At 46.9% G+C, this 281,049-nt stretch overlaps 5 protein-coding genes, 1 long non-coding RNA gene and 5 pseudogenes across 42 annotated transcripts, besides 29 other annotated features; 6 read left to right on the forward strand and 5 right to left on the reverse strand.

Annotated features, from left to right (window-relative positions):
* On the reverse strand, nt 26,226-72,449 carry RBM28 (RNA binding motif protein 28). 2 transcript variants are annotated; one of them, NM_018077.3, is made up of 19 exons: nt 72,217-72,449; nt 68,174-68,332; nt 67,768-67,862; nt 67,267-67,342; nt 66,791-66,883; nt 65,672-65,743; nt 64,388-64,583; nt 64,084-64,220; nt 61,831-61,903; nt 59,360-59,469; nt 54,359-54,432; nt 53,100-53,235; nt 52,068-52,132; nt 49,807-49,965; nt 46,498-46,647; nt 46,200-46,274; nt 43,305-43,561; nt 41,716-41,815; nt 26,226-39,472 (listed from the first exon to the last, which is right to left on the reverse strand). In NM_018077.3, the coding sequence occupies exons 1-19, from the start codon at nt 72,332-72,334 to the stop codon at nt 39,338-39,340; spliced, it is 2,280 nt and encodes a 759-aa protein (NP_060547.2). In that variant the 5' UTR covers nt 72,335-72,449; the 3' UTR covers nt 26,226-39,337. The 2 variants fall into 2 exon arrangements, with proteins under 2 accessions (NP_060547.2, NP_001159607.1); NM_001166135.2 differs by lacking the exons at nt 66,791-66,883; nt 67,267-67,342; nt 67,768-67,862; nt 68,174-68,332.
* Nucleotides 27,757-28,051: an enhancer, noted in NCBI's record as "tiled region #322; K562 Activating non-DNase unmatched - State 7:EnhWF". NCBI's record gives its function as "activates a minimal TATA promoter and a strong SV40 promoter by Sharpr-MPRA in K562 cells {active_cell/tissue: K562}" and the evidence as "EXISTENCE:reporter gene assay evidence [ECO:0000049][PMID:27701403]".
* On the forward strand, nt 35,249-36,126 carry LOC100418961 (aurora kinase A pseudogene; annotated as a pseudogene).
* Nucleotides 48,067-48,568: an enhancer, noted in NCBI's record as "H3K4me1 hESC enhancer chr7:127959579-127960080 (GRCh37/hg19 assembly coordinates)". NCBI's record gives its function as "activates a minimal SCP1, AML or CMV promoter by ChIP-STARR-seq in primed H9 embryonic stem cells {active_cell/tissue: H9 hESC(primed)}" and the evidence as "EXISTENCE:reporter gene assay evidence [ECO:0000049][PMID:30033119]".
* Nucleotides 72,390-72,589: an enhancer, noted in NCBI's record as "active region_26596". NCBI's record gives its function as "activates an Ori minimal core promoter by ATAC-STARR-seq in GM12878 lymphoblastoid cells {active_cell/tissue: GM12878}" and the evidence as "EXISTENCE:reporter gene assay evidence [ECO:0000049][PMID:35858748]".
* On the forward strand, nt 72,623-72,680 carry RNU7-27P (RNA, U7 small nuclear 27 pseudogene; annotated as a pseudogene).
* Nucleotides 76,286-76,365: an enhancer, noted in NCBI's record as "active region_26597". NCBI's record gives its function as "activates an Ori minimal core promoter by ATAC-STARR-seq in GM12878 lymphoblastoid cells {active_cell/tissue: GM12878}" and the evidence as "EXISTENCE:reporter gene assay evidence [ECO:0000049][PMID:35858748]".
* On the reverse strand, nt 78,866-90,524 carry PRRT4 (proline rich transmembrane protein 4). 16 transcript variants are annotated; one of them, XM_047420374.1, is made up of 7 exons: nt 90,354-90,524; nt 88,541-88,604; nt 87,881-88,032; nt 87,690-87,794; nt 87,222-87,341; nt 80,990-81,219; nt 78,866-79,955 (listed from the first exon to the last, which is right to left on the reverse strand). In XM_047420374.1, exons 3-7 carry the CDS (start codon nt 87,987-87,989, stop codon nt 79,773-79,775), a joined length of 747 nt encoding a protein of 248 aa, XP_047276330.1. In that variant the 5' UTR covers nt 87,990-88,032; nt 88,541-88,604; nt 90,354-90,524; the 3' UTR covers nt 78,866-79,772. The 16 variants fall into 16 exon arrangements, with proteins under 16 accessions (XP_047276330.1, NP_001392421.1, NP_001392422.1 ...); NM_001405492.1 differs by adding an exon at nt 89,847-89,963 and having other exon boundaries at nt 87,881-88,604; NM_001405493.1 differs by adding an exon at nt 89,847-89,963 and having other exon boundaries at nt 87,881-89,397.
* Nucleotides 87,559-88,428: an enhancer, noted in NCBI's record as "H3K4me1 hESC enhancer chr7:127999072-127999941 (GRCh37/hg19 assembly coordinates)". NCBI's record gives its function as "activates a minimal SCP1, AML or CMV promoter by ChIP-STARR-seq in naive H9 embryonic stem cells {active_cell/tissue: H9 hESC(naive)}" and the evidence as "EXISTENCE:reporter gene assay evidence [ECO:0000049][PMID:30033119]".
* Nucleotides 88,429-89,297: an enhancer, noted in NCBI's record as "H3K4me1 hESC enhancer chr7:127999942-128000810 (GRCh37/hg19 assembly coordinates)". NCBI's record gives its function as "activates a minimal SCP1, AML or CMV promoter by ChIP-STARR-seq in primed H9 embryonic stem cells {active_cell/tissue: H9 hESC(primed)}" and the evidence as "EXISTENCE:reporter gene assay evidence [ECO:0000049][PMID:30033119]".
* Nucleotides 89,298-90,166: an enhancer, noted in NCBI's record as "H3K4me1 hESC enhancer chr7:128000811-128001679 (GRCh37/hg19 assembly coordinates)". NCBI's record gives its function as "activates a minimal SCP1, AML or CMV promoter by ChIP-STARR-seq in primed H9 embryonic stem cells {active_cell/tissue: H9 hESC(primed)}" and the evidence as "EXISTENCE:reporter gene assay evidence [ECO:0000049][PMID:30033119]".
* Nucleotides 90,525-115,222: 24,698 nt separating the features above from the next.
* On the forward strand, nt 115,223-120,888 carry LOC107986845 (uncharacterized). 2 transcript variants are annotated; one of them, NR_148338.1, is made up of 3 exons: nt 115,223-115,348; nt 115,668-116,051; nt 120,442-120,888. It is a non-coding gene; the product is annotated as an uncharacterized LOC107986845 (long non-coding RNA). The 2 variants fall into 2 exon arrangements; NR_148339.1 differs by lacking the exon at nt 115,668-116,051.
* Nucleotides 119,912-120,413: an enhancer, noted in NCBI's record as "H3K4me1 hESC enhancer chr7:128031425-128031926 (GRCh37/hg19 assembly coordinates)". NCBI's record gives its function as "activates a minimal SCP1, AML or CMV promoter by ChIP-STARR-seq in naive H9 embryonic stem cells {active_cell/tissue: H9 hESC(naive)}" and the evidence as "EXISTENCE:reporter gene assay evidence [ECO:0000049][PMID:30033119]".
* IMPDH1 (inosine monophosphate dehydrogenase 1) lies at nt 120,818-138,523 on the reverse strand. 15 transcript variants are annotated; one of them, XM_024446755.1, is made up of 17 exons: nt 138,297-138,523; nt 137,830-137,907; nt 134,308-134,406; nt 132,247-132,295; nt 129,556-129,657; nt 129,358-129,432; nt 128,874-129,080; nt 128,636-128,723; nt 126,955-127,154; nt 125,473-125,563; nt 125,141-125,236; nt 123,672-123,815; nt 123,430-123,574; nt 122,997-123,140; nt 122,819-122,902; nt 122,263-122,279; nt 120,818-121,569 (listed from the first exon to the last, which is right to left on the reverse strand). In XM_024446755.1, exons 1-17 carry the CDS (start codon nt 138,440-138,442, stop codon nt 121,469-121,471), a joined length of 1,866 nt encoding a protein of 621 aa, XP_024302523.1. In that variant the 5' UTR covers nt 138,443-138,523; the 3' UTR covers nt 120,818-121,468. The 15 variants fall into 15 exon arrangements, with proteins under 15 accessions (XP_024302523.1, NP_000874.2, XP_024302526.1 ...); NM_000883.4 differs by lacking the exon at nt 122,263-122,279 and adding an exon at nt 137,982-138,025 and having other exon boundaries at nt 137,830-137,893; XM_024446758.1 differs by having other exon boundaries at nt 137,830-138,025.
* Nucleotides 132,274-132,890: an enhancer, noted in NCBI's record as "H3K4me1 hESC enhancer chr7:128043787-128044403 (GRCh37/hg19 assembly coordinates)". NCBI's record gives its function as "activates a minimal SCP1, AML or CMV promoter by ChIP-STARR-seq in naive and primed H9 embryonic stem cells {active_cell/tissue: H9 hESC(naive and primed)}" and the evidence as "EXISTENCE:reporter gene assay evidence [ECO:0000049][PMID:30033119]".
* Nucleotides 132,891-133,506: an enhancer, noted in NCBI's record as "H3K4me1 hESC enhancer chr7:128044404-128045019 (GRCh37/hg19 assembly coordinates)". NCBI's record gives its function as "activates a minimal SCP1, AML or CMV promoter by ChIP-STARR-seq in naive H9 embryonic stem cells {active_cell/tissue: H9 hESC(naive)}" and the evidence as "EXISTENCE:reporter gene assay evidence [ECO:0000049][PMID:30033119]".
* Nucleotides 134,124-134,738: an enhancer, noted in NCBI's record as "H3K27ac-H3K4me1 hESC enhancer chr7:128045637-128046251 (GRCh37/hg19 assembly coordinates)". NCBI's record gives its function as "activates a minimal SCP1, AML or CMV promoter by ChIP-STARR-seq in primed H9 embryonic stem cells {active_cell/tissue: H9 hESC(primed)}" and the evidence as "EXISTENCE:reporter gene assay evidence [ECO:0000049][PMID:30033119]".
* Nucleotides 134,124-134,771: a biological region, named in NCBI's record as "H3K27ac-H3K4me1 hESC enhancer GRCh37_chr7:128045637-128046251".
* Nucleotides 134,142-134,351: a silencer, noted in NCBI's record as "silent region_18602". NCBI's record gives its function as "represses an Ori minimal core promoter by ATAC-STARR-seq in GM12878 lymphoblastoid cells {active_cell/tissue: GM12878}" and the evidence as "EXISTENCE:reporter gene assay evidence [ECO:0000049][PMID:35858748]".
* Nucleotides 134,522-134,571: a silencer, noted in NCBI's record as "silent region_18603". NCBI's record gives its function as "represses an Ori minimal core promoter by ATAC-STARR-seq in GM12878 lymphoblastoid cells {active_cell/tissue: GM12878}" and the evidence as "EXISTENCE:reporter gene assay evidence [ECO:0000049][PMID:35858748]".
* Nucleotides 134,602-134,771: a silencer, noted in NCBI's record as "silent region_18604". NCBI's record gives its function as "represses an Ori minimal core promoter by ATAC-STARR-seq in GM12878 lymphoblastoid cells {active_cell/tissue: GM12878}" and the evidence as "EXISTENCE:reporter gene assay evidence [ECO:0000049][PMID:35858748]".
* Nucleotides 134,792-134,841: a silencer, noted in NCBI's record as "silent region_18605". NCBI's record gives its function as "represses an Ori minimal core promoter by ATAC-STARR-seq in GM12878 lymphoblastoid cells {active_cell/tissue: GM12878}" and the evidence as "EXISTENCE:reporter gene assay evidence [ECO:0000049][PMID:35858748]".
* Nucleotides 138,050-138,669: a silencer, noted in NCBI's record as "silent region_18606". NCBI's record gives its function as "represses an Ori minimal core promoter by ATAC-STARR-seq in GM12878 lymphoblastoid cells {active_cell/tissue: GM12878}" and the evidence as "EXISTENCE:reporter gene assay evidence [ECO:0000049][PMID:35858748]".
* Nucleotides 138,940-139,179: an enhancer, noted in NCBI's record as "active region_26598". NCBI's record gives its function as "activates an Ori minimal core promoter by ATAC-STARR-seq in GM12878 lymphoblastoid cells {active_cell/tissue: GM12878}" and the evidence as "EXISTENCE:reporter gene assay evidence [ECO:0000049][PMID:35858748]".
* Nucleotides 154,433-154,592: a silencer, noted in NCBI's record as "silent region_18607". NCBI's record gives its function as "represses an Ori minimal core promoter by ATAC-STARR-seq in GM12878 lymphoblastoid cells {active_cell/tissue: GM12878}" and the evidence as "EXISTENCE:reporter gene assay evidence [ECO:0000049][PMID:35858748]".
* RPL37P16 (ribosomal protein L37 pseudogene 16) lies at nt 161,911-162,290 on the reverse strand (annotated as a pseudogene).
* On the reverse strand, nt 171,991-172,051 carry RNU7-54P (RNA, U7 small nuclear 54 pseudogene; annotated as a pseudogene).
* Nucleotides 182,447-183,153: an enhancer, noted in NCBI's record as "H3K27ac-H3K4me1 hESC enhancer chr7:128093960-128094666 (GRCh37/hg19 assembly coordinates)". NCBI's record gives its function as "activates a minimal SCP1, AML or CMV promoter by ChIP-STARR-seq in naive H9 embryonic stem cells {active_cell/tissue: H9 hESC(naive)}" and the evidence as "EXISTENCE:reporter gene assay evidence [ECO:0000049][PMID:30033119]".
* Nucleotides 184,062-184,231: an enhancer, noted in NCBI's record as "active region_26599". NCBI's record gives its function as "activates an Ori minimal core promoter by ATAC-STARR-seq in GM12878 lymphoblastoid cells {active_cell/tissue: GM12878}" and the evidence as "EXISTENCE:reporter gene assay evidence [ECO:0000049][PMID:35858748]".
* Nucleotides 184,332-184,471: a silencer, noted in NCBI's record as "silent region_18608". NCBI's record gives its function as "represses an Ori minimal core promoter by ATAC-STARR-seq in GM12878 lymphoblastoid cells {active_cell/tissue: GM12878}" and the evidence as "EXISTENCE:reporter gene assay evidence [ECO:0000049][PMID:35858748]".
* Nucleotides 184,419-186,959, forward strand: HILPDA (hypoxia inducible lipid droplet associated). 2 transcript variants are annotated; one of them, NM_013332.4, is made up of 2 exons: nt 184,419-184,564; nt 185,742-186,959. In NM_013332.4, exon 2 carries the CDS (start codon nt 185,810-185,812, stop codon nt 185,999-186,001), a length of 192 nt encoding a protein of 63 aa, NP_037464.1. In that variant the 5' UTR covers nt 184,419-184,564; nt 185,742-185,809; the 3' UTR covers nt 186,002-186,959. The 2 variants fall into 2 exon arrangements, with proteins under 2 accessions (NP_037464.1, NP_001092256.1); NM_001098786.2 differs by having other exon boundaries at nt 184,419-184,450.
* EFCAB3P1 (EFCAB3 pseudogene 1) lies at nt 184,419-198,946 on the forward strand (annotated as a pseudogene). Of its 4 annotated transcripts, NR_190220.1 has the most exons (5): nt 184,419-184,564; nt 185,742-186,221; nt 191,721-192,029; nt 195,104-195,226; nt 197,386-198,946. The product of NR_190220.1 is annotated as an EFCAB3 pseudogene 1, transcript variant 3 (transcript). The 4 variants fall into 4 exon arrangements; NR_190219.1 differs by lacking the exon at nt 185,742-186,221; NR_190221.1 differs by lacking the exon at nt 185,742-186,221 and having other exon boundaries at nt 191,771-192,029.
* Nucleotides 187,916-188,210: an enhancer, noted in NCBI's record as "tiled region #9446; K562 Activating DNase unmatched - State 25:Art". NCBI's record gives its function as "activates a minimal TATA promoter and a strong SV40 promoter by Sharpr-MPRA in K562 cells {active_cell/tissue: K562}" and the evidence as "EXISTENCE:reporter gene assay evidence [ECO:0000049][PMID:27701403]".
* Nucleotides 205,126-205,175: an enhancer, noted in NCBI's record as "active region_26600". NCBI's record gives its function as "activates an Ori minimal core promoter by ATAC-STARR-seq in GM12878 lymphoblastoid cells {active_cell/tissue: GM12878}" and the evidence as "EXISTENCE:reporter gene assay evidence [ECO:0000049][PMID:35858748]".
* On the forward strand, nt 205,289-235,143 carry METTL2B (methyltransferase 2B, tRNA N3-cytidine). The gene is made up of 9 exons (NM_018396.3): nt 205,289-205,416; nt 205,623-205,714; nt 207,699-208,054; nt 209,188-209,237; nt 216,642-216,702; nt 222,345-222,484; nt 226,577-226,683; nt 229,444-229,509; nt 230,303-235,143. Exons 1-9 carry the CDS (start codon nt 205,307-205,309, stop codon nt 230,455-230,457), a joined length of 1,137 nt encoding a protein of 378 aa, NP_060866.2. The 5' UTR covers nt 205,289-205,306; the 3' UTR covers nt 230,458-235,143.
* Nucleotides 205,396-205,565: an enhancer, noted in NCBI's record as "active region_26601". NCBI's record gives its function as "activates an Ori minimal core promoter by ATAC-STARR-seq in GM12878 lymphoblastoid cells {active_cell/tissue: GM12878}" and the evidence as "EXISTENCE:reporter gene assay evidence [ECO:0000049][PMID:35858748]".
* Nucleotides 224,562-224,762: a silencer, noted in NCBI's record as "peak6715 fragment used in MPRA reporter construct". NCBI's record gives its function as "represses an SCP1 promoter by STARR-seq MPRAs in K562 erythroleukemia cells {active_cell/tissue: K562}" and the evidence as "EXISTENCE:reporter gene assay evidence [ECO:0000049][PMID:32103011]".
* Nucleotides 235,317-235,406: an enhancer, noted in NCBI's record as "active region_26602". NCBI's record gives its function as "activates an Ori minimal core promoter by ATAC-STARR-seq in GM12878 lymphoblastoid cells {active_cell/tissue: GM12878}" and the evidence as "EXISTENCE:reporter gene assay evidence [ECO:0000049][PMID:35858748]".
* Nucleotides 259,866-260,415: a silencer, noted in NCBI's record as "silent region_18609". NCBI's record gives its function as "represses an Ori minimal core promoter by ATAC-STARR-seq in GM12878 lymphoblastoid cells {active_cell/tissue: GM12878}" and the evidence as "EXISTENCE:reporter gene assay evidence [ECO:0000049][PMID:35858748]".
* Nucleotides 260,526-260,645: a silencer, noted in NCBI's record as "silent region_18610". NCBI's record gives its function as "represses an Ori minimal core promoter by ATAC-STARR-seq in GM12878 lymphoblastoid cells {active_cell/tissue: GM12878}" and the evidence as "EXISTENCE:reporter gene assay evidence [ECO:0000049][PMID:35858748]".

Here is a 281,049-nt window from a genome sequence, read left to right on the forward strand (position 1 = left end):
ACAATCCTTTGCCTCTGAGCCAACATAACACGTTTGGAACACACGTTCTATTTGCGGTGCCAGCCGAGCTCTGAGGCCACAGCTGGGTCCAGCGGGAGACAGGAGAGCACAGGGTTAACAGCTGGGCCGGGAGGCCGGGAGGGCGACGCCTGGGTTCTAGTGCCAGCGCCCTGTGACCGTGGGCAAATTACTCAATCCCTCCCTGCGCGGGGCATGGTACCGTGCTGGCCCCGCGGGGCTGGTGGTGGGAGGGGAATGAAACGATGCGCGCCAGGTCCGCGCGCGGGCCCGGCGGAGTCCTCTCTCCCCACGCAGGAGGACTGCCTGGGCGGGCGTGGGAGGGCTGGGAACCCCGGTACCATCCCGGCTGTCCGCCCAGTGTCTCCCAGAAAAGGGGAGTCGGAATCTCTCTCACAAGGAGTCGAGTCGGAGGAGACTCGAGTCCTCTGGAAACCGCTGAGCTGCTCGGGTGCCTTTTCTTTTTGTCCTGGAAGGAATCTATCAGTACAGGAAATGTCTTCACGATCCCCGTCCCCGACTCTTCACAGAGCCCACCCTGTGCCCCTTTCTGACCCGGTCCGGGAGGGCTGGGGCCTCTCCCCAGGTGCCATCTCCGGCCTGGGGAGCCACAAACTGCCGCGGTCGGTGTCCGCAGGCGCAGAGCTGCGCCCTGACTCGCCCGGCTGGGTCTGGATGATCCCACCCGCTCAGCAAATTTCCCTTTTTTATTGTTGGTTTTGTCTGTTGGCTTTTACCCCCTTTCCTTTTCCTGCTTCCCCTGAGTCAGCAATGCTGAGCCCAGCGAAGCACAGGGGGCCAAAGGGAGAGACACACGGAGCGCCCCGGGGTCCCCCAGCCTCGGCGGCCCCCGAACCCCCCAGCCAGCCTAGAGCTGCCCTTCTGGGCCTCTTTTCTGCCAAGACCACTGAATGCCCATCCCCGAGGGCCCAGTCGAAGGGGATTGGAGAGGGTCAGGGTGGGAGGCGGGGCGATGGACAGCGGCGCCAGTGGTCCCGTGAGCGCTCCTGCTGCCCGCAGGTCCGGTACCCTCAGTTAACTGTACCTGGATGACTTCGGCCCCTTTAACAAGCACTTTCCATTTAACTCATTTCATCATCTCAATTCTGTGAGTGGGTCCTGTTATTATCCCACACTGTTATTGTCAGCCACCAAGTCAAGCAATAACAATAACATAACAATGAAAGCCCAGCAAACCAGTAATTTTTCATCTGAGCATTAAGATTTGAAGAGAATATTTGGAAGGTTCCTGCCCACAAAAATATCACCCTACACTCAGGTCTAAATATCTACCAGTGGTGATTTCTTCATTTGAATTAATTGCTGTTCTTTGCCAGGCTTGGGAAGACAAGTCTAGCTGTCTGGACTTTACATGCGTGTGCATGGGAGTGTGTGCTATGCAATAATACTTACACTAAAAATGCATCTGTTGTTTATCAGGGGCATATTTACACTAAAAAACGATCCGTGGATAATCTGAAATTCAGATTTAACTGGGTGTCCTGTCTTTTTATTTGCTAAATATGGCAATGTTAGCCCTGTTGGCCCTGCACTAGGTCTCATCCAACTTGGATCTAGATTGACCTAAGCAATGAAGTTGGATTCCTAGGACCTCACCTCCCTAGAAATTCCCTCTCCAGAACAACTACAGAGCACCTAGCTGTGGAGGAGCCCCAGGGGGCCCTCGTTTCTACCCCATTCTGCAGTGAAAAGAACTTGAGTCTAGAGACCTGTATTCTGCCCTGAGCTGAATACGCTCCCAGGGATCTCAGAAAATGCCAGATACGTGGAGCCTCCATTTCCTCATCTGTAACATAGGGATAATCACACCCAGCTCACGCTATTATAGTGAGAGTTAGACTAGAGAAGGCAAATGCCCGAAGAGTGAATTAGGGACAAAACTGCAGATCTTCAACATTTCTGCTCCCTCACCTGCACTGACTGATTCAGGCTCCAGTAGGGCAGCATTTACACCTTAGTAGAAACACCCCCCAGTGAGCATTTGATAGAGTCTTGAATGACAATGGTCAAGATCCAAATGGGCCACAGACTGAGCCTTCTGGAAATAAAGCCCCCAGCTTTGCTTTCTGATCCGCTGCTGACTCAGAGAGCAGATGCCTCTCCCTCTACGGGAGGTATTGGCGTTGACTGCATCCTGCAAACCTCCCGAGTCTTCTGCCTTGTGGGACTCAGGAAGTCCTCAGCCCAGACTCTAGGATCCCGTACTCTCCTCCTTGGGCCCCAGCATGTGTCTCTCTTGGAGCACACTTCCTCCTGGGACACCACCACGAGGCCCCAGCAGTGCCAGCATGGGTGGGAAAGACAGAAACTCTGCACTGTAAGGCCAGGCACGGTGGCTCACACCTGTTATCCCAGCACTTTGGGAGGCCGAGGTGGATGGATCACTTGAGGTCAGGAGTTCGAGACCAGCCTGGCCAACATGATGAAACCCCATCTCTACAAAAATACAAAAATTAGCCAGGTGTGGTGGCATGCACCTGTAATCCCAGCCACATGGGAGGCTGAGGCATGAAAATCGCTTGAACCCAGGAGGCGGAGGTTACAGTGAGCCGAGATCATACCACTGTACTCCAGCCTGGGTGATATAGTGAGACTGTGTCTCAAAAAAAAAAAAAAGAAAGAAAGAAACTCTGCAACTCTGCACTATAGTGAACCTCCCTGGTACTGCAGAAGCACAGGTGGAGTCAGGGTGCTCTTACTGAAAACCCCAAAGCTACAGCCTGTCTCCACTGACTCTTTCCTGAGACACATATTGGACACTTCCTTCTCCTCCAGCACTGGGGATGGGAATACAAGAACAAAAGCAGCCTGGGCGACCTTCAGGAGCTCAGAAGGCCTTTCAAGGGCTTCAGTCTCTTAAGCTTTGCCTCTCCTAAACAAAAACTCCACAGGGCTATGGGCTGGCAGCTTCCCACTCTCCACTGCCCCCCACTATTCCAGATTCTCTGAGATACAGGGTCTTGTCCAAAGCCCTTCCCTACATTCCCCTATGATCCCATCCTGATGTCAGAGAGGAAAAAGACAGGGAAAGGATGAGAGGCTACACAGTGAGGCTTCGAGGTGCCTGTGCTGGATTCCCAGTGGACTCTGCCCAAGCTCCAGCAGATCTTGGTTTACTTTTTTATGCAGCACATTAGTTGGCCTTTCATGTGCCAGGCCTGGGTGAGGCCCTAGGGTACAGGAGTGAACAGAACGTAGGGAGTTTACAGTCCAGTAGGAGAGCAGCTTAGATCAATAGCAACCGTAGAATGTGATGAGGGCTATTCTGGGAGAAGTGAGCCTGCTATGGCATAAAGCAGGGGTCCCAGCCAAGCCTGAGGGTCAGGGATCTGGGTCAGAAAAGTGCCCCCCAAAGAAGGGATAATCAGACCTGAGGGCTGAGCAGGAGTTCTCCAGGTAGAGGGATGGAGGGGGCTTGCTGGGGATAGACGAACAGTGTTTTTAAAGTTCCCAGGCAAGAGAGAGGCCCTGGAACCTTGAAAACAGTATGTTCAGTGGAAGAAGCCAGAAACAAAGGGCCACATGCTATGTGATTCCATCTGTAGACAGTGTTCAGGATGAGTAAATCCATAGAGACAGAAAGCGGGTTGGTATTTGCCAGGGTTGGGAGAGGGAATGGGCAATAACTGCTAATAGGCAGAAGTTCTTTTTGGGGTGATAAAAATGCTGTGGAATGAGACAGCAGTGACTGTTGCACAATCTTGTGAATATATCAAGACCCATTGAATTTTGTACTTTAAAATGGTGAATTGTATGGTATATGAATTATATCTCAATTTTTTAAAAAGAGAGGCCCTGAGTTCCACTGAGCAACTGAATGAAGCGCAGCTCCCTTGGCATGAAAGGGGGAGTTGGGCCAGGCCAGATCACACAAGGTCCACTTCAAATGGACTTTGTGCTGAGGGCTGGGGGAACCAGTAGAAGGCTCTAAGCTAAGAGGTGACATGGTCAGATTTGCACTTTAGGAAGGTCACTGTGGCTGAAGTGTGGAGAATGCACTGGGTGGGGGATAGATAGACCAGTTAGGAGGCTGCTGCCCCAGTCCAGATGAGGGATCCTGGTGACCAGAACCAGTGGTAGCAGGGAAGGAGAAAAGAAGGCTTCAAGGGAGAGGCAGGAGCAGAATGGACAGCTTTGGTGATTGCTGGGTGCAGGGGTAGGGTGAGAAGAGTGGCTGAGGCAAATGGGACTGGGGACCACTGATTGTGGGAGGAGTGGGGAAGAGGGGCTGAGCTCCATGGGCTTGGGCCAGGTAGAGTTTGAGGCACCTGCAAGAGCCCCAAGGGGACTTGAGGAGGAGGTGTTCTGCTCCGGGGGTGGCACTGAGGAGACAGCCTAGATAGGCAGGGAGATCTGGGGGCGAGGCACCAGCAGGCAGGATCACCCTGCCCTGGGAGAGTGTGGGGGAGAGAGGGCCGAGGGCCAGGAAGAGCCCTGGGGAATCCCAAAATGTGAGGAACAAGGAGAGAGGAAGCAGAAACCAGGAACCAATCAGAAGAGAGGGCTACATGGGGGCCCAGAGAGGCAATGTCTTGAGAATATGGCAGTGCCAGCTATGCAGAGCGTCAATGGAGATCACACAGGTGGGATTCGGGGACAGTTCAGTTGCTTGGAGAACCTGAGGAGGACAGCTTCAGCACTGTGGTTGGACTAAAAGGAGACCAAAGTATATTGAGGAGGGAGAGTGGGGGAGGAAGTGGAAACTGGTTCTTGGAACAAGTTACTGAATGGGAGATGTGATGAGGGAGTGGGAAGGAGAGCTTGAGGGGGAGGCAGGGCAGACCTGGAGCATGGGCCTGGGAAGCACATCTGTTTGAATTCTGAGAGCCTGGGCCTGGCCATCATGGTGGCTTATGCCTGTAATCCTAGCACTTTGGGAGGCCAAGGAGGGAGGATCACTTGAGGCCAGGAGTTTGAGACCAGCCTGGGCATACTGAGACCCTGTCTCTATCAAAAATTTAAAAAAGAAAAAAATTAGCCAGGTATGGTGGCAAACACCTGTGGTCCTAGCTACTCAAAAGGCTGAGGCAGGAGGATCGCTTGAGCTGGGGAAGTTGAGGCTTCAGTGAACTATGATCACCCCACTGCACTCCAGCCTGGGTGACAGAGCAAGATCCTGTCTCAAAATAATAAAAAAAATAAAAAGAAAATAAAAAGAATTCTGAGAGCCTGGAGAGCAGGAGGGATAAACATTGGGCTGAGGTGTCTAAGGAAGTGGGGGGGCAGGGGTTCAGAATTCAGAGCACCAGGTGCTCTGGCCTCAGAAGGGAGGAGGGTTGGGGTCTTTTCTTCCAGCAGGAGGGTGAAGGCAAGCACAGACCTGAGGTGGTGGGCGTGCAGGTTTGTAGACTTGGAGATGAGGAAAGGGAATTGTCATGTGGGTACTATTTTGCCACAGAAGCAGGACACAAAGTCAAATGCTGAGGTTGTGGGGAAAACTGGAGGGGCTGACCAAACTTATGTCAGAACCTGCTGAGAGAGCCGTGAACTGGTTGTTAAACATAGCTATTTTTAAAAATTAAATTATAATAGATCCACGCAAATAGGCCCAACTGATTTTGACAAAGGTACAAAGGCAATTCAAGAGAAGAAGGAGAGCTCTTTCTTTCTTTTTCTTTCTTTCTTTCTTTCTTTCCTTCCTTCTTTCCTTCCCTCCTTCTTTCTTTCTTTCTTTCTTTTTTTTTTTTTTTTTTTTTTTTCAGACGGAGTCTCTCTCTGATGCCCAGGCTAGAGTGCAGTGGCGAGATCTCAGCTCACTGCAACCTCCGCCTCCTGGGTTCAAGTGATTCTCCTGCCTCAGCCTCCCAAGTAGCTGGGATTATAGGTGTGCACCACCACACCCGGCTAAATTTTGTATTTTTAGTAGAGATGGGGGTTTCACCATGTTGGCCAGGCTGGTCTCAAACTCCTGACCTCAGGCGATCCACCCACCTCGGCCTCCCAAAGTACTGGGATTACAGGCATGAGCCACTGCGCCTGGCCCTGGGAGAGCTTTTTCAACAAATGTTGGAGCAACTGGACCTCATAAAAATTAAAAAACTTTTGCTCTGTGAAAAATCTAGTTGAGAAGATGAGAAAACAAGCTACAGACTGGGAGAAAATATATGCAAACTACATATCTGACAAAGGACAGTATCTAGACTATATAAAGAACTCTCCAAACGCAAGAGTGAAAAAACAATATAATTTTAAAAATAAGCAAAAGACATGAACAGACTTTTCACTGAAGAGGATATGCAGATAGCAAATAGCATGCACATGAAAAGATGTTTAACATCGTTAGACATTAGGGAAATGCACAGCGAGCTATCACTGCACACCTACCAGAATGACTAAAATAAAAAATAATGATAAAACCAAATGCTCTCAAGGATGTGGAAAACTGAGGCCAGGCGTGGTGGCTCACTTCTGTAATTCCAGCACCTTGGGAGGCCAAGGTGGGTGGATCACTTGAGATCAGGTGTTCGAGACCAGCCTGGCCCAGCGTGGCAAAACCCCGTCTCTACCAAAAATGGCCAGGTGTGGTGGCTCACTCCTGTAATCCCAGCACTTTGGGAGGCCGAGGCAGGCAGATCACCTGAGGTCAGGAGTTTCAGACTAGCCTGGCCAACACGTGAAACCCTGTCTCTACTGAAAATACAAAAATTAGCCAAGCGTGGTGGCAGGCGCCTGTAATCCCAGCTACTTGGGAGGCTGAGGTGGGAGAATCACTTGAACTGGGGAGGCGGAGGTTGCAGTGAGCTGAGATCACGCCACTGCACTCCAACCTGGACAATAAGAGTGAGACGCTGTCTCAAAAAAAAAAAAAAAAGGTTATGGAAAACTGGATCACTTATCATGTATTGCTGCTGAGGATGCAAAATGGAACAGCCATTCTGGAAAACAGTATGGCTGTTTCTTACAAAGTTAAACATGTGCGAACCATATGACCCAGCAACTGTACACCTAGACATTTATCTGAGAGAATGAAAACATAATGTTCACACAAAAGCTTGCATATGAATATTCACAGCAGTTTTATTTGTAATAGCCAAAAACTGGAAACAACCCCAATGTCTTTCAATGGGTGAATGGTTAAATAAACTGTGGTACATCCATACCATGGAATATTAATCAACAAGAAAAAGAAATGAACTACTGATACATGCACCAGCTTGGATGAATCTCCAGGGCATGTTGCTGAGTGAAAAAAAGCCAGTTCCTCAAACATTACATACTGTTTGATTTCACTTATATAACATTCTTGACATGACACAATTATAGAGGTGGAGGACAGATAAGTGGTTGCCAGGTGTTAGGAATGGAAGGAGGTAAGAAGGCAGGTGCAGCTTTGAAAGGGTGACAGGAGGGATCCCTGTGGTGATGGCAATGTTCGGCATCTTGACTGTATCAACATCAATGTCCTAGTTGCAACATTGTATTAGAGTTGCATAAAATGTTACCATTGGGAGAAACTGGGTAGAGGTACAAAGGATCTATTATTTCTTACAACTCTATATAAATCTATAATTATCTCAGAATTAAAAGTTTAACTAAAACTACATTCAAAAGAGGTTTCATACTGTATGTTTCCATTGATATAGCATTCTTGAAATGACAAAATTATAGAGATGAACAGATTAGTTTCCCAGGGTTTAGACGGTAGGTGGAGGGAAGTGGCTATAGCTATAAAAATGTAGTGGGGGCTCCTTGTGATGGAGCTATTCTGTATCTTGACTGTGGTGGTCCCCATGAATCCTCACATGTAATAAGGCTGCATAGAATTAAATACACAGAGACGTACACAAATGAATACATGTCACACTGTCACACTGATGATGAAATCTGAGTAAGGCCAATGGATTGTATCAGCATCAATTTCCGGGTTGTCATATGGCACCACAAGATGTTATCACTGGACGAAAGGTGTAAGAGATATCTCTGCGTCATTTCTTACAATGGCATGTACACATACAATTATCACAAAAATCAGATAAAATTACAATAAATAAATTATATTTTTAAATGTTTAAAATATATTAAACATATATATTAAAATAAATTTAAAATATTGAAAGACGTCTGGGTTGTTTCCAGTTTTTGGCTATTACAAATAAAGCTGCTATGAACATTCATATGCAGGCTTTGAATGAACATTAAGTTTTCATTCTCTGGAATAAATGTCTGAGAGTGCAATTGCTGGGTCATTTGGTAAGCAAACTAAAAACTCATCACTTCCTAATTATTTTATTACATTTCCCTCCTATCTGTGTCCTTGGGATTATTTATATCTATTGTATCTATCTAGTGGCTGACTGATGTCATGTTGGTATTTTTTTGTTGTTGTCATTGGTTCTGTTTTTGTGATGGATTACACTTATTGACCTGCATATGTTGAACCAGCCTTGCCTCCCAGGGATAAAGCCAACTTCATCGTGGTGTATAAGCTTTTTGATGTGCTGCTGGATTCAGTTTGCCAGTGTTTTATTGAGGATTTTCACATTGATGTTCTTCAGGGATATTGGCCTCAAGTTTTCTTTTTTTTGCTGTGTCTCTGCCAGGTTTTAGTATCAGGATGATGCTGGCCTCATAAAATGAGTTAGGGAGGTGTCCCTCCTTTTCAATTGTTTGGAATAGTTTCAGAAGTATTGGGGGAACCCGCCCCCAATATTTCAACGTAGGTTCTTTCTATTTTCCCTAAGTGTTGGCTGGTCTGAGAAATAAAGAGTACAAAGAGAGGAATTTTACAGCTGGGCTGCTGGGGGTGACATCACATAGCGGTAGGACCGTGATGCCAACCTGAGCTGCAAAACCAGCAAGTTTTTATCAGGGATTTCAAAAGGGGAGGGGGTGTACAAACAGGGAGTAGGTCACATGCTTTAAGGGGTAAAAAGCAGAGCAAAGATCACATGCTTCTGAGGAAACACAGCAAGGACAAAATCAGAACTCCCGATAAGGGTCTACGTTCAGCAGTGCACATATAGTCTTGATAAACATCTTAACAGAAAACAGGGTTCAAGAGCAGAGAACCAGTCTGAACTCAAATTTACCAGGGTTGGGGTTTCCCAATCCTAGTAAGCCTGATGGTACTGCAGGAGACCAGGGCCTTATCTCAACCACTTAAGACAGACACTCCCAGAGCCTTATTTCAGGCTTTATCTCAACCACTTAAGACAGACACTCCCAGAGTGGCCATTTATAGACCTCCCCCAAGGGATGCAATTATTTTCCTAAGGTCTTAATATTAATATTTCTTGCTAGGAAAAGAATTTAGCGATATCTCTCCTACTTGCACACCCATTTATAGGCTCTCTGCAAGAAGAAAAATATGGCTCTTTTTGCCTGACCCTACAGGCAGTCAGACCTTATGGTTGTCTTCCCTTGTTCCCTAAAATCACTGTTATTCTGTTCTTTTTCAAGGTGCACTGATTTCATATTGTTCAAACACACATGTTTTACAATCAATTTGTACAGTAAACACAATCATCACAGTGATCCTGAGGTGATGTACATCCTCAATTTACGAAGATAACAGGATTAAGAGATTAAAATAAAGACAGGAGTAAGAAATTATGAAAGTATTATTTGGAAACTGATAAATGTCCATGAAATCTTCACAATTTATGTCCTCTGCCAAGGCTCCAGCCAGTCCCTCCATTCGGGGTCCCTGAATTCCTGCAACACAGAAGGAATGGTACCAGTTCCTTTTTGTACCTCTGGTAGAATTTGGCTGTGAATCGTCTGGTCCTGGGCTTTTTTTGGTTGATAGGCTATTAATTACTTTTTTTTTTTAAAGATAGGGTCTCACTCTGTTGCCCAGTCTCGGGTATAGTGGCACAGTCTCAGCTCACTGAAACCTCCACCTCCCAGTTCCAGTGATCCTCCCATCTCAGCCTCCCGAGTAGCTGGGATTACAGGCATGTGCCACCACACCCAGCTAATTTTTGTATTTTTAGTAGAGACAGAGTTTTACCATGTTGGTCAGGATAATCTTGAACTCCTGGCCTCAAGTGATCCACCCACCTTGGCCTCCCAAAGTGCTGGGACTACAGGTGTGAGCCACTGAGTCTGGCCTCATATTCAGATTCTTGTGAGAATACTTATACCACAAGAATGGGCAAACACTACAAATCAGGGCTTTCCCCACCTCCTCTAGAGCCTGTTGTTAAGCATCTGCCAGCACACCACTGGGTTGGCCTGCTTGTCAGAGTCTGAGGATGTGGAGTGTGGTCTTTGAGGAGGATGGGAGCAAGAGCTGAACTAGGAGCAGCAGGGTTGCCGGATGCTGCTGCAGGCCCAGCTGAGGGAGGAGACCACAGTTGGACAGGGCCAGGCCTGCTGGCATTAGCAAACGCCATTGGCTGCATTTGTTGAGGACTGGAGTTTTGCCAGGTGCCTGTAAGGGAAGAACAATGGGGAGAGGGAGTTTAGAATGGAAAGAGTTAGTGTTTGGTGCTGGAGCATGGATTTGAGATGGAAAGGGAGAGATGTGGAGAAACAGAGATTGTGGGATGGGCATGGAGGTGTCCATGGGCTGAAAGTCCCAAAGAGCCAGAGGAACAGTGTGTCACAGGTGACTGAGCTAATCTGCTAGAGTGGAGGCTGCAGTCAGGTGCATGGCTGAATGTGCTGTTTCCTGGCAGGTGGGTGGCCCCTCCAGGTGCACAGCATGGCCGCTGGCATGGGCTGAGGCAGATGGAGGAAAGGGCCCTGAGGATGAGGAGTGAAGGAGGTGAGCGGTCAGGAGCTGGATGGGATGTGTCCAGGGAGGCTGATGAATCCTGGGGTTGTGGCAGGACTTGGAGCAGAGAAGGACAAATAGAGAGGGAGAGGGAAGAATAGAGAAGGGAGAGAGGGAGGGAAGAGGAGGGGAGGGAGAGAAGAACCCAAGGGAAGAGAAAGAAAAACATTCATTTTGGGCAGAGGCAGGAAAGGGAAACTAATGTGTCAGGTTTGAGGCTGTTTGGGGGCATCATTTTGTGATAGTAAATGTCTCTATTTTAATCAATAAGGCTAAAGGACTTGATTGAGAATCTAAACCACCCCAGGGACCAGGCTAAATGTCTCCATTTGCAATTCTTAAATTGTCATAAGAGTCTGAAATGATCAGACTCTTCAGAGGTGTCCCAGATCACAGGACAAAGGGTACCCAAGAAAATGAAGAGTGGCTGGGACAGTTCACAGGGCCCAACCCGGATGGCCGCCACACACAGCTCCTGGCCTGAGACTAATCTGAGAGAGGAGGCTTCAGAGGAAAAGGTTTGAGACCAGAAGGCAGGGGGTGGGACCAGATCTCAACTAGAAAAGTCTGATCCCTCCAAGGACCCAAATGGGGACCCAAGAAATTCTCTCAGTCAGCCCAGAGAGTGAAAGAATGATGAAGGTTCTTTCAAGTTGCAGAAATCATGTTTTTCTTACTCAAATGTGGATTTGCTATACCCAGCCCAGTGTCTCATATAGAGCAGGTGCTCAATAAGTATTTGTATAATTAAGCAAAATTGATTTTAAAGAAATAAGAAGAGGGTGTGTGCATGTTTCAACCTATCGGTTGGAGACCTGATATGTTCCCCTTCCAGACAGATTTTAAATTTAAGGGGCATCTGTTCTCAGGATCTCCTGGAGCTGTGTCATGGAAAAAAAAAAAAAAAGAAAGAAAAGTTTAAAATGGAGAAGAAAGAAGGTATCAGTACAGTTAACTCTCTAATAGAGGACTCCCAGCTCTCAGTTGATGGTTTTCTTCTTCTTCTTCTTTTTGTTTTTTAGTTTTGTTTTTTGTTTGAGGGGTGGGGCTTGAGACAGAGAGCCATGACTTTTGAGCAGTCATGATCACAGCTCACTGCAGCCTCCACCTCCCAGGCTCACACAAGCATCCCACCTCAGCCTCCTGAGTAGCTGGGCCTACAGGCATGCACCACCACACTGGCTAATTTTTAAAATTTTTTGTAGAGATGGGGTCTTACTATGTTGCCCAGGGTGGTCTCAAACTCCTGGCTCAAGCGATCCTCCTGACTTGGCCTCCCAAAGTGCTGGGATTACAGGTGTAAGCCACTGCACCTGGCCCAGTGGATAGCATTCTATTCTCTTCGTGGAGAATAGGTGGGAAGAGCCTTCCTTTGCTTCTTAAATGACCCCGACCCTGCTGTGCAGCAAGCGCAGCTGGCCACACATGTAGCCCTCACTCAGCTACTGCAACAGCTCTGAGTGCTGGGCACCGTGCTGAGCACTTTCCAAGTAGCTGGACTTGCTTCAGCCTTACACAGCACTCAGAGAGGAGGTTATTACCATTTCGTGTATAAATCAGCACCTTCAGGTCAGAGAGGATGCAGGGTGACACCACTGGCCAGGGTGGGCCTGAGCCACCAGCCTTCTTTCAGTCCTCAGAGCCTGGGCCCACCACCCATCATTGCCTGCCACAAATGATGGACCGTAGTCACAGCAGTCGCCCTCTTCTCCTCACCTGCTTGGAGCTGGTGCCCACCGATCCCTTTGGGCAAGCACCTGCCCTCTCTGGTCACAAAGCCAAATCACTCTCTTGTCCTGTAGGTAAAGGCACGGCATGAAAAACCCCAAAAATTCCACTTTGAAAAGAACTTCATTTTGCAGCAAAGGGAGGGGTGGAGGGAGGAGAGAAGTATAGAAAATGATTCAGAAACAGCTGAACTTTGAAAAACAGAAGAAAAATCTCTCGGGCGCTGCAGAGAAGTGCAGTTTTAAATGAAGACTTGCCAAGGGACTGAAAAATTGCTTATGAGCAGAGGACATCGGCTCAGGGAGCAGCTGAACTGACAGGAAAGACAGAACTGCTGGGACGACAGTTTGTCCAGCAGCAGCAAAGGAAACTTGAGCACACTCTTAGTCACTGGATTTCAGGAGGCCACTGAATTCTACAACCACTAAATAGCATGACTGCGAAATACGATCGATTCCAAATATGATAGCCACTGAGTCCTATGGGGCTAATACCTGAAACTAAATACTAGAGTAACTAAATATTACAGATATGAAATACTATGTGTCCTAAATACTACAGCCACTTAATTCTACAGCCACGAATACTGTAGCAACTGAACCTACATCTCAGATGTAAAATACTGGTTGTTATGACTCCAGTACAGTGGGCTGAAGGAAAATCAGTAACTTTGTTAAAAGAATAACAGCCTTGGCCGGGCGTGGTGGCTCATGCCTCTAAGGGAGCCTGGGAGGCTGAGGCGGGCGGATCACCTGAGGTCGGGAGTTTGAGACCAGTTTGGCCAACATGGTGAAACCCTGTCTCTACTAAAAATACAAAAATTAGCCCAGCGTGGTGGTGCATGCCTGTAATCCCAGCTATTCAGGAGGCTGAGGCAAGAGGATCACCTGAACCTGGGAAGCGGAGGTTGCAGAGAGCCGAGAACACGCCACTGCACTCCAGCCTGGGTGACAGAGCCAGACTCCATCTCAAAAAAAACACAAAACAGCTTTGGTCCCTGAATTCACCTGTCGGCCCCGCTGTCAGCTGGGGCTGGAGGGAGGAGGAAAGGAGAAATGTATGATGAATTCAATTCAATTCCATGAAGGCCAGAAGCCTCCCTCTCCTTCCTAGGGCCTCCACTGCGTGAGAGCCTCCATCTGGGCCTGGCAGCCATCTCACAGTCCCCCAGTCCCCGCCCAGTCTAGCTTGGGAAGGGGTGTAAAACTCCTTTCCAATGTGGCTGTTTCTTTGACACACAAATCTGATGGCAATGAACTCCCAGAAAGGGCCCCCCAGTCCAGCAAGTGTGGTAGATGCTGGGGGAGGAAAGGAGAAAGGTTTCCAGAAAGCGTGATTGCTGAGCTGAGAATCAGCTGGAAGGAGGAGAGAGAAGGTGGCATTCTGGAGAGAAGCACAAAAAGGAGAAATCGCATATGAGTGGCAAAACCCAGCAGAGCTCTCTGTTGCTGAAGCCTGAAGTTTTAAGTTAGAAGAGCAGGGAAATTTGGTCAAGCAAGCGTGGACCCAATGGGCAGAGTTCTTAGTGCATCAGGCTAAAGTTGAGCCTTTATTCCACAGTTGATGGGCAGCCACCATGAGGCTTTAGGTCAGGGAGAGGGCAACATGCCTGTTAGGGAGGTGACTCTGGCCAAGGCTGGAGTTTGAGATGGCTGGTGTGGAAACCATGGCACCTGTCCAGGGCAAGAAGATTGAGAATCTGGGCAAATGTGCTGGCAACAGGCAGGTCGAGGTGGGGCGGTCTCAGGAATTATTTAGGAGTAACATTTTACACCCTCCCCAAGAATCGGCAGAGCTTGGCCAGTGACATGGCATAGAGGTGAGAGCGGAGAAGTCTCCTACAACCGAAGTGTCTAGTGTGGATGATTGTGGATCATGGTGCCACAAACTGGGACAGATGATGTAGGAAAAAGAGTGAGCCAGAAAGTGTTTCATTTCCCTGTATTCCTGCATTAAAAACCTCCCTAAAATGTGGCCTTAAATAACAATTCATTATTTCTCATGATTGTGTGGGCCAAGAAATGGTCAGGGCTCAGCAGGGCAGTTTTGCTCCACACAACTTTACCTGGGGCCATTCTCTTGACTGTGCCCAGCCAATGGCTGGTCTGGAAGGTCCATGTGTCCCTCACATGCTCAGCACCTTGGTGCTCCTCCACATGGCCCCTCTCTCTCCAAGTGGCTAGCTTGGGCTTCCTCACAGCATGGTGGTCTTAGGATAGCTGAACTTCTTCAATGGGGTGGCCTCCCAGAGGGTGTATTCTAAGAATCAAAGGCAGATGCTCTATATCTTCCAAGTCCCAATCTCAGAAATGACACAAAGTCACTCTGCCACGTTCTATTGGGTACAAGAAGTCACTGATCCAGTCCATATTTAAGAAAAGGAGAAACAGCCTCCAACTCTGAATGGAAGGAGTAGCAAAGAACGTGTGGCCATTTTAACCCACCACAGTGGGTGCAGTGAATGCTGTGAGGTGCCACCCAGGTGCCCCTTCAGAATGGAGGCATTTGGTTCCCTGAGGGCGTATTGGCTGCTCATACCTGGGTCCCTCTCCAGGAACTGTCCTCCCCTAAAGGCACATCCCCTCTCCAAGGAGAGTCGCCATCCAGTGACTGGTGGGTGCGGGCATACCAGAGCCCAGCTCCCAGAGTCTCTCTGGAGCAATTCTGAAGGATCATCTCAGCTCTAGAGCTGTGGGACCAGCTGATGGCTCCGTGTGTCGAAGTTCAAGTTCTCCCTCTGCCTGGTCTGCTTTCCTCACTCCCTTCGGATGCTTCTCCCGAGTCCTCCCCAGTCATCTCCTGCACTTAAATGCACCTCACAGCATTTGCCAAGAACCTGCCCAAGGTTGAGGAACCTGACCTCCACCAAGAGGCTGAGCTCTGACTGGGAGTGTAGTGGTTGGACAGCCTCTGCAACAGTCAGAGCCTCCACAGTGGGCAGGGTTTGGGAGGCTGGAGGCTGGAGTCTGAGGGAGACATCTGGGCCTGTGATGGAGTCAGCAGAGTAAGGGGATCGGGAGGCTGAGGTGAAAACCACGTGAACATTTACTCAAACAATCTGCTAATGGTTTTTTTTTTGTTTGGTTGGTTTTTTTGTTTGTTTGTTTTTTGAGACAGAGTCTCACTTTGTTGCCCAGGCTGGAGTGCAGTGGTGTCATCTCGGCTCACTGCAGCCTCCGCCTCCTGGGTTCAAGCAATTCTCCTGCCTCAGCCTTCCAAGTAGCTGGGGTTACAGGTTCCCACTGCCACACCCAGCTTATTTTTGTATTTTTAGTAGAGACAGGGTTTCACCATGTTGGCCAGGCTGGTCTCAAACTCCTGACCTCAAGTGATCCTCCCACTTTGGCCTCCCAAAGTGCTGGGAATACAGATGTGAGCCATGCACCCAGCCGAAATCCGCTAATGTTAATCATCCGATTGTTTCCAATTTTCATTATTATAAACGTTAATACATGGCCTGATACCTAAATTCTTTCATTCACAGTTCTGATCATTTTTTTTTCTCATATTTTTAGAGACTATGTCTCACTAGGTCTTGCTAGGCTGGTCTTGAGCTCCTAGACTCAAGCAATCCTCCTGCCTAAGCCTCCTGAGTAGCTGGAATTACAGGCGTGCACCACTGCACCTGGCTCTGATCCCTTTTTTTAGTGAAAGATTTTGAGTGAAATGATTCATCGCTTGAGTGAAATAATGAATTAAAGAATATGAGCATTCTTGAGGCTACCAGGATTTTCCAAGGCCCCTTTGCACACCGCATTTACACGGCATTCTCCTTCAGCCAAATTCCCTAAATTCACAAGAGGCCTGATTTAGGGAAGGTCACTGATTCAGCTGGAGAGTTAATTATTCATTTGAATTGGTTTATGCAAAAAGCTCCAGAGAGCCCACAAGAATAAATTGAAAAGCTATTAGAACAGGCAAATTTAATAAAGTGGCTGGATGCAAAATTCAATAGCTTCCTCATCAACTAGCAATAACCAATTAGAAGATATAATGGGGGTGGGTGGATGGGGAAGCAGAGATAGCAACAATAACAAAAACACCTCAAATCTACTGCACCAGTGTTAGAAATGGAAACTATCTCTTATAACTTTGTAGACTTTTTTAGAAACCCATGAAATAATTAATTCAATGGGAAATCATGCCATGTTCCCAAATGGAAAGGCTGCATGTGCTGCAGAGTTGACCTGTAGGTTGAACACAATCCAATTAAAAGTCCAAGGAGATTTGCTGCTTTGTTGTTGTTAAGCATGCCACAGTTCTTCTAAAGTTTACTCAGAAGAAATACATAGGCAAGAATAGCTGAGAAAAAAAATGTGAAGATGAATAAGGAGGAATTTTGCCTTATCAGATATTAAATATACAATAAAGCTAAAATAATGAAAATAGTGTAGCCATGATGCAAGAATTAGCAGACACATCAGTGGGGTCATATCTACAAGCAGGAGTTCGCGTACAAGAGGCTTGTGTCTAATGAAGATGGAATTGCACTGCTGTGAGGTGAGGTGGCATTATTTGGTAAGTGGTACAGAGAAAATTGGTTAACGATTTGGGGGGACATACTCTCACATCTCACATTCAAATAAGTACATTCTGTGTGGATGAGTTAAACGCTGTTATGGGTTGAACTATGTCCATAAAAAAAGATATGTTGAAGTCCTAACCCCCAGCACCTCAGAATGTGACCTTATTTGGAGACGGTTTCATTCCAGATGCAATTAATTATGCTAAATTGCAGTCATAGGAGAGTAGGGTAGGCCCCTAATCCAATATGACTTACATGCTTATAAGAAGATGGCATGTGGAGACAGAGGCAGGGACTGGAGCTCCATGCTGCTACCAGCCAAGGAAGTCTGGGGCTACCAGAAGCTGGAAGTGGCAAGGAAGCATCTTTCCTCTATGGGTTTCAGAGGGAGCGGCCCTGCTGACACTTTATCTCAGACTTCCAGCCTCCGGAGCTGTGAGACCATACATTTCTGTTGTTCTAAGCCACCCAATTTGTGGCACTTTGCTACAGCAGCCCTAGGACACTAATACAAATGTCTAATTATAGAACCATGTTAAAAATTCAGAGGAAATATAGGTAAAAAAATGTATATACTGTACTTGCAAAAGCAGTAAGAAACTTTGGGAATGATAGCAAGAGGAGTCTAAAAATTTTAAAAAATAAAACATTTTTTAAAAGCAGTAAGAACTTTATAAGCATAAAAGCAATGGAAAAAATCGAAAAGGAAAATCAAACTTTATATAAAAAATAGGTCTACCAAAATTAAAAGGTAAACAGCAAACTTGGAAATTGAACTGCTACAAAATGACAATATGGCCACTATTCTTAATGAGTAAGGAGAACCTTAAAACCCCACTGGAAAATTGGGTGAAGAAGACCAGGCATGGTGGCTTATGCCTGTAATCCCAGCACTCTGGGAGGCCAAGGTGGGTGGATCACCTGAGGTCGGGAGTTTGAGACCAGCCTGACCAACATGGAGAAACCCCGTCTCTACTAAAAATACAAAATTAGCCAGGCATGGTGGCACATGCCTGTAATACCAGCTACTCGGGAGGCTGAGGCAAGAGAATCGCTTGAACCTAGGAGGCAGAGATTGCAGTGAGCCGAGATCACACCATTGTACTCCAGCCTGGACAACAAAAGCAAAACTCTGTCTCAAAAAAACAAAAGAAAGAAAATTGGGTGAAGAAAATGGACAATTCACACAGAATACACATGACTATAAACATACAAAAGATCCAACCTTGCTAGTAATCAAATCCATATAAATAGAAGACACTTTTTGCCTTTCAAATTAACTTAATCATGAGAGGGTACAGTAAAACTTGTATCCTTGTATGTCCCTCCATAATACCATACATGGTATAAATTTCTACAATTTTTAGAATATAATCTGGTGCTATGTATAAAGAGGCTTTTTAAAATTCATACCCTTTGACTCAGTAATTCTCCTTCTAAAAATCTATCTTAAGGAATTAATTAGAAAGGCCAATGTTTATCTACAAAGATGTTCATTGCTGGACAGTGGCTCATGCCTGTAATCCCAGCACTTTGGGAGGCTAAGGCAGGAGGATCACTTGAGCCCAGGAGTTTGAGACCAGTCTGGGCAACAAAGGGAGACCCCCATCTCTACAAAAAATAAAAAAATTAGCTGGGCATGGTAGCACACACTTGTGGTCCTAGCTTCTCGAGAGGCTGAGGTTGGAGAATCGCTTGAGCCCTGGAGTTCAAGGCTGGCAATGAACTATGATTACACCACTGCACTACAGCCTGGGTGACAGAGCAAGACTCTATCTCAAAAAACAACAAAAAGATGTTCATCACTGCATTATTTATAGTAATGAAAAATTAGAAACTGCCTCAATGTCTAAAGGGAATCATGGCACATCCATGTGATGTTAAATTATGCAACCATTAAAGGTGATGATTTCATTATATTTAATGACATGGAAAATACAATTAAATGACATGGAACATTACACATATTTAACATTACATGGAACATCCATATAATGTTAAATTATGCAACCATTAAAGGTGGTGATTTCATTGTATTTAATGATAAGGAAAATACAATTAAAATGTAAAATTCAAGAGCTCAGGATTACATGCATAGTATTATTAGCCAAATTTTATAAAACACATATCTACAGGGGAAAAAAAGTGTTAAAATCAGCCAAAATACTTATTGTTTCCTCTGGATACCATGATTTATAGATGGTTTTAATTGTTTTCATTCCAGTAAAATACATGTAACAAAATTTACCACTTTAACAATTTTTTAGTGTATAATTCAGTAGCATTAAGTACTTTCACAATATTAGGTAACCTATCACTACTATAATTTTCCAGAATTTTTTCTTTCATCTTCCAGGACTTTTTCATCTTCCCACACTGAAGCTCTGTACCCATTAAACAATACCTCCCTCCCCATTGCCCCTTACTCTCAGCCTCTGGTAACGTCTGTGGCACTTTCTGTCGCTCACAAATCTGCCTAGTCTAGGTACTTCATACAAGTGGAATCATATTATATTTTCCCTTTGTCTGGGTTATTTCACTTAGCACAGTGTTTTTAAGGTTCACCCATGTTGCAGCACGTATCAGAATTTCATTCTTTTCTATGGCTGAATAATGTTCCATTGTACATAACTTAAATATCCCATTTTGTTCATCCATTCATCTGTTGATGGACATTTGGGCTGTTTCCCCTTTTTAACTACTGTGAATAATGCTATGAACAGTGATGTACACATTTATGTTCACATCCCTGCTTCCAGTTCTTCTGAGTATATACTGAAGAGTGAAATTCCTGGATCACATGATATTTCTATTTTTAATTTTTGGAGGAATAGTTGGTTTTAAATTTTTTAAATTTTCTTGTGTGTTGTGGAAAGTCAGGGACCCCGAACGGAGGGACCGGCTGGAGCCACAGCAAAGGAACATGAATTGTGAAAATTTCATGGACATTTATCAGTTCCCAAATAATACTTTTATAATTTCTTATGCCTGTCTTTACTTTAATCTCTTAATCCTGTTATCTTCATAAGCTGAGGATGTATGTCACCTCAGGACCACTGTGATATTTGTGTTAACTGTACAAAATGATTGTAAAACATGTGTGTTTGAACAATATGAAATCAGTGCACCTTGAAAAAGAACAGAATAACTGATTTTTAGGGAACAAGGGAAGACAACTATAAGGTCTGACTGCCTGTGGGGTCAGGCAAAAAGAGCCATATTTTTCTTCTTGCAGAGAGCCTATAAACGGATGTGCAAGTAGGAGAGATATCGCTAAATTCTTTTCCTAGCAAGGAATATTAATATTAATACCCTGGGAAAGGAATGCATTCCTGGGGGGAGGTCTATAAACAGCTGCTCTGGGAGTTTCTCTCTTATGTGGTTGAGATAAGGATTGAGGTATTCCCTGGTCTCCTGCAGTACCCTCAGGCTTATTAGGGTGGGGAAAAACTCCGCCCTGGTAAATCTGTGGTCAGACCAGTTCTCTGGTCTCAACCCTGTTTTCTGCTGTTTAAGATGTTTATCAAGACAATACGGGGGGGGGGAGGAGCCAAGATGGCCAAATAGGAACAGCTCCGGTCTACAGCTCCCAGCGTGAGTGACGCAGAACACAGGTGATTTCTGCATTTCCATCTGAGGTACCAGGTTCATCTCACTACGGAGTGCCAGACAGTGGGCCCAGGTCAGTGGGTGCAGCGCACCGTGCGTGAGCCGAAGCAGGGCGAGGCATTGCCTCACTCGGGAAGCACAAGGGGTCAGGGAGTTCCCTTTCCTAGTCAAAGAAAGGGGTGACAGACGGCACCTGGAAAATTGGGTCACTCCCACCCGAATACTGCGCTTTTCCAACGGGCTTAAAAAACCTCGCACCAGGAGATTATATCCTGCACCTGGCTTGGAGGGTCCTAGGCCCACGGAGTCTCGCTGATTGCTAGCACAGCAGTCTGAGATCAAACTGCAAGGCAGCAGCGAGGCTGGGGGAGGGGCGCCCGCCATTGCCCAGGCTTGCTTAGGTAAACAAAGCAGCCGGGAAGCTCCAACTGGGTGGAGCCTACCACAGCTCAAGGAGGCCTGACTGCCTCTGTAGGCTCCACCTCTGGGGGCAGGGCACAGACAAACAAAAAGACAGCAGTAACCTCTGCAGACTTAAATGTCCCTGTCTGACAGCTTTGAAGAGAGCAGTGGTTCTTCCAGCACTCAGCTGGAGATCTGAGAACGGGCAGACTGCCTCCTCAAGTGGGTCCCTGACCCCTGAGCAGCCTAACTGGGAGGCACCCCCCAGTAGGGGCAGACTGACACCCCACATGGCCGGGTACTCCTCTGAGACAAAACTTGCAGAGGAACGATTAGACAGCAGCATTTGCGGTTCACGAAAAACCACTGTTCTGCAGACACCGCTGCTGATACCCAGGCAAACAGAGTCTGGAGTGGATCTCTAGCAAACTCCAACAGACCTGCAGCTGAGGGTCCTGTCTGTTAGAAGGAAAACTAACAAACAGAAAGGACATGCACACCAAAAACCCATCTGCACATCACCATCATCAAAGACTAAAAGTAGATAAAACCACAAAGATGGGGAAAAAACAGAACAGAAGAACCGGAAACTCTAAAAAGCAGAGCACCTCTCCTCCTCCAAAGGATCACAGTTCCTCACCAGCAATGGAACAAAGCTGGATGGAGAATGACTTTGACGAGTTGAGAGAAGAAGGCTTCAGACGATCAAACTACGAGCTACAGGAGGAAATTCAAGCCAAAGGCAAAGAAGTCACAAACTTTGAAAAAAATTTAGACGAATGTATAACTAGAATAACCAATACAGAGAAGTGCTTAAAGGAGCTGATGGAGCTGAAAGCCAAGGCTCGAGAACTACGTGAAGAATGCAGAAGCCTCAGGAGCCGATGCGATCAACTGGAAGAAAGGGTATCAGCGATGGAAGATGAAATGAATGAAATGAAGCGAGAAGGGAAGTTTAGAGAAAAAAGAATAGAAAGAAACGAACAAAGCCTCCAAGAAATATGGGACTATGTGAAAAGACCAAATCTACGTCTAATTGGTGTACCTGAAAGTGACAGGGAGAATGGAACCAAGTTAGAAAACACTAAAAGATATTATCCAGGAGAACTTCCCCAATCTAGCAAGGCAGGCCAACATTCAGATTCAGGAAATACAGAGAATGCCGCGAAGATACTTCTCAAGAAAAGCAACTCCAAGACACATAATTGTCAGATTCACCAAAGTTGAAATGAAGGAAAAGATGTTAAGGGCAGCCAGAGAGAAAGGTCGGGTTACCCACAAAGGGAAGCCCATCAGACTAACAGCTGATCTCTCGGCAGAAACTCTACAAGCCAGAAGAGAGTGGGGGCCAATATTCAACATTCTTAAAGAAAAGAATTTTCAACCCAGAATTTCATATCCAGCCAAGCTAAGCTTCGTAAGTGAAGGAGAAATAAAATACCTTACAGACAAGAAATGCTGAGAGATTTTGTCACCACCAGGCCTGCCCTAAAAGAGCTCCTGAAGGAAGTGCTAAACATGGAAAGGAACAACTGGTACCAGCCGCTGCAAAATCATGCCAAAATGTAAAGACCATCGAGACTAGGAAGAAACTGCATCAACTAACGAGCAAAATAACCAGCTAACATCATAATGACAGGATCAAATTCACACATAACAATATTAACTTTAAATGTAAATGGACTAAATGCTCCAATTAAAAGACACAGACTGGCAAGTTGGATAAAGAGTCAAGACCCATCAGTGTGTTGTATTCAGGAAACCCATCTCACATGCAGAGACACACATAGGCTCAAAATAAAAGGATGGAGGAAGATCTACCAAGCAAATGGAAAACAAAAAAAGGCAGGGGTTGCAATCCTAGTCTCTGATAAAACAGACTTTAAACCAACAAAGATCAAAAGAGACAAAGAAGGCCATTACATAATGGTAAAGGGATCAATTCAACAAGAAGAGCTAACTATCCTAAATATATATGCACCCAATACAGGAGCACCCAGATTCATAAAGCTAGTCCTGAGTGACCTACAAAGAGACGTAGACTCCCACACATTAATAATGGGAGACTTTAACACCCCACTGTCAACATTAGACAGATTAACGAGACAGAAAGTCAACAAGGATACCCAGGAATTGAACTCAGCTCTGCACCAAGCGGACCTAATAGACATCTACAGAACTCTCCACCCCAGATCAACAGAATATACATTTTTTTCAGCACCACACCACACCTATTCCAAAATTGACCACATAGTTGGAAGTAAAGCTCTCCTCAGCAAATGTAAAAGAACAGAAATTATAACAAACTATCTCTCAGACCACAGTGCAATCAAACTAGAACTCAGGATTAAGAAACTCACTCAAAACCGCTCAACTACATGGAAATTGAACAACCTGCTCCTGAATGACTACTGGGTACATAACGAAATGAAGGCAGAAATAAAGATGTTCTTTGAAACCAACGAGAACAAAGATACAACATACCAGAATCTCTGGGACACATTCAAAGCAGTGTGTAAAGGGAAATTTATAGCACTAAATGCCCACAAGAGAAAGCAGGAAAGATCCAAAATTGACACCCTAACATCACAATTAAAAGAACTAGAAAAGCAAGAGCAAACACATTCAAAAGCTAGCAGAAGGCAAGAAATAACTAAAATCAGAGCAGAACTGAAGGAAATAGAGACACAAAAAACCCTTCAAAAAATCAATGAATCCAGGAGCTGGTTTTTTGAAAGGATCAACAAAATTGATAGACCACTAGCAAGACTAATAAAGAAAAAAAGAGAGAAGAATCAAATAGACGCAATAAAAAATGATAAAGGGGATATCACCACCGATCCCACAGAAATACAAACTACCATCAGAGAATACTACAAACACCTCTATGCAAATAAACTAGAAAATCTAGAAGAAATGGATAAATTCCTCAACACATACACTCTTCCAAGACTAAACCAGGAAGAAGTTGAATCTCTGAATAGACCAATAACAGGAGCTGAAATTGTGGCAATAATCAATAGCTTACCAACCAAAAAGAGTCCAGGACCAGATGGATTCACAGCCGAATTCTACCAGAGGTACAAGGAGGAACTGGTACCATTCCTTCTGAAACTATTCCAATCAATAGAAAAAGAGGGAATCCTCCCTAACTCATTTTATGAGGCCAGCATCATCCTGATACCAAAGCCTGGCAGAGACACAAACAAAAAAGAGAATTTTAGACCAATAGTCTTGATGAACACTGATGCAAAAATCCTCAATAAAATACTGGCAAACCAAATCCAGCAGCACATCAAAAAGCTTATCCACCATGATCAAGTGGACTTCATCCCTGGGATGCAAGGCTGGTTCAATATAAGCAAATCAATAAATGTAATCCAGCATATAAACAGAACCACAGACAAAAACCACATGATTATCTCAATAGATGCAGAAAAGGCCTTTGACAAAATTCAACAACCCTTCATGCTAAAAACTCTCAATAAATTAGGTATTGATGGGACGTATCTCAAAATAATAAGAGCTATTTATGACAAACCCACAGCCAATATCCTACTGAACGGGCAAAAACTGGAAGCATTCCCTTTGAAAACTGGCACAAGACAGGGATGCCCTCTCTCACCACTCCTATTCAGCATAGTGTTGGAAGTTCTGGCCAGGGCAATTAGGCAAGAGAAGGAAATAAAGGGTATTCAATTAGGAAAAGAGGAAGTCAAATTGTCCCTGTTTGCAGACGACATGATTGTATATCTAGAAAACCCCATTGTCTCAGCCGAAAATCTCCTTAAGCTGATAAGCAACTTCAGCAAAGTCTCAGGATACAAAATCAATGTACAAAAATCACAAGCATTCTTATACATCAATAACAGACAAACAGAGAGCCAAATCATGAGTGAACTCCCATTCACAATTGCTTCAAAGAGAATAAAATACCTAGGAATCCACCTTACAAGGGACGTGAAGGACCTCTTCAAGGAGAACTACAAACCACTGCTCAATGAAATAAAAGAGGATACAAACAAATGGAAGAACATTCCATGCTCATGGGTAGGAAGAATCAATATTGTGAAAATGGCCATCCTGCCCAAGGTAATTTATAGATTCAATGTCATCCCCATCAAGCTACCAATGACTTTCTTCACAGAATTGGAAAAAACTACTTTAAAGTTCATATGGAACCAAAAAAGAGCCCGCATTGCCAAGTCAATCCTAAGCCAAAAGAACAAAGCTGGAGGCATCACACTACCTGACTTCAAACTATACTACAAGGCTACAGTAACCAAGACAGCATGGTACTGGTACCAAAACAGAGATACAGATCAATGGAACAGAACAGAGCCCTCAGAAATAACGCCGCATATCTACAACTATCTGATCTTTGACAAACCTGAGAAAAACAAGCAATGGGGAAAGGATTCCCTATTTAATAAATGGTGCTGGGAAAACTGGCTAGCCATATGTAGAAAGCTGAAACTGGATCCCTTCCTTACACCTTATACAAAAATCAATTCAAGATGGATTAAACACTTAAACGTTAGACCTAAAACCATAAAAACCCTAGAAGAAAACCTAGGCATTACCATTCAGGACATAGGCACGGGCAAGGACTTCATGTCTAAAACACCAAAAGCAATGGCAACAAAAGACAAAATTGACAAATGGGATCTAATTAAACTAAAAAGCTTCTGCACAGCAAAAGAAACTACCATCAGAGTGAACAGGCAACCCACAAAATGGGAGAAAATTTTCGCAACCTACTCATCTGACAAAGGGCTAATATCCAGAATCCACAATGAACTCAAACAAATTTACAAGAAAAAACAAACAACCCCATCAAAAAGTGGGCGAAGGACATGAACAGACACTTCTCAAAAGAAGACATTTAGGCAGCCAAAAAACACATGAAAAAATGCTCACCATCACTGGCCATCAGAGAAATGCAAATCAAAACCACAATGAGATACCATCTCACACCAGTTAGAATGGCAATCATTAAAAAGTCAGGAAACAACAGGTGCTGGAGAGGATGTGGAGAAATAGGAACACTTTTACACTGTTGGTGGGACTGTAAACTAGTTCAACCATTGTGGAAGTCAGTGTGGCGATTCCTCAGGGATCTAGAACTAGAAATACCATTTGACCCAGCCATCCCATTACTGGGTATATACCCAAAGGACTATAAATCATGCTGCTATAAAGACACACACACACGTATGTTTATTGCGGCACTATTCACAATAGCAAAGACTTGGAACCAACCCAAATGTCCAACAATGATAGACTGGATTAAGAAAATGTGGCACATATACACATATGCAGCCATAAAAAATGATGAGTTCATGTCCTTTGTAGGGACACGGATGAAATTGAAAATCATCATTCTCAGTAAACTATCGCAAGAACAAAAAACCAAACACCGCATATTCTCACTCATAGGTGGGAATTGAACAATGAGAACACATGGACACAGGAAGGGGAACATCACACTCTGGGGACTATTGAGGGGTGGGGGGAGGGGGGAGGGATAGCATTGGGAGATATACCTAATGCTAGATGACGAGTTAGTGGGTGCAGCGACCAGCATGTCACATGTATACATATGTAACTAACCTGCACAGTGTGCACATGTACCCTAAAACTTAAATAATAAAAAAAAAAGACAATACGCGCACAGTTGAACATAGACCCTTATCAGTAGTTCTGTTTTGCCTTTTGTCTTGTTTCCTCAGAAGCATGTGATCTTTGTTCTGCTTTTGCCCTTTGAAGCATGTGATCTTTGTACCTACTCCCTGTTTTACACCCCCTCCCCTTTTGAAACCCTTAATAAAAAACTTGCTGGTTTGAGGCTCAGGTGGGCATCACAGTCCTACTGATATGCGACGTCACCCCCGGCAGCCCAGCTGTTAAAATTCCTCTCTTTGTACTATTTCTCTTTATTTCTCAGTCGGCCGACACTTATGGAAAATAGAAAGAACCTATGTTGAAATATTGGGGGTGGGTTCCCCCAATACTTCTGTATTTTTCAGATTCTCTTTACTGAGCATATATTATTTTTACAATCAGAAAAAAATGAACGGATTTATTTTCAAATGCCCCCCATTGCTCTTCTTTAAATATACAGAATATATTCTTTACATATAAAACACTGCTCCTTCAGAGCCAAGCAAAGGATCACTCATTTTCCCCTTAACTGAGAACAAGGGCTGCACATGAACAAAACGCCTGCTTTAAAATGTACCCATGGCTGGATGCTGTGGCTCACACTTATAATCCCAGCACTTTGAGAGGCTAAGGTGGGTGGATCACTTGAGCTCAGGAGTTTGAGACCAGCCTGGGCAACATAGCGAAACTCTGTCTCTATAACAAATACACCAAAAATTAGCTAGGCATGGTGGTGTGTGCCTGTAGTCTCAGCTATTTGCAAGGCTGACGTGGGAGGATCACTAGAGCCCAGGAGGTCGAGGCTGCAGTGACCTGTGATTACACCACTGCACTCCAGCCTGGGAGACAGAGTGAGACCCTCTCTCTCAAAAAAAAAAAAAAATGTACCCATATTTGTTTTCATCAGGTATGGTAAGATGACAGACACAGAGAAAACTATCTCTGCAAGAAGAGTTTGTTATGCAGTTCCCAGGAGGAGAGGTGTGTCACGCCTTGCAGGGCCACACAGGAAGAACTTGGGTCAGCCAAGAAGCAGAGGGGGTGAGGGAAAAGCACGATCCAGCGCCTTTAATGTAGTTTCCAGCAGAAAGGCAAGGCAAGGCAGGGAAGCAGGCTTAGGATTGGCTAATCTGTATAACTTTGGCAGGCCCTGGCTATAGGGATTGTCCCTAGTTGTCCCATGCCTGGCCCTGGAGTGATTTAGGGCAGGGGGAATATTGGCTTGCTGTGTCAGAGTTTGATAAAGGAGGTGACTGGGGGTGTGGGCTCTGGATTGACTGGTTTGCATACGAAAGGCACGCTCGACCAAGTTGTTTACTCTCTCCCCAAAGTAGCTAGCCCTGGGAGGGGCAGTCTCTCCAGGATAATGCATTATAAAAACAACAACAGCACCTGATTAGTATAATGACATATGTTTCTCTTCACAGCAGTTTGTAATAGCAAAGGTTGGAAACCGTTGAATGGGATTTCCATCACATAAAGAACTGGTTATGTAAATTATGTTACACTGATACAATCCAATGAGCCTCCCTTCAGAGAGAGGCACCCTCATGGCCTAATTACTTCTTTAAGGACCCCATCTCAATACTATCACATTGGCAATAACCTGAATTTTGGAAGGGACACATTCAAACCATAGCAGAGATGTAATCAAATTAAGATGAAATCATTGGGCTGGGCCTAAGCCAATATGACTGGTGTCTTTATAAGAAGAGGGAAATTTGGACATAGACCTATAGACACAGGGAGAAGATGGCCATGTGACAACGAGGCAGAGACTGCAGTGATGCATCTATATGCCAGGCAACGCCAAGAAATTCCTCATGAAGGAACCAACCTTGCCAACACTTTGATTTTAGACTTCTAGCCTCCAGAACCGTAAGGTGATAAATTTCTGTTGTTTAAGCCACCCAGCCTGTGGTACTCTCTTACAGTAGCCCTCCTGACTAATATAGGCCCTTTCTCAACTTTCCCTAGAAGCCCAGGTTTCCTTGCTACAACCCTGGCAGAGGCTTTGGCACATTTCACCCCTCCTCTCTTTGTGATTGGTTTTCACAAAGAAGCTCAAAGTGGAGGAATGATCTCTGGACATGAAGCCTGAGGACCATGCAAGCTCCTTCCTGCCAGAGGCTCTGTTCTGGGTTCTACCTGACCTGGACTCTGAGGGCTCTGAGCAGGGAAGGGTTAGAACCCAGCGTGGATCAAACATTTGAGATGAATCAGCACTGATAGCTGGAATGTGAGCTCCCAAGTGGCTTGAGCTCACTCTGCTCAGGACCCTCTGCAGCTCCTGGGGGAACACTGGCACAGACGGGTGCACAGTTAATATTCAGTTAACACCGGCTGGCTGAATGAAGGGCGAGCTATCTTGAGCCTGACTTTTCTGATCCTTCAATGAGCATGCTAACATCATCCAACCCCTGACCTTGTGGTGAGGATCAAAGACGTTAATGCCCACTAAACGCTTTCTACGATGCCTGGAAACAACTGTTATCAATACTGTGCTATGTTTTAGTAAAGAGGGCTGTTCCCTGAGAGCAAAATTGGCAAGTGGGTCTCACCTCCCATGCTGACTCCAATTGTTGGGTGCGGTTGCATGGATTGATGTCAAAAGCCTCCCAAGGCCCAGTCTGGGCCAGATGCAGGGACTGTCATGATCCCTTAGCAGTGTTTGCTCTGGAAAAGGAGGAACAGGGACCTGGGTGCCATCTCTTCACAGCGCTCCACCCCTAGGGCCTGCTTAAATGGCACAGCCAGCTCCTCAGAGAGACAGGACACACTCTCCTTCTGCCTGCAGTTGTGAGGAAAGAAGGGGCACTGAGGAGGATGGGTCACCCCGGGAGCAGAGCCTGGCTCATATCCTGGTATCCCTGCAGAGGCTGGAGGTGGGGCCAGCACCACCTGAGGACATGTAGCCTTCCCAGGATTCTGGCGTGTGTTCCCATCCCTAGCAGGAAAGAAGTGGAAATTAGCCAATCACCCTGGAAGTGGGCAACCAGTCTTTCTCCCCTTTCCTGTGAATTCACTCAGGACACTGGGGACAAAAGACATCACAGACCCTATCTCCCGTGCTCTTTTACAGTGGCTATTTCATTTAGTACTAGGGGGCTTTTTGCCTGTATTTTATAAATGAGCAAAGAGGACTGGAGGGTCTGAGTGATTTGTCCAGGGTCATCCTCTGTCCTTTGGCTTTTACCTGTGTCACCACAGCCTCCTGGGGAGATGGCTGTGAAAGTGGGCAAAGGGTGAGTCTCAGCTTCACAGGGCTGCAGCATCAGCAGCCTCTCTTGCCTGTCCGTCAGCACTGACAGGGGCAACACCTGGCCTGGCACAAGGCTCTCCGCTTCTTGCCCTCAGGACTTGGAGTCTCTTGGAAGGAGCCTCAGCCCTTCTCTTGGTTCCTGCTTTTGTCTCTAGCCTTCCTAGAGTAGCTCAGATCAGTTCACACCCCTCTACCCACGACTACCCAGGAAAGGACATGATCCCTCATTAAGACCCAGCTATTGCCTAAGGGTCACTGAGGGCCTCAAACCCCAGAGGCTCTGTGGCAGGCACCTGGGAGCCCACTTGGCGGGCCTTGCCCTGGCCCAGACATCACAGACCACTCTCACTGCACTGGCTATTAAGTGCCTGCTCTCTACTAGGGATTCCTAGGGGGTGGCCAAGAGAAGGAAAGACACCCCCACAGGAAGGATGGGCCCAGAAACTGACTTTCCATGGCTCCGACGAGGGGTCCTGAGGCACTCTATCGAAGTGCAAGTCCCTGAATCTGTGTCCCAAGCTCTGAAAATGCAAGAGGTGCTTGGAGCAAACAGGGAGTGTCCTGTCACTGAAGGTCTGCAAGCAGAGGGGTAAGGGACTGTTTGCCTCCTACAGATTTCCCTTCTTTCTCTTCTTCTGGGCCTCTGGGCCAGAGACAGGCATTTTACTTGATGCGATCATCCTCAGCACATGCCTGACACATAGTAGGTGCTCAGTAATTGTTAGCTGTTGTTATTAACCATTATGTGAGTTTAGAGTGCCCGTCCTATTGCAGAGAGGGAGAGAGCAGAGACAAATGGTGATTCTAAGAACCTGTCCCCTTCCCTGGGACTCACTCCAGTGGCTGGTCGCCAGTTGCACCCACACGCGGCTGGCTGCGGGCAGGAGAGCTGGGCTCATTCGTTCTGGCAGCTGTCCCTGCAGATGAGGATCGAGGGTATGTGACTGCCTGAGCAGCTACTTCAATCCTAATGTCCCTTTAATAGCTCTCGTCAAATTGCCACAGCTCTCCCCAGAGATTTTCATGGCTATGGAAAATAAATAGCCATTATCTGACCTCCAGGGGAATGAAGATGTCTGCAGAATTCGGGGAAAAGCAGTTATAAAACTGAGTAGAGCCAGCGCACCCTTTCCCTATTAGCAACCTCTAAGGGAGTCCTAGCTACTGCCTAGGAAATCACAAAATAAATGTATTCACTCCTCAGACTCTCTTTTTTCACCTATTAGTATGTATATGAGTACATTTGGCTTGTGGTAGATCAGGAGAGAGAAAGAAAGAAAAAACAACTACAAAAATATGTAATGATTAGTTAGTCCAGGGGTAGCAGGAAAAGAAGCTGGTCAAGTAAAGGGTTTAATCCTTTTTTATTTTTATTATTTTTTTAGACAGGGTATCACGCTGTTGCCCAGGTTGGAGTACAGTGGTACAACCATAGCTCACTGCAGCCTCAAACTCCTGGGCTCAAGCAATCCTCCTGCCCCAGCCTCCCGAGCAGCTGGGACTACAGTGCACACCACCACACAAGGCTAATTTTCAAATTTTGGGCAGTTTTACTATGTTGCCCAGGCTGGTCCTGAACTCCTGGCCTCAAGGGATCCTCCCATCTCAGCCTCCCATAGTGCTGGGGTTACAGGTATGAGCCACCAAGCCCAGCTGGAAGTTTTTAAAACGTTTCAACATTCAAAGAATGTGAGAATGAAAATGCCCTTCCTTTTCTTACCACCTAATTTGGAAAAGAGAAACTATTTTTTTAATCCCAAAAACATTTGGTATAGCTGGCAAAAAGTGTTCTGTTCTTATATATGAGACAGTTCCTGAAATAGGCCCTAGAGACAGCACTCACGGCCAAGTGGGACCTTGCTCTGGTACTAGCTCAGGTGGCCAAGGGGTTTCAGGAGAGGGTCTGGACTTCCCCACATCCTGCTTTCATCAGCTCTAAGACTAGGTGGTGACATCTGCTTCTCAATAACCTTCACCAGGCTTGCTGTGAAGGTCACCTGAGATAAGAGACGTGAAAGGATGCTGAAGATGCAAAAGCCTAAGCCAGGCAGCCCTGCTTGGCCTGGCCTCCTGGAAAGGGGCAATGCCCCAGCCCAGCACACAACCAGGGCCTCATGATGACAATTCTGCAAAACTGGTCCTTGGCTCGTCCTCCCTTGCCAGGATGAGACTGTGCAAAGCCCCACCCACAGGCAGCTGCTCCAGGTGTCGTTTAAGGGCTCCAAATTCCTTCCAACTAAAAGTATCTTTCCATCCCTGTTGGTATAGTGGTTAGGGGAAAAAAAATTAAAAGAAAATGAACAATGTATTTTCCACGTCAAGATGCCTGAACTTCCCATAACAGCTGTCACTTTAAGAAGCCATAAGAGAAAGGGCCAGGTCTCCATAGGTCATTATTCTTCCCAGGCGGGGTCAACTTCCTCTATTAACACCCATGCACGTATCAGAAGCTACCCATGAAAGGCCAAGGGCCTACAGCAAAGCTCCCATGACTGGAAAGTATTTAAGCATAAGGAACAGAATAGTTTCGAGGGAAGGATAAGAAAGAGAGTCGGGAAGGCTGGGCAGAACACTACTTGGACAACTAAAAAAGCAAGTGGGGACATCTCAAAGAGTGGGCTGGCCACTCCCAGAACCTGTGTAAGCAGGAAACAAAAAGCATTTATTGCTGGTAAATGCTTAACAACTGGCTCTCTGGGATAAAAATGTATATATGTACAGAAATTTATTATAAATTTCATTGATAAAAATGATGTGCAGCACATAATTTATAAATAAAATATACAATGCCATTTATTGTAATTCTAGAAAAGTTTTTTACAGAATGCTTTTGTTGATTTTTGCTGACTCTTCTATCCAACCTGTTTGCAATTCAACCATGATATGACACAACCAGACTACAAATAAATGTTTGTTACTATCTGATTCAACAAAGCAGTCACTCATTTCATGGAATGGATATGGGCTGTTACTCAGTGAAAAGACACATGAGATGGTTCAGTGCTAACTCACCCTTCTGACAGAAAATGCCAGAAAGTTTCCACCCCATTGACAGGCTTGGAGTCTTGAGTACCATCTGGGTGGGTGGAGCTGGCACTGGCACGAAACCTCTCCACTGCTATCCTGACAGAGATGGGGCATGTACTTCCCAGGGCCACTTGCCAACCCAGGGAGGTTTTCCATCTTGCTGGTTTGGTGAGGGAGGCTGCTTTCAGATTTCAAGTGGACACTGCTGGCCTGGATAGGGCTGAGGGGCTCTGCCTCCAAGAGGTGTTCTTCGCTTTGTGGCATTACCTCTCTGAAGTACTTTAGAGTACTTTACAGGCCTGCTTTACTCCTCAGAATCCTGCTGCAGAGCTGAGGGCTGGATAATTTCATGTTCTCTGGCAACTGATGGCCACTGTGGTACCAGAGGAGGGATGTATGTCTGGGCACTTTCAAAAGTATGTTATTAGAAAGTTGCGCATCACGGCCGGGCACGGTGGTTCATGCCTGTAATCCCAGCACTTTGGGAGGCCGAGGTGGGTGGATCACCTGAGGTCAGGAGTTCGAGACCAGCCTGGCCAACACTGGTGAAACCCCGTCTCTACCAAAAATACAAAAATTAGTGGGGCGTGGTGGCGCACGCCTGTAATCCCAGCTACTCCGGAGGCTGAGGAAGAACTGCTTGAACCTGGGGGGTGGAGGTTGCAGTGAGCTGAGATCATGCCACTGCACTCCAGCCCTGGGCAACAAGAATGAAACTCTGTCTCAAAAAAAAAAAAAAAAAAAGAAAGTTCTGCATCAATCCTGTTGTCTCACTGTAAATAGCATAAGAACAATGTTCTGGCCCCTCCCTCCACTTGAGTTGCCAGGTTCTACGACAGGGTCTTCCCCACCATGGACCAGAATACAAGATAGCATTTTTTCTGCAGTAGTATCCAAAGCAAAAATTTCATCAGAAGGATGGCATTGGAGTCTCTTTCAGTTGAAAAGTGCATGCAGACAATTGAGTGTCAGATCCAGGGGAGAGGAAAAGGCGGCAGAGAACTAGGGAGACAGGTCGAGAGTAAGGAGATGAAGGGACATTTGAGACTCTGAATTTTTTCTTTTTTTGTAGAGGTGGGATCTTGCTATGTTGCCCAGGCTAGTCCTGAACTCCTGGGCTCAAGTGATTCTCCCACTTTGACCTCTCAAAGTGCTGGGAATATAGGCATGAGCCACCATGCCAAGCCGAGGGAAGCTGTTTCTTACAGCTGGGTTTCTTGCACATCCAGACTTCACATCCCGCCTTGTGCATACAGACTGGGAGTCCCTTGGGTAGCGGGGGACAGGAATGGGATTGGCTTTGGCCATGAGGCAGATTAAGCAACACCTAAGGGGAGTTGCTAGTGGACCAAGGCCCAGACCACAATGCAGGGGAGAGGGAGAAAAGGGGTGGAAGAGTGACAGGAACTGATATTTTTTTAGCAGTTACTATGAGAGGAATAAAACTGGACAGGAAAGAAAGAGAAAATACATAAAACAAGGACAGGTTGTTCGGCATCTCTTCAGGAGATGACTGTCTGGTACATCCTTTACCACCATTATCCTCAATCACCAATCACTAAGCATTGCCATGTACCAGGCCCAGGGGCTGGGACTATGGGAGCTAGTTCTTATAGTGGCTCATGATCTACTTGGGAAGGCAAGACCTAAAGAAATGACAAGTAAGCCACAATGGCATATGCTTTGTCGAATGAGAGGGTACCAATCAGCGAGTGTGCCGGGGACTTAGAGGAAGGGGTCACAATGCCCTGGGATGGCTGAGGTCCCCACGGAGATGTTGGGCCTTGAGCCAGAACTTGAGTGCTGGATAACACTTGAGTGGAAAGGAGGGGCACAGAGACTGTCCAGATTGGAATGGACAAGGCATAGCAGAAAGTACGGTGGTACACTCAAGGCACTGTGAACAGCAGTTTATTATTATTTTTTCCTTCATGCTGTCTTTTGGGGTCCTTAGGAAATGACTCTGTTGTCCTTCACAAGCCCAGCTAGGCCCTGGAACAAATGGCCTTTAGAGAGTTCAACAGTATGAAACTCCTACTACGAGTAAATCAATGTTAGGTGTTGTGGGGTATGTGGAAAAGTGAAAAAATAATAGTCCCTGCCTTAAAGGACAAGAAATGATTTTCCCTTTATCAAATGTCCAGGGAAGGAAACTGTGGGATGACACTGTGGCAGTGAAGTCTCACATCTGATAAAAGGCAGTGGGCTCTGGGCAGCATGGACAAGTTTAAGAAACACTGGATTTGCCATCTATCAAGATGCTCCATTTAGGGGTGGTCCAAAAGGTCTTTCAGTAACTCAGCAGTTCTCTTCTCAGAATTAGTTCCCAGTCTGTGCCTTCCAATCTTCCCAGTATATTCCTTTACCAGCACAAAAACTCATGTACAGCCAATGACCAGTTCAGAATAGATGCCAAAGTAATCAGACTATACCAGTAGCTCACCCCATGTCTGGTCACCAAGTAAGCCATCACAGACTCTGCAAATAATCCTGGAAAGGAAGAGGTACCAGGACAAGAAGGAAAGAACTAAAACAAGGATGTGAATAACTTCTAAACTGGTCAGCCTTGGACAAAAGGAAATCTGGAAATCTCGACTTGGCCTGAGAGAAACCTCATCCTGGCCCTTAAAGTGCCAATTAAGGCTGAGTTGAAAAGGAGCTGGGCATCATCAAACTGCAAACAAACTTAGCTTAGGCACCCACAGTGTGATGATGTGTTTATTTCCATGAAGGAGCAGTCTATGGAGAAGTGCAGGAACTTTCAAAGTTGCATGGGCAGAGCTGCTTCTTATATGACAGAATTGGCAGCTGCCTGTCACTTCACAGTGGGTCACATGAATATGAAGCAGAGAACTGGCTGTGTGCGTCAGCAGGGGAGCTTAAGACTGCAGATTCTGGGGAATCAGCACTCACTGTGACACATGTGATCCTCTGTCTCCTCAGACAACTGAAGGATGATGAGAAGGGGATCTCTGGAGCCTTGACCTTCTGGGCCCCGAATTTCTAGCTAGAAAACCTCTTTTCAAGACAAAAACATACCAAAGTACATTTTGAAGTATTTCGAAGAATGAATCACATGCCCTAACTTTATAATAGAGGAAGGCACAGATCTCATTTTTGTGACAGGTGAAACATAATCCTTGCCACAGGTTAACTCCAGAAGAAGGAACTGTACAGCTGAACAGAGCAGATTCTTAGAAACTACAAACTAACCAACAAACAAACAAATAAGGCAAAGAACAGCTGCACATCATCTTAAGATTCCTTATTTAAAGGTTGTATCTCTAAGCCAGGCTATTATATAATCAAGCAGGAAAATACTACTAAAACTTGATAGTTTTGACTGGTGGCCTTGTCTTGGATGTTAAGAAAAAATTTGCTGTTGTTTTTCAAAATAATAGAGATGGGGGTCTCACTATGTTGGCCAGGTCGGTCTCAAACTCCTGACCTCAAGCAATCCTCCCACCTCCCGAAGTGCTGCAATCATAGGTATGAGACTCTGTGCCCCACCTGTTGTTTTTTAACCAAGCAATCTGCAACTCAACTTTCATGTTAATTCAGAAAACTCCATTTCCTGACACATCAGGCCCTGAAGTGAAGGAGAAGTGAGCACAACTCTCACTGCACTAAAATTCCCAAGGCAAGGAGTCAATGGAGCTGACCAAATAGCCCATGGTAAGGTGTTCCAAAGGAAGACACCATATATAGAATTTGACTATTAAGAAAGGGAAGATTCAACCTCATATAAAGAACTCTTTAAAGAACTGTACAACAGCTCTCCAAGCAAGTGAATGAGGTTTTAACATACTGTTAAGTTGTTAAAAGAAATATTTGGATCTAAGAGAATCTGACAATGTTATCTGAATGAACACCAATTTTGATCTATCCTAAGTGTTAAGATATATTTTTGAATGTTAAAGATATTCGTGTACTAGGGAAAAAAGAGTGGTGAGCAGACGGAGAGATGGCCAAGGAAAAACAGATCACCTGACTGGCAGGTTATAGCTATTGTGACACTCTTAATAAAGTCCCTTACTTCCTCCACACTGTACAGACCAGGCTGAGAAAGACATGTTGCCAGGCTACCGTAAGAACATTTGACAGCCCAAGTCATGTCTCGAGGTGAACTTGGAGATAAATCACCTGTCCTTTCGATCTCTCCAAAAGGTCTAAATATTTCCATGGCCTCTCCTTCATCCATTTCTAAACCAAAGGCATTTCAGAGCATTCATGGGTTCCCCAAGATATTGCGATGAAATAACCATGTCTCAACCAGGCTCATGCCTGTAATCCCAGCACTTCAGGAGGCTGAGGTGGGCAGATCACAAGGTCAGGAGTTTGAGATCAGCCTGGCCAACATGGTGAAAACCCGTCTCTACTAAAAATACAAAAATTAGCCGGGCGTGGTGGCAGCACCTGTAATCCCCGCTACTCGGGAGGCTGAGGCAGGAGAATCGCTTGAACCCAGGAGGCGGAGGTTGCAGTGAGCCAAGATCATGCCATTGCACTCCAGCCTGGGCAACAGAGCAAGACTGTCTCAAAAAAAAAAAAAAAAAAGAAATAACCATATCTCTAGCTCAGCAATGGTTCTGTCAAAGCATTATTTGTAACACTCAACTAGACTAAGCAATCAAGAATTTTGGGCCACGTTCTCAACTTTTTCTCTTGCCTACTGAATACTGTTTCTTCCTTTCCTACCTTATTTTTTTCATTCAACAAATATTTATTCAATACTTACTACGTGCCTGGGTCAGTACTAGGTGCTGTGTCTACAGGAGTGAACAAGAGGGATAAAGTCCCTCTCACAAAGCATACATTCTAACTGGAGAGACAAACAATTTCAGATAGAGATTAGTGCTAGAAAGAGACAAATGATTTCAGATAGAGATTAGTGCTAGAAAGAAACAGGGAAGCAGGCCAGGCGTGGTGGCTCACGCCTGTAATACCAGGACTTTGGGAGGTCGAGGTGGGCGGATCACCTGAGGTCAGGAGTTCAAGACCAGCCTAGTCAACATGGTGAAACCCCATCTCTACTAAAAATACAAAATTTAGCCAAGAATGGTGGCGTGCACCTGTAGTCCCAGCTACTTGGGAGGGTGAGGCGGGAAAGTCGCTTGAACCCGGGAGGTGGAGGTTGCAATGAGCTGAGACAGCGCCATTGCACTCCAGCCTGGGCGACAGAGTGAGACTCCATCTCAAAAAAAAAAAAAAAAGAAGAAGAAACAGGGAAGCAGATTTCAGTAAGGGGGCAAGATAGAGGGGAGGGGAAGAAAAGCCCTACTTTAGATAGTCTGGGAAGAGCTCCAGGAGGAGGCGACAACTAGTGGAGATCTGAGTGACAAGTAAAAGATGCAAGGGAAAAACTCTCCAGGCAAAGGGAACGGATACAAAGGCTCTGAGGTGGTCAAGAGTCAAGAGATGGAAGGAAGGCCTGTGTAGCCAAAAGTGAATGAAGAAGAGAGTGGATAAAGACAAGCAGAGGTGATAGGGCTGAAGAGCCCAGGGAATCAAATGTTATAGGAAGACAAGATTTCAATCAAAGTGAGATGTCAAACCCCTGGAGTTTTTCAGTAGGTGTGAAGCCATCTTAAGGGGCAGACTTAATGAGGATCAAGTGTCCTCATTAAGGAGGACTTAGAGAGCTAGTGGATACGATGAAAAGGGAGGTGCTCTATGAGAGAAATGCAGGTCATCGCTAACCAGGCTAGTGTCTTTAGGCCACTGCAGGCCAATTCAACTGGAAATCCCCTCATCTGACAAACACATAAGTGCTGCTCTCTGTCAGGCCCCACCTCCCCCCATTCTTTTCCAAGTGTCTCCGCCTGCAGCGATTAGGTTAGAAAGCATTTCTCTCTGCTCTCGCTTAGACAGTTCCTGCAGTGTGTAAGACTACAGAGCTGAATTAGGAATGTCAAAGAATGTTCATACATAATAAAGGAGTCACACATATTAGAAATGACGTTGTTACTAAAAAGCCACACAATATCTCATTTAGAGAATATGCTTAACAAAATATACATCTTAAAAATTCAGCACTCCAGAATGCTTTTTCAGGTGTTTCCATTTGAGAAATAAAGAATAAAAATTGGTAATAATTATAGACACAACTTCATACAATAATCTGGATAATATGCAAGAAGCATCATGTTGACTTTCAGATATTTCTCTTTGTGGCTAACGAACCACACATCAAAGGATGGACCAAAGTTCAGATGTACACAGTCCAGGGCACCTCCGAGCACAGTGGCAGTGCCCTTGGGGATTTTCTTTCCCTCAGTGAGAGACACGGGGGATGGGGAGGAGCCCAGGAGTGTCACCAGAAAGTACACAACCCAGCTTCTTACCCAGCCTGCTGCCATCATCAACTATCAAACCATTTGCTCCTCTTTGCAAGAGGTGCTCCTTTAGAAGGTCCCAATAATTTCTGCTTATATTGTTCGACCAGCTGGTTGAAGCGGGTTTCCGTCTTATTTCCCTTAGCTTTTTTCCTAGATACCTACAAATGAAAGGATTAGAAACATAATATAATCAATTTCAAAGACTATATATCACCTTACCCTCAGGCCACCCAAGAGAGAAAGTAAGTGGGACAGAGATCATATCTACCAGAAAGGGGTAGGTTTCTAGAGAGAGACTCTTAGAGAGAAAGGCTCAAACAGAATCATCCACTGGTAAGAAATTAGACCAAGAGTGAGTGCACAGGGAGCAGGGCCTGACTAACCTCCCTGTCTGCTGGGGACTCAGGGGCCTCTCTTACTCTAGCTCCCAAAGGCTCACTTTAGCCTCAAAGCAGATGAGTCAGCACAGAGTCCGGCCATTCTTGCTTGCCTGTTCCCTCCCCAAGAACACTGCTCATGGGATTTCAGAGATCTCTATACTATAGTACGGTATACGTCAGAAACTTCCCAGACACAGATTTCTTGAGTAGGATGGGAAGCTAATGCTGCTTTTACCCTTAAAGGAAAGAGACTAGGGAAGGGGAGAAGCAAGCTTGACTTCAAGTGTTCAAGAATGTAGGACCACCGTTTTCTACTAAAAGGAACTAAGGCTCCTTGGGAAAATGGCTAATGTCAGGACTGGGGAAGAGGTACCTGAGCTGAGCCTGGGACATCCTGCACTAGAAAGCAAGGATACTACCAGACAAATACGCCACATCAGAAAGACTCAGAAGCCAACCTGCAGGGGCTTCTGCCAGCCTTACACAGAGTAAGAATAATGACAGTATTTGAAACACATCAAGCATATGAAAACTCAGGATTTCATAATACTAAAAAATGAGCCAGTATGGCAACAGCTCATTACTCTGAAAACTAACAGAGAGAGAGAAAAAAAAAATCAAGCATTTATCCTGTCTTTCCTACATAAATGATATTTTGTGGTAAGCAAATAATTGACAAAGGAAGATTTTTCTTTCTAGGGTTCTAATTAAAAATGCAAAAGGATAGAAGTTTAAATAATCAGCATTCTGTAACCCATAATGAAATAATGGATCTGGTAACACTCATCAATAACTGCTAAGGCCATTACATGAAAGGCTAATTGGGAACTTCATCAATGGAGGGATAAGGCAGATAATCCTCAAATCTACTGATCAATCCCAGAATCACTAAAAATGGGCAACCAGGTAGTATGTGCCTCAGGCGATATAAGGAAACACACACACCACCTATGAAATACTCTCTTCAAGAAAACTGAACTTGAGGCCAAGCACGGTGGCTCACACCTGTAATCCCAGCACTTTGGGAGGCCGAGGCAGGCGAATCACCTGAGGTCAAGAGTTCAAGGCCAGCCTGGTCAACATGGTGAAACCCCGTCTCTACTAAAATACAAAATTAGCTGGGCATGGTGGCGCATGCCTGTAATTCCAGCTACTCGGGAGGCTACTCCTGGAGGCGGAGGTTGCAGTGAGCCGAGATTGCGCCATTGCACTCCAGCCTAGGCAACAAGAGCAAAACTCCACCTCAAAAAAATTTTTAAAAAAAGAAAACTGAACTTGATCAAGCTACCAGACCGAACTAACTACCAGATGACAGGCAATATGGGGGTGTCACAGAGACAAGTTAAATGACACCACAAAGAAGCAAATGGCTAAATTAAAAATGTAACACAAATGACCTGGTTTCTCCAATAAATGAATAGCATGGAAAAAAGGGTGGTAAGGGAGAATGGATATTAGAGAAGAAAAAAATGATTTAAGAAATTAAAAACCCAAGTATAATGTGGGACTTTGGATCCCGACTCATACTAACCAAGTATAAAAAAATTTTTTTCAGGCAATTTGGCAAATTTTAATATGGATTTAATATATCATTTGTGTAGTAGATGATAAAGGGCTTATTAGTTTCATTAGATATTATAATGGCATAAGGTGTGTGTGTTTAAGGCCTGATCAGTTAGAGATGCACTCTGAGGTTTTTCTGAGCAATATGTTTCATTTTCATATGAGACGCATTTACATGTGAAATGGGCTTTGCTTTAATATACTCTAGTGGGGAAAGCATGTTATGGGGAATATGTAAAACAAGGAGACTGCTGAAACACAGGAACAGATACGTGGAGGTTCATTTTACTTTTTTCTCTCCACTTTTAAGATTGTATAGCTCAACATTCTCTAAAAAGCTACCGTCCTACACAGAAGTCTTTCTTTTTTTCTTTTTTGCTCAACTAACCAAGGTACAAACATGGCTACGACCTGGCAGAACCATGCCATACCAAAGCTGTATGTCCTGCAGAACTCACCTGCTCGGACGATAATTGCTGCTTCTCCTGCTTCCACTGGTTTATCTGTGGCTTTGGCTTTTTGGGATGGACGGGCTTCACTTTGCCTTTGTCCCGCAACCTGAAATAACATGGCTGAGTGTCACCTTGAGTCCTTCTTCTAATTTGACACCCCTAGGTTCTCTTTGTACACTGGCCCTTCCCAAGCCCATGATAAGTGAAGTCATTCTAAAAAGGGATACTGCAACAGACCCTCTGAAAGCTCAACATTTGTATACTTAGGACTGCTTGATGCCAGGAGTTTGAGACCAGCCTATGCAACATAGCAATCCCCCGTCTCTACTACAACGAAATTAAAAAGTCCCAGCTACTCAGGAGGCTGAGGAAGGTGGATTGAGTCCAGGAGTTGAGGTTACAGTGCGCTATGATCATGCCACTGCACTCTAGCCTGGGCAACAGAGCAAGACCCTGTGACATGGTTTGGATCTGTGTCCTTGCTCAAATCTCACGTTGAATTGTAATCCCCAGTGTTGAAGGCTGGGCCTGGTGGGAGGTGACTGGATCATGGGGATGACTCCTTCATGAATGGTTTAGCGCCATCCCCTCAGTGCTGTTCTCGTGACGGTGAATGAGTTACCACAAGATCTGGTTGTTTAAAACACTCCCCCCTGCTCCTGGCCATGTGATGTGCCAGCTCCCACTTCACCTTCCACTATGATTAAGTTTCCTGAGGCCTCCCTAGAAGATGAGCAGCTGCTGTCATGCTTCCTGTACAGCCTGTGGAACCATGAGCCAATTAAGCCTCTTTTCTTTTCTTTTTTTTTTTTGAGACGGAGTCTCGCTCTTTCGCCCAGGCCAGAGTGCAGTGGCGTGATCTCGGCTCACTGCAAGCTCCGCCTCCCGGGTTCACGCCATTCTCCTGCCTCAGCCTCCCCAGTAGCTGGGACTACAGGCGCCCGCCACCGCACCCAGCTAATTTTTTGTATTTTTAGTAGAGACGGGGTTTCAGCATGTTAACCAGGATGGTCTCGATCTCCTGACCTCGTGATCCACCCGCCTCGGCCTCCCAAAGTGCTGGGATTACAGGCGTGAGCCACCGCGCCCAGCCAAGCCTCTTTTCTTTATAAATTACCCAGTCTCAGGTATTTCTTTATAGCAGTGGAAGAACTGAATAATACACTGTCTCTAAAAATAAAATAAATAAATAAATAAAACCCCATGGATATCTCAAAAACCTTCATTTATTTAACAAATATTTTGTAAAGATTTACTTTTGTAGAGCACTAATCTGCTGTCCCAAACAGAAACTACAACTGAACCTCAAGTATGTGGTCTCAGCTGGCAGAGATGGCCATCTGGACAAGAGGAAGCTCTTCAAAAGAGGAGAAAAGGGGCACAAAAGCCTGCCCTAGGAGGCCCCTCTGCCATTGATCTAAGAGTGACATCTCTGATGGTGTTGAAGACTCGCGTGTTAACCCCATGTGTGGGAATACATAGCACCAAACATCCTTTTCAACCAAACAAATGCCACAAAGAGAAAATAACTCAGCAAAAACAAACCCGCTTAGAACCCACCCACTGTTCTGTGCTTCTGCCCTCCTGCATCTCACCTGATTTTGGGGCCTCGGTGTGAGGGGAGCGCCAGGACCTTTCTTCTCTTCTTTCCATCAGGCAGCTCCACCTGCTCCACTTCAGCCTTGGTCTGGAACCCGGTCCATGAGGTAGAGCCCGCCTTTCTCTTCTGCTCTGGGGGCACCTTGCTTTGTTCCTCTGTGTGGTGTTGAGCTGCCTTCTGTTGCTGGTCTTTTGCAGGCTCTGGTTGCCCCTTCTGAGGCTCACCAGTTGCAGGCTTGGATCTCATTTTTTGCTGCATAAAACAAGAAAATGCCATCTGGTTTCTGGATGAGCTTTGTTTGCTGCAAATACTCAGCAGAAGATGAGCTTTATGTGAGCTAGATGAAAGAAGAGGAATTCTTCCCCCACACAATTGGAGACTAGAGGAAAGTGAATACATGTAGATCACAAGCCCTGCCACAGTAACAGATGGTTACTGGGTGGGGGGCACAAAATAACCATTCCCCTTCCCATAACACAGAAATAAGGGAGAGTGCATGCCCAAAATTCAAAAGTCAGTAGGTGGGACAATTATCAAAGGTGTAACCTATGTAGAAGGAGAATACAAGAAGAAAGCAAGCAACAGAAAAGATAATGAAGTAATAAGGGCTGAGAATTTTTCAAAACTAATGACAGTCACTAAACCACAGATCTAGGAACTCAGAGAAGACCAAATAAGATAAATACTAAACAATTTACAACCAGTCATATCATAGACAAACTGCAGAAAATCAAAGATAAAATCTTGAAAGAAGCCAGACAGGGGAAAAATTTTACCTATAGAGGAACAAGGATGAGATTACATCAAATCTCTCTCTCTTTTGTTTTTAATAGGCACCCTCCCAAACCAGAGTAGATTGAGAGAGATTTCCAAGACTTCTCTTCAGAAACCATGTAAGCAAGAAGGGAGTGAAGTGAGATATTTAATATTTAAATTTTTAAAAGAAAAAAAAATCACCAACCTACAATCCTGTATCCGATAAACTTATCCTTCAAAAGTGAAGGAAAAGACTTACTCAGACAAAAGAAAATGGAGAGAATTTGTTGCCAGTAGACCTGTCTGCAAGAAATGCGAAATAATCTCTTCAGAGAGAAGAAAAATGACATAGGTCAGAAACTGATCGTTTTCAAGAAAGGAAGAACATCAGGAATGGAATAAATGAAGTAAAGACGACAAGAAAAAGATGCTGTGGGAAGGAAGGCATCAAGGAAGTTATAGAAGTATTTGCACTGAAGTGGAAGAAACAGAAGATTCAAGTGAAATTAATGTAATGATAAGTGTGTGTTGTTCTTCCCTTTCACCTTAGAAATCTAGATAGGTACAACGATACAATGAACATTTATTATATGCCTAGTGTGTGCCAGTCTGTTTCCAGGATACAAAAAAATAGTGTCTACCCTTCAGGACTCACAGCCAGGTGGAGATAAGAGATGCATTCACAAATAAACCAAAGTAAAAAAAACTACACAGCTTAAGGAAGTTCATGAAAATCAAGTAAAGAGGGCCTTATATCTTTTGAGAGAGGTGGAGGCATGCAACTTGAAAGAGATCATTTGATCTGCATATGCAAAGTGAGTAGAGGCATTTTTACACAGAAAGAACAGTATGAATATAAATCCAGGCAACAAATAAAGTAATTTGGATGTTAAAAAACAAACTAGGCTGGGCTCAGTGACTCACGCCTGTAATCCCAGCACTTTGGGAGGCTGAGGCAGGTGGATCACTTGAAGTCAGGAGTTCGAGACCAGCCTGGCCAACATGGTGAAACCCTGTCTCTACTAAAAAAATACAAAAATTAGCCGGGTATGGTGGTGTGCACCTGTAGTCCCAGCTACTCAGGAGGCTGAGGCAAGAGAATCACTTGAACCCAGAAGGTGGAGGTTGCAGTGAACTGAGATTGTGCCACTGCACTCCAAACTGAGCGACACAGCAAGACTCCATCTCAAACAGAAAAACAAACAAAACTGGTAGCTTCAGAATCACCTCTGAAACAATGGCTAACAGTAATAAACAATTCTATTATCTGGGGAACAAAGTTGCCTTGAACAATAACCAGATCCCAGATTTTCCAACCTAGGGCCACTGCATTAACCACCAGAATGGCTCGTCTGTTGGTAATCCTCTTGGTATATACCACAAAGACTACAAATGTTTGCTGTATATGCAAGGGAACTTTGCTGTGCAATATCAATGAGAGCTCTAAGAATGACAGAGTCAAGAATAATCTGGCCCTGTATGTCCTGGGGGAAGATGGGTAAGAGAATGAGTACTGACTGCGTGCTGACCATGCAGTATGCTAGACGATGGACATGTATTATCTCATTTAGTCCTCAGCAATCATGTGAGGCAGATGTTGTCCACCCCATTTTACAAACTGAAGTTCAGAGCGGTAATAACTGCCAAGGAACATGCAGCAAAAAGGGCAGAGCCAGAGTATGAGCATGAGTACACGTATTCCTAAAGTCCCTGCTCCACCTTCTATACCACACCAGATTAAAAACAGTACTAAAACTATCAGGCTTCACACTTCTGGAGCCAACTAATAAAAGAAAATATGGAAGAGATAACTGAAATCTACAGGTAATGGGAAACCTTAACCTCAACCATTAATTTTGGCACGTACTATCACCAAACACTGTAAAAAACGGCTGACTGGAAATAACATTGGTCTGCTTCCTCTCTCCTTCCTTTCCCTTCTGCTGTAGAGCTATCAGACATGGGCCAGCAGATAAGAAGATGGCCTGGAGAGGCTTAGGGAACTGGGAGTAAAGGGAACTAGGAGCAAAAAAACCTAACTGAGGGGAGAACTACTCTAAGAGAGCAGAAGCACAAATTGAACAAAATAGAAGAGTTTATGTCCTTAAAAATATGGACCATTTAATTTCTGTACCAAGCTGCGCTGGATCCTTAATTCCTTCATTTTAAGTTTTCTTCGATCTTCTAAAGAGAACTCCACTATTGGTCTCTGTCAGAGGGAGACAGAATGCCATTCATTAGACTTCTTAATCTGTGCATGCAATGAGCTGAGTTTTTCCCCTTCACACATCCTCCCCCAACCCACCTTTTTTTTGTCCACTTGCCACTGTTTCCCACCCCTCAAATGTCAGAGGACACTAGGCATAAAGGAGAAGGCTGGTTTCCTGCAAGTGGTCCTAAGGGAACAAGTCTCCCCAGAGGACAAGGCCTACCTTCAGAGGCCCAAAGATTTCTGGATTGTTGTTGATGAGGCGGAGGGCTTTCAGGGCATGCTCGTGCTCTTGGAACTCCGCAAAGGCGTAGCCCAGGGACTGACCCTTCATGTTCCCATGAACTCCTTTGAGGTCTCGCATCACTCTACACTATGAGTAGAGCAAGAAAAAAATCAGTAATTACAGAATGAGAAGACTTGCCTGACATGAACTGCTTTAATAGAGTCAATAAGAAATCAGGCTATTGGGTGGGCATGGTGGTTCATGCCTGTAATCCTAGCACCTTGGGAGGCCGAGACAGGAGGATTGCTTGAGGCCAGGAGTTTGAGACCAGCCTAGGCAACATGGCAAAACCTTGTCTCTACAAAAAATACAAAAAATTAGCCAGTGTGGTGGCACCTCAGCTACTCAAGAGGCTGAAGCAGGAGGATCACCTGAGCCCGGGGAGGTTGAAGTTACAGTGAGCCATGATGGCACCACTGCACTCCAGCCTGGGCAACAGAGTGAGACCCTGTCTCAAAAAAAAAAAAAAAAAATCAGGTTATTGAAACATAATCTTCATTTATACCACCATCACAAAAATCACACTGGAATAACACTTATGTGTGTCCATCTTATTAGAATTTACCTACTAAGACCATCAAACAGATTAAAATTGTATTTTCTTGCTTTCTACTAGCTTATAGACATCAACAGAGACCTAAAAAAAAGCACATAAACAAAACTTCCTAAAGAAAATTTATAAAGCGGTATGGATGTTAAAAAACAAACACAATACAAACACAACTGTTTGCGATACATACAAATTGAGAGGTACATGGTATTTTAAGCGTGTAACAAGTTGCTGCCGAGGATGGAGTACTGTCCACAGATCTTACAACTGAAAAAAGCCCTCAGGAAGGAAATTATTGAAGAAGGAAAGGAGGAAGGCCTGATGGCTTTAGATAAGAAAGACATTTCAAGCATAGGAAAAAGTCTCTCCAACATACAGGGTCAGAAATATAGGAAGAAGTTTCAGCTCTCTTTGCTTGCAGCTCAGATCCTCTCTAGTGTGGTTTTCCCTTAAATCCTTAAGCCAGATGTAGTAAACATCTGGGGCACCAAAGTATGGTAGGATTTTTCGAGAAAACTGATCATTTACATGCCATTACTACCAAAGCTGTCGTTCTCATGTAATGGAAACAGCTAAGTATTGGGGATGCATGGATGCCGCATTTAGTTTATGTCCAGTGTCCACTCTGTGCCTAGAACTGTCATACACTGTAAGGGAATCAAGAGAAGCATATAATGAAGATCCTGTTCTCAAGATGCTTACCATCTTACTGAGACACTATACATACAAATAGGAAAGAATTAAGAGGAAAATTCAACATAATGCAAAATATTCTAGAATAAACATAAATTTCTCTAAATTATGACAGGTGTTAAATATGTAGGCACTAAGTATTCGGATGATAGGAGAAATTACACAACTGTCCCTCCCCTATAACCAGTAACACTGAGCAGTTTTACTAACTGTGGTGTCAGATATGTGCTGATATATTCACATTCTCTCAAGTAATCTCCCAAATACCAATCCATACATTTTGAAGAGGTTTTCAGGGATTAGGAAAACAGTTTATGGTAGCGAAACAGAGTAAAGCAGGCCCAAAATATTGGCAATGGTACTTTTAAAATAAATATTGACTAAGAGATGACTATGTACCAGGTACTACACCAAGGATTGGGGATAATGAGATAACGCTTGCCTCAAAAACTCAGTCTAGTGGGGAGAAGTGACTGACAGACAGTTTGAGGCCAGGGTAATAGTAACCAGTATGACAGAGATATGCAAGGCCAGGCCCAGTGGTTCACTGTTATAATTCCAGCACTGTGGGAGGCCGAAGCAGGGGAATCATCTGAGCTCAGGAATTTGCGACCAGCCTGGGCAACATGACAAAACCCTGTCTCTACCAAAAACAAGAAATTAGTCAAGCATGGGCTGGGCGAGGTGGCTCACGCCTGTAATCCCAGCACTTTGGGAGGCCGAGGCAGGCGGATCACTTGAGGTCAAGAGATCGAGACCATCTTGGCAACATGGTGAAACCCCGTCTCCACTAAAAATACAAAAATCAGCTGGGCGTGGTGGTGCATGCCTGTAGTCCCAGCTACTCGGGAAGCTGAGGCAAGAGAATCGCTTGAACCCGGGAGGCGGAGGTTGCGTTGAGCCGAGATCATGCCACTGCACTCCAGCTTAACGACAGAGTGAGACTCCGTCTCAAAAAAAAAAAAAAAAAAAAGAAAGAAAGAAAGAAATTAGCCAGGCATGGTGGTGTGTAACTATAGGCCCAACTACTTGGGAGGCTGAGGTGGGAGGATTGCTTGAGCTTGGGGGGGGGGGGGGTGGCGGTTTGCAGTGACCCGAGATGGTGCCACTGCACTCCAGCCAAAGACAGAGCAAGACCACATCTAAAAAAAAAAAAAGAAAGGAAGAAAAGAAAAAAAAGAAAAGAGAAATACGCAAAGGGGAATGTGGAGGCAGAAAAGTTCTGTACTCACACAGAGTCTAACCAAGTTGGTGTGAACCCAGTGTTTTTCTAATTCAACTGCTGAACATCTACATGGCTTCCTGTGTTGACCACAAGGCATAGGGGACTCTGAACACAGGGTAAGAATCTAACTAGGAGTAAAATACTCTTCCAAAAAGCAAAGCAGATTATTTTCTCTGCAAGAAAATTCACATGATAGCACAAAGTATAATGCTAAGCACACAACAGGCATTTAATAAATGCTTGCTAAATTAATTCATGCAGACAGAGATTTCCTTGCATTCTGCTGTAATTCAGTCAGATGTAAAAGACAATTCTTAGAAGAAAAAGAACAAAACCAAGAAACTGCTAAACTCAGCTATGCATGCTGACAACATGTCCAGAAGAAAGTCTGTTGATGGCCCGGCACAGTGGCTCACGCCTGTAATCCTAGCACTTTGGGAGGCCGAGGTGGGCAGATCACTTGAGGTCAGGAGTTCGAGACCAGCCTGGCTAACATGGTGCAATCCCTTCTCTACTAAAAATACAAAAATTAGCCAGGCGTGGTGGCGCACGCCTATAGTCCCAGCTATTCAGGGGGCTGAGGCAGGAGAACTGCTTGAGCCCAGGAGGAGGAGGTTGCAGTGAGTCAAGATTGCACCGCTGCACTACAGCCTGGGCAACAGAGTGAGACTTCGTCTCAAAACAAACAAACAAAATCTGGCACCACAGCCTGAGGGAAATGCTTGATCTGACCCAAGATCAGAATGAAAGCTCCAAAATGGTCAGGGCCACGTCTCACCTCCTTGATGCGCACCCCTTTCTCTCCACTAGTAGCACTCAGCAGCAGCTTTCTGAGCTGTTTGTCATCTACAGCCTTTGGGAGATTGTGCAGGCAGAGCCTGGTTCGGGAGACAAAGATATTCTGGTCCTTGAGTTTCTGATGCTTCAGCAGCTCAAACTGAAAGAACAACCAATGGTTAACAGTACAACCCACTCTTTTTAAGAGGTAGGCTCATAATTCTCCAAAAGGAAAGAATTATGATCCTCATCCCATAACCACACATATAGAAAACGGATGGAAACTGCCCACACCGCAGCTTTACAATGCCTAGTATAGGGAAAGAAAAGTCCAAGGGAACAAGATGGTGGGTGGGTAATAGTAAAATCATAGGCTCTGGAGACCCATCCCTAACTGGAGAAATTACATAAAATTTTAAAGCCACAATTTTTCATCTATAAAACGAAACAGTAGATCAAGGTCTCTGAGCACTGAGGTGAGGCCAAAATGAGATAATATAAGGCTGGGCAGGGTGGCTCATGCCTGTAATCCGAGCACTTTGGGAGGCCAGGGCAGGCAGATCACCCGAGGTCAGGAGTTCAAGATCAGCCTGGCCAACATGGTGAAACCCTGTCTCTACTAAAAATACAAAAATTAGCCAGGCATAGTAGTGCATGCCTGTAATCCCAGCTACTCGGGAGGCTGAAGCAGGAGAATCGCTTGAACCTGGGAGCCGGAGGTTGTGGTGAGCCAGGATCGTGCCATTGCACTCCAGCCTGGGCAGCAAGAGTGAAATTCGGTCAAAAAAAAAAAAAAATTCCCTAGCTCAAAATGTAGCTCAGAACAAACAACAAATAATACTGTGATTAATATCTATGCCCAGTCCTCATCTACCCACCAGCTCAACTGATTATCTAATCCTTCCAAAAGGAAATGGAAGTTATTCAAAGAATACTTGACAGAATGCTGTGTTGTCTCAACTCTGCCACCCTGAGGCAAAGGAGTATCAATGACCACAGAACCATATTTTGCTCTTAGAGCAATACCCTCAACTATGCTGCCACAAAACCCCAGTTCCTGCGTGATCTGTGTCTAAAATGAAATGAAAGATGACATTCTTCTCCCAATTAGTTTTTTTTAAACCAAGTTGGTAGAAAAAAGTTTTCAATTAAAAGTTTTTCTTTTGTCAAGTCTTCTCAGTCCTGCTGCTTCTTGTTTGGTAAAAGTACCAACAGATCACAAAATAAACAAATCCCTTGGAAAACGACTATTAAAGGAACATCTGAAAAGGCTATCATGTTTAAGTTCAACAGACTATTTTTCTGTCAGGAAAAGCTGTGCCTGCTGTGAATTTATAATGCATACCTATCATTGAATGAGCTTTTTGCTAACAAAATTAGTTTTAAATTAAATATGTCATTATTGCACTGTGATCAGACAAGGGTATATAGTGCCCTTATAAAATTGAGGCTTTAAAATTTTCTGTAATTTCTCCAGTTAAGGATGGGTCTCCAGAGCCTATGATTTCTAGGTGTTCACTACCACAAAAGTTGAAAACACTAGTGCAGAATCTGTGCCCACTGAAAAAAAGACGCACTGCCTCCTGCTGTCATTACACTCTCACCCCTGTTCCTCATCTGCATGTTAAGGTTCCATAGCTAATTCTGTTCACAGTTATGCATCTTTACCCTTCTAGGCTGGCTTGGCTTTTTGAAAGTAAGTTATATGGGAAAAAGTAAAAATTACTGGGAACATTACCAAGCAGCAAAGGAATATGAGTTATCGGTTAACATCGGAAACATCCATAAAATGGAGTTTTTCTAAAATGATTTTATAATCTGGAGATTATAACTCCTCCCAACTGACAGCTACCCCTTTCAAGAGCCATATCTTCTCCCTTCTCTAATAACTCCAGCTCATTCTGATCTTCCTCTTTTACATTATTCTGTGTTTATACTGACACCTAATTACATGTAGCAATAGCCTCTGACTGTCTACTGCATGATGTAGCAGCATGTGTTCAGCAAACATTTACTGCCAAGCACTAGGGAAACAAATAATAAGACACAGTTCTTTTATACCAGCATACAAAACAGATAGAATACTATGTATGATGTTGGGTTACTTGCTATTTCACCTATGTGCTTTTCTCCCTAACAGGGCAATAAGTATGGTCTGTGACCATACTGGGCTCTTTGATGAGCACATCTAGCATTCGATAACTATTTTTGATTGATTTATAGGCCACGCAGAACGTGAAGGTCAATGCCTAATCTACTCACCCGTTCTCTTTTGGCCATATCAGCAGCACTCACACCCTCTGCAGCCTTCGTCCCAGCACGAATCACTGCAGAAAGAGGGAAAAAGGCCAAGACATCAACAAGGGAATTTTCACTGAGCAACAAGAGGAATGTGATTTGAATGATGCAAACTCTTTGTACAGGGCCCAGAGGACTATCTTGGCCAGGACACGGTGGCATTTGGTTAGGTCCAGAAATAGGCTACAGGGCTAAGTTCTGGGCTCAGAGCTGCTCTCAAGGACTAAAACTCTAAACATTTTGTGATTTTATTCCTCTTCTCCTTCTCTCCCCTCAAAGAATCTTCACGTACATGCCCAAAGTCAGAAAGAAAGGCCTAGAAGAAGTATGGAACATAAGTACATTTTGGGCATTTAGAATGCACAATGTTCCACCTATAATCTGCCCTTGGAACTTAACTTTGCTGTTCCTTATATACTTGAGGTCCATTACTAAACAGTGAGATAAGCCAGCCGAAAACAGTTATGTTGCCATAGAAGGCTGGTGTCGAAGGCTAAAGGACATTACTAGTACAGGCTGTGAAGCTATGGAGGAGGTGAGCTGATAAATGCTGTGTGACCTAGAAGAATTTTTTTAAAAATTTAAAGCTAATTTTTTTGTCTTTCTGACACTAAAGGAAAGTATTGGGTGCACATTTTAAATCCATGAATAATCCAAAAGAGTAATTTTAGTCATAATGAAAACCTCTTATTAGAAATGATGACAAGAAGCAAAGGTATTTTGAGTTCTTCCTCCCCCTTTGCCTTGCCAATCCTCTATTGAAAAAGACTAAAGGCAACCAGGCAGAAAAGATAATGGGACAGTTAATCCACAAAAACGAGTGAAGGTTTACTAATAGAGAGCCACATTTATTAAAGTGGAATGATCATATAACACTGTTAAAGAGAACATTTGGGTTTTTAATTTGAAACATGCTTCCAGGCATACTATTGCTTGATCAATGATTATGGCACAGGGCCAGGTACTTAGAAGTGTGGGTTACATCTCCCTACTCACAGCCTTCTCGGGCCAGATAGAGATTCCGGGTGCCAGTCGGCTTCTTCACCTTCGTCGTCTGAAGCTTTGCAGCCTCATCACGGGTCACCGCCAAGTCAACCTTGAGCTGCCGGCCATCCAGTTTAAGCCCACCAGCCTGTAACAGATCACAACCCTTTCTTAAAACACATAATGGCCGGGCACAGTGGCTCACACCTGTAAACCGAGCACTTTGGGAGGCTGAGGCAGGTGGATCACCTGAGGTCAGGAGTTCAAGGCCAGCCTGGCCAACATGGTGAAACCTCGTCTCTACTAAAAATACAAAAATTAGCCGGGCATGGTGGTGTGCGCCTGTAATCCTACTCAGGAGGCTGAGGCAGGAGAATGGCATGAACCTGGGAGACGGAGCTTGCAGTGAGCGGACATCGCGCAACTACACTCCAGCCTGGGAGACAGAGCGAGACTCCACCTCAAAAAAAATAAAATAAAATAAAAAAATAACAAAACAAAACAACACATAATGAGTAGAAACTAGAAACTAAGCACCTGACAAGAACACCACAGAAAGGGATACAGCAAACATCAATTACGCTATGGAAGCCAAGCCCTACGACGTTTCAGCTCAGCTAGCTACAAATGGATCACTGGGCCTCACAATATTTAGTATAGCTGTGCAAAAGGCCACATGTGTATTTCAGGCAGTCAGCAGTAAAGAATTTATTTTCTGGGAGTTGATTAGTCCCAAAGTAGACCCAAACTGAGGAAAATTATCTGTAACCAGGCAAATGTCTAGTATTGTAAAGTAAGCTAGTGAAATAGTAGAGTACTTACTCAAGAGGACTTAAGAAATAACAGCAATATTAGATAACATTATACTCGACTATAGAACAAATGGAGTAATTCTCCATCACCCACACACATTCTCTCTCAAACATCTACTCTACTTCACAGACGACCTTAATACCTCATCCTAGTCTTTCATGTTATCAGTCTAGGATAGAGGCTGACACAGACAGCAAGCAACAAATATCAGATACGTTATTATCCCCTTTTCCTCACCTATGAAGTAGAGATCATAATTCTGCCTACCTCAAAGGGCTGATGTAATGATTAAGATAATGCATGTAAAGTTCAGTGCCTAACACAAAGTGCTAAATAAGTGTTAGTTTTATTATTACTGACAAGAAAAATAATAATAAAGCTTTGTATAAATACCAGATGTTGCCCCTAAGAGCCAAACTGCCTCCTGTGTTATAAGGTAAAGGAAATATCTTCCTTACCTCATTCTCTGGAGAAGCAGCTAGAAGGCATTTCTGAGCTGCTTCTTGAGTCATGAACTGGGCAAATGCACAACCTGCACAAGGAGACACAATTCAGTGAGATCCCAAACTCCCACAGATAAACCAAAGACAACATTGCAAATGGCAACAGCCTGACACAGAGTGGAAGGGATAGGTGGCATCCATTTATTAAGTACAGCCATGTAGCCGGGTGCAGTGGCTCACACCTGTAATCCCGGCACTTTGGGAGGCCGATGCGGGCAGATCATGAGGTCAAGAGATCAAGACCATCCTGGCCAACACAGTGAAACCCCGTCGCTACTAAAAATACAAAAAATTAGCCAGGCGTGGTGGCGGGCACCTGTAGTCCCAGTTACTTGGGAGGCTGAGGCAGGAGAATGGCGTAAACCTGGGAGGCGGAGTTGCAGCGAGCCAAGATAGTGCCACTGCACTCCAGCCTGGGCAACAGAGCAAGACTCCGTCTCAAAAAAAAAAAAAAAAAAAAGTACAGCCATGTACTTGCATAAGGACGTTTTGGTCAGTGACAGACTGCATATACAACAGTGGTCCCAGAAGATTACAATGGATCTGCCCTATACAGTTGTACCATTTTTTATCTTTTATACTGCATTTTACTATACCTTTTCTATGTTTAGAAATACTTAGATACACATATACTTACCATTATGTTACAACTGCCTACAACATTCAGTATAACAACATGCTGTGCTGTACAGGTTTGTAGCCTAGGAGCACATATGACCTATGTGTGTAGTAGGCCATACCACCTAGGTTTGTATAAGTACACTATGACATTCACACAATGACAAAATCACCAAATAATGAACTTTGCAGAATGTATCCCCATCATTAAGTGACGCATATTGCACTATGACACAGGCACTATGTTAGGTACCAAATAATCAAGACAAAGATACCACTGCTCTTAATGAAATTTTATTATTACTTCCTTCATCTGTTCTAATTCTTCTTAGAACTTTAGTCTCATGATCTCTCTTAATAAGAAATATCCATGTGAAGGCTGGGTGTGGTGGCTTACACTTGTAATCCCAGCTCTTTAGGAGACCAAGGCAGGAAGATCGCTTAAGCCCAAGAGTTAGAGCCTAAGCAACATGACAAAACCCTGTCTCTACGAAAGAAAAAAAAAAATTGGCTGGGTGTGGTGGTGCATGCCTATAGTCCCAGCTACCGAGAAAGCTGAGGTGGGAGGATGACCTGACCTCGGGAGGTCAAGGCTGCAGTAAGCCATGATCACTGCACTACAGCCAGGGTGACAGAGCGAGACCTTGTCTCAAAAAAAAGAAAGAAAAGAAAAGAAAAGAAATATCCACATGAAATGGTAGAGAAATTCCAGCCTAACACTTAATTCAGCATCACTTATGAAGTACCTATTAGAGGACTAAAAAATAAAGCAGGAACCACTTAACCCTGAACTTAATTACAGATCTCACTGTCACACAGTCACTTGGGAGGCATCAGATATGGGCAGATCTGCTTCTCAGAGTAAAAGTCTCTGTCCTCTACTATATGAATATAGCAGGGAACCAGAAAGCCAGGAGCTCAATTCTTGGCTCATACTCTAGAATCTCCATAAGGCATGCCTTTCCTTGATTAGATGCAGGACCAATTAACCCATCTCTATTTCTGCTATTGACAAAAAAACAATTTTTTTTTTTTTTGAGACGGAGTTTCGCTCTTGTTGCCCAGGCTGGAGTCTAATGGCTCAATCTTGGCTCACTGCAACCTCCGCCTCCTGGGTTCAAGTGACTCTTCTGCCTCAGCCTCCCAAGTAGCTGAGATTACAGGCAGGTGCCTCCATGCCCAGCTAATTTTGTATTTTTAGTAGAGACAGGGTTTCTCCATGTTGGTCAAGCTGGTCTCGAACTCCCAACCTCAGGTGATCCGCCTGCCTTGGCCTCCCAAAGTGCTGGGATTACAGGTGTGAGCCACTGCACCCGGTCAATAAAAAACAACTTTTATAAGCAAAGAAAGTAAGTTTACCTTTCAGTAGATTCCAAAAAAGAAATACAAGTTTCATAATTTTGTTTAGTATTCCTTTAAATTTTAAATATTCTCTCAGATGCTGCCATATTTCCTAGAGCTAGTGGGGGCATTGATCTTCTGCCTCCTATAAAAATGAATGGCACAGACTAACTGAAAGGACACATGCGCCAGGCCAACACAAAGGTCACCATCTAGAAGCTTCTGTGTCCCCTCCTGCCTCCTATCTTCCACTCACATCTTTATTATAGCACTACTCAGGTGACATCTTCCCAAACAGAATGAATACCTCAGGAAAAATGACCACAATTCTTATCTGTTTCTATATCCCTAGCACCTACTATAGTGTACAGCATTAACAGATACTCAATAGAAAGAAACAAATAAGGAAATATGGGGAAAATGTTTCTAATAGGCAGATTCAAATGAATCTAATTAGATTGAATATGAAGAAAATGGGTGCTTCTCTCTGAATGGGTAAGAATTTTATCATTGGAGTTTCCAGAGTCAGTACTGGGTTCAGTCTTAACATTTCCCTAAAAGACTGCAGTTAATACTTAGCTCTTCCAGGTAGTGAAATGGCATGCTGAGAGGGATAAACTACAGGAGCAGCACGAGGCTGCATGAGTAGGCAAAAAAGGTATCAGAAAAATTTAATGAGCTAGGGAAGGACAATACATTTTTTTTAAATGATTAAAACTATGCTTATTAAGATCATGAACTCTGTTAACATTAATAGACCGCAAGGGATATCTAGTCAGTCAATTGTAGGCTTCATTCTAAAAGTATTAACCCAATATACTACTGCACTAAAAAAGAGACAAAAGATACTACCACCAAAGTAAAGCAATATCATACCACTAACTTGGAACATTCTATGCAATTCAAATTGTCTAAAAACATTTTAGAAATGGAAAAGATCCAAGTAGTATAACTAAACATGAGAGCTGCAGGTACCTTAAGTGATTACTCAAACCCACTCATTTTACAGATGAAAACCTGAAGCCAACGGTAGTTAAATGATTTGCCAAAAATCACCCAGTCTATCTGTAGCATAGCTGGGATTAGATCTCTAACTCTGTTCCACAGTGCTGCCTTATTCACATCTTTTTTTTTTTTTTTTTAAAGAGATGGAGGCGGTCTTGTTCTGTCTCACAGTCTCGAGTGCAGTGGCAATCATAGCTCACTGAAGCCTCTAACTCCTGGGCTCCCCGCAGCCTCCTGAGTAGCTGGGATTTCAGGCACACACCAGGTCTTAAACTTTTTTTTTTCTTTTTGAGACGGAGTCTTGCTCTTGTTGCCCAGGCTAGAGTGCAGTGGCACGATCTCGGCTCACCACAACCTCCCCCTCCCAGGTTCAAGCAATTCTCCTGCCTCAGCCTCCCGAGTAGCTGGGATTACAGGCATGCGCCACCACGCCCGGCTAATTTTGTATTTTTAGTAGAGATGGGGTTTCTCCATATTGGTCAGGCTGCTCTTGAACTCCCGACCTCAGGTGATCCGCCTGCCTCAGCCTCCCAAAGTGCTGGGATTACAGGCGTGAGCCACCGCTCCCGGCCAGGTCTTACTTTTTTTTAGCTGAGTAAAAATCAAAAGTGATTAGGTTCTATCAATGTGAAAGATAAAAAGGCTTAGAATGGAGGTAGGTTCTTAAGCTGTGGATAGGCTCAAGAGAGCCCACACAGCCTCCGAAGCAGCATTTTTCTAAGGAGAGGATTCACAGCTTTTGCTAGATCTCAAACGAATCATGAATCACAATAAATTAAGAACTTAACGCCGGGCGCGCCTGTAATCCCAGCACTTTGGGAGGCCAAGGCGGGTGTATCACAAGGTCAGGAGTTGGAGACCATCCTGGCTAACACGGTGAAGCCCCAACTCTACTAAAAATACAAACACAAAATTAGCCGGGTGCAGTGGTGGGCACCTGTAGTCCCAGCTACTCAGGAGGCTGAGGCAGGAGAATGGCGTGAACCCAGGAGGCGGAGCTTGCAGTGAGCCGAGATGGCGCCACTGCACTCCAGCCTGGGCAACAGAGTGAGACTCCGTCTCAAAAAAAAAAAAAAAAAAAAAAAAAAAGAACTTAGTGCTTTAGGAGAATGACTGCAATAGGTGAAATCAAAGATTATGAATGGGTTGGAAAGATGTTTACCTAACAACAGTATACTAGAACGAAGAATGGTCAATGCTTAAAACTCAAAAGAAATAGCTTTTGGAAAAAAAAAGAAATCTAAGGCAGCACTCCTGCAACATAGAGTTTTCCTTCTAACGGCTGACACTGCAACAGAGTTTTTCTGTCAGCTTCTACCTCTAACAAAAGCAACAGGAAAAAAAAAGATCCTGGTAATTTCAAGCAATGTGGAATGATTAGTACCTATGAGATACTATCACATTTGAAATGCAAAGAGCAAAAATGGAATTCATTACCCTAAAGTAAATAAGCAAGGGATTAAAAAGCTTAGACAAAATTATGGCTAGCAGCACCATTAAAGATGCTGAGTGTGACACCATTAAAGACCAGGATGTCCCTGGTCCTTTTTTTTTTTTTTTTTTTTTTTCGTGGAAACAAGAGTCTTGCTCTGTGGCTCAGGCTGGAGTGCAGTGGCATGATCTCGGCTCATTGCAACCTCCACCTCCCGGGTTCAAGCAATTTTCCTGTCTCAGCCTCCCAGGTAGCTGGGACTACAGGTGCACGCTGCTAATTTTTTGTATTTTAGTAGAGACGGGGTTTCACCGTGTTGCCCAGGCTGGTCTCAAACTCCTGAGCTCAGGCAATCTGCCTGCCTCAGCCTCCCAAAGTGCTGGGATTACAGGCGTGAGCCAGCGTGCCCGGCGTCCCTGGTACTTTTATAGAACCCAGAAACCTGGGCTGGATGGACTGTGAACCCCTCAAAATGGCACACATTATGCTCTCGTAACCTAGTCAGTGCCCACGGCAGTGGTCTCAACCCTTTTAGGGCCTGGCCAGCTGACAACACATACCTTTAGAATGCTCTGTGTCTGGATGCAAGACAATGCGGACATATTTGAGTTCTCCAAACTGTTGGAGAAGCTCCCCAAGTTCTTCTTCTTCTGAGTCAAAGGACAGATTTCTATGGAAGATAACCAGATGATCACAAGAAAAGTCAATTACATAAGTGAGATCCTATGTTCCAGGACAATGTAAGTGAGTTAGATATCAACTCTCCCTTGTTCAGAAATAGCACTAATACATAGGGATGGCCCCCAGTGACCCTTGGCCCCAACTGACTTTCCTTTGTCAATGAGGTTCTCTTTCTCAGGAATCTGAAAACGTAAACAGACACATACAAAGACCAGAAACTGCAGGTAAAGATTCATTTCTAAACAGCGGTGCCCCCCACTAGGGAAACTTCTGGGGTGCTGGAAATTTCTACATCTTGATCTGGGTGGTGGCTACATGGATGTATACATATAAAATTTTAACTGAGCTATATGCTTAGATTAATGTACTTTACAGAATCTATGTTATACCTTAAAAAAAAAAAAAAAAGTGGTGTCCCCAGAGAAAAGACCCACAGCCTCCATCACCTAGGGCCCCAGAACTGCCCAGATTTTCACCCTCTTCCTGAGGCTTGCTCTTTGACAACTTTGATTCTGAAACCCTCTTTTTCCACTTAAATTGACCAAAATTCATTTCTCTTACTACAAACTAGAAGACTCACAGCAGACTAGTGAGAAAAGTCAAATTATCTCTCTTAATTAGCCATTTTTTCCTCTGTGTTGCTATTAAATCCAGGTTTCAATTAAAATCTTACTAAAGTCAGAAAAATCCCTCAAAATAGTAACACAAAAGCAAATACAGTAAAATTTACTAAGTTCAAAAAAAGACAACTACTTACTTCTCTCGATGGGATTAAAAAAATGTTGGAAGGAAATTTTGTTGTCCTAAAATTTCAACACAGTATAAAGATTCCTCATTTCCCCAACTATGTAAATCCTTCCAGGGGTAAGCAAAACAGTCCCTAATAAGTATCTGTAATTTTACTTCTCTTATATGCACTGAATAGCCCCATGAATGATTCTATTTCATGGATAACCCAGATAAAAAAGGTTTTCTGCAATAAAACATATCCTAGCTACATTATTTCTTTTAATTTGCCTTATCTAAGATAGACATAGTTTTCTCTCTTCCACCCCTTTATTTCCCTAAGTTCTTTATTAAAAGGTGTATAAGGAATGGTATCCTTAGTACTGAGGTCACAGGCTTCTTCTTCACTGTGACATTTCTTCCTTCCTGTTAGACAGATCCTCCGCAAATACAAAATCATTTATATGGCAGTTCCAAATAATACAATTTTTAAAACACATGGAAAGACATGCAGTTAGGTGAGAAAATGGGCTTCAGTATAGCATGTATAAATTCATCTCTGTGAATCTTTATGATGTGGGCATGTAGTGTAGATGTTCTCTGAGTAGTGATTAAGGTTAATTTTTTTGACTTTTTGCTCATGTATTTCATCAATTTCCTAGAATGAACACAAATTGTATAAGAAAACAAATTTTTTTTTTTTTTTAAGACAGAGTCTTGCTCTGTCGCCCAGGCTGGAGTGCAGTGGCACAATCCCAGCTCACTGCAACCTCCACCTCTGCGTTTTAAGTGATTCTCGTGCCTCAGGCCTCCCGAGTAGCTGGGATTACAGGCACACACCACCATGCATGGCCAATTTTTGTATTTTTAGTAAAAATGGGGTTTCACCATGTTGGCCAGGCTGGTCTCGAATTGCCCTCAAGTGATCCATCTGCCTCAGCCTCCCACGGTGCTGAGATTACAGGCCTGAGCCACCGCACCCAAGAAAATAATTCTAAAAGATTGTACAAGAAGATAAAATATATAACTCTAAAATCGGATGCAAATGACCCTAGTACACTGGTACTTAAGGACTAGAAGGCAGGCCTGAGGTATACTGAAGACATCCTGACCTCATAAAAGCAGCAATCTATTGCAGTCAGTAGAGCTAAAACACAACAGCAACACGAAATAAAGCCTATTGCCACCCCCACTCCCACCTAGTTTTCCTGGAAACAGATGAGATGCCTTACTTTATTCTGGACACTGCATCAGAAGATAAGTTAGGCATAAAGACAGAAATCATTTGAGACAAGCAGTGTCAATCCTCTCCAGCACTCCCCCTAAAACAAAGGCCGGAAGCAAGATGTTTCTAACAGTTGAACTGATTTCTTCCAAATGATGCCAACCCAATTACAAAGCATGAAATCTAAATGAAAACGTGATGTCAGGACCCATGCTATCTGTCTTCTGTGTTATAGTTCTGATTGTCCTACATTTCTCATTGTTTAGTATGTTCCTGGGACCAGATGTGCTTGATCTAATTTCTGGGCTAGGTAACAGAACTAGTGCCAAAAAGAGAAGAAGAAGGAAGAGAGATCTATGAAGACCACGCAAAAGCAATTCTGGAGGCAGAAAGACATACCTGATAAAAACAGTTTTCCCTTCATTCACATCAGAGGGTAATTTCCTCTTCTTTTTGTTTGAGACTTGCACAGCTAAGGTAAAAAGAAAAACAACAAACTGAAAGAGATTAGTGTAAGCCACATGACAAAGAGCTAACTTCTTAAGTACATAAAGATAAGCCTGGCGCAGTGGCTCATGCCACTTTGAAAAGCCCAGGCGGGCTGATCACCTGAGGTCAGGAGTTCGAGACCAGCCTGGCCAACATGGCAAAACCCTGTCTCTACTAAAAATACAAAAATTAGCCAGGCGTGGTAGCAGGCACCTATAGTCCCAGCTACTCAGGAGGCTGAGGCAGGAGAATCCCTTGAACCTGGGAGGTGGAGGTTGCAGTGAGCCAAGATTGAGCCATTGCACTCCAGCCACGGTGACAAGAGCGAAACAAAGTCTCAAAAAAAATAAATAAATAAAAATAAAAATAGACAAAGGACATGCTAAGTATATGAAAAGATGTTCAAACTCACTCTTAATTAAAGAAAACATAGCACAAGAAATGAGATACTATTTTTCACCAACAGATTGCAAAATCAAAAAGACTGATGGAATCCAATGTGGTAAGGTTATGGGAAAAAGACATTTCCATATACTACTATGACAGTGTAAACTTTCTGGAAATACTGTATAGGACATAGGAAACTTTGAGGAAAAAACATACACATACAATCACACACAAATTATAAAATACACTACATTTTGAATGTGTATATGTGTGTGTATATGTGTGCATTTTGCTTATAAATGTATTAAAATATCTATAGATACACAAGAAACAAATAACCTTGGTTGTCTCTGGGGAAGTTCCCTAAGAAGCTGAGGATCTGGGTATAAGGGAGACTCACTGTTTGTTTTCAAGAACAGACATATAAGCTTATACATACAAAGAAAATATCTGGAAGGATGCACAAGAAACAACAGTGATTACTTCAGGGAATTGTTAGGATTGGTGAGAAACTTCTACTTTGTGTATTACACTCTTCTGTGTTGTGTTTTAACTTTTTATCATTATCATTTATCTGTCCTATAAGTTTTTTAGGTGAAAGAATGGCATGAGACAGCTGACTGTGGGTTGTAGAATACAGGATCTCAGAGTCCCTTCAGTGTAGAAGCTTCTTTGATTCTAAGGTGTATACCATTCTCTCCTCACAGAAAAAGCTTATTTCCTCAGATTTCTTATATGGTCAAACCAACATGTCAGACTTACTGAAATGGAATCAGAATAAAAACAGCTGAAATAAAAATCTCCACCCAGACAAATCAAAGAACCAGTTATTAGCCATTTCTCATTCTGTAATGACCTGCCTTCCTCAATAAACAAGTTGAATTTATTCTCAATAAAGGTAGCAATAAGGATTGGCTAAAGTTTTACAACATGTTCAAAGAGGTCCTTGTTATGGAACGCACTGTGTTCCCCCAAAATTCATACATTGAAGCCCTAACCCCAAATATAATTGTATTTGGAGACAGAGACTTTAGGGAGGTAACTGAGGCTAGCTAAATGAGGTCTTAAGGTTGGGCCCTAATCTGATAGGATTGCTGTGCTTATAAGAAAAGAGAGACCAGAGTTCACTGTTACTTGTTCTCTCTCTCCCCTCGTCAAGCCACAAAGAAAAGGCCATGCAAGCACATAGCGAGAAGGCAGCAGTCTGCAAGCTAGGAAGAGAGCTGCACCCAAAATGAATCAGCTGGCACCTGGGACTTCTAGCCTCTAGAGCTGTGAGAAAATAAGTTTCTGCTGTTTAAGCCACCCAGTTTATGGTATTTTGTTATGTCAGTCCAAACTGACTAAACAGTTCTTTATCCCCATCTCAACTCCAAGGAGTTGTTTAAAATCTAGCTTGATGTTGAGATGGTTATATCATCTGTTTCATCTATATTATCTGTATAAGATGCTGTTTACCTGGTTATTCTATCAAGTTGGACAATCCAGAGAGAGGTAGAACCTCAGCATTAAGCTAGGTTTTCAATTCCCTAAGAATCTTAACCCTCAAACACCACTCCAAAACTCACTTAAAAAACAAAACAAACAAAAAGGAAACAACAAAAAAACCTTTGGAAGAAAGGAGTATAAAGGTTTCCTTTTCAGCATTTAAACATAAATTTGATAGAACACCTTAGAGTCCTATTTAAAAAGAGATCTAAGCAGAACTGATGCTCATTTCCGTAACTTCAGTAACTTTTTTAAAGTCTAAAGACATTTATGAAAATCCAAACAAACCTTTATCCTCTTGCTCCTCAGTGCTGGTATCACTCTGAGCCAGTTCCTCTCCATCATCAATACTATCGCTTTCCTCTAGGTCACTGTCCTCCTCAGAATGATCACTGCTTTTTGCAGGGGCTGGTCTCTTGACTGCTCTGCAATGGCACAGATCAGAACTAAGGAGGTGGGCTGACAGAGGGCCTATTCAATTTCATTACACATGTCAATTCTGCAATGATGCAGGCAGAAAAAGGAGAATTTTTCCTCTCGGAGACAATCTTGAATCTTCCTCTGCTGTCTCAGAACAGGATGAGCTGCTTACCTCTTCTGAATTTGCACAGGCTTGGTCACCTTTGATTCTATATTCTCTTCCTCTTCATCTTCATCATCAAAAACCCCATCTTCTTCATCATCATCATCGTCATCATCATCGTTTTCTTCCTCTTCCATATCCTCTTCCTCTCTGCCCTTCTTTTTAACTGATTCCTGATGTTTAGATTCATGGCTCTTTTCCTCACCTATGGAGGGAGGTAAAGAAAGGAGGAATTCATTTAATATCCAAAACAATGTTATTTTAACAAAAGTAACCAATACTCCAAGTTCTTGGTTTCATCGGTTTTACAGAATTTCGTATATTTTTCTTACTGCATATAACAGGAGAAAGTATAAAGAAAAGAAAAAGCAAAAACAGAAATAAACAAAACTCTCAACACCCAGATTCCTTTAGAGTTTGTCCCATTCATCAGTCTGAAGGTTCATCTGGCCCAGACTGAAAGAAGTGGCAACTGAGCCTCTCCAAGCAGTCTACCATTCGTACATCATAGCCAGCAAAATGCTCACTAGGGGGCAAAGCCAAGCCATGAACTTTAATCTCAGTGCGTTCTATTCTCTGAGACCCTGGTGGCTTACCAGCCAATTGTTTTCTAAATAAACCTCAAGTTTTAAGTTTCTCTATTCTTAATGTTCCATCACTCCTATTATGCACAGCCTGGAAACAACAGCAAGTAAAGGGGACAGTGAACTCAGGCTCACTCACAGCCACTCCCAGGAAGGGGCTTAGACTCAAAAGAGCCTAGGTTTTGGGACCAGAGCACCAAATGGTACAATATGAATTGACAAACAGACCTGGACTCACTTCTGAGCCAGCAGGAATTCAGAGTTTTCCCTGAAAGCCCAGTCTCATTCTTTTGGTTAATCTTCCACAATAGTCTTACTCTGATAAGCAGGTTCTCTTACACTTTTTTTTTGAGACGAAGTCTCGTTTTGTTGCCCAGGCTGGAGTGCAGTGGGGTGATCTCGGCTCACTGCAACCTCTGCCTCCCAGGTTCAAGAACCTGCCTCAGCCTCCCAAGCAGGTGGGATGACAGGCGCCCACCACCAAGCCCAGCTAATTTTTGTATTTTTAGTAGAGATGGGGTTTTGCATGTTGGCCAGGCTGGTCTCAAACTCCTGACTGCAAGCAATCCACCCAAAGTGCTGGAATTACAGGCAAGAGCCACTGCACCCAGCCTTTTTCTTACACTTTTATCATGAACACAGGAGTTGTTTCAATACTCTCACCCAGGTTATACAACGCCCCTACTCACCCAACACTACCACATCTTACCTATAGCAGAAACAGACTGTGTATCTTTATATTTATCCTTTGCCACGGCCCAATCCACAGCCACTGTCCGGCCTGTCAAGCAGAAAAGTGGCATCAGAAAGGCTCTCCTTTTAAAAACCCTACCTCTGTAAATGACCCCTAGTCATCACAGACAATAATGGAACCAGTGGAGACAAAGAAACTGCCAATTCAGGGAATGCTGGTCTTAAAATAAAGCTCCTAGTCACTGCCTACTCCTTTTAACCCTTAACCTTTTTATCAATGAACAGAAATTTTGCCTTTCTACATAGCCACCACACCTGGGATAAGATGGAGTAAAAAAATAAAGAATTAGAACTATGTTTCCAGTTAGACTATCAGGAATCAAAACAGGCATTCTGGAATCATCTGCACCCTACCTGGAAGCTAGGACATCTCTACGGCAATAACTTCTTTTTTTTTTTTTTGAGACACAGTCTCGCTCTGTCGCCCAGGCTGGAGTGCAGTGGTGCCATCTCAGTTCACTGCAACCTCCGCCTCCAGGTTCAAGCGATTCTCCTGCCTCAGCCTCTTGAGTAGCTGGGATTACAAGCATGCACCACCACACCTGGCTAATTTTTGTATTTTCAGTAGAGACGGGGTTTCGCCATGTTGACCAGGCTGGTCTTGAACTCCTGACCTCAGGTGATCCACCTGCCTCCTCGGCCTCCCAAAGTGCTAGGATTACAGGTGTGAGCCACCGCACCTGGCCGGCAATAACTTCTTTAGGCACAGTACTTGATAAGTCAATATATAAATCACAGTCAGTTTAATAAATAGCCCACAGATGCTGAACAGTGATATAACCAAGGAGGAATCTAGATACCAACCTGCATCTATCAGCAATTATCTCAGGGACATTTTTCACTAGGGATTTAAAAGGACACTCTCACCAGATAAAAGAAAGAATACTGGCAAGGGTTCTTTCAAGTTTAACCCCAAGATCAAGTTCTAGAGTATTTCACCTAAATAGCTACCGTATTAGCAATGAGACTCTTAATAATGCAAACATCTTTTGAAAATGCAGAAAGTGGGTTACTACACTAATTCACCAAAACACCAGAAATATCTGGGTCAATGATATGGGTATAGAAAGCTTACCTTTTATCTCTTTCATGTTCATGCCTTTGAGAGCTTTACCTGCTTCTAGGAGGTTTTTGAACTGAACAAAACCAAAACCGCGCATCTTCCCATCTGTGTGCAAATGCACAAAGAAAGAAGTGAGAGGCAGCAGGAGGTAGCCAGAATACTAAGAAGTAAATTACTGCAATTCAGGCCCACAAGATGGCCCAAATTCTGCCAGCAGGTCAGGCCCTTCCCCAAAGCAATTGCTTACATCTTCTTACTGAGTATACTCTGACTTGGACTTGGGGAGAGCAAAACACTTTCTCAAACTAACTCGCCTTCTAAAACTAATTCTGATCCAACAGAAAATATCATCAGGGGAATAAAACCATTATTTGGGTTTTCATTAGATGTGAAGCACTGTGCCAAATACTTCATATATATCATATATGTTTGTTCAAGGGTAATATGTTAACTAACGTAATCCACACCAAGTGAAGGTTTATTAGTACCTGGTTTCCTAGGGATATTTACTTCCAGGACAGCTCCAAATTGAGCAAATACTGTCTTCAAGTCATCTTCTGAACACTGAAGCCAAAAGTGAAGAAAGAAAAAGAGAAACACAATCACAGCAAATTAACATAAAACATCAACTACTAAATTCATTAATTATGAAAAACATGAATGTTTACTTTTTTTTATTTTTGATACTAGGACATCAAATGTTTCTAAATAGAAGACATTTTACTTTGTACCTAAGAGGCAAAAACACAGACGTCTGAGAACTTTTTCTACCTTTTCTTTCTCAGTAGTAGTTTCCCCAAAAAGGAAAGCAGCTTCACACTTAGTGCCCTTATTACACAGGCCCACTTTCTGAATTCAACAGGGGTAAGGTTGATTCCCAGAAGGAATTAAGCCCAATTATACCATCTTGGTGAGGAGTTCTACTAATGATCACATCTTGGCTCTAAAAGCCTTCAAAACATGCAATGTTCATTTTCTCTCTCACTTACCTTAAAGCTCAGGTTCCGAATAATTAATCTGGCTTTCTTATCTGCCACTTTGGCTTTTTTAGCCTTCGGCTCCTTCTTTGGGCACTCTGAGTTTTCTAAAAAATAAGAGGTAATGGAATAAGTACTCGAAAATCACCCACTTCTACGCCAGAACATCACAGAAAAAAAAGCTACTGGCGACAGATGGCATTTACCACAGGGTTAAGTGTGGCAATAATACCAAGGAATACCAGATTTTTCCAAAGAACTAAAATGAGTATCACAATACACTGGATGATTTTGGAGATCAAAAAGAAATGCAAAAAGCTTTAAGTTCTAGAAGCTACCTCCATGCCTCCCTCTTTCATTTTCATAGTGCTCCTCCTCACCCTGGGAGAAAAACTTCCTTCAATTACTAGAAACTCACCATTTTTCCCCTTTTCCTTTGTCTTGTTCCTCAGTTTTTTCTTGGCAACAGTCACGTTGATCTTGCAACCTTCAAAGGTGGTAATCTCCTTGAGGGCCCTCTGAACATCTTCCAGCATTGAAAAAGTGACATAGCCAAAGCCTCGACATGCCTTACTCCCTGGAATAATGGAGTGGGGAGGGAGTGGAGGGGCAGTGTGAAAAGGAGAGAGAATCATAAGCCAAGAGCACTAAATGAGTAAATCCTCAAAGCCTAAGCTAGAGGATATACTGCCAACCCATCTTGCTATCAGTTTGCCAAAAGTCTCAGGAGGGCGAGAAACAAGGGTGGTATCAGTGGTTCCCTCCCCACTTTGCTTAGAAACTGTTAGCCTTCCTCCTCTTTTAATTTAGTGTCTTTGCTGTTAGCTCCCCTTCTTCCCCCTTTCTTGATAATCCCAAGAAAACAGAGAATCCATGACATATGAGGCCCTCAAAGAACTCAACATCAAAAAGAACAAAACATCACCAAAGAAGGCAGGAAAGGTAAGTATATGCTATGGTTTGAATGTGTCCCCCAAATTTCATGTGTTGGAAACTTAATCCCCAATGTAGCAGTATTGAAAGGTGGAGTCTTTAAGAGGTGACTGGATCAGAGGACTCTGTCTTCAGGAATGGATTAATCAATTTATGGATTAATGGGTTAATAGATTAATGGGCTATCATGAGAGTGGAGCTGGGGGCTTTATAAGAAGAGGAAGAGAGACCTGAGCAAGCACATTAGCATGCTCAGCCCCCTCGCCATGACACCCTGCACTGTCTGGGCATTTTGCAGAGTCCCCACCAACAAGAAGGCTCTCACCAGATACAGCCACTAAACTTTGGACTTCTCAGCCTCCAGAACTTAAGAAATAAATTTTTCTTTACAAAGTACCTAGTTTCAGGTATTCTCTTATAAGCAACAGAAAATGAATTAAGACAGTATGGTAGCTTCAAAAATCAGAACACAATAATGCAGTTACTCCTCAAAATAGATCAGCAATAAATGCCTGAGGCCCAGACAAAAGAACCTCAAACAATAAATACTGCTCAGAGAGACTGCAGATGTTATGACCACTATTACCAACGCCTTAGCTGTCGATATCAAATTAAACCTTTCCAAAGCAGCTGTGCATTCTTGTCTCATTTTATCTTTAGAACACCTCAAAATAGGTAAAGCAAATATTATCACCCCTTCTTTCCAAGTAAGTAATTTGAGATGGAAGACAGTAAGTGAATTGGTTAATGTCACACAGGGTGTTAGTAGCTGAATTAACTCCTCCTCACCAGCCCCCATGTTCTTCCATAGGACTCCACAAAGAATAATATTAGGACCAAGGAGATGAAAACTACAAATATCAACTGTAACCCACCTTTGCCCTTTTTGGTTTAACATTTTGTATAGTAAAATTTTAAATAATTTATTGCATCAAAAAGGAAAAGGACAGATCAAGAAGTCTGCCTTTACCTGAAAAGGACACATAGTTCATATGCTCTGCTTCTCTTTCCACTGCATTTGAATCTCCTTCAGGGTATAAGCCCTTTGACACAGGACACTGATCTACATAAACTGGTTAAAGCAACATAACATCAATTTTTCTCTTCTCTTGAACTCCTTATCATAAAAGCTGCCCACTCACCTTTCAGAAAATGAGCACAAGAAAATTCATAGCCCTTCATGATCAGTACAACCAAAAGTAAAGCAGCTGAAATGTAAAAGAGTTTGACACCCAAATGAAAGGACATACAGTAAATACCACACATTTTACATGTCTGCATAAAGCATGCTCACATACATTTAGAGTCCCTGACAACCCTGTGAAATTATTCCCATCTTAAAGAGGTGAAGTGACATGCACTGCTATTGAGGAAGACTTCATTCCACATACCCTCCCTCCCGTTTCACTGAGTGCAGCACTCTTTCCAGTACATATCAGCTGTCTGGATAGGAAAGTGCATAGTTTTTTAAAAGGAAGTAAGAGATTTTTAAGGATTTAGACCAAGTACACAAGGTGTAAGGTAAGATTGCATGTAGCCTATATTCTGAGGACTCAAAGGAGAACTCCCATTCAATGGCCTATTCTTCCCTGGAATACAACCACCTGGGTACGGAATGCTACTTACACTGGAACCCAGTACATACATATATTCTTTATTTAAAACTTAAAAGTTTTACAAATACTTATCCTTTACCATATATGGACGTACTCCTATACTATTTAATTTTTTAAGAACTCTAGGCCAGGCGTGGTGGCACATGCCTGTAATCCCAGTGCTTTGGGAGGCCAAGGCAGGAGGATCATTTGAAACCAGCCTGGACAACGTAGTGAGACCCTGTCTCTACAAAAAATATTCAAAAATTGGCCAGGCATGGTGAAGCACGTCTGTAGTCATAGCTACTTGGGAGGCTGAAGTAGGAGGATTGCTTGAGCCCAGGAGTTTAAGGTTACATTGAGCTGTGATCGCACCACTGCACTCCAACTGTCAACAGGGTTGACAGAGCAAGACCCTGTTTCTAAAACACAACAAAACAAACTCTAGTCATGACCCACTCAAGACCCACTAATAGGTAATAATCTGCAGTTTAATAAACATTACTGTACAGGACTTTCGGTCCCTATTTTAAGTACATAAGCTTTTGTCCTATTCTCCAACAGTCTATTGGCAACACACCAGCCAGAGAGAGAATCTTTCAAAACGAATGCCAGATCACACTTACTGCTCTCTGCTTAAAATCAGTGGCTTCCTATCTCTGAGTAAAAGCCAAAGTCCTTGCAATGGTCTATAACATCCTACATGAGGCGGGCGGATCACCTGAGGTCTCGAGTTCCAGACAACCCTGGCCAACATAGCGAAACCCCGTCTCTACTAAAAATACAAAAATTAGCCAGGTGTAGTGACACTCGCCTGTAATCCCAGCTACTTGGGAGGCTGAGGCAGGAGAATGGGTTGAACCAGGAGGCAGAGGTTGCAGTGAGCGGAGATCGTGGCACTGCACTCCCGCCTGGGCGACAGAGCAAGACGCAGTCTTTAAAAAAAAAAAAAAATCTTACATGATCTGCTACTCTAGATCTCATCTCCTAATTCTCTTCCCTTTACTCACTTCAATCCAGTCACCCTGTCCTCCTTACTACTCCTCCAATATACCAAAAACACCTCTGTTTCAGTACCTTTGAGCTTGCTGTTTTCTCTTCCTGAATTGTTCTTCCTCCGGAGAGGCATGTGTTCACTCTCTCACCTCAGTCCGTCCTTCTCTGGCCACCCTATCTATATTGCCACTCTTCACCCCCTCTCCCCACTATACACATGCACATAGACTTCCTAACCCCTTTCCCTGGCTTATTTTTCTCCTTAGCATTTGACATCATTTTCACGGTTGGCTTGTTTATTGGCTCGTTTATTGGCTCTCTTCCCCACCTTGAAGACATAAAATCAAAGATTTTTTTGGTTTGGTGTTGTGCACTGCTGCATCCCCAGGACCTACAACACTTCCTGGCACACAGTAGGTATTAAGTATTTGCTGAATAAATGAATGAACAAGTGGATAGCATCCTGGCTAAGATGTCCAGGTCTGAGGATCAAATCGGGGGTCCACTACTTAACAGCCGTACAAACTTAAAGTTACTAAATTCCCCTAAATCCCGGATTCCTGTCTGTAAAATGACATTAAGACTCTCCATCCGGTAAGATTGCTGAGAAAATTAAATGAGATAACCTGTATCAAACTGATCACTGTACCTGCCAATCAGGTGACTCTCAATAAGTCTTACTGATGCTCTAGTTAACTATTTTCATTTTTAGCGCGCATAATCAACAGAAAGCGCTATAGAAACGTAAGGGAATGCTTTGCCCTTCATAAACTGACTCCTATGAACGCATCTAAAGCAGAATCAGTTTGGAAAAGAAACTCAGTTCCCTGTCCCTTCTCTTCGGGGAGGGTAAAGAATGATACGGCTCCCTGAAGTTTGGGAAGGTGCCCTCGATCGCAGGAAACCCCAGCCCTATCCTCGACCGCCCCGCCCCTACCTTTTTCAGTCACCACGAAGCACTGCTTCACCGGCCCCACCTGACTGAACAGTTCCTCCAGCTGCTCACTGCGGGCCGAGGGCGGGAGGCGGCCCACAAATAAGGTCAGGCCGGCCATGAGACCGGGAAACCCAAAGCGCGTGAGGACGCGAGCAAACTAGGCCGGCGCACGCGAGCCGAAACGCTGGCTTTGGTAGGACAACCAAGCTCACACGCCGAGAGATTCCGGAAGTGCTCGTTGCCCAAAAGAGACCGGAGGAAAACATGGTCGGGAGGGGGATAAAAGGTTCCGGAATGAAAAAATAATGGCGCCCCGGGGCGTAGCTTCTGGAGCGGGGCTCCGCCCCCTGCCCTAGCATCGCCCTCGCCACTTTTGTGTAAACTTGGCATCAATAATTTCTACCCTAGTGTTACAGCTTTTTTAGAATTTGCCTAGCAGGCTTTCTGGTTTTTGCCGGAAGGCCTCCAAAAAGTAATTTTTTTTCTTAATATACAAAATAAAAATAAATAATTTCTACCCTGTTTAAAAATCTCACCTCCAGATCCTCCCCAAAGTTAGCAGGACAGGCAGAAGAAGTCGTTTTTGCCCCGGGCGTAACTCAGGATCTGATATACTGTGGGTGTTTGATATTTTCTGAAGTGCCTCCACAAATTCCCAGATTACGTGCATAAAACACAACCGGAACACTAACACGTAGACATAGATATATCATATACATCATTCGGACGATTCTCATTTTCGGAGAACACCAGCTGTCTGTCACCTCAGCCTCACAAACAAATTGTAGCTACTAAAATACACATAGACACAGATAGTACACAATTATTATTTCAATAAATATATACTGAGCTCTAACTATGAGCCAAGCATTAGGGATAAAACTGGTGAGCAAAGAAATGACAGGGTCCCTGCCCTCATAGAGATTACAGTCTAATGGTGGAAACAGATTTTTTTTTTTGACAGGGCCTCACTTTATCAACCAGGCCGGAGTGCACTGGCACGATCTCGGCTTACTGCAGCCTCGACCTCCCAGGTTCAAGCAGTCCTCCTGCCTCAGCCTCCTGAGTAGCTGGAACTACAGGTGCACCACCACACCCGGCTAATTTTTGTATTTTTTGCAGAGACAGGGTTTCACCATGTTGCCCAGGCTGGTCTCAAACTCCTGAGCTCAATTAGCCCCCCTTAGCCTCCTAAAGTGCTAGGATTATAGGTGTGAACCACCACACCTGGCTGGGAAGACTATTAGTCCAAAAATTCTTACAAATAAATCACAGCACACACACTGCAGGACCACATCAAACACACTCAAAGCAAACATAACATCCAACTTATACACAGAGACCTAGAACCCATGTCCTCCTAGAAACAGAAGATCTTTGTCTCAAGTCAGCTCATCAGACAGACCCAAAGCTGAGAGCTCTTAATTGGCTAGGAAATCTGGGTGCTCCTGGTTCTGGAACACAGAGAGTGTTTGCCATGCCACTGGGCTCAGGACCTGAATAGGTGCAAGAGAGCTACACCTTGCAGAACAACTAGCTCAAAAAAAAGTACCCAAGGCCATTTTTTAAATAATTTTTTTTTTAGCAGACTCTTGCTCTGTCACCCAACTTGGGGTGCAGTGGCACCATCATGGCTCACTGCAGCCTTGATCTCCTGGGCTCAAGCAATACTGCCACCTCAGCCTCCTGAGAAGCTAGGACCACAAGTGTGTACCACCATGCCTGGCCAATTTATTTATTTTTTTGTACAGACAGTTCTCCCTGTGTTGCCCAGGCTAGTCTTGAACTCCTGGGATAAACCAATCCTCCCACTACGGCCTCCCAAAGTGTTGGGATTATAGGCGTGAGCCACTGAGCCCAGCCAAATCATTACTTTTAAATGATAGTAACATGGCAGATAGAAAACTCAAAAACTTTACAGTTTTAGTACCTTTTATAAGGCACTATGGTGAAAATTAAGTTTCATGATCTCCTCAAGCCCCATTCACTTTCAATACATTTTGGATGGCTAGACGACTGGTTGATAGTGATGGGAGTGGAGATTAGGGGGACGCTAAACATCACATTTATGGAGCTCTAGTTCGAAGTAAGTAATCTATGCTTAAAATAAAACTTCACGATTATTTTTTAAAAATACAACTCACGGCCAGGAGCGGCCGTGATCCCAGCACTTTGGGAGGCCGAGGTGGGTGGATCACCAGATCAAGGGTTCGAGACCAGCCTGGCCAACATGGTGAAACCCCGTCTCTACTAAAAATACAAAAAGTAGCCGGGCATGGTGGCACATGCCTGTAATCCCAGCTACTCGGGAGGCTGAGGCAGGAGAATCGCTTGAACTCAGGAGGCAGAGGTTGCAGTGAGCCGAGATTGCACCACTGCACTCCAGCCTGGGCAACAAAGGAAGACTCCATCTCAAAAAAATATATAACTCACTTTGGGAGATCAAGATGGGTAGATCACTGGAACTCAGGAGTTCGAGACTTCTGAAAATAAAATACAAGTTTATTTTTCTTTTTTTCTGAGCAGAGTCTCGCTCTGTCACCCAGGCTGGAATGCAGTGGTGCGATCTCGGTTCACTGCAACCTACACCTCCTAGGTTCAAGCAATTCTCCTGCCTCAGCCTCCTGAGTAGATGAGATTACAGGCACCCACCACCATGCCTGGCTAATTTTTGTATTTTCAGTAAAGACAGAGTTTCACCAACTTGGCCAGGCTGGTCTTGAACTCCTGACCTCAAGTGATCAGCCGTCATCGGCCTCCCAAAGTGCTGGGATAACAGGCATGAGCCACCATACCCAGCCTAAACTTTATTTTTCAACATTAGCTCCATCAAGTTCAAAACACATTTGTAAGCAATGATACCAGCCACTTAGTCCATCTCTAAAGAACTTAAGGTCTTTGGAATTTAAGCATGTCAATGCAGTCTCTCTCTCTCTCTCTCTCTCTCTCTCTCTCTCTCTCTCTCTCTCTCTCTCTCTATATATATATATATATATATATATATATATATATATATATATATATATAATTGAAGAAAAATGTGAGCCCCTTAAAGATTTTTTAAGATTAGGAAACAAAACTAAGTCAGAAGGAGCCAAAATAGGACCTTAAGGTGGATGCCTAATGGTTTCCCATTAACACTCTTGAAAAATTGCCCTTGTTTGAGAGAGGAGTGAGCAAGAGCACTGTGATGGAGAAGGGCCCTCTCTGTTGAAGGTTTCCCCTAGGTATTTTTCTGCTAAAGGTTTGGCTAACTTTCTCAGAACCCTCTCACAATAAGCAGATGTTATCATTCTTTGGCCCTCCAGAAAGTCAGACAGAAAAAAAAAAAAATGCCTTGTAGGCCCGGTGTGGTGGCTCATGCCTGTAATCCCAGCACTTTGGGAGGCCAAGGCGGGCGGATCACCTGAGGTTGGGAGTTTGAGACCAGCCTCAGAAACATGATGAAACTCCATCTCTACCGAAAGTACAAAATATTAGCTGGGCTGTGGTGGCATGCACCTGTGGTCTCAGCTACTCTGAGGCTGAGGTGGGAGGATCGCTTGACCTGGGGAGGCGGAGGTTGCAGTGAGCTATCGTGCCACTGCACTGCACTCTGGGTGACAGAGTGAGACCCCATCTCAAAACAATAACAATAAAAATTTAAAAATAAATTTAAAAATATTACTCAGGAAAGGAAGCTTTGAAATACAAAACAGATTTTTAAGGTTGCTATGTTAATCCTATCCAGGATAAAGAGAAACAAACAGATAAAGGCAATGGGATGGATCATGTAACAAAGTTGGTTTGGGACTCCACATCCTCCTCTTCCTTCTCCTTCCCTCCTGCCCACTCCTATCACCTTAGGAATTAAAATTCCACCCCCAAAGATTAAATTGTGAGCTTCAGAACCCCAGCTAAGGGGAAGCCTTCCTAGTCCTGGCTGCAGTCTGTACAAGGAAAACAATCCTGAGAAGATTGTTCCAATATTCCTTTGTGAGACCCTCCACAAATGCTAAGTTTTAAATAGCTCTGATCCAAATCTTCCTTAATTTAGGACAAATCTAACTGTGTCTCTATGCCCATCAGGGGGCAGCAGCCACCCACAGTGCAGGGTTCTGTGCCCTTCTGGGAGGACAACAGTGCAGCTGACCCTTTCTACCCTCCCCACGGTTCAGACCTGGTTCCCCGATCTGTCTCTCAGCCCAATCCCCTCCAATCCATTTATATCAGGGCAGGCAATGGTTCTTTCCTCAGGAATATTTGCTCATCCATCTACCCAAGACACATGCAGCAATCTTTATTAAATAGCAGGTGCTGTGCTACCCTGCATCACACCAGCAATGTGGCTTCCAGGGGAAATAAACTGCTGGCCTCCTCCTCATCCATCACTGTGCAGGAGCCAGGAAAGGAAGTAAGAGAGGCCTGGGCTGTTCTCAGCCAGCCTCTTCCAGATCCCATCCCTCTAGCTCCACTCCCCCTGGCAAGCTAAACCTTCTTATAATACAGAATAGTTCTTGGCCTTAACACTTGTCACAACTATAATTAATTACTTGTGCTATTGTGATTATTTATGTCATTAGTTGTTTAACATCTGCCTTCCCCCAACAGGCTTTCAATTTCGTAAATTCATGGCTGGTGTCTACCTCGTTCACCTGTCTATTCCCAGCACCTAGTACGTCATAGGCATTCAGTAAATATTCTTTAAGAGATTGAATGAATGAATAAATGAATGAATGTGAGTTTGTCTTTCAGTCCCCACAATACCAAGACTTGGAACTGAAGGGTGTAGGCATTAGGATCTACCTGGATTCTTCCTGGGAAACCCACTCTGGGTAAGGGATGAGGCATGAGACAAAAGGAAAGGATCCTCTAAACAAAATCTTGGCCTCTTTATGAAGTAAAAGGGCTGAGGTTATCCTTGCTGAGGAAAATCAAAGAAGTGTTGGAGCTGGTGAACACCGAGCTGTATTCCCTCAACTCCCTCCTGCCTCCCCCCAACTCCATTTAGAGCTGCCATACAGAAAAGGAGTGTATGTGCAGAAGTGTGTGTGTGTGTGTGTGTGTGTGTGTGAGAGAGAGAGAGAGAGAGAGACCAATAGACAGGCCAACAGAGAGACTGGCTAGGGTATTCAGGGCTTGGACTGCTCTTTCGGGAAGTGTGTGCATGAACCCAAGGACCCTTGTTGGGGAGAGTGAGTGAGAGAGACAGGAGCTGGCAAGGACCAGTGTGAGGAAGAGATGGCATCGAGGAGCTGAGTGTGAGCAGAGGCAGATGAGAGGCAGATAGAAGAGTGAGTGGGAAAGAAAGGGAGCAGTTTCTCAGAGCAGCAACAATCCTTGCATGACACAAAGCAACTCTGATGCTGGGCCCACTGCAGCCACTATGACACCAGTGAGAAATGCCTGTAATTAGGAGGTTGGCAGTTCTCTGGGCCTCAGCCCAGAGTGAGGATGCAGCAAGAATTTCTGAGCCAGGTGATGGAGGAGACGCAATCAAAACCATTCTAGTCCCATCCCTCCACCGCACCGGCACCACCTCCCTCCCATTTCTCTTCCCCACTATGATTCTCTCTCTCCTCCAAACACAACTGATTCTCCTCCTCCATCTGAGGTCCCAGGCCCTGGACGCTCCTCTCAGCCAAGACAGATGTTCATCTGCAAGGAGAGTAGTGCTTGAATTCTTCCACTCCTGCATTGGACCTGGTCTGGCCAAGGGCTCTACCCTCTCCTGGCTTCCCTGCCTGCTTCCCTCTTGGCTCCCAAGCCTCCCTTCCAGTCCCCAGGAGCTGATGGGCAAAGTTGGAAGAAAAAAATCACGAGGTTCCTGTGCTTCCACTTTGAGCCTAGTGTGTATGCTCCTGCAGGTCTCCCTGTGATATGCAGGACAGCTGCCAAAACACTGTCAGATTTTTGTTTTCAAACCTAATCCACAACCCTGTTTTTGTGCTACTCGGAACCACCGCATTTTAGCCAAATGACAAACACACACCACAGAGCGCAGAGCCAAATGCTCCAGGCAAGGGAGGGATTACAGAGTGCCTGGTGGTTGGATGTGTTTGTGGGTCTCTCACTGTGAACTTTGCTACAGGAGCTGGCTGGGCTGGACAGGCTTTCTCCAGGGAGGATCTGCACCTATTAGAGATGAGAGTTCTTCAGGAGAAGGGGGAGGGGGTTGAAGAGCCCCTGTTGGTGGGTGAAAAGGTAGAAAGGTAGTTTCCTCTTTGTGGATCCCAAACTGTGGGAACATGGCAGGGAGGCTGCTGAGGATCCCAGCTCAAGGTGACCAGGACCTTTTACATGCGTCTCAATATTTCCATGAAGGACTTGACTCCTAACTAGTCCCCAGCCAATTGTCTACCAGGACCTGAAGCCAACTCCTAAGAATGCAGGCATTTCCACCAATGACAGTAGAGTTTCTGCCTCACCTCCCAGGGCGATGTCCCATCTCTGTGAAAAGCCACTTCCCAACGATTCAGAAGAGTCTTCAAGGGGCTGCTCCCAGTAACCCCACTCATCCCAGAAACAGGACAAGACTCGTTGGTCTTGTATGAAGGTCCCTGGGGTCTGGAATGGACCCACCCCACCCAAGAGCTGCTTCTCTTCCACTAGTGATGGAATCACTGGTGCTGTTGCTCAATTGAGTTTTCCCAAAAAAGTCAGACCTTGCTCCTCTGAAAATATTTTATTGATAAATTAAGAGCATTCCCCTCCCACCCAACTGCTATAAAGTCTCCTAGATGGGTCATGGACCCCTGTGGGTGTCACATGGAGGAAAGGGAGTCCCATTCACACAGGGGTGGGATTCCTAGGCATGGCAGAGGTGGGTAGGGGGGCCTGAGGCAGGTCCCAGGGTCCTCTGAGGACAGCCCCTCTCACTCAGCACCAGAGTGGGGAGTGGTGGTCAGGAGTGGAGCACCTTGGAGCTTTATTGCTGGTGAATGCCAAGGAAAATGGGACCCCTGCCAACCTAGATTTGCAGCTGAGGGCATCAGCACCCAGGGCTCCAGAGAAGGTGGCACTGATTCCCAATCGATAGAGCCTGGCTGCTGACCCACCCACCCAGGGACCCCTGGATGGGGAAGGAATCTGGAGAGGTATCTGAGCCAGGGAGGATTGGGGAAGGATTACAGTGTGCAGGTCTCGGGCAGGGCAGGCGCCAGAAAGGGGCATATCGCAGGGTAGCAAGGTGGCCACCTCTTCACAGGTCTATGGTGTCGCTGCCCACGCTCAGCTCGTCGATCTGTCGGCAGGCGTCCAGGAACTGCTCCTGCAGCAAGGCCTCCTCGGCCTGCAGCTCAGAAGCAGGCTCTGGGGAGTCGCGAGAGGGTGGGGACAGGGCCTGGTAGGATCCTGAGGCCGGGAGGCTGGGGCTGCTTCCTGAGGGCCGCGGGGGACTGAGGACGCAGACCAGAGGGCAGCGCGGGGGCCTGTCGGGGCTGGAACACAGCAGCATGGACGAGCTGTCCCGCGAGAGTCCGCAGAACGAGCCAGATGAGACGCTGCTGCCTGCGGGCCAAGCCCCAGGGGAGGGGAGCTCCGGGGGCGCAGCGGGGCCAGAGGCCTCCCCTGATCTCTCACTGGCCCTGCCCCCGGTCCCCAGCGAGGCGGTGCGGTAGAGTCCGAGCCCAGGCAGAGCGTCCTCGAAGGCAGGGCCCTGGAAGAGGCCAGGCGCAAGCAGGGCCTCGCTGCAGAGGGCCTCCTCGATGCTGCGTCGCAGGTTGATTGGGGAGGGCGGGCGGAAGTCCACGGTGTAATCGCTGCAGGGAGAGGAAGCCGGGGACGGGGCCGGGTTGGCCGCCGCGCCTTCGAAGCCCCGGCAACCTCCGCCCTGGAGTAGGAGGTCTGGGCCTGGCCCTGCCAGCGCGCACAGCTGCAGCAGCTCCGCGTCCCCGCGAGCGATGGCGCTCCCCAGGGGCTCCTTGTCTGGGGGCCCAGTGACCCAGCCTCCCGGCAGCAGCGGAGCCGCGTGGCCCGGGGACAAGCGGAAGAGCTTGGCCCAGCAGCGCGGCGGCACGCGAGGACTGCAGAGCGCCGGGTAGAGGCCCAGCAGCGCCAACGGGAGCGCGACGCCCACCTCGCCCAGGCGCAGGCCTAGCTGGAAGGCCCACCAGGGCCAGGGCCCTTCCAGGCCGGATTGGCCGCCGTAGCCCAGGGCGTGCAGCACCTCATAGCCCTGCAGGGCTCCGCTCAGCAGCCCGAAGGTGCCCGCCACCGGGGCCGTGCGCGCCGCGCGCCGCCAGGACTCCCGAGGGGCGAAGGGGCTGCGCCCCTGCGGCAGGGGTGTGGCGCCCTTGAAGCCCGACCCTCCCAGGGGCGCCCCGGCCCGCCGCCGCCGCCCGCCCCAGCAGGAGAGCGCCAGCAGCAGCCCGGAAAGGAAAGCGGCGAGAAAGGCGTGCAGCCCGCGCGAGGCGAGCCGCAGGGGCCGCAGCGGGCGATGCGCGGCGCTCCCGAGGGCGGCGGCGGCCGCCAGCCCCAGCCCCAGGAGCAGCAGCGCAGCCAGGCCGGTGGGGCACCGCGGCGGGCGCGGCCGGGCCAGCAGCAGGCAGGCCAGCCCCAGGCCGGCAGCCAAGCAGGGCAGCGGAAGGTCCTGCAGCAGCAGCCAGGCGAGCGCGGGCAGTCGATCCCTGTGCCCATAGGCGTCGTAGAAGAGCGGGAAGGCCCGCGTGGTCCCGGCCGACAGCAGCAGCAGGTCCAGCAGCGCCAGGCAGGGGGCGCCGGGCGGGCACCGCCAGGGCAAGAGGGCCAGAGCCAGCAGCGCCAGCAAGGCAACCAGGCCGAAGAGCGCGCCTACCCCGTACACGTGGGCCTCCCAGGCCAGCCCCCAGCGAGCCCTGGCCTCTGCCCAGTCGGCCTCCAGGGTCAGGAAAAAGAGGGGCCTCGGCGCCTCGGGAGGCTGCCCCTCGCGTTCAGGCAATTCTCCCACGCTGCAGGACCCTGGCCCACACTCTGGCTGCCCCGAAGGGTTCCCGAGGCTGGCGGGAGGAGAGAGGTCATCTGGGCCAGAGATGGGGACTGTGGGGTCTGTGGGCAAAGAACGTTTGGCTTGAGGCAATGATGCAGCCCTCCCCTTACCCACCCCACAAGCAGTAGCCTGAATGCCAGTCAGAGTCCCCTACCGTATCCAGGACACACTTGTCTTACATATGAGACTCACCCCACCTCTTGGCCTCTCACCTTTCCCTCCCCCGCGCCCCTATTCAATGTCTTCGCTGGAGTTTGAGCTGTCATCCTTCCCCTCTTCCTTCTCCTACTTCTCGCGCTCTGCCTCGGCCCCCCAGCTCCCTGCTTGGCTTGTTTGTGATTCTATTAAAGAGTTTTTCTTTGAAGTCACAGAACTTTACAACTGGAAGGAGCCTTAGACACCCCCTCCAGTTCAATCCCCCCACCAGAAAGGAAGCTTTATGAGAACGGGGATTTTTGTTTCTTTGCTCACATCTGAATCTCCATACTTAAATTAGTTTCTGTCACACAGTTGGAATTTAGCAGATATTCATTGACTAAATGAATCCCTGTACTGCCGGATGCAGATACTGAAGCTCTTCTGAGAGGCAAAGTGACCTGCCCAAGGTCACAAATGGGCAGAGCTGCACCTAGAACCCAGGTCTGAACATCAGTCTGAGCCCCTTTCTGTGATTCCAAAGCCTCGTTCTAACATTAGTGTGCTTATCTCTTGTTCTGCACCCCTGACTCCCAACCCCCAACTTAGTGCTAGGAGGAGCTTCCCTGCCCTTTTTCAACTACTCCCCCACCTTATCTCCATCTCAAGGAAAAGCCCACACATGTGCATACACACATACACGCACACACACACACACACGTACATCAGGGGAGAGGTAAGACAATGCTGTCTCAGCACTCTGAGGAAAACATCATTTCTCCTTATTCATTGGCCTTCCTGCCTGCTACACCCCAACCCTTAGCCTATCCATGGCAGTGACCCCTATCCTGCCTCATCCACAAAGCCATTGGTCTAACTGTCTTAATATAGATGGCTCCATGCTTCTCCCCACACTGTACGGAAGGTGACATTGAGATGGACTCCCCCAGGTCTCAAAAGGTGCCCTTAGGAACTCCCAGGGAGAAACTCTTGGGGACATCATAGTGGGATAAAATGCCATCTAAGTAAGTGAGCCCCTCAGTTGCTCTGGGGTTTGCTATCTTGGGTCCCTAGCCCCATCCTGTGCTCCAATACCTTCCCATATCCCTTGGAAAAAGGGAAGTCACCTAAGAGAGGGTGAGGAGTAAGATCCTTAATTCTACTCTTCTGGAGCAAGAGAAGAGTTGGGTAGAGTTAGACTCAAGGATTCTCCCCAGGGCCAGGCAGCAAGGGAAGATGCTGGAAGCTGAACCTCTATCTGCCCTCACCTACAGATTCAGCAGGACCGCAGCCACAGGCAAGGGTAGAAGAAGAAAGGGTGGCGAAGGATGTGGACAGCCTGGCAGGGATGGATAGGTGGACCAAAGACAGATATGGAATGTGAGAGGAGGGTGCCTGATAATCACCCAACTGCCTGGCCCTGCCCTGGCCATGCCCTAGCTGGACAACACAGGAAGACCCCAGGAGCACCCCCAGCCACAGGCAGGGTCAGCTCATGCAGGGGACACTCAAAACATAACAGTTCTAGGCCTGGCGCGGTGGCTCATGGCTGTAATCCCAGCACTTTGGGAGGCCGTGGCGAGCAGATCACCTGAGGTCAGGAGTTTGAGACCAGCCTGGCCAACACAGCAAAACCCCATCTCTACTAAAAATACAAAAATTAGCCAGGCGTGGTGGCACATGCCTGTAATCCCAGCTACTCTGGAGGCTGAGGCAGGAGAATCGCTTGAACCGGGGAGGCGGAGGTTGCAGTAAGCAGAGATCGCGCCTCTGCACTCCAGCCTGGGTGACAGAGCGAGACTCTGGCTCAAAAAAAACACACACACACACACACACACACACACACACAACAGTTCTTAAAAATAATAAATGCGTAAAAGATAAACAAAAAACATAAGAGTTCTGAGAACAAGGAAAAGGAAGGAGTGAGGGGGCTGGCAGGTGGCTCTGAGAGAAGGAAAGGGAAGATGGAATTGGACAACTGGGGAGGGCAGAAAGGAAGCAGCCAAAACATTAAATATACACAGCTCACTGCCAACTGCAAGTGGCAGCATGCGCCCTGGTTCCCATTCCATCACATCCTCAAATCTGAAATGAGTAAGAGTACCTACTGCATAGGACTGTTGTGAGAAAAATGAGACAACGTGTGTAAAACTCTGGAAAACCTGGTGCATAATGATCCTTCAGTCAAGATTGTGTCGTTATCATGATCATCAGCTAATGTTCATCACTGATCCATCATCTGTTTGTGTATGTGTCAGTGTGACTACCTCTGGTCTCAAACAGTTTCTTGATTCAATTAACTAAAGGCTGCGGTCTGTTTTCAAAGCCTTTCACAGTCCTAAACTTGCGTAGAAAGACAACGATTAGTCAAAGAGTGAACATCAACACATTGTCTCACTTTATGAACTCTGTTTAACTAATAACTTTGGGTTTTTTGTTTGTTTGTTTGTTTGCTTTTGAGACAGAGTCTCACTTCATTGCCCAGGCTGGAGTACAGTGGCATGATCTCAGCTCACTGCAACCTCCACCTCCCAGGTTCAAGTGATTCTCCTGCCTCAGCCTCCCAAGTAGCTGGGATTACAGGTGCGTGCCACCATGCCCGACTAATTTTTATATTTTTAGTAGAGATGGAATTTCACCATATTGGCCAGGCTGGTCTCGAACTCCTGACCTTGTGATCCACCTGCCTCGGCCTCCCAAACTGCTGGGATTACAGGCGTGAGCCACCGCGCCCGGCCAAATAATACTTTTCTGATGGCCTACCCACCCCTTAACACTAATAAAGACACCAGCCATCAATTAAACGAGAAACTACTTAGCTGGGAATGGAGAGCTTGCTGATCAGGTGGCATAGGTCTGGCAATGGCAGGATCAAATGCACACACCACCTCACCCCTCATTCTTTGGTCCCTTCAGATGCCCTTGCCCAACCCACTTCCTCTGCAAAGTGATTGGGTTTGCTCCATCTCTCTTTGGCCTCTGTGGCCTCTGCAGAGGGGCAGGAAGACATGACCTAGGAGCCCACGGTCTGCCCCAGCCTGTCACCCCCTTACCACACCCTCTTTATTCACTGTACAGGTAAGTGCAGCTGTCAGAGGTTAGCTCCAATTCACCCTCTTCCATCTTTACTTCTCACCCATGGGCCACAGGAAACCTTATCTCTCATCTCTATACCTAAGCTCCATGGCAACTACAGCAAATTTCAACATTCATAAGAATCCAGGCTGGGCTGGTGGCTCACGCCTGTAATCCCAGCACTTTGGGAGGCCGAGGTGGGCAGATCACAAGGTCAGGAGTTCCAGACCAGCCTGGCCAACATGGTGAAACCCGACTCTTACTAAAAATACAAAAATTAGCTGGGCATGGTGGCAGACACCTGTAGTCCCAGATACTCAGGAGGCTGAGGCAGGAGAATCGCTTGAACCCGGAGGATGCAGTGAGCTGAGATCACACCACTGCACTCCAGCCTGGGTGACAGAGCAAGACTCTATCTCAAAAAAATAAATAAATAAAAAATAAAATAAAATAAATCCAGAAAAGGAATAAAAACCAGATAATAGGCAAAGTACAGGGGTGGCTCAAGTGTCATAAAAGGAGTTCTGAATTAGAAACACTGATCCCATGCTCTGCATGCCCCACACTGGTCCAGGTGTGAATGGGGACAGGTGGAAAAAAAACCTGGCTTCTGCCTTTGTAGGGTCCTCTTGACCTCATCACCCATCTCCCCATTGGAGGCTTCTCCAGAAAGAGCCTTCAGTTTTCCCCAGAAGAGTCCAGAAGATAGTCATCTCTGTTCCTCCCTTCCCAGGATCTCTCTCCTGAGCAAGCCTCCTTTACTGGGAGGTCCCTTTCTGGCCCTGTGGGCCCTCTTGACCTCAGTGGCCAGGAGGAGAGGAGATATCAATGTGAATAACTGGTGAGGCAGGCGCTGGCTGGGGAGGGGTTGTGGGAGGGAACAGTTTGATTCATGGAAAAGTCAGGCCTGATTATCCACCAGCTGCCCAGATCAAAGGGCTAGGAATCATGTCTCCACTCTGGATGCTGGAAGCTACAGCCCATTCAGTGGCCTGGCCCCATCCCTCTCCCCACCCCCACCTCCAGGTTCATGGAGGGTGGTTACACTTTGTAGGGGTGACACTCAAAATGTCTAGCAACTGAGTTGGCACAGGTGCCAGCCAATCAGAACTGACACCAGCCAGAGTGGTCAGGGAGTGGAGGGGAACCCTCTGTGGACTAAGCGAGGTGGGCACTGATTCACTGGTATGAAAGCTGCACACTGATTAACTTGATAACTGTTCTGGTATGTATGGACTGAATACAGGCTCTGTCTGAGGTGAAGGGGACCTAAGGCAAGGAGGGCCTAGGAGTCAAAGGTTAGTTGCACTTAGGTTAGAAAGATTCTAGAGGCAACACAGAGAGACTCCCTTTGTATGGTAACTGCTTGATACAAATACACACACACACACACACACACACACACTCTCTCTCTCTCTCTCTCTCTCTCTCTCTCTGCTGGCAAGAGCAAGGCCCATTGGCGTTCTCTCCAGGAGGCCTATAGCTCTCCTGGGTTTATTTAGAGGTGCAGTATCAGGGGCTGGGTTCCTGCAGCTACCAGGGAGGAGGGGGAATGAGGTGGGGCCGCCAGCCTGCCCGGCTGCACTGCCTCTGATACTGTCCAGACTCATTAAACCTGCCTGGCCAGCGCTGTCACCAAGGCCGACAGACTGCCAGCCAGCATCCTTCCCCTGAGGCACAGAAACTGCCCCCTACCCCCAATCACATCCTGCCCCTGCTGCACGCTGGGCTGGACAGAGGCATAGCAGGCCCCTCACCCACCATCCAAGGGAGTGCAGTGACTGTGGCTGGAGTGAGCCAGAGAACCAGGTCATGGGTTAAGTCTGGAGCTGGAAGAAGCTGGGGAGACCAGTGGTTTCCACTGCTGAGCCTAGTGAGGGGTGACTGAGAAGTTTCACAGCCACAGTAAACCTTTTGCAGAGCAAAGCTGGGCCTGAAAGCCCCTCAGTCCCTCTCCATGACTCCCTGCCTCATCCACCAGAACCTCTCCTCCAGCTCCTGTGCCCTCTGCTGTGTGGTTTGTGTTGTCCCACCACTGCCTGGGGCCAAGGCTGAGGTTTCTGAGAGGTAGGGTCTGGAAGTGGATTTGGGATGCAGTGGGGGACAGAAGCAAGGTTAATAGCTACTATTTAATGAGCCTCTACTTTGTGCCCAGCATCATGCTAAGAGCTTTGCAATAACTAGCAAGTACTATTATTAAACCCTGGGTCTATGAGAAAATTTAGGTTCAGAGAGGTTAAATAACGTGCCTAAAGTCACTAGCTAGTGAGTAAATAAATTGTGATTCAAAGCCAGGTCTCAAGATTCCCGAGCCTGTGGTCTTTCCTCGTACCACCAGCTTGTCCGTGTGCATGTTCTGAAAGGCTTTCTTGAACGAAGGTGGCATCTGCCTGCTCAAGGTCTCCTCCTCAGTGTCTTCCCAATGAGAAACCCAGCTCTTCCCATATCTGACAGCATGTCATGTCAGATCAGATGGCAAAGGAAAGAGCCCCAAGGTTGGTGGGGAGTCAGGTCAGGCAGACTGGAGTGGAGGGTGGGGTTAGTGCCAGGGCTGTGGAAATCATGAAGAAGTTCCTGTGTCTGTTTGTCCCTGATACATCTGTCTACATCCTGCTCTGCCTCTCATTGCAAAACACTCAGGGGACCATTACTTAACTCTGTGTGGGACTTTCTCCAGCAATACTTTCTCTCAGACCATTCATATATATCTCCACGGTGATGATGAAGAGAATGATGATTATGATTATGATGACAATGAAATAAAAGGGTCCCAGAACACTGATGAGTGACTAGCATGTAGTAAGTGCTCAATAAATAATTGTCAAGTTCAAATGAATTGGATACTTACCTAATGATGTTGTTGCAATCGAGGCAAAACTTAGGGAAGCAGCTGGGTCCAGAGGACTTGGGCTGGAGAGCTTCCTCTCCAGGGAGTATGGGGGCAGGGACAGAGTGGTACCAAGGAACCCTGCAAAGGGAGCACATGGGGCTCAAGTGCCACCCCACCAACCAGCCTTGCCTCTGGGAGTTTGGAGAAAATTATGTCCTTCCCCAGAGTTTGTCCTAAGGAAGTCACTGTCCCAGGAATTGTAGCCACATGCTAAGCTCATGTACACCATGAGCTAAGCTACAAAGAGCAAACCAGATTCAGTATGGCAAAGAGAATACTCCTTCCGTGGAAGTAGTAGCCCATATCCTAGGGCCTGGAAGAAGCAATGCAAGAAAGTAAAAAAAGAAAGGTACTTGTTAGGCTCCTAGCACAGCGCTTGGCACGTAGAGTGTTCCACAATAGTTTATTGCAATGAAATAAACTCACCCAGAGAACCCGAAACTCCAGAGGCAGAGCTTGTGGATGTAGTTTCACCTGGGGGGCTCAGGCCGGAGAAGTTCCGGAGTGGGGACAGAGTAGTGCCAAAGAATCCTGCAAAAGAAGCCCAGGCTGAAGCTGCCTCCTACCTGCCAGGGGTGCCCAGCAGGGGCTTTCCTTGGGATGGGGTGGTTACTCACCAAAGGGTCCCAGGCGCCCAGCAATCTCTGCCAGGCTGGCCCGCAGGCTGGGCAGCAGGGGCAGCGTTCGATGCCCAAGCGTGGGGGCTGCACCTGCTCTCAGTGCCATGTCAAACTTCAGCTCCAGCTCGCTCTGGTGGGGCCTGGGAGCACTGGATGGAAGTGCTGTCACCATCAGAGCAGTGTCCCAGGTCACAGTGCTCCTCCTGGGCTGATAGGGGGCAGTGGGCCCATCGCTGGGCCCAGAGCGCCGGGATGTGGACTCCGGAAGCAGGGAGGAGGCCCGGGGCTTTGAGCCACCTTCGGTGGAGCCCCACTCAGTGAGAGAGTTCCCTGAGGAGCCCACCAGCAATTCCCAAAGGGGGTCAGTCCTCAGCCCACTGGCCACCTCTTCCCCTGGCTCCTGGCCTGGCCCAAGAGAGAGTGGCTGGGTCTCTGTGACTGGGCTCCCCCAGACAGCAGCAGGTCCCCGAAGATGGAATTTGAAGTTAAGTCCCAGGTTGAGAGACAGCATAGAGGCCTCACTTTGAGGTACGGGGGTCAAAGTGGTGGCAGGGGCACCTGGGATGGAGGGGGTGGGCTGGGGGCCCACAGTAGCAGCAAACAGGACGCAGCAGAACAGTCCCAGCCCTAGACAGCCATGCCTGGCCATGGCCCCACCTGGCTTCGGGTGGCCTTGGTGGGCAGGGACTCAGTTGTTCAGCAGCTTTTGAGGAGGAAGGTCCTGGAGAGAGGAGAGGCCCTGTGAGCCCTGGCTGTGGCCCCCCTCTTCCCTTTCCCAGGATCGGATGTCCCAGAGAGAGGCTTCTGATCTCAGAGAAGCAGGTAGTGTGGGCAGGATGCAAAGTGTCCTGTCCATGGCTCTGGCTCTTCTTGCCGGGCCCTTCCTGTACCTTCAGGCCCCAGCACAAATCCCTGCCTGGGGGTTCCTCCTTCCCCCTCTGCTCATGCAGAAGCTGGGGTCTGACTGCAACCAGGGGCCCTCATCCTTAACTAGTAGCAAAAGGGATGGACTTGGGCTTCCAGACATGGATTCCTCTCTTCCTTCCCTCTGCTGAGCCTCAAGTCTTTACGCAGGCTTACCGTTTGCCAAGCACCCTTCTGGGCATATAACTGTGAACAAGCAAGCCCTTCCGATGTCTTGACCTATTCCAACCCCCACCTCCCGCCCCAGCCAGAAGTGCTGGCGCCCTCACTCTCAGACCCCAGGGGGCACAGGGCCTCGGGAGGGGTAAAGCCAGAGCTGAGTGATCTGGCCCAGTCAGAAGGCCGCCCAGGCTCTGGCCAGAGAAGCAAGGTTCCCAATCTGGCAGAAGCACCCTCCCTCCCGCCCCTCCCGTTTCCTGGGGCTGGGCCTGTTCCCTTCCCTAGGACCCTTGAAGTATTCGGGGGAGGGGCAGCTTGGCGATCTCCGGCTTCCTGGAGGAGAACGCCAGGCAGGCAAGCTGGGCGAACTGCAGGCAGCTGCGGCGGACTCCTACCCCCTCCCCAGAACTCTCTCCTCTGTGCGCACACATCTGGTGGGGGAAGGGAGGGTGAGCCAGGGACACACATGCACCCGGCACCCTTACATCACACACATAGCCACATCTAGCGCCCGTGACACACTCACCCGTCACATACCCCCCTGCCCCTGCACGCGCGCGCGCACACACACACACACACTCCGTCCTGCCGAGCCACTCTCCTCCCTGCATGGGTTCAAACCCAAGCTCTGTGAGCCCCCGGCCTCCCCTGTCTCTCTCTCTCTCTCTCTCTCTCTCTCACACACACACACACACACACACACACACACACACACGGCATGTACTGTACAGAGATGCACACCCCCTACACACATTCACACACACAGACATGCCACACACCGCCATCCCCCCACACTCGTACACGCCCACCACCCCTCGCAGGCACACATGCACACACGCGCGCGCACACGCACACACACCCCCAGCCCGGACCGGCCGACCTGCTCCCCGGGGTCTCTCCCGCAGGCAGGTCTCCTCGCCGAGCCTCCGAAAAGGGGCGGTCGTGGCGGCCCTGGCGCCCAGCTGGGCAACGCTTCGTGGTATCTCACCGCTTCTCTCTGTTGTGCCCAGCGCCCCGACTGAAGATCCGGACCTCCAGCCCCCGGCGGCCCCTCGCCTAGTCCAGAGACCGCAGCCTCGCCGCCCCGCTGCCCCTGAGCCGCCCCCGGCCCAGCCCCGGCCCGCAGCGCTCTCACCAGGCGGGCGGCCAGGCCCCGCGCTCCGCACTCCGCACTCCGCGCTCCCTCCCAGCGGCGCCGCCTCCTGGCTCCGAGCCTCGCTCCCCGGCGAAGCCGCCCGCGCCGGGGCTCCGCGGCAGCCGGCTCTGACGGCCCTCCCGTCCGCCCGCCCTCGCTCCCGCGCCCTCTCTCCTCCTCCTCCTCCTCCTCCTCCCACCCAGCCCGCCACCCGCGGTCCCCCCACACCCGGGCGGGCAGGCAGGCGCTCACAGCAGCGCGGAGCCGCGGCCACCTCGGTGCCGGGCGCCTCCACGCGCGCTCATTCACCCAGCGCTGTCAATCAGCCGCGGCGGGCGCCTCGCTGTGAGCCTGGCGAGAGCAATCACACACTCCCAGGGCGGCCCAGCACACACATCCACACGCGCGCCAGGAAACACACTCGCAGGTCAGAGGGCGCGCGCACACACGCGCACACATGGCAGCCTGCCCCAGGATGGCACCCCGGGCAATAAGAGTCCCACCGTTTGCTAAGTAGAAGTACAATGGACAATTCTACTTCCTTTATCTCATGAGTCCTCACCGCAACCCTGTGTATGTCGCCACTTTGCAGACAATTAAATGAAGACACAGAAAATTACCGAATTTGCCCAAGATTGCACAGCTTGGTAGAAACTCGAACCGTCTCCCTGCCGGCCCTCTCCACCACCTGGTGGTTTTCAACAGTTGCACTGCTACACAGCAGTGCCTCCAACACTTCACCGGTGAACTGCCAAATGCCAATCCCTGTGTGACATGTCTTTTCGCTAAAACTGATCTCTCAAAAATACTGTTTCAGAAATGTCTGCCAGAAAGAATGGTGAGCTAAGCTGCTTGTGAGAAGTGGATTACAACTGGTTTCTAGTAAGAGGTGTGAGGAGAACAGTAAAATCAAAGGCTGGGTTCAGTGGTTCACGCCTGTAATTCTAACACTTTGGGAGGCTGAGGCAGGCTGATCGCTTGAGCCCCGGGGTTCAAGAACAGCCTGGGCAACATAGCAAAAGATAAAATAAAAACAAACAAACAGCAAGCAAGCAAGCAAGCAAGCAAGAAAAAAAGAAGAAAGAAAGAAATTATCTGGGCGTGATGGGGTATGGTGGCAGACACCTGTAGTCCCAGCTATTTGGGAGGCTGAGACTGGAGGATTGCTTGAGCCTGGGAGGTGGAGGTTGCCGTGAGCTGTGATCATACCGCTACACTCCAGCCTGGGCAACAGAGCAAGACCCTGTCTCAAAAGGAAAAACAAAGAAAAAAGAGCGTGCCCCTTCACAGAAAGTAAGAGAGCTCAGGCAAAAGCTGACACAGGTTGAAGATGACCAAGAAAACCGAGCAGTCACTATGTATACTTCATGGAACCTGTTAAGTTGTAGTAGTGACTAACTGAAGTACTACTGACTCATTCATGTGGTTTTGAGTCTCTAAATCCCTTCATGTTTTCTTCAAACAATGATAGTAATTTAAAAGTATCAGAACATGAAACACTTCTGTCTCCCTGCACCATTTAAAACTTTCCCTCAAAATCTAAACATCCAACTGTGTGCCAAGAATGATGGTGGATGCTTTATAAGAGTCTCCTTACTTATTCGTCACCACGAGCCACAGAGACAGAAAAATTATTGTCACCATGTTATAGCCTTTTATATGACCCTGAATTCCCTTTCCATCTATATCCCTTCTCTTCTTCTCTTGAAGGTTGTGGCAGTTGCAGGGTGTGGGGCGGCGGGGGGCGGGTGCTGGTGTTGCTTAAAGAGTTACCTAGGGCAGATTCTGTCTCAGTAATTGAGAGCTAGCTTAGCACTTTGTGGATATGGTCCATGCCTATTTGATAAGTGAATAATGATGAATGGTTCTGGGGTCCATATGGGCAATGGGTTGCTTTTCAGAAAGGCATCTTCCTTATCACAGAGCCCCGCCAATTCATGTAAAATCAAATCAGGCCACCAACTGAACTACTCTCAGGGCCATCAACGATAAAGTCTGGGATTTATTCCAGGTCCCTTAACAAAGCATTGCAAAGGACATCTCCAGATGCACCCCCAGGGGTTATCATAACCTGCCCCCACCCCCAAGTCCATTAGGGGCTGCCCGGAGGCTGCAAACTGGGATTCAGCCTCTAATTTTCTCTCATATGCTTAATAAAAGTTATCCTACTGGAGACATTTTCTTTGAATCCTCCTCATAGAAAAGCCCATTTCCTGCTAATCATGTTCACTTAAAGACTTCTAAGTGGAAAGACAGAAATAAACATATCCCAGTACATTAAGATAGCAATCCTCCATGACCCAGTGGGCTTATTCCCAGGAATAATTTTTAAAATATATTGAAAAAGGAAGTAAGGGTTCTGGGTTAAGATGGTAATTGAATGTATATTCAATTACCTCCCAAAACCCCACTAAAACTCCAGTAAAGAGATTTTCAAATCAAGAGATAAACCTACAAGGATGCAAAGACCAGGAAAGGAGACAATAGCAATAGTATTTTTGAGACAGGATGGCAGGCAGTCATGGGGTTACTGACTTACCAGCCCCGAGGAAAAAAACATCCCAAACTGGCAGTGGGGAAAACCAAGAGCCAACTTGATTTACATTGCAAGGCTCTCAGAAGGCACAGAAACTGGCATTCCAAGGTATCTCCAGAACTACGGGAAAGGTTGCTAAAGTAGGGACTGAGCTGAAATACAGTTAGGTCCCTAGACCTCTTCCCTAACTCCAAACCACTGGGCAACAGTCTTTCTCATATCGCAAGAGTCTGGAGGATTTTCCTCTGAGGAAGGTAAGATTGAAGGTATCTGGACTGGGGAAACTTCCGGCACAGTTGTGAACAGATAAGCCAGACTGAAAATGCTGAAAATGAGGGGATTAAGTGACCAAGTCATATTGAATGCTGAATACAGAAACCCTGAGCCTTCTCCCAGAACTGGTTCCCAAAGTCGTAGGAGCAGGACATTTGCTTCCAGGCTGGAGACTAGAAGATTCTATACTGGGGCATTTTACCAGCCTAAGAGGAAAGATCTAAAGATTCTGACATGGGGGTTCTCCAAAAACAACCTAGTTAGATCACCCTACTGTAGCAAACCCAACATGTGAGCTTGGAGTTTCCCACCAACCTCCTACCCCCATCCCTCAACCTTAATCATGACCAAAGATTACCAGACATGCAGGACATTTTCTAACACAGAAGTGAGAGACAAAACAATCAGAAAAAGTAACTTAGAGAAACAAGTTATACAAAGAGAAGAGGGCACCAATAAGATCATTGTTAATATCCTCAGAGATGTGAGAAGATACTGTATCTATGAAACAAGGATAAGATGCTATAGAAAGGAACGTTCAGAGAACAGTAACAGTCTTGGAAAATAAAATAATGACAGCATAAGCCAGGCACAGTGGCCCCATGCCTGTAATCCCAGCTACTCAGGAGGCTGAGACAGCAAGACGTCTTAAGCCCAGGAGTTCAAGACCAGCCTGGACAACATAGCAAGACCATCTCAAAAAAAAAAAAAAAAAAAAAAAAAAAAAAAGATCATGACAGCAGAAATAAAAACCCTCAATAGAAAGATTAGAAGATAAAGTTGATTAAATCTCCCGAGGAAGTAAAGTAAACATACTAAAAGATAGAAAATATAGGAGAGAAAAGATAAGAGCATTAAAAGATAATTCCAGGAATTCAGCATCAACATAAATGTTCTAAAAAGAAAAAAAGGGCTAGGTGCAGTGGCTCATGTCTGTAATCCCAGAATTTTGGGGGACCGAGGCGGGAGGATCACTTGAGCCTGGGAGTTCAAAACCAGCCTGGGCAACATAGTGAGACCTGGTCTTTCTAAGAAATTTTTAAAAATTTGCCGGGCCTCGTGGCACATGCCTGTAATCCCAGCTACTTGGAAGACTGAGGTGAGGATTAATTGAGTCTGGGAGGTGAAGGTTGTAGTGACCCATGATCACACCACTCCACTCTAGCCTAGGGGACAAAGGGAGACCCTGCCAAAAAAAGAAAGAAAGAGGGAAGGAAGGAAGGAAGGAAGGAAGGAAGGAAGGAAGGAAGGAAGGAAGGAAAAAAAGAAACAAAGAAACAAAGGAAAGAAAGAAAGAGTCCTGCATCAAGTTGATCATTGACACTTCGAATGCATTTGTGGCTCTGGGTTCCTCCCAGGGCTATTAAAAAAATGAAAAATGATGAAAGAAAACAAACTGAAAAAAATAAAGAACCAGAGGAAAATGGAAGAGAGAAAATAATCAATTATCGAATATGAAGAAATTTTCTAGAACAGAAGGACACAAGTTGCTAGACCATAAAATGGTCCACCAAGTCCCCAACACTGTAGATTAAAATAAACCCACACCAAGACAAATTAAAGAGAAGAGTCTAGAAATTTCCAGATAGAAAGACAAAAACATAACATACAAAGACTCAATTATCATAAATGTTTTGAATTTCTCAACAGCAACACTGGAAGTAAAAAGCAATACCTTCAAAATTTTGAAGAAAATGCTTTCAACTGAGAATTTATACCCATTCAAACTATTAATCAAGTAAGAAGTTAGAATACAGGTATTTACATTCTCAGATGTATGAAATTTCAAAAGGTTTGCCTCCCATGCACAGTACCTGAAAAAGCTACCGGAGAAAGTGCTCCACCAAAACCAGAGAGTCAAACAGGAAAGTAGAAAGCACAGGGTGCAAGAAATAGAGACCCGCCACAGGGTAGAAACAAAGGGAGGCCCTGGGAAGACACTGGAGGGGGATCCCAAGATAGCAGCTGTGCACCACATGCAAAGGGATCCCAGTTCAGATTGGAACAGTGTTACTAACTCAGGAGACAGGCACACTGGCAGCTATCACCACCAAGACCACTGCTGTCAGTGTACCATTTTTGGAACCTGACTCAGATCAGAATGTCTGGTGAGTCTGGCCCTGATACTGAATTGTACTAGCCTTAACTTGACCAAGTGCTATAGAGCTCATGTTCTTGCCACACCCTGCTGCCTGATCAGGAAGTTTGCACTTGACCTGCCCATGAAAGAAGGAGATGGAAGTGAGCTCCCAGGCAGAAAGCACAGAGCAGCCAGCTGCCCCTGACCGTATTCCACCCAGATGTCCAAGGTCTGGCTGATGCTACAGCCCGGCCACATGCCCTCATTGCAAGGAGTCCTGTGCTTCCCAGGACTGTAGATTAAAATAATCCTGGGAGTCTTCATCTAGTATAAAATTGTCCTTTCCTTTCATATTAGGATTATGTTTGCTTCCCAATATTGTTTAGGAATATACACATATATGGTAAAGACCATAGACAAAAGGAAGGGAAGGATTAACCTAAAAGTCAAGAGAGTCATTGCCTGGGGTAAAGAAGACAAGGAGGGAGTGGTTTTGACTCAGGAGGGGAACCCAAGGGGCTTCTAAGATACCAGTGATGTTTTATTTCTTAATCTATGAGACAGATACATGGATGTTCATTTCCCTCCCTCCCTCCCTTCTTTCCTTCCTTCTTTCCTTCCTTCCTTCTTTCCTTCCTTCCTTCTTTCCTTCCTTCCTTCTTTCCTTCCTTTCTTCTTTCTTTCTTTCTTTCTCTCTTTCTTTCTTCCTTTCTCTCTTTCTTTCTTCTTTTCCCTTCTCTCTTCCTTCCTTCCTCTCTTTCTTTCTTTTATTGAGACAGAGTCTGCTCTGTCACCTAGGCTGGAAGGCAGTGGCACAATCACAGCTCACTGAAGCACCAACCTCCTGGGCTCATGCTGACCCTCCCACCTCAGCCTTGCAAAGTTCTGGAATCACAGTCATGAGCCACCAAGTCCAGCCCATTTTCTTATCTTTTTTAAGCATACCCGTGACACCCAGATATATAAAGCAAATATCGTTAGCGCTAAAGAGACCCCAATACAATAATAGCTAGAGACTTCAACACCCCAGTTTCAGCATTGGACAGATCATCCACACAGAAAATCAACAAAGAAATAGCAGACTTGTTCTGTACTACAGACCAAATGGACCTAATAGATATTTACAGAACATTTCATCCAATGGCTGCAGAAAACACATTCTTCTCAGCACATGGATCATTCTCAAGGACAGACTGTATGTTAGTCCACAAAACAAGACTTTAAAATTTAAAAAAAAAAAAAAACTGAAATTATATCAAGTACCTTCTCTGACCACAATGGAATAAAACTAGAAATCAATAAGAGGTACTTTAGAAACTATGCAAACACATGGAAATTAAACAAAATGCTCCTGAATAACCAGTGGGTGAATCAAGGAATCAAGAAGGAAATTGAAAGATTTTGAAACAAATGATAGTGGAAACACAGCATACCAAAACCTATGGGATACGGCAAAAGCAGTACTAAGAGGAAAGTTTATAGCTATAAGCACCTACATCAAAAAAGTAGTAAAACTTCAAATAAACAACTTAATGCATCTTAAGGAACTAGGACAGCCAGAGCAAACCAAATTCAAACTTTTTTTTCTTCTTTCATTTTTTTCTTATTTTTTTTTTTTTTTACAAGCCAAGGCGACAAACCCAAACTTGGTAGAAGAAAAATAATAATACAAATCAGAGCAGAGGCCAGGCGCAGTGGCTTGCGCCTGTAATCCCAGCTCTTTGGGAGGCCGAGGTGGGTGGATCACTTGAGGTTAGGAGTTCAAGACCAGCCTGGCCAACATGGTGAAACCCCGTCTCTACTAAAAATATAAAAATTAGCCAGGGATGGTGGCATGAGCCTGTAGTCCCAGCTACTTGGGAGGCTAAGGCAGGAGAATAGCTTGAACCCGGGAGGACCAGGTTTCAGTGAGCCAAGATCGTGCCACTGCACTGCAGCCTGGGTGACAGAGTGAGACTCTGACTAAAAAATAAATTAATTAATTAATTAATGAAATTGAAACAAGGAAAACAATATAAAAGATCCATGAAATGAAAAGTTTTTAAATTATTTTTATTTTATTTTTTTTGAGATGGAGTCTTGCTCTGTTGCCCAGGCTGGAGTACAGTGGCTCGATCTCAACTCACTGCAACCTCTGCCTCCTGGGTTCAAGTGATTCTCCTGCCTCAGCCTCTCAAGTGGCTGGAATTACAGGCATGCACTACCATGCCCAGCTAATTTTTTGTATTTTCAGTAGAGACAGGGTTTCGCCATGCTGGCCAGGCTGGTCTTGAATTCCTGACCTCAGGTGATCCACTGCCTTGGCCTCCCAAAGTGCTGGGATCACAGGCATGAGCCACCGCGTCCAGCTGAAAAGTTGTTTTTTAAAGACAAACAAAATTGGCAAACCTTTAGCCAGACTACCTAAGAAGAAAGAGAGAAGACCCAAATAAATAAAATCAGAGATGAAAAAGGAGACATCACAAGTGATATCACAGAAATGCAAAGGATCAGCCGGGTGTGGTGCCTCACACCTGTAATCACAGCACTTTGGGAGGCCAAGGCAGGCAGATCACTTGAGGTCAGGAGTTCGAGACCAGCCTGGCAAATGTGGTGAAACCCCGTCTCTATTAAAAATACAAAAATTAGCCGGGCATGATGGCGTGTGCCTGCAGTCCCAGCTACTAGGGAAGCTGAGGCAGGAGACTCTCTTAAACTTGGGAGGCGGAGATTGCAGTGAGCCGAAATGGCGCCACTGCATTCCAGCCTGAGTAACAGAGTGAGCTTTCGTTCTCCCAAAAAAAAAAAAAAAAGACTTAAATCTAAGACCTGAAACTAGGAAACTACTAAAAGATAACACTGAGGAAATTCCAGGACATTGAATTGGACAAAGATTTATTGAGTAATACCTGACAAGCACAGACATCAACAGAAAAAATGGACAAATGGGATCACATTAAGTTAAAAAGCTTCTGCACAGCAACAAAACCAAGTGAAGAGGCAACCCAAAGAATAAGAGAAAATATCTGCAAGCTATTCATCTGAAAAGGGATTAATAATCAGAATGTATAAAGAGGTCAAACAACTCTATAGGGAAATATCAAATAATCTAATTTAAAAATTAGGCCTGGTGCAGTGGCTCATGCCTGTAATCCCAGCACTTTGGGAGGCCGAGGCCGGAGCGGGGGCGGGGATCACCTGAGATCAGGAGTTCGAGACCAGCCTGACTAATATGATGAAACCCTGTCTCTACTAAAAATACAAAAATTAGCTGGGCGTGGTGGTGTGCACCTGTAGTCCCAGCTACTCGGGAGGCTAAGACAGGAGAATTGCTTGAACCCAGGAGGTGGAGGCTGCAGTGAGCCAAGATCATGTTACTGCACTCTAGCCTGAGTGACAGAGCAAGACTCTGTCTCAAAAAAAAATAAATTAAATTTAAAAAAATTAAAATGAGCAAAATATCTGAACAGACATTTCTCAAAAGAAGACATACAAATGGTAAACAGGTATATGAAAATCTGTCTGACATCATTGATCACCAGAGACATGCAAAGCAAAACTACAATGAGATCTCATCTCACCACAGTTAAAACGGCTTTTATCCAAAAAAACAGGCAATAACAAATGCTGGAGAGGATATGGAGAAAAGGGAACTCTTGTACACTGTTGGTAGAAATGGAATGTAAATTAGTACAACCACTATGGAGAACAGTTTTGAGGTTCCTCCAAAAACTAAAACTAGAACTGCCATATGATCCAGCAATCCCACTGCTGGGTATATACCCAAAAGAAAACTAATCAGTATATAGTTGGGTGCAGTGGCTCACGCCTGTAATCCCAGCACTTTAGGAGGCTGAGGCAGGTGGATCACAAGGTCAGGAGTTTGAGACCAGCCTGGCCAACATGGTGAAACCCCATCTTTACTAAAAATACAAAACTTAGCCAGGTGTGGTGGTGCAGGCCTGTAATCCCAGCTACTCAGGAGGCTGAGGCAGGAGAATAGCTGGAACCTGGGAGGCAGAGGTTGCAGTGAGCCAAGATCGAGCCACTGTACTCCAGCCTGGGCGACAGAATGAGACTCTGTCTCAAAAAAAGAAAGAAAAAAAGAAAACTAATCAGTATATTAAAGAGATAGCTGCACTCCCATGTTTATGGTGCCACTGTTCACATAAGAGAAAATTAGGAAGCAGCCTAAGTGTCCATCAACAGATGAATGGATAAAGAAATTGTGCGGCCTATCAGGGAAGTTGGGGGAGGGAGAGCACCAGGTGGAACAGCCAATGGGTGCTGGGCTTAATACCTGGCTGATGGGTTTATTAGTGAAGCAAACCACCATGGCACACATTTACCTATGTAACAAATGTGCACATTCTGCACATATACCCCGGAACTTAAACGTTGATAAAAAAATTTTTAAGAAAAAATTTAAAAAGAAAAGAAACTGTGGTACATATACACAATGGAGTACTATTCAGCCACATGAAAGAATGAGATCCTGTCATTTGCAACAACATAGATGGAACTGGAGGTCATTATGTTAAGTGAAATAAGCCAGGCACAGAAAGACAAACTTCCCATGGTCTCACTTATTTGTGGGAGCTAAAAATGAAAATAATTGAACTCATGGAAATACAGAGTAGAAGGATACCAGAGGCTGGAAATGGTAGTGGCAGTGGGAAGAAGTGGGGATGGTTAAGGGTACAAAAATATAATTAGATAGAATGAATAAGATCTAGTATTGATAACACAACAGGGTGACTACAGTCAACAATAAGTTATTGTACATTTTTAAAAAACTAAAAAGGGTCGGGTGCAGCGGCTCACGCCTGTAATCCCAGCATTTTGGGAGGCTGAGGTGGGTGGATCACTTGAGGTCAGGAGTTCAAGACCAGCCTGGCCAACAGGGTGAAACCTCTTCTCTACTAAAAATACAAAAGTGAGACAGGCATGGTGACGTGTGCCTGTATTCCCAGCTACTCGGGAGGCTGAGGCAGGAGAATCACTTGAATTCGAGAGGCAGAGGTTATAGTGAGCTGAGATTGCGCCACTGTACTCCAGCCTGGGTGACAGAGCAAGACTCTGTCTCAAAAAAAAAAAAAGAGAGAGAGAGAAAGAAATGGAGATTCTATCAATATTGATGTTTAACTTTGTTTTACAATTTGTAGCCAATGCAATAAGACCAGAAGAACAAGGAGGAGGATAAAGAAAATAGGAGGAGGGGGAGAAGATTAAGGAGGAGAAAAAGAAGGAGGAGGAGAAAAAATAAGCACAAAATATTGGAAAAGAATAAAGGAAAAGTTAAAATATTATTATTGGCTAAACAAGCCTCCTAAGTAGCTGGGACTACAGGCACATGCCACCACACCTGGCTAATTGCATTATGGCAAAACCATGTCTCTACAAAAAATATAAAAATTAGCTGGGCAGTGGCCAGGTGAGGTGGCTCATGCCTGTAATCCTAGTACTTTGGGAGACTGAGGCAGGCGGATTACCTGAGATCAGGAGTTTGAGACCAGCCTGGCCAATATGGTGAAACCCCTTCTCTACTAAAAATGCAAAAATTAGCCAGATGTGGTGGCACGTGTCTGTAATCCCAGCTACCCAGGAGGCTGAGGCAGGAGAATCGCTGGAACCGGGAGGCGGAAGCTGCAGTGAGCTGAGATCGTGCCACTACGCTCCAGCTTGGGCAACAGAGTGAGACTTCCTCTCAAAAAATAAATAAATAAATAAATTAGCTGGGTATGCCTGTAGTCCTAGCTACCAGATAGACTGAGGCAGGAGGATCACCTCAGCCTAGGGAGTAGAGGTTGCACTAAGCCGAGATCGAACCACTGCACTACAGCCTGGGCAACAGAACGAGACTCTGTTTCAAAAAAAAAAAAAAAATTATTTCGTGAAACAGTTAGAAAACTATTAGAAAAAAATGTGATTAGATTAAAGCTAAATATCCCATATAACAAATATTCCATATAAATATTCCATATAAACAAAGTGCATTAAAGACAAATAAGTTTATGTTTATCAAAAAATGAAAAGAACTTTTTTTTTTTTTTTTTTTTTTTTTTGAGACGGAGTCTCGCTCTGTCGCCCAGGCTGGAGTGCAGTGGCGGGATCTCGGCTCACTGCAAGCTCCGCCTCCCGGGTTCACGCCATTCTCCTGCCTCAGCCTCCCAAGTAGCTGGGACTACAGGCGCCCGCCACTACGCCCGGCTAATTTTTTGTATTTTTAGTAGAGACGGGGTTTCACCGTTTTTTTAGCCGGGATGGTCTCGATCTCCTGACCTCGTGATCCGCCCGCCTCGGCCTCCCAAAGTGCTGGGATTACAGGCGTGAGCCACCGCGCCCGGCCGAAAAGAACTTTTGTGAAGAAAACCATACAACTTTATTGAGAGAGATAAAAGAGGCTTCAATAAATGGAGAAACAACTCTTATTTATGGATAGAGGCCCTCAAAATTTTATAAAGTTATTCTCTCCAACTTGATTTCTATTTTTAGTACTATTTCAATTAAAATATCAATATATGCCAGGAGCGGTGGCTCACACCTGTAATCGCAGCACTTTGGGAGGCCGAGGTAGGCGGATCACTTGAGGTCAGGAGTTGGAAACCAGCTTGGCCAACATCGTGAAACCCCATCTCCACTAAAAATACAAAATTTAGCCAGGCGTGGTGGCCTGTAATCTCTGTAATCCCAGCTACTCGGGAGGCTGAGGTAGGAGAATCACTTGAACCTGGGGGCAGAGGTTGTAGTGAGCCGAGATCGCACCACTGCACTCTGCACTCCAGCCTAGGTGACAGAGTGAGACTCCGTCTCAAATAAAATAAAATAAGATAAAATAAATTATCAACATATTTTTAAAGTTTGAAATAATTATTTTAAAGCTCCTTGGTGAGAATAATGGGGGAAAATAAACCCTTTTGAAAAAGAAGAGTAGCAAGTGGGATGTATGGCAGAAACTTGCTCCTTTGGACGGTTTGTATATATTCATTTCGTTAAACTATACTTACAAAGCTACAATGATTCTGTGATAAATGAACAAACAAACAAACAAAAACTGTGATGCTGGCATAAGAATCCAGGAAGGTCAAAGCAATGGGAAGCAGCACTAATCAAGTTCCCACCCCATTTCCCTGCTCTTCCCAGCAGAGTTGTCTGCATGTATTGTCTCCACATTCTCACCCCGTACTCCAGTCTGGCATCCATCTTACTGCTTTACCGAATAGCTCTTGCCAAGTCATTCTGACTTTTAGGCTGCTGTGTCCAGTGGAGCTGGGTCTTCTTCCTTGACATTGTTGAAACAGTAGATCTCACTGATCACTGTATTTGTCAAGGTTCTCTAGAGAAACAGAACCAAAAGGATATATGTAGGTATGTAGGAAGAGATTTATTATGACAGATTGGCTTATGCAATTAGGGAAGCTGAGAAGTCCCACAATCTGCTGTCTGTAGGCTGAAGGCCCAGGAAAGCTGGTGGTATAGTTCTAGTCCAAACCTGAAGGCTGAGAACTGGGGGAACCAATGGTGTAAGTCCTGGTTCAAGCCTGGAGAAACAGGAGCACCAACATCCAAGGGTATGAGGAGATGGATGCCCAGCTCAAGCAGAGAGAAAATTCATCTTTCCTCTGACTTTTTGTTCTCTTCAACCTCTCAAACCATTGGATGATGGCTATTCCCATTGGTGAGGGTAAACTCTACTCAGTCTTCTGATTCAACTGCTAATCTCTTCCTGAAATACCCTCACAGACACACCCAGAAATAATATTTTACCAGCTATCTGGGCACCCTTGAGCCCAGTCAAGTTGATACATAAAATTAACCATCACAATCATTTACTCTTTCTTCTTGAAGACTCACTGTCTTGCCTTCAGAGACACTGCATTTTCTTGGCTCTCCTCCTTTGCTGCTCTGCCTCCTCCATCTATAGTTTTCCCTAGGTAATCTCATCTATCTAGGAAATGCCAACTCCGACCTCTAAACCACAGACTAATCTTATCTAACCACCTACCTGACATCTCTACCTGGCTATCTAAGAGATACTTCAAACTTGTCATGTTCAAAATAGAACTATTTTTTCTCAACCATTTCTTACCAAAACAACAACAGCAATAGTCAATCTCTCTACCAAAAGACATTTTCCTTTCAGCCTGTAATCCCAGCACTTTGGGAGGTGGAGGTGGGTGGATTGCTTGAGCCCAGGAGTTTGAGACTAGCCTGGCCAATATGGTGAAACCCCACCTCTACAAAAAATACAAAAATTAGCTGGGCATGGTGGCACATGCCTGTGGTCCCAGCTACTCAGGAGGCTGAGGCAGGAGGATTGCTTGAGCCTAGGAAGTCAAGGCTGCTGTGGGCTATGATGGCACGACTGCACTTCAGCCTGGAGATAGAGCCAGATACTGTCTCAAACAAACAAACAAACAAAAAAGCTTAAGGATATTCTTACAGCATTATTTATAACAACAAAACACTGGACACTACCACATGGTCTAACAATAGGGAAATAGCAGCCAGGTGCGGTGGCTCACGCCTGTAATCCCAGCACTTTGGGAGGCCGAGGCGGGTGGATCACCTGAGGTCAGGAGTTTGAGATCAGCCTAGCCAACATGGCGAAACTCTGTCTATACTAAAAATACAAAAAAAATTAGCTGGGCATTGTGGCGCACACCTGTAGTCCCAGCTACTCGGGAAGCGGAGGCAGGAGAATCACTTGAACCCGGGAGGCAGAGGTTGCAGTGAGCCAAGATTGCACCATTGCACTCCAGCCTGGGCAACAGAGCCAGACTCCGTCTCAATTAAAAAAAAAAATAGGGAAATGGCTAAATAAATTATGGAACAACCGTAATGCAACTATTAAAAATAAAGTGTTAGGCTGGGCATGGTGGCTCACGCCTGTAATCCCAGCACTTTGGGAGCCCAAGGCAGGCAGATCATGAGGTCAGGAGATTGAGACCATCCTGGCTAACATGGTGAAACCCCGTCTCTACTAAAAAATACAAAAAAAATTAGCTGGGCGTGGTGGCGGGCGCCTGTAGTCCCAGCTGCTCAGGAGGCTGAGGCAGGAGAATGGCGTGAACCTGGGAGGCGGAGGTTGCAGTGAGCCAAGATTGAGCCACTGCACTCCAGCCTGGGTGACAGAGCAAGATTCCGTCTCAAAAAAAAAAAATAATAATAATATAAATAAAGTGTTAAAGATTGTAATAAAATGAAAAATAATTATGTTACAACGTTAATTTTTCAAGCCAGGTGGAACTAAAATACTAAGCCTGCAAAAGAGAAAAAAAGCAAGACATAAAAGCATATATACAATAGCATCACAATTATTACATTTATTTTTCTGTGTATTCCTAATTGTCTGGCCTGAACATAGATTTTTTTTTTTGACATGGAATACTATTTTATTTGTATTTATGCTTTTAATTTACATGAATGGCATTGGGTAATTGGCCTCATTCTGTTTCCTTTTTTACTCAATACTTTAAAAAATTGTTAAATAGGCCGGGTGCAGTGGCTCTTGCCTGTAAGCCCAACACTTTGGGAGGTGGAGGTGGATGGATCACCTGAGGTCAGGAGTTCAAAACCAGCCTGGCCAACATGATGAAACCCCGCCTCTACTAAAAATACAAAATTGGCCAGGACAGGTGGTGGGCACCTATAATCCCAGCTACTCAGGAGGCTGAGGCAGGAGAATCGCTTGAACCCAGGTGGCGGAGGTTGCAGTGAGTCAAGATCACACCACTGCACTCCAGCCTGGGTGACAGAGCAAGACTCCATCTCAATTTTTTTAATAGACTTTACTTTTTTACAGCTGTTTTAGGTTCACAACAAAACTGAGTGGAAAGTACAGAGATTTCCCATAAGCTCTCTGCCCACACAGAAGCACAGCTTCCCCCATTATAAACATCCCTCACCAGAATGGTACATTTGTTACAATAAATGAACTACATTGACACATTGTTATCACCCAAAATCCATAGTTTATATAAGGGATCTCTCCAGGACTGTATAGTCTGTGGGTCTGGACAAATGTATAATGACACGTATCCACCATTGTAGTACCATACAGCACAGTTTCACTGCCCTAAACATTCTCCATGTTCCACCTACTCATCCCTTCCTCCCCTCTAACCCTTGGCAACCAATGATCCTTTTACTGCCTCCATAGTTTTGCCCTTTCCAGAATGTCATATAGTTGGAATCACATAGCATGTTTTCAGATTGGCTTAGTCATATCCACTTACATTTCCTCCATGTTGTATTTTCATGGCTTGATAGCTCCCCCCCCTTTTTTTTTTTTTTTTGGAGACAGGGTCTCACTCTGTCACCCAGGCTGAAGCTGGAGTGCAGTGGTGTGATATTGGCTCACTGCAACCTCTGCCTCCCAGGCTCAAGTGATCCAGTGATCCTCCTACCTCAGCCTCCGAGTAGTTGGGACTACCAGTGCATGCTACCACGCTGGCTAATTTCTGTATCTTTTTTTATAGAGACAAGGTTTCACCATGTTGCCCAAGCTGGTCTTAAACTCCTGAGCTCAAGCAATCCGCTTGCCTCGGCCTCCCAAAGTGGTAGGATTACAGGCATGCGCCACTATGCCCACCCTACCTCTTTTTAGCACTGAATAATATTCCATCACCTGGATGTACCACAGTTTATTTATCCGTTCAGCTACTGCAGGACATCTTGGTTGCTTCCCAAGTTTTCAATTATGGATACAGCTGCTGTAAACATCCTTGTGCAAGTTTTTCTGTGGACAGTTTTCAATTCATTGGGGTATGCCAAGGAACACAATTGCTGCATCATATGGTAACAGTATGTTTAGTTTCATAAGGAGCTGCCAAACTCTCTTCCAAAGTGGCTGTACCATGTTGCATTCCCACCAGCAATGAATAAGTGTTCCTGTTGCTCTACATCCTTGCCAGCATTTTGTGTTTCGGATTTTTGCCGTTCTAGTGGGTATGTAGTAGTTTCTCACTGTTGTTTTAATTTGCCATTTCTTAATAACATACAATGTTGAGAATCTTTCATATGCTTATTGTCTGTCTGTATATCTTCTTTGCTGGGCTATCCTTCCAGCTCTTTTGCCCATTTTTAAATCACATTGTTCTTTTTCTTATTATTGAGTGTTAAGGGTTCTTGGCCAGGAACAGTGGCTCATGCCTGTAATCCCAGCACCTTGGGAGGCCAAGGCAGGCAGATCACTTGAGGTCAGGAGTTCGAGATCAGCATGGCCAACATCGTGAAACCCCATATCTACTAAATATACAAAAATTAGCCAGGCATGGTGGCACACACCTGTAATCCCAGCTACTCAGGAGGATGAGGCAGGAGAATCGCTTGAACCTGGGAGGCAGAGGTTGCAGTGAGCCAAAATTGCACCGCTGCACTCCAGCCTGGGCAACAAAGTGAGACTCTGTCTCAAAAAAAAAAAAGAAAGAAAGAAAAGGCCGGGCGCGGTGGCTCATGCCTGTAATCCCAGCACTTTGGGAGGCCGAGGCAGGCGGATCACGAGGTCAGGAGATCGAGACCATCCTGGCTAACACGGTGAAACCCCGTCTCTACTGAAAATATAAAAAATTAGCCGGGCGTGGTGGCGGGCACCTGTAGTCCCAGCTACTCGGGAGGCTGAGGCAGGAGAATGGCGTGAACCCGGGAGGCGGAGCTTGCAGTGAGCAGAGATCGCGCCACTGCACTCCAGCCTGGGCGAAAGAGCGAGACTCTGTCTCAAATAAACAAAAAAAAAAAAAAAGAAAGAAAGAAAAGAAAAGAAAGAAGGAAGGAAGGAAAGAAAGAAAGAGAAAGAAAGAAAGAAGAAAGAAAAAGAAAAACAAAGAAAAATATTTTCAATAACAGTCCTTTATCAGCTACGTCCTTTGCAAATATTTTCTCCCAGTCATGGCTTATCCATAGACCACTTTTTTTTTTTTTTTTTTAAAGAGACAGGGTCTCCCTCAATTGCCCAGGCTGGAGTATAGTTGCATGATCATAGCTCACTGTAACCTAGAACTCCTGGGCTCAAGGGATTCTCCTGCCTCAGCCTCATAAGTACCTACGACTACAAGTGTGTGCCACCACGCCTGGCTAATTTTTTTTTAAGTTAGCCCTATGTTGTCCAGGCTGGTTTTTAAACTCCTGGCCTCAAGCAATCCTCCCACCTTGGTCTCCCAAAGTACTGGGATTACAGGCATGATCCACTGCACCCAGCCCATAGATTACATTGTAATCACAATTTAAAGAGTGATATTTAGAATCAATACCAAACAAATCACCCAGGTGTATATCTCAACACCCTGAACAGCTCTGTCATCTAAGAGCCCTGTCATCTTTCTGGGTCCCAGACTCTGATCTCCCTCACCCCCTCCCAGTGGCCCTGGCTAACATCTTTCCAACAGCCACTTCCTCGTCTGGCCTCTCTGAGCTCAGCAGTTTGCACTCTCTCCCTCTTTCAACCACACTCTGAGGCTTTCTGTCCTTCTCTAGGGGCAGAGAGTGAGGCTACATTTTAGGGATACTCCTGCAGCTGAATCCCTTCTGGGAGGGGACAGTGGACCAGTAACAGCACGGGACTCAGGCACCAACCACCTGAGAGTAGAGTTTGTTTTGAGTCTGGGAGTCAGAGCGAAGGGAAGGCAGAGGGGAAGGACCACGGCAGGGATGTCAAGAAAAGACAGGCCTGGAATGAGGACACGACAGGTCTGGAATGAGGGCACCTCAGCCCAGCTCTCTGGGGCTGCCCCCTCCCAGGCAGGCCAGAACACCTTTCCCAGCACCCACAGGGCCAGGTCCCGCTCTCTCCCAAGAGAAATGAAGAAAACTGGAGGTGAACAAGAAGCAGAGTGGTGAGGGGGGCGGCTTGAGGAATAGAGCCTGGAACCCAGGAGCCCTCCTGGCTCTGGTCCCTGGCCTTCTCCCCTCCTGCCCTGTATTCTAGGACTGGAGAATGGGAACAGGCCAGCAGAGGGGCCCTCCAGTGGGTACCTGATTTTTTTTTTTTTTTTTTTTTTTGAGACAGGGTCTCCCTCTGTAGCCCAGGCTAGAGTGGTGCAGTGGTAAGATCTCTGATTACTGCAACCTCTGCCTCCCGAGTTCAAGTGGTTCTCGTGCCTCAGCCTCGCAAGTAGCTGGGACAGCAGGCATGTGCCACCACACCCAGCTAATTTTTGTGTTTTTAGTAGAGACGGGGTTTCACCATGTTGGCCCAGCCGGTCTCAAACTCCTGACCTCAAGTGATCCGCCTATCTCAGCCTCCCCAAGTGCTGGGATTATAGGCATGAGCCACCGTGCCCAGCCCTGGGTGCCTGTTTTTCATCCCTTTGTGTCTGTAGCTCTTGGGGATCAGGAGTAGGTAGGGCAAGGGTCAGGGAAGTCTGCTGCACACATTACTTTGTAATGACAAAAAACAAGTCTTTTCATCTTTGGATAAGGATGACTGCTCCCAAGGCCTGCTTTGCTGGTCTCTATCTCCTTCTTTCTTCAGCCCTTAGGCTTAACTCAATCTTACTGTTTCCCAATGTAACAGATTTCTCATTTGCAAAATTGGGATAATAATTGTCTCTCCCTCCTAGAGTTACTGCCACCATTAAATGAATCAATATACACAGAGTGCTTTAAACAGTGCCCGGCACATAGAAATGCTGTCTGAGTGTTTGCTACTATTCTTACTACAGGACTAGGATTCCAAGGAGTGAAAGATGAAGCCGCTGGGTGCAGCGGAGGGGGTGGAGAAATCTGGGTCAGTGAACAGGAGAGACTGGTAGTGGGGGACACCAGGACAGGGCCGGGGGCAAGGAAGAGATGCAAGCGGCCAGGAGAGGAGTCTTACCAGTGGCTGGGCCACAAGGTGTACTCTCACCAGCAGGTAAAGAGGTGAGGGGGCTGGCAGCTGGGAGGAGCTATGCACCATCTGCAAGACTGATCTATTTTGTAGGGCAAAGTAGGCCCCAGGGCCGACTGTCCTTGTTCTCCTGTCACTGTGAAAAGGCACACAACTTGCCCACTTAGAGCAGAGTCCCCCACTCCTGCCCCTCCCACCCTGCCAAAGACCCCTGGACCACCCAAGCACAGGGTAAGGGGGATGGGGTGGTAGGTCAATGTCAGCACTGGGGGCTTGGATCCAAGCCCCTTCTCCTGCACCAACACCAAAGTAGGAACAAACCTCAGTGAGGCTTTGGCTTTTGACAGCCTGAAGGCTTTCCACAGGTGCCAGGCGAACTCAGCTGTTTCTTGCATCAGAAGAGTGGAGACCTCCTGCCTGTGACCCCCTCCCCTCCCAGGTCATGATCCCTCAGGTCCTCAGAGAACAGAGGAGCAGCTGAGGGGCCTGTGGCAGGGGGAGGACCACAACAAAGCCACCAGGTCAGCACCCACATAAGGCCTAGTCAGGGTGTCGATGCATAAAGGAAGACACCTTATGCTCCCTCTGGAGCCCCAGTACAGGCCCCCAGCTCACCTCTGCAGGCCTCTCCACTCCCTGCAGCCAAGAGCTGGGAAGGAACCTCATGGCAATCTCTGGCTCCTCCTCTCAGCCCTCCTCCCTGTCTCCTCTGAGATCTGAGGCCTTCGTGATGTAAGTGGCAGGACTGCTAAATGGCAATGTTGGTGCTGGGGCCACTTAACTCCCTGACCTGTGAGAGAGCCTGTCTGGGCAGGGAGGCTGGGGGCAGGGGCTGGTGGGGGACATGCTCTGTGCCTGGGGCTGCTGGGGGAGAAGAGAGGAGCCCTTCCGAAGCCCTCCATTCCTTTTCTCTCTCCCCTGGCCCCCCGGCCCTCTCCTGGGTATTGGGTGGGCTGCTGGATATCTGGAGTGCAGGCTATGCGTGCAAACAGCTTGTGGTCTGCATGTTTCTGCGCTCCCCACCCCACCACAAGCCGAGCCCTGATCATGTGGCCTGTAGGGGGCGCTAGTGGAACCCTTTCTGAGACCTGCCTAGGAATGAGGGCTTGGGTGAAGGGGACACACCCGAAATACTAGTGCCTCCAGCTATTGGGGCAGATTGCTCAAAACACACTTCCTGTTTTACAAGGTGTAATAAGTCATTCATCGAACTCCACCCCAAATTCTGAAATCCTAATAAAGTGTCTGGATCAGCCTTCCCTGGCAATGGAGAGAGCTGTGTTCCAGTTCTGCATTGGCACAGCTGCGAAGGCCGCTCTACCCTCCTTCTTCCAGGCGGGGTCACTGCTGGTTGATAGGCGAGTGAAGTCATGTCTTTGAGGGCCAAGGGCAGGAAAAGCTGGGAGGGCGGAGACCACAGAGACGCAGGGCTGGCAGAAGCATGGAAGGTGACGAGGAAGCCCAGCGGAGGAGTGCTCACTTCATCCCGGCGCCCTGAGCAAGGCCATTCCCGGCCCCCGAGGGACCAGACCCTGCCAGGGAAAGGAGAGTGGGCAGCAACTCCCCCCACCCCCCGCCAGGCCCTCACAGCCAGTGCCAGGGGGTGAAGCTGGTGGGGGGAAAGTGGAGAATGACATATTGTGGGAGCTCCAAAGACACAAATCATTGAACGAATGCAGAGGAGAAAGGGACAGAAGTAGGCCCAGGTCCTCTAGGTCCTCGTATTCAAAGTGTGGCCATGGACCAGCAGCACCGGATGCTTGTTAGAAAAGCAGACTCTTGGCTGGGTGCGGTGGCTCATGCCTGTAATCCCAGCACTATGGGAGGCCATGGTGGGTGGATCACTTGAGGTCAAGAGTTCAAGACTAGCCTGGCCAACATGGTGAAACCCCCGTCTCTACCAAAAATACAAATTAGTCAGGCGTGGTGGCAAGTGCCTATAATTCCAGCTACTTGGGAGGCTGAGGCAGGAGAATCACTTGCACCTGGGAGGTGAAGTTAGTGAGCTGAGATCGCGCCACTGCACTCCAGCCTGGGTGACAGAGCAAGACTCCAACTCAAAAAAAAAAAAGAAAAAGAAAGAAAGAAAGAGAGAGAAAAAGAAAGAAAGAAAGAAAGAGAAAAGAAAGAAAAAAGAAAGAAAGAGAAAGAAAGAAAGAAAGAAAGAAAGAAAGAAAGAAAGAAAGAAAGAAAAAAAGAAAGAAAAGCAGACTCTTGCCCCCTACCCCTGCAATCTGCATTTCAGCAAGGGGCCGCCTGCCTCACAGACAGATGTGAGCAATCTAGAGGAGACAGCAGGGTTGCACTGCCATCCCCACCCATGTCCCTGCACATATTCAGCTGCCTTGGTGACCTGCCTTGGCTTAAGGTGGCCCAGAAAGTTCCCCTGCCTTCTGGCCAGACAGATCTGAGTGGGTCCTTCTGGAATGCACAACAGGTGCGGAGTGGGGGCAGCATGGAGCAGCCTCTCATCTCACTCCCTCTCCACCGTCCCCCGCCTCATCCCCTGGTGCTGAGTGAGCCCTGGTGACAGGCAGGCTCAGAGAAGGGAGCCCAGGAAAGGGAGGATCAGGGGCAGCCCAGAACGGGGTTATCTTGATCCTTGGAGGTGGAGCTTCCGCTGAAAATCTGGTGGAAGTTCTGCTCCCTCTGCCAGAAAAATGGACAGACACACAATGTTGCAAATATGGCAGGGGAATCATAGATCCTCCAGAGCCCACTTGTCCCACAGCCCACAAAATCCTCTGTTTCCTTCTACTCTGATGGTGCCTGAGTGCCTCCTCCTCCACTCCCCATGCCAGGGCTCCTCTGCCTCAGGGAGCTTGTAGGCCAGACCAAGATGCAAACCCAAGGGAAGCAAGCCAAAGCAGAGGGTCCATGGGGGAGCTCCAGGAGGGAGGGGTTTATTTCCAATCTGGGAGGCAACCTAGAGATTGCAACAAGGCCACAGGCTTTGGAGTCACCTAGGCTTGTCATCTGTACTGTGGGGATCCATGCTGCCCACAAGGATAGCATGAGATCATGGTAACGTGTTCAGAACTACTTCCTCTAGTTAGGGAAGAGGTCGCCATCCTAGCTAGGTGTGACCCCCACAAAGATGTCCATAATGCAGGACCTGTGAATGTGTTACCTTACATGCCAAAAGGAACTCTGCAGGTGTGATTAAGTTGAAGGTTTTGAGATGAGGAGATTATCAGAGTTTATCAGGTGGTCCCAATATAACCACAAGGGTCTTTATAAGGGAGACAAGAGTGTCAGAGTCAGTGCAGGTGTGAAAATGGAAGCAGGGTAGAAAGACAGGGAAATTTAAAGATGTTATGTAGCTGGTTCTGAAGATGGAGGAAGGGACAGCCGCTAGAAGTCAGCAAAGGCAAGGAAATGGGTTCTCCCCTAGAGCCTCCAGGAGGAATGCAGCCCGGAGGACCCACTGTAGACTTCTGGCCTCCAGAACAGTAAGATTGTACATTTCTGTTGCTTTCAGCTGCTAAATGTATAGTGATTTGTTACAGCAGCCAAAGGAAACTAATACACTGGGCCTTGTCAGGTAGAAGCCAGAGCCTGCTGTGGGGCAGCTGTGGGGCAGGAGGGAGGTCAGAGGGGAATTTTGCAGAAGGGCAGGGCAAGGGCTGAGCCTGCAATGAGAGGGAGGAGGGGCCAGGCCCTGAGTGCTCAGCCTATGACCTCAGCCTTGGCCAGCTGAAGCTGCCCTGGCACCCGGATGCCTGTCAGCCTGGGCTTATATGCCTGACTGGACCAGAAAGAGATCCCTGTGTAGCCAGTCCTGAGGCAAGGGTGGGGGTGTGACAAAGAAGTTTGATGCCAGAGAGGGAGTCCAATCAGCCCCAGGGCTGCAGAGCACACAAGGGGAGGGAGGAGGTTGGTGGGGCTGGCACGGGGCCCTGTCGCCCAGGGCCCCCTGCCAGCTCAGTCCTTCTCTACCTCTCTCCTACTGACAGGAAGAACCTCCACCCCACTCTTCTCTTTCCTTTCTCCATCCCCAGGCTATTCTGCCCTACCCCGGGAGAGTGGGAGGGGCAGGGACTTTGGGGCTAGAGATTGAGGCTGTGGGCTGGGCGGTGGCTCATGCCTGTAGTCTCAGCATTTTGGAAGGCTGAGGCAGGAGGATCACTTGAGGCCAGGAGTTCGAGACCAGCCTGGGCAACATGGTGAAACCCCATCTCTACACAAAATACAAAGAAAAAATTAGTAGATGTAGTAGCATGCACCTGTAGTCCCAGTTAATCAAGAGGCTGAGGTGACAGGATCATTTGAGCCTGGGAGGTCAAAGCTGCAGTGAGCCATAATCATGCTACCACATTCCAGCCTGGGTGACAGAGTGAGACCCTCTCTCAAAAAAATAAAAATAAAAATAGAAAGAATGAGGCTGGGTCACAACCTCAGCTCAGTGGCTGAGAAGCTGGGTGACCTTAGGCAAATTACTATGGCCCTCTGAGCCTGTTTTCTCCCCTGGAAATGAGGATGATTTTAGTCCCCACTTCCCAGGGCTGTATTAAATGGCACCACGCATGTTAACACAGTGTCCAGCGTAGAGCCAACCCTCCAAGTGCCATCTTTGTGTTATGATCCTGTATACGCTGCATTACCCACAAATACAAAAGAAGGTTGGTCTCCCCTGCCAGCTGGCTGGTTCCTCAAGGGAGCACGTGTCCTCTTGATATCTTTATATCCTCAGCCTTGCTATATACTTCCTGTTGTGGACCGGGTGATGAATATGTTTTATGTATTCATTCAGCATTTAACAGGTATTTATGGGTGACAGTGTTTTAGGGGATAAAAACATATAAGGGAAAACAAACACTCCGCACATATTTATTTATGTTTTAGAGTCAGGGTCCGGCTCTATTGCCCAGGCTGCAGAGGCACAATCAGAGCTCACTGCAGTCTTGAATTCCTGAGCTCAAGGGATTCTCCTGCCTCAGCCTGCTGAGTGGCTGGCATCACCACACCTGCCTATTTTTTTTTTGTAGAGACAGAGTCTCACTGTGTTGCCCAGGCTGGTCTCGAACTCCTGGGCTCAAGCCATCCTCCTGCTTTGGCTTCTTAAAGTGCTGGGATTATAGGCAGGAGCCACACGCCGCACAGGCCAGGCTCTATGCATACAAAGAGAGGGTATGTTTGTGTTGTGTTATGGAAAAAAATGAAGCAGGAGGGGCAGGGATGGGGTCAGAGAGTGAGGGTGTGTCGGGGTGGCAAGGGGGTTCAGGGAAGGTCTAACACGATGCCCTTGAGCAGAGACCCAAAGAAAGTGAGGGAGTGAGCCACAGGGCCTGGGGTGAAGAGGAGGGCACTGGCATTGGAGGACAGCAAGGAGGCCAGCATGACCAGGACAGTATGGGTAGGGGACAAGCAAGAGAAAGCCTGAGACAGTGGAGGCCTGATCATGAAGGACCTGTAGGCCCCAGCAAAGACTGACTTCTACTTTGACCCCAGGGAAACCAGTGGAGTGTTTTAAGCAGAGGAACAACCTGCTCTCACTCACATTTTAGAAGAATCACCTTGGCTGCTGTGTATTGAGAAAATTCTGGAAGGAGGCAACAGTGGGGGCTAGGAAAATTGGAGCCCTTTGCAGTAACCCAGGTGGAAGATGGTGATGGTTGGAGCAGCATTGTTGCAGAAGAGACTGGAGGAAGTGGTCAGACTGAAGGCAGTGCTAACGGGATTTGCTGATGGATTAAATATGAAGTGTGTGCCAAGCATGATGGCTCATGCCTGTAATCCCAGCACTTTGGGAGGCCAAGGTGGGAGGATCACTTGAGGTCAGGAGTTCAAGACTAGCCTGGGCAACAAAGTGAGACTCTGTCTCTACAAAAATAAAAAATTAGCTAGAAGTGGCAGCGCATGTCTGTAGTCCCAGCTACTCTGGAGGCTGAGGTAGGAGGATTGCTTAAGCCTGTGAGGTCAAGGCTGCAGTGAGCTATGATTGCGCCACTACCCTCCAGCCTGGGAGACAGAGCAAGACCCTGTCTCTTAAATAAGTAAATAAATAAATAGTGAGAGAAAGTGGAGTCAAGAATGACTCCAAGGGTTTTTGTTTTGTTTTGTTTATCTGAGCAACCAGAGGAATGAATTTGCTAGTTTTTAAGATAGGGTAAATTTAAGGAGGACCAGGTCTGGGAGGGTGGCAGGGAGTGTGATGTTAATTATATGTGTCAACTTGACTGGGCCACAGAGTGCCCAGGTATTTGTTTAAATATATTTCTGAGTGTGTCTGGGAGGGTGTTTCTGGATGAGATTTACATTTGAATCAGCTGATTGAATAAAGCAGACACCCCTCCCCAATGTGGGTGGCCCTCATCCAATCCATTGAAGGCTTGAATAGAACAAAAAAGGCTGAGTAAGAGAAAATCTGCTCTTTCTGCCTGTCTTCAAGCCGGGACATCAGTCTTCTCCTGCCTTTGGACTCTGGACTTACACCATCAGCTCTACTGGTTCTCAGGCCTTTGGACTCGAACTGGAACTACACCATTGGCTCTCCTGGGTCTCCAGCTTGGCAACTGCAGGTCTTGGGACTTGTCAGCCTCCACAATGATGTGAGCCAATTCTTTATAACAGTCTGTCTCTCTCTCTGTCTCTCCACAAACACATGCATTTTTTTTTTAGAAAAATATTGTATGATTTGTTCTGTTTCTCTGGAGAACCCAGACTACTACAGGGAGTCCGAAATTCAGCATTGGTTATGGTCAGTGTGAGATGTGGAGTAGGCAGGGAGAGGAGAGCTCAAGGGAGTAGAGAGTAGGTAATTGAACTGGATTTGAATCCTCCAAATCTGTCCCTTGACCTACTTGAAGTCGGTTTTCTCCTCTGCACAGTCCCTGGAATGGAATCCTTTCCTGCATCTCCTCTCCCCAGGTAGTCCTGGATTCCAGCTTTGTGTCCTCCTTGGCAAGCTCCCCTGTCCTGAAACTGCAGAGGGGCCACATGACCTCCACAGTCTGAACTGCTATTCCCTGTCCCTCTGTGGTCCTTTGCCAGGAGAAGCCCCCACCACGAGGTCAGGGGAGACCCTGAGCAGAGGAGTCTCCCCCCACCAGGCCAAGCAAGGAAAGAGCTCAGCTGGAAGGGGCTGGATTCATTCTCGCCTCTCTCCAGCCACTCCTGCAGCTCCTGGCTTCCTCGCAAGCCTCTCCATCAGCGCCCTCACAGGGCTTGGACACTTCACAGCTGCTGGGAGAAAGAATGGAATGGACCCAAGGACATCCAGGCAGGCCCAGGCCCTACCTGCTGGCGACTCGGGCAAGTCACTTTCTCTCTCCGAGTCTCGTTGTCCCATTCATCATAAAGGAACAGGCATTACTGCTATAGGGTTGCTGAGGATAAGATGCACCTTGTACAGCATAGTAATGAACGGCGGCAGAAAACAGGTCTTTTAGGCTCCTCTCCCCACCTAGCCAGCCTCTTTCCTTTCTCGGAGATGAGATTAGTTTACCCGCAAGCCCCGCCTGTCCTTTGGAAGCCAAATTTTACTACGGATGCAGGCAACCAGGGAATGGTTGCCAAGGGCCGGACTTTGAAAGGAAGGGCTGCTTGTTGCCTAGGAAACTGCCCCACTCCGGGTTCCCTGGGGTCCCAACGGTCGATGGGTCTTGGCGCCATCTGCCGGACACAGTACCACACTGCTTCTGAAGCTCCTAGACCCGGAGTCCCACAGCCTGTAGCAGGGAACACTCCTCTTCCCCTGCCCATTCTCCCCCACGACATCTCCACATAAAAGCTCTTTGCTCCTTTTGCCGCCAGGCTTTCCCAGAGATTAGAGGCATGGGAAGGAGTTGAAGTACTGTGGAGGGTGGGAGCGATGTCTTTCTCTACACAGAAAGAAAGAGGACAGGGAAGCAGGACTCCTGGTAGCCTGAGGTCCAAGAAAGTCTCTCCCTTAATTGCTTTCCTGAGGCTTGCCATCCACTTGGAAACTTTGTTTCCCACTATCTGCCTTTCCACAGGGAGGGAGGCATGGAAATGAAGAGGTTAAAGTTGAGGTAGGAGAGTGACATGTCGGTCACCCCAAGGTCCTGGTGCAACATCCCCTCCTGGGGAACCACTCAACTCCCACTGCTCCTAGACCGGAGTCCCCTTTTCTTCTCTGGGAGAACCTTCCTACCCACCTGACAGTTGCCAGGTGAACCCCTTGGAGCCTCAGATCGTCCTGCCCACTGGCAGAAGAGGGAGAAGCAGAAAGGTGCCTACTATGAGACTAGGATTCCTGAGTTCAATACCCACCCAAGGCAGACCCTGGGCTTGGCCACCCTGAGATCAGCCTGCCCTGAAAGGTGAAGGGGGAAGTGAAATATCTGAGGTTGGGATGCCTGGGGGTGGGGGTGTGCCTCTTTCCCTTTTAGGATCACAAGTAGAGAAACTGAGGCACAGAGTGAGCAAAAGGCTGCTCTTTACCTGTTCCAGGCTAATACCACATCTTGCTATCCAGATGTCCCCTCTCCAATTCTAGCTGGGCTGGGGTGGGGATGGGGGGCAAAGTTGACTTGGAAGCTGACACCCTGGCCCTCAGCCCAGAAGCTGATGTTGTCAATGGGCTTAAGAGCAGGTGGAGCAGGAGGCTGGGGACCAGGTCTCCTGGGTCCCTAAACCCACCTGTTTTCCCTCCTGAGCTGAGCCAGAAGGGTAAGCAAGGAGGAGGCTGGTGATGATGATGCCTGCACCCTGCAAGTGAGAAGCCATGCCCTGAGGACAATAGATGTGAGAGGTGGGGCTGGGTGCTCTGGCCTAGAAGAGGCTGCATGTGGCTGGAGGCTCCAACCTGGCCGCTGCCCTCTGTCCAGGTTCCCTGCCTCCAAACTCTCCTCAGCAGGAAGCAGGAGGGCTTCAGGGGTAAGGTGAGGTGGGCAGGGTTGGCCCCCCAACCTCCTGATTAGCTGAGTCTGAGTGTCAGGCTATAGTGGGGTCAAAGAGGCTGAGGTTGGAATGTGACCCTTACAAGCCAGAAGGGATCCTGAAAGAATAAAAAGCTCCAAGGAAGGGGAGAGGGAGGAGCTACCTCCCCCAACCCACCACGTCCCAATGGCTGGGTCCTTCCTCTCCAGCCCTGACTCCAGATGTGAGGAGAGAGGTGGAAGGAGAGACTGAGGGGAGCTGAGTGCCTCACAGCTGGGGCACTGCCCCTGCCTCCCCTCCACACTGACTGCCACTTCCTGACTGGCACTGGAGCCACAGAAGCTGAAAGGAGCCTCAGAGGGCTAGTCCAGTCCCCCTGAATGATTGGGTCATGCCATCTGAGGGCCCTGTTCGCAGTCCTTGGAGCCTGGGAGACAGTGAGGCCAGAGGTGAGGGCCACCCACTCCTCCTCCTCTTGGTCCCCCAGGGGGCACCAGAGATGGCCCCACTGCTACCCCCTGTGAGAGTAACTTGACTCTCCTGCTCCACATGCCTGCACTGAAGCCCAGGCCTCCCAGTCCCCTGGCTCTACCTGCTGCTCCTGTTCCTGCCCTGGCTGGGGGCGAAGCCAGCTGCCTAGGCTAAGTCCCTGCAGCTCCACCTGGCCTGCAGCTTTGACGCGCTGGCTGGGAGAGTGCACTGAGCCATTTCTTTTGCAGTGGCCTGGTGCAGGCTGCCTGAATGCTAATGTTGCTGCAAGGACCCTGGGGCACTGGCTGGTTGCACGCTGGCAGTGCACCCTCTCCCTGGGTGGCTACACCTTTGCGCAGATGCCGCTGCCCATGAGCTGGAACCTGGGTCACCACAGCAGCGTGGTTCAGCGCCTGTGGGGCCACATCTTCCACAATCTGGTGGTGAGCAGCCTGGATCACATGGTGCTGGGTGTGTGCCAGGGAGGGGTGAGGGGGTACCTGTGCTGCACAGACCTGGCTGGACCTCAGGGGGGCAGGTAGTACTGCTGACCAAGGCATCTCTGATCTGCATTTCTCCCAAATGTGGCTCTGGGCTGCCTCTGAATATCCACCTGCTGTGGCCTTCCTACCCAGAGTGTCTCTCCCTTTGTCCCACTTAAGCCTCCTGCACTGTGGCTGAATTTGCATCTCACAGTAAGTGTGTTTCCTGAGTCCAGACTTACATGCGTTTATTACCCAGGCAAGGGGAGGGCCCATAGGACACAGTAAGACTCATTTACTCATGCCTGTAATCCCAGCACTTTGGGAGGCCGAGGCGGGCGGATCACCTGAGGTCCGGAGTTCAAGACCAGCCTAGCCAACATGGTGAAACCCTATCTCCACTAAAAATACAAAAATTAGCTGGGCGTGGTCGTGGGCACCTGTAGTCTCAGCTACTCCGGAGGCTGAGGCAGGAGAATCGCTTGAACCCGGGAGGTGAAGGTTGCAATGAACCTAGATTGTGCCACTGCCCTCCAGCCTGGGTGACAGAGGGAGATTCTATCTCAAAAAAAAAAAAAAAAAGACTCATTTACTGAGCACCTGTAACCTTCCTCGTTCGTTCTCACATAATCCTTGCAATGAAGCCTGGAGGTGGGTGCTATGTCATCTGCTTTTCTTAGGACGCGTACTGTGGCAAGTCTCAGACCATATAACTAGATGCATGGAATTCCTCTAAAACAGTAATTCTCTAACTTTAGAACGTATCAGAATTGAGCGGCTGAGTAGCAACCCAGAGGCTCAGACCCCATCCTACTATGGCAAGCCTAGGACTTGTTATTAGCTCTCCAGGTGATTCTGACATGCACCAAACTTGCAGAGCCACTGTGCTAAAACCTCCTCTAGAAGGGCCATACTAATGCTACCATACCTTAAGGTGGAGATCACTGACTTACAAGGTAATTCATCCATTGGTCAGCTCTATTAACCAACTAGGTTTAGTTCAAAACGGAACTTCTCCCTTTGAACCACTCACGCTCTTGATTCAGAGTGACTTGGCATTTATCTGAAAACCCTTAGATCTTTCCCATCTCAACAGCTGGTCAAGGTGCTTCCTGCATGACTTTTGTAAACCAATGCACAAGACAAACCATGAAACAAGACAAACCATGAAACCATGTTTTGATCCATCCCCTCTCATCTTCAACCATCCCCTGGGACCTGGGCATTGTCCTCCCTCCCCGCTGGGTCACCTCTGACTCAGGTGCTCATCAAGGCCAGATTCCAGGGCACAAGGCCTCCCAGGACTGTCAATGACCCATTCACTTTGCAAGAACTCCTGGAGCAGATGTTGAACCAGCTCTGAGCCCACCTGATAGTCCTGCTGTCCAGCTCTTTCCTTTTTGTCCCTAGAAGCACAAAGCTAAAAAATGATGCAGTGAAAGGCTGGCCCCTGAGCAAGTAGCTCTTTGGCAGAAGGGGCCTGGGAGAAGGCAGGTATTAGCATGGCATGGCAGCAGGGAGCTGAGGGGCCCCTCCCTTAGCCATAGGAGTGTATCCAGATCTTCTCCTTGGTCTGCTCATTCCCGCCACCTGAGCATCCCCTGGCCATCTTCCGTGCCTCTGCCCACTTGAGTGGTATCTGTACCTTTGATGGACAGCTTTGTGCCCACTGCCCAACAACAGAGGCACAGGAAGGCAATGTGAATGTTCCAAAACCCCTCAACTCTAGGGGTATTCAGCAGCCCACGTGACAGTACTGTCTCCACCAGCCGGGGTTGAGGCTGGGAGGCAGGTCCTGAGCCACATACAAACAGTGGGAGCTGACCCACTCTGCTTTGTACCTACAGGTGTGTTTCGGCAGATGAGACCACAGGCGCTGGCCATGCTGTACTTCCACCTGTGCCCTGGCTGCACCATGTGGCATGATGAGGCTGCGGAGGGCGTTTTCCGGCAGCTGGGTGTGAGGCCCCGATGCTGGAATTCTACAGCCATGATGACCCCTCAACAATGCTGCCTGGCTGCAGGAGTTGCTGAGTGGCTTGCAGTAGGTGAAGCCTGGGAGACCTCCTGACATGGGGCCCACCTGCACCAGCACACCCCCACCCCACCCCCAGTACCTCAACACCCTCAAACCTTCCTGGGGAGGCAGGGCCTGGTGCCATACCCCCCAGCCCAACTCTGATGGGGCTCCAGCCACCCAATGGACAGGGCATACAGACAGGATAGTGGAGGCGTTGAGACCTGCTTGATTTATTCCAAGTATTTAATACACAATGACGCAACTGTGATCCCAAGTGTGCAAAGTTAAAGCCTTCGACTGCAGCTGAGGAGAAGGGAGGAATGGTTCACCTGGGGACGGTGGTGAGTCAGGAATGACAGGCAGGCGGCCATGACCAGGGCAGTCTCCTACCCATGGCCAGGGACAGGGGAGCGGCCTGAGGAGCAGGACCCAAGGGTAGCCCAGGGCCGGGGAAGGGGGCAGAGACCTCCCCTTGGCCTAGGTCAGGAGCTCAGAAGTGCCACATGGCTGAGGGGCAGCGGCCCGGGAAGGGCCAGAGGCAGGGCCAGGAGAGCACCATTTCCTGGGAGGCTAGGGGCAGGGAGGTGCCCTACAGGAGAAGCCAGGAGGGGCCGCCTGCCCCTGGGGTGGGGGCCAGGCTGGAGCAGGCTGCAGCAAGAAAGACCTGAGGCAGGCGCAGGGCCTGAGAGCCTGGCTGGCTGGGCTCGGAGGGGGGCTCCCAGGGCAGCCTGGCCCCGGGAGCAGTCCTGACTCTGCAGGGGATGCCGAGTGAGGGGCAGCAGTCCCCTCAGGACCTCCCCTCCTCTCTGCCTGGAAAGGAGCTGGAGAACCCGTAGTGCAAATCTGTGGACCACTCAGTTATGGAGGGAGGCTGTGCCCAAAAGTGGACACTGGGGTGCATCCCCTCCACCACCTCGGCCTCCACCGCTGTCCTCAGTACAGCCGCTTTTCGTAACTGTGGGGACAAGGCAAGAGGGGGAACAAGAGTGGGTGTGTGGACCCTGCTCCTTCCCAAAACCCTTTCCCCAGGGCCCCCAGATGTAGGAGAGAACAGAGAGCTGAGAAGCCCTGAGATCTCAGCCGTACGGCGCAGGAGGAGGGCCTGGAGCAGGCCCTAGGCCTCTGTCCTCCCCCAGGCCAGCATTCCCTGAAGAACCATGCTGGGTGCAGAGATGGCCATGCTCCTTTGGGCCATCGCCACATCTGAGTGGATGTCCTCAGTGCCCAGGGTGGAGGGACAGCTCAGGCAGGCATGGCCCATCCTCATGGAGCAAACTCCAACCTGGAGCCGAACCTCTGCTGCCCATGTCCGCACCCAGCCCCAGCCCTGCAGGCACAGTGGCCTAGGCTGCTTGTGGTCACTGGGTCCAGTCTAAAATGGGGCAGCCTTAGGCCTGAGGTCACGGGCATCTCTCTGCAGCCAGAAAGGGATATGTGTTTCAGCTGGATGAGGGGACACTGCTGGTTTCCTCCATCATGGTGTTGGAGTTAGGGGGCCGGGGGGGCCCAAACCCAGGGTCCACATCTCATGGTTACACCCCAGCACCCTCCTACCCCCACCCAATACCCACCCCCACCTCCAGCCCAGGTCCCACCCAGACTGCCCCTGCTCTACTCTACGCTTGGCCCGGGCAGCGCGGTTACTTACACGGCAGAAAGGTATAGCTACGGAAGGGTGGGGCGGAAAGAGACACAGGTTAGACGCCCGCTGATACCTGGGGACAGGGCTCCTGACCAGGGTGGGGCACATGCCTGCAACTACTGCTGCCAACGAGCACTGCCCCCGCCCACGGTTGCCCCAGCGCTGGCCCTGGCGTCCATCTCTCTGCCCTTGTACCCGCCAGAGGGGTCACACCCGCATCTTCTGCCTGGCTGCCTGGTGCCACCACAGCCCCTGCCACCAGCCACCAAGCTTCCTGAGCAAGCAAGGGCTGGGAGTCCAGGTGCAGTGACTGGCCACACCTCCTGTGCCCTGCTCGGGAGAGGCCCGAGGGGAGGGGAGGGCCTGCTTGCATGGGGACTAAAGGACAAGGAACAGGGGGCTGGGCCCCCGAAGAGAGGGTGAGGGGCCATCCTGCAGCAGCATCTGTCCCTGCTGCAGGTGGTCCATGGGGTCCCTGGAACCTCAGCTTGACCTCAGAACCCTGGCCCCACCTGCCCAACCCACTGCCTCCAAGTGACAGCAAGGAGGCCACCACACTTACGAGTGCAGGCCATGGACACCACCCTCAATCTGGGCCGACATGGTCCGCTTCTCAAACTTGAGCTCTCCTGAGTACATCATGGACCTAGGAGGAAGGTAGGTGGAGCAGATCAGGGCCACCAAGGGTGGAGAAGAGCGAGAGAAAGGAAGCAGGAGCCACCCCCAGTCTCAGCACTCACCGAAGGACAGACAGGCTGCGGGCCCCGATATCCTGGCAGCCGTGTTGGATGCCTGCTATGAGGTAGGGCACGAACTTCTGAATGGATCCTTTGTCCTGGATGGAGCCCGAGACACCCTGCGCGATCTTCACTTTATCCCCCTCGCTGCGTGGAGGGTGGAAGACTGAGCCCAGCAGCTTGAAGCTCAGAGGACCCCACCCCACCTCTTAAGGGCAAAAACGGGATACCGCCCAGGAAGGTCCCCCAGGCCACCCCTCACTGGGCTGAGTCAGATGGCCCAGGGACAGATCCTGGGTCTGCTACTTAAGCCCTGTGCCTCAGTTTCCAGAACCACCATATGGGGACTGGCTGCCATCTGGGGAAGTCGGTGGCATGAGCGGGCCCTGAAGGGTTGTGGGCTGATCTGCCCAGGTGGGGCCCAGGGTCAGGGAACCTGAAGTATCGTTTCTGGCTGCTGCTGCTCTTCTCCATGGCATCCAGTGAGCCCATGCCCCGGTACTTCTTGAGCCGCACCCCGTCTGAGAAGAAGTACTCGCCAGGGGCCTCCGTAGTGGCGGCCAGCAGGGAGCCCATCATCACTACAGTGGGCAAGGGATTAGTGCCTCCAGCCCACTAGTGCCACCCCCCCAGCTTCCAGCCCTCGCCTGCCCAATCCCCAGCACATTCTCCCCTCACCTGTGGAGGCTCCAAGGGCCAGGGCCTTGACCACGTGTCCCACGGTCTGGATGCCGCCATCGGCTATGATGGGCACACCAAAGCGCCGGGCATACTCAGCCACCTTGTACACAGCAGTGCCCTGGGGCCGACCACAGGCCATCACTGGGGGAGGGTGGGGTGCACAAGGCAGAGAAGAGTCAACAGCAACTCCGGGGCCTGGAGCGGGGCCAGCCCAGCTCTTCCTCCTGTGCACTACCTCTACTCAGGAAAAGGGACAGGGCTGGATGGTGTGTCTGAGGCATAACATAGGTGCTGGCAAATACCACCAGGATGAGTGTCACTCTAGGGATCTGGGCCACCCCACCCCTAAGAGCATGACAGGGGATTCTGACGGGGGAACCAGAAGCGGCCTTCAGAGCCCAATGCCCCCAGACAGGTGGCCCCAGCCTCACCTGCTCTCAAGGCACAAGTTCCCCTTCAAGGCTTTTGTTTGCAAAAACCGTTACCAGGGTTAGGTACTATGGTCCCCTTTGGGATACTGGTTTGCATTTCTTCAAGTCTAAGTGTCCAAGGTCCTTCAGTGTTAGGTTTTAGGTGGGGACTACAAGGAACCACACCTGTCTAGGGACGGATGCAAAGCTGGATAAACCAGAGATGGCGCCTCTCATTTGTTTTGTCCCTACTCTACCTCAAAGCTTTGAACAGTGCCTGAGACAAGTAGGTGCCTAATGAATATTTGTTAAGTGGGTGAGAGAGGGCCCTCATTTCACCATGGTGGCCACCTAAGGCGAAGGGCACAAACCTAAATAGCAGAGGCTCTGAGGACCAAAAGGGGGAGCTGTTTGGGGTAGGAAAGGCCAAATGCATCACTCAGTGTTTTGGAGAAATTGCCCTCACAGGAGGGGCCGGGTACATCTCCTCAGGCCAAGTGAGGACCCAAGTCTTCCAGGCAGCCACCCCACAAGTCAGATACCAGCCTCCAGGGAGCACCTCCTCAATAACCACATGGGGGACACATGCCAGGCTCCCCCCTTCCCACTTCATGTTCAGGAACCCACCCTGCAAAAGGGCTTTGTAATTGGGTGGAACTCCCCACGCCCAACCACATGGTGAAGCAGGTGTATAACATATCTTTATATATTCAGGGACATGTCGTCTCTGTGTCTTAAATATCTGCCTTGTCACAAATCAAATCCAAACCCTGAGGTTCCAACAAGCCCCATGGACAGTCACACCAGCCCCAGGCCCCAAGCCCCAGGCAGAGCCCCCTTGACCGCACTCTGAGAAGCAGGCTGCAGCTCTTGCACCCTGCTTACACCTGCCTTCCCCTAAGTCAGTGGGCCCGATGGGGTGGGGCCCATGCCTGGGTCACCCCGGAGCCTACCATGGCAGAACAGGGCCTGGCAGAGAGAGTACTTGATATACATCTGGGGAACAAAGGCGAGGCCCCGGGGCCAGCGGGCACTCGCTCACCTCCTGACACCCACCTTCCTGGGTGATGCAGATGGAGCCGCAGCCCATGCCCACGCGCAGCCCGTCCACACCAGCATCAATCAGGTTCTTGGCCTGGGCTGCTGTCACCACTGGGGGTGGGGATGGGGCAGAGGAACAATGTGAGGATGGGATGCCCCTGCCTGCCCAACAGCCTCTTGGGACCCCAGTCTAGCACCCCCCAACCCCCCTACAGTGACCAAAGCCCATCATGCTCCCTGCCACCCATGCCAGGAGCCATACCATCACCTAGGGATGCTGAAGGACAGAAAAGGGTTACTCATTGGAGGGGCAGGAGCAGGCGGGTGGGAGGCGACCCCGCACTCACCGTTCCCCCCAATCACCTGGAGGTGGGGGTACTTCTGTTTGATGTAATGCACCATGGCGATCTGATACACCGAATTCCCTTGGGACGAGTCCTGTGAGAAAGGACGGAAGAGCTTGGGCTTAGACAGCTGAGGATTCTCAAGGCAGGAGGGAGAGCCTGAGTGGATGAACCCCTCAAATCCTATGAAAACTGTTATGAGAATGCTCTTTCCTTCTGGTTGTTTTTTTTTTTTTTTTTCTGGAAATTCACTTGACAACTTTCAGTCAATTCTCAAAGGGGACTGCTTCCCTGAAAGGTTAACCACAACTAATGCAGTCTTAGAGTACATAAGGCCTTTCCTATCCATTGTACAGACTGATCCTTAAAGCAAGGAGACACTGCCTGGAGCCATATCCTGTTCCCACCAACTCACTAACCAAATGAAATGACTTAACTTCTTTAAGCCTGTTTCTTCATCTGAAAATGGAATGGCGACTGTTCCTCAATGGACTGATATACATTAAGGTCTTGACGCAGTGCCTGGCAAACAGGCGGTTCTCAGTAAACGTGAGCTAAATTATCAGGGTCAACTTATGAGCCAAGAAGGCCCTCAGAGGCCTTTGTTTGCAGTCTGTTGTGAGCTGTTGAGAGGGTGCCAGTGACCTTCCTAATTTCTCTTCCTCCTAGTTATAGAATACAGATGAATCTAGATGTATGGTCCAGATCACTCACAAGGGATCAATAAGCCTTTATCTTTATTCTACCTCCCTTTATCGGGGGGTGGGGGAGAGTCTTGATTTGCAATTGTTGCTTGCAACAATTTGTCAATTTTTTTTTTAAGGATTCAGTGGGTACATGTGCTTGTTGCTTAAATGGAATACTGCATACTGGTGAGAATTGGGCTTCAAGTGTACCTAATACCCACATATCGAAAACTGTGTCTGATAGCCAATTTTTCATCCTTCGTTCCCCTCCCACCCTCTCCCATTTTGGAGTCCCCAGCGTCTATTATTTCCATCTTTATGAACATGTGTACTCTCTGTTTAGCTCCTACTTATAAGTGAGGGCATGCAGTATTTGGTTTTCTGCTTTGGAGTTAGTTCACTAAGGATAATGGCTTCTAGCTCTGTCCATGTTGCTGCAAAGGACAGGATTTCATTCTTTCTTATGGCTGTGCCACTGGAGAATTTTAACTTGTTTGTTTTCTTTCTTTGTATCTCAGATGACACAAACCATTGTTTGTTTTTTGAGAAAGGGTCTCGTTCTGTCCCCAGGGCTGGAGTGCAGTGGCACGATCCTAGCTCACTGTGACCTTGAACCTCTGAGCTCAGGCAATCCTGCTGCCACCCTCCTAATTCTGACACCAGGGAGCACTCAGAAAGAGAGAGGAAGAGTAGCAAGGGAGGGGCACAGGCTTAATCAGAGGTGAACCTGGGTCCTCATAAACCTCCACTCTGCTGAACCACTCATCCATCTCCCCCACCACTCAGGCGGGGGCCTTACCAAGACTATGACGTCGACGCCCGCCTGGGTGAGCAGGTCCAGACGGTATTTGTCATCCTCACGGGTGCCCACAGCTGCCCCACAGAGCAGCTGCTTCTGGGAATCCTTGGAGGCCAGAGGGTAGTCTCGGTTCTTCTTCAGGTCGGTGCGGGCGATGATGGCCACCAGCTCATCGCAATCATTGACGATAGGCAGCTTCCCTGACAAGGAATGCAGGGGTGAAATGAAGCAGGCTTGGTGGGGAGAAGTTTGGGAGATGTTTAGGAGGGTGAAGATGAAAGTGGACCACTCCAGAGATTCCACTGAAGTACCCCAGTCAGCCACTAGGTGACAGCACCGCCCCCAGGAAGTGTTCCTAGGGACCTAGCCCTCTTCCCAAGGAACAGGGAGCAAAGAAATCTTTCAGCCCAGCAGGTTCCTGGGGGTCTGTGGATGGGCATCCCCGTGGCCTGGGATGGGCAGCCCGAGCACTGGCAGCCTTTCACCTGCTGGGCCACAGTGGCCGAAATCTCCTAGCCAGGAGTGATGCTGTCCTGCAGGGAGAAGCATGTGCCCTGTCCAATACAGACACCAAAGAACCCTCCAGTATGGACCAGGGAAGCATTTCCCAGTATAGCCAACAGGGACCTGGTGAATATTTAATTTTTCCTTTTTTTTTCTAACAAGCGAAAGTTGGCCGGGTGTGGTGGCTCACAGCTTCCTCACTTTGGGAGGCCGAGGCAGGTGGATCACTTGAGGCCAGGAGTTCAAGAACAGCCCGGCCAATATGGTGAAACCCCATCTCTACTAAAAATACAAAAAAATTACCTGGGTGTGTTGGTGTGTGCCTGTTGTCCCAACTACTCGGGAGGCTGAGGTAGGAGACTTGCTTGAACCCAGGAGGCAGAGATTGCAGTGAGCCAAGATCACACCACTGCACTCCAGCCTGGATGAGAGAGCAAGACTCTGTCTCAAAAATAAATAAATAGAAGCCAAAGTTGTGGCAGGGCATGGTGGTTCACGCCTGTAATTCCAGCACTTTGGGAGGCCCAGGAGGGCAGATCACTTGAGGCCAGGAGTTCAAGACCAGCCTGGCCAACATGGTGAAACCCCATCTCTACTAAAAATACAAAAAAAAAAAAAAAATTAGCTGGTATAGTAGCACATGCCTGTAATCCTGGCTACTCAGAAGGCTGAGGCATGAGAATTGCTTGAACCCAGGAGGCGAGGGTTGCAGTGAGCTGACATTGCGCCACTGTACTCCAGCCTGGGTGAGAAAGTGAGACTCTGTCTCAAAAAAAAAAAAGCTAAAGTTGTTTCTAGCTGGAAAATATTATAAAAACAGCTCTAGTGTCAAATAAATTTAACTGCAGGACTTCTGAGAGCCTTTAATAAGTGAATGTGCAATTCTTTATGCAAGATAGGGGATAGAGAAAGGAGTTATTGCTCAGGATTTTTTTCTGATGAGCATCGCATAGGACTAGTTTTGGGAAACATACTATGAAGATGCTGCACTAGGGGCAAGCTTCCCTAAGCTAAGAGAAGGATGGCAGGAGTTGTGCTCTGGCCTGCCTGAGGTTATTCGAACCTTCCCCAGGGCTCAGTCTGGTTGCTGGGATAACCTGTAAGGCTGTGAAGGAACAACGGGACTGTGGACAGGGAGTCAGGCTGGGGGTTGAGTTTTCAACTAGCTCCCTGGTACCTTTCTTGCTACGCTGCAGGATCTCATTTGCCTCTTTCAACGTCACACCTGCTGGAGCCACCACCAGTTCAATCCTTGGCGTCATCACCTGTGGGGCCAGGAACATTTGCCTGCAGGTTGGCAGGTGAGAGAGAAGGAGCCAGGCCTCCCTCTGGTCCCTGGTCACAGGCACCAGTCTGAGGCCCCAGCGTGAGGGTCCTCTCTACACCCAGCCCTGCTTCCCCTGCCCTGCAGGTACCTCACTGAGGAGGGTGGTGTGGTCCTTCTCAGCAAGAAAGTCGATGTCTCGGGAGGTGACGATGCCCACCAGCTTGCTGCCCATGGTGCCCGTCTCAGTGATGGGGATGCCAGAGAAGCCATGCCGCATCTTGGCCTCCAGCACATCGCCCACAGTGTGCGAGGGGCTCAGCACCACAGGGTCCGTGATGAAGCCCTGTTCAAACTTCTGCGGGCAGAGATGGGGGAGGAAAAGGCTGGAAGAAAGCCAGGGATGATGTCCAGGCTGGCCACAGGGAACAGAGGATGCAGCTGTGCTGCAGAGAAGCCAGGACCCTCAGTGGGATGAGGAGCCAGTGGGAAAATGAGGGCTCGGCCCCAAGGCTCCACTGAGAGGAAGGACACGCAGGGAGTGTAGCAGTGCAGGGCTGGCAGGGGAGGCTGGGAGGGCCTCTGAGGTGGGGACTGCCAGGTGGCATCTTGCTGGGGACAGGCCTGGTACTTGCCTTGACCTTCCGCACCTCGTTGGCCTGGAACTCTGGGGTGCAGTTGTGGTGAATGAAACCAATACCTCCCATCAGCTGATGTAGAAGGGAAGTGTGGTCAGAGCCGGGGCCCATTCCTCCTCAGCCCTGCCCCTCAGCACAGCCCACCATGGTCAGTTCCTGTGTGCCCTGGAGTCCCCATGCAGGTGTGTAACTCACAGCCATGGCAATGGCCATGTCAGCCTCTGTCACAGTGTCCATGGGGGAGGAGATCAGTGGCGTCTTCAGCGTGATCTTCCGGGTCAGGGCTGAGGTCAGGTCCTGAGGATGGAGGCACAGCCCACGTAAAGAGTTTATCACCCACTGGACACTCACTCACTGAGCTCCTACATGCACCGGCACCAGGACAGGCCCTGGGGACATGGCAGTGAACAAGGTGGATGAGTTCCCAGCTCATCTAATGGAGCTTATGTTCTACTTGGAAAGAAAAATGACAGACACAGGACATATGCTCAAGATGACTTCAGTCAGGATGAAGGCTGCAGAGAAAAACAAAAAGGCCAAGCGACCACTGGCAACAAGGTGACTGGGGAAAGCCTCTTTCCTGGGAGGTGACCAGTGGGAGCCGATTAAGTAGAAGTCAGAGGGGCTGTCACTCTCGGCTGAGGGACTGAGTGCAAACCCGCCTCAGGGTCCAGTTCTTTCGGAGGCACACTTAAGAAAGAAAAAGAAGGCCAGGGGAGTGGAGGGAAGGGAGAGGCAGGAGGAAGGCAGGGGCAGCATGCATGGCCGTGAAGACCACGGACAGAAGCTCAGATTTGATTCGGAGAGAAGCCACTGGAGGGTCTTGACAGAGAAATGATCTGATTTATGTTTCAAAAAGGTCACTCAGGCTCCAAGGTGGAGAATGGATTCTGGGTGACAAGGGCTGAGGTGGGGGTAGGCATGGAAAAGAGTCTTTTAGGCATCCAGGAAAGCAAGCAACGAATGGTCTGGAGCTCAGGAGAGTGGTCAGGATTGCAAGTATCCATTTAAAAGCCACCTGCCCATGGAGGAAAGGCCAGAGCACATACCCCTCTGAGGGTCAGGCCAACAGTAGTGGATCCCAGTCCCCAAGACATTTGTGCAGACTTTGCTATGTAATTTTTTTAGATTCAAAGTCCCTGAAACCCATCACTAACCCTAGTTCAGACCTCTGGCCCCATGATCTAGAAAACACCATCTTCTCTTTTGTCATGCCACAGAAGGGCCACAGCCTTCCTGACAGAAGCCACAGGACAAGGAGATCCTTGCCGGCCAGGCAGGGTTTTTTTTTTTTTCTCTCTCTGATGGAGCCTCATTCTGTCACCCAGGCTAGAGTACAGTAGTGCAATCCCGACTCACTGCAACCTCCGCCTCCCAGATTCAAGTGATTCTCCTGCCTCAGCCTCCCGAGTAGCTGGGATTACAGATGCCCGCCACAATGCCCAGCTAATTTTTGCATTTTTAGTAGAGATGGGGTTTCACCATGTTGGCCAGGCTGGTCTCAAACTCCTGACCTCAGGTGATCCTCCTGCCTCAGCCTCCCAAAATGCTGGGATTACAGGCATGAGCCACCACGCCCAGCTGGTAGGGGTCTTTTCAATCCCTCCCTTCCTAGCAGCCAGCCCAGGGTCTGACACAAAGCCACACTGGCCAGTAAACTTTGTTAAACTGAACAGCTGCACCAAGCAGGCTTCCTGGTTGTTGTCATAAGGGAAACAACCAGAATCATTCGAATTTCCCCCTGAAAATCTGTCTGGGTCAGCTCTGGCTAAACACCAGCTGGATGTGAACTTCCCTCACATGTAAGTGATCCAGGCACACTCAGGCCCTCTGGCCTTTCATGAGAATCAGACCAGAATAAATAGCAATAATAATAGCAACAGAAAAGAAATGTTTTTTTTTTAATGTATATGAATTCATCATTGAATCATGGCACTTTTTCTTGAAATGACTTACACCATCATCACTACCCATCTGGGCTTCTCTGAGTTTATCATATGTTAATTGTTCATTGATTCGGCTCACTGATGAGCCCCTCTGGGAAAGCAAGGCACTGCGTTTCCTTGTATTTATCCAAAATGTAACTCTTTTAAACCCTCTTGCCAGTTCTTGTACATTGTGGATCAGTGAACAAGTCTGTCTACCGGTTTCAAATCTCCATAATTTCACTGGCTTCTATCATGTCCTTGTTCAGCATTCCAGACAAAATCCAATCCTTATGGTCTCTACAATAAGGCAGCCACTCCCAAGCCCACCGTTCCCACTCCCAAGCCCACCCCTTCCCAGGCCTCTTCTGAACCTGCCCACAGGCTCTGTCACTGACAGAGAGCCACCCAGCCCTGGGCCAGGCCTCACTCAGGACACTCCTGTGTTCCCATAGCTGCCTCTGCCCCATCAGGTATAACCCTTTGATCTCTGCCTGTTTCTCTGGCAACAATAAAGGCTATATCCACCCATACCAGCTGGGTGGAATCACCCCTGTAATCACAGCGTCTTCGGAGGCTGAGGCGGACGGATCACTTGAGCTCAGGAGTTTGAGACCAGCCTGGCCAACATGGTGAAACCCCGTCTCCACTAAAAACACAAAAATTATCGGGGGGTTTTGGCATGTGCCTGTAATCCCAGTTACTCAGGAGGCTGAGGCAGGAGAATCACTTGAATCTGGGAGGTGGAGGCTGCAGTGAGCTGAGATCACACCACTGCACTCCAGCCTGTGTGACAGAGCAAGACTCTGTCTCCAAAAAAAAAAAAAAAAAGGACTATATCCTATCCACCCATTCCCAAGAAAAGTCTCTCCATCTCTCCATGCCCTGCCCCTGAGCAAGAAGTCAGCCTCTTCCACCACATACACAGCCCCCTCCCCTTGTCAAAGGAAGAGGTACTCACCACCTCATCAGCTATGAAGTCTATGAATCCTGGGAGAATCAGGAAGTCGCTGTGAAGACAGAGAAGTGAGTGTTATTAGTGGGGAGGGGTGCCCCAAAGGGGCAGAGCCTGCCATGCCAGAGGAGGCAGCAGGGGGGTACAGAAAAGCCTAGAGGAGCAGAGGCTACAGCCCCCCATCCCTACTGCCCCATCAGGGCAGTTCCCACCTCGTGCACCTCACTAGAGTCTGGCAAACTCCAGCCCCCAGAGCTAGAGCCAAAGACAGCGAAAGGTCTACTGGGGTACCATCAAGGTAATAGGCCCAAAATATCCATTGCCTTTAAGTCTCAGAGTTTGTCAAGCGACACAGAAGTTCCCATATCGCCACACACAGCAGACACAGTGCCTGCCTTTGAAAACTTCTCAATCTTGATGGGGAGAGAAAATAAGTAAACATTGGGAACAAACCTGAGAACAATTTTGTGGCGCTCAACACAGTATGAACATGACCCAGCACAGGACAGTCCGCATGCCCCGGTGCCTGGGCTGCTGAGTCACACAGGGCTCGGAACAGCATGGAGGGACCCCAGGGGGCTGAGTGCAGGGCATGTTCTGACAGAGCAGAACAGAAATGGCCAGGACGGGAAAGGGGAGGAAAGAGGCCTTAGAGGTGGGACCAGGACACTGGGTCCCCAGCCAAAGCATGGCAGCTACCAACACTAGGGTGGGCCACGGTCACAGCAAACTCCGCAAGGGAAGTGCAGGCCTGCATGGGTACATCTAGGTGCAGGGTCACAGCTCAGGGGCCCCAACCTGCTAAAATCACAGCAGGCCTTGAGAGACACACCCAAAAGCAAATATCCCACACTTCAGGAACACTATGAACTGAGCTAAGCAAAGCAGCAGGCATCCCTAGCGCAGGAAGGAAAAGCCACAGGGTGGAGGGGGGTGGGTCATTAATCTGCCCTAAGGCCTAGAGAAACTCCTAGGCGTTCCCCTAGGGTGTTCTCCTAGAAGACTTCAATGACAACTGTATCAAAGGTGGGCTTTCAATCTCATCACCAAAGACCACCAAAAAAACAAAGAATTTCGGCTGCTCCCAGCCTTTGGCAGCCCTTCTTCTGTATAGCAAAGAGGCCACAGAAGAAATGCTGGAGTCTGGGCCTCATAGCATTTTCTAGGTGTTCTATACACCCGTCGCCTACGGGCAGGCAGGAGGAGACACTCCTCAGGAGTGACTGGGTATCCTGGTGTTTAGGGAAACTGCTGGCCAAGCAGGAGTGCTTACAAGCCAGGGCAGGGCTGGCAGGAGACAAGGCAGGGATGCTTTTGACTGGCCAGCATCCCCACTCTGCCCCTTCTGATGCTCCTTCCTGGCAGGGGCACAGTCCTGCAGCCAGGAGGCAGAGCTAGTGCCAGGCCTGCAGCACGCAGGGCAACTGGCCTAGGGACCACGGAAAAGGCAAATGAAGCCAGAGGCAGACGGGTGGGTCTGTGTCCTCCTCCAAAACCCCATGTAGGGTGGGCTTAGGGGTAGCAGTCACAGAATAATTCGCGCCTTGGGAGGGGCACCAATACCAACCTGTGGGCAGGGAGGGACACAACTGGAAAAAGCGCTGGACTAGACAGTTGGAAAAGAAGCCACCCCAACCACCTGGCTGGGCCTCTCCTGGGGCCATGCGGAAGCGGCTGCTTAAGCTTGGCTCCGGGGACCCTCTGCCCTCGTGGTGAGGCTGGGAGGGGGCGTCCTGGACCAGCGGCTGGGAAAAGTCTCCCCATAATGCCCACATCTCCAGTTCCCACACGCCCGAGGGCCCCTCCATGCCGCTGAGAGGAGGAAGGGGACAGGCCGAACCCGGATCTGGCCAGAAACGGGTCAGGGCTCTGAGGGCCGCGGTGTCGCCGTGCCACGTCCGTCTGCTCCGGCGCGGGCCTCCTTCCTTCCCGTGCCCAGCCCCCAGCGCCCACAGCAGGCACTCGCACCGGGCAGGGAACGCCGGGGGAGCCGCGCACGTGCAGGGCCGGCCCGGGGGTCGCGGCGCGTGGATGCGCGCACCTAGGGGTACGAGACCCGGCGCTTACTTGTAGGTGAGGCCGTCGGCGCTGGCGAAGAGCTGCTGCGCGGTGAGCCCATCCTCGGGCACGTAGCCGGTGCCGCCGCTGATCAGGTAGTCCGCCATGCTGCCGCGAGACCCCGCGACCCGACATAAACACCCGCGCGGCCGCCCGCCGCTGCCGCCGCTGCTGCTGCTGCTACTGCTGACGCCGCGCCGCGGCCACGCTGCTGCCGCGGGCCGGGCGGGCCGGGGGCGGGGGCGGGGGCTGCGGCAGCGGCAGGGCGGGCCAGGGCGCCGCCCTGTCCTCCCGCCCCTCCCGCCCTTCTCGCCCCTCCCGCGGAAACCGCCGCCTCCGCCCGCGCCGCACAAAGGGCTCAGCCGCGCCGCGCGCACGCCCCCAGCTGCCTGCAGCGGCGCTGCGACCCCGCAAGCCCGGACCGGGTAGGAGGTGTGGGGCTGCGGGGGAGAGTACCGGGTCAGGCCGGGACACGCCCCCTCCGCCGCTCTACATCCAGCCACCCAGGACCCCCCAGCAGAGGCCCCACCCCCCCACACCCCCACACCCCCCACCCCCCCCACCCCCGAGTTCTCCCCCAGCCGGGGCCACCCACCTTGCCCTTCTCCCCAGGGCACCTCTAACACGGTTCTGCCGTTCCCCAATCCCCAATACTCTTCCGCGGACCCTGATCAAGGCCCGGAGCCCTGAGAAACCGGTCTGGGCTCTCAGCTACCCAGCACTAAGGACTTTGAGGTTGGATCGCTATGCCCCATCCCGACATCCTAGGGAGCCGGCATTCTTCATAATGACACTCCTTGACCTTTGGGTGGCCTTGGGGCCCTCTGCAGTTTACAAAGCATTTTTCATAAATGAGCACATTAACTCCACAATCTATTAATTGACAAGTATTGGGTACCCATTCCCTTGACAGAGGCAAAATCTATAGTTCGGAAAGGAAGGGAGGGGTACTGCTTCTGATTCATGGCCCAGTGCTTCGGCTCACCGCCCTATCTCCGGCTGAGAAAATGGTGTTGGTACCAGGGCTTTTAATCTCAGAGAGCGGTTTGTTATTTGGGAGGGTCCTGCGGTGGGAAGATGGGGGAGGATCATAAGCCTGGCTTAGACAAGTGTGCATACAAATAAGAACAGGGGCTAGGGAACTTCTGAAAAATCCCCAAAGCAGAAGTTGGTGGCCCTGGGTGCCCAGCAAGATCCAGATTTCTACATGGGGGCAGTGACTGGGTACAGATAGGTTCACATGGGGAAAGGTGGGGTGGTAGGAAGTAGATCCCCTTCCCTCTTATGGGACCAGAACTGCCAGTGCTCTTCCCAGACCAAGAGTGGGTCCCCCCACCCAGACTCCACAGCCTCCTCCCTGTGTCCTCCTGTGGCTCCCACAGCTCACTTGGGGAGAAGAGAATAAGGTGGTGTGGGACACAGTCCCCTCCCTGGCTTGGTGGCTGGCTGTGGCCCTGGGAGGCTGGGTTTATTTACTTCTCAGCAGTGTGATGGCAGCTAGGCCCAGGGGAGGCTTGGCCTCCAAGCCACGAGGTTCCCTGGGATGCCCAGCCTCCCCCATTGATGCCCCCGGGACCCTGCCAGGAAAACACAGACTGTTCCATCTGTGTGCAGAGGGGAGGCTGGGGCCGGATTGCCAGCGATGTGTGGGAAGCACCTCTGAACCTTCAGCATTCTTGGGCTCATGCAGGGAGCCCGGGCCACATGGGGGACCAGGGGAGCGTCCTGAGGAGCACCAGCACTAGGACCTTTCACTGGCCACGTGGAGCAGAGCAGTGAGACCAGCCACAGAAAGTGCCTGACCATTCAGAGCTGCTCTGGGGTACCTTTCTGGCCACAGAAGAACAGAGCTATCATGCCAACTGCAGGCACAGAGCAGAGATTGGCACACAGCAGAGACCAGCCCAGTGGTCTCTCTGGGTTACTGGGTCACTAAAGGACCTGCTCTGGGTCACTGTCCCCTACAGTATGAGTTAGGAATGGCTAGAGTACTATTCAGGATTCAACCAGAGCCAGGGCCCAGGAGAGCAGCTGGATTTTACCATCTCAGGTGACCTGACTGTGACATCTGCCCCAGCCTTCTTAGGCTGCCTGGCTGAGGCATGGGGAGGGTCACCTTCCCAGTGATTACAGACTTCATGGCCCCACTCCCCTCTCCTGCTCCCCTACACACCTCCCACTTTAACCTGTGTTGGGCTCCTCATCACTCTAAGCTGCTGGGCTCAGCCCTGGGTTAGGCTGTGCTTTTCCAGAGACTCCGCTAATCCACCCTCAACCCCCACTCTCATACACCCTCTTCCTGATCTTCCCCAGCTGCTTCCTCCATGGGGAGGAGACACCGAGGCAACCAGTCGGCCTCCGAAGCCGAGGAAGGGCTGTTGTTCCCTGAGACCCCCACCTAGCAGCTGTGGGGATAGGAAGGCAGGTCCAAGCCCCTTCCTCAGGGTAGCAGGGCAACAGTGCCCAGCTGGGTACTGAGGTCCAGGCAGGGAACCCCGAGGGCTCTATCAGGCCTGGGGCTATTTGAAGGAACAAGATTTCAAAACACTCTTGAGGGGAAGATGGGGGAAGGGCAGAAAAGGTAGTAACATTAGCACTGTTGAGCTGGGTCGGGGGCATAGCCTGTCCAAGTTCAAGCCAGAGAGCAATAACACTGGATTCAAACCCAGGACTGCTCACAGAATCCTGTCCTCTTCCCACAGCTCCAGGTTGGCGAAGGCAGGTGGAGGTCTGGCCAGCAGGTTTTGAATCTCACTACACCACCTGGCTGGGGCTCAGGTTTACACAGGCTCCCTGAGCCCAAGTGGGGGGTGCGGGTCGGTTGGGGGTGGGGGTAGGGATGGCCCCTTGATGCAGAAGTGCAATCTGGAGAAAGGATGCACTCACATGGCTCCGGCCTGAGCTCTGAAACATTATGTTTGCAACCCCTACTCTAACCAAGCACTGCCTCTGTCAAGCCCCAACCGGCTCATTCAGCCCCTGTGGCCCCTCCCTATCGCCCTGCGGCCTGAACCCCAGGAGCTGGATTTCTAGGACAGGAGAAAGGCTGGGAGTTGCCTAAGCCTGAGTCAATTCTAGAGAGGCAGCCTGCCAGGACAGGGGGGCCTAACTCAGCAGCCCCACTGCCGAGGAGCCCCTTAAGCCGTTAAAAGTTCTTACATAAGCGGCCAACCCCTGGGCAGAGCTGCCGGGCTAATTCCCCCAGACCACCCCCATCTAACCCAGCTGCCAGGTCACCTCCCCAAGCTGCTGAACACCAGCAGATGGGCAGAGAAAGAAGTCCAAATCCTCTGGACCGGAAGGACAGTGGGATTGCATTTCAAGCTGCGATACAATCCAGAGATTAGCTGCTGTCTCCTTTTCAGCCAGTCCCCCTGGGGCCCAGCTCACTACCCTACTCTTCCTCCAGTGTCCCTCATTCCCCTACAGACCCCAGCATGGGGGCCTGCGTCTTCGGAGAGACCTTGAGGTGAGCTGCACTGGCAGCCTCTCAGATCTCAGTGCATGGTGAGGAGGGGAGAGTGTCCTCACCTAGCCCTGCGAAGGCGATCCATCTGGACACCAACACCTGCCAGTAAGACCACTGAAGATAGTTCTAGGAGGAAACAGCTAAGGAGGGGTAAGCCAAGTCAGTCGGACAGGACTCCAGCAAGCACTGTTTGAACCCCAGGAGTTGGAGCCACCTGAACGGGGTGTCGTCGGGTGTGTAGCGAGGTCCAATCTAGGGCTAAGATTTTAGGGAAGGTTTTTACGACCTGTTCCCTCTCCTCCGCTCCCCCGTGCAACGAAGCACCTAACCCTTCGCACAGTGCCCGTCTGCATCCCCCAACCAAAGCCGGGAGCGTGGCGTTTCGGGAAGTTAGAGGCTGAGGCGGTAATAGGGGAAGGGTTTGTGGGGCCTGCCCCTCCCCCGCAGCGTCGCCGGGTTCCCGGAGCCGCCGCGCCCTCCTCGGCCGCCCGCCCCGGATGCGCCCCGCGCGCTCTGCCCTGGGCGTCACCTCTCGGGCTCGTAGCCGGCCTGCAGCAGTCGGGCGCTGTACCGCTGCGCCGCCGTCTCGTGTCCCGGGTGTTGCCGGGCTCCGGGCTCCGGAACAGCGGCGGCTCCGCCTCCCTGCAGCGGTGGTGGAGTGAGTGGCCCCTCCATGCGGAGGCCGCAGCTCAGGGCGGGCGGGAGCCTGGAGGCTCCCGGGGCCCCGGCTGGGCAGTGAGCGCAGCCCGGTCGAGTCCCGAGGAGGGGCGGGGCCGCCGGGGCGGGGCCTCGTGCCGGGGGCGGGGCAGGGGAATCCGGGAGTCGACTGGGCTCCGCCCTGGGCTCCCCGCTCTCCCCGGCGCTGCTACGCAGATGCCTAGACTCGGTTCGTCTCTCCCATCCCAGATTCAGCGAGGGTACATCGGGGGATGAGGGGGAGAGGTGTCCCTACACGGGTGGGACTGGAAAGAACCCCGTCCCCTTCCCTGCCGTCCGGACCTTCCAGTGTCTCCTGGCCCCTTCCGAGGAAAACCAGAAGAGGAAAGGAGCTGGACTCCAGAGGCAGGGCTTCTCCTTGCGTCTCAGGTCCGCTCCTCTCTTGCACGCCGACGATGCCAGGTCCCCTGGAGCGCCTCATACCCGCAGACCGCAGACCTCCCGCGCTGGGGCGAGAGAGTCGTGCTCAGCCGACTCCACGTTAGAGAGCGGGGAGAGGGATCTCCACAGCCTGTAATCTGCCAGGGAACGAACAGAACAGACAAGGCTGCGGGCTCCTTAAGGAACAGGACCTAGTCTTGCCTCGTTGTGGAGGTACTTTACCTTGTTATGTTACCCCGTAACAAGGGAGTGGGGCAGAGCAGTGTACTCAAACTTGTTTGTCCACTTACTAGAAGGCGCACTTTTTCCTACTGTTATCATTGTGAACGGTGATTGAACACCTAGCAAAAATGGCAAAGAAATGTAAGAGTCCTTGCCCTCAGGCAATTTATTTCAGGAGACAAAGTAGATGAAAATAAACAGCTGATAATTCTCATGCCATATACAGATGGTCCTCGACTTACAATGGTTGACTTAAGATTTTTCAACCTTACAGATGGATTTACCCTGAGGTAGCCCCATCTTTAAGTCGAGAAGAATCTGGAAATTTTATTTTATTTTATTTTATGTTATGTTATTTATTTTTTATTTTATTTGAGACGGAGTCTCGCTCTGTCGCCCAGGCTGGAGTGCAGTGGCGCGATCTCGGCTCACTGCAAGCTCCGCCTCCCGGGTTCACGCCATTCTCCTGGCGCAGCCTCCAGAGTAGCTGGGACTACAGGCGCCCGCCACCACGCCCAGCTAATTTTTTGTATTTTTAGTACAGACGGGGTTTCACCGTGTTAGCCAGGATGGTCTCGATCTTCTGACCTTGTGATCCGCCCGCCTCGGCCTCCCAAAATGCTGGGATTACAGGCGTGAGCCACCGCGCCCGGCGCATCTGGACTTTTGTCTGACAAGTCTGAGGGAACAAATGGTAAACACTGCGTGATTGAGGAGTGCTAAGATGTATTAGGGGTCAGACTTTCAGCAACGATTTCACAAAGGAAGCTGAATTTATGCAACAGTAAGATCTTGGACTTTATCCTTCATCGTGCCTCTTCCTATGCACATACACACCCACTCCCCAGAATCAGGATTCTTTTTTTATTTAAGTTTTTTAAAATTTAGGTTGGGCGCAGTGGCTTATGCCTGTAATCTCAACACTTCGGGAGGCTGAGGCGGTCAGATCACCTGAGGTCAGGAGTTCCAGACCAGCCTGGCCAACATGGCGAAACTCCATGTCTACTAAAAAATACAAAATTAGGCTGGGCACGGTGGCTCACACCTGTAATCCCAGCACTTTGGGAGGCTGAGGCTGACGGATCACGAGGTCAAGAGACTGAGACCATCCTGGCCAACATGGTGAAACCTTGTCTCTACTAAAAACACAAAAATTAGCTGGGCATGGTGGTGTGCGCCTGTAGTCCCAGCGACTTGGGAGGCTGAGGCAGGAGAATCGCTTGAACCCGGGGGGCGGAGATTGCAGTGAGCCGAGATCGCACACTGCACTCCAGCCTGGTGACAGAGTGAGACTCTGTCTCCAAAAAAAAAAAAAAATTGCCAGCTATGTTGGTGCACGCCTGTAGTCCCAGCTACTCAGGAGGCTGAGGCATGAGAATAGCTTGAACCCGGGAGGCCGAGGTTTGCACTGAAGCGAGATCGGGCCACTGCACTCTAGCCTGGATGACAGAGTGAGACTGTCTCAACAACAACAAAAAAGCTAAAATTAATTCATTGATTATATTCAGTGTCCTCTGGTACTTTGTATTCTGTCCCTTTTTTGGTGAGGGGCCCAATAGATTGTGGACTCACCATTTAAAAAATACTACCCTAAAGCCAAAGGTTTCTGTTTGGAAATAAGCAGATAAGGTACCCATATGTGTTTATAAAGACTCTGAAGGAGAAACTAGTCAAAACCAATCAATTACTCAACAGATGAAACTTAGAACTAGCTATAGCCTAAAATTTAAAGGACTGTCTGTAAACATGTTAAACTGCGGAGAAAACCCAAATCCAAATAAAGTTACCAGGACAGTAAGAATGACATGAAAGATAACTGTAACATAATTAAATGCATTATAACACAGTGAACAATGTTGTCACATGAAGGCAATGTACTGAAAAAAAAAGGGCCACAGAGCAAGACTGTCTCAAACAAATAAACAAAATTCATGGAAAAATGGAATTAAAAGATAAGAAGAAAAAATAAACTGTATTTTTCTTTTTTTTTTTTTTGAGATGGAGTCTTGCTCTGTCACCCAGGCTGGAGTGCAGTGGCGCGATCTCTGCTCACTGCAAGCTCCACCTCCCAGGTTCACGCCATTCTCCTACCTCAACTTCCCAAGTAGCTGGGACTACAGGCACCCGCCACCACGCCCGGCTAATTTTTTTTTGTATTTTTAGTAGAGACGGGGTTTCACCGCGTTAGCCAGGACGGTCTGGATCTTCTGACCTCGGGATCCGCCCGCCTTGGCCTCCCAAAGTGCTAGGATTACAGGTGTGAGCCACTGCGCCTGGCCTGTATTTTTCAACATAAGTTCCATCAAATTCAAGACACATTTGTAAGCCATGATACCAGCCATTTAGTCCATCTCTAAAGAACTTAAAGTCTTTGGAATTTAAGCATGTCAATGCAGTCTTTTTTTTTTTTTTTTTTTTTTGAGACAGAGTCTCACTCTGTCACCCAGGCTGGAGTGCAATGGTGCGATTTTGGCTCACTGCAACCCCTGCCTCCCGGGTTCAAGAGATTTTCGTGCCTCAGCCTTCTGAGTAGCTGGGATTACAGGTGTGAGCCACCATGCCCAGCTAGTTTTGTACTTTCAGTAGAGACAGGGTTTTGCCATGTTGGCCAGGCTAGTCGAGAACTCCTGACCTCAGGCAATCCACCCGCCTCAGCCTCCCAAAGTGCTAGGATTAAAGGCGTGAGCCACTGCACCCAGCCACGATTTTTGTTGAGATTAGGAAACAAAACCAAGTCAGAAGGAGCCAAATTAGGACTGTAAGGTGGATGCCTAATGATTTCCCATTAACACTCTTGAAAAATTGCCCTTGTTTGATGAGAGGAGTGAGCAAGAGCACTGTGATGGAGAAGAGCCCTCTCTGTTGAAGCTTTCCCCGGGGCATTTTTCTGCTAAAGGTTTGCCTAACTTTCTCAAAACACTCTCAAAATAAGCAGATGTTATCATTCTTTGGCCCTTCAGAAAGTCAGCAAGAAAAATGCCTTGTGCATCTCAATTAACTGTTGCCACAACCTTTGCTCTTGACCAGTCCAACTGGACCCACTTACACCTCTTAGTAGCCATTGCTTTGATTGTGCTTTGTCTTCAGGATTGTAATGGGAAAGCTATGTTTCATCTCTTATTACAAGTCTTCAAAGAAATGCTTCAGCATCTTGATCGCATGTTTTTAAAATTTCCATTGAAAGCTCTGCTCTTATCTGTGGCTGCTTTGGGCACAGACCTCCCAAGCTAGGGCCAGATAGGTGGAAGATACTATCCATCTGCCTTTGCCTACTCAACAGACTTCAACTTAGATGGGAGAAAAATAGATTTTCCACATCCCTTACCTGCCATTGAGGAAGAGTTTTGGCACCCATTGAGTGGAAAGTTTGCCCAATTTTAATTTTTTTCAGTCAGAATTGTGTAAACTGAATCAATTGAGATGTCTATGATGTTGGCTATTGTTTTTGCTATTAATCATCAGCCTCTTCAGTTGTGGCACAAACAAGATTAATTTTTTCATTGCAAGTTGATGTAGATGGTCTGCTGCTTTGGGTTTCATCTTCAACATCTTAACCCTTCTTAAAACAAGTTATCCATTTGTAAACTGCTGATTTCGCTGGAGCATTGTCCCCATAAACTGTGTATAAAGCATCAGGAATTTCATCATTCTTCCACCTAAACTTCATCATATATTTAATGTTTGTTCTTGCTTCAATATTAGCAGAATTCCTTTGCTTTGATAGGAGCTCTTTTTTTTTTTTTTTTTTTTTTTGAGACAGAGTCTAGCTCTGTCACCCAGGCTGGAGTGCAGTGGTGCAATCTTGGCTCACTGCAAGCTCCGCCTCCAAGGTTCATGCCATCCTCCTGCCTCAGCCTCCTGAGTAGCTGGGACTACAGGCACCCGCCACCACGCCCGGCTAATTTTTTGTATATTTAGTAGAGACGGGGTTTCACCGTGTTAGCCAGGATGGTCTCGATCTCTTGACCTCGTGAGCTGCCCACCTCGGCCTCCCAAAGTGCTGGGATTACAGACATGAGCCACCGTGCCCGGCCGATAGAGCTCTTTTCAATCTGATGTCTTATCCTTTGCAGTGCCTCAAACTAGATCCTGTTCAGACATGTTATAAAAAGTTAGTATGAATGTATTTTGTTGCAAAAAAATTGAAGTCCAGGCATAGTTTTTTTCATAATATACATTTTCCATGAACTTTTTGAAGACCCATCATATATCAAAGCAGACTAGGGCTAGATTCTGCAATTAGGTGGGCCTTGGTCCAAATCTGGGCTTACTATATAATTACCCAAGTCATGAACTCTCTCTGAGCCACAGTTTCCTCATCTTTCAAATGGAGCTAATACTGTCTATAAGGTTGTTTTATAATTAACAAGATAACACATGTAAAGTTCTTGGTACATAGTAGGCTCTTAATAAACGCAAGTAATGATTATTGTAAACTAAGTAAGCTGTATCTAACTTCTATACTTTTGACCCCCAGCTAAATATAATACATAATTTCTATTATATAGCCATTCAACAAATGTTTATTGGGCACCTCTCATGTGCCAACTAGATGCTGGGAGTATAATGGTGAGCAAGATGTTCATTGTTTTTACTGTCACGGGCCTTAAAGTCCAGGGGGCTGGGAGACGAGCAGGCAACTAGAAGACAATGTGGGAAGTGCTCTAGCAGAGAAGGACACCCCTCCACACAGCCCAGACACCCAGGCAACACACAGACAGGGCCAGATGTTCTGAGAAAGAAATGCTTTGGGGCCACTTTAAAAGCTCCTGGAGGTAGGCAGAATATAACACATAAATGAACACACATACATAATGAGAGTACTCGAGTAGTGGCTGAGACCTGGCACGCAATACAGAGCAGCTCTGCCTTATCTCCAGAGCTGGTTGGCTACAAATGAGATTTGCTAGCAAACTATTCATTAAAGCAATCATATTGTGATGGAATAACCTGAGGGCCTCAGCATTTCATATGAAGGGATTTTACCTACAGTAATGGCTAAGCCAGTAGTTCTCTGTGGGACATTTGGCAATGTCTAGAGGCATTGTTTATTGTTATGACTAAGGGGAGAAAGGGTGTATTCACGGCATCTAGTGGGTAGAGGCCAGGGATGCTGCTAAATATCCTACAATGGCTTTTCACAATAAATAATTATTTGACCCCAAATATCAATAGTGCTGAGATTGAGAGCTTCTGGTCTAGAGGAACTACTAGACAAAAGCTAGAACTAGACCGGTGCAGTGCCTCATGCCTGTAATCCCAGTTCTTTGGGAGGCCAAGACAAGCGAATCACATGAGGTCAGGAGTTTGAAACCAGCCTAGCCAACATGGTTAAACCCCATCTCTACTAAAAATACAAAAATTAGCCAGGCATGGTGGCACACACCTGTAATCCTAGCTACTCAGGAGGCTAAGGTGGAGGATTGCTTGAACATGGAAAGTGGAGGCAGCAGTGAGCTAAGACTGCACCACTGCACTCCAGCCTGGGTGACAGAGCGAGACTGTCTGAAAAAAAAAAAAAAAAAATTGGAACTAAAGCAAACTATTTAATCTTCTAAAGGCATGAGGACAATAGACTGTTTCAATCTTTTGTACATGAAAGAGCTATGTATCCTCACTGGGCCTCAGTTTCCTAATCTGAGAAATGAGATTCTTGGATTAAATAATGTAGAAAGTTCTTTCCAGCTGGAAAAAATATATGAGTCGAATATACTTATAGGATTAGAATGCAGGCCGGGCATGGTGGCTCACGCCTGTAATCCCAGCACCGTGGGAGGCCAAGGTGGGAGTATCACTTCAGCTCAGGGGTTCAAGACCAGCCTGGGCAACATAGCAAAACCCCATCTCTACAAAAAATACAAAAATTAGCTGGGCATGGTGGCGCACCCTGTGGTCACAGCTACTCAGGAGCCTGAGCGGGAGGATCACTTGAGCCTGGGAGGTTGAGGCTGCAGTGAGCTGAGACTGCACCACTGTACTCCAGCCTGGGCGACAGAGTGAGACCCTGTCTCAAACAAACAAACAAAAAATCAATTAACATGGGCTACAAGATTGAGGGGGTGATAGTCAGGTCAGTCCAAGTGCTAGTCTGTCTGCACTCCCTCACCTTCCAGACTTCCTGGAGTCAAGAGCTGAGTCCTTTCATCAAAAATGCTCCTGTATGGAGCTCCCACTATGGGCAAGGCACTGTGCTAGGTGTTAGAGGAGTGCAAAGAATGAGGGGGATGGAAAAAGCAAGGATAGCTATGAGACCAACACTAATGGTAGAAAGAAGACCAATGTCAATTGAGTATGTGTCAGACACAAGGAGAGGCACTTGGCATACTTTCCTCATTAATCCTCACTGCATTTTATTATTTATGTCTATTTCTCAGGCAAGGAAACTGAAGCTCAGGAAGCTTAAGCAGGTTTTCCACAGTCAGACAACGATGATTGGTGGAGGCCAGGTAAGACCCCCGGACTGTTTGCTCCAACTCGTGAGTCTTTTCTAACTTCTACTGCCTAGGCAGTGCCAAAAGAGGGCACAAAGGGCTCTTATGGTCAAAAGGAGGGAGATAGCCCAACCTGGAGAGAAAACAAGAGAGATTTCCTGGGCAGGTAGACACGCTAATCATTCTTTTAAATACCTTCTTACTAACTCTCCTCTTCCAGCGTACAGAACCTAACACATCAGCAGATAATCTAAAACAAATCACAGCCCAGTGCAGTGGCCTTCCAAGGATGGTTCCAATTATTTTGTGATTCAGAGTTCAATCTGAGTAAATAGCACTTGAAATAAGTGGGTTTTAGCTTGGAAATATTTTTGTTGTATATTACACTTATTGTAACGGAATTTCTGCAGTAGACATAGCAAAATTCCTTGCTAACAATTGTTCCCCACAATCTGATTGTGGGAAGACAGTGAACTAATGTTTTAGAAACAAATATGAATGTCTCCATCTCATATAGTATAACTTAGGCCTAAGGTAGCTGTGATAACTTCTACTTGCAATTTTTTGTTTTAATGGAATTTCACTCTTGTTGCCCAGGCTGGAGTGCAATGGCACAATCTTGGCTTACCGCAACCTCCGCTTCCCAGGTTCAAGCGATTCTCCTGCCTCAGCCTCCTGAGTAGCTAGGATTACAGGCATATGCCACCACGCCTGGCTAATTTTGTATTTTTAGTAGAGACAGGGTTTCTCTATGTTGCTCAGGCTGGTCTCAAACTCCCTACCTCAGGTGATCCACCTGCCTCGACCTCCCAAAGTGCTGGGATTACAAGTGTGAGCCACTATGCCTGGCCTGTTTTGTTTGTTTGTTTGTTTGTTTTTTCCAGATAGGATCTCGCTCTTTCACCAAGGCTGGATGGAGTTCAGAGGTACGATCGCAGCTCACTGCAGCCTCAAACTCCTGGGCTCAACCAGTCACCCCTGCCTCAGCCTCCTGAGTTGCTAGGACTACAGGCGCACACCACCATGCCCAGCTAATTTTCTACTTGCACTTTTAATGCTTGAAAAGAGTATACTGATTTGTTTAACAGATAATTACGGAGCATATGACATGTATAGTGTGCTAGGCACATGAGGGCATACAAAGAAATCTGGCCAGGCAAATGAAACATTAAAAGCTAAATAACAGGCCAGGCATGGTGGCTCACACCTGTAATTTCAGCACTTTGGGAAGCCGAAGGGGGAAGATCACTTGAGGTTAGCAGTTCGAGACCAGCCTGGCCAACATAGTGAAACACTGTCTCCACTATAAATACAAAAAAAAAAAATAGCTGGGCATTGTGGCGGGCACCTGTAGTCCCAGCTACTCAGGAGGCTGAGGCAGAAGAATCACTTGAACCCGGGAGGTGGAGGTTGCAGTGAGCCAAGATTGCACCATTGCGCTCCAGCCTGGGTGACAGAGCGAGACGCCATCTCAAAAACAAACAAAAAGCTAAATAGCTAAATAACAATATAAAGTAATGATTCTCAGCTGGGGGTCATTTTTCCCCCAGGATTTATTTGGCCGTGTCTGAAGACATTTTTGGTTGTCACAACTGGAGGGGTGCTGGCAGCATCTAATGGTGCTGCTGAACATCCTACAATGCACTGGGTGACACCCTACAACAAAGAATGATCTAGCTCAAAATGCCAATGGTGCTGAGGTTGAGAAATCCTGACATAAGAATTACATGCTCATTGAGTAGTGCCAACTCTTGAGTGTTATAGAAGTTGAAAGCAGAAACCCAACACTATCAACTGGAGTAGTCAGGCAAGGTTTTATAGAGAAGAAAGGATTGGACTGTGTTTGAAGAAGAGCTAGGATTTAGGAAGGGAGAGGGCCCAGAGAGAACAGTCCAAGGAGGGAACATGGACAGAGTGCTGGAGGGGAGTGAGCTGGGAGGTTTCTGGGAGCAGTGAGCAGGCCGTCCTGGATGGAGCATTCTCTCCACTCCACAGCCTGAGGGGTGGGTCAGCAGGTGACATTATCTCCACATGACAGATGAGGAAACCAAGTCACAGAAAGCTTGAGAGAGCATCCTGTGATTGTCTCTGAGCTAGAGCTAGAGGCCAGTCCACCTGTTGCCCAGGCCCAGACCTTTCCCCAGTATAATCTACTTCACCTGAGCTTTGAGCCCACCCTGTGCTGATACCAGCCACCAGGAGCCAAATGAAACCGTCAGGGGCATTGCCCAGACAAAGGCTTTCTTCTACCCCAAATCCAGCAGTCCTACTCTGGAACCTCAGTGTCTGTTTATTTGAAAGGATATCCTGTAGAAACTCCAGCACACACACACACATACAGAGGCAGGTAGAAAATGGAATCATGTTCCGAAGAGCACAGACACACAGTATGGAATACCAGTTAAGAAGAGAATCTGCTGGTACAGAAGCCACGGAACAGCTTCTGGCCGGTGAGGCACAGTCACTGTGAATGGAGATGCCAGCAAGCGTGGGAGAGTGGGGGAAAGGAGGAGCGGGAGCAGATGGGTGTTCAGCATTGCCAGAGCAGGAGCAATGGGGAGAAACCTCACTGGGTGGAGTGAAGGGGTAACTGGGAACTTCCCACTCAGACACTCCGAGGAGACAGAAGAGCAAAGGCCTGTGCGCATCTGAGGAGGGAGCAGTCAAGGTCCCTAGGGAATTCTTATACAACCTCAGTTCCTGAGGGTCTGTTTTGACTGCCAGGGGTCCCTCTTCTCCATTCTACATTTAGGGACCCCAAGGTAAAGCAGCCTGGAGCATAGTCAGAAAGGGTGGAAAGGAGAATGAAAGGCAGAATAAAAGAACAAGTAACTGGAGGTGTTTTAGGCCAGAAGGGGATGGGATTTGGGGAAAGAAAGAAGTGGATTGCCAGGGGCTGCCCTGACTCCTGTGCCAAACATTGAAGAGCTGGGTGAAGTCAGTGGAGAAGGTGCAGCTGCGAAGAGACATGCAGGAGGTGGAGCCCCAAACCTGGGCCTGTCTTCCCACACCTGCCAGCCACCCATGTCCAGGGGATGGGGGTTCATGGGAGCAAGCAGGGACCGAGGCACCAGTGCTATGACTCTTCTCCCTCACCCCTCCTCATCCCAGCAGCCCTGGCCTCTAGGGCTGAAATACAGTAGTCCCCACTTATCCTCAGTTTCACTTTCTGAGGTTCAGTTACCCACGGTCAACTGAGATTCAAAAATATTAAATGGGAAATTTCAGAAAAAAAGAAAAGTTGTGAGTTTTAAGTTGCAAGCCATTACCGGGCATGGTGGCTCACTCTGGTAATCCCAGCACTTTGGGAGGCTGAGGAAGGAGGACCATTTGAGTCCAGGAGTCCGACACCAGCCTGGGCAACATAGTGAGACATTATCTCCAAAAAAAAAATTTAATTTAATTTTAAAAAATTAAATTGTATGCCATTCTGAGTAGTGGGATGATATCTCATGCCATCCCGCTGCACCTGCTGGAGAGGTGTAATCATCCCTTTGCTCAGCGTATCCACACTACTGCTACCTGCTTTAGTCACTTAGAAGCCATCCCGGTTATCAGATGGAAATAACACAGTATATGTAGGGTTCAATACTATCTGAGGTTTCAGGCATCCACTGGAGGTCTTGCAATGTATGCTCTGAGGATAAGGGGGACCACTGTAATCCAAAAGCCTGGCTGTGTTTCATCCAGCTATGCATGCTTTTCAATCTCCAGTGAGGATGAAGTTGGGGTTATGAAGAGCTGGTGCAGTGGTGGAGATCTCCGATCCAGGAAACATCTAGGCCGAGGCTATGGCAGTTCCTCCCACCTGTGCCCACAGCTGCTTCTGCCCTGGATCCCCACCAAGACACCCTTTCCCTCACCCCCAGGGAAACAGGGGGCACCAAGAGTGTGTCTTTAAGGATAGTGTGCTCACCCTCCCTCGCTTTCATTTTCAACCATTTCCTAACCTGGCCTCATAAGAAAAATGTAAGCAATGTGCAGACTGCACATTTCTCTTGCCTGAGAGGCCCTGACATTATCAGAACCACAACAAACCCTGGCCTTCACACCAACCCACTCCTGCCTCCAGCCCAGGGCTTGAAAGCAGAGGGACACAGGGTGCTGGTGCTAATGTGTGGGACCAAGGCAGGCCCCCATCCTGGTCCCTGCATTGCCTGGCCTGGAGGAGGTGCTGCTGTGGGTGATTTTCAGTCTGAAGGGTGCAAATGGGTCAGAAGTTGTTCTGGTCCATGTTCAGGAGGGCAATTGGGCCCCAAGTTCAAAAAGAACCCCACCCTCCCTCCATGTCGCCTAAGTCCCTGCCTCTTGGCAGGTCATAGGGTACAAGCAGGCTGCTGTGTTTTAGAACAGAGGGCAGGGGGCAGGGAGGTGGAACGGGGCTTCCTTCTCAAGGTGGGAGAGAGGGAGGAGAAGGGTAGGGTCCCAGCCACATGACAGGTAGTCACAGGCCCACCTCATTCCCCCAAGCCTCCCTCCATCCCCAGGCATAGCCTCCCACTTGCCTGATCAGTCCAAGGGCACATCTGAAAGTGACACCTCCCCACCCTACTTCCAGGCCTTGAGACCTTGTTGGTTCCCACAGCTGTTCTATCTCCCTCCTGCCCAACCTACTCCCTCCCAGGAGCCAATACCTGGAGAGGAATTCCCTGTGCTCCTGTTTCCACCCCTCGGTCCTCAGGGTGGTTGTGGGTGTGAGTGGGTGCCCAGGGTTTCCTGCCTGGAGACCTGGGTCTCTTGGCTGATCCCCAGGCCCTCCTGCCCTAGGCCTCCAGCCCCATCTAATTAATTACCTGAGGCCAGGAGCTGTATCCACAGCACTGCCATTCCCCACCCCTCCCCCCACCCCCGCTCAGGTGCCTCTGCAGCTCAGCCCAGAGCCACCTGTGAAGTGGGGAGGGCAGGCAACACCTCTACCCCCTTGAAGGTACAGAGGTGGGCCTGATGACCCCAGGCCATGTGAGATCTCATTGGGAGCACAGGAAGCACTCTTCACTGCTCCTTGTCACCCTTCCATTACAAGTCCCATGTGGTTTTTCACCCTATCCCACATCAGGGCTGTGGAACCCTTGACATAATCCTACCCTACCTTCCAGGCAGGCCTAAAAGTGTATATGTGTGTGGGGGGGGGGGGATATGGTGTGTGGGGGTGTGTGTGTCTGTGTTTGTGGTGTGTGGGGGGTGTGTGTGTGTATGTGTGTGGTGTGGTATGTGTGGTGTGTGTAGGGGTGTGTGTGTGTATGTGTGTGTGGGGTGTGTGTGTGTGTTATGTGGTGTGGTGTGTAGGAGTGTGTGTCTGTATGTGTGTGTAAGTGTGTGTAGGGGGTGTGTGTGTGAGAGAGAGAGAGGGAGAATGGATGCCCTAGGACTTCTTCTCCCTGCATACACTGAAAAAAGAGAAAAGGACTTCGTATCTGCAGTCTTTTTTGTTTTTGTTGTTTTGTTTTGTTTTGAGACAGAATCTCCCTCTGTTGCCCAGGCTGGCATGCAATGGCACGAACACAGCTCACTGCAGCCTCAACCTCCTGGGCTCAAGTGATCTTCCTACCTCAGTCTCCGAAGTAGCTGGGGCTACAGGGACACACCACCATTCCCAGCAATTTTAAAAACTTTTTTTTTTTTGTAGAGCCACAGTCTCACTATGTTGCCCAGGCTGGTCTTGAACTCCTGGGGTCAAGCAATCTGCCCACCTTGGCCTCCCAAAGTGCTGGGATTACAGGCGTGAGCCACTGCACCTGGCCTGTAGTCTTGACATGCTGTGAGATACTGTCCTGTTCAATTTCTAGCCAACAATATCAAAAAGGATTCTCCTCAGACTGAGAGCGGATTTAGGAAGAGGTTTAGAAAGCTTCTGTCACCACCGACCTGCAACAGAGCAAATGTCTGTGGCCCCTAGCATCCTGAGCCAGCAGGGGAGGGTCTGGGGTGGGATATGTGTGACAAGCCCACTGCATGCATAGCTACTATGCCACTGTGTCCCTGAGTGCTGGCATGGGAGCCAGGCCTGGCACCTATCCTGGCATTGGCAGGCGGGAGGAAGGAGGCCTCGTGAGCAGATGGAGGCTTCTGCAGCAGCTCTCTCTCTGCAGGGCCCCTCTGCATGAGTGTGTCAGCTTCCCCTGCCCTGGCCCTGACCCTGTCACATCTCGGCCTCAGTTTCCTAGTGGTTTACACCCTTTTTTCTGAAGATTGTCATTGCAGTGGAATATATTAAATGCTAGGTGAGGTAACCAATGAAGTAAGTTACTTAAAAGTGCTTTGAAACGTGTCAACAACTACACAAACACAAGTCATTATTCTATTTTTTTTTTTTTTTTGAGACGCAGTTTCACCCTTGTCACCCAGGCTGGAGTGCAGTGGCGCAATATTGGCTCACTACAACCTCTGCCTCCCGGGTTCAAGTGATTCTCCTGCCTCAGCCTCCTGAGTAGCTGGGATTACAGGCACCCGCCACCACACCCGGCTAATTTTTGTATTTTTAGTAGAGATGGGGTTTCACCATGTTGGCCAGTCTGGTCTCGAACTCCTGACCTCAGGTGACTTACCCACCTCGGCCTCCCAAAGAGCTGGGATTACAGGCATGAGCCACGGAGCCCAGCCAATCCATTCTCTTTCTACCACACCTACTGCTCCTTAAATGATTCATTTACTCCACCTTAACTGAGAGCACAGTGCCAGGTGGCTAATAAATCCAATCTACCAGTTGGATAGCCTAGGTTATGCTGCAGTAAGAACAGCAAAAACCTAACTCACTGGCATAACATAACAAAAATTCATTTCTCATTTACTCTGCATGTCCATTGTGGGTCAGATGGGGCTACTCTAAAACCCAGGCTGATGGAGCAATCACTATCTGGAACCGTGCCATTAGCTGTGGCAGAGGGGAAGAGAGCTCTGAAGGTCTCACAAAGTCAATAAAATGCTCCAGGCCAGCAGTGATACCATCAATTCCACTTAATCCCATTGGCCACAACTACTGTAGTCCATGGCCACACCCAATCACAAGTGACCAGGGAATACAATCCTTTCAAGTGGCCAGAAGGCAGAGAGGAGGAAAAATTTGGTGAACAGCTTTAATGTGTACCATGTGTATTACTAATTACTGTTGATGATTTAGAAGATGCAGGGCAACACTAAGTGAAAAGGGTGCTTATAAAGGGTTGCATTATTATTATTATTATTTTGAGACACAGTTTCACTCTGTCACCCAGGCTGGAGTGCAGTGGCACGATCTCGACTCACTGCAACCTCCGCCTCCCAGGTTCAAGTGATTCTTCTGCCTCAGCCTCCTGAGTAGCTGGGACTACAGGCGCATGCCACCATGCCCAGCTAATTTTTGTATTTTTAGTAGAGATGGGGTTTCACCATATTGGCCAGGCTGGTCTTGATCTCCTGACCTCGTGATCTGCCCACCTCAGCCTCCCAAAGTGCTGGGATTATAGGCGTGAGCCACCGTGCCCGACCATAAAGAGTTGCATTATTACAAAGATTAATCCCATCCAGGATCTTCAACAACCTCTTCACAGTTGCCACAGAAAGCCTTGGTTGGGTGCAGAGGCCCAGCAACTACACAGGCCCTTCAGCTGTCCTTTCTTCTAGATTCAGGAAGAGCCCACATGGTTTATAAACATAGTTCCCATTAAGTCCAGCAACAAACAGGCTGGAAATCCAACTCTTATGCCCCTTACTCCATTCCTTGGATTCATATTCTTATTGCAGCCATGCCCTAATTCCACTTCTGGGAGTAGGTGGCAGGTACCCCCCTGGACCTGAGGTTCATCATGCTGTAGGGCAAATCATGTGGGATGGAGCAGGGAGCTGTGGGAAAAGATATTCCTCCATAGTCCTGCCTGAGGCTTTGGAGTAGATCCCAGAGAGTCCCTTGGCCAAAGTTATGGGGACTAGCTGAGTGATGTGGTGAATGTCCATGAGCTTGGCAGACAGAAGCCTGGCTGAAACCCTTAGTTCCTTCCATATTAGCTATATGACCATGGACAGGCATTCTGGGTTGTTTCTTCCTCTGAAAAATGAGGATGATAGTGACTTCTGTTAACATGCTATGAGGAACAGCAGTTTATTAATATTAAGTAAACACCTGGCACATAGCAGTTGCTTCATAAAGCTATTATTACCATGATAGTTGAAGCCAAACAGCTGCCCTGAGAATTTTCATACACACTCTGCAGACATGAGCTCTGGCAGCCTGAGACTTGGTTTCACTTGACCTCGGGCTGTGTTCAGAGTGAAAGGATGAAGTATTATTGTTAATTCACTAAAACTAGTGTTTTATCTCCTAACTATTGGAATGATTTCATTGTTATTGTTTTCATTACATGTGCACACCTAACTTGCATGGATGAAATATAAGCCTAGTATGAATACAGATGTCATAATCAAAGACAAAATGGTGATTAAAAAGAAGAAATCTAGAGAAATTGTTTTGCTAAACTCTCTTACCGAAGAACCTTAAGCACATTAAAAATTAGCTTTAGGCCAGGCGCGGTAGCTCACACCTGTAATCCCAGCACTTTGAGAGGCCGAGGCGGGCGGATCAACTGAGGTCAGGAGTTCGAGACCAGCCTGACCAATATGGTGAAACCCTGTCTCTACTAAAAAATACAAAAATTAGCCGGGCGTGGTGACAGGCGCCTCTAATCCCAGCTACTCAGGAGGCTGAGGCAGGAGAATCGCTTGAACCTGGGAGGTGGAGGTTGCAGTGAGCCGAGATCGTGCCATTGCACTCCAGCCTGGGCGACAGAGCAAGACTCCATCTCAAAAAAAACAAAAATTAGCTTTAATTTTTTAGTTTTTACAACATGGCCTTAATTTTAATCTTGAGTTTGTAATTACTTTGTGTACCATGGTACAGTGGCTAATAAAAATAAGTTAAATCTGTAAACAGTCACATAAACTTTTTCAAAGCAAATTGGCTTGGATGGCTGCACCTGAATCCATGTCGGGGGGTGCTGAGACAAGACTGCCCCCTTCTGGGACTCTCCAGTACTGCAGTGACTCCTTGCTCAGGCAGGCTCTTTGCCTTCATTCACTGGAATGGGGCCCTGGTAGAACCGGGGCCATCCCTTTCTGTCTTCACAGCTGTGGGCCTCTCCATGGTGTTCAGACTGCTAGAGGACAATGGTCTTCAAGTGTCTTGGGTTTTCAGAAGCCTTTCTGGATCTCTCTTTGAGGAAAGAGGCCGCATCTACTCCTCAACATTGCCTTACATTGGTATAGGCTACCCAGTTTAAAGAACAGTTTCAGCTGGGCGTGGTGGCTCACGCCTGTAATCTCAGCACTTTGGGAGGTCAAAGTGGGCAGATCATGAGGTCAGGAGTTCATGACCAGCCTGGCTAACATGGTGTAACCCCGTCTCTACTAAAAATACAAAAATTAGCCGGACGTGGTGGGGGACATCTGTAATCCCAGCTACTCAGGAGGCTGAGGCCGAAGAATTGCTTGAACTCGGGAGGTGGACGTTGCAGTGAGCTGAGATCGGGCCACTGCACTCCAGCCTGGTCGGACAGAGCAAGAATCTGTCTGGGGGGAAAAAAAAAAAAGGAAAAAAGGACAGTTTTACACTCATTATTTCACATGTCATCATAATCCTGTGACTTAAGATGAGACACAAATGATTATCCTCCTTGTACACGGAAGAATAAAGGTTAAGAGACAGTAAGTGGCTTGCCCAAGAGCACACAGCCAGTAAATGGGAAAGAAGTTCTAGAACCCAGGCCTTTGGATATGGGGTTTGCATTCTTTCTTCCTAACCATAATAAAAATATTACCTTTATTTCCACAATATTCTATTTACTATGTGGTAGGTCAGTGATTTTCAACCTTGCTGCACACTAAAATCTCCTGGGGTTCTTAAATAACTCTCCTATCTGGGCCCCTCCTCCACCAATTACATTGAATCCGTGGGTGGAGTTCCAGACATCTGTGGGTTCATTAGCTCCTCCAGGTGTTTCTAATGTACAGCACCAAGTGCCATGTGTGGGGGCTTTATAAACACCTTCTCATTTAAACCTCCTCACAAATCCCATCAGCTAGGTATACCAGCCACGTGCTGATAGGATACGTAAATTGCCCAGCTGACCTTAGATAGCCCCTAATACCACAATTCCCAAACTGTTCACTAAGGTGTTCCAAGTCTCCACAATGGATTCACAGAGATTCCACATGATATTTGAAAAATATCAAGGAAAGTCCAGGTGTGGGGGATCACGCCTGTAATCCCAGCACTTTGGGGGGCCAAGGCGGGTGGATCACTTGAGGTCAGGAGTTCGAGACCAGCCTGCCAACATGGTGAAACCCCGTCTCTACTAAAAATACAAAAAAAAAAATTAGCCAGGTATGCTGGCAGGTGCCTGTAATCCCAGCTACTCAGGAGGGTGAAGCAGGAGAATTGCTTGAACCTGGGAGGCAGAGGTTGTAGTGAGCCGAGACCGGGCACCAAGGGAACTATTGTGTTAGCTTATGGTAGTTCACCATTTTTACAGTAGATGGCGATGCATTCCTTCTAATGACATAATATCTTTGCAAAACTGGATTTTTCAGCCTGAAAATCGGCATGGAATAGGATATCAGTGTGGTGGTGGTCAATCTGATTCCCAAGTTGGGGAAGTAGTACAGTGCCCAATAGGCATAGCTATCCCATTAGTAAGTAACTGGTAATTTAAGCAAGAAACAATTTTTTTTTCTATTTATGTGCATTATCTTTTTAAATAGCCAAGTTGTTAGGACATAAATACTTATTAAGTTGTTTGGACCTAACAATTTACTTGAAGGTAAATTTGTGGTATTTTTTTTAAAGGCATTGACACACAAAGGGCACCTTCCTAATGCCGAGGCCACATGACAAAGGGGCAGAAGTAGGATTTGATCAGTCTGACCCGAGCCCAAATATTTAACCATTTCTTTGAACTGCGCTCAATCAGTGATTTTCTTCTGTGCCCTGTCCTGGATGCCAAACCCTCAGCATTGAGTTAGGGGTCAACCTGGAAATGACAGAGCAGACATAAATTAAACACTACTGTCAAGACCATAAGTGAGCACAATGTCCTTTGACAAATTACATAACATCCCTGAATCTCAGTTTCTTCATCTGTAAAGCTGGATGACAAAATTACACTACAGGGTTGTTGTGAAGATTAAACAAGCTAAAAATCATCAAGTGTCTGGTTTAGAACAGGTACTCTGTTAAGAGTTTATTCTCTCCCTTTCTCCCCTCCTCACTTCCATGACAGACCTGAAGACATGAGGGGACACAAGTGTGCAAGTAGGTGTGAAACACACACACACACACACATGCAACCACCAGACTGCCTATACACCATCCTCAGTCTCAAACATATTGTTAATGCAGATATACTTACATGCATACATACATATATACATACAATCACAACACCTTGGCTGATTAAATAAGCACAAAAACAAATAGAACAATGAAGCAAATAAAATAAGCTCTTGAACTTGCTCTCCTTCCTCCACGTCCTCCATTGGGAGATCCTCTGCCAGCCTCAAGTATTGTGCAGGCTCAGTCAATCCACATCTGCCTACCTTCCCAGTTGCCCATTATGTCACTGTACATATGCCACTGGACCAAAGAGACACTCTAGACCTAAAAATGCCTTCCATTTCATCTCCACACATGCACACACCCCTACTATTGGTTCTCTTTTTTTTCTTCCTCGAGATGGAGTCTCACTCTGTCACCCAGGCTGGAGTGCAGTGGTGTGATCTCGGCTCACTGCAACCTCTGCTTCCTGGATTCAAGGGATTTTCCTGCCTCAGCCTCCCGAGTAGCTGGGATTACAGGCATGTGGCAACATGCCCAGCTAATTTTTGTATTTTTAGTAGAGACGGGGTGTCACCATGTTGGCCAGGCTGTTCTCGAACTCCTGACCTCAGGTGATCCATCCACCTCGGCCTCCCAAACCAAAGTGCTGGGATTACAGGTGTGAGCCACCACACCCAGCCCTACCATTGGTTCTTAACAGCAGCAGTTCCAGAACAGATTATCACCACCACCCCCAGGTGTTATTTGCAGGAGGAACACCTATACCCGCCAAGGTGTTTAGGTTTTCATCTTTTTTTTTTTTTTTTGAGACATGGTCTCACTGTGTCATCCAGGCTGGAGTGCAGTGGTAAAATCATGGCTCACTACAGCCTCGACCTCCCAGGCTCAAGTGATCCTCCCACCTTAGCCTCCCAAGTAGCTGAAACTGCAGATGTGTGCCACCACATCCTGCTAATTTTTAAAAACAATTTTCTTTTTTTTTTTTTTTTTGTAGGGATGTGGGTCTCACTATGTTTCCCAGGCTGGTCATGAACTCTTGGGCTGAAGTGATCCTCCTGCCTCAGCCTCCCAAAGTGTTAGGATTACAGGTGTGAGCTACTGTGCCCAGCTGGCTTTCATCTTTAGATATTATTTCTTTGGGCTTGAAGGCTTTTATAAAATAGACCTCTCTCTACAAGAGGTAAATCTTATGTCTCACTCAGCAGATGGTTGAACTCTAGGTCAGCTACTGAGGAGGAAATAGAAGAAGGAGTGTCCCTAACACATTAATCCCATAAATATCTAGTGAGCATCTACTATGTGTTAGGCACAGGGGCATGGACATGAACAAGACCCAGTCACTGCCCTCAAGGCTTTTAATCTAATGAAGGACCAAGGCTAGGAAACAGGTGATTACAAGTCCCATGTGATGTATGCTAATCCAGGAAGGAATTATGGGAGCACAGAGGAGGGACACTGAACTAAGACTCAGAGCATTGGCAAAGACTTCCTGAAGGAAGTGACGTCTAGACCGAAATTTAAAGGATGAGGAGTTAGGACCACGAAGGAGGTATGACCATTCCAAGTAGAGAAAACAGAACAGCACAGGAAAAAAGTCCAGGGATGAAGAAGCATAGTGTGTGGGACGTGGGTGCACCTCAACACAAATGTGGGGCATGGTTAGGACCACTTTTTTTTTTTTTTGAGACAGAGCCTTGCTTTGTCACAGGCTGGAGTACAGTGGAGTGATCTCGGCTCACTGCAACCTCTGCCTCTTGGATTCAAGTGATTGTCCTGCCTCAGCCTCCCAAGTAGCTCGGATTATAGGTGCCCGCCACCACACCCGGCTAATTTTTGTATTTTTAGGAGAGATGGGGTTTCGCCATGTTGGCCAGGCTGGTCTCGAACTCCTGACCTCAAGTGATCCACCTGCCTCAGCCTCAGGAAGTGCTGGGATTACAGGCATGAGCCACAGCACCTGGCCAGGACCATTTTTTTTAAGTCCAAAATTTAGCCAAAAATTTTCACTTAAAAACTAATCACTGAGCTTTGGAGCCCATGGTGTGCAAGACAGGAGGTTGGGGTGGATGCGGCTAGAAATCCACTCTCAACATGCTTGTCATCTAATGTCCACGTGGTGGCATGACATCCAGGTATGATGCCCCAGGCCAGGACTGATGCCCACCCCTGTCCCCACCTTGGGACCTTGAGTGACCTAATATAAAACACCAACCTCACCACCATCTTTACAAGTTGTTATAAGCAAAATTCATCAGAATAGAAACTCCCCCGTCCCAAAGAGACACTGCTTCCAAGAAGCCTTTCAGCTCACCAGTCCTTGACCTGCTTGTGACCAGAGCAAGACCTATTCCTTTCCCAGCTTTTGGGAAAGACTCAGTCACTTCAGCCCACCCACCTAGCCCAGGTTGCTGACCTCATGGGTGAGGGTGGAGACCTACCTGGAGAGGGACCTTTCACCTATTTCCCTGTTGCACCTATAGGTCCCTAAAGGGTGCAGGAAGGCACCTGCATATGGCAGTCAGGCTGTCACACAAAGACTCCTCTCGGGCCCTGGGGGAACTGGACTGGGCTCTACCATCCTAAAGGAGTTTACAATTCTGTCTAGTGTCAGGGGTACCTGGCATTCCTCCTCAGGGAGCCCTGGGCCGCACCAACAGAAGGCACAGGTCATGATGTGGTCACCTTCAGGAGGCGGGAGTGGTTGCCTCCCTGAGTTCTGGGACCATCCCTTTTGGAGGCCCCTCCACTTGGAGAACAATCTACGAGACCGCAGAGGCACCCACAGACCCTCCAGCTAGGACCTGAGGGTGGCTTCTGAGATGACCGGGAGACTGTTCCTGGCTATGGGACGGGGCATACTTGATAGCCCCAAATCACAATCCCTGGCAAAGGAGCCCACCCGCCCCAGCTCACGCCCCCGCCCCACAAGCAGGGATTCTGGTTCCTATGTCCACCCAGCCTCTCCCTGCCTCAATGTCTCAGTTGCAGGGTAAAGGTGAGGACAGATCCCTCCTTCCCGTTGTGGGTGGCCCAGGGCGGTTTCCGGCTGAGTCAGCCCCATGGGGAGAGCACTGCTCTGGCCAGTGGTAGAACTGGCCCGCTCACTTCCTCCCCGAGCTGGGAGGTCTGGCTACCCTGGAGGCTGCCCTGAACTGCTGCTCAACCCCTGCAGGTCAGGGCACCTGCTGAGATCTCCCCCTCCTCCTGGGACAAACAGTGTTATCCCAGCATTTGCATTACTTCCCTGGCTCCGGGCTTTGCTAGTAAAGCAATTACTTACTGCTAAGAGGAAAGACTTTTCCCCATGAGGGCTCCCTTCCACTCTCAAGAGGCAGGGGGCAAGGGTATAAACACACACAGGAGGCGTAACAATGAGAGGGAGTGTGAGAAATAGTTAAAAGCACAGATTCTAGCATCCTAACTTGGACTTGTCCTGATTCTGCCATTTTTGGGGGCTCTGTTATTCTAGGTGAGTTCTTTTTCTCAGAGGCCAGTTTCCTCATTTGTAAAATGGCTAACAATTATGATGGCACTTTTTTTAGGATTACTATGAAAATTAAATGAGACAAAACATGGTACATTCTTAGATGGTGCCTGGCACAGAACAGGAGCTCAGTACACGGCTTTAAAATGTGCCTTTCAGGATAACACTTAATCCTGATGGGTGGAGATTTCACACAAAGTGGAAGGTATGTTTGGGTAGGCAGGTTTTGTATTGCTGCCCACACTATATTGAATAGACTACAGCGTGCTTCCTGCCACCATTTCTGTTTCTTTTCTGGATAAAACAGTCCTAATTAGAGACAAGCTGGGAACTAGGATGCAAATAGCATTTCCTAAAACTCCTAAACATGCCTCAATCAATCCCCATCTCTGTCCACACACAGGAGGTTGCATCTTGGTCCCCTGGAGCCACAGGCCAGGAGCCAACCTGGATGTCTCTTTGTTCCCTTTATATAATAAAAATCAGAGTCTATTGATCTTTTCTAATCATAGACTATAGATTCTTTCCTTCCTCTTTGTCTTTGTTGCCCTTGCCCAAACTACAGTCAAATTCTGGAGGCACCAAAAATCTCAGTGGAGGCAGAAAAGATGAATAAGAGCTCAACAGACAAAGAAAGGGTCATTTCAAGTTTTGAGAACAGTACAAGCAAGGCTCAGAGGCTTCCCATGACATGGTGCTCCGTAGAACAAAATGTAGCTCTGTGTATAGGAACACAGGCCCAAGCAGAACCATATGGCATGATAGCTGGGCACACAAACACGCGGCTACACTGCCTGGGTTTGAATTCCAGCTCCATCACTTATTAGCAAGTTACTTAAATTCTGTGTGTCTCGATCCCTCATCTGCAAAATAGGATCATAATAGTCCCCACCTCTAAGGGTTGTTGGGAGGATTAAATGCTCTGATAGATGGAGAGAACTTAGTATAGTGCTGGGGCATAGTAAGTACCCCATAGATATTACTGTTCCCAATTCATATGTAAGTGTTGGGGCAGCCCATCCTTCACCATTCAACTCCAAGTCCACTTTGCACAGGAAGCTTTCTTCAATTAATCTGAAATGGCTGTCACACATCACCCCAATGTATTCACGCACTCTCATTTGTATCAATGTTTTGTTTTGGCTTTTGGTGTGTGTGTGTGTGTGTGTGTGTGTGTGTGTGTCTCAGGGTCTCACTCCTGTCACCCAGGCTGAAGGACAGTGGCGCAATCATGGCTCACTGCAGCCTGGACTTCCTGGAGTCAGGTGATTTTCCCACCTCAGCCTCCTGAGTAGCTGGCACTATAGGCGCACACCACCATGCCTGGCTAATTTTTGTATTTTTTTTTGTAGAGACAGGGTTTCGCCTTTGCCATGTTGCCCAGGCTGGTCTCAAACTCCTAGGCTCAAGCAATCTGCCCACCTCGGCCTCCCAAAGTGCTGGAATTACAGGCGTAATATTAATGTTTTTACAAATTTATTCTCCAACTCTGGGTTGGGGATTGTCACATCAACAGAGAGGGAAGCTTACTGCAGAAAATTAGGGAGTCGTTTTGTGACACAATGACTCAGTTATGCATTCAACTTTCGGTCAGCAAATATTTATTTATTTATTTTTTAAAACTAGAACATTTGTCACATGACTAGTCACTGAAATTCTTAAGATGAACTGGATGCTGCAACGGCTACCCTCTTGGGTTTAGGTGTGTTCCTTTTCGGAATCTGTGCCTCAGTCTGTGGCAAACAATTTTTAGGTGTCTCATTCAACAAGTTCTGGTGGTATTTCGCCATTTAGCCTTGGCACCCAGTTATATTTCCTCTTGTGTTTGGCAGGGTAGCCACATTTGCCACAGGTCGTCTTCTGGAGGTGGTGGGCCTTAGAGCCACAGTGGTGGCACAATGTGTGTGTCTTACTGTGATGCTTTCCAAACGATGAGATTCCCTTCATCATCTCACTTCTGCAGCTGAGACCAAACAGACTGGAAGATAAGGCACTTCCACTACATCTGGTCAGCAAATATTTATTGAACACTTACTATGCGTCAGACACCATGTTCCTCATGGCTTCCCCTAAAGCTCCATGTAGGAAAATTAAGCATGAGGGTAACTGATTGAAGGGTCTCAGAAAAACAAACCTTTGTGGCTAACATCCCTCCTCCTGGCCACCTGCAAGATTTAGCACTGATTACCCATCTTCAAACCCCTTGTATTAATCTGTTCTCACACCACTATAAAGAACAGCTGGAGACTGGGTAATTTATAAAGAGGTTTAATTGACTCACAGTTCCTCATGGCTGTGGAGGCCTCAGGAAACTTACAATCATGGTGGAAGGGGAAGCAAACACATCCTTCTTCACCTGGTGGCAGCAAGAAGTGTGGGAGAAGCCCCTAAGAAAACCATCAGTTCTCATGAGAACTCACTCACTATTTTGAGAACAGCAGCATGGGGGTAACTGCCCCATGATTCAATTACCTCCCACCAGGTCCCTCTGAGGACACATGGGGATTATGGGAACTACAATTCAAGATGAGATTTGGGTGGGGACACAGCCAACCCATATAATCCCTCTTAAAAATAATGCATTCTATCTAGGCTGCTGTAGCGGTTCACACCTGTAATCCCAGTGCTTTGGGAGGCTGAGGTGGAAGGAACACTTGAGGCTAGGAGTTTGAGACCAGCCTGTGCAACCAAGCAAGACCCTGTCTCTACAAACAAAAAAATTTAATTAGCTGGGCACAGTGGTACGTACCTGTAGTTCCAGCTACTGGGAGTGGGGCAGGGTGCTGACTCAGGAGGATCACTTGAGCCCAGGAGGTTGAAGGTGCAAGCTATGATTGCACCACTGCACTCCAGCCTGGGCAACAGAGAGATACCCTGTCTCTAAAAGTAAGTAAGTAAATACATAAAATAAATAAATAAAGCTGGGTGTGGTGACTCACACATTTAATCCCAACACTTTGGGAGGCCAAGGCAAGAGGATCACTTGAACTTGGAAGTTCAAGACCAGACTGGGTAACACTGAGACCCTGTCTCTATAAATAAAAAAATAAAAAAATTAAAATTAAAAAATACAACTAGTGCATTCTGATTGGGTCAAGGTTCTAATTTACCCAGAGAGGTCATACATCAATTATCTAATAGCATAGGAATTCCATTATCTGATTAACTCATCTTCTGTCTACAGCCATACCACCCTGAATGCCTGATCTTGTCTGATTAACTCATCTTCTGGAGCACATGGATCCATAATGGGCTCCAGTGGGGCTGAGAACACTAGAAATTATCTGCGTTTGTATCTGTACTATTTCCCCCTGGATTCAATTTCAGGCAGTATAGGAACTAGATAATCAGACAGTATTCCCACCTAAAGCATGACAAACATTCCTTTAAATGCATAGCAGAGCTTGAGGGTGGAGGAGGAAGGGAAAGCTACAGGGACAACAAACAAACAAACAAAGCAAAGAAATGAGAACCCTGAAGCTGTGGCTGGATTTGGGTGGGCGGGGACGGGGAGGGGGCTGTTCAGTAATGTTAATAACCAAAGCCTGGCATAAAGCTGGGGCCCATCAACAAAAGGGGGAGAAAGGGAAAATGTATCTGCTTCAGCCATAATTCTGGACCTGAAAAAACATTTCCACTGAGAATTTGCAATCCTGGGCTTCAGGCGTATTTGCAAACAGAATGCATACTGTGCCTGGTATGGGCAAACACAAGATCAAACATGAACAAACATTAGCGGTGGATTGTTAGTTCCTTGAAGAAGCTTTGCGCAAAGCTTCTCTGGAGGAGCTGCAGTTAACCCAGGCTATGTATGATTCCCACACAAAAAGTTTGGACAAGTAAAGCTCAAATGCAAAAAATAAATCACACAGAAACAAGCCTACATGAGCAAATGCCAGCATACCCAAGAAACAGCTGCATAATATCCTTTCCATTTTCCTATAACAGAATTATTAGGTATGAAGTAAAAAATAAGAATTTAAAAAATGTTTACAGAAAAATAAAAATAAACTGAAAACATGACAAAGGAGCCATATGCTATCAAAACAGATGAGATTTGAAAAAAATAAATCAATAGAACATCTAAAACTGAAAGCCACGATAATCAAAATTAAAAACTCAATGGGCAAGTTAAACAACAGATTAGATAGGACAGAAGACAGAATTAGTGAATTAAAAAAAATACAGAAACAAAAATAGGCCAAACCCCCTCCCCTACAAGATATAAAAAGTTATATAGAATGAAGCAGAGAGGGCCAAAAACTTGGAAAATATGAAGGAAATATTAAGAGACATGAAGACCAGACTGAGTAAGATGAACATGCATCCAATTGAAGTACTGTAAGAAGAAAACAGAATAGAGAGAGGCAATATTCTAAGAGATAGTGGCTGGAATTGTCCAGAAGCAATGAATGACATAAAACCCTCACCTTCTATCATCAAGGAAGCTAGATGACAAAGGAATATTTTTAAATGTATAACAGTAAATAACAAGTCGGGCATGGGAGCTCACACCTGTAATCCCAGCACTTTGGGAGGCTGAAGCAGGCAGCTTGTTTGAGCCCAGGAGTTTGAGACCAGCCTAGGCAACATGGTGAAACCCCTTGTCTACCAAAAAAAAAAAAAAAAATTAGCCAGGCATGGTGGAGCATGCCTGTAGTCCCAGCTACCTGGCAGGCTGAGGTGGGAGGATTGCTTGAGCCTGGGAGGCAGAGGTTGCAGTGAGCTGAGATCACATAACTACAATTCAGCCTGGTTAACAGAGCAAAAACCCTGTCTCAAAAAAAAAAAAAAGTAAATAACTAGCAAACTAGAATTTTATACTTAATCAAGATAACATTTAAAAGAAAGAGGACCTATGGAATGGGAGAAGTATTTGCAAATCATGTATCTGATAAGAGACTTGTATCCAGAAGTTCTTTATATAAAGAACTTCTACAACTCAAAAATAAAAAGTCATATAACCTGATTTGAAAATAGGCACAGGATTTTTTTTTTTTTTTTTTGAGATGGAGTTTCGCTCTTGTTGCCCAGGATGGAGTGCAATGGCACAATCTCGGCTCACTGCAACCTCCGCCTCCCAGGTTCAAGCAGTTCTCCTGCCTCAGCCTCCCTTGTAGCTGGGATTACAGGCGCCCACCACCACGCCCAGCTAAATTTTTTGTATATTTAGTAGAGACGGGGTTTCACTATGTTGGCCAGGGTGGTCTCGAACTCCTGACCTCTGGCGATCCACTCACCTCAGCCTCCCAAAGTGCTGGGATTACAGGCGTGAGCCATCGTGCCCAGCCACTTTTTTTTTTTTTTTTTAAGACAGAGTCTTGCTCATCACCCAGGCTGGAGTGCAGTGGGGTGATCTCGGCTCACTGCAGCTTCTGTCTCCCGGGTTCAAGCAATTCTCCTGCCTCAGCCTCCCAAGTAGCTGGGATTACAGGTGCCTGCGACCATGCCCGGCTACAACTGGGTGAAGAATTTGAATAAACATTTCTCCAAAGGAGGCTTACAAATAGCCAATATGCAGATAAAAAGATGTTCAACATCATTAGTCATTAGGGAAATACAAATGAAATCCACAATGAGATACTACTTAACAACCACCAGGCTGGCTAAAATTTAAAAAAGTAAAGACAATAACAAGTGTTGACAGGATGTGGGGAAACTGGAACCTTTATATATTGCTGGTAGAATTACAGAATGATGCAGCCACTCTGGAAAACAGTTTGGCAATTCCTCAAAATATTAAACACAGAGATACCACATAACCCAGCAGTTCTACTCCTAGTTGTAGATCCAAGAGAACTGAAAACATATATCTACACAAAAACATGTACACAAATGTTCATATCAGCCTTATTCATAATAGCTAGGGTGGAAACTACCCAAATGTCCATCAGTTGATGAATGGGTAAACAAAATGTGGTATATCCATACAACAGAATATTACTTGAACATGAATGAAATTCTGATACAAGCTACAACATAGATGAAACTTGAGAACGCTGTGCAAGTTGGAAGAAACTAAGGCAGGAGAATAGCAGAGCAAGCTGGGGGCGAAGCGGATCCTTGGACGTAAGTTAGCTTAAGCAGTAGCAAAAGCAAAACATGCAAAATAGCAGAAGTAGAATATATAAAATAAGGAAGTAAGCAGTATGTACATAAGGGAGTAAGCAGTGAGTTGAAACATGCAAGATAAGAAAAATAAGAAGGACTTGCAGTAGCAATTTGGTCACAAAAAATAAAAGTAAAGATAAACAATTTGGTCAAAAGAGATACAGTAAGGTTGAGCAAGTGGAAAAAAAAAACATATAAAAGGCCATGAAATGTAACAAACTGGGACTGATACCACTTGCGGGTCAGCCCGCTCTCTCCTCTCTGGGAGTGTTACTATGCATAACAAATTTTTGCTGCTTTGCTATGCTATCTGTGTCACGTCCAGTTCTTTGTTTGGGACACCAAGAGCCTGGAACTATACAGTACCATCCATTAACAAAACCAGACACAAAAGGTCATATATTAAATTATTCATTTATATGAAATGTCCAGAATACTCTTCCTTTGTACGGAATCTAAAAAGTATAGGCCCATTGCATGGCTCACGGCTGAAGTCCCACCACTTTGGGAGGCCAAGGTAGGAGGACCACTTGACCTCAGGGGTTTGAGACCTGCCTGGACAACATAGAGAGACCCAGTCTCTACAAAAATAAAAAATAAAAAAGTTAGCTGGGCGTGGTGGCGCACGCTTGTAGTTCCAACTACTCAAGAGGCTGAGGTGGGAGGATCCCTTGAGTTGTGGAGTTCAAGGCTGCAGTGAGCTATGATGACACTACTGCACTCCAGCCTAGGTGACAGAGCAAGACCCCATCTCAAAAAAGAGTTGTTGGTGTGAGAAGAGTAGAAATGTGTGCTTCAGGGGAACCCAGGAGTGTGGCCTGTACCCAGAATTACTCCCTGGGTAATACTGATGAGGGAGCTGCTCTTCTGAAGCCTTGTTTCTTCTGGTCCCTTGCACCTCCGCTCCCAGCTCACCCTGGTCTGCTCCCAGATATCCTATACCCCCTAGAAGTACAGAGGACACCCACTCTTATCACCCTTGTGGTAGCTAGTGTCCTATAGCACTATCTGCCTGCCTTCTTCCCATCCCTTCCCCATGATCCAATACAGCCTTCTGGTGTCCTAAAAGGAGTTAGTCTGACATATCCCCAGCAAATGTGTAGATGGTGTCAACTCATGTCGAAATCCTTTCCCCTCCCTATTTTACAAACCACTCCGCTCCATCTGTATTAGTTTTCTAGGGCAGTGGTAATAAAGTATCACAAACTAGGTGATTCATAACAATATAAATTTATTCTCTCACAGTTCTGGAGCCTGGAAGTTTGAAATTAGGGCATTGGCAGGGCCACGCTGCCAACTAGGGGAGGATCCTTCCTTGTTTTTTCCAGTTTCTGGTGGCCCCACACATTCCTTGGCTCATGGCACCCTAACTCTAATCTCTCTGCCTCTGGCATCACATGGCCATCTTCCCTCTGTCTGTCTGTGTTCAAATTTTCCTCTTCTTATAAGGACACCAGTCACATGGGATTAGGGCCCACCCTAATCCAGTGCCCCCGACTCCATATCCTCATTTGCAAATATAGAGAATACTATTAGGATTGTGCGTGCATGGAACATAGGAAAATGGGCATTTTCACACAGTGTGCCTAGGAAGGCTATTTCATAGTATGGAACAAGAGCCTAAAAAGGTGTGCTGGCTGCGTGTAGAGGCTCACACCTGTAATCTCAACACTTTGGGAGGCCGAGGCAAGAAGATGGCTTGAGCCCATGAGTTTGAGACCAGCCTGGGCAACATGGTGAGACCCCTGTCTCTACAAAAAACAAAAATAAAAGAACAAAAGTATCAGGAGTGGTGGTGTGTGCCTATGGTACCAGCCATTTGGGAGGCTAAGATGGGAAGATCGCTTGAGCCCAGGAGGTCGAGACTGCAACAAGTCGTGATGGCGCCACTGCACTCCAGCCTGGGTGACAGAGCAAGATCCTGTCTCAAAAATAAAACAAAATAAAAAAACAAAGGCATGCCTTCTGGCTTTTACTCATAGGTATTAATCTTAAGGAAATAATTGGGCAAGCGTACAAAAATGTAAGTATAAAGATATTAATTGCAACTTTGTTTAAAACAGTAAAAAGAAGCACAAACATTCTAAATGAATACAAAGGAGAATTTATTTGCTCTTAAAGAGGTTGCAATTCAACTGAATTCTTTACTTTTACCTATGATTCCTTCTCTTAGAACCACAACCCACTTGCAGATATTAAAATGGTGTCCTTTTATGAAACAATTAGAAACTTGAATATTGTTTGATGGTATTAGGAATTGCTGTTGATATTTTAGCTGTGTAACAGTGTTTTAGCTTTGTTAAAAATGTGTAAACTTTATTTATTTTTTGTTTTTTTTTCTGAGATAAGTTCTTTTTGTGTCACTCAGGCTGGAGTGCCATGGTGCAATTACAGCTCACTGCAGCCTCAACCTCCCTGGCTCAAGCTATCATCCTGCCTCAGCCTCCTGAGTAGCTGGGACTACAGGTACCTGCCACCAGGCCCGGCTCATTTTTTAATTTGTTTGTAGAGATGAGGTCTTCCAATGTTGCCTGGGCTGGTCTTGAGCTCCTGGGCTCAAGCGATCCTCCCGTCTTGGCCTCCCAAGTGCTGGGATTATAGGCACGAGCGACTGCACCTGGCCTCAAGTCTTCAGCTTTTACAGATGCATAACAGATATTTGCAGCTGAATTGACAGGCTGTATAGGATGTACTTCAAATAATACAGGAGGAGGGAAAGCACGTGTGTGTGAATGGGGCAGAATTGGCCATAGGTTAAGGGTTGCTGGTGGCTGAAGATTGGATATGTGTAAGCTAGTCTGCTTGTCTGTCTACTTTTGTGTATGATCTAAATTTTCCATAATAAAAAGTTAAAGTATATATCTAATTGAATTCTGTTTTTGTAGAATCTTCTAGGTATCACAACTTCACAGGCGGTTCTATTAACACTTCTCCATTATGTAATTTTTCTAAAATGTCTGTTTCTCTTTTTTTTTTTTTTCTGAGATGGAGTCTCACTCTGTCACCCAGGCTGGAGTGCAGTGGCGCAATCTCGGCTCACTGCAAGCTCCGCCTCCCGGGTTCACGCCATTCTCCTGCCTCAGCCTCCCCAGTAGCTGGGACTACAGGCACCCGCCACCACGCCGGGCTAATTTTTTGTATTTTTAGTAGAGATGGGGTTTCTCCGTGTTAGCCAGGATGGTCTCAAACTCCTGACCTCGTGATCCGCCCGCCTCGGCCTCCCAAAGTGCTGGGATTACAGGCGTGAGCCACCGCGCCCGGCCAAATGTCTGTTTCTCTAACTTAATTGTTTTCCAGGATGAAATAAGTATGAAAGTACTTGGGGGACTGACAGCCTTCTACATATAAAAGAGATTATTAGGACTCATTAATGTTCTAAATATGTATTATTGTACTCTTTAGCGGAGAAAGAATTAAGTTAAATTTTTGGCTTCAAATAATTCATAGTCTAAAATTTTCCTTGATTTAAAGTGACTTTTCTCAAAAAGGCAATGCAGGAAGGGATATAATAAGACCATGTGTGTAAATGAGGCTGAGTCTGGTGCTGAAAAACTGAGCTTCCTTTGATCAATCAGATCCCTGGAGGTGGGATGGGGCAGGGACCATGTGTCCTATCCATTGCTGCATTTCCAGCACCCAGCACAGCCTCTGGCACACAACATAGGATAATAATAATAGTGGTGATAATAATAATAATAAAATAGAACTAACATTTGTTGAGCTTCAGTGCCAAACAATGTGCAACTGCTTTGCCTGCATAATCTCATTTCATCTTCCAAACACTCCTACAGGGAGTGCCTCAACATCACATTGAGAGAAAACTGATGCAAATACTGAGCCTCAGAAAGATTAAGTTACTTATCCAAGGTCATCCAGTCAGAGAGTGTGAGGCTGGCTTTGAACTCACGTCTGTTTGTCCTGGAAGCCACTACTTTTTTAACCAAGATGCCCTGAAATGCCAACATGAGAAATCCGGTCCTCTTAGTGTGTCTCTTCTTGCAGGGACAGTGAGGACAGCAGGTTATTGGAGCTTGGTGACACTTGCCTCTGCAATTCCCTAGGCAGCTCCCCCAGCTCAGATTCTATACCTTCAGGCTACTTCCTGTTGTCTTTTGAGTCCCCAAACAGACTTTTGTACAGAGAAAAGAAAACACTCACTAATCAATAAGCACAAGGCCTGGCAGGTTTATTTCTCCCTGTAATTTAATAAATTGAAGTTAATTAATAAGTGCTTATAGTCAATTTTCTGTGTGTTTTTTACTAATTTGAGTTATTGTAACTGTATATATTATATAGTATATTCTTATTATTATTTGTTTTTGAGATGGAGTTTCGCTCTTGTAGCCCAGGCTGGAGTGCAATGGCACGGTCTCGGCTCACTGCAACCTCCACCTCCCGGGTTCAAGCAATTCTTCTGCCTCAGCCTCCTGGGTAGCTGGGATTACAGGCATCTGCCACCATGCCCAGCTAATTTTTGTATTTTTAGTAAAGATGGGTTTTCACCATGTTGGTCAGGCTGTTCTTGAGCTCCTGACCTCAGGTGATCCACCTGCCTTGGCCTCCCGAAGTGCTGGGATTACAGACATGAGCCACTGCACCTGGCCATTTTTATTAATTTTTAACTTTTATTATACGCGAGTCATATATAAACTTAAGTGATTTGAGTAATAAGGCCCAGAGCCTTGTCATCTAAGGGTGTGATGATACTATAAAGCTTCCACATCTATCAGTTAAATAAGTAGGAGGTAGGAGGGAACAAGTGTCCTAAGGGCAAGTAGTTCAGTCTCCAAAATGCCTTGCCCAGTGGTTTTTCATAGTTGACATTTAATAAATAGTTGTTGAATAAATGACTGTGAAAAAGAAGAAAATAGTCATAAACAAAATTGAAAGCAAATAGGCCAGGTGTTGTGGCTCATGCCTGTAATCCCAGCACTTTGGGAGGTTGAGGCAAGAGGACTGCTTGAACCCAGGAGTTCAAGACCAGTCTGGGTAACATAGCAAGACCCCATCTCTACTACTAAATAATAAAAATTATTTTTAAAAAAACTAAAAGCGGCCAGGCATGGTGGCTCACGCCTGTAATCCCAGCACTTTTTAGGAGGCCGAGGCAGATGGATCACTTGAGGTCAGGAGTTCGAGACCAGCCTGGCATGGTGAAACCCCATCTCTACTAAAAATACAAAAATTGGCTGGCGTCATGGCACTCACCTGCACTCCCAGTTCCTCAGGAGGCTGAGGCAGGAGAATTGCTTGAACCCAGGAGGCAGAGGTTGCAGTGAGCTGAGATCATGCCACTGCACTCCAGCCTGGGTGACAGAGTGAGACTCTGTCTCAAAGAAAAATAAAACAAAACAAAAAAACTTAAAGCAAATAGGCAGGGAAATATTTTCGTAAGTACAATAACAAGGTCTCAATTTCTTACTATATCAGGAACTTGGGAAATTGAACAGAAAAGCATGAAATCTTCAATAGAAAAATGATAATGCTAAATAAATGCAGAATGAATAAATGAAAGAATAAGTGGGGGCTAATAGAGAGATACCTTTCCTGAAATTTAACATGTTAATTTTTTTTAGGGGTTTTCCAGTAAAGACCCAAAGGCCTGCTAGACAAATTCTCAAAGCGCTGTAACACTAACACATTAATTTTGCCAGACTACATCGGGGATCATATGAAGACAAGGGGACCTCAGGTATGTGAAGGGGGACTTAGAAAATGCAAAGAGCTCAGCTGCAGAGCTGGCTTAAGCCTTTTTCAGATGAACAGGAGGACAGGAAAGGAATTGCTGCATGGCCTGGCAGAACGATCAGATGTCCCAAGTTAGGGAAAGTAGACAGAAAAATCAGGAAGTATACACTGGTGAGCTCCCTGCTTTGGAAGCAGTAATGTGGCTTTGCTGGGAAGCTACCCTTTGAGGAGGAAATCCAACTCTACAGGTAGACAGCAGTCTCCCAACAGCAGAGCTGGGGAGATAGCTGGAGGAGGAGGAGAAGGGAAAGGGCCTACCCAGAGTAAGGCCAGCTCTGTTCCTCCCTGATGGGTGGGTCACAGTGGCCCAGCCTCCGGGACAGGGTTAGGGGAAACCTGGGCTCTGATGACAGCGGCAACTTCTCAGTCCTGTCTGGCACATAAAAATAGCTTTTCCAGGTGATGTGACTCTGGGGCTTAGCCAACTGCAGGCCTGGTTACTGTGCTTGGTTACCGGCCTTTGCCCTGTCTCCAGATCTTGGAATGACTTTGGCTTTACACACTTCCCCCTAGGGGCCTCATAAGTGAAGCCTCATCCTCAGGAGACAAGGGTGACTTTTCACAGTGTGCCCCCTTTGTGGGAAGGGTATGCTGACCTTTAGGAGTGCAGGAAGGGCACTTCCCTCCTTTCTTGGCTTGGGAAGCGTAGGAGAGCTCAGCCAGCCTATATCTACTGTTTCCTGGGTAATTCACTAAGCCAACCAAAGAACCTGAACTTCCTGCAGTAATGAGGCCAACACACAGTCTCAGGTACACAAAACCAACAAGAGTCACATGCCTCTTGACTCAGAGACCTACCCCAGGAGGCTGTGAAAGCGGCACAACCAGGCCCAGGCCCTTGGGGTACCAGGAGTCACATGAACAATGAGAACATCAACAGGCCTGAGGCCACCGACAGGTGCAAAGTTTCCTAGGGTACACACATTTGCCCTAATATACACACACCTGTCCTGATTTACATACTCAGAGCCCCGTGGGCAGTACACATCCCATGATGCACTGAGCTCCTTATTTTGGGTAGAATCCCCTTTTAGAGCTAGTACCCAGGCTGCTCATTTTCCTTGCTATCAAAGGAGATTCTCCACATCCCTCTATTCCTCCTTCTCCCTGATTTCTCCCTGTTGTGCAGATAGAGAAGTGGCAAGGGACAATGGTGATTTTATTCCAGAAGGCTGAGGAACCAAGGCTGCAAAAGACTCTATAAAAGCACTTAGTTATAGAATCTAATCGGCTAGAAGGAATGCTTAGAGCCATTATCGAGCTCAGTCAGTTTGTTTTCACGACAAGGAGCCTGAGGCTAGAGAAGCAAAGAAGTTTACCCAGTGCCCCAGGCTGGGCAGTGGCTGAGGCTGAATTTGATGATACAGGTGGGATGGGCAGGTTCAGTCTAGCTAGAGAATTTAGTTAGCTCAGGGGTGGGGTTGGCTTACTGATTTTTTTTTTTTTTTTGAGACAGAGTCTCGCTCTGTCACCCAGGCTAGAGTGCAGTGGCGCAACCTCGGCTCACTGCAACCTCTGCCTCCCGGGTTCACGCCATTCTCCTGCCTCAGCCTCCCGAGTAGTTGGGACTACAGGCGTGTGCCACCACACCCAGCTAATTTTTGTATTTTTAGTAGAGATAGGGTTTCACTATGTTGGCCAGGCTGGTCTCAAGCTCCTGACCTCAGGTAATCCACCTGCCTTGGCCTCCCAAAGTGCTGAGATTACAGGCGTGAGCCACTGCACCCAGCCTGGTTTACTGATCTTTAGTGCATGTGAGTGATAAAGATTGGTCCACTGATAACAACTGAGCATCTGGTTTGCACAAGGCACAGACTGAGAAGCAAATATATTTTTAAATCTTAAAACAACCCTCTCAAAGTTACAGGAGATAACTAATTAACAGAGCGATGAATAAGGATGATGCTTACAATACATTTTTAAAATTTTATTCTGGCCGGGCGCAGTGGCTCACACCTGTAATCCCAACACTTTGGGAGGCCAAGGCGGGTGGATCACTTGAGGTCAGGAGTTTGAGATCAGCCTGGCCAACATGGCGAAACCCTGTCTCTACTAAAAATATAAAAATCAGCCAGGCATGGTGGCAGGTGCCTGTAATCCCAGCTACTCAGGAGGCTGAGGCAGGAGAATCACTAGAACTCAGGAGGCAGAGGTTGCAGTGAGCCAAGATCACACCACTGCACTCCAACCTGGGTGACAAAGCAAAACTCTGTCTCAAAAAAAAAAATTATTTTGGATTCAGTGGGTACATGTGCAAATTTGTTACATGAGTATATTGCATAATGGGCTTCCAGTGAACCCATCACCCGAACAGTGAACACTGCACTCAGTGAGTAGTTTTTCAAAAGGGACACCCTTTGGAGTCCCTGGTAAGAACTTTTAAGAATAATATACAAGACGTTCTCTAGACGGAACATGCTTATCAACTGAGAGGTATAAACATCGAACGCCGTATCAGCAAGCGATACTCCAACATGCAAAAGAACCCAGGATGGGGGACTGGGGAGGTTTCCAGGGTCAAATGGGAGAGCTGGGAGCCTGAGACACCAATAGTTTTAGCTGACTTTGAGTATTTGTCAGGCGAGGGGCTGAGGGGTTCGGTGTGGGTAGGGCTTTGGGCCTTCATCGTTGACAGGAGGGATTCTGACTGGACAGCTTTTTCTCCAGTCCTTTAGCCAAAGGAGGAAGGATCACTGGGAGAAGGAAAAAACGGTGGGAGTCTCCTCAAAGACCAGTTGTCCTCTACCCCTCATTACCCCCTCTCCTGACAGCAGCCACTGTCCTTCTTGGCTAAGATAAGAGACAGCAGGAACAGCCCCCTGCCCTGCTCTAGCCGAGTTGGAACAGAGCCACGGAGTGAGTTGGCTGGCAGCAGAAATGTCTGGGCATCTGTGTCTGGGGGAGAGGTGCCAGCTGTCTAGGCAGAGAGAAAATGTGCCCATGTGCACACACACGTGTGTAAAGGTAGGGCATGTGTGTGTGAACACATGCAGCAGAGGGAAGAGCAGCTGTTGTCATTGTGAATGACAACAGCACAGACACCAGGAGAACCCCGTTGTCTCCCAACCCAGAGACTCAGACTCTGCCTCCCTGCCTGGAGCAAGACACCCATCTCCTCTGGTAGCACCTCGACCATCTACCAGGCAGCAACGGAGCTCATTTGAGGCCTGGCCCTTTTGCAGCTAACCTGGGCTCTCCCATGCTCATAGAGCCCACTGTGACCACCAAGAGAAGGTGACAGCAAGGAGGAAGGCTCCCGCTATGTTCTAACATTCAATGATTTTATGGTTCCATGAAGGAAAGAGAGAGCAACATGTCAATACACAGATTTATCCTAAACTGCTGGATGGAAATAACTTGGAAAACAGCATAGAATGAGTAAACTCTTAAATACATGTTTCCAGTGAGTTTCCTTTTTGATTCTAATTACCTCCATAAGACAGAGGACTGTCCCCAAGCCTTTACTGAGATGAGAAAGTAGGGACTTCTTCACCCCAAATCTTTCCTAAGGTTTTATTTACAGACTTTTTCAAAACATTCACAATACTTTTTCTTCTTCTTATAATACATGCTCATAGTAGAAAAATTGAAACTCAAGAAACTATAAAACCTCCATAATCCACCCCATCCTCACTTTACTTCCACAGGCCTCAGATATGCCTGCTATGGGATGCCCCATCATGTTAAAATGCACCCACATCTCACATCTGAAGTTACTGTGCTGAGTTGAAACTGTCTAGTTGGCCAGGCACAGTGGCTCATGCCTGTAATCCTTGCACTTTGGGAGGCTGAGGTGGGTGGATCACTTGAGGCCAGGAGTTCAAAACCAGCCTGGCCAACATGGAGAAACCCCATCTCTACTAAAAATACAAAAAAATTAGCCAGACGTGGTGACAGGCAGCTGTAATCCCAGCTACTCAAGAGGCTGAGGCAGGAGAATTGCTTAAACCTGGGAGGCAGAGGTTGCAGTGAGCCGAGATCATGCCACTGCCCTCCAGCCTGGGTGACAGAGCGAAACTCCATCTCAAAAAAAAAAAAGAAAAGAAAAGAAGGAAACTGTCTAGTTAACATATATTTTGCAGACCTTTGATTAAATGTTTATGAATTTTAGTTCTGTCATTTAAAATTTTTTGAAGCCAATATATTTTGTTTTCTATATCTCAAATATGTTTGAGAGTCCCTGAAAAGTCTATAGGCCCCAGGAACTGTGCTTATTGTGACTAATGAATAAGAGGACCCTGCCCAGTGAAAAATGTTACTATTTAAGAGTAGATACACTGTCAGTCTCTCTCTCTCTCTCTCTCTCTCTCTCTATGCATTTATCATGGATAACTTAGAGAGCCCATATAGTTTTGAATACTGTTTTTCTCCTATTCTACACTGTTCATCCAGTATTTCGCAGACAGAGCTTGAGAGCAGAGGCCTGCTGTGTCAGTGGGAGTCCCCCACCCACACCACAGCTTCTCAGTGCAGGTTCTAGGACCACACACCTCTTAGGTAGAAAGGCTCTGAGAGAGACAGCTTGTCTCCCTCAGACCTGAGCTTCACAGATGAGGAAACTGAGGCCTGAAGAAGTGGCTGGCCCCAGGTGAGTGGTTAGTTAGTACCACAACCAGACTCAGAATTTAGGTTGCTGGCTCAGGTGCGAGGTGAAGAAGCCACTGCTTGCCTTGGGTGCCCTCTGCCCAACTTCCAGGGCCAACTCTCTGTGGGCACCTTCCTCTGGTGCCATACTGCCAGGCCCTCCCACTCCACTCCCGCCTCCCACTAGCTGCTCCAAGCTTTTGACCCAATTTCCCCATCCAAACTCCTGTGTTTGTTTTCCCTTCATTGTCACAATGTTGCTCAAGCTGTAAATTTACAAAATGTTAGTAAATTTTAATTTTTTTCTCTGATCGTAAAAGTAACAGATGCACATGGGAGAAAATAGGAGGAAAAAAGGAGTTCATTATATCACCCAGAGATGATCACTGTAAAAATGCTGTGCAACAAACATCAATAAATAGAATTAGAAATTGATCAGCTGCTCTGTCATAATTATTATTAATTTTTTTAGAGACGGGGTCTTGTCATGTTGCCTAGGCTGGTCTTGAACTCTTGGGCTCAAGCAATGCTCCCACATCAGCTTCCCAAAGTGCTGATATTACAGGCGTCAGCCACCATGCTTGGTGTGTTTCCTTTCAGTTATAAAATATCTCAGATACATAAACATGATTCGTTCATTCGACAAATATTTGTTGAGCATATACCACATGGAAGGCACTATTCTGGGTTTAGGAACATAATAATTGACACAATAGTCCGAGTCCTTGTTCTCAAGGAGCTACATTCTAGCGGAGGAAGATAGATAATCAACAAATAAATATAAAACAGGTTTGTTGGTGTTGAGTACTATGAAGAAAAAATAAAACAGGGTAAAGGAGAAGAGTAGGTGGTGAGTGTTACTGTACATGAAATGATTGGGAAAGCCTCCCTGAGAAATGACATTTGATCAGGGTCCAGAAGGAAGTGACACAGTGAGCCAAATATTGAGTGAACATGTTTCAGACACTGAGGACATAATAGTGAATAAAAGTGACATTCCACTCTGGGCCACCGGCCCTCCTCTTCATTGTAGACACCTTGTACTATTTTACCTAATGGCCTGAAGACTGAATTGTACAGGAAGAGAAGGAAGAGGAAGAGCTACCCTTAACATTTTAATTTTTTTTGGCGGGTGCGGTGGCTCATGCCTGTAATCCCAGCACTTTGGGAGGCTGAGGCAGGTGGATCACCTGAGGTCAGGAGTTCGAGACCAGCCTGGCCAACATGGTGAAACCCCATCTCTACTAAAAAAAAGTACAAAAATTAGCTAGGTGTGGTGGCTGGCACCTGTAGTTCAGCTACTCGGGAGGCTGAGGCAGGAGAATCGCTTGAACCCGGGAGGTGGAGGTTGCAATGAGCTGAGATCGCACCACTGCACTCCAGCCTGGGTGACAGAGTGAGACTGTCTCAAAAAGATAAAAATAAATAATAAATATAAATATATTTATTTATTTAATAAGGTTGGTCTTGAATTCCTGACCTCAACTGATCCACCTGCCTTGGCCTACCAAAGTTCCAGGATTATAGGCATGAGCCACCGCGCCCAACCAACTCTTAACATTTTAATATACAGACTTAAAAAGTCTAAAATTGGCTGGGTGTGGTGGCTTACACCTGTAATCCCAGCACTTTGTGAGGCTGAGGCAGGTGGATCACTTGAGGTCAGGAGTTTGAGACCAGCCTGGCCAACATAGTGAAATGTCTCTACTAAGAATACAAAAATTAGCTGGGCATGGTGGTGGGTGCCTGTAATCCCAGCTACTCGGGAGGCTGAGGCAGGAGAATCACTTGAACCTGGGAGGCGAAGGTTGCAGTGAACCGAGATTGCACCATTGCACTCCAGCCTGGGTGACAAGACCAAGACTCTGTCTCAAAAAAAAAAAAAAAGTCTAACATTAATCAATATTTACTTTCCTCCCAAATAAAAACATATTAAACTTCATCTTTGCTCACTGTTCCCATCTGAAATGTTTACCAATTTTTCAGTTTATCTTGTTATTTTTACTTTTCTAAATCAACCATTATTACTAAAAATAGTTTTGAGTAGTCATAATTTGTTTAGATACATCCATATGTTTTGTAAATATTTCCTTACCATTTTTTCTTGCATTTCCCTATTTCCTTTTGGGTTCAGTTTTCTTGTGTCTTAGGTTCATTCTTCAGTAGTTTCCACGGTAAGGGCCTACGGCAGCTAACTCTGTTTTTGTTTGTCATCTGACGATGTCTTCAACTTGCCCTCCTTTAAAGAAAATAATGACTTTATTCAGATATAGTTCACATATCAAAATCCACCGTTTTAAAGGATACAATTCAATGGTTAAGTACATTCATAGACTTGTATAACTGTCAGCACTAATTTTAGAACATTTCATCACCAGCCCACACACCAAAAAAAAAACCACCCTGTACCCACTAGCAGTCATTCCCCAGTCCCCTCTCCTCCAGCCCTTGGCAACCACTTACCTACTTTCTGTCTCTGTGGATTTGCCTTTTTTTTTTTTTTGAGACAGTCTTGCTCTGTTGCCCAGGCTGGAGTGCAGTGGTGTGATCTCGGCTCACTGCAACCTCTGCCTCCTGGGTTCAAGCGATTTTCCTGTCTCAGCCTCCCAGGTAGGTGGGACTACAGGTCAGCACCACCATGCCTGGCTAATTTTGTCTTTTTGGTAGAGACAGGGTTTCACCATGTTGGCCAGGCTGGTCTCAAACTCCTGACCTCCAGTGATCTGCCCACCTTGGTCTCTGTGCTGGGATCCTCAAAGTGCTGGGCTTACAGGTGGGAGCCACTACGCCCAGCCCTGGATTTGCCTATTCTGACATTTCATATAAATGGAATCATACGATATGTACCCTTTTGTTTCTGGTTTCTTTCACTTAGCATAATGTGTTCAAGGTGCATCCATATTGTAGCATGTATCAATACTTCATTTTTTATGGCTGAATAATATTCCATTGTATCACATTTTGTTTATCCTTTAGCCAGTTGACGGACATTTGGGTTGTTTCTACTTTTTTGGCTATTATGAATAATGCTGCTATGAACATTTGTGTATAAGCGTTTGTGTGTGAACATACATCTTCGGTTCACTTGGGTATATATTTAGGAGCTAAACTGCTGGATCATACAGTAACTCTATGTTTAACTTTTTGAGGAACTATTCTAAAGCAGCTGCACTATTTTACATTCTAACAGCAATGTATGAGGGTTCTGTTTTTTCTACATTTTCATCAACATTTGTTCTTTTCTGGGTTTTTTTGCTTGTTTGTGTTATAGCCATCCTAGTGAGTGTGAGGTGGTGTCTCATTGTATTCTATTTTTTATGTTCATTTTAACATAAATGTAGCATACTGCTCACATACTATAAACCCTTTTCATTTAACAATATATTGTGGAGATCTTGTCGATATATACAGAACTTACTCTCTTTTTTCTGGCTTTATGGTAATTCACTGTCTGAATGCACCATCTTTTATTTAACCAGTTCTCTACTGATGGGCTGTTTTTTCCAGTCTTTCATTATCACAAACAGTGCTGCAACAGTGCTACCTTTAAACACTCCATTCTCTACATGTGGAAGGATAAATCCTAAAAGTGGAATTCTGGGCTAAAGGGCATGTGTATGCTTTTATTTTTATAGACATTGCCAAATGGTAGTCAGTGGTCTTTTTTAACACCTCAATGGTCTTGAGGTGTTTAAAAAACAAGTGGGGGTCAGGGTAACAATTACTGACAAATTGATTTCCATACTGAATGTACCAGTTTATACTTACCAGAAATGTAAGTACATGTTATTTAAATGAACACTTGATGATAAGATCAAATTTGTGAAAATACTTGTGTTCTTAGTATGGTACTCTTGTGTGGGTTGACTTCAGAATCACTTCTTTTTAGGGGCTTTGGGGGAAGGGCAGCTTATAAAAAGCTTTCCTTGGTTGCAGCTCCAAGGAGGAGGTAGCACCTGAAAACGGCTTCTCTTGGCGCCCTTATCTACATTTCCTTGATGAAACAATGGGTACTCACTGAAGATGCTGGGTAAAATATTCATTCATTTATTCCTTCAGTCAACAAATATTTATCAAAAGCCTACTATTTGGTGCTAGCTGCTGGAGATGGAATGGAAACAAAATCAGACCAAACACTCCTTTCACTGACATTTTCAGGCTTTTGAAAGGACACAGACATTAATACAACTAAGGGTAAAGTAACACACTGGGAAAGAAATGCCTATCATGCCACTGGAGCCCGGAACAGGGTCCGAGGGTCAGCAAGGGTGACCAGAGGAAATATGTTTGAATTGAGATATGAAAGATGAGTAAAAGACTAGGTGAAGAAAGTCTCTTCTTCCTCTGGAAGAAAAAGCATAGTTAACAAATAAAGAAGGCTGGGTATGGTGGCTCACACCTGTAATCCCAGCACTTTGTGAGGCTGAGGCACGTGGATCACTTGAGGTCAGGAGTTTGAGACCAGTCAGGGCAGCATAGAGAGACCCCATCTCTACAAAAAAAAAAGAAAGAAAAGCAAGAAAAGAAAGGAAAGAAAGGGAAGAAAGGGAGAAAGAAAGAAAAAGAAAGAAAGAAAGAAAGAGAAAGAAAGAAAGAAAAAGAAAGAAAGAAAGAAAGGAAAGAAAAGGAAAAGAAAAGAAAAGAATTAGCTGGTGTGGTGGTGGCAAAGAAAGAAAAAAGAAAGAATTAGCTGGGTGTGGTGGTGTGTAACTGTAGTCCCAGCTACTTAGGAGGCTGAGGTGGTAGGATAGCTTGAGCCCAGAAAGTCAAGGCTGCAGTGAGCAGTGATCGTGCCACTGTACTCCAGCCTGGAAAACAAAGTGAGACCCTTTCTCAACAACAACAACAAATAAAGAAGAGAGGCAATAATACCTACCTCATAGCATCGTTAGAAAAATTAAATAATACATGTAATGCATTTAGCAAAATGTTCAGCACGTATCAGTTACTTGAAGAATGCTTATTTTGTTTCCACTCTTTCTTTCTTCTTTTTTTTTTTTTTGAGATGGAGTTTCCCTCTTGTTGCCCAGGCTGGAGTGCAATGGTCTGATCGCAGCTCAGTGCAACCTCTGCCTGCCAGGTTCAGGTGATTCTCCTGCCTCGGCCTCCCAAGTAGTTGGGATTAAAGGCATGCGCCACCATGCCTGGCTAATTTTGTATTTTTAGTAGAGAATGTTGGTCCATGTTGGTCAGGCTGGTCTCGAACTCCTGACCTCAGGTGATCTGCCCGCCTCAGCCTCTCAAAGTGCTGGGATTACAGGTGTGAGCCACCATGCCCAGCTCTTTTTTTTTTTTTTTTTTAAATAACCATAGTGAATGTTAAAATCCCAGTTCCCCAAGCAAAACATTACCACCCTACTTATGTACTTACTTCTAAACTCTACCCCACACTGCCTTGGGTTGTTAGTTATCTTATCTTATTCAGGTCTTGTTTACTCAACCAGGTGACAAGCTTATTTAGAACAAGAATCTGGCTTTATACTTTTTAGCAAAATAATAGCTACTATTTGTTGAGCATATATGACATACTCTTTATGGGCATTATTTCCAACCCTCACAACAACCCTGTTTTACAGATTATTTTCCTCATTTTACAGATAAGGAAACTAAAGTTCAAAGGGGTCAGTTAGCCTGGCCAAGGTGTTGAAGGCAGGACTAAATCCTGATGCAGGTAGCTACATTTGTAGCTGACAGAATGGTAAAGCATAGAGCTGCCCTCACCCAAACCCTTCTTATTTCCAACTGGCATGACCTTTAGACAATGGCAGGGAATATGGGGAGAAAGAATTGTTGGAGAGGTGCCCATCCCTTCTTCCAGCTGTGTGAAGTATAAATTTAGAACTCAAACTAAGTAGAACTCAAATGGTCATTGTAGAATTCCTGCATTCATTCAGCAAGCCTAGGCTGCTAATGAGCAAAACCCCTCACTGGGAGTTTTGTAGTTGATGATACAGATAATGTTAAGATTCATAGAATGTTTTTTATGTGCCAGGCATTGTTCTAAGCGCTTTATATGGATTAATTCATTTAATATCAGGTTAAGACTGTTATGATCTCACAGAACAGCTGAGGAAACAGAACTACAAGAAGGTTAAAGGGTTCGCCCAAGGCCTTCACCTGGCAAAGTAGTGGCGTTTGGATCTGGCAGTGATTTCGCAGCTTGAGACCTATTTAATAACAGTGTGAGAGAAGGGTCACACAGTCAAGCAAAAAAACAGACGAAACTCTGGTATAGCGAAGGACCAAAAGTTCTGCGGGCTGAGCAGGAAAGTTGGCTCCAAATGTCTGCCTGCCTGCCAGCAGACCTCCAGCCCCAACCTTCTGCTTTCCCGGCTTCCCCACCCCCTCATTCCCGACAGACCACAGCCAGCCAGCCAGGAAAGGAGGGGAAAGGTCGCAGTGGGGATGGCTCCTCCCTTCCCGTCTTAGAGCCCTTCTTAAGCAGAGCCCGCCGAGCTCGCTGAGATGTGGAAAGTCACAGGGTTCTTTCCCATCCGGCACGGGCACTTGACCCGGGTACACGGAACCGCCAGTTCTAAAGCCACCAGCGGCCTTCCCTTCCACGGCGTGTACACCCCTTCCCGGGGGTCCTCCCCATTCCCAGTGTCTCTCCGGGACTCTACTTTCTGAGATCCCCCGTTGCGTGCTCTCAAGACAGACCGCACAGTCTTGGCTGGGTGGGTTCGGGGGTGATTAGTAAGGCAGCCTAGCCCCCCAAATCTGGACATAAGGCTGGTCTGTGACCTCCTGGCTCTTTAGTTCAAGCCGAAAGCACCCTTAAAAATCATCTAGCGGCCGGGCGCGGTGGCTCACGCCTGTAGCCCCAGCACTTTGGGAGGCAGAGGTGGGAGGATGGCTTGAGATCAGGAGTTCGAGACCAGCCTGGGCAACATAGCGAGACTGTCTCTATTTAAAAAAAAAAAAGAAGAAGAAGAAGAAAAATCATCTAGTGGCCAATGTCTTCATTACAGATGAGAAAACCGAGGCCCATTTAAATACCAAGTGACTTGCCCATATGCAGTTAGGATCCCACACCAGGGCCAGGAGTATTTCACGTTTTCTGAAGCGACACGACAAACTCTCATAGAAAGCAGAGCTTGCAGAGCTTAATATGTTGCACAAGGGCCTCACCATTCCAGAGATACCGATGGCAACTGAAACTCGGGATTTGGAATCTTGGTACAGCTATGAAGTGAAACAAAACCAGCTCTTCAGTCCTTGAAATGAAGAAAATAACGAGTGGGGTAGGGGTCTGGTGCCCTCTGACAATTTAGTGCACCCGAAATCTCTGGGGAAGAACCCACCCTTCACGGCGGGGCTTCACGGACACGAAGGCCATCGGTGTTTTTCACCTACTGGGGAGAAGGGATATGTGCTCTCTGACTCCTTCAAATGTTTTCTACAGCAGAGATGGCAGTCGAGATTAATACACACGCCTCGTCTCACTCCAGAACACAATGACTCAAAACCGCACGACGTGTACTTTTGGAAACAGCTCCGCGGGAGAGCACCCGGGACAATCCCCAAACCCCGTTGCCCGCGGGGTGGGGCCGCGGACGTGCGCCACGTCGTGTGCGTCCCGGGCGTGCGTGCGGCCTCCAGTGCGCGTGCGCGTACCCTCCTGGGGCGTGCTCGCGGCTATAAGGGGCGGAGGCTGGGCGGCGTTGCTCTGCGCTCTGCGGCTGACGGCGCTTTTGTCTCCGGTGAGTTTTGTGGCGGGAAGCTTCTGCGCTGGTGCTTAGTAACCGACTTTCCTCCGGACTCCTGCACGACCTGCTCCTACAGCCGGCGATCCACTCCCGGCTGTTCCCCCGGAGGTGAGCGGCCCTGTGGGCTTCCCCGGCTCCCCACCCCCATCGCTAGAGTGCTCGCCGCGCTAGCAGCCTCGCGTTCCAGGGCTGGGGGTGCGCCGCCGGGATCCTCTCTGATCGCCCACGCCCCATCTGGGGTCCCCATTCAGCCGTCAGCCCTGTTTTGTCCTAAGGTGGTCCTAACTAGGATCCACGTGGCCCATCCCACGCCCACAGGTGCTGAGTTAGGCATCCCTGCCATGCCCTCCCAGAGCACCTTCACGATCTCCTTGCTGTCCCAACACTTAGCGTGTTGCGTGTTAACTACCCTTTGTCTATAAGGTTTGCAATGTGGCCCTAGTATCTTCCAGGGTACCTAACACATTGCAGATATTCATGGTATGTTTGTTAAATAAATGAACTTGATAGATTTGACCCTCATAGAGTTATTTGGACTTGCAAAAAGTTTGTAGTTAACTCCAATCTGTGATGTGGGAGAGACTTCTAGGCAGGTTCCTTTCTCCAGGGCATGTTCTTATATTTCCCATTACCCACCACCCCCCTGCAAAAGGACTGGGCCTATTTCAGGAAGGTGACTGATGCCTGCACTGTAGCACAGGGGTTGTGTATTGTGCCTTGCAGGAACAAAATTTTCAATAAAGTAAATGTTTGTTTGTTTGTTTTTGAGACGGAGTTTTGCTTTTGTTGCCGAGGCTGGAGTGCAATGGCGCGATCTTGGCTCACTGCAACCTCTGCCTCCCGGGTTCAAGCAATTCTGCCTCAGCCTCCCGAGTAGCTGGGATTACAGGCATGTGCCACTATGCCCGGCTAATTTTTGTATTTGTAGTAGAGACAGGGTTTCACCATGTTGGTCAGGCTGGTCTCGAATTCCTGACCTCAGGTGATCCACCCGCCTCGGCCTCCCAGAGCGCTGGGATTACAGGTATGAGCCACCGCGCCTGGCCTAAGAAAGTAAAAGTTTTAAGAAGTGTTCTTGAATTAGTCCAAGAAGCAACACTGGCTCCGCAGCCATGAAGTTTGCAATGTAAAATATTCTTGGAGAGTTGCTGTGCAACTCCCTGGTCCCTGTGTCCCTCACTGGCTAAGCCTCTCCTTCAGCCCTGTGAGAGGACAGAAGAGTCAGGGCTGGATGCATGCATATCCCCAAAAGGCTATAGATTCATCCTTTCCTCTTTTTTCTCAGGGTCCAGAGGCCTTTCAGAAGGAGAAGGCAGCTCTGTTTCTCTGCAGAGGAGTAGGGTCCTTTCAGCCATGAAGCATGTGTTGAACCTCTACCTGTTAGGTGTGGTACTGACCCTACTCTCCATCTTCGTTAGAGTGATGGAGTCCCTAGAGGGCTTACTAGAGAGCCCATCGCCTGGGACCTCCTGGACCACCAGAAGCCAACTAGCCAACACAGAGCCCACCAAGGGCCTTCCAGACCATCCATCCAGAAGCATGTGATAAGACCTCCTTCCATACTGGCCATATTTTGGAACACTGACCTAGACATGTCCAGATGGGAGTCCCATTCCTAGCAGACAAGCTGAGCACCGTTGTAACCAGAGAACTATTACTAGGCCTTGAAGAACCTGTCTAACTGGATGCTCATTGCCTGGGCAAGGCCTGTTTAGGCCGGTTGCGGTGGCTCATGCCTGTAATCCTAGCACTTTGGGAGGCTGAGGTGGGTGGATCACCTGAGGTCAGGAGTTCGAGACCAGCCTCGCCAACATGGCGAAACCCCATCTCTACTAAAAATACAAAAGTTAGCTGGGTGTGGTGGCAGAGGCCTGTAATCCCAGCTCCTTGGGAGGCTGAGGCGGGAGAATTGCTTGAACCCGGGGACGGAGGTTGCAGTGAGCCGAGATCGCACTGCTGTACCCAGCCTGGGCCACAGTGCAAGACTCCATCTCAAAAAAAAAAGAAAAGAAAAAGCCTGTTTAATGCACAGGTGTGAGTGGATTGCTTATGGCTATGAGATAGGTTGATCTCGCCCTTACCCCGGGGTCTGGTGTATGCTGTGCTTTCCTCAGCAGTATGGCTCTGACATCTCTTAGATGTCCCAACTTCAGCTGTTGGGAGATGGTGATATTTTCAACCCTACTTCCTAAACATCTGTCTGGGGTTCCTTTAGTCTTGAATGTCTTATGCTCAATTATTTGGTGTTGAGCCTCTCTTCCACAAGAGCTCCTCCATGTTTGGATAGCAGTTGAAGAGGTTGTGTGGGTGGGCTGTTGGGAGTGAGGATGGAGTGTTCAGTGCCCATTTCTCATTTTACATTTTAAAGTCGTTCCTCCAACATAGTGTGTATTGGTCTGAAGGGGGTGGTGGGATGCCAAAGCCTGCTCAAGTTATGGACATTGTGGCCACCATGTGGCTTAAATGATTTTTTCTAACTAATAAAGTGGAATATATATTTCTACTGTGTGTCATGTTGACTTCTGCTCTTGAAATTCGTGGTAGGGAGGGTCTTAATTTCTAGACCTGAGGTTTAATTTTAACATCTCAATACTTTGGAGCAGGAAAGTGCTTAAATCACTTTGTTTAAAACATAGTATCAGTAGACTTCTGAATTTGGGGGCAGAGGCAGTTGGGTCTGCCATGTATCAACCAGTTATGTGAGCCTAGGCCACGATTATTGCAGGCCTGTCATGACTAGATCTGTAAAGAAGAAGAAAAATGATCACCACTTCCAGCCCCTCTCCTTGAGTCTCTGGGGCAAAGAGGACTATCAGTCCAGGAGGCTGTGGGCTTTTTCTTTTGTACTCTTCAGCGTGTTTTACTTACCCACCAAAAAGGCTGCTTAATTCAGATTGTTCTCAAAGTCAGTTGGTAAAGTGTCCACACCACACAGATGATTATATCTGCTCTCCCAGATCTAAGCAACTTGGCCTTTACTCAAAAGTTGGAGGGGTTTTTTTTTCTTGTATCCATCACTCTTGTACTTCCTGTCCCACGTACAATTGTATTCACTCCTTTGCCCTTCAGAATATATTTATTTACACTCCCATCTGGGCGTGTGCATCATTTTATTAACTTGACTGACTTTTGCTAAAGCGCAACAATGAAGTACAGTGTCTTCTGTTAAGCCAGTTTTGCTTCCTGAGTGTTCTTAAAATGTCACTACCCTAGAAGCCTGTGGGTTAAGCATCACTTTCATTTATTGCACAGTGGTTGTCACTAGTGTTATTTATCAAGTATTTCCAGTTTCCCACCTTTCGGGTACATGGTAAATTGGTCCCCTTGTGGCTGGCAGGGTTTATATGACTGTTACTTTGTTAGCATAGTACTACTCTCAAAAGTCTATTTGGCTTTTTCTCTGGTTTCAGTTTCATGTGCCAGTAGTTACCCTCTTCTAGTCATATTTCTTATATTTGATATATTTTCTCATTCTCATGCTTCTAATTTGGGGTATTTTTGAACCTTCAATTGGAGAGCCTGCACCTTAAGTCTCTCCTCCAAGTGGCTTAGTTTAATTGAAGTGATCTGTGTGCCACCACCCCCTTGTGGTTGGATGGAGCCATGTCATTAGTTCTGGCCAATGAGCTGTGAGTGGTAGTGGCTTGCGTTAATTCTACGTGAGAGCATTTCAGTGCTGGAGAAACCTGCGAGGACCTCTTTTTCCCTCTGTGCAGTGACCAGCAGTGCTTCCTATGGAACTGTTCATTAGTGTAGGTCCTGGAATGAGGATGCATGGCGCAGGGCCCTTAATCTGTCCAATCTGACTGTGATGTGGGAGAGACTTCTAGACATGTTGCTTTCTCTAGGGTATGTTCTTATATTTCCCATTACCCCCCACCCCCTGCAAAAGGACTGGGCCTGTTTTGGGAAGGTGACTGATACCCGCACTGTAGCACAGGAATTGTGCTACTGATATCTGGGGGTTTTGTTAACTGAAGTGTAACTTAGCTTATCCTGATTGGTACATTGTGTACAGCACCTATTGGATGCCAGGCATCAGCTAATACCTCATCGCTACCTGCCTCAGATGTACACAAGGTATTGGGAGGAAGGCATGTGAACAAATAATGTGTCATGGTTTTGTGATAGAAATACGTATACAGGATAGTGGGTATATAAAGTTATTTGTAGGCAGGAGAGGGGTGTTCAGGAAAAGCTTCTTAGAGGATCTCAATTTTTTAAAAATGCGTAGGTTGTAGGCTGCTGGCCAACTTAGGAAAAGGTGTCTCAGCGGAGGGAACAACGGGAGCAAAGGCATGGAGATGAGCCTATGCACAGCTCATTTAGAAAACTGCAAGTTCAGGCCAGGTGCAGTGCCTCACGCCTGTAATCCCAGCACTTTGGGAGGCCGACGCGGGTGCATCACCTGAGGTCAGGAGTTTGTGACCAGCCTGGCCAACATGGGGAAACTCCATCTCTATTAAAAATACAAAAAATAGCTGGGCGTGGTGGCAGGTGCCTGTAATACCAGCTATTCAGCAGGCTGAGGCAAGAGAATCACTTGAACCTGGGGGTCGGAGGTTGCAGTGAGCCAAGATGCGCCATTGCACTCCAGCCTGGGCAACAAAAGTGAAACTCCATCTCAAAAAAAAGAGAACTGCAAGTACAGGCCAGGCACAGTGGCTCGTACCTGTAACCCCAGCACTTTGGGAGGCTTAGGCAGGAGGATTGCTTGAGCCTAGGAGTTCAAGACCAGCCTGGGGAACAGAGCAAGACCCCGTCTTTATTTAAAAAAAATTATTTAAAAAAATTTTTTTTTCCATTCAGGGTCTCATTTTGTTACCCAGACTGGAGTGCAGTGGTGGCATTGTGGTTCACTGCAACCTCCACCTCCCGGGCTCAAGCAATTCTCCTGTCTCAGCCTCCCCAGTAACTGGGACTACAGGTGCACACCACCATGCCCAGCTAATTTTTGTATTTTTTGTAGAGATGGAGTTTTACCATGTTGCCCAGACTGTCCTCGAACCCCTTGGACTCAAGTGATCCACCCGTCTCAGCCTTCCAAAGTGCTGGGATTACAGGTGTGAGCCACCGCACCCGGCCCACTACTCCCCCAACATTTTTTTAAGCGTTAGCTGGGCATAGTGGCGCACACCTTTAGTCCTAGCTACCAAAGGGGTTGAAGTGGGAGGATCACTTGAGCCCAGGAGTTTGAGGCTGCAGTGAGCCATGATCATGCCACTGTGCTGCAGCCTGGGTGACAGAACTAGACCCTGTCTCCTAAAAAATTAAGGCTGGGCACGGTGGCTCACACCTGTAATCCCAGCACTTTGGGAGGCCAAGGCAGGTAGATCATTTGAGATCAGGAGTTCGAGACCAGTCTGACCAATATGGTGAAACCCTGTCTCTACTAAAAATACAAAAATTAGCTGGGCATGGTGGCAAGCATCTGTAGTCCCAGCTACTGGGGAGGCTGAGACAGGAAAATTGCTTGAACCTGGGAGGCAGAGGTTGCAGTGAGCTGAGATAGTGCCACTGCATTCCAGCCTGGGTGACAGAGTGAGACTCCATCTCAAAATAAATAAATAAAAATAAATAATTTTTCAAAGTGCAAGTACAAATTTTAAATCTTACTAGCTTGTGGCCTGAACTCTAGTGCCACCTAGTGGACCCTAAAGAAGGGAATATTTTATATACTGTATGCTGTGTAATGCTTTCTGAATTTGAATGACACTACCTCTGAAGCTTAAGATAACTATGAGAATATTAAGGGCTGGAAGATAAGATCTAGCCCAGCACTGTCCAATAAAAACATAATGCAAACTACATATATAATTTAAAATTTTCTAGTGTCCCATTAAGGAGTAAAAAGAAACTGAAGATATTTTTAACATATTTAACGCAATGTATTCAAGATATCATTCCAAAATATAACATAAAGTGTTATTAATGAGATATGTTAAATACTTTTTTTGTGATACTAAGTTTGTATACTGGTGGGCATTTTATACTTAAAATATGTCTCTACTTGGATTTGCCACACATTTTCTTTAGTTTTTGTTGGTGGTGCTTTTTTTTTTTTTTTTTTTTTGAGAGTTTTGCTCTGTCGCCCATGCTGGAGTGCAGTGGCACAATCTCGGCTCACTGCAACCTCTGCCTCTGGGTTCAAGCAATTCTTGTGCATCAGCCTCCTGAGTAGCTGGGATTACAGGCACCCACCACCATGCTGGGCTAATTTTTTTTTTTTTTTGGTAGAGATGGGGTTTCACCATGTTGGCCAGGCTGGTCTCAAACTCCTGACCTCCAGTGATCTGCCCACCTTGGTGTCTGTGCTGGGATCCTTTTCTGTTAACTTGCTTATAAAAATGTCACACTCTGTATTAAGACATAAGGAGTTAGAAAATCACTGTAAAAATAAAGTTGCTTGTTGTACAGGTACTAACAAGCATTTTCTGAAATGGAAATTTGTTTTTTTATTAACCTAATACAAATAAGGTTCAAGCACTGTATTTAAATATTTAAAAGATAGGAGTTTCTTAAAATACCACATATGGTGCTCTTGTGAGCTTGCTTTTCTCCACAATTTGGCAATTTGCTTCACTCTAGTAGTCCAATCTGCAACAAAAGAACAGAATATAACACTTTCTCAGAGCCATGCTAATGATGTGTTGTATTAAAGAATGTTGATGAACTGCTGACAGTTAATCTTATTCAGGCCGTATTCTCATGAGGTCATAGATCTATATTAAGTTTTTTTACAAAGAACAAAGATCCTGGCACACTGTAGGCCAAACAAACGTTTTCTAAATGAAGTGTTGCCTTATTAACAACCTAGCTTGTAGGTTGGGAAGTTTTTAGATTCAAGGGACAAAGTAGCAAAAATGTGCCCTCTCCCTCACCCTCACCTTCTCCCTCTCCCTCTCTCTCTCCCGTCTCCGTCGTCTCTGTCTCCTGCTTTCCACGGTCTCCCCCTCTCCCTCGTCTCCGTCTCCCGCTTTCCACGGTCTCCCTCTGTTGCCGAGGCTGGACTGTACTGCTGCGATCTCGGCTCACTGCAACCTCCCTGCCTGATTCTCCTGCCTCAGCCTGCTGAGTGCCTGGGATTGCAGGCGCGCGCCACCACGCCTGACTGGTTTTTGTATTTTTTGGTGGAGACGGGGTTTCGCCGTGTTGGCCGGGCTGGTCTCCAGCTCCTGACCACGAGTGATCTGCCCGCCCTGGCCTCCCGAGGTGCCGGGATTGCAGAGGGAGTCTTGCTCACTCAGTGCTCAATGTTGCCCAGGCTGGAGTGCAGTGGCGTGATCTCTGCTCGCTACAATCTCCACCTCCCAGCCACCTGCCTTGGCCTCCCAAAGTGCTGAGATTGCAGCCTCTGCCCGGCCGCCACCCCGTCTAGGAAGTGAGGAGCGTCTCTGCCTGGCCGCCCATCGTCTGGGATGTGAGGAGCCCCTCTGCCTGGCCGCCCAGTCTGGGAAGTGAGGAGCGCCTCTTCCCGGCTGCCATCCTGTCTAGGAAGTGAGGAGCGTCTCTGCCTGGCCGCCCATCGTCTGGGATGTGGGGAGCGCCTCTGCCCGGCCGCCCTGTCTAGGAGGTGAGGAGCGTCTCTACCCGGCCACCACCCCGTCAGGGAACTGAGGAGCGCCTCTGCCCGGCTGCCCCGTCTGAGAAGTGAGGAGCCCCTCTGCCCGGCCACCCCGTCTGAGAAGTGAGGAGCCCCTCTGCCCGGCAGCCGCCCCGTCTGGCAGGTGGGGGGGCGCCCCCGCCCGGCAGCCGCCCCGTCTGGGAGGTGGGGGGCGCGCCTCTGCCCAGCCGCCACGTCTGGGAAGTGGGGAGCCCCACTGCCCGGCTGCCACCCCGTCTGGGAGGTGTACCCAACAGCTCATTGAGAACGGGCCATGATGACGATGGCGGTTTTGTCGAATAGAAAAGGGGGAAATGTGGGGAAAAGAAAGAGAGATCAGATTGTTACTGTGTCTGTGTAGAAAGAAGTAGACATAGGAGACTCCATTTTGTTCTGTACTAAGAAAAATTCTTCTGCCTTGGGATGCTGTTAATCTATAACCTTACCCCCAACCCCGTGCTCTCTGAAACATATGCTGTGTCAACTCAGGGTTAAATGGATTAAGGGCGGTGCAAGATGTGCTTTGTTAAACAGATGCTTGAAGGCAGCATGCTCGTTAAAGAGTCATTACCACTCCCTAATCTCACGTACCCAGGGACACAAACACTGCGGAAGGCCGCAGGGTCCTCTGCCTAGGAAAACCAGAGACCTTTGTTCATATGTTTATCTGCTGACCTTCTCTCCGCTATTGTCCTATGACCCTGCCAAATCTCCCTCTCGGAGAAACACCCAAGAATGATCAATAAATACTAACAAAATTAAAAAAAAAAAAAAAAGAGAAAATACAACTTGAAACATTGCAGTTGAAAATGAAGACAAAGGAAACACTTCAAAAGCAACCAGAGGCCAAGCACAGTGGCTCACATCTGTAATCCCAGCACTTTGGGAGGCCAAGTCAGGTGGATCGCCTGAGGTCAGGAGTTCAAGACCAGCCTGGCCAACATGATGAAACCCCATCTGTACTAAATACAAAAATTAGTCGGGCATGATGGCACATGCCTGTAATCCCAGCTACTTGGGAGGCTGAGGCAAGAGAATCTCTTGAACCCAGAAGGCAGAGGTTGCAGTGAGCCGAGATTGCACCACTGCACTCCAGCCTGGGCCACCAAGCAACATTCTGTCTCGAAAGAAAGAAAGAGAGAAAGAGAGGGAGGGAGGGAGGGAGGAAGGAAGGTAGGAAGGAAGGAAGGAAGGAAGGTAGGAAGGAAGGAAGGAAGGAAGGAAAGACGGGAGGAAACCAGACAGAAAAAATAACTTACAAAGGAACAAAAAGTAGACTAACAGGAGACTTCATGCATGCAAAAATAAAGGCCAGAAGACAATCAAATAATATCTATAGATTGAGGAGAGAAAAGTATTTCCAGCTAAGCTATCATTCAAGAGGAAGAGTAAATAAAAACACTTTCAAGGCCAGGCATGGTGGCTCACACCTGTAATCTCAGCACTTTGGGAGGCCAAGGCAGGCGGATCACCTGAGGTCAGGAGTTCGAGACCAGCCTGGCCAACATGGTGAAACCCCGTCTCTACTAAAAATACAAAATGTAGCCAGGCATGGTGGCGCGTGTCTGTAATCCCAGCTACTAGGGAGGCTGAGGCAGGAGAATCACTTGAACCCGGGAGGCGAAGGTTGCAGTGAGCCAAGATCCCACCACTGCACTCCAGCGAGACTCTGTCTCAAAAAAAAAAAAAAAAAAAAGAATGTTCGACTTTATAAGGGTGTGTTCTTTCTTGCTTGTCTATAACTTTAATGTGATTTTTCAAATTTTCCCCAAGGGTTTTTGTTGTTGTTGTTGAGACAGGTCTCAACTTTGTCACCCAGGCTGGAGTGCAGTGATGTGATATCAGCTCACTGCAACCTCTGCCTCCGAGGCTCAAGCAATCCTCCCACTTCAGCCTCTCTAGTAGCTGGGACTACAGACACGTGCCACCATGCCCAGCTAGTTTTTGTATTTTTAGTAGAGATGGGGTTTCGCCATGTTGGCTGGTCTTGAACTCCTGGGCTCAAGCAGTCCACCCTCCTCAGCCTCCCAAAGTGCTGGAATCACAGGCATGAGCCACTTTCATGACTTTGTCTCAAAAAAAAAAAAAAAGTCTCAATCATTAAAACAGTGTGATATTAAGATATTAACAGACAGACCCAAGGAAGAAAATAGAAAGTCCCAAAATAAATAGAGCTATGTGGAGAATTTTAACTTAAGGAAAACGTGACATTTCAACACAACAGGAAAATGATAGATTATTCAACAAATAGTGCACTGAGTAGGCATCTGAGGAAAAAAATGAGATTCACACTTCATATACAAATTGCAAATGGATGAAATGTAAAAGGAATAAATGGAGGGTCAGAGAGAAAGAAAAAGAAACCTTAAACATACTGAAATAAACTCTGGGAAGGCCTCCCTAACTGTGATACAAAAGTCAAATGCATTTTTAAATAAAAAGATATTAATTCCACTGCTTCAAGATCAAAAATCTCCATATGGCCAAAAAAAAATCACAGTTGCTACTCATAACATAAAAGGCTAACTTCAAAGAACTTCAAATTCATAAGAAAAAAATAACCTATATAAAAATGGACAAAGGGTATGAACAGACAGTTCTCAGAAACATTAAAAAATATTCAACCTCATTCCTCATAAAAGATCCAAGTTAAAACTCTCCTCAGATATTTATCTTTTCATATTATATTGACCAAGATGAAAAAACATGGGTATACTCATAAGTTACAGATAGGTTTGTAAATTGGTTCACCCTCTACAGAGGAAATTTGGCAATAATTACCAAAAGAACAGACTTCACACCTTTTGACCTAGCAATTCCAGTCCTAGGGCACCATCTAGGATATACAGATATTTTTGCACATATGCCAAATGCCACTCCTGAGGGACCCAGAAAAAAGTCTAAACAAACAAACAAATGGTTTGGCAATAACCTCATAAATTATATACAAATCCTTCTATAATAAAATATACTTATTTATTATGTCTTTTTGTTGTATAATTCAAATTAAAATGTATTACCTTCTTTTTTAAATATGCATAAAGGCAGCAAATATGAAGTCTATGGACCCTGCCTCAGGTTATTCAAATAACATCCTCACCATTGATCAAATGCTCAAGAAAAAGCAGACTTGTATAGTGGCCGATGCAACTACTATTAAACAACATGTGAGTATTCCTTGTTGAGTTCCTTCCCAGAAATCACTGACAAAAATATTGTCCACTTCAATACTACACCATAAAACCAAGAGAATTTTTATCTGCTCTATGTCTTTAAAATGAGACAAGGTTGTTTCTCTTGTTTACCCATTGTAATAACACCATTTCTTTCTCTATAATCAAATGGATTCAAATGTTAAGTGTTATGATTCATCCTGCTATTCACCTATGCAGCTATACTCACTGTTATTTCTGGGACATTCATTTGTGTTATTCCAGAAATATCAAACTAATTAAGGTAGTTAACCAACAGTCACAGTGAGTAGTGTACTCAGAGATTCATGGTGAAAGAATCTTACATCCTGAGGCCTCTAGCCCTGGGGCACCAGCTGCACCAGGGCTAAGAAGCTTGAGAAGATCAATAGTTTGGTATTAATACATTGGAAATCTTGGCATTAGGTAAAGAACAGCTAGGGCAAGTATTCTTTGGGCTATCTCAATCTATCCTCCTTGGTTCAGCTGCCACCTATGTACTGATTACTGTTAAAGTTGTCACTAACCTAACTTCTTTCCTCTATTTCTGACCTATCTCACTGACCACTTGATGACTATTTCTGCCTCTACGCAGGGTCTCATAACATAACAAACTCAACGTGTCCAAAACAAAACTCATCATCTTCTGCAGCCAACTGGTTCTCCCCTGGGAATTCTGTATCTCAGGTGTTTTTTGTTTGTTTGTTTTGTGTGTGTGTGTGTGTGTGTGTGTGTGTGTGTGTGTGTGTGTGTGTGTTTAAATAAGGTCAACTTTTATTTTAGATCCACGGGGTACATGTGCAGGTTTGTTATGAGAGTATATTGCATGTGTCTCAGTTGATAGCATCTACTCAGTCACTGAAGCTAGAAGGCCAGGAGCTATCCTTAACTGGGGTTTTTTCCTCATTCCTCACATCTGCTAATCCCCAAGTCTGGCCGATTGTCATTCTCTTAAAGATTTTTCAGGGCTGGGCATGGTGGCTCACACCTGTAATCCTAGCACTTTGGGAAGCCAAGGCAGGCGAATCACCTGAGGTCAGGAGTTTGAGACCAGCCTGGCCAACATGGTGAAACCCCGTCTCTACTAAAAATACAAAAATTAGCCGGGCATGGTGGTGGGCGCCTGTAATCCCAGCTACTTGGGAGGCTGAGGCAGGAGAATCCCTTGAACCCAGGAGGCAGAGGTTGTGATGAGCCAAGATCGCACTACTGCAGTCCAGGTTAGGCAACAGGACAAGACTCCGTCTCAAAAAAAAAAAAAAAATCCCACATTTTTCAAATCTGTCCCTTTCATTCCATCCCCATTACCACTGCCTTAGATGAGGCAGTCTCCAACCTGGTATCCTCCAACTATTCTCCACACAGCTGCTAATGATCCAACATGAAGAGCCAACCATGGCACTGTCCTGCTTAAAAGTGAACACGTCCCTCTCAATGATGGCAATTTCAACTCTATTTTCCGCTTAAGAGATTTATTTCACTTTCATTAGAAACAGTGGGTTGCTACAGCATGATTTTCACTGAGGAACAGGCTTTTGCTAGCCTCACAGAGATTACTGACTTATTAAGTGTAAGGGCTGCCTGTCCTTTGTCATTATTTATTCCTCCCACTTTAAACTTGACACTCCAGCAATACCAAGTGCCTGAACCCTCCTACCACACCTCCAGGATATTTACTGCCTTGGGGTCTCTGTTTATGCTGTTTATGCTGTCCCCTCTCCCTGGAACACCTTCCCCTTACCACTTACTCCCTCAATTTGATCACATCCTTGAGGACCTACTCAGCTCAGCATCTTCTCCCAGTCAGTTCTCCATATCCTAGGCTGAACTGAGTGGCTGCATTGGCCCTCGTGTTATATCCCTAGCCTATCTCCATACCATACTTCAGCCTATTTTAGTCCATTGTATTTTTCATATCCTTATAAAATTTCTTATTACTTCATTATTCCCAAGCAGTACATTTTGATTGTCCATCAACTCCTAGCTCACATGTCCTCACGAGGCACCACCCAATGTATAGATTCAGTGACTTTCGAGTAGCCCAGGGACATAACTCTTGGGGTATCTATCATTGTGGTCCACAAATCAAAGCTACTTTAAGGTAACTACAATAAACTTCTGGTCTCTCACTGCAGGTGAAGAGAGCTACTGATACCTATAATTTGGGAATTGCCCTTGAACACCGAAAAGAAATGCTAAACCTCTGGCAGAAGATCCGAGGGGATTTGATTGGGATAGACTCTAGAAATGAGGCCTTTTATGACACCTTTTCTACTTATACATGGTCCTGGAATGTTTGCCAAGAATTACTTTCTCCTAAGGACTTAAGGTTATATGATGCCTATGTGAATAGAAATTCCTCCCATAACTGCAGATCCTCTTCCTCATCAGATACCAGTGAATGTGACACAGACTCAGGAAGAAAAAGAAAACAGAAAGGTTTAAAGGGATTTCAACAATGAAATTTCTACATTTTCTAAACAGCTCATCACAAACTACTTTTTCATAGTTATCAAAATTATTGTTTCTTGCTTTTGTCTAAGTACATTCTTAGAAGCTGGAAATGTTGACATCTTTTGGATTCTGACCAGTAAAAAACCTTAAACCATTTAGGAAATGGTTTCCCTTTCCTAAATCTTTTTTTTTTTTTTTTTTTTTTTTTTTGAGACAGAGTCTTCCTCTGTCACCAGGCTGGAGTGCAGTGGCATGATGTTGGCTTACTGTAACCTCCACCTCCTGGGTTCAAGCCATTTTCCTGGCTAAGCCTCCCGAGTAGCTGGGATTACAGGCACCCACCACCACACCCAGCTAATTTTTGTATTTTTAATAGAGATGGGGTTATCACCATGTTGGTCAGGATGGTCTCGATCTCCTGACCTCGTGATCCGCCCGCCTCGGCCTCCCAAAGTGCTGGGATTACAGGTGTGAGCCACTGCGCCCGGCCCCCTTTCCTAAATCTTTACTAGTAAATAGATGCTGGGCTGTTAGTTCCCTAGCAACCAGCTGCACTCTGCTGCCCCTACCTGGCTTAAGACTGCCTAAGCCTCATCAGGAAGGAGAAAAGTTGGCCTGAGCTAAGGGCCCTCCAAGCAATAAACCTCTGAGTTTATGGTGAGTGTAAACTGGGTTAGGTTTTCAATTGTTTGTGAAAGAGACCAGAGACAGCAGACGAGGATGACCTTTCAGTTTCAGGGAATAAGATCAGCAAGCCCTAAAGAACCTTGATTAAATTTGGGTATTCCCAAGGCTCCTTAGCTACACACCTGCACACTTAGATTGCTCTTACAAATAGCTAAACACAGCCAGGTGCGATGGCTCATGCCTGTAATCCCAGCACTTCGGGAGGCTGAGGCGGGCGGATCACCTGAGGTCAGGAGTTCAAGACCAGCCTGGTCAACATGGTGAAACCCTGTCTCTACTAAAAATACAAAAATTAGTCGGGCGTGGTGGCACATGCCCATAATCCCAGCTACTCTGGAGGCTGAAGCGGGAGAATTGCTTGAACCTGGGAGGTGGAGGGTGCAGTGAGTTTATGGTGAGTGTAAACTGCGATTATGCCACTGCACTCCATCCTGGGTGACAGAGCAAGATTCTGTCTCAAAACAAGACAAACAAAATGAATAGCTGATCACATCCATTGTATTTATTGTTGCTGTTCTTTAATGCATTTAATAAAGAAGCACATATATAACCATATTACAAGTTTGGGGGATTATAATTTTTTATTATGGTAAAATATACATTACATAAAATTTGCCCTTTCAATCATGTTTAAGTGTGTATCATCCATTACTGGGTTTTTTGTTTTGGTTTGTTTTGTTTTGTGTGCGTGTGTGTTTGTTTAGAAACAGGGTTTCACTCTGTCACCCAGGCTGGTATGCAGTGACACAATCATGGCTCCCTGCAGCCTCAACTTCCTGGGCTCAAGCAATCCTCCCAACTCAGCCTCTCACGTAGCTGGAACTACAGGGGCGCACCACCATGCCCAGCTAATTTTTTTTTATTTTTGTAGAGACACGGACTCCCTATGTTGCTCAGGCTGGTCTCAAACTCCTGGGCTGAAGTGATCCTCCCACCTCAGCCTCCCAAATTGTTGTTATTACAAGTATGAGCTACTGTGCCCAGTCCCATTGGGGTATTTTTCTGTGGTTCTCAAGGGTTGCCCACAGAGAGACAGACCACTTTTGGACTCAGGAAATCTGGATGTACCAAGACTAAATCTATATTAACCTTCTGATCTACTGTCAGGATGGCAAAGTGTTTTATTTCCTGTGACAATTCTGATCTAAAAATGTAAGGGATGAAAAAAAATGTAAGGGATGAGATCAACTATTTGTAAATGTTGTCCGAGAGGCTGGTTTGCAGGTGTGTGGGTGCAAACCAGTCCATCACACTCAACATATAGAACAAATCCTTTTTAAATCACTGTTCTAGAAAAATTTTGACCCAGAAAAAGGAAAAGATATGTCCAATATTGATGGGGACAATGCCTCATAATGTAAAAAAAAAAAAAAAAAAAAAAAATTGAGACAGAGTCTCACTCTGTTGCCCAGGCTGCAGTGCAGCAACGTGATCTCAGTTCGCTGCAACCTCCACCTCCCCGGGCTCAAGCGTTTCACCTGCCTCAGCCTCCCAAGTAGCTGGGATTACAGGTGCATGCCACCACACCCAGCTAATTTTTGTATTTTTAGTAGAGATAGGGTTTCGCCATGTTGCCCAGGCTAGTCTCAAACTCCTGAACTCAGGTGATCTGTCAACCTCAGCCTCCCAAAGTGCTGGGATAACAGGCATGAGTCACTGCGCCCTGCTGTAAAATTATAAAATGCCAGGAAAAAGCAATGAGGATAGTGCCCCCAAAACTGTTTATTGAAATGGCCTTGAGGTAATTTTGTGAGTGTTACCATGAATAGTCAAAAGAGTCTAAATATACCTGCTATTATTTATAAAGATACAATGTTGGAGAGAAGAACTAACCTTATAGATAGATAAGCAGCCATATTTTCTAGCTAAAAACAAGATTTATGACTTGACAAGAGACTTTTCATATGGCTGTGGGTATAACAGGGAATCTAGGAGATATAATTTGGATGCCAAAATGTTACAATTCCTGGAATATTTCCTTGCATCAGTGAGATAACAGGGCAGAATATTTTTAGTAGGATCTGTCCTGGAAAATCTAAAATGTACAGCAATACATTCTTTCTATTAAATTGTCACACACTGTTGATGACAGTGTAAATTGGCATCTCTGTGCTGAAATATGGTATAGCAAGAGGGTACACACCCATCCATTCATTCATCAATTATCTACTGAGTTGCATACTGTGTGCCAGACCTAGTTCTAGGACCTGGACATATAACAGTTAACAAACAAGTAAAATGACTTAACCTCACGGAGCTTAGTGATGGAGCTAATTATAACCATTGACTCGGCAATTCCTCTTCTAGAAATTAATCATAAAGAAATAATCATGAATGTACAAAATTATTTCATTACAAAGATGTACACCATGTTGAATTTTTTTTTCTTTCTTTTTTTTTTTTTTTTTTTTTGAGATAGAGTCTCACTCTGTCGCCCAGGCTGGAGTGCAGTGGCGTGATCTTGGCTCACTGAAACCTCCGCCTCTAGGGTTCAAGCGATTCTTCTGCCTCACCCTCCCGAGTACCTGGGACTACAGGTGCGTACCACCATACCTGGCTAATTTTTGTATTTTTAGTAGAAACGGGGTTTCATCATGCTGGCCAGGATGGTCTTGAACTCCTGACGTCGTGATCCACCTGCCTCGGCCTCCCAAAGTGCTGGGATTACAGGTGTGAGCCACTGCACCCAGCCGTTAAATTTTTAATAGTATGAAACTTAAAGTGACCTAAATGTCCAATAAAGCATGATATAGCTATACAAAACAATACCAGAAGGACATTAAGTGATGTTGTAAAAGAATATTTTGAACAAAAGAATAATGTCCCCAAGTTATTATTAAGTTAAAAAGCAGACTACAACTGCTAAGTGGCATGGGAGAACTTCAAGGCGTTGTTCTAAAACTAGATTGTGACGCTGATTACACAAATACAGATTTAATGAAAATGTATTGAACTGTACACTTAAAATGGATGAATGTAATTGGGTTTTCTTGTTGTTGTTGTTGTTGTTTGAGATGGAGTCTTGCTCTGTTGCCAGGCTGGCCTGCAGTGGCACGATCTAAGCCCACTGCAACCTCCGACTCCTGAGTTCAAGCGATTCTCCTGCCTCAGCCTCCCGAGTAGCTGGGATTACAGGCACCCACCACCGTGCCCGGCTAATTTTATTTATTTATCATTTATTTATTTATTATTTGTGTGTGTGTGTGTGAGGAGTCTCGCTCTGTCGCCCAAGCTGAAGTGCAGTGACACAGTCTCGGCTCACTACAACCTCCAACACCCAGGTTCAAGTGATTCTCCTGCCTCAGCCTCCTAAGTAGCTGGGACTACAGGCGCGTGCCACCACGCCTGGCTAATTTTTTGTATTTTAGTAGAGATGGGGTTTCACCATGTTGGCCAGGATGGTCTCGATCTCCTGACCTCGTGATCCGCCCACCTCGGCCTCCCAAAGTGCTGGGATTACAGGCGTGAGCCACCACACCCAGCCTAATTTTTGTATTTTTAGTAGAGATGGGGGTTTCACCATCTTGGTCTGGCTGGTCTCGAACTCCTGACCTCGTGATCCACCCGCCTTGGTCTCCCAAAGTGCTGGGATTACAGGTGTGAGCCACCGTGCCCGGCCAGATGAATGTAATTGTTTAAAAAAAAAAGCACAAAGCATTTTGTTCTGAAACTATTTTAATGTAAAGTCACTTACATAACTAAATTAGAAAGCACTAGGATGATATAAGCCAAAGCATTAATGAGTCAAATTAATGGTGGGAAGAAGTATTTTCTTTTGTTTTATCGATATCTTCTAAACGTTCTATAATAAAAAATTTATTTTGCAATAAGAAAACACAGGCCAGGTGCAGTGGCTCATGTCTGTAATCCCAGCACTTGGGGAGGCCGAGGCAGAAGGATTGCTCAAGACCAGGAGTTCGAGGCCAGCCTGGGCAACATGGCAAAACACTGTCTCCACAAAAAATGCAAAAATTATCCGGGTATGGTGGCACAAACCTCTAGTCCCAGCTTCTCTGTTGGCTGATGTGGGAGAATCACTTGAGCCTGGGAGGCAGAGGTTGCAGTGAGCTGTGATCGTGCCACTGTACTCCAGCCTGCGTGACAGAGTGATGCCCTATCTCAAAGAAAAAAAGGAGAAGAAAGGCCGGGTGGGGTGGCTAATGCCTGTAATCCCAGCACTTTGGGAGGCTGAGGCAGGCGGATCATTTGAGGTCAGGAGTTCAAGACCAGCCTGGCCAACATTGTGAAACCCGTCTCTACTAAAATACAAAAATTAGTCGGGTGTGGTGGCGGTGGCCTGTAATCTCAGCTACTCTGGAGGCTGAAGCAGGAGACTGGCTTGAGCCCGGGAGGTGGAGCTTGCAGTGAACCGAGATCATGCCACTGCACTCCAGCCTGGGCGACAGAGCAAGACTTCGTCTCAAAAAACAAAAACCAAAAAACAAAAAAAAAACAAAAAAAACAATTAACTACCCTTGTCCTTGGCTAACAACCTAAGGCAATAATCCAGAATGAGAGTTTTTAACCTTTACAAGCATTAAACCCATGCCACCCACTGAGCTATAAGAGTTCTCCTTACTTACCACCAGAGGGACCCTTAGTTCCTCTGAAACGTGGCGTTTCTGAAGCTACAATCCAGTATAAAGTCTGACACCAGAGAACTCACAGCCATGTCAAACTTATGCAAAATTATTTTAGGTGCTTCGAAAAATAGGTTTTACAGGCCAATCAAATATAATTGTATAAAATTAAGTTTAGGCCGGGCGCGGTGGCTCACTCCTGTAATCCCAGCACTTTGGGAGGCCAAGGTGGGCGGATCATGAGGTCAGGAGATTGAGACCATCCTGGCCAACATGGTGAAAACCCATCTCTACTAAAAATACAAAAAATTAGCCGGGCATGGTGGCGGGTGCCTGTAGTCCCAGCTACTCGGGAGGCTGAGGCAGGAGAATGGCGTGAACCCGGGAAGTAGGGAGCTTGCAGTGAGCCGAGATCACGCCACTACACTCCAGCCTGGGAGACAGTGCGAGACTCCGTCTCAAAAATAAATAAATAAATAAATAAATAAAAATAAAAAATAAAATTAAGTTTAGGATACTTTAGCACATTTCATAGAAAAAAGGCCAAAGCTGTTTGACATTTAAAATGTCTCCATTGGAACTAATATAGTAAATTCAAGTGAAGACAATGAGCTGTCTGCAAGAAAATATCCAGTGGGACTGTTGATTGGGAACACTAACAGCTTTTAGTGAGGGGAGAATAAAAGCCCACAGATGAGAAAACAAGATGCCAGAAATAAATGTAAATCAACCACCATATCTGCAAACAGCTGGCCTTGAGAAAAGATAAAAATTCCTTGTACTTGTTTCTGGGTATGGAGCTTGTGTTCAAAATGTTTCCAAAGACCACAAGAATGGCAAAAGCATATTGTCTTCAAATGAAGTACAACTTCTTTACTATCTTTTTGATTAACTTGTGTATTTTTCTTCCTGATTAGAGAGGCTTAGAGCTTGTTCCCATTTCTTTGGAGGAAAAGTATAGAATCATTCATTGCTCCCTGTAGTTTTACCTACAGAAAGAATTTACAATGGAATAAACAATTACTGGCTGGGCACGGTGGCTCACACCTGTAATCCCAACACTTTGGGAGACCGAGGTGGGCAGATCATTTGAGGTCAGGAGTTCAGGACCAGCCCAGGCAACATGGTGAAACCCCATCTCTACTAAAAATACAAAAATTAGCCGAGTGTGGTAGCGCGCACCTGTAATCCCGGCTACTCAGGAGGCTGAGGCAGGAGAATCACCTGAGCCCAGGACATGGAGGTTATAACGAGCTGAGATCCAGCTACTGCACTCCAGCCTGGGAAACAGAGCAAGACTCCGTCTCAAAAAAAAAAAAAAAAAAGTACTAATTACCAATGTGCTATGTCTAGCACTGCACTAACCCTTTCCTTTTTTAAAAAAATTCATCTTTCCCTTTATTCTGACATTATGACATTAAATAAAGTCCAAGAGATATTGGGCTGGTCCTTGTTTGGTCTCTGCCCTTTCCTTCTTTTCCAAGTGGTATTCATCATGCTTCTCTTGGAAGTCTTCTCAAATAACCTTATGTCTATAACATACTTTCTTCTAGATTCTTTTGAGAGTCTATTTGTATTAGATCTAGAAATAGAAATGTAAGGCTGAAATGTATTACTATGACAAACTGTATGTGTGTATTACAATCTTAATTGTGCTAATAAGGATAATTATAATAAATATAATATGGATGATTCAAAAAGGTTAGATGGTTATAATTAAAAAAAAATTGTCCTTGGATATTCCATTTGATTTGCTAAGCCTCGTGTTCTCTAATTTCATATATCCATCTCCCCCACCCCAACCAAAATATATATACACACTGTGTATACATATACACCCACACTATGAAGAGCTGACTATAGAAGCTGGAAATTGCCCTGTTTCTTTCCGCTGCTTGCTACCTTCTTCAGTTCTGGACATCGGCTCCGCAGTGGAACTAGGTAGCCTCAACTCTTATAATGATTCAAGATTATTCCTGTTTTACAACTTGAGGGAAGCTGGGGAACCTGTTAAGAGGATCCCAGCAATGAACTGGGCCTCAAGTGGAATGTCTCCCACTTTCTGCCTAACCTGCACGTCCATCAGCACCTCATCAATGAGATACGACTCCTCCGGGGAGAATTTCCCCCTGCCTGGTCCCCTTCCCTAGAGAGCCCTTCGCCAACCCTGGGAAAGCCCCAAACGACAGCTCCCGAGCGCCACCCGGACCAGACTCCAGGACCGCCCTGTCCCGCCACCCTTTTTCCCGCCCAGACTCCACGTCTTCTGAAAGAGGGCGTGGCCCGCAGGAAGTTCTCGCGTTACGGAAAGTGAAGTGTTTCCGGCTCCGGTGTCATGGCCGGCTCCTACCCTGAAGGTGCACCTGCAATCCTCGCCGATAAGAGGCAGCAGTTCGGAAGCCGGTTCCTGAGCGATCCGGCGCGCGTCTTCCACCACAATGCCTGGTAATCACCCTGCCCCCTCGCCCGGCCTGTCGCTGGCCGTCTGTCCCGCCGCCTCGGAGCATTCCGAAAAGCCCCTGACCGCCGGCCACGAGTCAAGCTGCCCTACCCGAGGCACTCTCCAAGGGGAGAGAAACTCCTAGGCCAGCGACTCACCCTGCTCGCAGCCAGGACGTGAAGCCCCTAAGCTGCCCGTTTGATTTTCTCAGGGACAATGTGGAGTGGTCGGAAGAGCAAGCCGCGGCGGCGGAGAGAAAAGTCCAGGAGAACAGTATCCAGCGGGTGTGCCAGGAGAAACAAGGTGCGCTTAAATGGGCTCTCGTTGGTATCAACAGCCAGCGTACTGCCGAACGCGCCCTCCCGGAGAGGCCAGGGAACCGCGGCCGCCCACATCCTTTATTCCTGGCCTGATGCGGATCTCAGGAGTAGAGCAGGACAGGGAGGGGATGAGCAAGGAGGGAAAAGGGCTGCATTGTAACAAAATCTTAAGTCGTAGAGGGTTTTTTTAATATATAGTTTTACTTTGGAGGAGGGTAATTTTGTCTTTAATTATGTTGAGTAGATCCACGTTGATATGGCTAGCCAATGACAACTGTGTGGTCACGCGATCATCTTAGAACCTGTACTTTTTACATGATTTGCATTTTCCATGAGGAGATGTTTCCATTGAAGCTTCATTTAAGTGATTAGATTCTAAATATTGTTGGGAGGGGGGCTAATGACTGGTGACTGTGTGTCTATTACTTGTGTGATGGTTATGAGAATTTAGGGCTTCAGTCAAGGAAAGGTGGATGCAGCAGAGTGGAGATAAGTCTGGCCAAAGAAAAGGAGGCCCCTGCTTGAGAGGTTGATGATTTCACTGCAAAATATCCCTAGATAGTAAAACTAGGACTGATTGTTCCAGACAATTGAAGATAGCACTACAAATTTAGTACCTGCTGAAAGAGTTCTGTACAACAAAAAGGTTCCAGTTACAAAACATTCACCCTGCATAGTCTGACAGCAACTAGATCAAAGCAAGTTAATAGTTAAAAGGGATTTTGAAAATCATGTGGTTCAATATTCTCTTTTTATAGTTAAAGACACTTGGACCACAGGACATTAAGTGCTTTTCCCAGAGGTAAGCAGTCAGTAGTAGCAGTAGTGGAACTAAAATCCTGTTTCTTAGGGAGTCTTGGTTGATTCAGCAGGTGAGTTGTGAGTTGTTAACACACTTCTTAGTGGATTCCAACTTCCATTGTCACCGTCCTGCTCAATTTGTTAGGTTTTTATTCTTTCTACTACACTAGTCAAGGCCCCCTGAACTGGCAAGAGCAGTAAACTGAAATCTGGGACTGTCATGATCACCTTAAAAACAGCCTTCATTTAAACTGTCCATACTTTTTTTTTTTTTTTTGGAGGCGGAGTCTCGCTCTGTCACCAGGCTGGAGTGCAGTGGCGCGATCTCAGCTCACTGCAATCTCCTCCTCCCTGGTTGAAGCGATTCCCCTGCCTCAGCCTCCCGAGTAGCTGGGACTACAGGTGTGCACCACCATGCCTGGCTAATTTTTTGTATTTTGGTACAGATGGGGTTTCACCATGCTGGCCAGGATGGTCTCAATCTCCTGACCTCGTGATCCGCCCATCTTAGCCTCCCAAAGTGCTGGGATTACAGGCATGCGCCACTGCACCTGGCTACTTCTAGGATTTTTTAATAGTTAAAAGTCATCTGGCTGGGCGCGATGACTCATGCCTGTAATCCCAGCACTTTGAGAGGCTGAGGCGGGTGGATCACGAGGTCAGGAGATTGAGACCATGCCTGGCTAACACGGTGAAACCCCGTCTGTACTAAAAAATAGAAAAAATTAGCCGGGCGTGGTCGTGGGCCTGTAGTCCCAGCTACTCAGTAGGATGAGGCAGGAGAATGGCATGAACCCGGGAGGTGGAGCTTGTGGTGAGCCAAGATTGCGCCCCTGCACTCCAGCCTGGGTGACAGAGCGAGACTCTGTCTCAAAAAGAAAAAAAAGTCATCCAAAGATGTAGGAGGACACTTGATAGATAGTAAGTTCTCTGGTTGATTGTTCAAACAGAATTTAGACTCCTATAATGACGGATGGGGCATTTGGGTATAATGCCAGATGGCAGGACTAAATGACCTCAGAAATGCCTTCAGTTCTGGGACTGTGGCTCTACCTGAGGATAATTTTAGTATTAAAGTGACATTTGGTAAAGCAGGATAATTGACGTTAGATATAAATAAAATATTTGAGAGCTGGTTCTTAAAATTTTTTCTTAAATATTTACAGTTGATTATGAGATCAATGCCCACAAATACTGGAATGACTTCTACAAAATCCACGAAAATGGGTTTTTCAAGGATAGACATTGGCTTTTTACCGAATTCCCTGAGCTGGCACCTAGCCAAAATCAAAATCATTTGAAGGATTGGTTCTTGGAGAACAAGAGTGAAGTATGTGAATGTAGAAACAATGAGGATGGACCTGGTTTAATAATGGAAGAACAGCACAAGTGTTCTTCGAAGAGCCTTGAACATAAAACACAGACACCTCCTGTGGAGGAGAATGTAACTCAGAAAATTAGTGACCTGGAAATTTGTGCTGATGAGTTTCCTGGATCCTCAGCCACCTACCGAATACTGGAGGTAACCTTTTATTGTCTTGGTAGTGGGATATGTGAAGCTATTATATTTGTGCACATGAGGTAGCATAGAGAGGCTGACAATAAAAGTAACTTCTATTGGATGATGCTGACTAGACTTGACCCTTATATTAGCCTGGAATCACCTCCATTTTTGAACTGATAAAATGCCCTCAGTGCAGACCAGATATCTGGTGGTCATCACAGACAAAGATCACACGGGAATAGCATGTCACTTCCAAAAATTGTATTAATAGCATCATGCTGTACCTGTCACATGACACTGTATCATACAGGTGAAAGAGCTCAACATGATCATGCTATAACTCTGGAAAAATGTCCCAGATCAGAAGAAATTGTTGCTTCTCTTCTAATACAGTTACAGGAATGGAGAGGGTAGTTAGGATGGTGCCTGTTTCTTAGGCCTGGGATAATTCTCTTCCTCTGCATTTGGATGGTGTTGCAGAGTCTAGACCTGGAAAAATGTCTAGATTGGTATAATGTAAATTCATAAATGGGGACTGCGCACGTTACTGGAAGCTGGTTCTGGAACTGGTTAGCCTTGGGATTGAGTCCTATGGTGTGATCTTAGACAATTTCCTTACCCTCTCTGAGCAGTGAGACTGCTGCCTCTGCACCTTATACTTATGAGGATGGAGATAATGTATGTAAAAGGGCTAAGAACAGTATCTGGCACATTGTTAAGCCCTTAATAAATAGTTGCTGTCTTCATTACCACGCAGCACTGTGTTTAGGACAAGGTTGTCAAGGTCCCCTTTTCATACATTTTTCAGCACAGTCTATTACAAATATTTTCACAATAATAATATAAGCTTAGTAAGAAAATACTTCATCTACAGGACAATTTGCTAGAACTCAAAAGATAAAAGCAATCCTTGCCCTTTTTTCTAGACCACCTCGTTTCTGCTAATAAAAACCCATGTTCTTGTCTTTTAAGGGTTCCTGAAGTCAACATCAAAATCAACAAATGTCATGGGTACTGTTTAGCTCTGGTCACTACACCTTCCCTAATACAGTTAGGCCAGATTCTTGTTGATTATTATTTTTCTAGCTTTTCTAGCTTTCGGGAATTAACTCTGGAAAGTTCTGTGATTAATAGTTCATTTCTGTCTGCAGGTTGGCTGTGGTGTGGGAAACACAGTCTTTCCAATTTTACAAACGAACAAGTAAGTATGTTGTAAAAGTTTATGATAGCAAAGAAGATAAAAGTGAAGGTTGGCTGGGCGCATTGCTTCACGACAGTAATCCCAGCACTTTGGGAGGCCAAAGCAGGATTGCTTGAGGCCAGGAGTGTGAGACCAGCCAGGGCAATGTAGCAAGAAAAAAAAGTAAAGATTTTTTCAAAACTTGCTGCATCAAACTATCAATAATGGTTATTGGAAAATATGGATTATGTCAGATTCAGATTTCTACATTGTTCATTTATGGATTGTTTTAATTTGATTATCTTTATCATTTGGAAAATTAGACTTAAAACTTGCTAGTGTTAACGTTTAGTGCCTTCTTCTTCTTCTAAGGAACAAATGTGTTCAACTTTTCCATTCTCATGATCTCTGAAGAACAGTCAGTGGCTGAGTTGTCATTACCCCCATGGTAGAGTTGAGAAAGCTATCATACATGAAGATGTCTCCTGTTCTGATGAAAACACACTGGTTTTGTGTACTTAAGCAGAACGCTTCTGACACCAAATGTGCAGGGTTTTTGCCAACACTGACCAATTCAACAACAGCTGGGTGTCCTACAATTCAATTCTGACACTGTCTACTTGGAGTTGGTATCAGATCCCACAAGTTAAGGGTTCGGTCCCAGAAGACTGCCCCCCACTTCAGATGCCAGTTGTGAATCTGGCCCTCCGTGTTTCTGCCCTACAGGCTGTAAATCAGGGGAGCCCTGTCTCCAGTTCAATAATTTCCTAGAATGGCTCACAGAACTCAGGGAAACACTTTACTTACATTTATGTGTTTGTTATGAAGGATACAGATTAACAGCCAGCTGAAGAAGTAATTAGAGTGGGGTTCAGAGGATCTCACGCTCAGGAGCTTTGACCCTGAGGAGCTCAGTGCAGTGTTCTCCTAGCACACGGATGTGTTCACCAACCTGGAAGCTCATCAAGGGTTTTTTTTTAGTTTTGAGACAAGCTCTTGTTCTGTCATCCCGACTAGAGCACAGTGGTGTGCCCATAGCACACTGCAGGCTCAAACTCCTAGGCTCAAGCAATCGTCTCACCTCAGCCTCCCAAGTAGCTGGGACTACAGACACATGCCACCATACCCAGCTAATTTTTGTTTATTTTTTGTAGAGACAGGGTCTCACTTTGTTTCCCAGACTGGTCTCAAACTCCTGGCTCAAGTGATCCTCTTGCCTCGGCCTCCCAAAGTGCTGGAATTACATGCATAAGTCACCGTTCCCAGCCTCAAGAGTTTTTATACAGCTAGGACACAGACTTATGGGAAAATTAATTTTAAAAGGAGAAGAAGAAAATAGTTTTCATACAACATAATCTGCATTTCTATTCAGGACATTGGTGGGTGAAGCTGAAAGTTCCAATCAGTTTGCCCTTACTAGTGTTGGCCCCACCCCAGGTCATCTCATTAACATAAATTCAGTGTGGTCCTGAGGGAGTTCATCATGAATAACAAAAGATACAGAGTCTTGCTTCATCTCCCAGGTTGGAGTACAGTGGCACAATCTCGACTCATTGCAACCTCCGCCTTCCGGGTTCAAGTGATTCACCTGCCTCAGCCTCCCTAGTAGCTGGGATTAAGGGTGCATGCCACCACACACAACTAATTTTTATATTTTTAGTAGAGACAGGGTTTCACCACATTGGCCAGGCTGGTCTCAGACTCCTGACCTCAGGTGATCTACCTGCCTCGGCCTCCCAAAGTGCTGGGATTATATGTGTGAGCCGCCGCGCCCAGCCTGCTGAGGAAATTCTTAAGGTTTTTGGAACTCTGTGCCTGGAACCACAAAGACCAACACCAAATATATTTATTATACCATACCTGTTTTGTTTTGTTTGAGACGGAGTCTTGCTCTGTTGCCCAGGCTGGAGTGCAGTGGCGTAATCTTGGCTCACTGCAACCTCTGCCTCCTGGGTTCAAGCGATTCTCCTGCCTCAGCCTCCCAAATACCCGGGATTACAGGCATGCGCCACAATGCCCAGCTAATTTTTGTATTTTTAGTAGAGATGGGGTTTCGCCGTGTCGGCTAGGCTGGTCTCGAACTCCTGACCTCAAGTGATCCACCCACCTCAGCCTCCCAAAGTGCTGGGATTACAGGCGTGAGCCATGGCTCCTGGCCCTATAGCTGTTTTTAAACCCCTTGTGGAAATGACATTCCAGTTCTGTATTCATTACTGGAATCCACTGTTTCTCAAAGGTTTCATATAATATATACTTTGCCAATTTAGCCCACAGTATTCATTAACAGGATTAAGTAAAACATTAGCCTCATTACTAATATACATTTAAATATTTCTACAATTTGTTCTCAGAAATTTCTAAGAAAATGGCAAGTCCTAGTACTAACACTGAAGAAAAGAGATTGTTCTACTCTTGAAGTTACAGTCTGAGGAACCCACCTCAAATGGGAGATTGACTTAGCTTCAAGTTATGGCCATTAATCATCAATATCATCAATGAATGTAAAACTGAATGTAGATGGCATCTTTGCCACAGCCTCTTTATGCCATTTAAATAAGATCGCTGTGTTCAGTATCTTACTAGAACCCACTTGTTCATGTAATTCACTGGCTTAGAATTGGCATGTTTTCTACTGCCTGTGAATCAGGTTTAAATTGTTGGGCATAGTTTTCAAAGTCCTCTACAAGAGTGTGCCCTATAAAGTATGTCCTCTTATCCCTCAGTGCACTGGTCACACCTTGCATGTCTTCCCCTGACTCCGTACCTTTCCAAAATGTCCTTTGTTTCTACTACTCTATTTCCTTCCTTCCTCACATTCAGATCAGAAGCATCTAGAAAACTTCCCTAGTTGTTATCGTCCAGCTGCCTCACTCTGCAGTCTTTTTCGAGACAGTCTCACTCTGTCACCCAGGCTGGAGTGCAGTGATTCGATCTCGGCTAGCCGCAACCTCCGCCTCCCAGGTTCAAGCAATTATCCTGCCTCAGCCTCCCGAGTAGTTGGGATTACAGGTGCCCACCACCACGCCCAGCTAATTTTTGTATTATTGATTGATTGATTGGTTGATTGAGACGGAGTTTTGCTCTTGTTGCCCAGGCTGGAGTGCAGTGGTGCGATCTTGGCTCACCGCAACCTCTGCCTCCTGGGATCAAGTGATTCTCCTGCCTCAGCCTCCCAAGTAGCTGGGATTACAGGCATGCGCCACCATACCCAGCTAATTTTATGTTTTTAGTAGAGACGGGGTTTCTCCATGTTGGTCAGGCTGGTCTCGAACTCCTGACTTCAGGTGATCCACCCGCCTCAGCCTCCCAAAGTGCTGGGATTACAGGTGTGTGCCACTGTACCCGGCTAATTTCTGTACTTTTTAGTAGAGATGAGCTTTCACCATGTTGGCCAGGCGGGTCTCGAACTCCTGACCTCAGGTGATCCACCCACCTCGGCCTCCCAAAGTGCTGGGATTACAGGCATGAGCCACCATGCCCAGCCCACTCTGCAGTCTTTACAGCCTTTTTATGTTTCTTGAGTTACCCTATTGCCTAGATCCTTTTTTTTTTTTTTTTTTTTTTTTTTTTGAGACAGGATTTCTGTCACCCAAGCTGGAATGCAGTGGTGCCATCACAGCTCACTGTAGCTTCAACCTTCCAGGGTTCAGGTGATCCTCCCACCTCAGCCTCCCAAGTAGCTGGGACAACAGGCGTGTGCCACCACCCCTGCTAATTTTTGTCTTTTTTGTAGAAATGGGGTTTTGCCATGTTGCCCAGGCCAGGGTTCTTAATATTTTTTTAATGTATCTGATAAAGCCTTAGGATCATTTCTCAGGCTAATGTATTTTTCATTTGTTTTCTTTTTATATATAACAGCTTTATTGAGATATAAAGTGTGTAATACAGTGGTTTTTTTGTTTGGTTGGTTTTTTGTTTTGTTTTGGTTTGGTTTTGAGGTGGCATCTTGCCCTGTCGCCCGGGCTGGAGTGCAGTGGCACGATCTTGGCTCACTGCAACCTCTGCCTCCCAGTTTCAAGCGATTCTCCTGCCTCAGCCTCCTGAGTAGCTGGGATTACAAGCGCCCGCCACCACACCCAGCTAATTTTTGTATTTTTAGGATTCACTGTGTTGGCCAGGCTGGTCTCGAACTCCTGACCTCGTGATCTGCCTGCCTCGGCCTGCCAAAGTGCTGGGATTACAGGCGTGAGCCACCGCACCCGGCTGTAATACAGTGGTTTTAAGTTAATTCACAGAGTTGTGCAGCCATCACTGCAGTCAACTTCAGGACATTTTCATCACCCCAAAAAGAATCCCTATACCCATTAGCAGTCACTCCCCATTTCCCAATTTCCCCCAATCTCTAGCCCTAAGCAACCACTACTCTACAAATGCACAAATCTCTATATAGATTTATCTTGGGCTAATTTTAAGTATATGAAGTAAAATAGAGAAAATCAATTATTTTGAAATACAGTTCTATCCTCAGAGCCCAATTAAGGACTCTGATTTTAAAAATAATACTCTTAGCCCTTCATATTCACCTTTTCTGCATCCGAGGATTCAAGCAACCATGGATTGAAAATAAATAGTATAGGCCAGGCGCAGTGGCCCATGCCTATAATCCCAGCACTTTGGAAGGCCAAGGAGATAGGATCACCTGAGCCCAGGAGTTCAAGACGAGCCTGAACAACATAGTGAGACCCCGTCTCTACAAAAAAATTAGCCGCCTGGTGCTGCGGCTCACGCCTGTAATCCCAGCACTTTGGGAGGCCGAGACGGGCAGATCACAAGGTCAGGAGATGGAGACCATCCTGGCTAACACAGTGAAACCCCGTCTCCACTCAAAATACAAAAAAAAATTAGCCAGTCGTGGTGGCAGGCACCTGTAGTCCCAGCTACTCGGGAGGCTGAGGCAGGAGAATGGCATGAACCCAGGAGGCGGAGCTTGCAGTGAGCGGAGATCGCACCACTGCACTCCAGCCTGGGCGACAGAGTGAGACTCCGTCTCAAAAAAAAAAAAAAAAATTGCCAAGCATGCTGGCATGCACGTGTAGTCTCAGCTACTTTGGAGGCTGAGGCCAGAGGATTGGTTGGGGCTGCAGTGAGCCATGATCACACCACTGTACTCCAGGTGACAGAGCAAGACCCTGTCTCAAAAATCAATAAAACAACAATTTTTAAAACTATAACTGTTTACATAGCATTTATATTAGGCGTTATAGATGATTTAATGTATGCAGGAGGATGTGTGTGGGTTGTATGCAAATGCTACACCCGACACCATTGTGTAAGAGACTTGAGCTGGATACCAAGGGACAACTATATGACCTGTAGAAAACTTAAAGAAAAGCACAGGCCGGGCGTGGTGGCTCACTCTTGTAATCCCAGCAGTTTGAGAGGCCAAGGTGGGTAGATCACCTGAGGTCAGGAGTTCGAGCCCAGCCTGGCCAACATGGCGAAACCCCATCTTTACTAAAAATACAAAAATTAACCAGGCGTGGTGGTGGGTGCCTGTAATCCCAGCTACTCAGGAAGCTAAGGCAGGAAAATGGCTTGGACCCAGGAGTGGAGGTTGCAGTGAGCCAAGACCACGCTATTGCACTCCAGCCTGGGTGACAAAAGCAAAACTCCGTCTCAAAAAAAAAAGAAAAGCACAAAGAGGCCAGGCACAGTGGCTCATGCCTGTAATCTGAACACTTTGGGAAGCCAAGGTGGGCAGATTACTTAAGGTCAGGAGTTCAAGACCAACCTAGTCAACATGGTGAAACCCTGTCTCTCCTAAAAATACAAAAATTAACAAGGCATGGTGGTGGGCACCTGTAGTCCCAGCTACTCAGGAGGCTGAGGTGGGAGAATCACTTCAACCTGGGAGGCAGAGGCTGCAGTGAGCTGAGATTGTCCCACTGTACTCCAGCCTGGGTGACACAGCCAAGACCTCGTGTCTCACAAAAAAAAAAAGAAAAACATGAAGAAGAAAACAACGCTTGCCAGGCGCGGTGGCTCACCCCTGAAATTCCAGCACCTGGGGAGGCCGAGGCAGGTGGATCACCTGAGGTCAGGAGTTTGAGACTAGCCTGGCCAACATGGTGAAACCCCGTCTCTACTAAAAATACAAAAATTAGCTGGGTGTGGTGGTGCGCACCTGTAATCCGAGCTACTTGAGGGGCTGAGGTAGGAGGATCACTTGAACCCAGGAGGCAAAGACTGCAATGAGTCTTTTAGAAAGCAGAAGCTGAGTCTGATAGAACTTAGCCCGTGACCTTAATGGGTACTCGGCAGATGCAGCTGCCTGGCTGATTCGAGAACAGGACAGGCATGGACCCTGCTTTCGGAGCAGTGCTGTGGAATAGAACTTTGTGCAGTGATGGAAATGTTCTGCATCTTCACTCTCCCTTATGGTGGGCACTAGCCACGTGTGAAACGTATCTAATGGGACTGAGAAACTGAATTTTTAATTTAAGTAGCCACAGGTAGCTAGTGATTACCATAGCAAATGCTGCAGTTCCCCGGGTTTTTAGTCTTGATTATACCTCCCAGAAGTTGTCTGCTCCAAAGGTCAACAGTTCAGCAGGAAGCAGAGCCCATGCCTTTGAGAGGCTGGAGGTATTGCATACTCCCAAAAATCCCAGCGTCTCACTCAAATTATGAGCCCAACAGTGCAGAAGAGCTCTGGGCTGTTGTTTCTAAAACGCAAGCATACAGCCTTCCTCCTCTCCCATTTTTATTTAGACCTGTACTAACAAAAAGAATTCTGGCATTACAAATTGTTTTGTATTTTGATGCCTTCAGAATAAATATATAATGTGCTTCATAATTGGAAGCAATTTTGATGGTTTTAAAATCAACATTTTTTGTGTTGCTACCTTGTGCTGAGACTTGTGCTAGATAGTGAGGATACCAAGAAAAATAAGCACAGGGATTTTGTGGTGTTCATCTTTATCTCCTCAGCATCTAAGATAATACACAATGCATAGTGGGCTCTCAGTAGTGTTTGGTGAACTAATAAGCGAAAGATGTAATCGCCGCTGTGAAAGCACTCACTCACTATGTGGTGGGGGCCAACAGACAGGTACAGATGTGTTCCTGGTGTGGAGAAAGTGCCAAGGTGGCTCAGCGAAGAAAAAAGAATTCTTGTGGTGCTATCAAGCAAGGCTTCATTTGAGGGAAAAGTAGGATTTCTGTAGGTGGAAAAAGAGAAGACATTGATTTGAAACTCCCTGGTTGTTTTATAAACTTCATATTAGCTATGTCCACAGAGCCTCCAAAAGGATATAATTCAAAAAGGATTTTAACCAAAATGAAATATGTTGTGACTAATAGATACAGTTTATTTGAATGAATGATAGTTTTTCCCATTTGATATTTTAACTGTGCTACACAAGAATGAGAGTAGACATAGCTCGATTTGTAGTCTCATTGTTTTGTCTTTTCTGCCCATTTCAGTGACCCAGGACTCTTTGTTTATTGCTGTGATTTTTCTTCCACAGCTATAGAACTGGTCCAGGTGAGTACGATGGGAAATTACCTATTGGTAATTTCCACTGATTAAAGGGAAAAGGTTCTCCTAAAAATCAAGGTCTCTGGCTGTGTTCTTATACGGTCTGTGTTCTTACGGTCTAAAAGTAAAAGATTTACTGATAACGAGCATACCTTGTTTTATTGCAGTTCACTTTATCACACTGTACAGATGTCATATCTGTTCATATATTGAAAGTCTGTGGCAACCCTGCATCAAGCAAGCCTACCAGTGCCGTTTCTCCACCACCATATGCTCACTTAGTGTCTGTGTGTCATGCTTTGGTGATTCTCAGAATATTTCAGACTTTTTTACTATTATGTATGTTATAGTGTGTGACGTTACTGTTGTACTTGGTTTGGGGTTCCACAAATCACATCTGTGTAAGACGGTCAACTTAATAAATGCATGTGTTGTGACTGCCCCACCAACCTGCCATTCCATTTCTCTCCCTCTCCTCAGGTCTCCTTGTTCTCTAAGACACAATATTGCAATTAGGCCACTTCATACTCTACAGTGTCCTCTGTGTGCTCAAGTGAAAGGAAGAGTTTCACCACGTTGCCCAGGCTGGTCTCGAATGATAGCTTACACTTGTGTTGTAATTATTAAATTTAATACACAATTGCATAAACTAATGAAATACGATTGCATGCCGGTGCGGTGACTCATGCCTGTAATGCCAGCACTTTGGGAGGCCAGGGTGGGTGGATCACGAGGTCAGGAGTTCAAGACCAGCCTGACCAAGTGAAACCCCGTCTCTACTAAAAATACAAAAAAATTAGCCGGGCTAAAAATACAAAAAATGGCACATACCTGTAATTTCAGCTACTCAGGAGGCTAAGGCAGGAGGAGAATCACTTAAACTCAGGAGGCGGAGGTTGCAGTGAGCTGAGATCGCGCCACTGCACTCCAGCTAGACGACAGAGCGAGACTCCATCTCAAAAAAATAAAAATAAAGATAAAAATACGTTATTGGTTGGCCACAATGGCTTAACGCCTGTCATCCCAACACTTTGGGAGGCTGAGGCAGACAGATCACTTGAGATCAGGAGTTCAAGACTGGCCTAGGCAACATGGTGAAACCCCATCTCTACTAAAGAAAAATACAAGAAATTATCCAGGCATGGTGGTGGGCACCTGTAGTCACAGCTACTCAAAAGGCTGAAGCAGGAGAATTGCTTGAACTGGGGAGGCAAAGGTTGCAGTGAGCCAAGATCGTGCCACTGCACTCCAGTCTGGGTGACAGAGTGAGACTCCATCTCAAAAAAAAAAAAGGGAGAAAGAAAAAAAATAGTTTATTGCTAAAACATATTAATAATCATCTAAACCTTCAGTAAGTTGTAATCTTTGCTAGTGGAGGGTCTTGCCTTGATATTGATGGCTGCTGACTGATCAGGGTGGTGATTGCCAAGGGCTGGGGTAGTGGTTGCTAAGGGCTGGGGTGACTGGCAATTTCTTTTTTTTTTTTTTTTTGAGACGGAGTCTCGCTCTGTCGCCCAGGCTGGACTGCAGTGGCGGGATCTCGGCTCACTGCAAGCTCCGCCTCCCGGGTTCACGCCATTCTCCTGCCTCAGCCTCCCAAGTAGCTGGGACTACAGGCGCCCGCCACTACGCCCGGCTAATTTTTTGTATTTTTAGTAGAGACGGGGTTTCACCGTTTTAGCTGGGATGGTCTCGATCTCCTGACCTCGTGATCCGCCCGCCTCGGCCTCCCAAAGTGCTGGGATTACAGGCGTGAGCCACCGCGCCCGGCCGGCAATTTCTTAAAATAAGGTAACAATGAAGTTTACCATATCAATTGGCTCTTCCTTTCATGAAAGATTTCTCTGTAGCATGCGATGCTGATAGGATTTTGCCCACAGTAGAGCTTCTTTCAAATTGAAGTCCATTCTCTCAAACCCTGCTGCTGCTTTATCAACTAAGTTTGATGCCATTTCAAAACAAAAAACCTTTCTTGCCATTTCAAAACAATGTTCATAGCATCTTTTCTGGAGTAGATTTGATCTCAATAAACCACTTTCTTTGCCCAACCGTAAGAAGCAACTCCTTATAGATAAGGATGCTGGTTGAAAGAAAGAAAGAAAGAAAGAATAAGACTAAAAAAGAAGAAGCAACAAGATTGCAGCAATTCAGTTACATCTTCAGGCTTCACTTTTTTTTTTTTTTTTTTGAGACAGGGTCTCACTGTGTTGTCCAGGCTGAAGTAGAGTGACACAATCATAGCCCACTGTAGCCTTGAATTTTGGGCTCAGGCGAACCTGATGAGATGATTCCATTGGGGTTCTTTGAGTTACAAGTAACAGAAACATCTAGACAAACTCAAAGCAATAAAGTAGAATGTCATAGAACCTAAGGGCACAAAATACAGCCCCAAGTTCCTGGTATCTTACCTCTCATTGTCCAGGGCCCATTTGTTTTTTCCCTCTTTGCATACCAGTTTTCTCTAGTCAGTATTTCCTAGTTTTGCACGTGGCCCCAACGTGCTTGCTTCTTCCAGTCCCTTACAAGCTCACCCTGTTCAGGGGTTCATGGTGCCTCACTAAAATGATTGTGTCCCAGTTCTGAAGTCCCTGGAAAGTCTAGTTAACACAACCTAGCTGATAAATACAGCAGCCCTGTTTGAATCAGCTTTGGCCAATGAGAAACAAACTCACATATTTGGAGAAGATGGACATTGAGGGTAGATGCCTTAAAATGTATCTGTTATGGCTGGGTGCAGTGGCTCACACCTGTCATCCCAGCACTTTGGGAGGCCACGGCCAGCGGATCATGAGGTCAGGAGTTCGATACCAGCCTGACCAATATGGTGAAACCCCGTCTCTACTAAAAATATGAAATTTAGCTGGGTATGGTGGCACGCACCTGTAGTCCCAGCTACTTGGGAGGCTGAAGAATCGCTTGAACCCAGGAGGCAGAGGTTGCAGTGAGCCGAGATCGTGCCACTGCACTCCAGCCTGGGTGACAGAGCAAGACTCCATCTCAAAAAAAAAAAAAAAAAAATGTGTCTGTTACAATTGGCCAGGCGTGGTGGCCAGCACTTTGGGAGGCTGAGGTGGGCAGATCACTTGAGGTCAGGAGTTCAAGACCAGCCTGGCCAACATGGTGAAACCCTGTCTCTACTTTAAAAAACACAAAAACTAGGCCGGGTGCAGTGGTTCATGCCTGTAATCCCAGCACTTTGGGAGGCTAAGACGGGCAGATCATCTGAGGTCAAGAGTTCCAGACCAGCCTGGCCAATATGGTGAAACTCCATCTCTACTAAATACAAAAATTAGCCAGGTATGGTGGTAGGTGCCTGTAGTCCCAGCTACTCGGGAGGCTGAGGCAGGAGAATCGCTTGAACCTGGGAGGCAGAGGTTGTAGTGAGCCAAGATCACGCCATTGCACTCCAGCCTGGGCTACAAGAGCGAAACTCTATCTCAAAAAAAAAAAAAATACAAAAACTAGCAGGACGTGGTGGCATGCACCTGTAATCCCAGCTACTGGGGAGGCTGAGGCAGGAGAATTGCTTGAACCTGGGAAAGCAGAGGTTGCAGTGAGCTGAGATCGCACCACTCCAGCCTGGGCAACAGAACAAGACTCTGTCTCAAAAAAAAAAAAAAAAAAGGGTCTGTCACAATTATGTATAATGCTGTTAGGGCAGATTAGGAATTGGTAGTGCCATGCTTTTAGAATTATTCATGCAGTTAAAGACCAAATGAATATTGAAGCCTATCTTTACTTCAGTTTTTGATAACAAAGTAAATTTTCTACATCTACAGAAATAGATTTTCCTGAAGAATTCTATGGTTTGTGTAATATTTTCTAGTTGGGAGTTGTTTTGAATCGTGTACTTTGTTGTTTGTTTTGAGACAGGGTCTCAGTCACTCAGGCTGGAGTGCAGTGGTACAATCAAGCTGACTGCAGCCTTGATCTCCTGGGCTCAAGTGATTCTCCCACCTCCTGTGTAACTGGGACTACGGGCACATGCCACCACACCTGGCTAATTTTTTTTTTTTTTTGAGATGGAGTCTAGCTCTGTCGCCCAGGCTGGAGTGCAGTGGCGTGATCTCGGCTCGCTGCAACCTCCGCCTCCCAGGTTCAAGCGATTCTCCTGCCTCAGCCTCCAGAGTAGCTGGGATTACAGGCGGGTGCCACTGCACCCAGCTAATTTTTTGTATTTTTAGTAGAGACGGGGTTTCACCATGTTGGCCAGGCTGGTTTTGAACTCCTGACCTCAGGTAATCCGCCCACCTCGACCTCCCAAAGTGCTAGGATTACAGGCCTGCACCTGGCATTTTTTTATTTTTTGTAGAGATGAAGTCTCACTATGTTGCCTAGCTGGTCTCAAACTCCTGGGCTCAAGTGATCCTCCTGCCTCAGCCTCCCAGGGTGCTGGGATTCTAGGCGTGATCCACTGTGCCTAGCAGATCGTGCTTTTGGTTTGTTTGTTTGTTTGTTTGTTTGTTTGTTTTTGTTTTTGAGACGGAGTCTCCCTCTGTTGCCCAGGCTGGAGTGCAGTGGTGCGATCTCGGCTCACTGCAAGCTCCGCCTCCCGGGTTCACGCCATTCTCCTGCCTCAGCCTCCCGAGTAGCTGGGACTACAGGCACCTGCCACCACACCCGGCTAATTTTTTGTATTTTTAGTGGAGACGGGGTTTCACCATGTTAGCTAGGATGGTCTCCATCTCCTGACCTCATGATCTGCGCGCCTCGGCCTCCCAAAGTGCTAGGATTACAGGCGTGAGCCACTGCGTGCTTATTTAAAGTATGTGCTGTCTCTCTCCTTATGAATGTTTTTTTTTTTCCCTGTTGGTCACTCATTTTCATGATCGTTTTCCAATTCTTAGATCTGACTTCATGCATGAGAAGTACAGAAAGTACACAAGAATAAAGAATAAAAGTAGGGGAGTCAGGAATGTTCTATTTTAAACGCAACTATTAGATTCCTCACTGTCTCCCTTCAATTATTCCTGATCTTTACTCTTTGAGTCCTCCCTGAAATAACATGCTATTAGATTGATGCAAAAGTAATTGTCGTTTTTGCCATTACTTTTTTTTTTTTCTTTTCTTTTTTTAGACGGAGTTTCACTCTTATTGCCCAGGCTGGAGTGCAATGGTACAATCTCGGCTCACTACAACCTCTGCCTCCTGGGTTCAAGCGATTCTCCTGCCTCAGCCTCCCGAGTAGCTGGGATTATAGGCATGCGCCACCACACCCAGCTAATTTTGTATTTTTAGTAGAGATGGGGTTTCTCCATGTTGGTCAGGCTGCTCTCGAACTCCTGATCTCAGGTGGTCCTCCCGCCTTGGCCTCCCAAAGTGCTGGGATTACAGGCATGAGCCACCACATCCTTGCCATTACTTTCAATAGCAAAAACCACAATTACTTTTTCACCAATCTATATAATGATTAGAAATATATCCCCTACTCTGGAGGGTGAGGCAAGTGATCCTATCGCGTGAACCCAACAGTTTGAGGCCAGCCTGGGCAACATGGGGAGATTTTGCCTCAAGAAAAAAAAGAAAAAAGAAATAGATCCCTCTTCGTGAAGTAGCAACAGTTACATTTAAAATTTAAAACAAGATAATCTTTTCTTTGGGCTATGTTAATATTTTCTAACTTACTTGTCTCTTCCACCTGTCTGCAGACAAATTCAGAATATGATCCTTCTCGGTGTTTTGCCTTTGTTCACGACCTGTGTGATGAAGAGAAGAGTTACCCAGTGCCCAAGGGCAGTCTTGATATTATCATTCTCATATTTGTTCTTTCAGCAGTTGTTCCAGACAAGTAAGTTTGGGTCCCTTAGCTGGTAGTGTCACAAAAAGAAAGCTTTGGTGAGGGACCTTTTTTTTTAAAATAGGGTCTTGCTCCGTCAGCCCAGGCTGGAGTGCAGTGGCACGATCATGGCTCACTGCAGCCTTAATCTCTTGAGCTTAAATGATCCTCCCTCCTCAGCTTCCCAAGTAGGTGGGACCACAGGCACGTGCCACCAGTCCTGGCTAATTTTTGTGTTTTAGCAGAGATGGGGTTTTGCCATGTTGCCCAGACTGGTCTTGAATTCCTGGGCTCAAGCAATCCTCCCACCTTGGCCTCCCAAAGTGCTGGGATTATAGGTGTGAGCCACTATGCCCAGCCTGGCAAGAGACCTTGATATTAGAGTTGGGCTCGAAGTAAAAAGAGTTGTTTATGTTCTGATAGACACAAAGAAGCCACACCATTTGTAGTGATGTGAGCATCTCAACTATTTTCCTAAATTTGTCTTGATGTCCAACTTCTGTTCTGGCCTCGAAACTTCTGCAGTAGTTGGTTCTTCATTTCCTTGTTGTGGCTCAACATTGGGAAAGAATGGGAAATCAGTCTCTAATGAGTATGTGGGGAAATTCCTATTGATAATCTCATCACATGCCGTTTTAGAACTGTGAACTGTGGGTGTCACAGCTTTCAGGTAATGTCTCATTATTGGCCTTTCATTTTATTTTATTTTTTTTTGAGACAGAGTCTCGCCCTGTTGCCCGGGCTGGAATACAATGGCGTGATCTAGGCTCACTGCAACCTCCGCCTCCCCAGTTCACACAATTGTCCTGCCTCAACCTCCCGAGTAGCTGGGATTACAGGCACCCGCCACCATGCCTGGCTAATTTTTGTATTTTTAGTAGATACGGGGTTTCACCATGTTGGCCAGGCTGGTCTTAACTCCTCACCTTGTGATCTGCTTGCCTCAACCTCGCAAAATGCTGGGATTACAGGTGTGAGCCACCACGCTGGCCTTTTTTTTGAAGACGGAGTCTTGCTCTGTTGCCCCGGCTGGGGTGCAGTGATGAGATCTTGGCTCACTGCAACCTCCACCTCCCGGGTTCAACCAATTCTCCTGCCTCAGCCTCCCAAGCAGCTGGGATTACAGGTGTATGCCACCATGCCTGGCTAATTTTTGTATTTTTTTTTTTTTAGTGGAGATGGTGTTTCACCATGTTGGCCAGGCTGGTCTCGAACTCCTGACCTCATGATCCGCCTGCCACGGCCTCCCAAAGTGCTGGGATTACAGGCGTGAGCCACCACGCCCAGCCTATTGGCCTTTTAAATGCTTTAAATAAAACAACCTTATTAGCAACACGAAATTTACATTGAACCTTAACTAAGGTGTTCTCTGATGCTTACAGTGTTTTAGAAAACTGTGATACAGAATTCTATAAAATCAGATTCTGATTAAAGGAAAGTCAAATGCTATATCCTAAAATACACCATTAAAACTTCATATGCATAGGTAACCAGTGGTCCTATGAAACTACCTTCTCTCTTTTTTTTATTTTTTTCTGAGATGGAGTCTCACTCTGTTGCCCAGGCTGGAGTGCAGTGGTGAGATCTTGGCTCACTGCAAGCTCTGCCTCCCAGGTTAAAGCGATTCTCCTGCCTCAGCCTCCTGAGCAGCTGGGATTCAGACAAGCACCACCACACCTGGCTAATATTTTTTGTATTTTTAGTAGAGATGGGGTTTCACCATGTTGGCCAGGCTGATCTTGAGCTCCTGACCTCAAGTTATCCACCCACCTCGGCATCCCAAAGTGCTGGGATTACAGGCATGAGCCACTGCACCTGACCAAAACTATCTTCTCAAGGAAGCAGAGTCAGATGGTGGCTAAGAGATTCAGATACCGTGGACTAATTCCATGGAAGCCCTTGTCACTGCCAGAGTGCAGTGAGTCTGGACAGCCTGGGGGTTGGCAAATGTTAGGGTAAACTATACCCATGAAATCATGAGATTAGAGACTTCAAACATCTCCTCATTCTGTATCATCAGAGTCCTGCAAAGATGATTAAGTAAATTAGTGTTAAAGGTCAAGGTAAGCTGGTGTTAGGAAGCCAGATTACATGACTAGAGACTGCAGGGACCAGTGATTGAGATCCTGGTTTATCTCCCAGAGTCCAAGGACCCCTTGCTGGCTGCACAGGATAGGAGCTTTGAGTGATTGACCTTCCTCTAGAAGGCCACACTTCCTCTAGAAGGGTACTGAAGTTATCCAACCTTAGAGGATGAGTGTGAAATAAAGGCATATGCAGGATAACCCAAAAGGCCTACCATGGTTTTAAACTTTAATAATTGCAGAGGTTGACCAGGCACAGTGGCTCACGCCTATAATCCCACCACTTTGGGAGGCTGAGGTGGAAGGAGTGCTTGAAGCCAGGAGCTCAAGACCAGCTTGGGCAACAAAGCAAGACCCCTGTCTCTACTAAAAATAAAAATAAAAAAATTAGCCAGGTGCATATTTGTAGTCCCAGCTACTCAGAAGGCTGAGGCGGGAGTATGGCTTAAGCCCAGGAGTTTGAGGCTGCAGTGAAGTGAGCTATGATCACACCACTGCACTGCAGCCTGGGTGACAGAGTGAGACCCTGTCTCAAAAAAAACCTATGACTTTAGAAGTTTCAATGCTACAAACTTTTTTAAAATTGACATGGACTAAAACAAATTATTAAAATTTAAAATTCAAGTCAGCCACAGTGGCACACACTTTTAGTCCCAGCTACCTAGGAGACTGAGGCAGGAGGATCACTTGAGCCCAAGAGTCCAGCCTGGGCAACATAGCATAGCAGGACCCCAGCTGCTTTTTCTTTGTTTGTTTGTTTGTTTGTTTGTTTGTTTGTTTTCTGAGACAGAGTTTCGCTCTTGTTGCCCAGGCTGGAGTGTGTGCTATGGTCTTGGCTTACTGCAATCTCTGCCTCCCGGGTTCAAGCGATTCTCCTGCCTCAGCATCCCAAGTAGCTGGGATTACAGGTGCCTGCCACCATCCCTGGCTAATTTTTTTGTATTTTTAGTAGAGACAGGGTTTCACCATGTTGGTCTGGCTGGTCTCGAACTCCTGATCTCAGGTGATCTGCCTGCCTTAGCCATTTTTCTGTTTTTTGTTTTTTTTAAGTGGGAAACATTCATTATGCAAAATTTAAATAGACTTTGAAATTTTTTTTGGTGAAGTTTGTAGCATTTAGACTTCTCAAGTTATGAAAGCTTCAACCTGCACCAAGACTTTTGAAGAACACTGCATATGGAAAGCGCAGACCTAAGTGTAAAACCCTCTGTCTGTTATACTCATTTGCATACTGATTGTATTGCCATGTAACTTGTAAGTTCTTGAGGACAAGTCTTCATTTAGCAAACAGAAAGATACAGCCCCTACATTGAAAGAGCTCAGGTCTAATGGTGCAGGCAGATAAGTCCCCTAGCAGAACCCACTGGATGCTCAGGATTCGGCTTAGCCACAGGAGCACAGGGCAAAGATGGCTATCTAGGACAGTGGGGAAGTGATCCAGATGGAGAGCAGAGAACTGTTGTTTGTTTGTTTGTTCTTTGGAGATGGAGTCTCAGTTACTCTGCCGCCCAGGCCGGAGGGCAGTGGTGCAATCTTGGCTCACTGCAACCTCCACCTCCCAGGTTCCAGAAGTTCTCCTGCCTCAGCCTCCTGAGTGTCTGGGATTATAGACGCATGCCACCACGCCTGGCTACTTTTTGTATTTTCAGTAGAGACGGGGTTTCACCGTTTTGGCCAGACTGGTCTCAAACTCCTGACCTCATTTGATCCGCCTGCCTCAGCCTCCCAAAATGGTGGTATTACAAGCATGAGCCACCGCACCTGGCCGGGAGCAGAGAACTTTCTTATGGCAGAAGCAGGCTGTCCTTGGGCCTCTTCGGGCTGAAGGCAGTGGATTGAGGCCACAGCTGTGAGCAGGCAGCTAACGTCCTTCAGTTCTAACTGAAGAGTAGAGGAGCTTAGATCTCAGACTTGGTGTGTCAGTTGAGGAAGTCCACTGGCTTTTTGGGATATGCTACAGGGAAAGAGAACCCTGTCTTTAAGGAGACCTGATTAACTATAATTCCCTGTGTCTCCACAGGATGCAGAAGGCTATCAACAGGCTGAGCAGGCTTCTGAAACCTGGGGGGATGGTACTTCTGCGAGATTACGGCCGCTATGACATGGCTCAGCTTCGGTTTAAAAAAGGTATTTTGAGAGTGCTGAATCCTAACCACTAGAGATCATGTCCTTTGCAGGGACATGGATGAAGCTGGAAATCATCATTCTCAGCAAACTAACACAAGAACAGAAAACCAAACACCATATTTTCTCACTCATAAGTGGGAGTTGAACAATGAGAACACATGGACGCGGGGTGGGGGGCATCACACACTGGGGCCTGTCTGGAGGTGGGGGGGCTGGGAGAGGGAGAGCATTAGCAGAAATACCTAATGTAGATGACGGGTAGATAGGTGCAGCAAACCTCCATGGCACGTGTATACATATGTATCAAACCTGTATGTTCTGCACATGTACCCCAGAACTTAAAGTATAATTTTAAAAAAAAAAAAGGTATGTGGCCACTATAATCAAAAAATGGTGCTGCCATCAGAATAGAAACTCTAGAATTAGAACTCCTTATATAAAGCCATTTAATATGTGACAGAGTAGTATATTTTTTAAGAAAACTGAAGAGGCTTGTATAATCTAGATATTGAGGTCTTTTTAAGCAAGACAGCTACCTTTAGAAGAGCTTTTATTAGAAAGACATTTGAAAGACAGCCGGGCGCAGTGGCTCATGCCTGTAATTCCAACACTTTGGGAGGCCGAGTCGGGCAGATCACCTGAGGTCAAGAGTTCGAGACCAGCCCGACCAACATGGAGAAACCCTGTCTCTACTAAAAATACAAATTAGCCGGGCATGGTGGCACATGCCTGTAATCCCAGCTACTCGGGAGGCTGAGGCAGGAGAATCGCTTGAACCCAGGAGGCGGAGCTTGCAGTGAGCCGAGATCGCACCATTGCACTCCAGCCTGGGCAACAAGAGTGAAACTCTGTCTCAAAAAAAAAAAAAAAGACATCTGAAAGACATAAATAATTTTAAATGTGGCATGACAAAAGATGCCATTAAAAATGTAAAAGGCAAATGACGGAGTAAGAAGGAATATTTTCAGTGCATATAATAGATGAAGACTTAATATCTTTGCTCTTCAGGGAGCTGTCATGAAACTGATAAGGATCAGTGACCCACCCAAAAAGCAGGTGAAGAGTGTTTAGTCAGTTCACAGAAGAACGTATCTAAATGGCCAGTAAACAACACTTCAAGGAAATAAAAATAACAAGTTAGTACTTCTTATTGCTGGCCAATTCAAAGAAAGAGGTGCATTCCTTCATTACTGGTAGAAAAAGAAATTGTTACAGCCTTTTTTTTTTCAGATGGAGTTTTGCCCTTGTTGCCCAGGCTGGAGCGCAATGGCGCGATCTCGGCTCACTGCAACCTCTGCCTCCTGGGTCCACCCACCTTGGCCTCCCAAAATGCTGGAATTACAGGTGTGAGCCACTGTGCCCAGTATTAACAGCCTTTTTTTTTTTTTTTTTTTGAGACGGAGTCTCGCTCTGTCTCCCAGGCTGAAGCGCAATGGCACGATCTCGGCTCACTGCAACGTCTGTCTCTTGGGTTCAAGCAATTCTCCTGCCTCAGCCTCCCGAGTAGCCGAGACTACAGGCATGTGCCACCACGCCTGGCTAATTTTTTTGTATTTTTAGTAGAGACAGGGTTTCACCATGTTGGTCAGGCTGGTCTCAAACTCCTGACCTCAGGTGATCCACCCACCTCGGCCTCCCAAAGTCCTGGGATTACAGGCGTGAGCCACTGCTCCCAGCTTACAGCCTTTTTTTAAGTACCCAATTATTGTTCAGTCCAGTCTTTTTTTGAATATAGTCAAGAACTAGCACATAATACATGCAGGAGCAAAACTTTGTAAACAAAGTGAATGCCTCTGGATAGGGAGATGTCGTGCTTGTCACCTGAGGTGGACCCCATACCACTGAACTTGGAGGGATTTCTGTTGTGTATTCAGTGAGAGGAGAGCAATGTGCAAGGGAGTATTTTAAACTCCATCCCCGTATACCAGTATCTGCAGGGAAATAAGTATACACGTGTGATGATTTGGGCATTCGGGAAGGTCTAGAAGTATGTGCCAGGCTGGTAAACTGAGATGAGGTCAGGGAGGTTAGCAGCAGAAGGGAAAGCATGTTCATGATCAAAACAGTATCTGAGTTGTATTTATGATTCTGTAGACACGTGAAGAGACATGCAAAGGACAGTCACCACCAAAATGGTAATGGTTGTCTCAAGTTTCCTTAAACTCAGCTATATTGCTTAATTAAAGAAAAAAAATAGGCCAGGCACGGTGGCTCATGCCTTTAATCCCAGCACTTTGGGAGGCCAAGGCGGGTGGATCACCTGAGGTCAGGAGTTTGAGACCAGCCTAGCCAACATGGTGAAACCTTGTCTCTACTAAAAATACAAAAAATTAGCTGGGCGTGGTGGTGGGAACCTGTAATCCCAGCTACTTGGGAGGCTGAGGCAGGAGAATCACTTGAACCTGGGAGTCAGAGGTTGCAGTGATCTGAGGTCACGCCATTGCACCCAGCCTAGGCAACAAGAGCGAAACTCTGTCTCAAAAAAAATAAATAAATAAAAAGTTTGTGCTGTTAGTTTAATAGGGTTGGGAGAGTGAACAAGTTGTTTTCATCAAATAATTCTAGAGTTTTGGAGTGGGGTGCTTAGGAACCTCATGTTTTCTGACATTGTGACTTACTCCCGTTGAGCTGCTCTTCCCGAAGCACTGAGGCAGGAGTGCTCTCCACCCAACAAACTGGCCTCTCAGTTAACATTCCTTAGCAGTGCAAGTCAAAGAGACACTTTAAAGTGTCTCTGATTTTTAATACATCACTCTGCAGGTCAGTGTCTATCTGGAAATTTCTATGTGAGAGGTGATGGAACCAGAGTTTACTTCTTCACACAAGGTATGAAACACTCATCTTTTTACGCTAAAAGTCCCCAGTACCAGATGGTCTTCAAGGCACATTCAGAAGGAAAACTATCTGGCCCCTCCTGCCTTTTAGGCAGGCTGTTTCCTTCGGTTCCCCGCTGCTCACACCCTCTTCCACCCTGGGCTAGGCTACCCATGGCAGCCAGCCACTCGGGCCCCCAGGCAGCCCTGGCTTGTCCATGCCTTCAGTCCTGCTCTGCTCTCCCTGTCTGCCACTGTCCAAAATGGGAAGCCTGCCCACTCTGCAAGGCTCACCTCCAGTCCAGCCTGTCTCACCCTCTACACGGGGTTGTGCTTTGGTGTGCCTGGGTCAGGGTGAACCCTGGGTTCTAGGGGTGCCGGGAACTGCTCTCCTCTGCAACTGGCCCATCCACAGGCTTCATCCTTCACTTGGGCCTTCTGTTCCTGGGCCCTTTTTAGGGTCACCTTCTTTGAGCCTTTGGTTAAGATGATGAAACCTCTTTCCTAAAGCAATTGCTTTGACATACGTAGATAGTTTTGCATAAATTTTAAGGTGTTCATAGAGCCTAAAGGCCAAATATAAACCAAAGGTTTTTAAAAAAGAAAAAACCGCGGCCTATACACAGTGGCTTCCCCTACCTAAACATGAACTTGTTGTTACCAAGCCACCACTGCATTTATAACCAAATGGCCATGTAAAAAACACGACAGCAACTTCCCAGAGCCCCATTTAACAAGGACTTAGTAGATAAAAATGCCTTTTCTTGAGGGGAAAATGCATAAACATCTTTTATTTTCCACACTAGAGGAACTGGACACGCTTTTCACCACTGCTGGACTGGAAAAAGTTCAGAATCTGGTGGACCGCCGACTGCAGGTGAACCGAGGGAAGCAACTGACAATGTACCGGGTTTGGATTCAGTGCAAATACTGCAAGCCCCTTCTGTCCAGCACCAGCTAAGAGGCACCTGCTGCCAACACGATGCAAGCCCGTTGTGTTTCCGAGCTTTTTTAAAAAAAAATTTGTAGCACCGGGCATGGTGCATGCCTGTAATCCCAGCCACTCAGGAGGCTGAGGCAGGGAGGATCCATTGAGCCCAGGAGTCCAGCCTGGGCAAAATAGCGAGAGACCCTGAATCTGAAAGTAATGATAAAATAAAAAGAATATAAATGAGGTCTCGTTGATGCTGGACAATTCAAGAATTCAGACTTGAACCTTAAACCTAGGAAAAGTTACTTTGTATCAGGATTCTAACAATTATGCTTCATATTTGTGAAGTCCTTTAAAACATAATTTTCTCAAGTTCTTTCTTTGAGACCTCAATCTGTCTTAGCATTTTGTAACTAATAACTGAAATTTTATTCAAAGGAATTGTAAACCTTAAACCACCATTTATTTCCATGTGAAAAAGTGTTATATATGACAAGTGTTTTTTGATTGTAATTGCGTTAAATCTTTTGAGAGTGTAAATGCCGGGCTAGGCAATTGCAGTTAATACATACAGGGGTTAGTGAAGGGCTTATTAAGTTGTAGGGGAAGCAAGCTGGGAAGAATCAGATCAGATATTTTCCTGACAAGAAAAAAATGACCCTGTAGACAGCATCAAAATGTGGTGTTCTTGTTAAGTAATTGATCGTGGTCTTTGCTTTAATCTTAGTTCCGCCAGGCACGGTGGCTCACACCTGTAATCCCAGCACTTTGGGAGGCCGAGGCGGGCAGATCACCTGAGGTCAGGAGTTCGAGACCAGCGTGGCCAACATGGTGAAACCCCGTCTCTACTAAAGATAAAAAAATTAGCTGGGTGTGTTGGTGGGTGCCTGTAATCCAGCTACTCGGGAGGCTGAGGCAGGAGAATCACTTGAACCCAGGAGGCAGAGGTTGCAGTGAGCTGAGATTGCGCCACTGTACTCCAGCCTGGGCAACAAAGCAAGACTCTGTCTCAAAAAAATAAAAATAAAAAAAATCTTAGTTCCATGGAATTTTAAGCACTGTTCCCCCTCTAACCTATGTCTAAAGAATTAAAAGAATTTGGCTGGGTGCGGTAGCTCATGCCTGTAATCCCAACACTTTGGGAGGCTGAGGCAGGTGGATCACGAGGTCAGGAGATCGAGACCATCCTGGCTAACACGGTGAAACCTCGTCTCCACTAAAAATACCAAAAAAAATAGCTGGGCATGGTGGCATGCGCCTGTAGTCCCCTGTAGTCCCAGCTACTCGGGAGGCTAAGGCAGGAGAATCGTTTGAACCTGGGAGGCAGAGGTTGCAGTGAGCCGAGATCATGTCACTGCATTCCAGCCTGGGCAACAGAGGAAGACTCTGTCTCAAAAAAATAAAAGAAAAGAATTTTCACTTTTTGCAAAATTATCTTTTTTTACTGCACCCTTAAGTGTTTGACACAAAAGGAATTGAGAGAACTTCTTAATTTTAACCACATCATCACTTCACTTCTGAATGTGATCACTGTCAGTGTTAGATGCTTTTTTTTTTTTTTTTTAGGAGACAGGGCTCTCACTTTGTTGCCCAGGCTGGAGTTCAGTGGTGCAATGATAGCTCATTATCACCTCGAACTTCTGGCTTGAGCCATCGCTCCACCTCAGCCTCCTGAGTAGCTAGGACTGCAGGTGGGCACCATCATGCCTAGCTAATTGTTAGATCCTTTTTTTTTATGTTCTGCATTTTTTCAATTATTTTTACATATTTCTGTCTTGATCCATGCAGTTATAGGATATATCCTTAATTTTAGAAAGTAAGGACTTTTCGACCAGGCATGGCGGCTCACGCCTATAATCCCAGCACTTTGGGAGGCTGAGGTGGGCAGATCACTTGAGGTCAGGAGTTCCAGTCCAGCCCGGCTAACATAGTGAAACCCCGTCTCCACTAAAAAATAAAAAATCAGCCCGGCATGGTTGTGGGCGCCTGTAATCCCAGCTACTCAGGAGGCTGAGGTAGGAGAATTGCTTGAACCTGGGAGGCGGAGGTTGCAGTGAGCTGAGATGGTGCCATTGCACTCCAGCCTGGGCGACAAGAGCGAAACTGCATCTCAAAAACAAAGATGCCTAGCTTTCACCTTGTTGATGTTTTTCTAAATTTTGGAATAATAAATTTATATAGGAATACTGCAAGAATAGTCCATTTTTTTCTGATGTCCCAACATCAGCAAATATATTACCAAATATATCCATCACAAGTAGGAATACATGGAAACATTAATGCCAGCCACTAACCATTCATGTTTACCCAGTAGTCCCAATAATAGCTTTGTCACACAAAAACATGATTATGTTGGCTGGGCACAGTGGCTCCTGTAATCTTAGCATTTTGGGAGCCCAAGGCAGGAGGATGACTTGAGGCCAGGAGTTCAAGACCAGGCTGGGTAATGTAGCAAGACCCTGACTTTTTTTTTTTTTTTTTTTGAGATGGAGTTTCGCTCTTGTTGCCCAGGCTGGAGTACAATGGCACGATCTCGGCTCACTGCAATCTCCACCTCCCAAGTTTAAGTGATTCTCCTGCCTCAGCCTCCCAAGTAGCTGGAATTACAGGCATGCAGCACCATTCCCAGCTAAATTTTTTGTATTTTTAGTAGAGACAAGGTTTCTCCATGTTGGTCAGGCTGATCTCGAACTCCCGACCTCAGGTGATCTGCCCGCCTCAGCCTCCCAAAGTGCTGGGATTACAGGCGTGAGCCACCACGCCCGGCCAAGACCCTGACTTTTTAAAAAATGTTAAACATAGGCCGGGTGCAGTGGCTCACGCCTGTAATCCCAGCACTTTGGGAGGCCGAGGTGGGCGGATCATTTGAGGTCAGGAGTTCGAGACCAGCCTGGCCAACTTAATGAAACCCCATCTCTGCTAACAATACAGACCAGGCATGGTGGCTCACACCTGTAATCCCAGCACTTTGAGAGACCGAGGCAGGTGGATCACCTGAGGTCGGGAGTTCGAGACCAGCCTGACCAACATGGAGAAACCCCGTCTCTACTAAAAATACAAAATAGCCAGGTGTGATGGCGCATGCCTGTAACCCCATCTACTTGGAAGGCTGAGGCAGGAGAATCACTTGAATCTGGGAGGCAGAGGTTGCAGTGAGCCGAGATGGCGCCATTGCACTCCAGCCTGGGCAACAAGAGTGAAACTCCGTCTCAAAAAAAAAAAAAAAAAAAAATTAGCTGGGCATGGTGGTGGGCGCCTGTAATCCCAGCTATCTGGGAGGCTGAGTCTAGAGAATCATTTGAACCTGGGAGGCGGAGGTTGCAGTGAGCCGAGATCGCACCATTGCACTCCAGCCTGGGCAACAGTGAGACTCCGTCTCAAAATAAAAAAACAAAAAAAATGTAAAAAATAAATAATTGTATTGAATTTATTAGTTGTGTCTCAGTCTCCTTCAGTCTACAGTTTAGGCTTGCTTTTGCACCTTTGCATTTTAAGGTAAGAGGCTATTGTGTAAACTCGAATTGGGTTTGTTGGTGTTTCTTCATGATTTGGTTCAGGCTCTGCATTTTGGGCAGGAATATTCAGAGGTGATGCTGTGTTCCTCCCATAGGATCGTATCAGGCGACACATGATTATGAATTTCCCCATTATTGGTGATGTCACTTAGTTGTGTTGTCTGCCAGGTTCTGCCACTGTAAAGTTAATAAGTATTTTGTAGGGAAGTGCTTTGAGACTAAATATCCTGTTCCTCATCAAACTTCTACCCCCTAGTTTCAGTATCTATTGCTGTTTTTTGTCTGAATAACTATGATAGTTGCCAAATAGTGGTTTCTGATCCTTCCATTCCTTCTACACTGATTGGTTGGTATTTTGTACAGAAAAGCTTTCTCATATCTGATTTACTTGTCTCAATATGGACCCATGGGTATTTGAGTTTCTTGTGGGGTTATTTGTTGTTGTTTTTGAGACAGGCTCACCCAGGCTGGAGTGCAGCAGCACGATCACTGCTTACTGCTTACTGCAGCCTCGACCTCCCATGCTCAAGTGATTCTCCCACCCCAGCCTCCCAAGTAGATGGGACTACAGGCATGTGCCACCAAGCCTAATTTTTGTATTTTTTGTAGAGACAGGGTTTCACCATGTGTCCCAGGCTGGTCTTGAGCTCCTGAGCTCAAGCAATCCTCCCACCTCGGCCTCCCAAAGTGCTGGGATGAGCCACCGTGACTGGCCCCACTTAATGGGTTTTCAGAGGTGGGAGCAAAGAATGAAGGGAGGAAGAGAGCTCCCATCTTTTCCATTACCGTATTTACTTAAAACTGGAAAAAACTGAATCACTGGGATGGTATTTCATTTATCTTTTGAAATGAAGAATAGATACATTAATTTAAATGATTCTCTAAAGACTGTCCTTCAGCATCCCTAAAGCATTGCAAAACTATAGGCACAGTTTTTATTTTATCTTTCTGGCACCTGGTTTGGGCTTTGGCTTAGATTAAAAAGACGAGCCTTCTCCTGCCCCTGCTCCCTTTTATTCCCTGCCATCTGCTAAGCTCGACTTTTTATCTCTCAGGCCAAATTTGACTCTGTAAGGGACTTTGCATAACGTTTCATCCTCAGAATCGCTAATGATGGGCAGAGGACTGTTACATGTGTTGGGAGGGATTAAAGTATATGACCTCAGTGCCACTTAAAAAATAAATACTGTCTCAACTATCAGTCTGGCTCTGAATGGTATCTCTTAATATGCTTAATGCAAGAATGGTGGGTCGGGCGTGGTGGCTCACGCTTGTAATCCCAGCACTTTGGGAGGCTGTGGCAGGCGGATCACCTGAGGTCAGGAGTTTGAGACCAGCCTGGCCAACATGGCAGAACCCATCTCTACTAAAAATAAAAAAAATTTAGCCAGGCATGGTGGTGGGAGCCTGTAATCCCAGCTACTGGGGAGGCTGAGGTAGAAGAATTGCTTGAACCCGGGAGGCGGAGGTTGCAGTGAGCAGAGATTGCCCTCCAGCCTGGGTGACAGAGCAAGACTCCATCTCAAAAAAAAAAAAAAAAAAAAAAGAAAGGTGCTATGTGGGGCTGGAAGGTGGCTCCAGGTGTGAAGCTGCTCAGGAAGTTGTGTGGTTTCAATGTGAATCTAACAGAGAAGTGTTTCTGAAACTGATTTACCTTCCTAAGTAGTGTTAATTAGGGTGAGGAGATAAATTCAATGTTGTTTGAAAAATGAGAGACAGTTTGAGACAGATGCACTGGAGCTATTGGAGTGAAACCATGTTCCTGAAGGCAGCGATCACCCTGAAAGTGGGTTTTGCACTGTGAAAGGGATTCATCTCCCGGTCTTGCAGGATTCATGTAGAGCCTGGCCTCTGTTAATGCTATCAAACCTATGTACAATGGGTCGGCCACTTCTTTTCATATAAGTTCATATTCTCTTGGGTTCTGGTTGGAAAATTAGGCCTTGGAAACTTAGTGAGAAAGGGAAAATCTAACGTGCTAAGCCATCCTACTTGGATGTAATTGATTCCTATCTTTGCTTAAATACATACTTTAGTAGGAGTAAGGAGTTCTGTCTGTGGCTTAAAAGATGAGCTCAGGACAAGCAGTTTCTTTCAGTCTGTTCACAAAGGCCTGTTCTTTGGTTTGTGGCTGCAGCTGCTATTTTCAGAGCCTGGCTGCGTTGATGCATTGCAGATTTGTGCGTGCTTCCTAATTTGGTCTACAGGTTGTGATTTGGGAACCCTGGTTAAGAGGTAGAAGAAGTGCTCATGGTGAATTTCCCAGGTGAAAACACTGAAACATTGCATCATGACTGCTTCATTTTATTTAAATAAGTGTCTTGGCTCAAGGTTGGACATTGTCTCTGTAGCCAGTGAAACACACTCCATGACCAGGTTTCAGGACAAATCACCACAGTCCGATTTAATACCCCACTGGGGACCCTGAGACACCGTAGCCTTGACTCCAGCCTCAAGCTTGGCATCTTTACCCACAGATGAGCCTCACACTGCCTTCATTCATTCATTCTCTACTTCCATTCTCTGAATTTGGATTTTGCCATTAAAATTTAATGTTATAGCCAGGTGTGATGGCTCACACCTGTAATCCCAGCACTTTGGGAGGCCAAGATGGGAGGATCGCTTGAGTCCAGGAGTTCAACACCAGCCTGGGTAACATAGCAGCATCCTGTTCATACAAAAAAATAAAAAATTAGCCAGGCGTGGTGGTGCCTGTGTGTAGTCCTAGCTACTCAGGTGGCTGAGGTGAGAGGATCGCTTGAGCCCAGAAGTTCAAGGCTTCAGTGAGCTGTGATCACACCACTGCTGGGTGACACAGCAAGACTCTGTCTCAAAAAAGAAAAGAAAAGAGAGAGAGATAGAAAGGAAAGAAGGAAGGAGAGAGGGAGAGAGAACGAAGGAAAGGTAAGAAAGAAAAAGAAAAGTAGCCGAGTGTGGTGACCCATGCCTGTAATCCCAGCTACTGGGGGAGCCGAGGCAGGAGAATCGCTTGAACCCAGGAGGCTGAGGTTTCAGTGAGCCAAGATCACGCCACTGCACTTCAGCCTGGGTGACAGAATGAGACTCCTTCAAAAAAAAAAGAGAGAGAAAGGGAAGAAGGAAAGAAAAAAAAAAAGAAGGAAAGGAGGGAGGGAGGAACATTTATCAGCAGTGGCACACTTGAGAAACCCTCCAAGGGTGAGCAGAATGGCGAGGGCCCTGAAGAGCCCTGCTACTGACAAGCCCCTGTCACCCTCTTCAGCCTTGCTTCTGATTACCCCTCAATTTTTGTGGGCGATTAAGGCCGACATTCAATCGAGCTCATTAAATTATGAGTTTCTGACACGGTGCGGTGGCTCATGCCTGTAATCCCTTTGGAGGCCAAGACAGGTGGATACCTTGAGGTCAGGAATTCGAGACCAGCCTGGCCAACATGGTGAAACCCTGTCTCTACTGAAAATTAGCCAGGTGTGATGGTGAGTGCCTGTAATCCCAGCTACTTGGGAAGCTGGGGCAAGAGAATCACTTGAACCCGGGAGGCGGAGGTTACAATGAGCTGAGATCCTGCCATTGCACTCCAGCCTGAGTGACAAGAGCAAAACTCTGCCTCAAAAAATAATAAAAAAGGCCAGGCACGGTGGGTCACACCTGTAATCCCAGTACTTTGGGGGTCCAAAGCAGGCAGATCACCTGAGGTCAGGAGTTCAAGACCAGCCTGGACACCATGGTGAAACCCCATCTCTACTGAAAATACAAAAATTAGCTGGGCATAGTGACGCGCATCTGTAATCCCAGCTACTCGGGAGACTGAGGCAGGAGAACAGCTTCAACCTGGAAGGTGGAGGTTACAGTGAGCCGAGATCAAGCCATTGTGTTCCAGTCTGAGTGACAAGAGTGAGACTCCATCTCAAATAAATAAATAAATAAATAAATTGTGAATTTCTTGGGGGACCGTTGTATTCTAAACACAGCAGACTACCAAAGCCCCTGGCCCATGGTCAGTGCCCAGTAAGTGGGGACTGAATGCCTGAATAGCTTCTTCCTACCCTGCCCACTGCCCCCTACCACTGCACAGACACCCCGGATACACAGTTTGTATTTAACTTAAAAACAAAATCATACAAGGTTGCAACTATCAACAGCTCAAGGTGGCTTAAACAAAAAACAACAGTAGAAGGGCACAGGGCGCCTCCTGGACCCCACGCTGGGAGGTGTGTGGTTGCCCGGTTGCCCTCACTCCTGCAGCCTCTTTAAGGACCACTTCTCTGCTCCTTAGTGCACTTGTGGGAGGCAGCTGTAACCAAGCTCCTGAGGTTTGATGTCTCTGTAAAATGGGTGTGCAGCATGTGCGTGTGTGTGTGTCTAGGCAGCCAGTTCCCACAATGGCAGGCAGAATCCCCAAAAAGGCATCCGTAAGAGCATGATTTCCTAGACTTCAGCTGGTTTATTTCATCTTCCCAAATATTGATATCCGAGTAGACCATTATGGAATCCTTTTACATTATATTTTTGGCCAGGCGCAGTGGCTCACACCTGTAATCCCAGCACTTTGGAGGCCAAAGCAGGCATATCACCTGAGGCCAGACCAGCCTGGCCAACACAGTGAAACCCCATCTCTACTAAAAAAAAAAAATATACAAAAATCAGCTGGGGGTGGTGGTGCTTGCCTGTAGTCCCAGCTACTCAGGAGGCTGAGGCAGGAGAATCACTTGAACCCAGGAGGCGGAGGTTGCAGTGAGATTGTGCCACTGCACTCCAGCCTGAGTGACAGAGTGGGACTCTATCTCAAAAAACAGAATTTTTTTAAAAAAATTTATATTTTTACTTAAATGTGTTTATTTATTTGTTTTTATTATTATTTTTTGAGATGGAGTCTTGCTCTTGTCACCCAGGCTGGAGTGCAGTAGCATGATCTCGGCTCACTGCAACCTCCGCCTCCCAGTTCAAGTGATTCTCCTGCCTCAGCCTCTAGAGTAGCTGGGACTACAGGTGCGTGCCACCACGCCCGGCTAATTTTTTGTATTTTTAGTAGAGACAGGGTTTCACCATGTTGGCCAGGATGGTCTCAATCTCTTGATCTTGTGATCTGCCCACCTCAGCCTCCCGAAGTGCTGGGATTACAAGCGTGAGCCACTGTGCCCGGCCTTAAATTTATTTTTAAGGGATTTTTTAAAAATCACTGCTATAAAGGTAAAGTAAGTATTAGTTGCCATGAACTAAAAGTATTTTTGGGCCATGTGCAGTGGCTAACCCCTGTAATCTTAACGCTTTGGGGGGCCGAGGTGTGAGGATCACTTGAACCCAGGGTGGCTTAAACCATTTGAGGAGTTTGAGGCAAGCCTGGGCAAGATAGTGAGGCCCCATCTCTATTTAAAAATAAATAAATAAATAAAAATAAAAATGTATTTTAAAGATCAATACAATGAAAACAAAACAATACCTTAAGTTCCAGTTGGATGCCTTTGGGGCCAAAGACTTGGAGCACTAGGTCTGGAAACAGGAGTGAACACATCAGTCACACCTTTCCTGGAGCTGTCAAATTTGGACGAGGAGATTCCAACAATAAACCCATAAATCCTCTAACACGTGGGCATGTGCCAGGAAGAACCAAGCAAGCTAGGGAAAATAGAGAGGTGGCAGGGATCAGGAAAAAGGCACACTCTGAGGTTGGGAGTGGGGACAAGGAAGGCCTCCTGGAGAAGGTCACATCTCTCATGGAACATCTTCTCTGTGGAAGGAACAGCCAGTGCAAAGGCCTGAGGCTCATGGTGGATTCTCCACCCACCCAGTGTGGGGAACGCTGCATCATGAATCTTAAGCTTGGTACCATTGCTCACTCTCGTAATGAATGTATCTGCCTCAAGCACATTTTTTTTTTTTCAGACAGAGTCTCGCTCTGTCACCCAGGCTGGAGTGCAGTGGTGCAATCTCAGCTCACTGCAGCCTCAACCTCCTGGGTTCAAGCAATTCTCGTGCCTCAGCCTCCCTAGTAGCTGGGATTACAGGCATGCGCTACCACACTTGGCTAATTTTTTTGTATTTTTTGTAGAGACAGGGTTTGGCCATGCTGGCCATGCTGGTCTCAAACCCCTGGCCTCAAGTGATCCTCCTGCCTTGGCCTCCCAAAGTGCTTGGATTACAGGCCTGAGCCACCACACTCAGCCCTAGTACTACCCAAGTGCATTAGGTGCGGAGAAATGAGTGAGAATGATTGCCGGCTTCCAATCAACCCTCGTGTGCAGGGTCTGGATTCTTCTCAGTTCATTTAGGAACTGTTAAAGCTGTGAGGTCAGCCCCGCTCACAAGGGTCTGGATTATACAGCAAGATTATTTTGCTCTTCTTTTTCCCCACGCCACTAATCGTGCTCCTAAAGCAAGATTATTGATCTGTAATCTGAAACGTAACTGACAAGCTGAGGGGATCTCCCCAGGAAGGGAAGCTACTTGAGAAACTGAATTTAGATCAGAAGTTGATTGTTCAGAATACAACTGAGCCCAGAGATTGGATGGCACCAAGGGAGGTTTCTGTCAAGCCGTCCCGTTCCGAGATGCCCCATCGCACCAACGAAGCAACTGCTGAGCAGGTTTGCACTAACACGAGCTGGCGTTTGTCCAGACCTTAAGACTCTTTAAATAGCTTTTCATATATTTAATCCTCACATTGCCTCTGTGAATATAAGCGTAATTATCTCCATTTTACAGATGAGGAAATCCGAAGTTCAGGGAGGGTAAATGGTTTACCAAGGTCAGACTACCAGTGTTAATCGTGAGGTAATTAGCCTTAGATTAGGGAGAGGTAGTTTGATAGAAATGATATCTGACATAATATATGGGTTTAGACATTTTTGGCTCCAACCAATGATGCCAGTCCAGGAAAATGTTACACCTGCTCAGATGTTAACCCTGCTGCGGGCTGGAGGAGAAGGCACCCTCACCCCAACCCTCCCCAGGAGAAGAAAACCCTGCAGCTATCAGAAGTTTTAGTAAAAGAACTATCAACAGTCCATGCAATCGTCTACATAATTTGTGTTTGTGTTGCAACACTGTCCAAATTGCAACATTTTCATCAAAATAGAAAACTGAAATCCCCCATCTTTACCCTATGGGCCAGATCCTCCTGGGGTGAAGGGGGAGCTTGGATTTTTTTTTTTTTTTTTTTTTTTTGAGATGGAGTCTTGCTCTGTCACCCAGACTGGAGTGCAATGGCGTGATCTCGGCTTACTGCAAGCTCCGCCTCCCGGGTTCACGCCATTCTTGTGCCTCAGCCTCCCAACCCCCAACCAGTAGCTGGAACTACAGCTACCACGCCCGGCTAATTTTTTGAATTTTTAGTAGAGAAGGGGTTTCACCATGTTAGCCAGGATGGTCTCGATCTCCTGACCTCGTGATCCGCCCACCTCAGCCTCCCAAAGTGCTGGGATTACAGGCGTGAGCCACCGCACCTGGCCAGGGGGTGCTGGGATTCTAATCCCTCATGTTCAAGGGGTTCCGTGGAGGCTTCACAGGCTGTGGCCTGTTGAGTTACAGAAGGGCCCACGCTTGATTTCATGCCCTTCCATTGCTGTCTTGAGATTCCTTCTCCTTGCTTCTTTCTTTTCCTTTTTTTTTTTTCCGGTTGGTTGGTTTGTTTTTGAGACAGAGTCTCCAGTCTCACTCTGTTGCCCAGGCTGGAGTGCAGTAGCACGATCTCGGCTCACTGCAACATCTGCCTCCTGGGTTCAAGCGATTCTCCTGCCTCAGCCTCCCGAGTAGCTGGGATTAGCCCGGCAAGAATTCATTTTCTTCTTTTCTTTTTCTTTCTTTTTCTTTTTTTTTTTTTTTTTCAGACAGAGTGTCGCTCTGTCACCCAGACTGGAGCGCAGTGGTGCAATCTGGGCTCACTGCAACCTCTGCCTCCTGGGTTCAAGCAATTCTTCTGCCTCAGCTTCCCGAGTAGCTGAGACTACAGGTGCCCGCCACCACGCCTGGCTAATTTTTGTATTTTTGTTTTGTTTTGTTTTGTTTTGAGACAGGGTCTTGTTTTGTCGCCCAGGCTGGAGTGCAGTGGCAGAATCTTGGCTCACTGCAACCTCTGCCTCCTGGGTTCAAGTGGTTCTCCTGCCTCAGCCTCCAGAATAGCTGGGATTACAGGTGCCCGCCACCATGCCTGGCTAATTTTTGTATTTTTAGTAGAGATGGGGTTTCACCATGTTGGTCAGGCTGGTCTCGAACTCCTGACCTCATGATCCACCCACCTTGGCCTCCCAAAGTGCTGGGATTACAGGCGTGAGCTACCACACCCAGCCTAATTTTTGCATTTTTAGTACAGATGGGGTTTCACCATGTTGGCCAGGCTGGTCTTGAACTCCTGACCTCAAGTGATTCCACCCACCTCGGCCACCCAAAGTGCTGGGATTACAGGTGTGAGCCACCACACCCAGCCCAGAATTATTAATAATTATTTTTAATGAGGGGCCCAGCATTTTCATTTTACATTGGGTCTCGCAAAGAACCCAGCCAGTCCTGCTGCTGCCTCTTTCTTGCTCCTTCTTCCTCCTTTTTCCTCTCCTTCACAAAGAGCTGTCTGCTCTTGCCTTTTTTTTTTCCTTCCTTCCTTCCTTCTTTCTTTTCTTTTCTTTCTTTTCTTTCTTTCTTTTGACAGAGTCTGGCTCTGTTACCCAGACTGGAGGTGCAGTGGCACAGTCATAGGTCACTGCAATTTTAATTTTGAACTTCTGGGCTCAAGCAATCCTCCCCGCCTGAGCCTCCCAAGTAACTGGAATTACAGGTGTGTGCCACCATGCCTGTCTAATTTTTTTAAGAGACGAGAGACTGCAGTCTCACCATGTTGCTCAGGCTGATCTCAAAGTCCTGGGCTCTAGTGATCCTCCCGCCTCAGCCTCCCAAAGTGCTGGGATTATAGGTGTGAGCCGTAAGCCACTGTGCCCAGCTCTCTTGACTTTTTTTTTTTTTTTAGACGAAGATCACTGCACAATCTTGGTTCACTGCAACCTCCTCCTCCTGGGTTCAAGCGATTCTCCTACCTAAGCCTCCCGAGTAGCTGGGATTACAGGCACCCGCCACCATGTTTGGCTAATGTTTGCATTTTTAGTATGCCGGGGGGACATTCCCCTCCCTTCTGATCCTCCTCCCTTTCTAAGCCCCTCCTCCACTCTCCTCGACCCCTGGGCACCTTCAAGCAGGCCTTCTAGACATGCCAATCCTATACCCTCAGGACTTGCCCGTCTAACAGTCCTTCCCTGACCTCCCACGACCCCTCGGTCCCACGGCGTCCCAGGGTTTGTCTTTCTTTCTTGATTGTCTCTCTCCCTCTCTTTCTTTCTCTTTCTTTCTTTCTCCTCTCTCTTTCTTTTCCTTCCTTCCTTCCTCTTTTCCCTTCCTTCCTCCCCTCCCTCCCTCCTTCTCTTCCTTTCTTCCTTTCTTCCTTAAGACGGAGTTTCACTTTTGTTGCCCAGGCTGGAGTGCAATGGCACAATCTCGACTCACTGCAACCGCCTCCCAGGTTCAAGATTCTCCTGCCTCAGCCTCCCAAGTAGCCGGGATCACAGGCGCCTGCCACCACGCCCGATTAATTTTTGTATTTTTAGTAGAGATGGGGTTTCACTATGTTGGTCAGGCTGGTCTTGAACTCCTGACCTCAGGTGATCCACCCGCCTCAGCCTCCGAAAGTGCTGGGATTACAGGCGTGAGCCACTGTGCCTGGCTTTGCATTTCTTATGACTCCTTAGCAGCATCCTTGTTCCTGCTCACTTCTACCTCCTGCCTCTAGACTATGGGCTTGCCCCTTGGGTCTGGGGACCTGGTCAATTTTGCTCACAGTTGTATCCTCAGTACCTAGATTTGCCTGGCACATGAAGGTGCTCAGTAAATATTTATTGGGTGGGCAAGTGCTTAGAAGAATGTCACCTACAAGCCATGTCCCTGAGAGTGTCAGGCACCAAAGGGAGGAAAGACAAGTTTTGCCACCCGATCCAGCAGGTAACAGCAGGGCTGGAGATGGACCTCAAAACCTGCAGAAAGGAGGGGCTCCCTAAGTGTTACTTCTAAGCCACGCATTCCTGGGAAAGAGCAGGACAAAAGAGCCAGCCGGGGAGCAAGCCTGTCATGGGGAGGAGGCTGCATCAAGATGGTTTAGACGTGTGGAAACAATTCTAGGCCCCACAAGATGACAAGAGTGAATGAATTGATCGACTTTGAATCTCTAAGTGCTACCAATACAAGAATAATTCCCAAATCTATATCACGAGCTAAGGATCTCTCTTGAGCCTTGAATTAGTTTATCTAAATAACTCCTAGACATATCTCTCCCCTAGCAGGGCCCCAGGCACCTCAAACCCAATCTCTCCAAAGCAACCCCTAAGAGCAGGGGCTGGGGTTGAAACCCTGGAGTCACCATTTGTTCTCTCTGCCGTATTGGCCAAGTTAAAGTTCTCTCATGCTGTTTTCCTCGACTGAAAATTGAGTATAAACAATAGAATAGGGCCAGGCACGGTGGCTCACGCCTGTAATCCCAGCACTTTGGGAGGCTGAAGTGGGTAGATCACTTGAGGTCAAGAGTTAGAGACCAGCCTGGCCAACATGGTGAAATCCCGTCTCTACCAAAAATACAAAAAATTAACTGGGCGTGGTGGACACATCTGTAATCCTGGCTACTCAGGAGGCTGAGGCAGGAGAATTGCTTGAACCCGGGGGGTAGAGGTCGCAGTGAACCGAGATCATGTGCCACTGCACTCCAGCCAGGGCTACAGAGCAAGACTCCATCTCTCAAAAACAAAAAAAAAAAACCACAAAAATTAGCTGGGTGTGGTGGTGAGCGCCTACAGTCTCAGCTATTCGGGATGCTGAAGCTGGAGAATCGCCTGAACCTGGGAGGTTGCAGTGAGCTGAGATAGAGTCACTGCACTCCAGCCTGGGCGACAAAGTGAGACTCCGTCTGAAACAACAACAACAACAAAAAACAATAGAATACAAAGAATTAATTAATACAGCAGTCCTAGTGGCCCCCATAGTGAAATTCTAATGCCTTGCAGAGAACAGAATCAAATTGTCAACCTCTGTAGGCTATTCTGTATTCACAGATTCATTTGTAGAAGATGCATTTCATTACACGTTGTGTTTTTAGCAGTTACAGTGATGGCATGTTCCTTGGCAACTTCAGCCTGGAGAGATGAGATTTGTAGCAGAAAGCACTCATCTGCATTTCTTGTCTTCCATCTCAAAGAGCAGTGAAGAGGCTGTAAGGCCGTCTGGTTTCCGAGGAACTTCAGCTTTACCCTCAGGCAGGTTCCACTGCTCCATCAGGCCTATGACACTGTTAGGGGCCCTGGAAACTGTTTTAATTAATTTTAAAATCAGAAGAAAATATGCATATAATAATAATGAATATTATGAGAATGAATCTAGACCAAATGATGATCCCTTACCCCCGCCCTTGTCCAGGTGAATGGAGAAGGCCATGCATGTGTCCTGAGCTGAGCCAGTCAGAGCCCCTGCCCCGGACCCCAGATGGAGAGGACAGCCTGCTCCAGGCAGCAGGATCTGGACAGTGAGTGCTGGGGAGTTCTGGGAGGCCAGGAAGGTGGAGGGGAGGCAGCCACGGGAGATTCCAGGGTGACAGCATGGCAGGCCAGGGTGAAAGCAAGTATAAAAGCCCCCAGGCAGGAAAATATCCGCATTCAAGCAGCTAAAGGCAGGCCCCGGAGGGTCCCCGGCAAGAATGGTGGAGGAGGCTGGAGATGAGATAGAGGCAGGGTTGGACCACCTGGGCCTTATAAGCCAGAGGGAGCTGAGGTTTTTTTTTTACTCCAATGAGCAGCTATTAAAGGGTTTTAAGGGAGGGAGTGACCAGATCTGATTTACATTTTAAAGAGATTAGCACTGTGGAAAGTGTACTGTGGAGGTGGGGCAAGAGCTGAGAGCCGCATAGAGAGCCCTGGATACTTCTGGACTCTGAATGGGGGGCCAGGCTTCAGCGATGTAGGTGAGGATGGAGACAGGTGGGTCCAAGAGGACCTGTGGGTGGAGGGGCTGGAGGGGGAAAGGAAAGGCTGTTATCAAGGATAAATGGTGGTGATGGTCGTGCTGTTCTGCTCCTGAGCTGGGGAAGAAGGGAAGACATGAAGACTTCTGTTCAGACCCATTGAGGTACCCATGGCACACACACATGGAAGTGTGGAGAAGGCAGTGGAACATGTCAGTCTGGAGTGGGGGAGACAGGTCAGGGCTGAACGCCCCAGGATGCTGGAAGTGTGGGTGGCATCAGTGCACAACTCGTGTTTGAAGCCGCAAATCTCTGAGTTAGGGAGGAAATGGGAATGTGCTGTGACCCAGAAACTCAGAGGAAACTGCCCTTGTTGAGTCCCTGCTGAAGACAGAATGAAGACAAGACAGAGAAGGATCCTTTCTTTTTTTTTTTTGAGACGGAGTTTCGCTCTTGTTGGCCAGACTGGAGTACAGTGGTGCCATCTCAGCCCACTGCAACCTCTACCTCCCAGATTCAAGTGATTCTCCTACCTCAGCCTCCTGAATAGCTGGGATTACAGGTGCCCACCATGCCCAGTTAATTTTTGCATTTTTAGTAGAGATGGGGTTTCGCCATGTTGGCCAGGCTGGTCTCTAACTCCTGACCTCAGGTGATCCGCCCTCCCAAAATGCTGGCATTACAGGCGTGAGCCACCGTGCCCAGCGAGAAGGATCCTTTAGATCTGGTAATGCAAGTGGCTCCTGACTTTGACCAGAGCCCTCTGGGTAGAGGGAGGAATCTGGAAGTCAAATTGGGATGGGAAGGAAGAGTAAAACAGCACGATCACCAGTGCCTGGCCTCATCCCTGCCTGGGCTCTGGACTAAAAAACAGCTATGAGCCGGGTATAGTCCCAGCTACTTGGAGGCCAAGGCAGGAGGATGGCTTGAGCCCAGGACATTGAGGCTGTGGGTGAGCTACAATTGCACCACTGCATTCCAGCCTGGGTGACAGAGCAAGACCCTATCTCTGAAATAAAAAATATTTATACTTAAAAAAAATAGCTATATAGGACATTTTGGGGGCAAATGGGGAAATTGGAAAATGGACTCCATATTAAATAATACTTTTTTTTGTTGAGACAAGGTCTCACTCTGGCATGCAGGATGGAGTGTAGGGAGCTCACTGCAGCCTCAACTTCCTGGGCTTAAGTGATTCTCCAGCCTCAGCCTCCTAAAGTGCTGGGATTACAGGCATGAGCCACCACGCCTGGGCTGTATTAGATAATATAGCAGCTCTGAATTTGTTGTGTGTGATAATGGTGTGTGGTAAGAGAGAAACTCTGTAGGAGACACACATTGTAGTATTTAGGGCAGAAAGAGTAGATACTTGAAACTTTCCAGTGCTCCAACAATAACAAAAAATTAAACACATACCCCATACACAGAGAAAGCACAGATGGCAAAATGTTAATTGGAAAAATCTAGGTGAAGAATATTTTAATATTTTTTTCAACTCCTCTTTCAGCTTAATTATTTCCTTACAAAGTTGGGTGCAGTGGCTCACTCCTGTAATCCCAGCACTTTGGGAGGCCGAGGCGGGTGGATCACCTGAGGTCAGGAGTTCAAGACCAGCCTGGCTGACATGGTGAAACCCCGTCTCTACTAAAAATACAAAAAATTAACCGGCTGTGGTGGTGCATGCCTGTAATCCCAGCTACGTGGGAGGCTGAGGCAGGAGAATCACTTGAAACCCAGGAGGCAGAGGTTGCAGTGAGCTGAGATTCGCCATTGCACTCCAGCCTGGGCAACAAGAGCAAAACTCTGTCTCAAAAAAATTTAAATAAATAAATAAATAAATAAATTAGCCGGGTGTGGTTGCGGGCGCCTGCCTGTAATCCCAGCTACTCCGGAGGCTGAGGCAGGAGAGTAGCTTGAACACAGGAGGCAGAAGTTGCAGTGAGCTAGATCTTGCCATTGCACTCCAGCCTAGATGACAGAGTGAGACCCTGTCTCCAAAAAAAAAACTAAGTTGGGTGCGGTGGCTCACGCCTGTCATCCCAGCACTTTGGAAGGTTGAGGCCGGCAGATCACTTGAGGTCAAGAGTTCAAGACCAGCCTGGCCAACATGGTGAAACCCCATCTCTACTAAAAATACAAAAATTAGCTGGGCTTGCTGGGCACGATGGCTCACGCCTGTAATCCCAGCACTTTGGGAGGCCGAGGCGGGCGGATCGCCTGAGGTCGGGAGTTCAAGACCAGCCTGGCCAGCATGGTGAAACCCTGTCTCTAATAAAAATACAAAAATTAGCCGGGCGTGGTGGTGGGCGCCTGTAATCCCAGCTACTTGGGAGGCTGAGGCAGGAGAATAGCTTGAACCCAGGAGGTGGAGGTTGCGGTGAGCCAGGATCGCACCATTGCACTCCAGCCTCGGCAACAGAGCGAGAATCTGTCTCAAAAAAAAAAAAAAAAAAAAAAGAGGCCAGGCGCCGTGGCTCACGCCTGTAATCCCAGCAGTTTGAGAGGCCGAGGCAGGCAGATCACGAGGTCAGGAGATTGAGACCATCCTAACACAGTGAAACCCCGTCTCTACTAAAAATACAAAAAATTAGCTGGGCATGGTGGCGGGCGCCTGTAGTCCCAGCTACTCGGGAGGCTGAGGCAGGAGTGGCATGAACCCGGGAGGCAGATCGCGCCACTGCACTCCAGCCTGGGCGACAGTGAGACTCCGCCTCAAAAAAAAATTTTTTTTAATTTTAATTACAAAAAGGAAGGGTGACTAGCAGGGTCAGGAGAAAGTTTCATACAATTGATAAATTTTTTGAAGAATGGGAGCATGAGTGTGTGTTGAAAGCAATGCTCATGGAAGGGAGGAGGAGAAGGTGATTATGTCAGCCAGGGGTGAGAGGTGCAGGGCAGAATCCTGGAGGAGCAGGTGGATGGCCCAGAGTGAGGGCCTGGAGGGTGGCCTTTGCCCAGTGTGGGCGGCCACACGTCAGACGGGCAACTTGGTGGAGGGCGTTCCTGTCTGATGACTTCCCCTCTCTCCTCTACGTAGGATATGAGGCTCTCTGCTAAGAAGGGCCAGGAGAGCAATGGGGAGGTTCCCGCAGGGAAAAACTGGTGAGGTTTGTGGGTTTGTGTTGACGATCTGGGTGAAGATTGTTTATTGGTTTAGGGAGGGAGACAAGAGGAAAGATTAAGTCCCCACTCCTCCAAGACTCAGTTTCTCCATCTGTAACATGAGGAGATTGAACTAGGAGATCTCAAAGGACTCTGAACTCCTGTACGCTCATGGTCCCTTTAGGAAGTGATGGGAAGCATATACTGAATAGCACGAGCCTGGGTTATTTAAGAATTAAGGATAGCGGCTGCTCTGCCTATGGAGTAGCCATTCCTTTTTTTTTTTTTTTTTTTTGAGACGGAGTTTTGCTCTTGTCACCCAGGCTGGAGTGCAATAGCGCGATCTCGGCTCACTGCAACCTCCGCCTCCCAGGTTCAAGCGATTCTCTGCCTCAGCCTCCCATGTAGCTGGGATTACAGGCATGCGCCACCACCACGTCTGGCTAATTTTTGTATTTTTAGTAGAGACGAGGTTTCACCATCTTGGCCAGGCTGGTCTTGAACTCCTGACCTTGTGATCCCCCCGCCTCGGCCTCCCAAAGTGCTGGGATTACCGGCGTGAGCCACTGCACCCGGCGGAGTAGCCATTCTTTTATTCCTTTACTTACTTAATAAACTTGATTTCACTTAAAAAAAAAAGAATTAGGGATAGCTAGTAAAAACTAGACAATTGCCTAAGAGGTTTCTAATTGAGGATTAAAACCAATAAATACAAGAAGGCCAGGCATGGTGGCTCATGCCTGTAATCCCAGCACTTGGGGAGGTTGAGGTGGGCAGATCACCTGAGGTCAGGAGTTCGAGACCAGCATGACCAATATGGCGAAACCCTGTATCTAATAAAAATACAAAAATTAGCCGGGTGTGGTGGCATGTGCCTGTAGTCCCAGCTACTCAGGAGGCCAAGGCAGGAGAATTGCTTGAACCCAGGAGGCAGAGACTGCAGTGAGCCAAGATTGTGCCACTGCACTCCAGCATCCTGAGTGACAGAGTGAGACTCTGTCTCCAAAAAAAAAAAAAACCAAAAAACAAAAACAAAAAAACCAGTAAATACAAAGAGGCACATGAAAGGCAGACTGCTGGCCAGGCACGGTGGCTCACGCCTATAATCCCAGCACTTTGGGAGGCCGAGGCAGGCACATCATGAGGTTAGGAGAGTGAGACCATCCTGGCTAACACGGTGAAACCCCGTCTTTACTAAAAATACAAAAAATTAGGTGGGCGTGGTGGTGGGCATCTGTAGTCTCAGCTACTCAGAGGGCTGAGGCAGGAAAATCGCTTGAACCCGGGAGGTGGAGGTTGCAGTGAGCCCAGATCTCGCCACTGCACTCCAGTCTGGGTGACAGAGCGAGAATCCTTCTCAAAAAAAAAAAAAAAAAGAAAAGAAAAGAAAAAGAAAAAAAAGAGAGGCAGGTGTGGTGGCTCACACCTGTAATCCCAACACTTTGGGAGGCTGACGCAGGTGGATCACCTGAGGTCGGGAGTTGGAGACCAGCCTGACCAACATGGAGAAACCCCATTTCTACTAAAAATACAAAATTAGCCAGGTGTGGTGGCGCATGCTTGTAATCCCAGCTACTCGGGAGGCTGAGGCAGGAGAATCGCTTGAACCCGGGAGGCAGAGGTTGCAGTGAGCCAAGATCACACCACTGCACTCCAGCCTGGGCAACAAGAGCGAGACTCTGTTAAAAAAAAAAAAAGAAAGAAAGAAAAGAAAAAGAAAAGCAGACTGCTTAAGGCTTCAGAGCACCCCTGGGGGAGTGAGGAGGTGGCCCAGAGGCCGAAGGCTCTGAGATGCATGAGAAGGTGCTGTTTGGGTGAACACGGTGCGGGGTCCTTTTCAGAGTATATACTGCTTTCTCCTTGCTCTGGCTGAAGTTCACATCACACAGCATGAAGTGAAACAGCACATCAATGTGATGAACACGGTTAACACTGAAGAAACCTGTACGTGCGAGCAAATATAGCGTGAAAGGGTTCAGGGATTTCTTTCTTTCTTTCTTTTTTTTTTTTTTGAGACTGAGTCTCACTCTATTGCCCAGGCTGGAGTGCAGTGGCATGATCTCCGCTCACTGCAACCTCCCACCTCCCAGGTTCAAGCGATTTTTCTGCCTCAGCCTCCCAAGTAGCTGGGACTATTGGCACGTGCCATGATGCCCGGCTAATTTTTGTATTTTTAGTAGAGTCAGGGTTTCACCATATTGGCCAGGCTGGTCTCAAACTCCTGACCTCATGATCTGCCCACCTCGGCCTCCCAAAGTGCTGGGATTACAGGCAGGAGCCACTGTGCCCGGCCGTCCTGTTTTTTGGTGTGTGTGTGTGTGTGTGTGTGTGTGTGTGTGCACGCGCGCGTTTGAGAGGGAGTCTCCCACTGTGGTCCATGCTGGAGTACAGCAGTGCGATCTCGGCTCACTGCGACCTCTGCCTCCCAGGTTCAAGCAATTCTCCTGCCTCAGCCTCCTGAGTAGCTGGGATTATAGGCATGTGCCACCACGCCTGGCTAATTTTTTGTATTATTAGTAGAGACAGGGTTTCACTCTGTTGGCCAGGCTGGTCTTGAACTCCAGGCCTCAAGTGATCCACCTGCCTCAGCCTCCCAAAGTCCTGGTATTACAGCCGTGAGCCACCATGCCTGGCCAATAGTTTATTTTTATTTTTAAAGGGACAGGGTCTCCCTCTTTCACCCAGGCCGTAACCCTGAACTGCGAGGCTCAAACGATCCTTCTGCCTTAGCCTCCCAACTCCCAAGTAGCTAGGACTACAGGTGCACACCACCATGCCTGGCTAATTTTTAAATTTTCGGTAGAGATGGTATCCTGGTATGTTGCCCAAGCTGGTCTCAAACTTCTGGCCTCAAGTGATCCTTCTGCCTCAGCCTCCCAAAAGTGCTGGGATTACAAGCATTGTGCCACAGTGCTCGGCCAACAATAGATTTATAATATCACTGAGGGCAGGGATTGTGAGTCATCATCAGCTCCCCAGTGACTGGCAGCATGCCAGGAATGGGGGAGGTGAGAGAAGGAAGGAAGGGAGGCTTTTCGGCCTGACAGTTCAGCCAAGTGCAGGCACTGTCATGTTCATGGCCACCAGGCACCTGCCAACGACCAGGCTCTGTGCTGCCCACTTTACACAGATGGTCTCACTTGGCCTTGATGACAACCTGTGGAAGTTGGTATTATTTACTCCAAGAGGAAACTAAAGGCAGAGAGTTTAAATAACTTGCCAAAAGTCACATGGCAGAATCAGGATTTGAGCTCAGATATGTTAAACTGAAGCTTGTGCTCTTGACTGCCTGGCTGTGCAGTCTTCCAGAAGAGCACGGCATGGACTTCTGGAATTCTTGCAGCCACTCGACTCAAAAGCAGTTAGCATAGTGCTGAGCACAGGTAATAGGGCATTTGACAAATGCCAGTGACTGTAGACCGAATGATTGACAGTCTGAAAGAATGAATGAGTGAAGTGACTTCCTGTCTTGTGAGGTCTTTCTCTTCAAATGGAAGATTTCCCCATAGCCTTTGAATGCTCAATCTAATTAAGGCAAAAAGACATCAGAGAATTGCAGGGCCTTTCCTTTATTAACTGTCAAGTCCAATCTGGAGGCTGTTTACGTGCCAAGGTCAGAGATCAGTCTTTAGCTGCTCTCCTCTCATTCATCTGGCCAACCTCAGAACATAAAGTTTATTGATGCAAAACTGATTGGCAGGCTGGGCTAACGAGCTGGCGGGAACAGGGAGTATCAGAAAGAGTTCTAAGCCAGCGTCGGCTCAGCCCAGCTCCTTTGCTGTCCTAACTTCCCTGTGCTCTAGGTTGCAGGGTCGCACCTTTCAGAAGTGAACCCCAGAAGAGTAGCAAATGCTGCCTGGCCTTTTGGCAGTTCTTATGGAGCCCAATCAAGAGCTGGAGGGGAAGCAGTCCTTTTTCCTGGTTTTGTCTATTAATGTGGAAAGAGCGAGGCATGGAAGATTAGGTAGTATAGTCTTTTTTTTTTTTTTTTTAAGACAGAGTCTCGCTCTGTCACCCAGGCTGGAGTGCAGAGTGCAGTGGTGTGATTTCGGCTCACTGCAAGTTCTGCCTCCCGGGTTCGTGCCATTCTCCTGCCTCAGCCTCCCAAGTAGCTGGGACTACAGGCACCCCCCCACCATGTCCGGCTAATTTTTTGTGTTTTTAGTAGAGACAGGGTTTCACTGTGTTAGCCAGGATGGTCTTGATCTCCTGACCTCGTGATCCGCCCGCCTCAGCCTCCCAAAGTGCTGGGATTACCGGCTTGAGCCACCTCGCCCAGCAGTATAGTCTTAAGACTTCACAAATCAAAGCAATTCCCATGTAAGCCTCGTCAGGCCTGGGGGTTGTGAAGAGGAAGGTAACTGTTATGCCTACAGTTTGCAGCCAACCCATCAGTAAGCAGCGCCTGTCTGTGGGGAGCTCCTGGCAGTGCCTCCTCCTCCATGCCCAGCAGGAAAGAGGCTGGGAAGGATGCATGGGCCACATGCCTGGCTCTACTTGCAGTGCCCCCAGGATAAAAGCCAGGAGGCCGGCCGGGCACGGTGGCTCACACCTGTAATCCCAGCACTTTGGGAGGCCGAGGCGGGCAGATCACGAGGTCGGGAGATCGAGAGCATCCTGGCTAACACGGTGAAACCCCGTCTCTACTAAAAATATAAAAAAATTAGCTGGGCGAGGTGGCGCGCGTCTGTAATCCCAGCTCCTCGCTAGGCTGAAGCAGGAGAATCTCTTGAACCCAGGAGGCCCAGGTTGCAGTGAGCTGAGATCGCACCACTGCACTCCAGCCTAGGCAATGGAGCAAGACCCCGTCTCAAAAAAAAAAAAAAAAAAAAGAAAAAGAAAAAGCCAGGAGGTGGGCAGTCAGGAGAGGCAGGTGGACCCGGGAGCTGTGGCTTCTTCTACTCAAGATAGGGAAAGTACAACTCCCCTGGTTATTATCAGGACCAATTGATTTTGCCTGATCTGAGAAAACATCCTGACCACAGGTCACTTGAAATGCCCTGTAATTCAGAAACAGTGGCTGTCCACAGCAGACAGCTATCTGGATTTAAGACCCCAAATTCACACACCACACCACAAATTGTCCACTTACAAGCAAAAAATAACTAACAGCAGCCCCCAACCCACTCTCATTTTATTCCCTTGGTTCCAGGTCTCCTCTGAGCAGGTCATGTCTCCCGGTGTGTTTGCGTACAGGCTGTGGGGCTGGGGGGAAGGAGTCTTTTTTCCTCTTACCCCAGGCAGGACTGGCTCCAGGTTGCACAGAGCTCCACAGAGAAAACTGCTCACTGCAGAGAAGGGCAGGGTCCAGCCCAAGCTCTACTCTGATGAGCTCTGAGATCAGGGGTGGTGACTTCATCTTCTATCTATGGCTTGGAACAATGATGATGACCATGACCCTCCGGTTTCAGTTCAGTCAATGAATGGGGAGCAAATTGCTATTGTCAGGCACTAGGCTAGGGAGGTGATTCAGAAAGGCTCCCAGAGACCCACACACCAATCACTAAACTAATATAACACGCTAATGCTACATCTACAGTAGGGATAAAGTGTTTTAGGTACACAAAGAAGGGAGTTGAGAAAAGCTTCAGAGGTTTTCAAAGTGGTTTCCAGACCATCATCAGCCAGCCTCACCTGGAAAGTTGGTAGAAATACAAATATCAGCCCCACCCCAGACTGGCTGAATCAAAAATTCTGGGGGTGGGGCCCAGCAATCTGCGTTTGAACAAGCCCTCCAGGTGATTATGATGCAACCTAAAGTCTGAGAATCACGTAGAGGTTGGAAAACTACCTTGCAACCAGCAACCTGTTTTTGCAAATAAAGTTTTATTGGAACACAGCCATAATCCATCATTCAGATATTGTTTGTGGCTACTTCCCTTTTAACCAGCAGAGTTGGTAGTTACGACAGAGACAATATGGCCTGCAAAGCCTGATTCTGTCAAATGACTAGACTAGATTTCCCATACTAGGGAGCATAGCCTAGATTTTTTTTCTTTTCTTTTTTTTTTTGAGACAGAATCTCACTGACACGCAGGCTGGAGTACAATGGTGGGTTCTCAGCTCACTGCAACCTCCACCTTCTGGGCTCAAGTGATCTCCCAACCTCAGCCTGCTGAGTAGCTGGGACCACGAGCATATGGCAACATGTGCAACTAACTTTTGTATTTTTTTTTTTTTGTTAATTATTATTTTTTGAGACCGAGTCTCGCTCTGTCGCCCAGGCTGGAGTGCAGTGGCGGGACCTTGGCTCACTGCAAGCTCTGCCTCCTGGGTTCACGCCATTCTCCTGCCTCAGCCTCCCCAGCAGCTGGGACTACAGACGCATGCTGCCACGCCTGGCTAATTTTTTGTATTTTTACTAGAGACAGGGTTTCACTGTGTTAGCCAGGATGCTCTCGATCTCCTGACCTCGTGATTCGCCCGCCTCGGCCTCCCAAAGTGCTGGGATTACAGGCATGAGCCACCGCACCCGGCCCTGCATTTTTTTTTAAAGATGTAATTTTTTTTTTTTTTTGAGAGGGCGTCTAGCTCTGTTGCCTGGGCTGGAGTGCAGTGGTGCTGTCTTGGCTTACTGCAAACTCCACCTCCTGGGTTCATGCCATTCTCCTGCCTCAGCCTCCCAAGTAGCCGGGACTACAGGCGCCAGCCACCACACCCGGCTAATTTTTTTTTATTTTTAGTAGAGACTGGGTTTCATCTTAGCCAGGATGGTCTCGATCTCCTGACCTCGTGATCTGCCCGCCTCGGCCTACCAAAGTGCTGGTATTACAGGTGTGAGCCACCGCGCCCGGCCTAAAAGACATAAGTTTGCATGTTGCCCAGGCTGGTCTCGAACTCCTGGTGTCAAGTGATCCACTGCCTCGGCCTCCCAATGTGCTGGGATTACAGGTGTGAGCCACCACACCTGGCCTCTTTTTTTTTTTTTTTTTTAAGAGACAAGGTTTCAATATATTGCCCAAGCTAGACTCAAACTCCTGGCCTCAAGCAATCCTCCTGCCTCAGCCTCCTAAGAGGCTGGAACTACCGACAGGTGCACACCACTACGCTTGGCTCCTGTCTATGGCGGAGGTTGCACTGAGCAGAGATTGTGCCATTGCACTCCATCCTGGGCGATAGAGTCAAACAACAACAAAATCCCCTTAAGGCTCTTTCCTAGCAACCAAACGTTTTTCCATTTTGTTAGGAATGGGAAGAAGAGAGGAAATAACTGGCTAAGTAACTACTCTACATCAAGCACGGTTACAAGGCATTTTCCACCATTATTTCAATTTTAATGAAAGCTGCTCATGAAATTAGGTTTACTGGGTCACAGTTTTCAGATGAGGAACCTGGGACAGGTGAAGGGACAGAATTGGAACCCAGTTCTGTCACCATAGATGCCCCACCTGTTCTACACTGGCCTGTCAAGAATAACAATAATAAAAATTATTATTTTAGAGACAGAGTCTTGCTCTGTTGGCCAGGTGGATTGCAGTGGCACGACCTCGGCTCACTGAAACCTTCGACTCCCAGGTTCAAGCGATTCTCCTGCCTCAGTCTCCCGACTAGCTGGGATTACAGGTGCCCGCCGCCACGCCCAGCTAATTAAAAAAATATTTTTAGTAGAGATGGGGTTTCACCATGTTGGCCAGGTTGGATCTCAATCTCCTGACCTCGTGATCCGCCCGCCTTGGCCTCCCAAAGTGCTAGGATTACAGGTGTGAGCCACCGCACCAGGCCCAATGATTATTTTAAATAATAATAATAATTTTTTTTGAGACGGAGTCTCGCTCTGTCACCCAGGCTGGAGTGCAGTGGTGTGATCTCGGCTTACTGCAACCTCCGCCTTCTGGGTTCAAGCGATTCTCCTGCCTCAGCCTCCCGAGTAGCTGGGACTACAGGCGCCCGCCACCATGCCTGGCTAATTTTTTTGTATTTTTAGTAGAGACAGGGTTTCACTGTGTTAGACAGGATGGTCTCGACCTCCTGACCTCATGATCCACCCACCTCGGCCTCCCAAAGTGCTGTGATTACAGGCATGAGCCACCGCTCCCAGCCTTAAATAATTACTTTTATTTTATTATCATTATTTTTGAGACAGGGTCTCACTCTGTCACCCAGAATGGAGTGCAGTGGTGCCATCTTGGCTCACTGCAACCTCTGCCTCCCGGGTTCAAGCGAATTCTCCTGCCTCAACCTCCCAAGTAGCTGAAAGTACAGGTACGTGCCACTATGCCGAGCTAATTTTTGTATTTTTAGTAGACACAGGGTTTCACCATGTTGGCCAGGCTGGTCTCGAACTGCTGGCCTCAAGTGATCCACCCGCTTTGGCCTCCCAGAGTGCTGGGATTACAGGCGTGAGCTACTGCACCCAGCCTAATTACTTTGAAAAATGGGATCACAGGCCAGGTGCGGTGGCTCATGCCTGTAATCACAGCACTTTGGGAGGCCGAGGTGGGCAGATCACGAGGTCAGGAGTTCGAGACCAGTCTGGCCAACATAGTGAAACCCCGTCTCTACTAAAAATACAAAAAATAGGCCAGGTGTGGTGGTGTGCGCCTGTAATCCCAGCTAGTTGGGAGGCTGAGGCAGGAGAATCGCGTGAACCCAGGAGAAAGAGGTTGCAGTGAGCTGAGATTGCGCCACTGCACTTCAGCCCGGGCGACAGTGAGAGACTCCGTCACCAAAATAAAATAAAAAAAAATAAAAAGATCCTCTAGCCCAAATCCCTCCAACACAGAAGCAGTCGGAGAAGCTTGAAAAGGTTAGATGATAGGCCCATGTAGCTTGTCTGTGGAAAGAGCTAGGCTGCAAGACACCTCTGACTCCGTTGAGTGCTTTCTCTTACTCTCCTTTCCCGATTTAAGACATTAAATCATTTAAGACAGTGTCATTTGGTCGGGCGCGGTGGCTAACGCTTGAAATCCCAGCACTTTGGGAGGCTGAGATGGGCGGATCACCTGAGGTCAGGAATTCGAGACCAACGTGGCCAACATGGCAAAACCTCGACTCCACCAAAAAAAAAAAAAATTAGCCGGGCCTGGTAGCGCGTGCCTGTAATCTCAGCTACTCAGGAGGCTGAGGCAGGGAGAACTGCTTGAACCCGGGTGGCAGAGGTTGCAGTGAGCCAAGATCGCACCACTGCACTCCAGCCTGGGCGACAGAGCGAGACTCTGTCTCAAAAAAAAAATTTTTTTTTAAAAGACAGTGTCATTTGATGGAGTTGCTTTCTTGATCGTTGGCTGCAATGAAAGACCTAGCCTCACTGTCTTTTGTGTTGCCTTGGACCGGCTCTTAGGTTCTACTGCCCTAACAGGCAGTGGAGGCTGGCCTCGAGTGGTAGTCATCCATCTTGCCCTCTTTTCCTACCCTCTACCCCCAACCCCCGAGCTGCTCTCCTGTCTCCTTCCAACACTGTTCTCTTTGGGAATATGCATGTCCAACTTCCCAAGCAGTCTGGGATCTGGAGTAAGATGACTCTTGGTTTAATGGAGTTTTTCCACAGTGCTTGCATGTGCCCCAAGGGTTTGGAAGGTTGGAGAACTAACAAAAAGCAAAGCGCCATCCTGTGTCGTTTCGGCAGGTCTGTGTTCTGTTAAAATATGGAAGAATTAACAGAAGAACGAAGAAATAAGGGCAGAAACTCCACAGGGGAGTACTTGTCTAACCCTGAAAAAGTTCAAGGCTGTTGTTCAAGGTCTGAATTTTTCCCTTGAGATTTGCTTGTAGTCCTTAAAGTCATCTTCAGATCTATCTGATCAAGGCAGCATCCGCGGAAAATTATAAGGTGGGTGGCTGCACTGGAGCCTGTCCTGGCTCAGGGGAGCCGGTGAAGAGTGATTTTTTTCCCTTGGCGTTGGGGGATCAGAGGGGGTGCCCTCTGCTATGCAGGAAGCCCTCCTTGCCCACTAGATAGTTGTCATTCCTCAGGAGATACTCTGTGAGGGGCCGGTGTGTTTTCTCCATCTTGGCACTTACCCTCAGACCCTCCTAAATACCCGGGAGGGCCGTGTTTTTCATCGGAGGTTGAAATGGAACCTCCCCCTGGGTGCCCGGGGAGAGTACCTTGGGGGCAGCGCCCCTCCTTCCGGAGGGCAGCATCCCGGCGGGGGCGGGGGCTCGGCTTTGATGCCAGGGCACCTTTTGTCCCTGGAGACGCTCTGCCAGCCAGGTGCGTGGAGGGAGTGCAGCCCGCCCTCCGGGGCGACGCGCGGGGCTGGGGCGGGCCGGCGGCTCCGGGGAGTGGCGGTCGGGAGCCCGCGAACGCGGGTGGGCGCCGTCGCCTCACTAACCGGGCGCCTCCGGGAAATCCGGGCGGGGTCCGCCGCTCGCACATAGGATTAGCGTCCTCTAAACTCCATCCCTGGGAAAAGCCGCCGCACTTCTCACCCAAACTCGCGGAGCCGAGGGGTTGGGCAGGGGTTGGGCGGGCGCGGGGGCCGCCGAGGCGGATCCGGGAACGGGTGGACCCGGGCGGCCAAGCCTCTTCAGCGCCGGCCCAACCGCCCCGGCCCGGGCCAGTCCAGCGGGGCGGGGGCTGGTGACACAAAGGCGGCGGCGGGTCCTCCGGGCCTCCGACCTCGGGCAGTCGCAGGACGCCCCGGGCCGCCTGACCTTCCCTGGCGTCGCGGCCCGTCCGCCGGCGCCGCCCGTCGCCCGCCCTCAGCCGTCCGGCGAGGTGCGGCCTCCTCAGCCGGCGCGGGGTGCCCTGGTTAACCCCTGCCCGGCAGCGCGGCCGCTGATTGGAGGAGGCGGGGCGCCGGGGCAGCGGGGACCCCCCCCACTCCGCACTTTCCTCGTCCCCTCCCCCTCCTCTCCCACTGTCGGCGCTTCCCCCACCCCCCAGGACCCCCCCTGCCTCCCAGCCGTGCAAATCTCGCGAGGAAACACGCGGTTTCACTAGTGTGTTTACACCGATCAGTACTAATCCGGACCGAACCGATCCGGATTAAGGGGCCGGAGGCGGGTCCTGGGCACCAGCGGTTCCGACCCACCCCGGCCCTCCGCGCCGCACCCGAGTGGCCCCCAGCCGAGCGGGCCCCCACCTCCTGGCCCGGCCTGGGCCCTTCTGCGCCTCCCTTGGCCTTTGTCCAGCGCCAGGAGGCCGGTCCCGCGCCCGCGTCGGGCGCCTGGCTCTGTACGCGAGCCCGGGGATCTGCGGCCTTCGTGCCCCCCCTCCCCCGCCCGCCCTTTCGTGGAGCCCGGCGCAGGCGGCTGCTGCCCGGGCGGGGGGTTGCGGCGCTCAGGGGAGGCCCCGGCTCCGCCCCGGGCCTGCCCAGGGGGAGAGCGGAGCGGCCCGCAGCCGGGTCGGGTCGGGGCCCCTCCCGGGAGGAGCGTGGAGCGGCGGCGGCGGCAGGTGAGAGGCTGAGCCCCGGGCGGGGGAGGGCGCCAGGCCTGGGGCATTAACCGTCCCGGGGACCCTTTTGGCCTGAGGAGCCTGCGACCTGGGCCCAGCTCGGTGTCGGCTCCGGACCGCAGCTCCTGGGCGCTGAGGCGGGAGGGGCTCCCTGAGGGCTGCGGGTCGCTGAGGGGCCGGGCAGAAGATGGGGGAGGCCCAGGCGGCCCCGGCCTGGGATTGGGGCCGGCGGCCGGAGGAGAGACTGGGGCCCCTCGGCAGCTGGAGGCCTCGGCAGCCTCCCGGGCGCCCCCGAGAGCCGGCCCTCCCTTCCTCCGTGACAGGTGGGCCTGGAGTTGGGGAAAGTTTGGAGCCGGCGAGGGGCGCCGGGACCAGGCCCCATCGCTCCTGCTTCCTGGCTGTGGGCTGCAGGGAGGATCCCAGTCCAAGGCCCCGCTGGAATTAGACGGAGTGGCTATTTCCTTAACATGAGTTGGCATTAAACGGAATAACCGCCGGGGCGTCATTTTCCGGGCCGGGCCTGGGGAATGGAGGTTTGGTAAGTGTTGCGAGAGACCTTGGGGTTTGGGAGAGACTGCAGCCTCTGCCATTCCGACCTCGACCTCGACCTCGATTAGGGCAGGGCAAGACGCAAGGAAGGCCACGGGGGAAACTCATTCTCCCAGTCTCTTTTTTTCCTTCTTTTTCTTTTTGCGAAGATGCATTTCAGCCTTTCTGAGAATTTCCTAATTCTCTCTCTAACCTGCACTTGCATGTGTGGGTGAAACTTTAATTTGTCACCTTTTCATTCCCCTTTGCCCCAGGCTCTCAATCCAGGAAGGGAAATGAAATTGAAGGACTTGTAAGGGGGTTGTTACTGGAGATTGTAGAGTTGTTGGATTGCAGAGGAGAATGTTCGATTCATCTTTTCAGTAACTTTAAAATCACACCAACCATTCCAACTACTTAATAATGTGTTCGAAGGGGTTCTATGTAATATGTTTCTTTTCCACTGTTAATATTAAAGAGAGGTTTTCAATGGGTTGTGTAGGAGTTGGTCTCTTGCAAAGGATGGACATATTTGCTGAAAGTAGCCTGTGCATTAATTGGTTATGGAAGTTTAAAAATGGTGTCCTCCTGCCCCTCCCTGCTTGGAAGAAGGGCTAAAAGCAGATGTCCAGAATCAAGAGAAAACTAATGCAGGGAGTGGTCAGAAAAAGATTTTTTAAAGGGATTGTTATGGAGCTATATTAATTTACTGAGTGAATGGAGGTGGATGGTTTTACCATGGGCTCTCTATTAAATTTAAAATAATTCCTTTTCTCATGAGCTACTGTGAGCTCTTCAGAGAAAGGAGCTGTATAATAGTGTTTTTGCAGTTATTTGTAGCTTCTGATTCATCCTGTATTCTTTTGAAATTATTGTCAATGATTCATATTTTTAGTTTAAGGACTACTTCCTGAGTGGGAAATAAATATCTGAAGATACTTAGCTAGATTCGAAGGCTGATAGAAGGAATTTTCTTTTTGCAGGCTAGTTCTTGTTTTGTTCTTTCCCCTGTGCTCAACTTTTGCAGAGATTATGTGAAGGGTTTGAGGGGTTTATTTTTGCTGTTAAAATCAAATCAGAACCAGGGAAGAATAAGTGGCTGTCATAGAAGAGGACTTCTGAGCTGCTTTAAAACTTTTCAATATATTACCGTTTGATGCAGCACATAGTAGTCTACCACTTGTATGCTATATTTACTTGAGATTTACCTGCATTTGATCTTTCAGTGAAATAATTACTGTGAGTTTTGTTCTACAAAAAATTGCCTCCTCACATTTTAGTGTTTATGGTTTCACAGCCTACTCTTTCTTTTTCAGTAGAAATAATGGAAGAATTGCATAGCCTGGACCCACGACGGCAGGAATTATTAGAGGCCAGGTTTACTGGAGTAGGTGTTAGTAAGGTGAGTAAAATGATGATAATGAACACTATTCATATTCTAGTTTAAACACATTTTTTAAATGATTAAGAGCAGTTTGGGTAGGCCCTTCTGATAGTTTGCAGGGGAGAAGATTTGGGTCTTAATTTCAGTGAACTTTTAGATCCTACTAGTCATTCCAGTAGTCATTTAACATGGTAGGTTTGAAAATGTTCTTTATGGGAATATATGTTTCTTCTTCCTTTCTGGTATAGGAGAGGTTTCTCATGGTTCTTGTTACAAGGAAACTAACAGGATGTGTGTATAGATTCTATGCCATATTTTGTTAAAATTTGTCAGCCATTCAGAAAGAAAATTACAAGGCATTGCATAGCTTTGTTACATTGGACTTTGGAGGTAGTTACATGGCAGAGTATTGAAACATTGGCCTCTGTGAAGTCTGCAGACTCTTTACTGGTTGCACCCCCAGACTGGTTTGTTGCTCTTCTCATTCTTCCTTCTTAGTTTTTATTTTTGTTGCAGGAGCATAATATTAGATTAGGCCCCCATTAACGGGCACGTATGAAGTTAAGCAATGTTATAGTTTCCTATGCATGTTTATGTACCCACTGGTCCACCCCTCTGCTCTCATAGGATGATTTTACAATGTGTAAAATGTTTGATTTTAATACAGTACGCAAAGTATATTTACAATATTTTATTTAAAAGCTTCATTGGTCCAAGATCATATTACTTGGGCTTGAGATGTGTGAACGTATGAGCTACTGATTTTTTTTTTTTGAGACAGAGTTTTCCTCTTGTCACCCAGACTGGAGTGCAATGGTGTGATCTCGGCTCACTGCAGCCTCCACCTCCTGGGTTCAGGTGATGATTCTCCTGCCTCAGCCTCCTGAGTAGCTGGGATTACAGGCACCCGCCACCACGCCCAGCTGATTTTTGTATTTTTAGTAGAGACGGGGTTTCACCATATTGGCCAGGCTGGTCTCGAACTCCTGACCTCAGGTGATCCACCTGCCTCGGCCTCCCAAAGTGCTGGGATCACAGGCAGGAGCCACTGTGCCTGGCTGAGCTTTTGATCTTTAACCAATGTGATACAACATTTCTTTCTGTGCTTTTCAAGAAATCCTGTCTCGTGGCAACCTGGGTGTTGATCTCGTGCTTTAGTTAGTAGCTTCTCCAAGGAGAAGGCGTGTTGAGGTTTAGTTGGAAAAATGGGCTTCTTTGATGGGTCTCAAGTTTTGGTGAGCTGGGATAGCTTGATAGGGTTTTTTTTTTTTTTTTTGAGACAGCCTTGCTCTGTCACCCATGCTGGAGTGCAGTGGCATGATCTCGGCTCACTGCAACCTCTGTCTCCTGGGTTCAAGTGATTCTCTTGCCTCAGCATCCTGAGTAGCTGGGATTACAGGCATGCACCACCATGCCTGGCTAATTTTTTTATTTTTAGTAGAGACAGGGTTTCTCCATGTTGGCCAGGCTGGGTCTCGAACTCCTGACCTCAAGTGATCTGCCTGTCTTGGCCTTCCGAAGTGCTAGGATTACAGGCATGAGCCACCACGCCCAACCAGCTTGATAGTTTTTGTTTATCCAACAAATATTGAGCACCTGCTGTATGCTAGGCATTGTGCAAGGTGTTAGGGCTGATGCTTGAGCACAGTACCTCCACATCTGCAGTATGGGGAGAGAGAGATGACACCGTGATGAGATCTGTATTAGAGCTGTGACAAGGTGCTGTGGGAACACAGGATTTGTTACATATTCTTAATTTCTTTGGCCACTTAAACAGTTTACTTTTGTGGCACTTTAGAGTGGCTGTGCCCCTGGACGTTGTATATTGAAGTTACATTTACAAATGTAAACTCTCTGATCTAGGTGAAGTAGCTTCAAGTAGAAGTGAGCAATATATTTGAATACTAAATTGATCTATAAATGACCTCTGATGTGTCTTTTTAACTTGAAGATTGAGCATAAGGCTAATATCCAGATCTGTCTGTTTAAATGGTCCCCCCACCCCCGCCTCCCGTAAGTCAGTAAGTTTGTATTCAAATTTTACATAGTTTAAGCTCACTGATCTTTGGATTAGGGTTGTTGTTCTGTTTTTAGGTTTGTGATGGCTGTATCCAAGTATACTTTTGATGGAGTAGGGCATAAGTGATAAGAATGAGTGACATTCAACATGTTGCTGTCTAGACCCAACTTAAAGTCATGTAACTAAGGTATCAGAAAACTTTAATACAGTAACCTATCTGTTTAATAGGAAATTCTACCTTTAACATAGAAAGAAGTTCTCTGTACAGAAAAAGAAATTTACCTATTTCCAGTTTTTTTGTTTGTTTTTGAGAGGTCTCACTCTCTAGCCTAGGCTGGAGTGCAGTGGCACGATCTCGGCTCACCTCAACCTCCACCTCCCAGTCTCAAGCGATTCTCCTGCCTCAGCCTATAGATAGCTGGGATTACAGGCGTGCGCCACTACCACCCTGTTAATTTTTGTATTTTTAGTAGAGATGGGGTTTTACCATGTTGGCCAGGCTGGTCTTGAACTCCTGACCTCAAATGATCCACCTGCCTCTGCCTCCCAGAGTGTTGGGATTACAGGCATTAGCCACTGCACCCAGCTTTATTTCCAGTTGTTTTTATTCCATTAGTGTTTTTTTTTTTGAGACAGAGTTTTGCTCTGTCGACCAGGCTGGAGTGCAGTAGCACGATCTTGGCCCACTGCAATCTCTGCCTCCCGGGTTCAAGCGATTCTCCTGTCTCAGCCTCCTGAGTAGCTGGCACTACAGGCACCTGCTACCATGCCCAGCTAATTTTTGTATTTTTAGTAGATGGGGTTTCACCATATTGGCCAGGCTGATCTCGAACTCCCGACCTTGTGATGTGCCTGCCTCGGCCTCCCAAAGTGCTGGGATTATAGGCGTGAGCCACTGTGCCCGGCTTAAGTAGTCGTATGTTATTTTGATATTTCCAGTCATGGTAAGTATATTGATTACAATGAATTTGTTATTTGAGGACTAGCAGGAGAGTATTTTTTTTTCCATAACAAAGAAACTTGAAGAAAAAAATTAATTCTGTAGTTTGCAGAGCCGGGAAAAGAAAATCTCCATTTTGTATGACTTTTTTTTTTTTGAGACAGAGTTTCACTCTTGTTGCCCAGGCTGGAGTGCAATGGCGCGATCTCAGCTCACTGCAACCTCCGCCTCCTGGGTTCAAGCAATTCTCGTGCCTCAGCCTCCCCAGTAGCTGGGATTACAGGCACGTGCCACCACGCCCGGCTAATTTTTTGTATTTTTAGTAGAGATGGAGTTTCACCATGTTGGCCAGGCTGGTCTCGAAATCCTGACCTCAGGTGATCCACCCACCTCGGCCTCCCGAAGTGCTGGGATTATAGGTGTGAGCCATCGCGCCCAGCCTTTGTATTACTTCTTTTACCAGTAAGACATTGTACCTCTCAGACTATTGATTTGAAATGGGGGTGTGGAGGGGATGATGATACTGGGAGAAAAGGGTGCTTTTGGAAAAACTCCTCTCCCTGGCTTTGAATTCTCATTTCGGATCATTATTTCCCAATGAGAACATCACCGTGTTAGGGCCAGGCACGGTGGCTCACGCCTGTAATCCCAGCACTTTGGGAGGCTAAGGCAGGCAGATCACGAGGTCAGGAGATCGAGACCATCCTGGCTAACACGGTGAAACCCCATCTCTACTAAAAAATACAAAAAATTAGCCGGGCTTGGTGGCGGGTGCCTGTAGTCCCAGCTACCCGGGAGGCTGAGGCAGGAGAATGGCTGAGCCCGGGAGGCGGGGCTTGCAGTGAGCCTGGGCGACAGAGCAAGGCTCCGTCTCAAAAAACAAAACAAAACAAAAATAGAATATCACTGTGTTGATGACAGCTTTGTTTTTCAAAGATCAAAAAAGATTTCAGCCCCTGCAGCTCCAAATAAGAGAGCAGAGTGACTTCCCTGTGATGGTGCCATCTAGTGGGACTGGTTCAGCCTCTTGGGCTGTCTCTGGAATTTCTTCTAACTATTCATAACATTTTTCAGTACTTTTTGATGTCCATAGAAGGAAGAAAGTCAGTGCCACTGTGGATTCTTTCCTAGTGGACAAGAGTGTTACAAGTAGCTACAGTCTTTGAACTTTCTGGTTGTTGTAAATCTTCTGTTGTATAACTTTCGAGTTTTTTCCACCTGCAAATTAGATATACACTCCATTACTTAGACTAAAACAAAATGGCCAAATCTCCACATCTATTACTTATATTTAACTTGCTCATTGCCTATATTTAGGTTTTTAATTTTTTATTTCTAATTTTCTTGCATAGTGCAAATTTTTAATTTTCTTGCATAGTGTGTTTATAGGTAGGTACTCAGTTTCTCAGCATATTTACTTCAAAATAATGGTAAAACAAAAGTCATTTATTTTGGGGTTTGGGATGCACTATTTGGTTTATGTTTAAAAGAGTGACATTTTCTGTCATGAACTGATGAGGGGAAAGTAGTGTAATGTGCACCCAAAAGTCTATAGCAGGCTCCCTAGTCTAGCTGCCCCTTTTTAGGAGGACCTGGAGCCATCGTCTTAGCAGTTTTGAGGTGATAAGGTTAAACTGGGTTGTGAACCTAGTAATTTTCAGTTTTTTTTTTTTTTTTTTTTTTTTGAGACAGAATCTCACTCTGTCGCCCAGGCTGGAGTGCAGTGGCGCAATCTCTACTCACTGCAAGCTCCACCTCCCAGGTTCACGCCATTCTCCCGCCTCAGCCTCCCGAGTAGCTGGGACTGCAGGTGCCCGCCACCACACCCGGCTAATTTTTTGTATTTTTAGTAGAGATGGGGTTTCACCGTGTTAGCCAGGATGGTCTCGATCTCCTGACCTCGTGATCTGCCAGCCTTGGCCTCCCAAAGTGCTGGGATTACAGGTATGAGCCACTGCACCCTGCTGCTAGTTCTTTATGTCTTGTTGACCTGACATGTGAGCTGTCCTACCTCTTTTTTTTTTTTTTTTTCTTTGAGATGGGGTCTCGCCCTGTCACCTGGGCTGGAGTGCAGTGGCGCGATCTCGGCTCACTGCAGCCTCTGCCTCCGAGGTTCAAGCGATTCTCTTGCCTCAGCCTCCCCAAGTAGCTAGGACTACAGGCGTGTGCCACTATTCTCAGCTGATTTTTATATTTTTAGTAGAGACGGGTTTTTGCCATGTTAGTTGGCCAGGATGGTCTCTCTCTCGACCTCGTGATCCGCCCGCCTCGGCCTCCCAAATTGCTGTGATGACAGGCGTGAGCCACCCCGCCTGGCCTGTCCTACCTCTTTTTTAAGACCTCTTCCTGTAAGCACTGGATAATCTACTTCTAGTAATGTGAAACTGACTATATCTTGAATTCATATGTTTTCAATCAACCTGTTGCAGTTTATATTTCACACCCTGCTCCCTTTTGACAGTTTAAGTACAGATAGTCTCAGCAGTTCTGGAGACCATGTAAAGTAGGCAGAATTTCACCCTTGCATGCATTGTTACTTGTACCTAGTTGAATATCAATGCTAATACAGTAGCAAATACTTATAATACTGTGTGCCAGTTACTGTTCCAACAGTACAACAAAAGCAATAAGAAGTGAATTTAGATCTTTTATAACAGGGATAATGGTTAACAAATCTGTACGTAATCAACTCACTGGATTAATAGGCATTCTCCATTCTCTCTTTATAAGCCATACTGACTGATGCTTATCACATTGCTCCCACCAGTTGAATTATAGCCATGTCAATGATCATTTTACAGTAACTTAACACTTGTGTTGTAATTATTCAATTTAATACACAATTGCATAAAGCAATGAAATATGATTGCAGGCCGGGCGCAGTGGCTTATGCCTGTAATCCCAGCACTTTGGGAGGCCGAGGCGGGCAGATCACGAGGTCAGGAGATCGAGACCGTCCTGGCCAAAATGACGAAACCAGTCTCTACTAAAAATACAAAAAATAAGCTGGGCGTCATGGCATGTGCCTGTAATCCCAGCTACTCAGGAGGCTAAGGCAGGAGAATCACTTGAACCAGGGAGTCGGAGGTTGCAGTTAGCCGAGATTGTGCCACTGCCCTCCAGCATGGGCAACAGGGTGAGACTCTGTCTCAAAAAAAAAGTAAGTCAGCAAGGAGATATCTGTAAAAATTTATGATATTCTTTTAATCTGCAGGAATTCTTTACTTAAATCCTTGGCAAGTATCTTTTTTTGTTTTTGTTTTTGTTTTTTGAGACAGAGTTTCACTCTTGTTGCCCAGGCTGGAGTGCAATGGCGTGACCTCGGCTCACCGCAACCTCCGCCTCCCAGGTTCAAGTGATTCTCCTGCCTCAGCCTCCCAAGTAGCTGGGATTACAGGCATGCACCAACACGCCCGGCTAATTTTGTATTTTTATTAGAGATGGGGTTTCTTCATGTTGGTCAGGCTGTTCTTGAACTTCCGACCTCAAGTGATCCGCCTACCTCAGCCTCCCAAAGTGCTGGGATTACAGGTGTGAGCCACTGCGCCCGGCGGCAAGTATCTTTTAAGTTCTCACTTTTTTTTTTTTTTTTTGGAGAGTTTCACTCTTGTCGCCCAGGCTGGCGTGCAGTTGCATGATCTCTGCTCACAGCAATCTCCACCTCCCAGGTTCAAGCGATTCTCCTGCCTCAGCCTCCCGAGTAGCTGGGAGGTGCCCGCCACCATGCCCAGCTAATTTTTGTATTTTTAATAGAGACGAGGTTTTACCACGTTGGCCAGGCTGGTCTCGAACTCCTGACCTCAGGCGTTCACCCGCCTTGGCCTCCCAAAGTGCTGGGATTACAGGCGTGAGCCACCGTGCCGGGGCCAAGGAACTCTTTTTCTATCTTTTATAAATTTTTAAGTCTGATACATCACATTATGTAATCAAATTGACTTCTGAAAAGGTATTTAACTAACTGATACCTTTCTTTTCATGTAGTTCGTTGCAGCAATTAGAAGCTTTCAGTCATGAATATCTAGTGTCAGCTTTTTCACATACCAAAGTCACTTTCATTTTTTAAAAATGTTTGTATGTCTTAGATTTAATTACATGCCTGACAATGCTCAATAAGCATGAATGCTGAGAAATGGCCTATACTTATACTGATGCATTTTAAGGAACTGTGGATTAATTTACTTTAGTATTTATTTGATTCCCTCCTTATTTCACATGTAGTCAAGTACCAACACGTGCCTCTTTCTCTGAAATTTCTGAAGTGTTTTTCTGCCCCCATTGCTACTGCCTTAATCCAGACTGTTTTTATTCATAACTTGAAATTCTAGTTTGGAAGTCTTGCACCCTTTCTGTTCTTCTATTGGTTACCACAGAAATTACAACACATATTTTTAACTTATAAAGGTTAATGTTAATACCTTTGTCTTCCTCTTGGTCAGTACAAGGGCCTTGAAGATTTTTTTTTTTTTTTTTTTTTTTGAGATAGGGGGTTGCTCTGTCACCCAGGCTGGAGTGAAGTGGCATGATCATGGCTCACTGCAGCCTTGACCTCCTGGGCTCAGGTGCTCCTCCTGCTTCAGCCTCCTGAGTAGCTGGGCCTACAGGCACACATCACCACACTTGAATAATTTTTGTAGTTTTTCTTTTTATAAATTAAAAAAAAAATGCCTTCCATCAGCATCTTGCAAATTTTTGTATTTTTTGTAGAAACTTGGTTTTGCCATGTTGCCCAGACTGGTGACCTTGAAGATTTAACTCCATTTATTCCCCTCACAATTCACACGCTATTGCTGTTCTGTATTTAATTGTACGTATGTGTGTGTGTAAATTTTTTTTTTTTTTTTGAGACATGGTCTCACTGTGTCACCCAGGCTTGAGTGCAGTGGTGCGATCTCGGCTCACTGAAACCTCTGCCTTCTGGGCTCAAGTGATTCTCCTGCCTCAACCTCCTGAGTATCTGGGACTAAAGGCACGTGCCACCATGCCCGGCTAATTTTTGTTTTTTTGTGTTTTTAGTAGAGATGGGGTTTCACCATGTTGGCCAGGCTGATCTCGAACTCCTAACCTCAGGCGATCTGCCAGCCTTGGCCTCCCAAAGTGCTGGGATTACAGGTGTGAGCTACCATGCCCAGTCTGTATATTTTCTAGAGCACTTTTAGGTTTATAGAAAATTGAGCAGCTAATGCAGAGTTCCCATATACTTCCTCACCCTACTTTCTCATTATTCACATTTTGCATTATTACAGGTGTGAGCTACCATGCCCAGGCTGTATATTTTCTAGAGCACTTTTAGGTTTATAGAAAATTGAGCAGCTAATACAGAGTTCCCATATACTTCCTTACCCTACTTTCTCATTATTCACATTTTGCATTATTAGTGTCTTTGTTACAATTGATGATACATTATTAACTAAAGTCCATTGTTCACAGTTGTCTACTGGCTTCCATTAGGCTCTTTATTTATTTTTATTTTTATTTTTTTGAGATGGAGTCAACTTGCCCAGGTTGGAGTGTGGTGGCGCGATCTCATCTCACTGCAACCTCTGCCTTCCAGGTTCAAGCAATTCTCCCTGTGTCAGCCTCCTGAGTAGCTGGAATTACAGGCGCCCACCACCACGCCCGGCTGATTTTTGTATTTTTAGTAGAGATGGGTTTCACCATGTTGGCCAGGCTGGTCTTGAACTCCTGACCTCAAGTGATCCACCTGCCTTGGCCTCCAAAAGTGTTGGGATTACAGGCGTGGGCCATCACACCCGGCCAGTTACAGAATATTCTCAGCCGTTATCTTGTCATATATTGCTTCTGTCTTATTCTGTCTTCTCTGGCATGCTAAACATATACTAGACCTTCTCATTGTGTTTTCTCTGCCTCTTACCCTGTCTCTTGTATTGCTTGTCTTTTTGTTTTCTTATCTAAATACTTGGTAGTTTCTTGTGACCTATCTTCCACTTGATTAATTTTCTCTTCAGATTTGCCTAATCTACATAAACCTATACGTTGAAATTTTATAAAAGCTGAGTCACTCTTATCCTGAGGGTGTAGCCCATGGGTCTTCTACTGTATGGGGTGGCTTTCCCACACTCCCCTCATTGGGCAGGGCCCGGGCTTTGACTTTCTTCTCTCCCTATACTCCCAGGCCTCTTAAATTATAGCTTAATTTCATAGATTTTTCTTTTTCTTTTTCTTTTTTTTTTTTTTGAGATGGAGTCTTGCTCTGTCACCAGGCTGGAGTGCAATGGCATGATCTCAGCTCACTGCAACCTCCACCTCCTGGGTTCAAGCGATTCTCCTGCCTCAACCTCCCAAGTAGCTGGGACTGTAGGCACGCGCCACTGCACCCAGCTAATTTTTGTATTTTTAGTATAGACAGGATTTCACCATGTTGGCCGGGCTGGTCTCGATCTCCTGACCTCAGGTGATCCACCTGCCTCGGCCTCCCAAAATGCTGGGATTACAGGCATGAGCCACCACGCCTGGCCTAATTTCAAAAATTTTTCTTTAGAATTTAATCTGCAAATGACTTCAAATTGAAATCATTTTTTATTTTTAAATTTTAACTTTTAGAGACAGGACTTCATCCCCAGGCTGGCCTCGAACTCCTGGGCTCAAGTGATTCTCCCACCTCAGCCTCCTAAGTAGCTGAGACAACAGGCATGTGCCATTGCACCCAGCAGAAGTGATTTTTTTGAGTTCTGGTCTTGTGTCTCTGGATTCTTGACTTCTTACAGAAGTAATTCTTTATTTCATTGCTTTGCACTCAATAATATAAAACTAACACTTAGTGTGTGTGAACTCTTGTGTCACTGTAAAGTTTACTTCCTTGTGACTTTCACTTCTCATCTGCTTCCTTCTTCCTTCCTGCCTATAAGTGGTTGGCATTGGCGTTGTCATCACTCTTGGCCTTTAAAGTCATTTATTTCCTGTTCTCTGTTTACTTTTAGTTAAATTCAGATTAAATGGAAAGATTTCTTAAAATTTTATTTTTAAGAAAGGCCATGAGAGGGAAAACAAATAAGGTATATTATCAGTGGTTTCTTATTTCATACCTGGGTCTAGGGATAATTTGACTTAGTTCTATTCTTCCTCTCTACCTTGTCTGGGTCTTAAAATTGTTAGGTTCCTCCTGGTGGTATGTTTCACTTGATCCTGGCTACTACTAGATGTGATGGGATTAGTTTGGAATCTACTTCCTAGTATGTTGGCCATGGTTAGCTAAGTACTTCATATATTTATTTATTTATTTTTGAGACGGAGTCTCGCTCTGTTCCCCAGGCTCGAGTGCAGTAGCGTGATCTCGGCTCACTGCAAGCTCCGCTTCCCGGGTTCAAGCAATTCTGCCTCAGCCTCCCTAGTAGCTGGGACTATAGGTGGGTGCCACCATGCCCTGCTAATTTTTGTATTTTTAGTAGAGATGGGGTTTCACCGTGTTGGCCAGGATGGTCTCGATCTCCTGACCTCATGATCCACCCGTCCTGGCCTCCCAAAGCACTGGGATTACAGGCATGAGCCCCCACACCCGGCCCCCATATCTTACTCTTAACATATCCTTTTTCTAAAAAAACTGCATATATTGCAAAGTATTGGAGTAGGAATAATATAGCTTTGATACTAGAATCTGCTAAGAAGTTAGCTAGCTTTAGTTAACTTAGGAGTCATTTCAATTCTCTGGGCACTTCCAATTTAAGAATTTTATGTTTGATAAACTACACAAAAAGAGGAAGCCAGATTTGAGATACAGGATAATAAATTCCAAAAATTCCAGTTAAGTATTAATAGTGTGAAAAAATGAGTGGTGGTATTAAAATATAAACCTTCAGGAACAAAGGTTCTATAGGATAAAATCTGCCAAAATTCTTTCCTTCATTTTGTATATATATAGCCTTTTGGGAACATGGGTTGCATACAATAAAATAATGATATTAGAAAAATACCATAGGAGCAAGAAAAGTACCTTGTTTTGCCCATTAAATATACTCTGAAGACAGCAGTGAGGAAAATAAAGGTGAAACATTTTTCTAAAAATAGTCTCAGAATAAGGATGGTGTCTGTTTTCTAGTCCTAACTAGATGAGGGAAATAGAGATTTGTTATTAAACTGGTTTTTTTTTTGTTTTTTGAGACTCAGTCTTACTCTGTCGCCCAGGCTGGAGTGCAGTGGTACGATCTTGGCTCACTGCGATCTCCGCCTCCCAGGTTCAAGCGATTCTCCTGCCTCAGCTTCCCGAGTGAGTAGCTGGGATTACAGGGACCTGCCACCTTGCCCGGCTAATTTTTTTACTTTTAGTAGAGATGGGGTTTCACCATGTTGGCCAGGCTGGTCTTGAACTCCTGACCTCTCAGGTGATCCACCCACCTTGGCCTCCCAAAATGCTGGGATTACAGGCGTGAGCCACTGCGCCTGGCCCAGACCTTTTTCATCTTCCCAAATCGTAACTCCATGACCATTAAATAATAACTCCCAGGCCAGGCACAATGGTTCAAGCCCATAATTTCACTATTTTGGGAGGCCGAGGTGGGCAGATCACGAAATCAGGAGTTCGAGACCAGCCTGGCCGACATAGTGAAACCCCAACTCTACTAAAAATACAAAAAAATTAGCTGGGCGTGTTGGTGGGCACCTGTAATTCCAGTTACTTAGGAGGCTGATGCAAGAGAATCACTTGAACCGGGAGGCGGAGGTTGCAGTGAGCCGAGATCATGCCACTGCACTCCAGTCTAGGCGACAGAGCAAGACTCCGTCTCAAAAAAACAAAACAATGACAACAAAAAAACCTCCCAATAACTCCCCAGCCCCTGGCAAATATCATTCTGTTTTTCCATCTCTGTGAATTTGACTACTCTAGGTACTAATGTGAATGAAATCATAGCGGTATTTGTCCTTTTGACTGGCATGTTTCACTTAGCATAGTATCTTCAAGGTTTATCTGTGTTGTAGTATATGTCAAAATTTCATTTCCTTCCTTTTTAAGGCTGAGTAATATTTCATTGTATGCATATACCACATCTTGTTTATTCATTCATCTGTTGCTGGACCCTCGGGTTACTTTTACCATTTGGCTCTTGTGAATAGTGCTATGAAAAAACAAATGCTGCTGCTATGAAAATGGCTGTAGTCTTGCAGTCCCTGCTTTAAATTCTTGTGGCTGCAGACCCAGAAGTTGAATTATTGGATCATATTAAACTGTACTCTTTTGTTGACCTCCTCTCAGGCCTTATTAATAAGGGACAGCTAGAAAATAGTGGTTCTTTTAATTCACATTCTACAAAAGCTTTAGAAGTCTTAGAAATCCTATTAACATATGCAGATGAACTAGTAATGACAGTCAAATTGCAACTATTACAAATAGTATTATTGGCCCAGTAAGTAAGAACTAAGCTACCATGTAACTTGGCAAGTTACATAGGATAGCCTTTTTTTTTTTGAGATGGAGTCTTGCTCTGTCACCCAGGCTGGAGTGCAATGGCACAACCTTGGCTCACTGCAACCTCCGCCTCCTGGGTTCAAGCGATTCTTCTGCTTCAGCCTTCCAAGTAGCTGGGATTACAGGTGCCCACCACCATGCCTGGCTAATTTTTGTATTTTTAGTAGAGACGGGGTTTCACCATGGTGAGCCACTGCGCCCAGCCATAGGATAGACTTTCATGTTAGTCAAACCGTAGGTTACTTTTAGAATATCACACATTTGCTAATTTGCTACCGAGATTTGCTGTACTAGAATTTTACTGTATTTTATTTTGTTTTGTTTTTGAGACAGGGTCTCACTCTGTTGCCTAGGCTGGAGTGCAGTGGTGTGATCTCAGCTCACTGTAACCTCCGTCTCCTGGGTTCAAGCGATTCTCCTGTCTCAGCCTCTCAAGTAGCTGGGACTACAGGCGTGTGCCGTCACGCCTGGCTAATTTTTGTATTTTTAGTAGATATGGGGTTTCACCATGCTGGCCAGACTGGTCTTGAACTCTTGACCTGAAGTGATCCACCCGCCTTGGCCTCCGAAAGTGCTGGCATTACAAGCATGAGCCACCACACCTAGCCAGAATTTTATTTAATTTAAGAAAATTTTTTCTACAAAGGGAATTTTATTGATGGCCCTAGTTTATTCCCTCCCAAAAGACCAACTGCAACCAGATTAAGTGAACACAACCTCAAGATTTTATTGTCTTCATAATAAAAGATGATGCTTATTACTGGATCGCTTCAGCCCATGGAACGGAGGGAGCAGTGAGTCGAGATGGCCATTGCACTCCAGTCTAGGTGACTGAACAAGACCATCTCAAAAAAAACAAAAATGAGTATGGCCCCAAATAGTATTATAATCAGTCCTTTGAAGACTGGTAATGTTGCCTACGTAAAGATAACAAGGTGCTGGTATCCCTTGTAATGGATGTGATCTGTATGACTGATAACTTTTCTTCTACAAAAGGTATATATGTGACTTTTATTACATAAACTGCTGCCAGAGTTGTTGATCACTTAGTTCCTGTTCTACCTGACTCTAGAAGACTACTAAGGATTGATTGTGGAATTAAAATATAATCTGAAGGTACAGCTGATCTCAGGATCCTCCAATTCAGGATGTCTTCTGTTACTAACTTCAGCAACCACATTTAATGTTCAAATTTAGCAGTAGTTACTAGCATCAAACTAACTTATCCATCCTCCATTATAGTAACAATTGACCAGCTAGAACAAAACACAGAATACTCAGTTAATTTCTTTTGAAAAGCCATTTGACCTGCTTGTGTCTGGATAAGATGAAGGAAAAGAGACATAATAGCTGTATCAATTTTTTTTTTTTTTTGAGATGGAGTCTCGCTCTTTCACCCAGGCTGGAGTCTAATGGCTTGATTTCAGGTCATTGCAACCTCCGCCTCCCGGGTTCAAGCAATTCACATGCCTCAGCCTCCCGAGTAGCTGGGACTACAGGTGCTTGCCACCACTCCCGGCCATTTTTTGTATTTTAGTAGAGACAGGATTTTGCCATGTTGGCTGGGCTGGTCTCCAACTTCTGACTGCAAGTGATCTGCCTGCCTTGGCCTCCCAAAGTGTTGACATTACAGACATAAGCCACTGCACCTGGCTTACTTTTTGTATTTTTAGTAGAAACAAGGTTTCACCATGTTGGCCAGGCTGGTCTTGAACTCTTGACCTCAGGTGATCTGCCCGCCTCGGCCTCCCAAAGCACTGGAATTACAGGCATGAGCCACTGTGCCTGGCCTGTGTCAAAAGCTTAGTGTCCAAATTTTGCAGCAGTTGAGTTCAGCCAACTTTGATCACATCTATACTGTATTTAGATTGTTAGGGGAATTTAAAAAAATCAACCAGATGTACTGTATACTTTTTTTTTTTTTTGTGACAAAGTCTTTGTTGCCTAGGCTGGAGTGCAGTGGCACGATCATGGCTCACTGCAGTCTCGACCTCCAGGGCTCAAGTGATCCTCCCACTTCAGCCTCCTGGTACATGGGACTACAGGGACACGGCACCACCACCCCAAGCTAATTTTTTTGTTTGTTTGAGACAGAGTCTTGCTCTGTTGTCCAGGCTGGAGTGCAGTGGCATCATCTTGACGCACTGCAACCACCACCTCCCAGATTCAAGTGATTCTTGTGCCTCAGCCTTCTGAGTAGCTGGGGCTACAGGCGTGCATCACTGTACCTGGCTGATTTTTGTATTTTCAGTAGAGATGGGGTTTCACCTTGTTGGCCAGGCTGATCTCGAACTCCTGACCTCAAGGGATCTGCCTGCCTTGGCCTTTCAAAGTATTGGGATTACAGGCATGAGCCCCTGCGCCTGGCCAATATTTTTGATAGAGAAGGAGTTTCACCACGTTGCCCAGGCTGATCTCGAACCCCTGACCTCAGGTGATCCACCCATCTCAAGTGATTCACCTGCCTCGGCCTCCCAAAGTGCTGGGATTACAGGTGTGAGCCACCGTGCCTGGCCCAGATGCATTGTATAGTCTTGAGGCATTTATAATCAGACAAACAGGGACTCAGATGCCTATGGCACATAGCTGAGGATGGACATGCTGATGGGAAGGTATTATGAGCCCAGAATAAGGGAGTATAATTAACTTGTTCATTGTGTATTGCTCAGAAAGCAGAATTAAGATTACTGTAGATTGGCTGGGTGTGGTGGCTCATGCCTATCATCCTAGCACTTTGGGAGACCGAGGCAGGTGAATCACTGGAGGTGAGGAGCTTAAGACCAGCCTGGCCAACATGGTGAAACCCCGTCTTTACTAAAAAATACAAAAATTAGCTGGGCATGGTGGTGGGCACTTGTAACCTCAACTACTTGGGAGGCTGAGGCAGGAGGATCACTTGAACACGGGAGGCGGAGGTTGCTGTGAGCCAAGATTGCACCACTGCGCTTCAGCCTGGGTGACAGAGCAAGACCCTATCTCCAAAAAAAAGGGAAACGATTACTGTAGATAAACAACCTCATGGCCGGGCATGAGGTGGTGGTGAGCCAAGATCACACCATTGCAGTCTAGCCTGCGCAACAGGAGGGAAACTCCATCTCAAAAAACAAAAAACTCAGAACAATTTTGATACAATATTATTAGGAATAAATTAAAGAATGATGAGTACAGGATAGCTTGGTTTTGAAGCTTAGCAAAAGAGTTTAGAGTCCAGGGCAGAGGCCTTTTTTATTTTTTATTTTTATTTTTAGATAGGGTCTCGCTCTGTCACCCAGGCTGGAGTGCAGTGGCGCAGTCTTGGTTCACTGCAACCTCCGCCTCCCAGGCTCAAGTGATCCTCCCGCCTCAGCTTCCCAAAGTGATGGGATTACATGCGTGAGCCACCACGCCTGGCCGAGACGTGTTTTTAAATAATTAATCTTGATTAGTTTCCTTGAAGTCTAGGTATGTGGTAAAAAATTTTAAAAATTATATATATATATATTTTTTGGAGACGGAGTCTTACTCTGTCACCCAGGCTGGAGTGCAATGTCATGATCTCGGCTCACTGCAACTTCCACCTCCCAGGTTCAAGCGATTCTCCTGTCTCAGCCTCCCGAGTAGCTGGGATTATGGGCGCACACCGCCATGCCCAGCTAATTTTTTTTTTGTTTTTTAGTAGAGACGGGGTTTCATCGTGTTGTCGAGGCTTTGGTCTCGAACTCCTGAGCTCAGGCAATCCACCCACCTCTGCCTCTCAAAGTGCTGTGATTATAGGCGTGAGCCACCATGCCTGGCCCCAAAATTAAAATTTTTTACTAGTTAATATATAGTACACAATTCAGAATCTTTCACAGATATACAGTGAAACATCTCTTCTACATTTCTCCCTTATCCACCTGGTTTCCTTCCTAGAGACAACTGTTATAAAGTTTCTTATATTTGAGAGATATATCTGCAAATACTTTTGTATATTCAACCCTTCCATTTTTAAAAAATGCAACTATATTATATAAACTATTGTGCATTTTGCTTCTTGTGCTTAAGATATTTCAGGAATTGTTTTACATTCATACATATAGAGCTTCCTTGTTCTGTTTTTCAAGGCTGCTTTGTATTTCATTGTATGGCTGAACCGTTTCCTGTTGATGGACACTTAGATGGACAGCAGTGTTTTGTTGATATAAATAGTGCTATAGTGAATAATCTTGTACATAATGTCATTTAACACACATTCAGATACATTTACGGGATAAATCCCTAGAAATGGAATTGCTTTTTTCAAGGATATATGCATTTGTAATTTTAGTAGATATGGCCACATTCTTCTCCATGGAGAGGGGGAATTTGTCTCCCATGGTCAAGTATGGCAAGGGGTGGACAGGCATCAGGGTCCTTGAACTCTGTGAAATGATAGGTAAATATTTGTGTGTGTATATACATGGATGTATATTTTTCTTTAGAAAGAGTCCATGGTTTTATTACGTTCTTAGAAAGTTGTTTGGGGCTGGGCACGGTGGCTCATGCCTGTAATCCCAGCACTTTGGGAGGCTGAGGCAGGTGGATCACGAGGTCAGGAGATTGAGACCATCCTGGCTAACATAGTGAAACCCCGTCTCTACTAAAAGTACAAAAAAAATTAGCTGGGCATGGTGGGGGGCGCCTGTAGTCCCAGCTACTCGGGAGGCTGAGGCAGGAGAATGGTGTGAACCCGGGAGGCAGAACTTGCAGTGAGCCAAGATCGCACCACTGCACTCCAGCCTGGGCAACAGAGCGAGACTCCATCTCAAAAAAAAAAAAAAAAAGTTCTTTGGCCAGGCACAGTGGCGAGGCCCAGCACTTTGGGTGGCCAAGGCAAGAGGACCATTGAGCCTAGGAGTTTGAGACCAGCCTGGGCAAAGTGGTGAAACCCCATCTCTACAAAAAATACAAACAATTAGCCGGGCATGGTGGCATGTGCCTATAGTCCCATCTGCATCTGTCCAGGAGGCTGAAGTGGGAGGATCACCTGAGCCTTGGAGGTTGAGGTCAAGGCTAGAGTGAGTTGTATTTGCACTTCTACACTTCAGCCTGGGTAACAGAGTGAGTCCCTGTCTCAGAAAAAAAAAAAAAAAAAATTCTGTGACTCAAAATAGGTTAAAGAAACCACTGACTTGTAGTTAGTTGACCTGAATTAAGCACACTGCTTTGTTTTTCTCTACACAGTATTTTTCTCTTACAGGAAGTATTTGAGCAGAAGCTATGTACATAATTATTAGAGATGTTGTGTGGAAAGTCATTGTGGAAGAGACTGGACTAAATCTAATTCCCAACCTTTTACTGTTATTCCTCCCACTCTTGAGACCATGTTTTAAAAGGCTTTTTCCCCCATTATTAGACTGAATTTATTAAGCAGTACTTTATTTCTCCAATTTTATTAATGAGAGCTTTAGATAGTTTGTGGTAAGTTTTACTACAGGGAGTTGAAATCCTTTCATCTATTAGGAGTTGATAAAAGTTGAGCTAAAGTCAAGCCAATTTGACATTTGTATTGTATTGTATTCTTTTGAGACAGAGTTTTGCTCTTGTTGCGCGGGCCAGAGTGCAGTGGCACGATCTAGGCTTACTGCAACCTCCACCTCCCAGGATCAAGTGATTCTCCTACCTCAGCCTCCTAAGTAGCTGGGGTTACAGTCCTGTGCCACCATGCCCAGCTAATATTTTGTATTTTTAGTAGATACGGGGTTTTACCATGTTGGCCAGGCTGGTCTCGAACTCCTGACCTCAGGTGATCCACCCACCTTGGCCTCCCAAAGTGCTGGGATTACAGGTGTGAGCCACCGTGCCCAGCCCAATCTGACATTTTAACTAGACTGTGTCGGTGAAAAATAATTCAGAGACCCTCATTATTACCTCTTGGACTTACTGAAGATATGAAGAACAAACCTTTATACCTGATAATGTCCATATTTCTTTTGAATTCTGTGTGTGTAAAATAGGTTTAAATGAGGGCTTACATTAAATTCTGCAAGTACTATTGCAAGGAAAATTTCATTCACCATAACAGATTCCTTAGGGCTTTCAGGTTTTGGGATATTGGAATTAATTTGTAATATACATATTATCAAAAGTTACAATTCCTAGTTTTTAGGTCTTGGAGAGAAAACAGTAGCACCATGTAATTAATTAGAAAGTTAAAAGATTTAGTTAACTTAAACATAGTTGATAGTGTTGTATAAAGCCCAGTCTTTTTTTTTTTTTTTGAGACAAAGTCTTGCTCTATCGCCCAGGCTGGAGCGCAGTGGCACAATCTCGGGTCACTGCAACCTCTGCCTCCTGGGCTCAAGCGATTCTCCTTTCTCAGCCTCCCAAGTAGCTGGGATTACAGGTGTGTGCCACCACACCCAGCTAATTTTTTGTATTTTTAGTAGAGGTGGGGTTTTGCCATTTTGGCCAGGCTGGT

This window comes from Homo sapiens, chromosome 7 (genome assembly GCF_000001405.40).
Source record: "Homo sapiens chromosome 7, GRCh38.p14 Primary Assembly".
Lineage (NCBI taxonomy): Eukaryota > Metazoa > Chordata > Mammalia > Primates > Hominidae > Homo > Homo sapiens.

What these genes read in the sequence shown, in the direction of transcription:
- PRRT4 (NM_001395429.1), bottom strand. Translation starts at nt 88,532, where the DNA reads ATGGCCAGGCATGGCTGTCTAGGGCTGGGACTGTTCTGCTGCGTCCTG. An exon ending in TGGGCGCCTGGGACCCTTTG is followed by an intron (nt 87,795 to 87,880) that starts GTGAGTAACCAC and finishes CTTCTTTTGCAG; the next exon opens with GATTCTTTGGCACTACTCTG. An exon ending in TGGAGTTTCGGGTTCTCTGG is followed by an intron (nt 87,342 to 87,689) that starts GTGAGTTTATTT and finishes CTCCCTTTGCAG; the next exon opens with GGTTCCTTGGTACCACTCTG.
- RBM28 (NM_018077.3), bottom strand. Translation starts at nt 72,334, where the DNA reads ATGGCCGGCCTGACCTTATTTGTGGGCCGCCTCCCGCCCTCGGCCCGC. An exon ending in CTGCTTCTCCAGAGAATGAG is followed by an intron (nt 53,236 to 54,358) that starts GTAAGGAAGATA and finishes GATCTGTTACAG; the next exon opens with GCTGGTGGGCTTAAACTGGA. An exon ending in ATATGGCCAAAAGAGAACGG is followed by an intron (nt 49,966 to 52,067) that starts GTGAGTAGATTA and finishes TTGTTCTTTCAG; the next exon opens with TTTGAGCTGCTGAAGCATCA.
- METTL2B (NM_018396.3), top strand. Translation starts at nt 205,307, where the DNA reads ATGGCCGGCTCCTACCCTGAAGGTGCACCTGCAATCCTCGCCGATAAG. An exon ending in GTCTTCCACCACAATGCCTG is followed by an intron (nt 205,417 to 205,622) that starts GTAATCACCCTG and finishes TGATTTTCTCAG; the next exon opens with GGACAATGTGGAGTGGTCGG. An exon ending in CCAATTTTACAAACGAACAA is followed by an intron (nt 209,238 to 216,641) that starts GTAAGTATGTTG and finishes TGCCCATTTCAG; the next exon opens with TGACCCAGGACTCTTTGTTT.
- HILPDA (NM_013332.4), top strand. Translation starts at nt 185,810, where the DNA reads ATGAAGCATGTGTTGAACCTCTACCTGTTAGGTGTGGTACTGACCCTA.
- IMPDH1 (XM_024446755.1), bottom strand. Translation starts at nt 138,442, where the DNA reads ATGGAGGGGCCACTCACTCCACCACCGCTGCAGGGAGGCGGAGCCGCC. An exon ending in GCCGACGGCCTCACCTACAA is followed by an intron (nt 132,296 to 134,307) that starts GTAAGCGCCGGG and finishes CTGTCTTCACAG; the next exon opens with CGACTTCCTGATTCTCCCAG. An exon ending in CCAGGTGATTGGGGGGAACG is followed by an intron (nt 125,237 to 125,472) that starts GTGAGTGCGGGG and finishes CCCCACCCCCAG; the next exon opens with TGGTGACAGCAGCCCAGGCC.